Source organism: Sinohyriopsis cumingii, chromosome 3 (assembly GCF_028554795.1).
Source record: "Sinohyriopsis cumingii isolate HCF-2022 chromosome 3, ASM2855479v2, whole genome shotgun sequence".
In the NCBI taxonomy this organism is placed as follows: Eukaryota; Metazoa; Mollusca; class Bivalvia; order Unionida; family Unionidae; genus Sinohyriopsis; species Sinohyriopsis cumingii.
Genome location: NC_142963.1, coordinates 62,043,759 through 62,283,467, shown reverse-complemented (window position 1 = coordinate 62,283,467; position 239,709 = coordinate 62,043,759). Strand labels below are relative to the sequence as shown.

At 36.0% G+C, this 239,709-nt stretch overlaps 5 protein-coding genes across 14 annotated transcripts in view; 1 reads left to right on the top strand and 4 right to left on the bottom strand.

Moving 5' to 3' along the window:
* Positions 1-3,938: 3,938 nt before the first annotated feature.
* LOC149802969 (NADPH-dependent 3-demethoxyubiquinone 3-hydroxylase, mitochondrial-like) lies at positions 3,939-89,044 on the bottom strand. Of its 5 annotated transcripts, none has more exons than XR_016420118.1 (8): positions 44,471-44,618; positions 42,993-43,271; positions 41,175-41,289; positions 38,524-38,608; positions 14,715-14,769; positions 13,082-13,150; positions 8,146-8,255; positions 3,939-4,521 (listed from the first exon to the last, which is right to left on the bottom strand). XR_016420118.1 is itself a non-coding variant. In XM_089952506.1 (8 exons), exons 3-8 carry the CDS (start codon positions 43,254-43,256, stop codon positions 4,444-4,446), a joined length of 666 nt encoding a protein of 221 aa, XP_089808632.1. In that variant the 5' UTR covers positions 43,257-43,271; positions 43,539-43,665; positions 44,471-44,587; the 3' UTR covers positions 3,939-4,443. The 5 variants fall into 5 exon arrangements, 4 of the variants coding, with proteins under 4 accessions (XP_089808632.1, XP_089808634.1, XP_089808635.1 ...); XM_089952506.1 differs by lacking the exon at positions 8,146-8,255 and adding an exon at positions 43,539-43,665 and having other exon boundaries at positions 44,471-44,587; XM_089952508.1 differs by lacking the exons at positions 8,146-8,255; positions 44,471-44,618 and adding an exon at positions 88,912-89,044.
* On the top strand, positions 45,000-121,796 carry LOC149802968 (uncharacterized). 6 transcript variants are annotated; one of them, XM_089952503.1, is made up of 4 exons: positions 45,000-45,866; positions 59,553-59,636; positions 95,786-95,948; positions 112,365-121,796. In XM_089952503.1, the coding sequence occupies exons 3-4, from the start codon at positions 95,801-95,803 to the stop codon at positions 113,456-113,458; spliced, it is 1,242 nt and encodes a 413-aa protein (XP_089808629.1). In that variant the 5' UTR covers positions 45,000-45,866; positions 59,553-59,636; positions 95,786-95,800; the 3' UTR covers positions 113,459-121,796. The 6 variants fall into 6 exon arrangements, with proteins under 6 accessions (XP_089808629.1, XP_089808625.1, XP_089808626.1 ...); XM_089952499.1 differs by having other exon boundaries at positions 112,362-121,796; XM_089952500.1 differs by lacking the exon at positions 59,553-59,636 and having other exon boundaries at positions 112,362-121,796.
* Positions 121,797-126,732: 4,936 nt separating this feature from the next.
* LOC149802967 (testican-2-like) lies at positions 126,733-148,092 on the bottom strand. The gene is made up of 5 exons (XM_089952498.1): positions 147,935-148,092; positions 145,564-145,770; positions 139,336-139,380; positions 136,127-136,267; positions 126,733-131,942 (listed from the first exon to the last, which is right to left on the bottom strand). The coding sequence occupies exons 1-5, from the start codon at positions 148,065-148,067 to the stop codon at positions 131,905-131,907; spliced, it is 564 nt and encodes a 187-aa protein (XP_089808624.1). The 5' UTR covers positions 148,068-148,092; the 3' UTR covers positions 126,733-131,904.
* A 1,673-nt stretch (positions 148,093-149,765) lies between these two features.
* LOC149802966 (uncharacterized) lies at positions 149,766-191,107 on the bottom strand. The gene is made up of 5 exons (XM_089953860.1): positions 190,727-191,107; positions 181,927-181,990; positions 171,601-171,694; positions 153,778-154,180; positions 149,766-149,831 (listed from the first exon to the last, which is right to left on the bottom strand). Exons 1-5 carry the CDS (start codon positions 190,901-190,903, stop codon positions 149,766-149,768), a joined length of 804 nt encoding a protein of 267 aa, XP_089809986.1. The 5' UTR covers positions 190,904-191,107.
* Positions 191,108-234,946: 43,839 nt separating this feature from the next.
* The window catches only part of LOC149802965 (soluble calcium-activated nucleotidase 1-like), a 15,449-nt gene continuing 10,686 nt past the window's right edge, over positions 234,947-239,709 (bottom strand). The window contains exon 3 of the mRNA XM_089952496.1: positions 234,947-239,709. This exon is cut by the window's right edge and continues 1,354 nt beyond it. The gene's annotated coding sequence lies outside the window, so the exon portion shown is untranslated.

Below are 239,709 nucleotides of genomic sequence, written 5' to 3'. Positions count from 1 at the left end.
CTTTTGTCAATAATTTAGCTTCTTTCTGTTTTCTCTCTCTCTCTCTCTCGTTTATAAAATCCTCAGACAAAGCTAATACATGGCAGAAGTAACAATGGCATCATACTTTTGATAATGTTAGTATTGATTTTGTTCATCTGAACGTAGCCCAGTGAGTTTATGGTACATCCCCATGTCCTTCTTGTGTTGTCCATTCTTACTCATCCTCCTGTCAACAATTACTTGTAATACTCTGGACGCTATATTTTTGACCCGATTTCAATCAGACTTGGAATTTAGGTTTGTATCTCAGAAGAGTTTGATAATGAGCAAGATCCACACACATTAAAGAAGTGATTTTTGCATCAGTTTGGCTACCTTGTTACTCTCTGGAGACCATATTTCCAATCTAATTTTGATCAAACTTGGTAATACTATTAAGATCTGGGATGAGTTTGATATATAAAAAAAAAATCCTTGCATATTTATTGAGGTCATCTTGCATCTGATTGGCTGATCTTGTTACCACTGTGGAGACTATGTTTCTGATCCAGTTAAGATCAAGCATGGAATATTTGCTTGTATCAAGGTTCTGGATAAGTTCAATCTTGAGTGAGATTCATGCATATTATTTTGGTTATCTTGCATTTGATTGCTGACCTTGTTGCCCTCTGGAAGCTACATTTCAAATCAGAGTCAATCAAACTTAAATATATCCTTATACTGTATCATCAGAATCTTGGATAATTTTGATACTGTGCAAGATCCATGAGGTGGTCTTGCATTTGATTGGCTAAGCTTATTACCACTCTGGATGCAATAATTCTGATCCGATTTTGATGTTGTTGTTGTTATTGTTGTAGGGTTTAACGCCATTTTTCAGCACACAATAGGCTATACATGGCGGCCAGTATTAATGGTGGAGGAAGAACCCGAGAAAACCACGGAAAGAACCACTGACCCACGAGAAGCTACTGGCAAGCTTTCTCACATACCCACATTGGCTGAATCCGAGACTCTAACCCACGCAGACAGAGGTGGGATGGCAGTGATGATCCGATTTTGATCAATTTGGAATATGGGCTTATATCTTCTAGATCTTGGACGAGTTTGATAATGAGTAAGATCATGCATATTAATAAGGTGACCTTGAATTTGATTGCTTATGATTCTTACCAACCAGGAAGTAATATTTTTGATCCAGTTTTGATCATACTTTGAAGATAGTCTTATAGGATTAAGATTTTGAATGAGTTCAAAAATGTGCAAGATCTACACATATTAATGAGGTGATTGGCCAAGCTTGTTGCCATTCAAAAGACTATTTCTGATCTATTTTTGACCAAAATAGCCATAAATCAAGATCTTGCATGAGGACAGTTATCAACAAGATCCATGCATATTAATGAGGTGATTCTGCATCTGATTGGCTGAGTTAACCAACACTCGGTGACAGTTTATGTGATTGTATTTTTTATTGGACTTTGTAAATAGACATGTATCATCCAGATATATAACCTGTATTTATGAGCAAACCCATAACTATTAATGAGAAGATCATGCATATGGTTGGCATATTTGAAAGACTATTTTTAACCTATTTTAATTTGCCTGTGTAAAATATCAAGATGTGGAATGATTGTTATTATGAGTGAGACCTATTTATGTATAAGGTAATGTTTTCATCCGACTGGCTGAGTTTTTTTTACCACTCAAGAAGCTGTATAGAAATAGGCCTATTCAAGATTTTAGCTGAGTATGATTATGAATGAAATTCATGCATATTAATGAAGTGACTCTGCATCGGATAGCCAAACTTGTCAACTCTCGGCAACTACATTTCTAATAGCCATGCTTATCAACACTCAGCAACTACATTTCTGATCAAATCTTGATCCAACTTGTTAAACAGTATTATATTATCAAGACCTTGGATGAGTTTGATTACAGGCCAGCTCTATGTATACCAATGATTGACTTAGCTTATTATAAATCTTGAGACTGAATTCCAAGTGAATTTTGCTCCATTTTCATAAATAAGTATATACTATCATCCTTGTATACTGGTTCTGTGGTAAGAGAGTTATGTGTAAATTAATGATACCTTACATAACATTAGCTGAACTTGTTACTTCTCTAGATATGGAGACTACATTTCTCAGCCAGTTAACATCATACTATGTAAATGGGTTTACATCTTCAGGCTCTTGGATGACACACATTATGAGCAAGAGACTTTGCATATTAATTATGCCCTTATCTTAAGAAAACGTTTTTAGATATTTAGCGGACCTGTCGGTTCCATTTGATAAAAAGAAGAAAACCTTGGTGCTAATCTTTGCTGTTGGTTGGGATTAAAACTAAGTATATTTCTTGTCTTTTCAAATGTTGGCTTCCACTCATGACATGTATATTTGTTAGAAGCAGTGGACAGGTTGTGGTCCTCTTTAACTTTTATTAACGCTGAGACACGCTAATGTGACTGACTTTATTCATCTTCAAGAGCAATAACTCCAATAGAAATTGTGGAAGCAAAGCAATCTGTAGATATGTGGATCTATAACTGATGACCATAGCATTTGCCAAGTTCCATGGCAGTCAAATTTAAACTGGGACTAGTTGTGTTAAGAAGATTTTGTCAAGTTCTGCATCTTATGTTCCTCATGAGGACCCCAGAGGGAGAAATAAATTATATATCTAACAAGTAAATTTCAACCCATCAACTTTGGATGAGTTGTTTTATACAGACTGACTGAGGGTATCACACTATTCCCTACCCTGGAGATAATGAGGTATGGCACTGCTATTACTGTGTTGTGAATGTACCACCTGTCCTGTAAATAGTGATGTCCAGATATATCAAATGGTCCAAAATTTTTACACAAGGCTGAAATATATAAGATTCATAAATGACAGTAAACAGCTAGACTACAAGAGCTATCAATATGACATAATTTCAACCAAAACTTAAAAATCAAGGTACAATACATACTTGCTATGTTGGGTCCAGACAACATAAACCCTTATCTATTATTGAATACTAAACTGGAAGATCAGGGTCTGTGTTGTTTGTTCTACTGATTACTCTTAACAAGGCACATAAGCATAGATCTGCCAGCACACTGGGCATTGGTAAATCTGGATCCGTACTTGGACTCATAAGCATGTGTATACAACTTGGACTCATAAGCATGTGTATACAACTTGGACTCGTCTTATAAACATGTGTATACAACTTGTACCCATCTTATAAGCATGTGTATACAACTTGGACCCATCTTATAAGCATGTGTATACAATAAGAAAAAAGAGAACTGTTATTTGCCAGAGGTGAAAATTTCAATTGAAGTCCTAACTTAAGGTGGATTTTTCACATGAATCATTTTGATCCAAGTAAGCTCTAGTTAGGTGCATGACAGTATTATTCAGTTTTAAGAACAACCCAGAGAGAGGTTATTTCACTCCAAGATTCATTCTAAATTAGGTATACAAGCTTAAGATGAAGCTTGATGCAAATAAAAGCAATTATAATTTTAGTCAACACAATATTTCTTCAACTGACTTTTTAGAAGTAATGTAACATAAACTGCATGACAGCAAAAGTAAATATAACCACTTACCTTCAACTGGGCTTTATTCTTTGTTGATTTTTTTTAAAAATACAGAAACAAACAAAAACTGATTCAACAGATGAAGTGGAGCATTATTCTTGCAAAGATTTTCCTGAAGTCTAAAAAAAGATTTTCTGAAATTGATGTGGACTCTAATATTTTTATTTATGGGGGGGTTGGGTTGAGCACTTTCAACGGTGTGGTGGCTATGTGGCAAGGATCTGGCTTGGTCTTTTTGCCTAATATTACTGTCATACAAAAATGTGTTTAAAGAAGGATAGAAAAAAAGACAAACATCTGCATACAGATCACAAGAGTAAAGCTACCACAAGAAAGACATCACACATGGAATTTGTACCTTTATTTATTATTCCATAAAAGATCTAAAAAATGAATTGATGAATATTCAAATAAATAGAATTTATTTAATGTAGCAATTCAAAGTCTAAAAATGAAATCTTTAGCCTTCTCTGCTCTGAAAGTTATTGCCGTTTTCCATTATTAACGTTTTGCTTCTATCGCATTCACATACATGAGTTGTCAATCACTAACTCAAAGTATTACAGCATATCAAGTGATTACACCAAGAATGTACAAGGTTTATCTGTTTACAAAACAATGACCTTTTTAAATGATTATTATAAGGTAACTATGAAAAAGATTGGATCTTCCAGCGCACTGTGTGACAGATGATCCAGGTGTGTTGTTTGCATTTAGTCTTGACTTATTAATGAGTACATACTGTAATATTGTCAAAGAGTCCATGCTGTATCTCGACTATCTAGCTCAGTTCTATAATGTTACAATCTGTAGAAACCAAAACTAACTTTTGTATTCCTGGTTTGCCTAAAATTCATATCCTCTCTGAAACCCAAATGGCAGCCATACACCCAACTTTTATCACCTGTGACATGCCTTGATAGAATGGTGCCTGTAAAAAGACAAAATACCAACATATTTAGAAATATAGTCAAACCAGTCCAAGAGGTCACTTCAAAAGCATATACATGTACATAACACATAGCAATCATTTTGACATCCAATGTGTGTTGATCCATCCACATGCTAAATTAAACCTCAATGTTCAAGTTGTTATTTTCCAGTTATTTTAATTCCATTATATCTCACCATGTTGGGATTTGGAATATAGCTTCATTATGCACTTATTGTCTCTGCACAAGATAAAAGTACACGTATGATGGGTTGTTAAAGACATCAATCAACCAATCAATTCAATTAATCAATCTTCTAATTCTAAAAAGGCAGATATGTTGGATATTTAAACTTGTTTCGGCTTTCACTGCAATCTACTGATTTACAGGTAAATATGGCAGCCAGTGTTTGTACATGGCTTGAGACCAATTAAAATTTTAACTCCTTTTAATAAACATTATGCTCCCCTTGAAAGTCAAAAAGTGTAGCCATAGTAGATGGCTTGAGTGTGTGTACTATAGATTGCCCTGGTGGTCTAGTGGTTAGAGCACCTGCCTCAGATGCATGAGGTCATGGGTTGGAACCCTGGCCAATTCATACCAAAGACTTATAAAAATGGTACTAACATCATTAAGAGGTCAGTGTTAGGACTAGTTGACTTGGTTTCAGGATAATGTGACTGGGTGGAACAGGATGCTATAAGTCTACATTTCAGTCCTATTGCTACAGTGTCTGCAGTGTGACAGTTTATAGTGATGTCTAGTACTGGGGCATCATGCTTCAGACATATAGCGTGATGTCCCACCCAAGAGTTCAAGAAATGTGTCCATAGGGATGTTAAGACTTATCTTGATGATCGTAAGATCAAAATTTAGAAAACACTGCTTGCACTGCTGATGAGTATTCCTTAGCTCATAAAATTTCTTTTGTAAGTAAGTCTTCCACTCAGCAGTCATCTGGTAAAAAAATATTTCAGCCTAATACGAGCCCTTCCAAATCTCAATCTGGCAAAACTTTTAGAAATCAAGATTCTGATATGATTGATCAGAAGTCCATATCTCTTCCTACGTGTACCTATTACAAGAAAGGACACATTATTTCTGATTGCTACAAACTGAAAAATAAGCAACAGAATCAAGACAGACCTATTCCAAATGCTCTTTTTGTTTTTAAAAGGGCACGGTCACGGTCATGTTTTGCAAGCAATACATTTGTTGGGTCTAATAAATCCCAGTCTGATTTTATTATGGAGATTTATGAATCATTCATGTCTTACTGTTCTATATTATGTATGGGTGATTCGGCCAATCCTATCCCTATTAAACATTTATGGGATATGACTCGTGGATTTGATGCTTTCTTGAGTTCAATGTGACTTTTCCGAATTGTTATTGTCCAGACATATGAGTAGCCAAGTTTCATTTCTTTAAATCTATTTTCATGTTCATTTCCAGTTTAAGCTACCTACAAGTAATACACATAAATGATATTATGACTACCTGTAAATGATTATAGCAATGGGGGTCAAACAGTGCAAGACAATGACCCTGACAGTTATGATGGGGAAGTAGCGGGATCTATCCCCCCCATCGAAATAATCAGGGTTAGTATCTTACACTGTAGGACTGTGAGTTTTATTGTTATTATGTTGGCATTGAACCCCCACTCCTCCCAATTCCTATATCTATTTACCTATAGTTTTAAATTAATTTGTAATGAGCCACAGTGAAGTGATGTAACCCCATATGTTCTTCTTGACAGATTATGAGATTCCGAGCTTTTTTCTTCAAATCAAAGAAAGATTTATTTATCTTCAGAAAAACTACAAATGTATTATCTGATTCTGTCAAATCAATTTATTCAAATTTCTAACCAAAATATAAACCCACCATTTTTATTTTGTTTTAAAGGCATGCAGTATGTATGCATTCCAATTCAGCATTTACATTAGAAACTTTGCATCTGACTATAATTTTAGAAGTTAATATAAAGTAGTTCTCTGTACAGTTTATACAGAAATAAATGCATCTGGGTCTGATCACATGATTATGTCTAACCAATGGAAATCTTCCCTCATTTATCAACTAATGCAACTGCAATTATGAAACAATGTTTTTGCTGAAACAAGGGCATTAACTGTTTAAGTTGGACTTGCAACATTTTTTTGGTCACAATCTGTACTGTTTACAGTTGCCGGATTCACAGTAAATTTCACAAATTTTATTTAACATTTACCATCTACTTTTCATGTGATGTCACTGGTAAATATCACTTACAACATTTACCAGCCTTTTATGACATTTACATGGAATTTAAAGCTATATTCCTTATGTGAAAAAAAACCTCTAAAAACTGAAATAATGGCATTAAAGCATTCCGTATCTTTCCCCGAGAAAAATAATGCAAATACTTTGCAAAAACGTACACCAGAGTAAACAGAAATATGGTGGAATCAAGTGTGTCCTTGTACCTACCAGGCAGGAAATAAAGAGCACATAAGTGAAAGGGTCCTTTACTGTATGATGTTTAATAGACACACACACACACAAATACACAAACGTACACACATACAAACTGCAAAAAAGGACAGCTTGGCACATGCATGTGTAAATAGTTCAAACATAATTAAGGTGCAAGTTGGCAAAACCAAGTGTACAGCACATGCTCACTGTCAAACCTGATCAACCTAAGAAACGCATATGACCCAATCAAAAACCAAATCAATCCTAGGAACGCAGCATATATTTAAAACCTTAAAAATCTCATTATCATGGAGTGTAAACAAAGCTATTTTTGATCTGAAATATAAGGTTTTCCCCAAAATTAAATTGAAACTGATATCTGAATGGATTTTGATGACAAGACGATCACTGTACCTAGTCATGAGTGGAAATGAACAGCTTGTCCAGTTACCATATATACTCTCTTTTAAGTTGAGTCCAACTGCAAACTACACCAACCCAGATTGACATCACAATGCACTGGAAGATTGGGTCTGAGTAGTTTCTTAAGAGTAATCACTAGAATAACAACACAGACCCTGATCTGCAGGTGCATTATGTGATCGATCATCAGGTCTATGTTGTTTGCTGTTGGAACTGACTTATAAGAAAGTACAGATGAAAATTTCAAATTACTTTGAGAAAATACAGTTTTAATTAAAATTAGAAGAAAATTAAGGCCTTTAATATGATTATGATACTTTGTTCTATGTGTGATAACTTATAGGTTTGATATTTTGCTAACATTAAAACTATGGAGCTCTATGCATTTTAACTATGGAGATCAACCCATTTTAACTTCTTGCTAAGATATAGGTCACATGACTTGCACTTAGCAATAAAGGTGTGATGCTTATCAGGGTGCACTGCCTCACCAACTTTCATGATTCTATGAAGGACATGCAGCTTGTGTGGTCATGAATTAAATGCAAAAATTTAACCAAAGCCTATAAAACAGGGGTCTCAAACACACAGCCCATGGAGTTATGTCCTGTGGCCTGCAATGGCACCCTGAATTTGTGAAATAATAATGAAAATTGTTTCTTCACAGCCAGCCAGTTTTGATAAAAATTTGATTGTTATATCATTTACTTCTTGTTTCCAACATTTCAACTGGCTACCTTTTATCTGAGTCGCTTTTGCTGTTTGGTAAGGTTTCAGTGATGTGGCCCTCTGGCCAATGTACTAGTCCTCATGTGGACCTTGTGGTGATTTGAGTTTGAGACCCCTGCTGTAAAATATTAAACATAGGTCAAGGTGAGGTGGGTTTTTTCACTTTATGGTATGGCTATCATCATCAATTTTATGATTTTAGCATGAACAATGCCTGAGAAATGAACATAAAATACAAAATTTAACTTAAGTCAGTGAAACATAACAGGTCTACTGCAACGAAGTCTATTACACTTCAAGATACATCCCGTTAATAGATTGGATAATATGTATAAAGGCATGCAAAAAACTATGTGCTCATGAGCTAATCACGAAACATAAGCTATGCCAGTAAATGTGAAATGTAGGTTACACTGACCTGCTTCTTTTTATTTGTGATACTTATTGAGACGTATCATCTAGTTTACGAATTATGGCCATTACAGATCACTGCCATCTCACCTCTGTCTGCGGCGGTTCGAGTCTAAGATTCAGCCAATGTGGGCATGTGAGAAAGCTTGCCAGTAGCTTCTCATGGGTCGGTGGTTCTTTCCGGGGTTTTCCGGGTTCTTCCTCCACCATTAATACTGGCCGCCATGTATAGCCTATCGTGTGCGGAAAAATGGCGTTAAACCCCACAACAACAACAACAACAACAACGAATTATGGCATCAAAAAAGCTAACACACCAAATTTACAAACGTCAGTGATGCTTGAAATATGGGTCACACTGATCTGCTTTTGTTCCATGATTCCAGGTATAACAGTATTATACATAAGTTAAAGCCTACATGGTCATAAGAAAAATTCTAAACTTAACCTGAGCCACTCAAATGTTAAATTTAGGCTGGAACTATTTGCCACAAGTGAATAATGGATACATTTCATATTGTGAGTGAACAACTAAGCATTTTCCCACCCACTCAATTAAATATATCCATTATTCAATCTTTTCAAGCAAATATCCTTTATATATTTACACAATATAGACTATAATAATAGTGTATATGGGATGAAACTATGGGTTAGGAAATGCCCGAATCTTCCTGGAATTGTCTAGTGCTAGATAGAGTGGCACCAACAAAGAAAATCCCAGACAAGAACCTGAAAAAAGAGAGCCAATAATTTTGCTCCCTTTGTTTGTGGCTGCTAACTGATTACCACAGAAATGTTCAGACAACCCTTCCACTCAGCAGATTCTGTCATAAATGAATTGAATTTATTACAGCCTTCAAAATATGTGCATTAAGGGTCCTCTCCAGCCATCAGTTGACACTGACAGGTGACAAGTGAGGCAAAAGATAGTCACCCAACAATGCATATTGGTACAGGATCCACACAGACCTAAAATTTTAGGTCAAGCAGTTTCCAGAGGTACTCTGCTGATAGCCAATCTCAATTCTGCCACTAATGCTGGAAGTGCCTTATCTTGGCTGAGATTTGAATATGATGATTTATGTGACCAGAATTAAACTACTAAGTTAAAAAATCCATTTTCTTCAGGTGCATGAACACCCAGCCCTGATGAAAAATGTCCAAGAAGCTGTGAAAAGTCTTCTCTGGAAATCCAAGTCTTCTTGAAAAGTGTCTCTGTGAGTTTGACAATCTCTGCAACATGCTCATGGGAAGACATGCTAAACTGTGTTGGGTCAGTAATGTTTTTCTGTTTACACCAAAACCCAGCTGGAAAAGAAGAGAAAGCAACCAATCCACATTTAGTAAAAGAATTGTGACAAAAGGATGTGTCAACTAGTGCGCATGACAAAAGGGCAAGAAAATTAGAGCACACAACAAAAAGACAAGTGGACAAAAAGGCAAGCAACAAAAGAAAGTATAAAATATGTTAATTAAAAGGTACACTCAGCTGATTATGAGTAGACAGGAAAGTTTACAGATAAATAGCTGGAGCAGAGCAGGAAAGGTATTCCCTTTAATTGATAACCATTTCAGCAAACTACTATTTTAAAAGTAAACGATACCACATGTAACAATTCTGCTGAATTTGAAGTTATGGCACTGGAGTCAGAAAGAAAATTATTTATTGGATTTGGATGGATTTGGATTTGATTTTCAGAAGGAAAGATAAATTTAGGATAAGATAACATAGAAATGTAGAGAATACAGAAAGGCAAAGTATACAGCTTGTTGTCAATACAGAAGATGGAACTGTCATCAAGAAGTTGCTGCTGGACAACAAACTTTTTTTCACTGAATTTATGGAACAATTATGATGCAACAGTTCACTCATTGTGGATTCAGTCAGCTGCTTGGAACTAATCACCCATCAATACAGAAATTCATTAAAGGCTTTGAAATGAAGAAGGTCTAGAAGATGTTGTTGTTGTTGTGGGGTTTAACGCCATTTTTCAGCACATGATAAGCTATACATGGCGGCCAGTATTAATGGTGGAGGAAGAACCCAGGAAAACCCCAGAAAGAACCACCGACCCACAAGAAGCTACTGGCAAGCTTTCTCACATACCCACATTGGCTGAATCCGAGACTTGAACCGGTGCAGACAGAGGTGAGATGGCAGTGATCCATAACGGAGAGCGCTTTAGACCACTCGGCCACTCGGGGCTCCCGTCTAGAGGATGACCAGAAATGTACTGGCCCACCAAGAATTGTGATATTGTCAAGATGGCATCATTCAGAACTCCTCTGAATAATTCACAACAGTTGCAAAATAATATTATAGTTCCAATAATGAGCACTTTCTATTTCCAATGCACAGTACAAACAAAAGTTCTTCCTCTCAACATAAATCTGCAAACTTACAACAGGAACACAAGAAATGATGATGACTCCAAAATTGAAAGGAATCTTACTGCTCAATTTTCTCCTTATATACACCTAATATTTCAACTCTTATTTCACAATAAGCCCACAGGCTGAGGTTAATCCTGAAAGGAAGCACACAGACCTTATACACAATTCATCCGAAAGTGAACCAGAGATCTGAAACTGTTCTGACAAAGACTGAATTGGAATATGAAAGTAGAGACATGTCAAATTGAGGTTGACCGTGTCCTCCCTAAGAGAAAGTTTTATTGATCAAGATGTCTCCATCTTGAACTTGGATGCAGCTATGAACTTGCTGATCTGGTTTTTGTCAATCACCAGTCAGATCTTTCCATTTAGTTCAGTATCAGGAAAATTTGTTAACAATCAGGTTTATACACAATTTTCAACACATGCTTGGTAACATATGAATCACCTTCAAAAATGCTCTTCTGGTAGACAAAGAGATGTGGATGAATAAAAATAGTTTTAGCTGGTCCAAACAACTTGGATCACCCAATGGTAGTCCAGAAACCGGTAAATCCATACCTGCTGAAAATAAAAAAGTAAGTTGTTGTTGTTGTGAGTGTAATGCCATTTTTTCAGCACAAAATAGGCTGTACATGGTGGCCAGTATAACAGGTGAAGGAAGAATCCAGGAAAACCCCAGGAAGAACCACTGACCAACAGGAAGCTACTGACAAGCTTTCTCACATAACCACATAGGTCAAGCCTGAGACTTGAAAACACATTGACAGAAGTGAGCTGGCAGTGATTGAAAAGGGTGAGAACTTTAGACCACTAGGCCACCCAAGGAGCAACTGGACAAACTTATACCCAATGGGCTGCCAAAAGAAAGGAATATGTTTTCCGAGCATATCAAAGTCAGCTGCAGCAAGGTTAGAAGACAGGTGGGAAAGAAAACCCACCAGACACCAACATTCTTGACATAGTTTCTTGGATGATTCTTCTCATCTAATACTCTGACATAAAATGAGAAGTTGGAAATATGTTTGTACCATGTTTTTTTTTTGCTTCAGCTGACTGGATGTAACTAAAGCAAAAAACAAATCCAGGCAATCTCAGAAGAGAGAGAGGCCAAAGATGCATCTCCACTTCATAGTCTGTGTATAAAAGCTAAGAATCTCTGCCATCAGATGAGATTTTGCATGCTTCTCTTTGCCTTTGATCTGTTTTTGAAGTACAGAAGAGAAAGTCTCCAACGACCAGTCTATGCAAGCAATGCAATGGGTAGCAGAAGTATACTTTGTACACCCAAAATATGACTCGTTCTGACAAACTGAACTCCTTACATTTTATGCACCTAATCAATGTGTACAACAATGAAAAATGCCCAAGTCATAACAACAAGCAAAACACATAAAATACATAACAAATTTATTTACTGTAAGACTTATGTTTTAATTTTCGAAGCAGGAGGGCTGCAATTTTATTTTGAGCACAAGATATTTTGTTTTCATCTAAATTCATTTTTTCAAATAAAATGATAGATATAATATGGTTTTATTTTGCCACAAATTGAAGCAAGATATTCTGCCTGGTATTTAAGAACCAAATGTTTTGTTTTTCTTTAAAAATTCAAGGCCCCTGTCAAAGAAAATGAAAGTGTTGGTCCCAAATATAATTGTGGTAACCATGTTATGTATATAGTTATATTGAGAACTACAGTGGTACAACATTTTTTGAAGGAAACCCAACTTTATGAGAAAGACAACTTTTTTCATCCTTTTGGAAGGGCTGGATTTTGGGGATAGCTGAAATTTCATTGTAATTGTTGACAGATAGCTGAATTTGATGCAGAAGGGCAGAACACCTACAAGTCATTTCCACCAATAACCCATCTTTTGATCTTGCAGAGTGTGTGTAAGGATGACTCTTAAATAACAAATGATATCAGAATAAAAATAAGACGACAGTTATTCATACTGATAATATATAAACATGTATTCACTGATAACATTCTCACAATCAAAAGCTCTGATTTAACAGAGCTGACAGGAAAGGGGTGCATGTCATTCCCATACTTTAATGCTATAAGCAAGAGTTGTTATTACTGGCATGAGTTTGAGACAAGGGAGGAAATTTGGAAATTGTTTATTCTACCTTTTCAGCACCTTGTTCCAATCCCGTATCATGATGATGCACCTCATCATCTCGAAATTTCTTTATTTTCTGTTGCAAAAAGAACATAAGATACAGATTAAGTTCATCGTAAAATTCCAGTGGACCTTAGATGTACAGTATATATGTACTTGTGTATTTTACTGCACATCTGCACAAAAAGTGGCCATGTAGTACAATCTAAGCTTAATATTTCAAAACTTTAAACCTGCATAAAAACCACTTCCAAATAAATGTCAGCATCAGGACAAAATATAAAACAGAGATGCAGAATCTTATTAACATATATAAAATAACAGATAAAGGTAAAACATACAAAATCCTTAAAATTTTATGATTAAAATTTGTTGTATAAATCACATTCCCTAGAAAAGACCAATATTTTCTTGTGGTACTTTCTCATAGTTTCTTGAAGCAGTTCAAGCAGATCATGTCAAAATATTTCTGTCTCACAGGGTGGAAATCCACACTCAGCAAGAATGTGCCCCACTGTCAGAGGACACTGATAAGGTACACATCCCAGTCGAGGTTCGCCTTTTCAGGAGGTATGCATGAGTACAGCATGTGTGCCTGACATACAATTGGCACAATACTAACTCATCTCTCTGATTTGTTCTATTAAGTGATGCCACTCGGCAACAGTGGGTTTTATGTTTCATTCCACACATTTTGCTAACTATGATTAACATGTTGATTTATACAATATTTAAAGTCATTATATGAAATCTTACATTCGGGAATGGGTGACCACAATGCGGCTTTGGCTGCTTTTTTTGCCCTTTCATTATACTTTATGCCAGTGCAACTAGGCAGAATATAAAATATTTCTCCCAGATTGCATGAAGAAATTATGTTTCTGCAATATGAGATATTAATGGGTTGTCAGATTTAGATTCTGCAAGAAATTCTCTGTTGAAAAGGAATCCAAATGAAGAAAAGTGCTTTGAGTATGGCCAGTGTCATGGGGAGTTGAAATGGGGCAGGTCCAACTTTCTCTCTATCTTCCAAACTATTTGTGTACAGGGACATATGGCTATGATAAGTGGCTCGGATTTAATTGAATTTACTTTGCAAAAATGAAAGGATCTGTTGTGGTCTAACTGAATTCACAAAGGTGAATGATATTTAGGGAGGTTTTAGTAACCATGGTGATGATTTGGCAATAGAGGATTCTGCAATATTTCAATGGCTGAATTTTGCTGTTTGCGGACAAATTCACATGCCAATAGGTGGAATGAAGTTTGGTTTTGGAACATACACGGTTTGGCATTCGGGCCTAAACACTACATCATGAATGGGATTTTTAACACCATTCATGTTCTGAAAGCAGATTACTATGCCTTACTTTATGATCACAGAAAATTACAAGACATTAACAACAATCGGAAATTATGTTACTGGCACAGAATTTTACATTAAATACCCCAAAAATAAGTATAGTTTTGCTAATCTTCAACCAAACTTTCAAAACTGTCATTTTTCAATGATATATTTTTTGTGTGGAAGTTATTATTCCTTGGTTACATGGTAGCTACATATCTATCAAACACAGATATACAACCAGCAGTATTACTCTCGAAGAAGCTAGTCATGGTTAACAAAATGGTATATTTACCTCTAACAATTCCTTATGTCTCTCTGGATCATCTTCCATAAGGTCTCTTATTTGACTAGAAGTAAAAAAAACAAGATTACATTGGCAGTAACTTTATATAAATCACATAAAAAGGTTTCAATTAAATCTGTATAGAGCTTATTTGCTGTGAGCAACAAAGTACTTCTTCATCATTTGAAACAGTTAGTCTGTTAGAATTCATCCTTATAATCAAGTGTGACTGTGCTTGACTTAAGGTTTTTAACATAGCTTTTAACAATCCAAGTCATATTGCCACATTGTATATAGTGTGGCAGTTTATAAGTTTATAGTGATATCTAGCAATGGGACATGATGCCAAAGACATGAAGCATCATGTCCCACCCAGTCTCATTATCCTGATACCAGGCCAACCAGTCCTAACACTAACCTCATAATGCTGTCAGCCAAGCAAGGCAGCTGCTAATACCATTTTTAAAAGTCCTTGGTATGGTTCGGCCAAGGTTCAAACCCAAACCTCCTGCATCCCAGGAAAATGCTCTAACCACTTATGCCAAGAGAGTGGTCCTTATAATTAGGCACATGACACTAATGATATGTCTAACATAAAGGATTGCTCTTTAAATTAAAAACATATGGAATACGTTCTCATTTAATAAGCTTGCTTAGCAACTATCTTTCTTGTTGACTTCAACAAACATTAATTAATACTTCTGAATCAATGAACAAATATGTATTTGCTAGAGTCCCCCAAGGATCTGTTCTAGGGTCCATTATTTTTTATTATATATATGGAACAAGATGGCCGCTATTATTATTAATATATACATGGAACAAGATGGCCACTATCGCTTAACCGGCTTGAAGCAGCTGTTCCATTTTTTAGTGCCGTTTTCAAGATATTTGTGCTTGTTGCCTGTTTTCATCTACGTTATTGTGTTCATTATGTATTGGCTATTAAATTTGTATGTGTTTCTTCATCTCCTTGTTTTGGAAATGAGAACAATTAGACTTTTTCTCAGCTGTCTTGCTCCACTGCTTTTTAACAAACCACCATCACGTGATACTCGCCAGTCAACCCGTTTATGCTATGATGGACCCTCATTAATTGCTTTAAATGATCACTCCATGGCTCTCCACACTACATTGTGCTCTAGACTAAACGAACTAGGACTACATTCATCATTACCTAAATGTAAACAGAAGCAGAAAAAGAAACGTTGTTTCAAAGCTGGCCGGCGTAGAACAGGAAGAATTCCTGTTATCTCCCTTATTTCGGCTCAACAATTTAAAAAAAGTTTGACCATTAATTTAGATAACCTAATTCAAATCCCAATTAATTCGTCAACCTTGTGTCAACTATCCAAGAGATACCTCTGCGTATTGCATTATTCAATGCCAATTCATTAGGACCACCAGAAAAGCGCACAGAAATAGTTAATTTTATCAACGAGCAGAATACTGACATCTTTTTCCTGACAGAAACGTGGCTAAAAACATCAGGCGATAAGCCCAAGTGTGTGGATCTAACACCCACTGGTTACTCCATCAAGTCGTTCCCCCATAATTCTCGCGGAGGTGGAATTGCTGTCATCACAAAGAACTCTATGATAAAACGTCTTAACCACACCACAACATTCAATTTCGACAACACAGCATTTGAACCAGTCCAAACCACACTCACAATTTAGCAAAGGTCAGTCCATTTTTTCTGCCTATACCACCCTACTCCTAGTACAGAAAACAAGCTGGCTGACTCTCTCTTTTTGGAACAGTTTCCGAATCTCCTGGACTATGGAAATTCATTAGGTGGCAACCTGATTATTCTTGGAGATTTCAACTTTCACTCTGACTGTCACGGAAATCCAAATACATCAAAACTCAAAGATTCCATTAATGTTTTCAACCTCAAACAATCAGTTAACCAACCCACCCATAAACATTGTCACATTTTAGACTGGATTCTTCATAGACCTGATGATAACATTCTACGGTCCTCCCTGGTATCCCATGACCTTGCATCAGATCACCTCTGCATTATATGCCATCTTGATGTATCTGTCCCTAACCCTCCACCTTTATCTGCTACTAAGAGAAATCTCCGTATAATAAATAGAACCAAACTAATGCATGACATCCAAGCTAACCTAACAACTTGCTTACCTCCTACCGCAGAACAACTTGATAACTGCCTGCGTTCATTGCTTGACAAACATGCCCCAGCTACCAAGTGCAGAGTATCAATTCAAAAGTGTTCTCCATGGTATAGCAGTATTAGGGACCAGCTTCGCACTGCTAAAAGAGACCGCCGTAAAGCTGAGAGACTTTGGCTTTCCACCAGACTCACTATTCATAAGCAAATCTATGAAGCTGCTAAGAAGAATGTCACAAATATAGTCCATGCAGCGAAATCAGCCCACTACACTACTAAGATTATGGAAAGTTCCAGCTGCAAAGAGCTCTTCGAGATTACTAACAAGCTAATGTCAAGGAACAAATCTACACCACTTCCAACTACCTTCTCTCCAGTCGACCTTCTGGAGATGTTTGCAAATTTCTTCCGTGACAAAGTATAAACCATTAGAGATAAGCTTGACACCACAATTTCAACTGACTCGTCGTCACCATACAGTTGGGATACAGAATTTGAGCAGCAACCATTAGCAGCATTTAAACCTGTCTCTATGGATTTCGTACGTACAATCCTGATGAAGAGCGCACCAAAGTCATGTGAACTTGATCCAATTCCAACATCACTGCTGCTTGAGTGCTTAGATCCAGTATTACCTTCACTAACTGATGTTATTAATACCTCTCTCTCATCCGGGGAATTCCCATCATTTTTCAAAACTGCCATTGTAAAGCCTCTGCTGAAGAAACCAACACTAGACCATAATGATTTAAAGAAGTACCGCCCAGTTTCTAATCTCCCATTCATATCAAAAATCTTAGAAAAGGTTGTTCTATCCCAGCTTGTATCTCATCTAAATTCAAACAGTCTTTTTAGTAATGTACAATCTGCATATCGCCCTTGCCACAGTAGACCATGATATAATACTTCACTGTCTCCAGCATGTATTTGGCATTCATGATACAGCCTTACTGTGGTTCAAGTCCTACTTGGTCAACAGGACACAAATTGTATCTGAAAATGGAATACACTCCAGCCCAGTTGATCTATGTTGTGGTGTTCCACAGGGGTCTGTTCTTGGACCTGTTCTCTTCATTCTGTACACCCAGTCGCTCTCAAGTGTCATAGATCATCATCCAGTGTCTCACCAATTGTATGCTGATGACACCCAAATATACAAATCTAGGCAGCCAACTGAAGTTGATGCTACCATCCAAGGTGTAGAGAGGTGCATTTCTGATGTGAAATCATGGATGACATGTAACAACCTGCAGATGAATGATGATAAAACTGAGGCCATTCTGATCACAACACAAAGACTTTCTCATTCACATCCTTTACCTCAAACAATAAATATCAGAAATGCCAACATTAAATTCACACAATCAGTATGAAACCTAGGTGCCACTCTGGACAGTACTCTCACACTGCACCAACATGTCATGAACATCTGCATATCTTGAGCTGAGACGCATCAGCTCAATTCGCAAATATCTTTCAGTTGATGCCACTAAAACACTTGTGTGTTCATTAGTACTTTCAAGACTGAACTATTGTAACTCAATTCTGTCTGGTTCATCTCAATATCTGCTTCAGAAACTTCCAAAAGTTCAAAACACAGCTGCTTGGATCATACTTAGAGTACCACAATCACAGCACACCTTCCCGCTGCTCTGTACCCTACACTGGCTATCTATTTGATCCAGAATCAAACACAAAATTTGTTCTCTGTGGTACGTTTTACTGAAGTACTCTAGTCCAGCATACCTATCCGACCTCACCCATGTGTACACACCAGCAAGATACTTACGCCTCTCTTCTGACAATTGTATACTCATTATTCCAAGTATGAAAACAAAGTCATATGGACAGTGTTCTTTTGCATACCAGGGCCCAGCAACATGGAATGAACTGCCCACTGAACTTAGACACAAAGACACAGTGATCACATTCAAGAGGGCTCTCAAAACTCACTTATTTCGACTGCAAGAACAAACTTAAAGACCTAATAATGTTTCCTACCTTAAATATTCTCCGCATGTTTTTTTAATGTTTTCTAATTTCATGGTGTTTGTTTTTGTAATCATATCATTATATGTTTTTTTATCTTATATGTGTTGTTTAATGTTGGAAAGCGCTTAGAGCTTCTACAGATTAGGCGCTATACAAAGTCATCATTATTATTATTATATATCTATATATATATATCAATGACTTTGCTGATAATCTGATAAGTGTCACAAGACTTTTTGCTGATGACAGTTCACTAGCTTAATCCTCATCTAATACCAATAACATCAATTATGTGCTAAATTCTGATCTTAAAACCATAGCTCATACAATGGCTAATAACATTTAACTTATCAAAGACTGAAGTTATATTTCTATGCAACAAATTAAACTCAGTATATCCCAAGCTATTTCTATGCAACAAATTAGACACAGTATATCCCAATCTATTTCTATGCAACAAATTAGACTCAGTATATCCCAAGCTATTACTATGCAACAAATTAGACTCAGTATATCCCAAGCTTGAGTTTCAAAATTAGCTTCTACGCTTTGTTGAGCATCATAAACACCTTGGTTTGGTATTCACTAACTCTGGTTGCTTTTCGAAACATTGAGGTCCATTAATTAAAATCTAGGTCAGAACACATGAGAGGACTTTATCTCTCTTATATATGCCCTCTCTAATTAGCCATCAATGATACAACACTATGACTAGCCATCACTGATAAGACATGCTAAAAAGACATGACTTTGTGATTTGCCATCACTGATATGACACTGTAACTAGCAGTCACTAATACAGCAACTGAACTTGGAATCATTGATATGACACTGACTAGCCCTCCGTGACATGACACTTACTAGCCCTTAGTGATGTTACACTAAGTAGTCCTCAGTTACATGACACTGACTATCCCTCAATGACATGGCACTGACCAGCCCTCAGCAACATAACACTGACTAGACCTCAGTGACATGACACTGACTAGCTGTCAGTGACACGACATTGACTAGTCCTCAGTGATATGACATTGACTAGTCCTCAGTGATATGATACGGACTAGTCCTCAGTGATATGATACTTTGATCAGTGGTCATTGATATGACACTATAACTAGTCATTCTTGTTATGACACTGTGACTAGCCATCAGTGATATAACATTTCAACTGACCAACATAAACCATTATTGACAGGACACTGCAATATATCTGATTATAGCATCCAAGTTCTTGGAATTTAGTTCAAAGTGAAAATCAAAAAGGATCTTTCAGTACATAACTGAATAAACCACCTCAAGTCATGTGATAAAATAATTTTATATCTGTGCTCATTTTATTTTGAATTTATGAACCTGTTGAATGATTTCAATATCTAGTGAGCCTTAGATATTACCTAACTACTTTCATGAATTTTAAATGAAATAAACACTAATGTACTATCCTCTAAAAAATTATGATATGATGATTTATTTATGTTAAGATTTGGATGTCAAAGTGTGCATACTTTAACAAGAAAGCCAATTTACTTTGTTGAACTAGACATGCTTTCGTTAGTTACGACAATAACATAAGAAAATGAACTTCTTCATATAATTTTATGTTTTGAAATCTTTTTACCATTATGATCAACCTAGATGATATATGAAAGTATAAATAATTATTACCATCATTATGTCAACTAAAGAAATTTTAACTTAATCAATGAGCTTGTAAACAGGTGTATTCAACCCAAATAACTGCTAATACAGGTGTATTCAAACCAAATAACTGGTAACACAGGTGTATTCAAACCAAATAACTGGTAATACTGGTGTGAGGTCAGGTTATATATCCGAACAGACAGGCAGGTAATTGACTGATTAGGTACTATTTAACGGTCTGCTCAATACCCCAAGCAATGGAAAAATGGCACAGGAGCAGCAGGGGGGGCGAATCCGACATTTTGTCCAATCGTCATTTGGCTTAATTAATATTTCTGCACTCAACGGATCCGGTGTAGTCAGCGCCTGATAAAAAAAAAACGACGTCGGTCCATCCTACACGACGGTGACGTCATTTGGTTCTGCGCGCCGATCCCAGCGTCGTCAGCGTCCGGTAAACACAGCGACGACCGCGTCGATGTCATTTCCCCCCCTGCTGCTAAGAAGTTATTTACAATGATCTCACAAATAGAGTAACCACTAACTCCTCCTCTTGTAGATCAATTAGGTTATTTGACTGATCGGTAAGTCTGAAATTAATTCTCGTTAAAAACCGATTATGGCATCGCATATAGACCGGATTAATCGGGCTCTCAACGATTAAGAATCCGGGAGGGGCTGTTGGCGAAAATGAATAAAGGATATACCCCTGTTGAGCTTGATTTGATTGCTTGGTATCTACCTGGTAACTCCCTTCGATAACATCACACACTAGATTGATTGCTATCACCGATGCGATATTTACGTTGTATGGAGCAATATGCCTACCACCATCTCCGTTATCGTGTCTGAGGATAATTGATGGACCGAGAAAATCATTAAGAGACTTTCTTAGTTCTGGCGCGTTGTATCCTGGAAACTTGAAATCGGGTAAATCGGCTTCTGTGATATTATACTCGGTTAGGAATTTTTGTTTATTACCATCGCTGTTAGCGGATATTATTTTAACGATTCGTTCATTGATATATTCCATGTCTGATATAAGTTGATTTAACACCTCAACGTGTTTTCGTGCTTTTGTTTTCCGTAGTTGTTCTAGTTGCAATTGGTAATTACGATTAATCTCGATAAAAAAACTATTGATATCATTTAAATTAACTGTTAATATGACGTGCGATTCAGGAGTTTCCTTATACTGAAAATACCACTGCATGGTATTCCTGTCTTGAAATATAAACCAACTGGGTAATAACGTGTTTTTCATAATAGACAAACTATCTCGATAACTGGGATTAATTTCATGATACGATTGCGCATTCGTGTGCAAATCCGCGGGGATTTCATTAGGTGGATTCATGGGCCAACCTAGTATGGTTCTTATTGAACTGTTATAAATATCAACCATATACCCCGGTGTGCTTATTTCAATCGTCGATGATAACGTCGGTTCATGAACCGTAATAGCGATTTTTGATTCTTTTCCTGTGATCGATTTTATCCTGCGTTGAAATTCTTTATTGATTTGTTCTACTTGGTATGACCCAGTTGGTATTGTAACCTCATTCCAGTCTGGGGTCCCATCGGGTTTATTTGTCCATGCAAAAACCAGCGAGTTATTAGGTTGTTGTCCGTTAAATGCTTCCGCTCGGATATTAGGCCAACTGTGATATATTCGCAATTTTGCCAGCGCTATTTCCTTCACTGGAATCGGAGAAGGGAAGTTTACACTGAATTCTGGCTTCGTTGATGTTATCGATATCATATTTGTTTGTACCGGAGTGGTGTTCTCCGCGATCCGTTGAAGTAATTGAAACCCTTCGGGGTTCAGCGACATTATTATTATTCGTCGTTTCTAGTGTTTAATTTCAACACCGAATATTAACAACCTGCTTGTTTTCAGGAAAATGTTTTAAGCACATTGAAGTGGTTTCAAGAGAATGTTTTAAGCCCATTGAAGTTGTTTCAGGAGGATGTTTTAAGCCCATTGAAGTGGTTTCAGCGACGTGGTTTCCAGCTTCCAGTTGAAAATCCTCGATTTTTGACATCGCGGAGTCATACAACTGGACCATCGTGGAGAATTCAACATCGGATATAAACGAATTATCTATCGCCAACGAGATCAACCCGGATAATTTCGAGTACGCGTCGGATACTATTTGATGTTTTACTGTATACTCGTTGAGTTTTTTCTGAGAACACGATGATATCTTTCTAGTGATTGCGTTGGCGACTCCAGCAATTGTTGTCGCCGCGGAGATAGCGATTGGAACAGCGATCGGGGCCATCATGGTCACCGTGGATAAAATAACACCGGTACCGGCTACTATACCCGACACCGAGTACACGACCGCGTCGATGGTGGTTATTTTTCGACGGTATTTTTTTATTTTTACACGGTATTGTTCGGAAAGCGTTTTCAAATTCACGGAGAATTCTTTTACGGTATTGAATCGATATTGATGTGACGTCGGTGATACCTCTGATTCAATTACCTTGGTGGTCATTTTTATTTTAAAAGAGCTAGTGTTTTTAATTACTTACTTAAATTATCACCACGAATTCCACATACCATGTAATGTTTGTCCTAAATAGACCGCTATCAACGGCTTTAATTGTAAACGGTTCAGTTGCGCCCTTGTCTATAATTGTTGATATTGTATTGTTAAACCCGGATGAACTTGGCGATGATATATTAAACTGCATCGCTGAAATCAATGTCAATCGATAAATTCCCTTAACAGTTGCGGTGATATTTACTATATTATGCGTAGGAGTCCAATCGAATGATCCGTGTTGAACCGTGTATATGCTATTGCCGATGCTCCCATGAGGTGTTTTCATTTTTTCGAGTTGCTCTGTCATTCTAGGTAGTCTGTCTTTAATCTCTGTAATATCAGTTTTGATTGTTCTTATTTCATATAAATGCTCGTCTATACTCCTTTTGTTCGTTGCAACATCATTTTTGATTATTTCTATTTTCCGTTCATGCACGTATAAATCCCTTTTGTTCGTTGCAACATCAGTTTTGATTATTTCTATTTCCTGTATATGAACGTATAACCCCTCTTTGATCGTTTCAACATCAGTTTTGATTGTTTCTATTTCCTGTCCATACGCAGTGATATCATTTATAGTTATTGTAATTTCATCCGGTCTGGTATTTTTTTTACCAAAGAATTTATCAATGGTGTTATCAGCCCTGTTAAAATTTTTTCGTAACATGTAAAATTGGCCCGACAGCGTTGTAAACTCCGAAATAGTACTTTTTATCCCCACAAGATTCGGTTCGGTTACCGTCGGGGTTCCAAAAAAACTAGCAGTAGTGAGTTGTATATCGGTGACAGACTTTTGTATCCCTTCGAACTGATTTGCTTGCGCGTTAAATTTATCATACAAATTTTTTAACGAATCCGACATGGATATATAATTGTTGCCAAGTGTACTTATTTTTCCATTTATCGTCAAGATGGATTCACCTGATTTAAGTCGTCCGTCATCGGTATACAACACGATATTGTTCTCGGCGGCATCACGCTGTCATATTAAAATGTCATTCAGCGACACATTACTGGATTTCAATTTACCCTGGCGGTCTTGAAATACAACTATTTCGCCCGGGTCAACACTGGTTAAATTTAACGTATCAGCGATTTCATCCTCGATTAGTTTTTTTATGTCATCGGTGGCGAGCGTTTCCGTGGATTCTTTCAGCGCCGAAACCGGTCGTCCCCAGATATCAATCATTATTATTGTAAAAAAAACCAGTGTTTTTAATTAACCCGCCGGGCCTCTACGACCCCACTAGTGTATTCGTTTACAACCACATGAGGTGGTTTCCGCGATGATGAAATCGCCGCGAGTACGTTCAATACCTCACGGCCGCATATCGGTGGGTCACTTAATTGCTGTGTTGGCAGCGTGGAATAAAAAACCGGGGCTGAACACGCCCGGATATACCGCATGAACTCGTTTGGCGGGGCTAACCCGTATGAATCAAAATAGCCGATCGCACGCAGATCAATTGCGTATGCAACCCAATGAGTCCCCGCTCCGGAGGATTTATCGAGGTTAATTATACCGGTTTCAATATTCCTTGGTTTTGTCGGTAATTGATCCCTCATAAAAACACCTCTGAAGTTTTTTATTGCTAACGCGTTTGCGGCATCTATTAAATCAAAATTAGACATAGGAGTCATTAAACGGTTCCCGGTAGTCTTAGACCCTTTCCGGCTACGGGTCGTTTTTTTTTATAGCCTTTCCCGGTTGCCTTCTTCAATGCCATTCCCGCCGCGGTACCAACGGCTCCTAACGCCGCCGCCTTCGCCACTGCTGGGGCCGCCGCGGCAATCAACGCTGGAATCGCAGCTAACAACGGAAATATCCCGCCGGTCTTTTCCATGTTTTTAATCGCTGCGGCCGAAAAATCTATTTGAACACCCTTTTTATTCTTCATCGCATCATTGAAATGTTTTATTTGACGCGCCGTCAACGATATCTTATGATTACCACCTGCCATCTGTGACGGCTTTAACGTTATTGTGGTTCCACATTGTTTAGCGGACTTTGATCGTAATTTCTTGACTTGACCATCGGTCAACTCTACATCGACAACATTATACGACATTTTTATTGTAAACGCGTTTATGTTTTCAATTACATGTTTTCCACTGGCGCATCAACGATTCTCATTCGTCCACCAACGCCTTCTAGCAGCATTGATTTATCGCTGAGAATGACAGCAACCGCTCTATAATTGGTAATAACGCCGCGAGTTACATTAGCTCGGAAGTGTATATCAACGACGGATTGTCTTGTTAAATCAAGATGTTCCAGCGAAAAGTAATAGATCGGATATAGTTCTTTGAAATCATGTTGTGATATTTGCAAACCAGTGTCGACGTTTTGATCACGACTCATATACGACAGCAACCGATGGTACACGCGTGCAATATGGTTTTGACCGTAATTAAGTTGTATATCCTCAGATGGTTCCTGCTGGCCGTTTATTCTCAGCGAGACGTCAGTAACGCCTAATCGATCAAATATCATATGGCTGGATAGTTGATTATCAACTCTCGTCATATCCTGCAACGCAACAAATATATGACGCGGAGCCGAAATGCCTTGTTGTGATGCCAGGTTCCATGTGAATATACCATTGATATTTGATTGCTTAGTATCTGTTGTTGTTGTTAGCCAACTTAGTAATGATTTTCCTCCCTGCTCCATAAAGGATAGCAATCGTGCCTCTGTGGTAATGGATGGAGTCATTACTGGCATCCACAATAATATTTTAGTTAAAACGACTTTACCAGAGTCATTATTTGGATTCGCAAGATCCGCTGGAATTCTCCAAATTGCATTTCTATCATCACCTTTTCGCACAAGTACCACGGTATGCTTTGCTCCGTAGATAACTTTTCGCACGTTCCTACAAAATCCAAATATATGATGCAGTGGAATCGCGCATGAGAAAGATCTACGCGGCCCTGTTAACAATGATATGCGTGTTGCAGCTCCGATGTTAAAATTAGGATCGCTGTTTATAATCATATTCTCAACATCAGCGTTAGCGTTATCAGCACTATTTCTTGGTCGTCTTACCACAAATTGCGAGTTTCCAGCAGTGTTTCTAGTATCCTTTGCAAACATCATAGATGGACCCGCTGATCTTGTATAATCGTTGGAATATCTTGCTAACCCGATTATTGTTGTAGCCACATCAACATCGCGTTCTATAGACTCGATCTCTCTTCCATCAATGAGATATTTTGCGCTCTCAAATAGCGCCATTACGCCGTTATTGACTAAGCCAACTTTGGTATCATCTGGATACGGTGCTGGTACAGCAGGAGTATCGGCCTCTGTTACAAGTTCTCCTTCGATTTCAATAAACGCTTCACACGGCAAAAAGTATTTACTGGTATCATGGACTTGAAGTTCAATTCGCGATCGTATGTTGGGTTGTACTGCATGATAGGAATAAAATTGATAATTACGGACAGAATCATCCTTGTGCACTGGTGCGTCCATATCAAACGCCGGATCAGCTGTTCGTTTAAACATTTTATTTAATAATACGCTGATGCATCTAAATCATCGTCGTCGTTTTAAATTCTTCGCATTTTGTCGTGGTTTTAAACCACTTCCCGCTATTATGTTTGCGATGTCATCTTGATTATTGTTTACCAACGACGCTAGTTTTTCCTCCACGGCGTTATTTATTACTTTACTGACATTTGCAGGCATCACTGTCGTTGATGGCATCACCGGTGGTTTCTGTTTTCTTTTTCGTGAAAATCCCTTGGATTTTACCAACGACATTAGTTTATCTCGTGCTGCAGAAACCACCCTTCCGGCAACATCTCCAATAGCACTAATACCCTTATCACGAATAACATCAATAGCCTTCATTCCTAATTGTTTGGCTAACGGCGCTACTTTTGGAGCCATTCTTGTAAATAACCCCGCAATGGTGCTACCGAGACCGTCTCCGTACCACGCGCGGTATACGGGCAATCGTGAGTTTACCACGTAGACGCTGACTGGTCTATCATGGTTGTAGTGTATAATCATCTTTATTATAAAAAACACCAGTGTTTTCCAATTAGTGATTGATCACCAGTGATTGATCACCAGTGACTGGTCAATCGCTGTAATGACCGTGGTCCACGAGTTCGTCTATGAGCGTTCGATATACATTTATGTCCATGATACCACCGGCAAATAACCGCCTGCAAATATCAGCGGCCTCATTGATTATTTCCGGAGAGTTATTTCCGGCTCGTTTTCCTCCGATTAGTATTTCTAGCCGTGATATATCACTGAGAACACTACCAGGACAAGTAACGTCTTTACCAACAGAGTATCCTTTTCCGTGCTTTGGTCTTTCACTTTTTACTTTATTGTGGAATATTATATAATTATTATCACGCGGTGGTAATTCATTTTTATATTTATTTGCCAAATACACTATTCTTGTCCAGTCCTTTAACGACCTTATATTTTTCTTGTAGCCGCTATTGATATGCTCATCTCGTGCGCCCTTAGCAAAATTTGTAACAGTAAAATCAACTAATTCTTCGTAGCCGAGATTTCTAATTTTATCTATTGTGCTCTTTTTAAGCACATTACGGGGTATATTCCCCTCTTTCTCTATTTCTTCCGGTATTTCTTCCGGTATTTCTTCTTCTGGTTCTCTTGCGGTGGCGCCTAGTTCTTCTTCATCGGCTATTGTAACATAAGGTTCTTGTGGGTCCGTTATAGCGAGTGGTGGCGGCCTCCGTGTTGTAGCAACCGCTATTTTCGCAGGGAGTGTTTCCAGAGACTCTTTTGTTTGCTCGGTCTGAGCCGCTATCTTTTCAAGCGCACCGAGGACGGGCACAGTTGCCGCCGTAACATCTTTGGTCGCTTTAGTTACCGGAGCAAAGAGCTGTTCGCTTCCAACAGCAAAATCAGTTTGTAGTTGTTGCCGCGTTTGAAGTTGTTTTCGGACCCTGTCTCGTAACGGTATGAACTTTTTAAGCGCTACTAGCCGCTCTCTGGCTAGCCGAGTAGTAAGTGATTCGCCTACCATTATTGCAATTGCTCCGTAATTTCTAATTTCCCGCCGAGTGTGGCGGGGATATGTCCCAGGGGCTCCACGGAGTTTTCGTCTATAATCCTTCTAATGTTTTTAATTTTATTAGAGATTTCTCGACGTCGTTCAAAAGCCTGTCCGAGTTTTTTTCGTACTGTCTCAACGGCAGTAAATAGTCCAATAAATGCATTTACGTCATTGCCATACAAGTTTTCATTGATCGTATATTGTAATTGCTTTATAAAAGAATACTCGCGTGGCAAGGTATATCGACCTTTCTTTGATTGCTCGTTAATAATTTCATAATCGGACAATATTTTTTGGTTATCAAGCTTATCAGATAATACAATTCCTTGATTTTTTAATTTTAAAATCTCGGTTAATATATTATTGATGTCTTCGATATTCATATTCTTATAAAACATCTTATTTTTAAATTAAAAAAAAAAATTATTTTACAAAATGAACCCCGCGTATCAATCCCAAGGTGTGTTATCTAGTATGAAGTATTTCGTCATGGCGACTTCGTCACGGTGACAAGGATTTATTTATATACGAAAATCGAATTCTGTGACCCGTCTTTTTTGAGATCGCTGAATTCTGTATTCCTTCTGCAACAAATTGTATTGAGGCTCTACAAATATCGAAATATTTTCCTGCCTCATTCATCGACTGAAATATTTTTTCCTCGTGAGTTGCTGTATCAAACGATTTGACACCCCTTGCTTTTTTTGCGTGTTTCCCTGTTTTTCCAAATTTGGCATTTTGACTCGGTGTAACAGCTCTTAAATTACACAGTCTGTTATTTTGAGGGCATCCATCAATGTGATCAATAACGAGACCGTCCTCGATTAATCCGTTGAATACTTCAAATACCACCCTATGAACATAATAATTCTTCTTTCCGGCACCAAACATCAAATACCCCTGATTATTTACGGTACCAATCGGCTTCTTCAGTCTACAATTTCTAACAACACCGTCGCGAGATGCCTCGTAATTAACGAGCATAGGATGCGGCTGAAATTCTTGGTTCATTTGTATAATAATACTACTTGTCTAATTCATTATTTGGTTTAATTATAAACCTTGCAATGTAGTCCTGAGGAGTTTTGATGACGAAGTCTGCGGTGGGGTCAATGACGGCGTTTTTTATTCGCTTGTCGTAATAGCGTTTTAACTCTCTGTATCGCTTTCCGCCACAATTGATACATAATTGCGATTTTCCTCTTACACCAACGTGACAAACCAAGCACGGTAGGGGGCCAAGAGAACCATTACGAACGCTTTGTAAATGATACCCGCAGAATTCACCTCTACATGATTTATTGCACGGGGTTATCGACCCAATCATCAACCATTTGCAGTGATTCATTATACTATATTCTTTCATTTAAATACTTGTTTTAATTATATGGAAGAGTTTGAGAGATTAGCAGCAATTAAGCCCTGGAAAAATATTAAGTTCAATCTCGATAGAGTCCTCAAGGACGCACCAAAAGCGTTAATAAACGATAGAACCCTGTTGAATAAAATACGCGACTGTATCAATGAATTCAAGCGTGATGGCGCATCTCATAGTTGGTCAACATTTCGAATTGATGGCGTTGTTGATGCTACCATGAACGACAACCGCGCAGCAACGATAATATCACAACTTGACGGTAAAAAGTATTTCTTCAGAGTAAAATTCATTGTCCGGGTGGAATCAGGTAATTGGATCATACGTGATAAATTTGAACCGGTTCTCAGCGACAAGAAAACAGTTATTGTTAGCCGCGACTCCAAGCCAGGGCTGTTAACCGGAGTTGACAGACCATACTATGAACGAGCGTATCCTGAAACAGCAGTTGTCTATGGAATATACCCGTTAAATAAGAAACCTGATATCGGAAAACTAGCGCCGATGAAACAGTCAACGGGGATAAATTGTGTAGCAGAACGAGTAATAGAGCATTTTACAAATGCGTGTCGAGGAAACAAATTGACTGATTTACGACGTAGCAAAATAAACCAATGGGAGGAGACAGTGCGCGAGCGAGGAGCAACCATCAGCGACATAGCGAGATTAGAAACGTCGCTGAGATTTCCAATAACCGTTATAACAATAACCGGTGAAGTATTATATGAATCAAAGTATAAATCAAATGGAGCCCCAATCAAAATTATTGATCATAACGAACACGCGTGGACGCCCGCGGTCACAATATTTCCACGGGATAGAACAGTAAAGTATATCCCGGGGGAATTCCTGGGAGAGGATGGTTTTCTCGCGGAGAGGAAACTATTTGATGCTATTGCCTGCTTGTGTAAAAACGACCCTGTATCAGTGTGGTTACTTCGCAGCACTGAAAACGACATGGATACCTTTGATCAGTTTGTAAGACCAAACGGTGAATTATATCGCACTGAAGCGTTTCACAACAAAATGAAAAAAACCGCCATGGAATTTGAAGAGCATGATGAACAACTGCTAACAAATTGTTTTACGATTCCATCGGTTGCGGCTCATGTTGCAGCAAGGAAAAATGCGTGGAGACCAACGCGCAAGGAATTTCTACCGGATGTACAATCCAGTTGTTTGGAATACTATCACGGTGGACTATGGAACACTGAATACAACCGCGACGCTATGATTTCCGTTGATATGGTTGCCTGTTATCCAGCAAGTTTTCTCGGGTATGGATCCGCCGCTGAGTACTTTAAACGATTTGGACACCCCAGACATGAAATGACTCGTGTTGCTATTAATGGACCACTGCCTGATTTTGATTTAACCGGATTCGCTCGCATAGTATCATTTGAATTCGCAGCAGGACTTCATCGCTGTTGTTATATTTGGATCGGTAGACACATGGCTGAAAAGAAGTGGCTGCCAATAGCGCTGTTACGGTATATGATTGATTGTAGCATGCTTGTATCGTTGATTGTCAGCGACGCGATTATATCATACCGGGCGCAGACTGAAGTCTGGTTACCAGAACCAGAGCGTCTAGATAGCATAATTGACGAGTCCAGAAAACACATTGATGCCAACGAGGAATATATCATCGAATGGTCCAAAAAGATATTCAACCAACGAAACCGCGAGGCAAAAGATCTCGGTAGAAGAATAATTGGTAAGTTCACACAAGGTGGAAAAAACTGCGACTACAAACGATATTGCTCACGGCTGATTATAGATGACGCAGAATATGATTTCGTAATCAAGGACGCAGTGGCAAAAAATAGATACGTGAACTGCAAAACAGCTTTCTTGTCCAATGGAACAAAGTTGGGTACAGTTGTTACTTACGCCGATGGAGACAGCCCCGCGTATCCACATTTGAGGGCGTCTATGCTGGGTTACGCCGCTATCAATTTATTCTCGATGATAAATAGATTTCCCGACACCGCGGTTAGAGTAGCCGTTGATTCATTTTATATAGACGTAAAGTACAAGGGAAACTTAGCCGAGTTTACTAGTCCGGACGAGAGTTGGGGTATATGGAGAATTAAAAATGAAATACGACGCGATTATTCCCCGTCAGCAAATGTCACCGTTGAAAACAATTACTTACGCGGTGATAATTTATCAGAATGGTCTAATGCACCACCGTGTTCTGATCCAATTTGTAGATACAAAACAGTTTATTTAAGCGGCTGTGGCGGGTCAGGAAAGACGACTCGGGCAATTGAATTATTTCAAACGCGGGCAAGTATAATCGTGCTTACACCGACCCATAGACTAGCGCGAGAGATAAAACAACGAAATGTTGACGCCGTTACTTATCACAGCTTTTTTCGATACAGCGGCGGTGAGTGGACTCCTGATCGAATGGGGGAAAAATTTATTCCTGAGGTTATCATCTGGGATGAGATATGTACTGTTTCGTTAGATGTTTTACAAATGTTTCTTGAGTGGTTGCTGCGCGCGAATACAGCGGTAATCATGTGTGGCGACCATGGCCAACCACCACCATTTGTCGGCGAGGGTCCACATGATTGGTTAAAGGGTTTTGTGGACTATTATGAAGAAACCGATACTGATTACCGAGCACTTGATGAACAACTGCGCGAGGTTAAAAAATTAATCAGATTACAGCCGGATAGAGTTCAATGTGAAATAATCCGCGAGGTGATTCCGGAAACGCCGTTAAATGAATTCTGGGAAACATGGAGACCAAACGATTTGATTGTAGCGAGTAGAAAGATAGTCAGAGACACACTTCAGCGGAAGTTGTTTGCGTTGCATAAGGAAAAGTTTCCAACGCGCCCAGTGCCGTTATGTTATAGACCCGCGGATACACGGCGGCAAAACATTGAAGTTGAAATCCCGGGCCCAACAGCGTCAGGGACAAAAAAACAAATTCTCGTGCTGAATGATATTGTGCTCGTTGATATCAGCGTCGTCGAGGGCGCGCTACGTGCTGATAAATCCCCGTGGACGCTAGGATACGCAACGACAATACATTCCTCGCAGGGATTGACTATCACGGATACAATTGTTTGGATGGTTGATAATCGCATCGAATGGTCAAATCTAGTCTATCTTGCAGTGTCCAGAGTACGGAAGATAAATCAGCTTCGAAGAATTGTTATTGACGAAGCCAGTGACAACGATGACATCATCGATGCAAGCGTCATTGATAGAAAACTCTCGGGTTACCGCCAACAGGATAAAAAAAAACAGCGGCGTTTTGATATTGATGCCGAATTAATAATTGCGTTACGACAACAACAGAATAATCACTGCGCGAGTTGCAATTGTGTAATGCGCTGGCGTTATTCGGATAAAGACGCTCGCCAATTTACCGTGGACAGGATCGATAACAGTCTCGGTCATATCCGTGCTAATGTGAGGTTAACTTGTCTTGAGTGCAATAGACGCAACGGCGCTAGTTAAGACCACGCGGGGGCAATTGAGTATCGTCAGGTATCACTTGTAGTTGCTCGCGAGTAAACCCCCGCTGTGAGGCAGTTGAATCCAGTCTATAGATCGGTGGTCTACCAGTTGATCGTGTTATCGTTGATATGTTATGTGTGGTAACACTCCAAATAGGATCAGTAGCTCTTTTTTTACCGCCTTCAAGTTCTCCTGGTTCATATAAATATCTAACAGTGACACTGCCGAGAATCGGCTTGGAAACGCTATCTATTTTTGATCTTCCGGGTATATACTTTTTTTTAATCGCGTCGCTGGGCTTCATGTTGATTGCTCGGGTAATCTCGTTATTTAACGCTGCAATTACGCCTGGTAATCTTTTAACCCATTCACGAGATCGTTTTTCTTGGATGAATTCCTTCGCGTATTGATACCCAAATAACCGTTCAGCAAGAGTCCGATTGAATCGTTCAACAATTGCCTGATCACGATGTAGCGCAGTATGACCTCGTCGTATCGCGACGCTATGATGTTTCAGCGTTGATAAAACAGCGCCGCGAAATTCACTACCAGGATCAACTTGTAATAGATTTGGCCAGCGCAGAGGACCCCTTCGGTAAATCCGCTCAAACGCATCGGCTACTTCAGTTGCTGACTTTGTTTTTAACGGTTCCACTTGTTTGTATCGACTCGCAACATCAACTACGGTTAGCGCGTATTTGTAACCGTTGTCATGCGGCAGAAATAGTATATCAGCCTGATGAACTTCATTAGGTACGCTGACATCAAAGCGCGAAAAGTTGATTTGTTTAGGCGGTGGTAGATAAATTTGCCATATAGCCTGTTTGGATAACCAATTAGCCGCAACGGCCTTTGTTACCTTTGCAGCGCTTGCGAGTTTACCAATTGCGGCCTTCCCCTTCCAGTATCCTCTCGGAGAATAATAGATGGATTCCATGTTGTTATTATAAACGCTAGCGTTTTCAATTACCAGCACGAGAAGCTCCGCTTCCAATCATTAATTTACCTTTCATAGCCGATTTTACCAACCATGAAGCCAATTTTTCTTTGAATGATTTATCAGGAATAGCATTTAACGCGTGAATTAATTTTACATCCGTGATATGACGCTGTTGCAGATCACCGCTACGATAAGCTATATCATGTATCCGACATGCTTCGTCGATAGCGTTTATTGGATACTCACTGGGTCGCGGCTGATTTTGATCATCGAGTCTGATATCTAATCGTGTTCCGGGGCCACAGTAGCTATATCCTGGGAGGTGCTTTTCTCCTGGATACTTTGCCCAGGGAGTACCGGGCAGTTTTGATAACTTGGCTGCAATATCACCTCCTCGCTTTTTTTTAAAACGTCTCCGGGTCTAGCAGAAATAAATCTAAATTTCTTTGTACCGCATTGTACACACTTACCAGTAAGCGCCGATCTGTTATTTCTTGTTGTAACGGTTGTCATATCATTTGTGCCAGTACGCACTCTACACTTCACACAATATAGATCCATAATTTATGTATAGAGATATGAATATAATTGATTTTTCGGCGACTAAAACAAGAGAACCAGTTAAGCATGTTGCAGCGTTACCAAACTCGATCCGGATGATTATCATCGGACCATCTGGATCCGGCAAGACGCAATTGTTACTCAATTTAATAATGAGATGGATGAAGTGGGATAAGTTGTATTTAATCGCCCCTAGCGTGGATGATCAACGATGCTACGAGGTGTTGAAAGATTTTAACGAGAATGGATCAGCGATCGCTGAAAAAAATGTTATTGAGTTTATTACAGATATCAATGATGCACCGGGTATTGATGATATTGATGGCGACGTTAACAATCTAGTCGTGTACGATGATGTTATGTTAGACAATCAAAAAAACCCAGCTAGGATATTTTCCAGAGGCAGGCATAAAAACACCGACGTGATATATGTCACTCAACGATACACTCAGATTCCAAAAGTAATCAGAGATAACTGTAATATTCTTGCTGTATTCAACGGCGTTGATACACACACACTACGAAATATTTGGCAGACATGGTGCGGCGGTGACATGGACTTTAATGGTTTTCGAAACTTTTTTAGTCATGCTCAGTCGACGACGCTGGGATCAGCGCGCAGAACCAAATGACGTCACCGTCGTGTAGGATGGACCGACGTCGTTTTTTTTTTAACAGGCGCTGACTACACCGGATCCGCTGAGTGCAGAAATATTAATTAAGCCAAATGACGATTGGACAAAATGTCGGATTCGCCCCCCCTGCTGCTACAGGTCAGTTATCCTCCTTTTATACCTCAAGAAGAGCACAAACACACATCTTTAAAAGATGGCTCCTTCTCACCTGTTAACATAAAATCACTTGATATGGATTGTCTAATGGCTGCCCTGGTTTTCACACAATATTCCAAGTCAACGTTTAACTTTATCAGGTAATCACTTAGACTCTAATGTTATTGTGATGTGGTGGAGGTAACTAAAAACTTGGATACTAAAGTTCTCAAAAATGTCTTCTCAAGCCATTACTCATGATGATCTTGCAAATTATATATTTCAGAATACATGAATTTTTGCCTGATATAGAGATAGCAAAAAAAGATAACTGATTCCCTATTTATAAATTTTACACCTGGAGTCTTTTTGGTCCTTGGAAAAGTGTTGAGGAATTCCTCAACCTTATGATATTCTTAAATCTGACTAAGAAAAAATAAGACTCATTTATAATAAATTAAAAGATATTATGGTTGATTTTTATTCAGTGATGTCAAAAGAAAGTTTCTTGCGAAAAAAATTTTTAAAATAAATCAATGGAGGAATAAAACAAGATATTTAGTGAAAACTGAGCTCTTTGCATAATCAAAAATCATCAAAAGACAATCACATAAAATCACTGGATGGAAACAAGTATACTGCAGGTGCTGTAACATATTCTGTTTGATTTCATCAAAGATATTAAAGTAAATTATTCACAAAATACAAACAAGACTCCCATGTATGAACTGGCAAAAAAGAATTTCCAGGAATTTAAGATAAGACCATTTCTTCCTTTAAATGTGGGTGTTGAAACAATCTTTGATATTCTTCAGGGTTAACAAGATTTTAACAAGATCTAGCAAGATTTAAAAGTAACTGGACTTATTGGATGTCAACTTGGTACCATTTTTGTTTAGGAGCAACAAGACATTGCTGGTGAAAAACCATGCAAATGTGACTTTTGGTTTTGGAGAAACAATGAAAACAAGAGTTTCAAGATGGATGTCATAGTGACATATTCAATATCAGACTGGCACAATTTCTGTTTAGTACAACAATACATCATAAGAAGTCTTTTGGTGAAAGTTCAATGTCAGCATGATATGCCAACCATGAAAAGTAATGGTAACAAGATTTTCAAGATGGCCATGGTGACAGTCATAACAGAAATGGAATTGGCACTATTTTCATTGCAAACAAGCTTGACTTTATAAGAAGTCTTTCCGTGAAAACCCCATGCTGATATGACCATTCATTCTGGAGAAACAGTAACAAGAAGATTTACAAGGCAGGCATACTGAATGCCTGAAAGGCACCATTAGTACCAACTAGACAGAAGAAGAAGTTGTTCAGTAAAATCCCCAAGTTGATATGACCATCCATTCAGGAGGAGTGGTGATAACAATATTTTCAAGATGGCCATGTTGGACATGAAACTGACATAATTCTCATACTGGATGAACTATATACAGCATAAGAAGTCTTAAAAACCTCATGGCAACTTTACTTTTTATTCAGAAGGACTAGCAATAAAAGATTGGAGATCAGATCGGCACAATTTTGATTTAGGACCAGCTAGACATTATAACAAGTTGTTGTTGTTGTAGGGTTTAATGCCATTTTTCAGCACACGATAGGCTATACATGGCGACCAGTATTAATGGTGGAGGAAGAACCCGGGAAAACACCGGAAAGAACCACCGACCCTCGAGAAGCTACTGGAAAGCTTTCTCACATACCCACATTGGCCGAATCCAAGACTCAAACCTAAGCAGACAGAGGTGAGATGGCAGTGATCCGTAACGGAGAGCGCTTTAGACCACTTGGCCACTCGGGGCCCCTATAACAAGTCTTGTAGTGAATATTACATTTGGTTCCAGAGAAGTAACTATAACATTTAGCCATACTGGAAAAAAGATCAGCCACATTTTCATTTGTGACCACTTAACATAATGCTGATATAGCCATCCATTCAGGAGGCATAGTGATAAGATTTTCAAGATGGCCATGCAGGTGGCCATATTAACCATCAGATCTGCACCATTTTCACTAAGGACCAATTACATATATATTGTTATGTATATCTGATTTAACATATATTTATTTCAATTTAATTGTTTGTCAGTTTTTAAAAAAAAATATTTTTCATTACATGATATTGTAATGTAAATTTATTCACTAGAGATGATACTTTTCTTAGAAAATAGTTTGACCTTTGACCTTGACTGGTAGTTAATAAACACCAGGTGTTGATCTAAATCCTGACCTTGTTTCAGAATTTGTAGCAACCTTCGTAAACAAGTTCTATTTTATTTTAAAATGATTGGTTGTTTCCAAGGTCATGATGGGACCTTGTCTTTAAGATATAAACAACTCTTTTAATTTTTTATTTCTTAGAGTAAAAATGATTGGTTTTCGTCAGGGTCACACTGGGTAAACATGAGCTGTAACAAGTACTTGCTTCTATAAACTTCCAGAAGATGATCATGTGACCCTTGTTTAAGTTTTAGAAAGACCTTATAATCCATGCTTTGGAGAATTAATTTCAGCAGAAGTTGGGTCATTAAACTGTTCATTGTATGTTGTACTGTTTGGAGTTATTTCAAATTACTTGGATTCAAAAGGATTAATTCCATTATTTTTCTGGAAAATATGTGTGCTCATGTAATACTGTGGAACAAGAACAGTTTTTAAAAATATGTATTTAGGTATCAGAAACTGAAGTGATAATTCTTATTTCTACAAGGAACTGTAGACTTCAACACTGCAGATTGCAGCATATGTCATTGTTTTCCATCTTGGATTCTTCATCGAGATTTGAACGTGAAATCAGGAGAACATTTTGCTATTAGGACTACTAAAATTTTATTCTCTGATTATTTTTGGATTTGATTCTATAAAACCTTAAGTTCATATTTTTTTCATTGTTACAGAAAAAAATTATTGTATTTTTAAAAGCTTGTTGTTTATACTCTTTCTTGTGTTACTGTTTATTCGAGCCTAAACAAGTGACATAAGAATATTCAAAATCAGTTATAAAAGATATACACTTTGTCACTTCAGGGCTTCAAACTGGTGAAATAAGACCAGTGACCTGTTTTTATTTCAATCATTTTCTTTTGCACTGTTCATTATTCAACCCATGACCACTATTCAATATATAACAAAAATTAAATGATGTAAATATTCTGTCAATTTCCATCTAACATCCTTAACCATGCATAATTTGGAAATACAAATCAAGGCCTTAAAAAGTACAAAGCAATTCATTAACCTGCTGTAACATCGAGGTTCCAAGTTTAAATTCAAGTTTAAATTTGGGCCCTACCTGTTATAGTGTTCTCCAATCACGGACTCCACTGCTACCGTGCAAGCCATGGCTCCTTCCTTTCCAAGCAGGGCTGATCCTGCTCCTGAAATATACAACAGTATTGTCTTAATACTGGATTAGTATCACATATTACGTATAACAAAAGGAACCACTATATATTTAAGCGTGAAAGGAATGTGACAATACATTTAAGTACAAATGCCAAGGAATGTGTCACGTTTGCCTGCCCGTGATTACGTAAGTCAGGAACAAAGGAATGGATTAGAGCAATGAGTATGTCGACCCTACACTGTTATAGCGAATTTGTTTGTTCAAGAACCCTTCGTTAGGTGTTAACACTAGCATATGGATGTTAAAAGCTTTGTTCTAAGAACAAAGGACCCTCGATGCTATTGTAAATCTCTCCACTTAATAGATGGCCTGAGGCACGTCTGTTAATCTGGACCAAATGGGGGTAGAATTGATATCCAATCAGAACTGAGGAAGGGCGGGGACATCAATTCGAATCAGAACTTAACAGTCATTTGAACTAATAACGAATTAGTGATTCGTAAGCTGTCGTACTGGTAAAGCAGAATATACTCACTCCGAGGAAGCCACTCATGATTTGGCAGGAAAACTCTTAGTACATTCTAAGGACAGAAAGCTTCGTAAAGGAAGCTTTTGGGGACAGTAGTGAAGTCCCGAGTCTCAGAGAGACAGGATAGAAATAGGTGGAGAACGCCGGAAGGAGAAATAGAGAATAGAATTAGGTGGGGAACAAGCCTCGTTGAAGGAAGGAGAGAAAGAAAAGGAGGAGGAGAAAGGAAGACAAAAGGGGAGGTGGACAGGAAGAATTGGAGAACGCCGGAAGGAGGAAAGCAATTGGCGTAGTAAACTCAGATGAGTAGAAATCAAGTACAGGGGAAAGCCATCTCACACTAAAATCACGTGATGAAATAGGTTGTCACATGGTCAAAAGGAAGCAGATTGGTTGAGAACTTAATATCGTTTAATTTGTATTATGTATTAAATTGTTATTCTTTTGGATTTCACCTTTGTGTTCTTAATTTAACTGTCGGTATTGCTGACTGGGGGCTTGGAGCTTTACCTCTCTCTATCACTAATTTCACTTCCTACAAAATGAGCCACCGTGGGAATTCCACAGTAATTCAAATAAATATTGGGAGCACCCCACCCCAACGCATAACAGGGAGTCACATAGAACCTCACAGAATGTAATAATACATTTAAGTGCAAATGCCAAGAGATGTGATAATACATTTAAGTGCAAATGCCAAGAAATGTGATAACACATTTAAGTACAATTGCCAAGGAATGTGATAATACATTTAAGTATAAATGCCAAGGAATGTGATAATACATTTACGTCCAAATGCCAAGGGATGTGATAATACATTTAAGTATAAATGCCATGGAATGCTATTGACCTAAGGTTTCTCAATTAAAATTGCTCTCATAGTGTTACACAGTATGGTTGATAAACCTGAGCATAAAACATGGTTAAGATATAAAGATATAGAAAGCAGTGATTACATTATGCACACACACACACACACAAAAAAAAACAAAGACAAAAATGAAATAAAATAAAATTCAGATTTTTACATAGTCATAAAATAATGCCTGAGTTTGTTGTTGTTGGTATGTGCTGAATGCAATTTGCAGCCAGTATAGGAAGAACCCATGGGAATCTATTGGCAAGCCTTCTCACACACCAACACTGGCCAAGCCCAAGACTTGAACTCATGCTGACAGAGATGAGAGGTCAGTGATCTGTAACAGCAGACATCTTAGACCATCCAGGGCCCCAGCACATGTTCGCATGCAGTAAATTATGTATTACTGCTCTTATGTAATCAGTTACTAAATGCATTTTTAAGTGCACATCAAATACCAATATAGGTCTGAGTACAGCTGACATGTAATGCTGTTGTTGTTGTTGTGGGGTTTAATGCCATTTTTCAGCACATGATAGGCTATGCATGGCAGCCAGTATTAATGGTGGAGGAAGAACCCGGAAAAACCCCAGGAAAAACCACTGACCCATGAGAAGCTACTGCCAAGCTTTCTCACATACCCACATTGGCTGAATCCTAGACTCGAACCCACGCAGACAGAGGTGAGATGGCAGTGATCCATAATGGAGAGTGCTTTAGACCACTCGGCCACTTGGGGCCCAACATGTAATGTGAATGACACATTATATGCCTGCCCTCATTTTTAATAGTGCAGAATTATATGTCTACCCTCGTGTTTAATAGTGCAGAATGAAAATAATATGGACCACACTGTTGGAATTGGTTGTCTTTTACAATTTTATATTTCTTTATTTCATACACTTAAACTTAGTATACATGTAATTCTTAATATTAAAAAACAAATTATTTTTAACTGGCATTCAAGTCAATTATTCTATCATAGTGAAGAAGGAGACACTTAACATAACAAACATTTAAAAGCACAAGATTTGATTAAGCATGGAAACTGAAACTATTTTTTATGTATAGAATATAATGCAAGCTAGTACAGATTTAATAAAATCTAAAAGAATGTAATGTCATGAAAATATTTAGCATTTTCTAACTTTTCAAAAATAATTGGATTCAGCTTTAATATTATGCTTTTAAAACGTAATATTCCATTACCCAGGACAAATCCAGCAATATTCCAGAATGGGAGTAAGGCGGTGGGCCTCACACGTTGTTTCTTCATTAACTCTTCAAAGGCATCTAAATGTTCCTTTTCTTGCTCATGCATCTCCTTAAGAAAAACAAATAAATGTATGAAAGAATTATTTATTTGTTTGTTACTATTATTTTTATTATTGCTATGGCACTTCATTATATGATCCTTAATCATAACAAGATCCCTATTATAAGGCAGGTACATTTTGTGGTGGTAATATATATATGTATTGTGTTATAATGATGAATGCTGTATTATTATTACCATTACCCTTTCCCTTTGTAGATATTATTATTATTATTATTATTGTTATTAATGGTCATTATTGGGGACAGAGGTACTAATATATCAGCTCAACCAATGTGCTATACTGATTATTATTATCATTATTATTATTATTATTACTGTAAAACCTGATTTGAAAGATTTGTTCTGGAAGACCACAGAAAGACTACAGAAGCCTTTATATGTAATGGTGTAGGCAAGGAAAATCTTTTGTGCAAAATTCTGACTTTTATGTATCCAACACTGATACATAATGAAGGTTTATTTTCTCAGATCACTGATATTTAATCTGTCCATGTAGCTATGTCAATCAGTGCAAAATGTCCTGTTTGTGGGACTCTTTAACTTCAACTAATTCATGTTTTATGACGTAAATGTGTTGCGACAAATGATTATTTATTACTAAAAAGAAAACTCAATCAGGAAGTTTTTGCCAGCATGATCACACGACATGGACATATGAAGAGAGACAGCAGTCACATGACCAAAGATAGCAGTCATGTGATGAAACAGCATACACACATTCATTCATCTAGCTAGGCCACTAATAAATACCAAGGCAATGTTACTACTGTAAAGGTAAAGGAATGAAACTGACAGCTACTATGGTTGATTTTACAGTTTTGGAGTTTCTCTGTTTCTTTAGAGTGCCAACCAACTTGTGGGGTGAATGCAATAAAATCAGCAATGGATACCATAAAGTCCACAATGGTTGCAATGATTGAGTTCCACTTGACTGAATGGATTTCCACTAATCTTATTGGACACCTACCATCTGTAGTAGACACCTAATCCCGTGCCCCTTATCCACACACAACATATGGAGTGAGCAATCTGAAAACCCATGATATGTGTACAATATTTGTCAAGATGCATCCCGTCTCCAAGTTCTCTAAGTTTCATGATTGCAGATATGTACTCAGGGAGCCAGAAGTAAATGCAAAATCTTAACCAAGAATGCAGAAATAATAAACATGTACAAAATTAGCCAACATTTAACCCATTCCAAAACTACCAAAAAGGACCTAGGAAGAAGGAACAGTTGAGATAGAGTGTGACTGCAGTAGTGCGCATGCATGTGTGTATGTGTATTTTTATATGTGCAGATTCCAATACCAATCATAGTAAAGCAGTTCCTGTCTACATTGTTGAGATTTACTAAAAATCATTTAAACATGAAATATAGATCATAGTCACATATTTTGAATAAATGATTATAATCCTAGACACTGATGTCCATGTATATGTACATATAAAGTTTGATGAGTTTAGTGGTAACAGAATCATTGACATGGGTGGCATACTGAATATACCTCTGAAATGGTCAAGTCACATCAATAAACAAATATTAACAAGTCTACATATTACCAATCAATGATTCTTTAAGTGACATGCTTTTATCCACTCAAAACTCAGTTGGGAAGTGGATAATAAAGGTTAATCTACATCAGAGGAATGATTCATCCTGTAAAACTTTGCCCTTTTACACAAACCCTAATAACTGGACCGGAGGCTGTTCTTCCAAGTACTGCAAGCTGACCCTCATATATCCTCCGAGCCCCAAATTCTCCAGCATGGTCAACTCGGATAATTTTATCAAGCAGGGCACGAGTTTTAGCCTCCTTTGCTCTTTGGCTTAGACCTCTCTGATAGGTTTTGATGACAACAAGGTAGGCCCTTCCAAGTAGCTGGGGATTATTGCTTAGGTGTTGGTTGAGGCGAAGGGTATAGACTTTACTCAAGACTTGTAGTGACATGTTTTTAGGGTATTTCTGAAAAATACAAATGTTGAGGTTCATTACTATGTCTATTATAACATTTAATTTTAGGATGAGTAAAAAGTGATACAATCTTGCTGAATTTCAATTATTAATTATGATCATAAATGATGGAAGTTAATTAATGAAGCATGGGAAGAATAATGCCATGGTTTAGTTTCAGTTATTCATACTGATTACAGTTTGTTAATTTTTACATGAGAAGACTTGACTTTGACCTTATTAATACACACTTTGAACAATTACATGCAATTTATCTACCTGTGCAATAGTTTTGTCTTCATACAGGCTTTCACTTCTTTTTTCTTACAATCAATGCCTTCTTTGAAGAATTTGAGGGTTTCTGTGAAATTTGGCCATCTTCTGCTGACTAGCTTTTGAGAAGTACCTCAAAGAAATGTCTGTTTTTAGTAACAATACCCATACTGAATCACAAATCATCATCATTTGTGATAAAATGAAAGGACTGCATGCAGGGATGCTTTCTGTCAAATTTAGTCAAATTCTGTTCAGTAGTTTTTGAGAAGTCATTATAAGTACTGATTTTAAAAACGAAAGCAGCAAGGCTATATACTAGACCAGCAAGTTGTTCTCCACCTTTTTTTTTTTTGTTTGACTGGCCGCCAGTCAAACAAAAAAAAAAAAGGTGGAGAACAACTTGCTGGTCTAGGCTATATACATAAACAATGACTTAGTTTTACACACTTTTTATATCCTTAATTCTTTAGATTTTTACACCTTAGGAGGGTACAAACAAACAGGAGGGTATGCACATATTATAAACAGAACATTTTCCTTTTATATGGTTTTGAAGTCCGATAAAACGGCCGCTAAAACCGGTACTGATATTGATAGGTATATGTTATGTAAAATATCTGAGTTTACATTATTCGGAATATTTTGGGCTCGTCCCTAATACAGTGACCGGTAGACCAACAAATAGGTCTCCGCTTTTTGTATAAAAAAAATTTTTTTTTTTCTTCTGACATTGCTACCAGAAATGTCAGCTGCAAAAAAGCGGAGATCTACTTGTTAGTCTAATTGATGGGTAGACATGCGAATACGGAATAGTCGTTTTTTCCCCCTCCACTTCATGCACACAGCGGTCGTCTACACACTTTCCGAAAGTTGGTACCCGGTGGCCATGCGAACAGATACATAATACAGTTGTATATTTCAAGTTTTATACTCACATATACTGCAATATTTATAAAATGAAAACGGTAAATGTAGAATCAACAAAAGCCTTTATTTCAATGGCACGCTTATGAAAATGTCAGGTTCGACATGGAAGCTGACATCTTGCAATTCCGCACTTGACACGAATGTATAACGATAGAAATACTCTATAAATATTTTTCCCGGATGTAATACGATGCCGGAACACATCGTAATAATGAATCGTCAAAATCTGGATAAGAAATGTTATATGGTTGAAATGAGATATTGTCGATCCCATCGGGTACTTGATACTATGTTTTACAGTATACATATTTATTTTATAAGATGGAACTATGATAATTTGATTGTTTTCAGCCTGTATTGAATAAAAAATAATCGCAATGAAAACCATGACAGCATCATTATGTGTGTATTACTCCTATTGATACTTCTTCTTATCTTCTCACTCTCCTACATATTTTTGAATAGATCTGGACACGGGCATTTAAAAAGCTTTAAATAATAATAATAACAACAACAACAATAATAATAATAATAGTAGAAGTAGTAGTAGTCGTAATAGTAACGACAAATGTATGCAGGCTACATGCATATATACAACATAACGTTTATGCAGTCAATAGCTACATGCATATATACAACATTACGTGTATGCAGTCAGTAGCTACGTGCATATATACAACATTGCGTTTATGCAGTCAATAACTACATGCATATATACAACATTAAAGGCAAGCACATAGCTACAATGACATATGAAGGACTTGAAACTGAAATGCAAAGCACGCATGCAATTAAGGTAAAGGCAGCAACGTGTTTACTTATGGAACATTCTGCACACTGTTGGGGAAATCTATAATAATAATAATAATAATAATAATTAATAATAATAATAATAATAATAATAATAATAATATGGTTGATTTATAAGCACTTCAGTTTTTCGAAGTGGGAAGTTCAGACGAAAAACAGTGTATGAGAGAGAGAGAGAGAGAGAGAGAGAGAGAGATTCCATAATAATATACTTTATCCGGGATACAAATACAAGAACTATTTTTTTGTCTGGGAAGACACGTACGTCAGCAAGTCTTTGCGATGAAAATAACTGTATTGTTTTAATTAATCAGATGGATATCCTTTGTGGTCAATTAAATTAAAACAATATTTAATCCTGGTTTATTTTCAAATTTGTTTTAGGTCTTCATAGTGTTTTCGTTTATTTTTTAACCAATCAAATCTCTCTTCATGACACTCTGGACTTCCCCTAAATTGACAGGTGGCAATGAATGGCCTAGTTGAGATCATGTAATACCTTTGGAGATTACATTTGACTGTTGGGAGTGTGATTACACTGAATTGACAACAGGCTAATAGAAGGTCGTAGTTAATGCTGAGCTCATGCAGATGGTAAGAACTCGGTTTCTTATACATTTATTGGCTGTTATTGTAATCCATAGAAATACACAAAGTTCATAATTTATGCAAGCAATGAATGAAAACCATGACTCATATACATGAGACATTGACCCCCAAGAACGCATGCCATTGTTAGTTGTATAGTGCACGTACTGTTAGGTTTACTCTCTGGCTTTCTTTATTGACCTTTTATGTTACAATTTTCCGTATGTAACGTAATCAATTTACCAACCCTTTCTTTGTCATAATTGTAACTCTTTATGGAATTTTAGATTAAAACTGTAAATTGATTTCTCTGCATGCAAATTTTAGATCAGAAATGGAATTTAGATACCATTTTAACACAGAAACAATATTTTTAAATATAGCAATATAGTATTTGAGTATTTTTGTGTGTATGGAAGGCATCATCATCCAAAGGTAAGTGTAACATCAGCTCTGTCCCAAGCATTGATCATTTCATAGTGATATAGTCTCAGCTGTCTGGTTTCCATGCGTTACTCTTACCTCTCTGCAATGCTGCCTTCCAAGCATGCATCAGCAATTTAAATTTCTGATACAACAGCACAAATAGTGCCAAGCACATTTGGTCTTCACCACCAGTAATGTATTAAAAAAAACCAAAAGGTTGAGAACTACTTGTTGGTTTAGCTCAAAAGGGAGTTGCCACTTACATTGGTGTCATTGCTATTTCTAAATAATTACCTGATATAACATGAAAGGAAATGTTAGTTAAACCTCCAGTTCTTATTAATTTACCCCAGTTGAAGGCTGGGACACAAACCATACACGCTAGATTTTCTTACTATAATTTTAAAAAATTGATGGCAAATAATTCAAATCAATTCTTGCTGTAAACAATCATCATAACCAGATAGTCATATCCGCAATTAACTGGAATTAAGAAATGTGTTACTGCATAATAAGAATTCTTCCATACAGATGCTGTGGTCCTTTGATTAAAAAATATATCTTGGCTAAAAATAGAAAGCAAGTTATTGATGAACATTTAAATTCACTAACAAGAATTTTGTTTCTCATACATTTTTTTCTAAGTTGATGGCAATTCCCATCAAGGCATAATTGAAAATTTTGTTTATAAGTATGTTTGCAGAGAGTGAAAGTCATAGAGAGGTTTATTTTAAGATGCCCCTGACATTCTGATATGTACCATATTGTGTATCTTTCTCTAACAAGCTATTTTAAACATATTTTTACATGCTGTTTAAAAGAATAACATGAGAGTCATAATGATACATTTTATGTTGTTGATTAACCGAAAATTATTATCAAATGAGACATGTCTCCTTTTTTACTGAAATTCTGGCAAAGATCACAGCAGAAAAATGACTATATATATTATGCCAGGGCCAGGAAGTGCGGATATTCAGAAACACTCCATCCACTGTGATTGATGTGAATGAAAAGATGAATTTGAGAAGCAGAAAAATCAAATTCATTTAACCAAGTTCTTTTCCATAGCTGATGTGCATTACATAAGAAAAATTGTGCGTGTTTACATATGACACTTCACTGCTATCTCATCCTGGTCTGCAGGGGTTAAAGCAAGGGTTGCAAACAAGCAGCCCACCAAGCTGTATCCTGTGGCCAGCAAAACAATTGATGTCACAAGGTGTCATAAGAGATAAAGGTGGTGTGGCCCATGGGCCATTGAAAATGCCCTAATGCATCCTTCAGGGTGGTTTGAGTTTTTGAGACCGCTGGGTTGAAGTCTCAGGCATGACCAATGTGGGTATGGTTCATACCAGGGATTTTCCCGGGTTCTTCGTCCACCAGTTATACTGGCCACCATGTATAGCTAATCATGTGCAAAAAAAGGGCAGTAAACCCACAACATGTGACACTGTCAGCATTTCTCATCCATATGATAATGGCAGCTATCTTTAAAAAATTGACAACAAAAAATTCAGATCAATTCTTGCTGTAAACAATCATCATAACCAGATAGTCATATCAGCAATTAACTGGAATTAAGAAATATGTTAATGCATAATAAGAATTCTTCGATACAGATGCTGTGGTCCTTTGATTAAAAAATATATCTTGGCTAAAAATAGAAAGTATGTTATTGATGAACATTTAAATTGAAAATATAAAAAAAATTTTGGCTATTGTTATCCACAACATCTGTAAAGGATTTATTTCCAGTTGGATATTGCACAAAATTTTATTTTTACACAGTGATTCAATAAAGCAACAGTATACTGTACCCACTCATTTATTATAATTCAGTAGTGAGATTAATGAGCTTTTCTTACTTGTTTTTGTGTCATTTTCTATTGAAGTTGAATATTGTACAATAATTCCTTAAATCTACATATATATTGCCATAAATAAACATTGCTTCACCTATAAACAAGAGCAAACTATTATTATAGCAGATTATAAGCCAGAATTTTATTAAGATAATTTAAACCAAACATTAAAGTAATAATGTCCAAATTATGCAGAAGCATTTCCAGTCAAGAATAATAGTAATACTCATTATCAAATAGCAGGACAGGGATAGAGGTGGAAACTTGAAGCCAAGCAGACAAATAAGATGTAAATTTTGTTACAAACTACTTAATTTTAAAGCTTAAATTACATTTTCTTCTGGTCAGTATTTTGTGTGTGTGGCTATTTGCAAAAGAATTTTGTTCTTCCCTTACTGAAAAGATTTGACTATTTTACCACAATTACAATGTCTGTTATTATGACTCTTTGGTCTTAAACTAAGTAACAGAAAAAGCAAAACCAACAATTTTATTAAAATCAACAAATAATTTAATTCTCTGAGTTATAAAATAAACATTTAAGAGGAACTTACTATATTGTGAATTAAATCTCAAATAATCTTAAATGTTCTATCAAAAGTCCAAAAGTGTAGAATATTCTGAATGAATTCCAGGAGTCTTGAATGTGCAGATATACCAATAGTCGTGAATGAGTTAACATACCAACAGTCTTGATGTATCACAATAATACAATCTAGAATATCTTTGAATGAATACAATAATCCAAAAATAGTGTTTTAGTCCAACATGTCAATGAGCACTTTGTAATTCCAATGAATAATTTGAAGAAATAATTCCTCGGTAACTATATCTGAACACAGCAAGTGATTCCATAAAGACATTAAAATAGGAGCAAATGTTGTTTTCATCAGAACCTTATTTTAAACAAATCTAAGATGCAAAAAGATGACCAGAACTTTCTAAGGTCAAAATTCCATGTCAACATGTTTACAAATATTTTATTAAAGCAGAACACACAACCACAGACAAATGTTAACTGTCTGAACTTGTGTTTATAAATGACCATGAACTTAAACTACAACCTAAAATCATGGATAAAAGTTAAGCACACAATATAGATATACATAACACTGTATATTGTATTTTTTTTAAAATTATGGTATATAGTTTACCAATCAGTACAATAAGACATATTGACTCTTTCATTGTTTCAGAGTCTTACTTTTGTGTTTGATCTTAATATGCAGTTTTAAAAAAAATAATGCATGGTTTACAAAGCTAATATTGACAAAACAAAGCAAGAAGAAAAAGAAAATTGCATCTTGTATGACATCTAAGAAAATAGACTAATACTCTATAAATGAAATAAATATACATACTTTGGGGTTTTCTAAGTGGACTCAAAAGAAAAAATTGAAATTATTTTCTTCCTTGCCTTGGCATTGGTGATGTAGGAGTTTATAAGCTACTTTTACTTATTCATCTATTTGTTGAGAGAAAAACTTGAAAATGCAAGACTTTACACTGGTGATGTCATCTTTGGAAGACTTGGTGCAAGATAAATGTGAATTGTTACTGCAATTGCAGAACCCAATAATTCATGTAGGAATTTGATCAGAATTGCTACATTTAATGTTTAGAGAGTGGGAGTCACCTTTCTTGTTCAAATGTTGTATTAACATTAGGAATATAAGCCCTACTATCTCCAGAATCCAGTCCTCTCAAAAGGCAGAATTGTTGGTTCCATATATATATATATATATATATATATATATATATATATATATAAAGGGCAATAACTGTTGCTTATTACCTCCCATTGCCACCAAAAGGTGGCACTAGTTTTAAGCTTTTGTTGGTGAACTGACAGACATTATTCATTTCACCTTCTTAAACCAAGTGGTTATTTGTGCTATTTTCATTCCATCTATTGAGGTTTACATTATTTTTGGACATATTACATCTTATTCTACAGGTGGCATATTTATGTAAATTTTCTTCATTTATCTGGATTTAATCTCTGTGGTTGTAGTTCATTTTCATGCACACTGCTTATTTAACACCCCATGCATATCAGGTATCGCTGTCATTGTTAAGATTCCTTTGTTGTTTCAAAACTAAAAATAATGACAAAGTATAATATGTACAAGATAAAAAAGGCAATCAAGATTTCACATGATCCCTGCCTTAATTGTACAAATTGTTCTTCACCAGCTACATGCAGCACATGTGCCAATTAGTCAGAGTCTACATGATTGACAGTTCTAAAGAAAACATGAAAAATCAAAGACTGCTTAACTAATATCATGAGTATTCCTTCTGATACAGAATCTGTTGCCAGCCTGGTGAGAGATGCTGTTGGCCCCATCACCCGATGAAGAACTTGATAATAGAGTTAATTAATTCTGGCCAATTTTTTCCCATCTTTCTGTCTTGTGTCTTAACTGAGAATTTTGACACTCTGGGAGAGTTGCCACCCTTTTTTATGCAGCCCAGTAAGTATAAGTCCCCCTGCATGTCCAAGCATGACTTTAGGGCCTGTATGTTTTGGTGTTTTATAAATGACTTGAATGAGCCATACTGTCCAGCTGCACCTCAGTTTGATGCCATATCGGCTGCCAACTATATACATCTATCCGTCCCATGATCCATACTGTTCAGTGACTATATGGCTTCCATTGTATACCAACCTACCTTGTCGTCAATTAGTGCCAAGGAACGCTAGCTTTGCCAGGGATCTTATTGATAGATCCATCTGTTGACCTATCATTGTCACTTCACCGTCAATGCTGCAATCTACACCAATGTCCATATGACTGATTCCAGTATCTACCGATTTTAATTTCAACAAGCTGTCCATACATATGCCAACTACATTAAGTGGATATGGCTATCTATTTACTTGTGGCTTACTCATCAAACGGTACAGTGACAGCCTTAGAGATTATAGCCTCACCTCATCTTTCCTTCCAGGTATGCATTATACGGATGCGAATCAAGATCATGACCAGGATGAGCCACACACTGAATGTGGGGATAAATCTGATGATAGTTCATACTCAGATCCCAGGGCCCCTAGTGGCTGAGTGGTATAAAGTGCTCACCGTTCTGGATCACTGACGATAAGGATGTTGTCTCCTCCTTTTGCTTATCCCACAGTTGGGAAAAATGAAAGAAATTGCAGAGTGACTTTCTGCCAAGATCAGTGACCTGGCAATTCCAAAGCCTGTTTTATGAGTCAACCACCAGAATCCTTTATTTCTCGCTGGTATAGGACTGATTTGAATGCATTCTGTACATATCTCCTGGGGTTAAACAAGAACTATGCAATGGGTGGAATGACTCTGCCTTAATAATATAAGATGGATAGTGGAGTTTTGTGCCACTTCGAAGACACCTCTTTCTCCCAGCTAAGCCTGGAAAGGAAAACGTAACCCCTTAAGTCCTTTCATTGCAGCAGCAGACTGACATATCACCATAATAAAGTAGTCTCATGAAGATCTCTGCTCATGAAATAAGAGCAGTCCCTGTGAGCCTTTCCTTTGAGGTAGTGTCTCTATCAAAGATATTATCAAGGCAGGCAGTTGGAACCTTCTCAAGTTTCTCTTGGAGACTTAGCTCCACAATGGCACGCTTTGGATCTGGTAGACATCAGCACAGCCTCTGGATGAGCACCCTCCATAGCTTTTACTGGATTAGGCTGGAAATTTCATGCATTAAGAAGATCATATTATTTCTTTCCAGACATAAACCATATTTCCTCCAGTTGTGATGCTCACAATTAGGAGAGTGAGTTAACCTTCATATGGGAAATCCAATATTCTCCCACCAGAGGTTACCTGATTTATAGGCTGGATGCATAACATTACATCTGCTTATTACCAAATCTCCTACCAGTAATGTGACCAGGGAACATATTCCAAAGAGATAGCAAATATTTTAATAAATTATGTTTCTCCTAGCATACTTGCCTGATCACATTACTTAATACCCTCCCATCCTCCCTGCAATGTGAGCATCCAGTTACACAAAATGTTCCGCTCAGCTTAAGCTAGCATCACCCAGGTGGCAAGAGGAGGTAAGGGGCAAGAGTTATTGTCCTTTATATATTATAAACAGGAAAGATTAATTTTCATCTTTGAGAGGCCAGAATTCGAGAGTTAGTATTCCTAACATTAATTTGATCAAAGAAACAAAATTTACTAAAGGATTTGCTTTTTTTAATTAAAGTAAAGGATTGGGGAATACATTTATATAGTATTCCCTCAAGTGGCATGAAAATGGAATCTAGTAGCCAAAGGAAAGGTGGTAGGCTGGGGCTGAATATAGACTATTGGTGTTCCAAGAAACCCTTATTTATTTATTTCCTGTGAGTTAAGAGATGATACAAACAACAGATAGTTTTCATCTCACGGTTTTTGTGTTAGACCACTAATAGTCTTCATCCCATATGCGTTAGTCCTTGACATGACTTGCTAAGACAGATGACTCTCCTTGGAAGCAAAGGGAATCGGATGCATTTATTTCAAATTCATGTCAACCATTTATTAGCTTATTAAGTTTAAAATCTAAAAAAAATATGTCTTTCTTTATTATAAAAACTGGCTAAACTGAATTGACTTATTATTAGATGAGTTTGACACAGATTTCTCCACTGAAGAAAAGGGGGATTTTAGGTAATGCATGTTCACATTTTTGGCAATATACCATGTAATTTGACTATATTGTACACTTTGCAGAAATGCTGTGTGACTATGTAACATTTAGTATGAAGTGTAACAAATTTATACAGCTTGATTTATCTTTACTATGGCAGAAGAAATACTGACAATATCTGGTTATGGAACAACAGAGAAAGATAATTTGAACATGGGTTGGTGCATACATGTTTGATGAAATAACTCAGTATCAAAATATACCAAATTATGATTTAGGTATGTCCAATGAATAATATTTGGTTTTAGTAAGCATTTTATAAATGGTGATGAACTTTGGGTAAGTTCTTAACTGAGGCATCAAAATAATGAAGCAGTAGATTAAGAAATATAATAACCATTACTTGTACTCATGCATAAAAGTAAGTTTTAATTTATTTCTTTTAGTAGTTTTTTACTACATATTTTGTTGATTTGTTTGAATCAAGAAGAGAAATTCATGTTTCACATGGCTTAAAAAATTGTCTGTGTATCATTTAGATACATGAAATGACCAGTGTATTGCTTGCCAGGTGTATATTTGGTATAATCTATATATTAAAACTTATTGCCTCAATCAAAATCTATTATAATTTATTGAATTATTTGTTAACTTTGTGTAAATGTTTAGCTGATGCAGCCAATAATGAAACAGTCAATAAATAAATAAATAAATGAACAGATAGATAAATAAATAAATATCAATTATAATCATGCAGAAAGCCCGTTGACCATCTCATTTGGAAAGGTTAACCATTTTGTTCACTGAGAATATATTCTCATTCTTCGATTCACCCTTCTTTGCCTTATATTTTAGCGAGAATATATAATGATTGATACGTTTGATCTGTTGTTGTCATTACAACATCTACTGCTGTTTTTAACAGATGGACAGTTACAGTATGTAATCCTTAAACAACATCATTAGCGAGTGCTCTTTAAGTTGGTCACTTTAACAAAGCACCACTCGCATTTGAAACTAAGTTGGAAGCCATTTAACGTTTTATCATCAACTAAAAGCAATATGTCAGTACTGGCTACAATGAAGACAACAGATCAGTGGACAATTAGTTGATTGTTTAATTATAGCAATAAAAGCTGTAAAAACAGAGTAATTTTTAGTAAGAAATATTATCCAGATACCTTGTATTATCCAAACTATTCATCCATTTCCTGCTAAATTTTTGTTGTTTGGTTTTTATCGTTTTTTTACTACTATTATCAGAACATAGATTATTTGAGTACACCCACTTAATCAAAGTAATTATGTGGTCCAAAGTTCTCTGATCCTATTGATATTGTGGCACATTTGAAATGTGATAACCATCATGAGCTGCATGTGTGATTTCTTGAATCTAAAATTTGTCAGTCCCAGCTGTGAGTACTGATTGATCGAAAATATGTATATTGTTTTCTACTAATGCAGTAATTGAAATCGTCTTGTGATAACCCAGTTATTAATATTATTTCAATTAATGGCATTAATTTTATGTAAATTAGGTTTCATAAAAGAAAGTTGTCATTGGACTATTCATGTATTTAAAAAAAATATATAGGAAGTCTTTTTGCTTACTACATTGCATCTTAAAAATCACCAAAGAAACTGGAAGAGGTACAAAGCGCAAAAAAGTTAATTCCAGCAATGATGACAGTGAATCATATGAAGATAACAATGATTTTACTGTGAACTAGACCAAAACATCCACTCTTGAGAATGCTTTAGACACATGTGACATTCTCAGCTCGTACATGGGATTGTGGAAAAACGCCAGTGAGTTTCATAGCAGGACTAGCGAAATTAATGATTATGCAGTTAAATAGATTTTCATTAGAAAATGTACAAAACAAAACTGTGCTCACAAGTTTCTTTAAACATGTTGTTTAAAAATGTAAAAAAATATTGAAAGAAGTGAATATCACATGGAAAACGAACTTATCAAGTTGTCCATTGACTCACCAGATCTAAAATTTGTTTTGATGTTTTCATGCATAATGAAATGTCAATATTCGTAATTTTGACTGTTGTTTTTGTCTTGGTTTTATGCTGCACCAACAAAATTACATTTTAGATATGTAGTAAGGAAACAATGCAAGAATAACTGAAATGGTTCTTTGATTTATTACTGTGGATTGATGTACACTTGCACTTTGATGACATTTGATTATCCAAACCCCTGTATTAACTGATGTTCTCTTCTGGATATTCTGCATATGCTTGCAAACAAGGCTGTGAAACATGTTTTGTCTACCTGAAGTTGTTTTTGCTTATTCATGCTTTGAATTATTTTTTGTTGTTGAAAAAAATTTAAAAAATGTATAACAGAAAATTTAAAATTAAAATTGCTGCAACAGCTGTAAAATCAAATTCATTCATATAAAAATATTTTTTGTGTGACAGACTGATATTAATGTCATGAAAGTCTAATCAGGTCATCCATCCTTCCATCCATTCTCCATCCATCCATCCATACATACATACATACATACATACATACATACATACATACATATATACATACATACATAAATACATACGTACATACATACTTACATACATACATAAATACATACCTTGAGAGGTTTTTGCTTAATCATTTCTAACAAGCTTAGTTTGTTCAAAAATGTGTACATACAAACTCATAAATAAATTCATGCATTTGTCTGAAAATTTAATCAACAGATAGAAATATGATCATTAATTTTTCTACCTCAATTTTTGATCCTTAATCTACTGTCAATATGCTCTGTTTTATTATTATTTCCAATTGCAGACAATTTGAAAATGTTATATAAAAAAGACCCAAACAATACAACGTTGTACTGGCCTGCAAGTCTAATCAGGTCCTCAGCAAACACGTATGCATAAAAAAATGTCAGCAAAAAATTCCTTTGTGTATGTTGAATAATTATTGCACAGTATTGCTGAAAATCTCTCAAGATAGGCTGAAGTACAGCTGTTCGTATGGGACTATGGGCACAACCAAATCAATATTCCCCCACTGATGGAGGCAAGTGAGAATCATTGACTTGTTTATAAACATATGTACCCAATTTCATCAAACTGCTTTGCCATTTAGTTATGTTGACAACTCTCATCAGTTGATGGCATTTGTGTTGTGCAAAATATAGTTTCTAAAGTTTTGTAAACATTTCAGAATGTTGTCAAGCATAGTTGATACAATAAATAGGAAGATAAAATGAATCATCGTTCTGAACCTAATAATTGGAAACACTAATTAACCTAATAGTTTATTGAATGTTATTTCTTTGCAGTAATATACAAAGTAAAGAATTTGTTTCAGGAAGTTATTTGTATTATAGCTAAAAATATTAATTAGATATAGGAATTAACTTAATCCTGGTGTTGAGAGAATATATAAAGAATGTGTACACATTTGTGTATGTGTCTGAGAGCTTTTTTGGAAGGTGTGTATGCATTTGTGTATGTGTCTGAGAGCTTTTTTGGAAGGTGTGTATGCATTTGTGTATGTGTCTGAGAGCTTTTTTGGAAGGTGTGTATGCATTTGTGTATGTGTCTGAGAGCTTTTTTGGAAGGTGTGTATGCATTTGTGTATGTGTCTGAGAGCTTTTTTGGAAGGTGTGTATGCATTTTTGTATGTGTCTGAGAGCTTTTTTGGAAGGTGTGTATGCATTTGTGTACATGTCTGAGAGCTCTTTTTGGAGATTTTATTCCAATGTGTATGCATTTGTGTATGTGTCAGAGAGCTTTTTGGGAGATTTTATTCCAGTGTGTATGCATTTGTGTACTTGTCTGAGAGCTCGTTCGGAGATTTTATTCCAGTGTGTATGCATTTGCGTACTTGTCTGAGAGCTGTTTTGTAGATTTTATTCTAGTGTGTAATCATTTGTGTACTTGTATGAGAGATCTTTTGGAGATTTTATTCCAATGTGTATTGCATATGTGTATTGTGTCAGAGACCTTTTTGGGAGATTTTATTCCAATGTGTTTGCATTTGTGTACTTGTTAGAGAGATCTTTTGGAGATTTTATTTCAAGGTTTGATAAACTGATGGAGCAGATGGAGGTGTTGAAGCATGACTGAATGATGGTGGATTTGTTTTTAGAATTTGGTCTTACAGTGCAAACACTTAAAGCAAAGGTGAAATTAAAACCTAATCAAAATTTTATTTTTTAGTATTGCAATTATCATATAAGTTTGGAAGGTTTTGGATGCAAAATATTGCATAAGTATCAGGTATTACCTTACAGCTTACATTAGCCGGATTGTCATTGGAAATGATAGCCTGTTGACCTTTAGTATGTTCATGTAAATTGAAGGAAATAAAAGTTGACAAAAATAGTAAATAGATTAGGTATTTTGATATCAATAAACGAAGTATGGCTTAGCTATTTCCTTGAACAAGTAAGTTCAATTCTATATATATATATTGATTTTTTTCCTCACCCTCTGATATCTATGTCTTTCACATATCTACAAAGATGCACACACAAGCACCCTACGTTTTTGAATCAGAAATTAAATCTAAATTTCATTCATCATGGCTAATTGATCAAGGCTTTTAATGACCGATGTTTGTTTGGTCATTTTATTGCAGTTGTTCTTGTCATTGATGTCATCTTCATTTGTATCCTTTGGAAGTATCTTGCAGATGCACTATTACATGACCAAGTAATTACCTACCTCCCATGCGAAAGAGCAGCTTATGCAAACATTTTTCTTGGACATACACAGTTGTCATGTGGATTATTTCTGAAATGCAATTATTAATGTATGATTTTCTTATGCTTAAAACTTAGGAAAATTCTGTGTGTAAACTTACTTTACTTTGTGAAACAGGGCCATAGTTTGCATGTATATTGTGCAGAATGCTTTGTATAGAGGTAAATAAGTTACTTAGTAGATATAATCAACTGCATGTTTAGTGTTTAATTTGTATATTTGTAGATAGCTTTTAGGTATCTGAAACATGGCTCATGTTGCTCGCACCACAATTTAGATGATTACTTTTCACCCAATCTTAGATGTATATTAGTTATTTTAGTTCTGCCACATGAATGGTGATTTTAAATTGTAGTTCTGTTGTTGTGTCAAGATTAATTTTTAATGCAGAAACAGAAGTTGCAGTGGACAAAGATTTAAGAGTTATGTTGAGAAAACCAGATGAAAAATGGCAGCAAGAGTGTTTTGGGTCTGTGCAGTGCATAGTTGCCATTCCAAATTTGGGGCTGTACTATATGCAAGTGTAGGAAATTAAGTGTAGAAAATTCAACCCCAGTTGAGTGCAGCTTGGACTCACAAGTATGTCAGCATCTTGGATAGTAATTTGTGGCCACTTAGTGCAAAGAAGGAGTTTCCAAACGGAGAATAGCCCGTCCAGAAGGATAGTTTACTGATACATGATTATAGGAGAGAAAAACTGGAAAAATGTTAACACACTCAGTTCTTAAGCTGGCCATCACTGACCTCAGACCTCAACATTGTTGAAAATATATGGCAAACAATTACATTGAAATCAGATTTTTGACTGATGTCATTTATTTATGTTGTTCATGAGGTTATTTTTGTCTCACTCAATCTGCCCAATTACAGAGGACTTTAGGATGCCATATCAAAGCAATTACATTCTATAAGAGCCAATAGACTAATTTTACCTACAGTCAATTTGCATTTACATAAATAAGAAACATTTGACCTTTTTACTGATGATAAACATTAAAATAACAATTACCTTTTAATAGTCACACACACACAAAACCCAACAAGTAGTTCTCTGCATTTTTCTTCAGACATTACCTATGGTAGAGACCAACAGTCTTTTGGCAGTATTTGTTTTGGAGATTTTAGACCCTTGCTCTGTTATACTATTGGTCCCTCTCTAGTGATTAATAAATATTCAAAAATCTATTCTTTGCAAATATCTGTAAATTGTCTATGTAAAAAAGTTTAACATTTCCAAAGTTGATGGTTTTATGTGTAAAATTTCCATTCCATGGACTCTGAATCCCATTTTGAAATGACAAAAAAATCCCTTGAACTCAAGGGGTGTGGGGTGGTTGAAATCAGTTCTTAGATTCTGAACAGTTCAAGAAGGTTCACTGGAGTGGTTCAGGTAAAAACAATTGTGGCCTTTTGTGAGCTAAAGTCTTGAAAAAAGGGCTCATTTTGGGCAGACAGTATTGATAAAAGGAGGTGTTTACTAGCAAATACCTTTAAAGTTGTCCTTCACCCCCATGCTACCAGAGCACTAATGCAGCACTATGCTTCAGTGCAATTCCATTGCATCAGTAAAAATAGTATGACAACTAATGAGCAATGGTCTGTTTCCTGTCATCTGCAGGCACAAACTTTATTATTACTTAGTTGTTTTTTGAAGAGCATGTGGAAAATACCATACTGTATTTATTTGTGGATAAAGCACATGTGATAACTATCATCATCATAAACCCAGATTATTTGTACCTGTAGATCATGGTCTGTGCTGCTTGATTGAATTATCAGTATATCAAATAGTGTATGCCCATATCTACCAGCGTGTACTGTGACACCAGGTCTGGGTCTGTGTGGTTTTCAGGAGGGAGGGAGATGCATGTTTTATTAAAACTAATACAGTATATGGTTTCAACAGGACAGCACCCAACCTTCCCAGCAGCAATTATTCATATGCGCATATCACTGCAGCTTGAGTGTTGACTGGTAGAGCTTGCTCACCAGACTTACTGCAGCATTCATTTTCTCTTTGCAGCCTGGCAACAGGTTGTACTAAACTCAGTACTGCTGGACTTTCTGATGATTGCAGTGAATAACTGTGTGTGACAGATAATGTTTGGTAAGTCCAGTTTCTATAGCGAACATTGTCAAGAGCTTTTATTTATAATGAGTATGCAATACTTGGGGTGTGTTCTGTTTCACAGATGAGCTCTTTGTCCTATTTACTTTGGTTATGGTAACATGAATTGTACTGTATAATTATAATCTGCATCATTGCATTGTAAAAGATAAGTGTTTGCTGATGATTGATAATTGTAATTGACAAGATGATTGATCAATTAGTGTGAAGCACGCTTGGGTCAACATAAAATGCATATAGAGCAAAGCTTGTCCAAAACTCCGTGTCCCCAATTTTTGCCCATGAAACAATGCTAGAATCTTGATGGGAGAATGCAGAAAATTAGCTTCAGGATGGTATGGTTTGGCTTTGTTGTTTTTTGGCACAGCAACACAAGGAGGTTATTTAGTGCAGAGGTGTGTCTTGCCTCATGTTGCATTACCCAGTCTGGTCTGATGGTAGATTTAAAACTTGTACCCTTTCAATCACAAATTCCACATGGTTACCACAGAGGCACCATATCTTCTCTCTTCGTGATGAATTTAGGAAAATGTAACTCAGATATTTGTTTATACATACTTATTACATACATTCATTGCTTTTTTACTTCTGTTCTGTGGGTTTAATTTGGGAAGTACTTTATTGAGATAGTGACTTACATAACAGTCACAACACTTTTTACATTGACTTAATGATACGTTTTTGTCCCAAAAAAAGTTTTTCTTTTTCAATGTCTAACATAAGGCTAAGATTGTATTAAGCATATAAATACATGTCACTGACTTTTGTTAAAATGTGTTTCAAGGTATTTGTGAAGGATCTTAGAAACATTATACTAGATGACTGTATGTGTCTCTTTTAGTATTAAACCCTTCCAAAACAAGAAAGTTACTGTGACCTGCATTTGACATTTTTCTGTCTTAGGTTATCTTTTATGCCTTGAGCCCATAACCATGTAGGATGTTTGTATGTCTTTTACATGCTATCCTTCTAAAATGATGAAACCTGGAGAGAAAATGCATCTTGATGAGTACTATATGCTGTATATGTTATTTGTATATGATGTATGTTCTATTTGCATAATTCTATGTTGCATTTCCTATGTGTGTAAGATGCACATTTTAGATTGTATCTTTACATCTGACAATATTTAAAACTGAATTTGTTAAGTGCATTATTGCAGTTCTACAGGGCCCTGAGTGACCAAGTGGTCTAAAGCACTCATCATTACAGATCACTGCCATCTCACCTCTGTCTGTGTGGGTTCGAGTCTCAGGCTCGGCCAATGTGGGTATGTGAGAAAGCTTGCCAGTAGCTTCTCATGGGTCATGGTTCTTTCCGGAGTTTTCCCCAGTTCTTCCTTCATCATTTATGATGGCCACCATGTATAGTCTATCTTGTACAGAGAAATGGCATTAAACCCTATAACAACAACAACAGCAGCAGTTCTGCAATTTCTTGTAAGCGATTTTATTGTATGTTACATATGTTAAGATTTTGAATTGTGTCTTCCCAAATTTAAATGTTCTCATTGCCGTTGACAGATTGCATTAAGAATTGCAATGGTAAAATATTCACATACAGAAAGTTACGACATAGCACAATAAGAAGTTGCAAGTTGACAGTTGGCTTTATGCACAGTGCAGTAGATTTAATGTGCCATTATTAATTAAACAGGAGAGGTCACAGTGACATCTGGATGAAATCCGTATATTGCACATTCAGATCCATCCTGCCGTGTCTCAACAGCAATATGGTATTTGATGCATAATTAATATAATGTTTTCTTCTCCCACAGTTTTTTTAAAATATATTAAATGAATGTTCCTTCTACAGGTGAAGAATTGTGAAGAAACTGCACATCACCTTCACTTTTTATTACAGTATCATCTCCAGTTTTCTTATTCATGCTTTTTAAATTTTGTTGTAGTTTCTAAATTGATGAACCATATTGCAAATTGGTTATTAGGATAATTTAAATTTCAACCATCCCCAATGCTCCAAGTGATAAATCTACCCGATTTACAACTCTCTCTCTCTCTCTCTCTCTCTCTCTCTCTCTCTCTCTCTCTCATACACACACACACAAACAAACAAACACACACACACACACACACACATTGACCAATGCATTTTGTTTGGTCAGAAATTATGATTTCATTTCTAAAGGCCTCTGCCACCTTAAAATAAACCAAGGCATTTAAATGCATAATCTAAATCATCCATGTCACACCAAACAATTGATTGAAAATCTGTGGTGCTGATTATGTGGATAACTTAATGAGAGAGCATCAGATTTTTAATTTAAAAAAAGCAGTTAGAAAACATTTATGATGGATATTTAACTGGTTTATATTTATGACAGGGATGCTTAACTGGTATATATTTATGACAGGGATGCTTAACTGGTTATATTTATGACAGGGATGCTTAACTGGTTTATATTTATGACAGGGATGTTTAACTGGTTTATATTTATGACAAAGATGTTTAACTGGTTTATATTTATGACAGTGGTGCTTAACTGGTGTATATTTATGACAGGGATGCTTAACTCATTATATTTATGACAGGGATGCTTAACTGGTGTATATTTATGACAGGGATGCTTAACTGGTGTATATTTATGACAAGGATGTTTAACTGGTTCATATTTATGACAGCAATGTTTAACTGGTTTATATTTATGACAGGGATATTTAACTGTTTTGTTTTTTAACTGGTTTATATTTATGACAGGGATGCTTAACTGGTGTATATTTATGATAGGGATGTTTAACTGGTTTATATTTATGACAGGGATGTTTAACTGGTTTATATTTATGACAAGGATGTTTAACTGGTTCATATTTATGACAGCACTGTTTAACTGGTTTATATTTATGACAGGGATATTTAACTGGTTTATATTTATGGCAGTGATGTTTAACTGGTTTATGACAATAAATATCATTTTTCATGTATTTTTCTCTTTTTTTTATAATATAATACTTATCACTCAGTAATATGGTAGTTGTACATAATCTTTGGACATTCTGTATTTAGCAAGACATTTACATGTATTTCAAAAATTAAATTTAAGAATCATCATTGATTTGCTAACAAAATTTAATGTGAGAATTCAGCACTTCCCAGAACAACTGACAAAAGGAAAACACTGTCGCAGTGAGGAATATTTGGTCCCAATTATTCCACAACATGGGGGTATTCCATTTAAAAAAAAACAAGATTTGGGACGAAATGCTTGAAAAAGGCAGAGGGTGCAGAAGAAGGCCATTGCAATATTGCAGAATAGAAAAAGAACGATTTTTGAAAAATAGCCGCTTACAAAAAAAACATTTTTCTTTAAAATTGTGGTTTACATGAAATGCTGCAAACACTATAAACCAAATAAAATAAAATTGAATCAAATTAATTAATTGCAAATATACAATAAGTTATGAAATAAGTTTGATGATTATCCAATCAGTAATTTAGAATGAGATATATTTGCAAATGGAAATCAGAGAAGGACAGAAGGAGGGAATGCTGAATCCTCTGACACAGAAACATGTTCTAGACGATGCTGTACCTGTATACTTAACGTGTTTGTACATATTTAAGGATTATCTGATTTGGTGATTTTGCAGTAAACTATCTATGATATGTGATCAGCATGTTAAGAGAAATAAATAAATAAGTTTTAAAGAAGGTTTTTGCCATTTCGCCAATGTATATGGACTGGGATCACTTGAGCAGTAGATATGTCTTGCAGGATGCAGATAGCTTAAAGGTTTGTGGGTGGAATAGAGTATCCATGCCTATATCTTCTGTGCTTATAATCTGCAATATGCTGGACTCAGGACAGCTGTTCCTCTTCAGTGATTAATGTGTGTGTGTGTGATTTGGATTTTTAATGTAGCTTTAACAATTTTTCAGTCATATTGCTACAATGTCTGCAGTGTGACAGTTTATAGTGATGTCTTGCACTGGGACATGATGTTGCAGACATGTGGCATGATGTCCCACCCAGTCATATTAACCTGACACCAGGCCAACCAGTCCTAACACTTACACCTCTTAATGCTCAGTGCCAAGCAAGGCAGCTCTTAGTACCATTTTTGTAAGTCTTTGGTATGACTTGGCCGTGGATCTAACCCACGACCTTCTGCATCTGAGGCAGATGCTCTAACCACTAGGCCACCAAAGCGGTCAGTGACTAATGTAATAGCTCCATCTGTTGTTAGAATTATAATAATTACAGTAATGTTCCATTAGACACACACACACACACACCCCCGAATGTGTTTCCTATTGCATTAGTTTTAAACTTTGGGCAGGTAGTTGTATTTGGAGGGGGGCTTTTTGAACATTATATATATTATAATAAGTAGTATGTACTTAGAACATCAGGTACTGATCTGAATTTAGATGAACAAGTGAATTGCATCAATTTCAAAAATTTAAAAAAAAAATTAATTTTAAAAAAAATTTAATAGGGTGGGGGGAGGAGGGAAAAGTGATAGAGTAGGCTACAAAAAACTGGGATGGTCAATCGGCCAATAACAATTTTTTATTTGTCCTTTTAACAATGGCTTGCATCACGCGAACAATTAAACATTGTACTTGTAACCTTCTCATTGCTATATTGTATTTTTACCATTATAGTGATTAACATGTAATCCATTGAATTCCCAGAATCCAGAGGGGAGGCTTAGAAATGGAATGAAGCAAATTAGAATGTTGATATGTGTGATACTAAATATATGCACATGGAATTTGAAGATAGGAATTATCAGTATGCCAGTACCATGCAGAACAAATTTAGAAAGAAATTTTGGCAGATATAAAGATGCTATCTAGAATAAATTGTACTACACACATAGAAAATGCAAAATAAAATAACATGGAACAGAATATACAGCATGTAGTAATAGAAAATACTTGCATAGAACCTATTGCAGTGATCCCCCTTCATAGAGTACTACACCCTCATTCCAAAAGTATGTTCGTATTTTATGTTTCATCGACTTTTAATTTTTGTGCTTGAAGTTAATTTCTATGGAATTGCAAAACTTTATAATGATACGCATCTCTGATAATTTCATACAACAAAGGGTCACTTTGACCTGTAATTCACCTTTTATCTGCTTTTGTTAAGTTTCTTTTCATTGGGTGTCTGGCAAGCAATATACAAAACTATCCTATCAAGAGTCATAACACTTGAAGAGGTACATCATAATATATACAGCAATGGAAAGATCTAGGAAGTTTTTTTATAATTGACTTTGTTTTAATGTTGTGTTTAAAGTTTATTTCTTGGGTATTGTTCATGTTTGAGTTGTGAAATGTTAGAATTAGTTGCATCTCTGTAGGTACTGCAACCTTTAGGTCACTGTGACCTACATTTTATGTTGTACTTTTTTTTTATTTGTGTTTGGTTCATAACCACATAAGATATTAGTATGCTTTATTCATGGCTTTACATTGTATATTGGGACAGGTTACTATCAACAGGGAGTGGGAATTGATATTGTTGGTTTTAAGGGCCATTTTAAGACACTTTTTAATGAATCGTGCTGAGGAAATGGGAGCTAAATTTCTTTCCCAAGGACTCAGCAGGCATTGAACAGAGGACACTTGGATTACATAAATTGTGCATGGTACATGTGAATGAGTATCCCAAGGACTCCGCAGGCATTGAACAGAGGACACTTGGATTACATAAATTGTGCATGGTACATGTGAATGAGTATCCCAAGGACTCAGCAGGCATTGAACAGAGGACACTTGGATTACATAAATTGTGCATGGTACATGTGAATGAGTAAACCATAGAAAATTGCGTTCATTTAATGTGTGGTCAGTCATTGTGACGGCTGAGGCATGAACTGTTAATGTGTGGTCAGTGATTTTGACCGCTGAGGCATGAACTATGCTTGTAGTAGTACTTACATAGGCTGTTTATATGCCTAAGGTTATTGAAAGTCTGTGACTTCCACCCAGATTAATCAAGTTTTGATAAGTAATGATAAAAGCCTCTGATGTAAATTTAATGAAAATAATTTGAAGAACAGAACATATTTTTGGTTTTTGTTAATTATTTATGGTATTTCTACATTTTACTCTCTCGTAGGTCGGTGGTTCTTTCCGGGGTTTTCCCGGGTTCTTCCTCCACCATTAATACTGGCCGCCATATATAGCCTATCATGTGCTGAAAAATGGTGTTAAACCCTACAACAACAACAACAACAACAACAACATTTTACTCTGATATGATGAAGAAAATTTTCGTTTTTGCATATTTTTTTCCCTTTCACAGTCTCAGGTCAACATTTCATAGTCAGGATCATTGATGTTTAAAGTTTTGTAGAGGCAAGCTGGTGAATCAGGGTTTTATTGCAGTTGGCACACAAATGTAGTCGCAGTGCATTTGTTATTTGATGACCAATAGCTTAAATGGTCTACATGATAATTATGGACATTATATGCTGACACTGAATACTACAACAGCTGAATCAATTAGTATCATAAGATTAGTTGCAGCAGTCAGGTTCTAATGTAATAGGAGTCCATGCTAAGATTATGATGAATGTCCTTTATTCAATTTAGTATGTAGTACAAATGTTAGCTGGCCTTGCTCAGATAAACCGCTGCTGTTTATCCTGCAAAATACTACATTGATATTATACTTGCAAATGATGTTGACCCTGATCTGCCACCGCATAATACAATGACAGATCAGGATCTATGTTGTTTGTTCTTTTGATTACTCCAAAGAAACTGCATAGACCCAGGTCACATTATATGATGGCAGATCTTGGTCTGTGCAGTTTGCAGTTGGAGTTGACTTGTAATTGAGTGTATACAGTACTTTGAAGAATTCAGACTTTCTGCCTTTGAGTTACATACCCTAAATGTTCAAGTGTATAGCTACTTTTGTAGTCTGACCATGTGTATTCATTTATAACATAGTATAATTACAAACAAAAGAGTCCCTGATATGCCATAGTGTAATGCATCGGCAGATCAGGGTCTCTGTTATTTGTTCTACTTATTATTGCTAACAAACTGCAATGACTCAGATCTGCCAGCAAAGTTTGCAATGGCATATCTTTTTCTATGCAGTTTACAGTTGGACTTATAAAGGAATATATAGGGTAACCAAAATCTTCAGCAAGTTTTATATTTGAATTTTTGTTGAAAATGTAATTGTTAATTCAAATAATTTTCCCAACCCTATGATGAATGTTTTAGCAGATTATTATTATTATATTGAAATATATCATATTGTTTTTGTTAAATCTCCACCATGTTTAGAAAATTCCACCTTTTTCAAAGGAAGGGGATTTTCCACCTATCCCCTACATATTAAATCTGAGGATATGTCTGGCATGGACATATTTTAAGGAAGGTACTAGGTAAAATGTTTCTCTGTAATACAGCCTCTTCAGCAGACTGGTTACCATAAGTCTTAAAGGAGACCAGAAACCAATGGAAATACAGAATAATAATAAAAGCTCTGTAGAAGAAAACCTGATTCTGAAGTATCATCTGCGACCATAATGCCAATATTTAAATATTGGCACGTCTTCTAGGAGCTGAATTTCCGTGACCTCGTATGCAAAATTTCCGCGCCTATTCGGTTACTTTCGGGTGTGACGTCATTGTAGCGACTCCAGCATCCCAACTGGGAGTTGCCAGATTAAAAGACAATGCCGTTTTGCATTACTTACGGGTGTAATAGCACATTAAGAAAAGCCATATTTTTCTTTTCCAAAAATAAAGGCATAAACAAAGTATGGATACATTATTACAAGCGCGTCGATTTCAAAGCAACACCATACAGCACACTATGATCATTACATTTCTAAAGGAATGTTACGAGAAGGATCCGGAAAAAAATGATAGCCCAACACTCGGGGCCCCTCTAATTTTAGTTCGGGCCCATCCTGTATTCAAAATTAGGTCCCCGTTGGGTTTGTCGGAAAAAAATTGTTTGCCTGAGGAAACTTTGATCATGCTGATGAAAAGAGTAAATGTATTTTCAAGATGTTAACATACATACCTTAACACGGCACAATCGAAATCAAATCACCTCTGTCCTAGGTGAAATTGAGATCTGATTTTAATCAAATGAAAGCTTTGCTAAAAATAAGATTCTAACCACTGACACGGTCATGTTTCGAGAAAACACAATTTTCAGTAATCTTAAATAAAAATTAAAAATAAAAAATAAAAATCAGTCTATGCCTATTACACGTAGTATGCATAAACGGTAATCTGTAATGATTGGAACTGATATAAAACTATCCCTTAGGATGTTTAAATAGCAGCGACTAAATGAAAAGAGGTCAGTTATAAAATCAAAGTTTCAATTTAACTGGCTGACAATAGAAATTGGGGGGAGGCTACAACTGACCCCATCCCTTGCCCCACTGTGCGAGCACCCATTGGATGCGCCATTTCCCCTGTGGTACGCCTTATTATCCCCCAGGACAAGACCCTTTTTTCATATTCTGGTCAGCTGTGGCTAAACTGCATAATAGCTAAAGGTTAGACTTGAGTACACAAGCATAAGGCCAGTGTGGCTAATTAACATTTAATCCTTATCAATTCATTTATTTTGTGAAAAGGACTGCCCTTCGGACATACTTCAAAGAAACCATGTTCTACAATATGTATATGTAAACATCAGCATTGATTGGAAAATAAATGTTGCCCTATTTTATTTTAACTTAGGACTTCATTTTAACAGTTAAAATCCGTTTTTCCCACATTTAAATCCCACCTTATTTCCTTAGGTTTAAGTCTTAAATACTGTTTACTGAATACAATATTTATTCTGAATTAGTTCTTTGGGGGCATATATACTGCGTGGCATATTTTATTTTATTCCTTCTTTTAATTTAATCATGGTAATTAAACTGTACATATACGGTAGAGGAATGTCAGGCGTTAACTGGCAGAGTTTCTTTGGTGGAAATGGAGATTGATTTTGTTTGCAGAGAAAAATAGGCAACATTCACAGTGATCATTCATGGGATTTAAACTAATTGGCGACAATTTTATTTTTTTAATGTTTTTATTACTACAATTGTGTTGTAGTGTTTTAAAAATATGAAATCTACGTGAATAATGTATAAGCTTAACATTCTATTTACTGGAGAAAAAACTTGTGTGATATTTATTATTTGTCCCTACAATATTCACAAGTGATAAAATAGAATATGGCATCTGTGGATTGTATACAATCTATCTATTTATGTATGGTTGTGTTTTTCTTCTTCTGAGAAATAAAAATTAGCAGACATAATGTAATAATACGGAGTTCTCTGCAAAAACTTGGGAGATAGTACAAGATTGGGAGGTAGGTGTGGAAATACCCCCAAAATCGGGAGGTTTTTCTCCCGGCTTGAACTGTCTGGGCTTATGTAATGAATATGTCATTTACATCATTCTTAAATGAATTTATTGCATTGTGTTAAATGTTTAATTTTTTACATTGGGCACCATCACTTAATCTTTATCACATTTGTGCACATCACACGATGTATAAGTATTTATTTAAAAATTACATTGCACTTTTTAAATTCCAAAATATGAAATACGAGCACCTTCTTACTGTTGTACTTTTCTGCTCACCATGTATATGTTTGTATTTGAGGACTGGCTAGTACTGCGTCACAGGACCACGTGATCTGTCGTCTCATCAAAGCTCGGAAAAACTCGGCAATTTATGGAATCGTGGTATATTCCGCGCAATGTAATCTCTACCCGCCTACAATATTTAATTTATAAACATCACAGTCCAATTAAAATTTGTAGAGAATTACATACATAAAAGGAATTTTTTTGTTTCTAGTCTCCTTTAAACAGTTGTAGCATTTAAGGTGTCTAGCATGGGGATATTTTGCTATACTAGAATTTATCTAGGCTTTACATTCTAATAAATGAATGGTAATATTTAGACACTATATATTCAGTTGGATGAAATCTTACACTATCTGCTTCTCTTTCAAATCTTTTCTATGTGATTCATGATACAAAATTGTACTAATAAGCCAATTAGGCTGGAGGAGGGGAGAGTGGATCTACTGTATATACTTGCTGATAAATTGAGTGCAACTGCAAACAACGTAGCTCCTGATCTGCCACAGCATAATATGCATGCAGATTGAGGTCTGTATTGTTTATTCTATTGATTGGTCCTTACAAAACAGCACAAACACAGATCAGCTGTTGCATTATGCGCCACCAGATTTTGCTCTGCGCATTTTGCAGTTTGACTCATATGAGAGTATATATGGTATGTATGATTCCATTTGTGTGAAGTGCTTACTTGTGCTGTTGAGTACTAGCACCGTAGTCAGTAAAGACCTAAGAGTAAATGTATCAGATTAAAGGAAGAACCAAACTCAGTTTATTAGCAGGATTTTCTTCTAATGAATTATTAGGTTAATGACTTCATCCTGTGAGATAGGGCAGTTTCTAGCTGTTAGTGAATGCCATTACAGGTATAATCATTGCAGATGTAATCACCCAGAATCCCATTTCAGTTTGTATTACAGCAGAAATAGTTGCATGGTTACAGTACCAAGTACAGTAGACAGTTATACAGCTTATGAAGTTCAACCAGGTCAGTCGCTGAGGTGGGGATATGGGGGTGGGGGATGGAGAATATGCTAAGCATGAATTATGATTGGTCTAGTTGTGGGAAATTAGAGTCCAAGTCATATAGGTGATTGGTCTAGTTGTGGGAAATTAGAGTCCAAGTCATATAGGTGGCACTCTACAGTTTCGTATTTTGCATGGGTTAGGATTTTAAAGAAAAAGAATTTCCCCGGCTTTCCTCACTGGTTATACTGGCTATTTAAAAAAGACCTTGTATATCTTAGGTATAATTCAAAGAACCTTTAATTCCCTTTATTTTGGTGTATGATTGATGGGTGTAATTTGGGTTATAGAGTATACAGCTTGGTCTTATTCCAGATGTGCACCTTTCAAAAAAGTGCTAGCTCCACTTGGTCATTTTCACTTCTGAACTTCAGAGGTAAATTGTATAAAAAAAGAGCCGATAACTTTTTTTACATTTTATATATTTGGTAATTCATTCATTGCACTTTCAGAAGCTGGTATTGTCTAGTCTGGCAAAATTCATTTTCCCTATTTTAATAGCTGCTATGGATAGTTTACTTTAGACTAATTCAGGCTGATTTTTTAACACAAGGGAGCAGTCATTCTAGTTAGCAGTATGTTTAAATCATGTACAATTTCCAAAAGTACAATATCCAAAGAAATAAATCCACATTACATTAATGTAGCATAGAGGTATGCCAACATTCTCTCCATTGTGCATGTTTTAAATGCAAACAACTTGACCTTACATACGTCACTCTCTCAAAAGTACATAACAACTGGTGAGCGCACCCATAGGTGATTGGTCTAGTTGTGGGAAATTAGAGTACAAGTCATATAGGTCATGTATGCATTCAATACTATTTCTTTAATGGGTTCAAGGTTTAGAATCTGATTACACATACTTGTCAGTGACAGAGTATCACTTTATTTGGATCCAAAGACATACATGGTCCTTTGGGAGGTAATTATTTACACATCATATTAAATACATATGTCAAAAGGAGCCCCAAGTGGCCAAGTGATCTAATGTGCTCTCTTCACGGATCACTGCCATCTCACCTCTGTCGGCGTTTGTTTGAGTCTCAGATTCGGCCAATGTGGATATGTGAGAAAGCTTGCTAGTAGCTTTTCATGGGTCGGTGGTTCTTTCCAGGGGTTTTCCCAGATTCTTCCTCCACCAATAATACTGGCTGCCATGTATAGCTTATTGCATGCTGAAAAATGGCATTAAACCCTAAAACAACAACAACAACATATGTAAAAATTCAATAGCAAAGTAAATGGACAGTTTTGGACAAAGCCAACATAGAGATGTGATCTGGTACAAATCGGATTTGAATGTCATACACAGAAGATGTCACACTGAAAGCTGTGCATATTATAAACAATTCATACCAGCCTGTTATTAATTTATGATAGAACCGATGTCATCCCAGCTTAGTACATGAACACCATTGTAAAAAGTTCTAGCTTTCAATAATTTTTTCTGAAGCTTTCTCAGGACATTTAAATTGCAGAGGATTCAACAATTAGGACTGAATGGACTTTGGATAAACTATATTAGTAGTAAATTTTAGAAGAACATTAAATATTTAATTTAATGCAAGTAAATGTGCTTACTCAACTGCATTGACATATACTTTATTGATTTAGTTATTGCACTGTATCAAGCAAGGTATGATAAGAAAACAGGTTCTGCAGTGTACTGTCGCAGTCAACTGCAGGCTAATGGCTAATTAGTCTCCTTATAAAGACTATAAACACGGACAGGTGGTCAGTGAGGTGTTAACCTGTCAATCACGGTGGCAGGTAGCTTCCTATGCCTAACAGCCAATCAAGTTATAAAAAGGACGTGTTTTCCACAGAAGTCTAATTTATACTTTATATATGTTGATTTGACCTTAAAGTTCATTGCCCTGTACAAGTATATCACATTTATCAATGTATAACATAAGTGCAATGGAGACCCATCTAGATCCAGATTTACCATGATTTAATGTTGTTCTGGCAGATCAGTTTCTGTGCTGTTTATTTTCATAAATAGAACAAACAACATAGACACTGATCTGTTAGCACAGTCATAGACACTGATCTGTTAGCACATTATGTGCAGACATTATCTTGGTTCATACTGTCTGCAGTTGGGAATATATACAGTTTTCATTGTATAAGATGGGCATTAATCCAAAGGCTGACTATTTACAATTGAGTTCAGTTTTCCAGTGGGGTGTTCATGCTGATTGACCGATAGTCAAAATCTCATTTACTCATTTTGATTGGCATAGGTTTGATGCAGCATAAGCTAATGACCCCCCACCCATTCTTATTTACATCTTTAGAAGAAAAACAGTGTATAGGCTTATGCTTACAAGCAAGGCACACTGTGTGTTAGCTTGTGCTTTGCAAGCAAGGCACACTGTGTGTTAGCTTGTGCATTACAAGTAAGACAATGTGTTAGCTTGTGCTTTACAAGCAAGGCACACTGTGTTTGTGCTTTACAAGCAAGGCTGTGTTAGTTTGTGCTTTACAAGCAAGACAGTGTATTAGCTTGTGCTTTACAAGCAAGGCACACTGTGTGTTAGCTTGTGCTTTACAAGCAAGGCACACTGTGTGTTAGCTTGTGCTTTACAACCAAGACAGTGTGTTAGCTTGTGCTTTACAAGCAAGGCACACTGTGTGTTAGCTTGTGCTTTACAAGCAAGACAGTGTGTTAGCTTGTGCTTTACAAGCAAGGCACACTGTGTGTTAGCTTGTGCTTTACAAGCAAGACAGTGTGTTAGCTTTTGTTTTACAAACAAGGCTTTGTGTTAGCATAATGTCACCCATAGATGAGTGCATTCCACCATGTTGTCCTCAAAATAAAATGGCACAAGCAATTAAAAAATGTGGGTATGGATAGCTAGACATTGGTATAGATTTCAAGAGGTGACTGTCTTGACATAGCCGTATCACTTTCTAGAGGTGACTGTCTTGACATAAAAGACAGTGCAATATTAAGAATTACCTGTCTGTTTTGTGGTAAAGATTTAGCAAATTACATAACTGTATTTGTAAGCAGTGCACAAGTAAGAGGTGTTGTTCCACAGTTGGAAAGAGGGTGGCACATGGATTGAAGCCATTATAGGTTTTTCAAAGTACCAGTATACAATTTTCATGGCATTGTCTGTCTGTACATTGTCATTTATTTAACATTATAACAGCTGGTGAAATTTTCATGAAATTATTCTAAAGTATATATTATGCCAGTGGTTCAGTGATTCTTTATGTGATCTTCTTCCTCTAGATATACCCAATGGCATGTATAGCCTATCATATGTTGAAACATGGTGTTAATGCAACCCCCACCCCTGACCAAAAGGCATTGCATACCATAGCCATGCCCCCTGTCTTCACATCAAGGAAGGGAAATTGTAATTATGTGACTCGTTTCTTTGTCTGGAATATATCTGGTAGTATGTATTCATTATCACCAGCAACAGCAACAACACAGAAGGACTTATGTGACTTGTATCTTATGAGTTTTGAACCACAGAAGATACTTTAATAAAACTTTGCCCAAGTATACATCATGACTTGACATTATCGCATACCATATGCCCCCATCCCAAGGTCAAGGTCATGGGAAGGAAACTGTAATTCTGTAACTTTTCATTGTCTGGAGTGTAACATTTGAACAACAGAAGATATTTTTTTTAAAATTATGCATAAGTATGCATCATAATTAGGCAGTATGTTGCATGCTATTTTCATCACCAAACATCAAGGGCAAGGTCATAATAAGGGAGAATGTAACTCAGAACTGCTGTTTATCTTGAGTATAACTTTTTAACCAGTGAAGATATATTAATGAAACTTTGCCCAAGTATATATTAGTACTGGATGGTGTGTTGTATACAACACTCATGCTTGTAGACTTAATGCCTTTATCATGGCAAAGGAAAATTGTAATTCTGTGACTGAAATCCTATCATAAATAAAATGTTTGATTCATTGAAGATACATCATAATGGAACTATGGCTTGGCATGCTGTATATCATGACTAGACTGAGAATAACACCCTACTTCAAGGTTATCATGATAGATAATGTCATTTTTATTACATGTGTCTTTGAAGTATAAGTTTCAAATCATTTAAGACATTTTAATTAAACTGTACCTAAACATATATCATGACTAGGCAGAACTGTTGTTATTGTGTGTGTGTGTCTGCATTGCTGCCTGAGAAAAATAACAATTGAAGATTTTCCTTATTAAAGAAAAGACAGGAAGTGAATCATTATTTACATTGTGCAAATATATTGGAGTGTATATATTATGTATTATATACAAGCAGGTGTGAAATGGTACATGTTGACATTGTTATTGGTATCTTACAGATAACTTTTGTTTTGGAGAGAAAAGTGTCAGGACAGTCTGGGGGAAAGTGGCCACAAGAATGGCCCTTGGGACACTCACAGAGTCTGTCTCACATGTTCAAAATGCACAAGTAAGAATCATTGTACTTTCTGCACAATATAGACCAATGAAAACTGATTCCAGACATGCATAAAAGAGGGTGGAGGAAACATCAATCCCCCTCATTGTATGAATTTTCAGGTTTTTCTCTTACGGAGCCCAAAGAAGCTCACTGTAAGAGGACTAGTTCTTAAGCTTTTGGGACCAGTCTCTTTGGAGACAGATATGGCCCCACCCACAGAACAAAATGAATGTTCTGGGAGTAGATTGCCTCCTCCAGAAGGGAGAAGTCATTAACCATAGCATAACCTCTACTCTAGGTTCAGGATCCAGTATTCCTAAGAGGCATAAGGGGCAAATTACCTTTAGGTGGAGGGCCCCACATCCCACATGGACTCATTGGGATAACAGGATGGGGAGATATGATTCAGATACCTTCAGTTGTCATGATCTGCAGGGCAGACTTCAAATCCTGTTTCAAGTGTTATAGTAAAGTGGGAAGAGGGAGAAACTCTGTCCAGTTCCTATCCCCGGCCCATGAGGCCATCAAGTAATGACTGGTGTAAAGTCGGTGACAAGTATGAGATGACCAGTGACATATAAATTGACCAGGCAACATATAATTGTCATAGCCTAGTTCGCCTTCATCACTCATCAAGGTGCGGTGCTGGCATTCACTTTCATTTGCAATGGCTTTAGGAGCTTTCCACTGAACTTCTCAACAGATGCAACAGATGCAGTGACAGTCCAGTGTGCAAACTCAAATGAGATGTCTTCATCAGACAGGTTCACAGTGACACTAAAGATCCACTGGGAGGAAGTTCTCTTAACTCGAGGAAGGATGGAGGGAGAAAGCCATTGGGACTTGTACCCTTTCCTGCCATGCATTCCTTTCTCAAACATCCACATGGGTGCTTGTCTAAGCCAGTTTTTGGATATTTGGTCAAGCATCACAGATGATGGGTGGGTCCTTTATATGCTGAGCAAGGGTTACTGACTTCAGTTTTGGGAATACCCCTCCCCATGTTCTTTTACTAGTCCATTCTGGTGAAATTAAGGGAAGAGGTGCATACCATTTTGCAGAAATGGCAGTCCAGAGGGTCCAGAATGATTAGTCTCCCTCATTCTACTCCTATATTTTCCAGGTCACAAAGAAAAATGGGAAACTTTGTAAAATAATTGATATATCATTGTTGAACAAACCTGTTTCTTCTAGAGGAGCATTTCAAGATGGAGACCACATCCTCAATCCAGAATGCAATGCATCCATCAGAGTGGATGGTTTCTATCAACTCTCAGGATGCCTATTTACACATCCCGATATTTCCTCCACATTGAAAATATGCCTGTTTTTGCTTGGACCTTGACCAGGAAGTTGTTCTTTTCTGGGTTCTGTTTGGAATCGCTTCCACATCCAGTGTATTCAGCCAAATTATGGGATTAGAAGCATCTTTCTTATGATTACAGGGAACCCCAATTCTCCAGTACTTCAGTGACTCTAGTACTTCACAATTTCAGTTTCAGCCCCTCCATTAGGATCTGTTCCATTCTTGATAGACAGTAACTTTGGTCTCTTACTCACCCCTGAAAAGTCACAGCTCATTCCATCTCAGGATACATGGAATGAACATTCTCATGATTCTGAACTTAATCCTAGTCCCACAGGATTGCATAAATCAAATCCAGGCTCTTCTAGAGGTGCTATGAGCTTGCCTTTACCTATTCCTATTGTGATCCATGAATGCCACCTCCATTCACGTTCCCTTACGATGTCTCCATATGTGCCCTTTACAGTTTCTACTTCTCACGAGGTGGAAACAACAGACATTCTCTATCAGCTCTGATTCCACCAGGTTTGCACTGGTGGATGAATTGGGACTGATTTCTAACAGGTCTCCATGAGTGCACGTGACCCTCCACCCCCACCTCTGGTTGATAATGCTTCAGAATTTGGTTGGGGTGTTCATTAGAGCCAGAGGGCATAATTCTCCATCATGTCAGTGGATGTGGGAGAAATCGTTCCTCTGCATCAACATTTAGAAATGAAAGCTGTATTTTTGGCTTTGCAGGAGTGCATGAGCAGAGCAAGATGTTTCATGGCCCTTGCTGACAACACATCCATCGTAGCATATCTCGACATCACCAAGGTTCACTTGCCTCTTCTCTTTGCGTGAACATTTGGAACTTATGTTGCTTTCATAGAAATTAACCCTTGTGTCAGTCACAGTTGTAGTAAAAAGAGTAGTTTGAGGGGGGCAGAAGAATGTATTAGTGGACAGTGTCCATGTTGAGCAAAACATTCCTCTTGGAATGGTCTCATCATCGCTCCAGAACAGTTCCTTTTCTCACTATGGGTGAAAGCCTCTAGTGGACTTGTTTTTTTGTTGTTGAGTTTAATTATAGTGGCGTGCGCACAATTCTGCATGTGCCACTTTTTTCTGGCTGCACCGCAGCCTGCTAGTTGTTCCTGGGGAAGGGGATGGTGCCACCTCCCCCAGGCTTTTATGGATTCAAGGAACCCTGACAGTTTGGCCTCAATCTGTGGGTCCATAAAGGTCCCTACAGTTGAATGGTTGGCTGTCATTAGTGGGAAGGAGAGCTCGGGAATGGTCCTGCTTGCTTTACTGTGGCACAAACAGTTGAGGTTCAGCGATCATCTAGACCTGTTGATAGATCAACCCAGGTCTCTACCTTACAGGATCTTTTGTTTGTATCACAGGGGCTCCCTCCTACACAACAAAACACATTCTCCACTTTTACACATGGCTCATCTCAAGAGATCTATATGCCAGAAAAAGTGTTTGGGCCAGGTTGCCATCTGCATCATTCAGGCCAGGAGAGCTTCTGCATCCCAAGGTCTGTGATGCCAGGTGGTGAATCTTCTTTGTTTGGTGCAGTTTGTAGTTAAAAATCAGAAACATTCTTGTCTTGAATTCTTGAAGTTCTTTTTGGCCAATAGAGCTTCAGTCCTTTTAAAGGACCCATTTCTTTGTCATGTTCTGTAAGGTTAATGAAATTGAGTAGACGAGTCATAGACTGTTTGAGTAGATTCAAATATACCTGTGCTTTCAAAGCTTATTTTTATCACATTTTCTCCTACGTTTTACAGAACAACACCATGACAAAAATTGGGAATACAATTAGTCCGTGTTGTGTTGAAGTGCAACAGGGCATTTTAAAAATCAGATATTAGCTCAGAAAGTTACCAGAAAAAGAACCATGGTTGCCTAATTAAAATTTAATAGCCAAAAAGACTAGAAGCCCAATTAAAATTAAGTAGCCAAAAGAAAGTTCCATACTATGAAACAGTTAGCTTTAATACCAGTCATTTTCCTATTTTTGTGCCATTAAGCCTCAGTAAATAATGTGCTAAAAAGACAAGATTGGACAGTCAGGTCAGAATAAGATTTTTTTGTGCTGTATTGGTCTTAGAACAGAAGAGCTTGTGTAATGTCATTCATCCATCTGTCCCTTAGCTCTTAAACTACTTGGAGCTTGTACGATGTCATTCATCCATCTGTCTCTTAGCTCTTAAACTACTTGGAGGATTGCAATTAAATTTCATCCCATGGTCTAGTTAGTTCAGAATGAAAATGATGCTACTCAGATATTGATAGTGGCTACCCTACCACAGTGACCATTATTAAAATCTTGTTATTGCTGAATGGTGGTCATATCATTTCATTGAAAGACTTCTTATAATATCTAGTTGGTCCTAAATGAAAATGAACCACTCCTGTTGCCTAGTGGTTAAAGCATCTGCCTCGGATGTGGGAGGTCATGGGTTTGATCCCAGGCTGAGTCATACAAAAGACGTACAAAAATGGTACCAACAGCTGCCTTGCTTGGCGCTCTGCATTAAGAGGTTAGTGTTAGGACTGGTTGGCCTGGTGTCAGGATAATGTGACTGGGTGGAACATCATGCTACATGTCTGCGGCATGAAGCTCCAGTGCTGTACATCACTATAAATTGTCACACTGCAGACATCGTAGTGATATGACTGAAAAAACTTTAAGGCTACGTTAAAAATTCAAATCACACACACATTCTAAATGAAAATGGTGCCAGTCTGACATCCAATATAGCAGCCGTACTGGCCACCTTAAAAATCTTATTATCAGTTCTTCTTCTACATGGCTGGTCATATGAGATGTTTTTGTACTTGAAGGCTTGAATAAAATTGGTGTTGATCTGACATTCAGTATTGCTGACATTACAGCCATCTTGTGAATCTTGTTATTGCAACAGAAACTCATAGTGATGTGGGGTTTTCACTAAAAGACTTCTTATGGTATCCAGTTGGTCTCAAGTGAAAATGGTGATGATGTGATACCCGAGTCCATCTTGAAAATCTTCTTGTCACTATTCCTCATGAATGGATGGTCTTATCAACATGACTGTATTTGTATGACCTAATTTTACTCCTTTGAGAAAAGACCTTGGCAATATTACTCAAAAATACAACTCTACATATAAATCCTTAAAGGTTGCAAATTGTTGAATCATATGTTCCAGTCTATGTCCAGTAGGCACTTAAAATTATTGGGAGAAATAGCATCTTAACTAGCATGATGTCTGATATGGTTACAGATGAATGCAATGAAATCTGGACTGGTCACTATATTCACAAAGTCTAGAATTCATTTATTTTGTTGTGTTTTTTTTATATAAATTTGATACTCTTATGGTCAGAAAAATTTATTGGGTCAGCTAGCAAATAATATTCATTTGGGATTTTTGTCTTGCCTTTCAGAATGCACATCTACAGTTCATGCCACATAATCAACATTCTGACTTGGCTTTCAGAATACACATCTACAGTTGTTGGATCATTAAAAAAATGTACAGTTTGTAGATATTTAAATTACCTCTTGCTTTCAAAAATACACATCTACACCTGACGGTTCATCATCAGAAAATGTATGTAGATTTTTGTCTTGCATTCAAATTACAAATCTACAGCTGGTGGCACATCAAAGTGTCTGTAATAATTCAGTGCAATAAAAGTCATTTTGGTTCCTTTATAAATTGTTCAGGGGAGAACCTTACATGGAATGTACGCTGAAGTCTCCCAACTCATTGCATACCCTTCACATGTTTGGCATTTAGGTCAAAGCTAAGATTTATATCAGCAAATTAATCTGTATTCTTTAAGAAGAACACCAGGTTAATCATGAATACATTTACTGTTAGTATCCAAATGCATGCCGCAGGAGGTGTGGGGAGGTATAATGGGCTTGATGTGCTTTTCTGCATAAGAGGCAGTAAAAGGTACAAGGGAGAGTTTGTATGCATACATTTAATGCTGCATCCACCTGCCTCATATAAAAATTGGAAGAAAAAATATACACAGGTGAGGTTAAAAATGTCCATATTTTTGGATAGCTATAAAGATAAGAATATTGTTCATTTGACCTGACAAGTCATTGGAAGTTCGTAGCCAGAGAAGTATCTTTATGATTTCTCTGAAGTGTGTCTGCTCTTTTGGAGCTGCATTACCTTGAAAAATATGTGAATGTTATCCAACCGTTGCTGTGTCTCTGTACTGAATTATGAATAACGTTTGTTAAAGTAAGAGTGAAGAGCTTGATACCTACAGAAAGACTACGAAAAATATATTATAATCCCCATTATTTTTCCATATCTAGTAAGTCAGGTCCAAAATATGCTACTATGGAAATAGTCATAACATAGAGGTGTAGAATGTAGTTACCACCCCCTCATTTCAGTCTTCCATATAGCAGAGAGTATTTCATCACTCCCTTGATAACTTGCTCCTGGATAATTGGCAAATGGATCCCATTTTTTTCTAGTAAATACCAAATGAATCGACCCTTATTTGTGAACATGAAGAATTTCATGATCAGACTTGGTAAATGAAACTCTGATATATTCCTTGTTTTATTGTCTAAACTGGCAGTTAGTGTCCAGAAATTCAAATCAGCATCATGAAATTCTCGGCTTATAATAAGATGTCCTTTATTTTGTTATATTTTCATATAGTACAAAAAATTCTCAGTATGATGTAAATAAGAATCTTTCATAATACTTTTATCGGTGAAAATGTCTCTAGTGCCTACTGAAGTAAATACTTAGGAAATTAATAGCATTAAAATAAGTTTTGTTAAGTAAAATTTGAGTTGTGGTCATATATTTTAATTTTGTTTCATTGTAATTACCATAAACGTGATATGCCCTGTTGTATTCAAACCTATGGCACAAGCATTTATCTGAGAACCTACTTAATGACCAACTGTGTTTGCATATTGCATGTATAATGACTTTGTTGGTTCAGTATGTATGGGCATCCAGTATCCATCTGGTGTGTGTGTGTGTGTGATTTTGATTTTTAATGTACCTTTAACAAATTTTCAGTCATATTGCTACGATGTATGTAGTGCAGCAGTTTATAGTGATGTCTAGCACTGGGGCATCATGCTGCAGACATGAAGCATCATGTCCCACCGAATTACATTATCCTGACACCAGACCAATCAGTCCTAACACTAACCTCTTAATGCTGAGCTCCAAGTGAAGCAGCTGTATGAACCATTTTTATCAGTCTTTGGTATGACTTGGCTGGGATACAAATCAGTGACCTTCTGCATCCGAGGCAGTTTTTCTGCCTTTTTTTGACATGATTGGTGTCAAATATCAAAAATATGAAAAATGCATAGAAGAAGTCTAAAAGATTAGGATTATTTGGGGTAACAGACAATATTATGTTTTCTGTGAGGAATGCCAGGGCAGTATGGATTTCAGTTGTATCATCTGATTAACCTGCTTATTGTTGTAAATTGTGACTGATTATGTTCTTCTGGCAATTGTGCCAGTAGACAGTGAAATCTTCCCATGTCCTATTTTTGACATCACTGTTGAGTATGTCAGTTATAGCACATGATCATCTGAGCATGCCCACTAATTTGCTTTGTTTGTTCTTGTCTAAAGTACATCATACATGTTGTGTAGGCATTTGACATGGACTATTTCAGCTGTTGTGTAAATATTTTACTTGGATCAAGTTTGTTGCAAATTATCCTTGAATGCCTTTCAGATTTATACAAGGACTGCTGTTTCATCATTAAATATTATTGCCATTAATAAAATTATTAAAATCATTGATTCAACTTATCTCAAAAACCTGCTAAAAGAATTTGACCAGCATTGATTCAGAGTGCTCTGGTATATTGGCCTTTCAGTTCTGGACTAATGACTAGATACGATTGTGTTTTATAGATAAGCATAGCTAACATATTGCCTTGCCAAGGAAGCATAGCTGGGACGTATATTGTAGGTATCACTTTTTCAGCAATGTTGTCATGTTTGCTTATGCCTCTCATTGTTTTAGAATTTACATATGGTTCACTTTCTCTGACATTAAACTTGATGGGTGTATTTATCTTGGATGGTAGTGCTCACAGGCAGAAGGATATCGTAGTAACCTATTTTTGTATACTCCAGTGATTATGTTTAGGCTTTTGCATTTGTTCTTCTGACATGGTTGTACAGTATGTACAGTTATGAAATTTGATGGTTTACAGTGTTGCACATAGGACCTCAAGGCCAGGAGACACTGTCCCCCACTCTCCAGATTTGGGGACCACTCCGCTTTTTTAGAGGGACAAAGGAAAATAATAGTAATGTAACATCAGTGCTATAAAAATGAGATAATCTTATTTCTTCAACGGTTTGCCACCCTAACTTTCTGGTCTGCACTGTACTGTCATTAATTTCCATGGACACTTAAATTATTGCAATAACAGTTTTATCCTGCACAGATAAATTGTGAAAACTTTAACATGTTTGAAATGAGCTCTACCATGGAATCCATTCCGGATCTTGCTGACATTTAAGTTTAGTATACACTCATTATCTACCAGCAATTAATATAATAAGTACCTATGTTATTGGAATTACTTTCCTTTCCAAACTTACAAAATTGATTAACTTACAGATTGCAAATTTGCATAAATTCTGTCTCTTTTGTCATTATTACAACTCAAAATGAATTCAATCTATCTACCTTTGCTGTAGGAGTGACTTTAGCCTCAAAAATATGTTAGACTGATGTCCATCAAACACTTTCATTACAGCTTGGCCAACTACCATAAATTTTGAAGGATTTCATTGCCAGATACTTTGTTTTAAAATAGATATTCATTGCCAGATTACAGATTATTCATTGCCAGATTACCTTTCACAACCTTGGCCATTGCTTGCACCAATAAAACATGGATGGACATCCACTAATGAAAAGTTGTAAGTGTATTTTTTAAAAAAAAATCTATCTAAAGCATGAAGATTTCGGTACATAGGACAAAATGTTGTGGAAAACCCACAAGCCTCTGCTCTGTGTGCATCATGCATAGTACTGATTATCATAGATAAAAGTGAGGTCACACTGTCCGACTGTTCACACTCCATTGACTTTACTGAGTATTGGAAATATGCCCCAGCAGAGCAGACAAGATAAACATTCTTGATTTTTTAGCTGCTATTTTTATTGGGGGGGGGGGGCACAGAGGTAATGATCAAAGGAAGAAGATAAAAATTACTCAGAAAAAAATATAAAAAAATTGCTTAATATTTGGGTATTTTTTCCTGACTTCATGCAGAGAGGCATATTGATTCAGTCCTATCCATCCATCTGTCAGTTTGTTCTGAGAAGATTGTTGGCAGAATTGCACAAACCACAGAATTTAGACAAGGTAAACTATGCATATATAACTGTGTGCAAAATGTAGATATGATTAGATTTTCAGGCCATCAAAACAGTTTTTTCAGTATATAAATGTAAATGATCTAATTAAAATTTCAGGCCAATAAAAAATATATTTTATACATTTTTAGCTCACCTATACCGTAACTGATCAAGAGCGCTTATTGCATGGCCTTGCATCCACCATGTATAGTCAGTCTTGCATACATCAACAATTGCAGCTGTTTTAAACCTAATCATTGCAAAACTTACTGGACCAAAACATCCTGGCATGAACAGCTCTAAATATTTCACATATGATGCTGATCCACTAATACTAAATAAAACATTTTAAATGACTTACTGTCAAAAGCTGCTAAATGGAATTTGGCCAGATTTGACAAAAACCATCCCAGCAATAAGATATTTCAAGTTTGTACAGTGATGCTGATAACCTTTCAAATATGGCAACCATTACTAAATGTAGAATAGCTGTTGTTGCAAAAAGTAGAAAAACCTTTCAATTACTTATAACTACAAAACCGTTGAGTAGAGTTTGACTAAACTTGTCAGGAAACATCCTGGTATGAAGACTTGTATAAATTATGCCAATACCCATCAGATACGGCTGATGTTACTATAATGGCAAACTATTTACACAACTTCTCTAAAACTGTGGAACAGAATTTGACCAAACTTGACAGAAAGCATCTGGGCTCAAAGACTTTCAGACTTGTGCAAAATAATGTCAGACCACCATAGAAATGGCCACTGTTGCTAAAAATAGAAAATAGAAAAAAATACTTGAATCTGAATCTGATTGTGTACAGTGCAGAGTAAGTTATGGCATAAAATTGCATTGGAAGAGAGAGCCACTAAAAAGTTAATATAATTGTTTAAGAGCTGTCTTAAAGCTATCCACTGTTTGTGCACACACAGCACTGTCACTATGATGATTCAAGTCTAAAACTGTTTTTGCAAAGAAAGAATTTCTAAATTGTTCTGTTCTACATTGCTCAACCGTGAAAATCTACTGTTATTTGTTATTTGTTTTTCTACAGTATTTATAGTTTCAAATTAGGAAACATTTTTGCTTTAATCTGGCATTTTTGTGTTAATGGTTTTAGAAATATATTTGGTGAGAGAGCCAGCACTAACACCTTGATTACTTTGTAGAGTTATCTCAGTCGGATCATACTATGCCACTCTTGGATTGTTGGTAGGCCTAGGTCATTTAACATTTTGGTGATGTGTCCTGTTTCACTGATTTTATAGTCACCAGATACAAATCTTGTTGCCTGGCATTGAACCAATGTAGAATTTGTTTAACTGGTCAGTTTGATAATATGTGATTCCCACTTGAAGTCTTCAGATAATGTTAGTCAGAGATATGGGTTTTCACTGACTTGTTATAGTATATGGTTATTTAAGGTGTAGAACTGAGATGATTTTGTTGGTTTACTGATCATACTTATGAGGTACCATTTAGTGGCATTAATAGTCATACTCCAATCTGTCACCCGCTTTTGGAGGGCTGTGAAATCATTCTGGTGGGTATGATGGTCACTGTGGTTGTGAATTGTTCCGTAAAGAAGACAGTCATCTGCAAATGACCTGACCTAAGATTTAACACAGTCTGGAAGATTATTAATGTGACAAAGGAGGAAAAAAAAGGAGTGGTCCCAGCATGGTTCCCTGAGGGACACCAAGTTGACAATGACTGATTCAGATGATTCTCCATCTACCACCACTTGTATAGGTCACTGTGTCTAGAACATCAATAGCCAGCAGTGTAGTGGCCCAGTGATTCCATAGTTTTCCAACTTAAACAGTAATTTATGTTGTGGCACCGTATTTAATGCTTTTGAAAAGTCTGTTATCATCGTATTGGTTTGTATTCCTTTGTCATTGGTTTGAAGTAGGTCATGCACTGTTGTAAGAAGCTGCTTCTCAGAAGTTAAATTTGACAGAAAGCATCCTGGCTTAGAGGGATTTAAAGTCTGTGTACATATGATGGTGATTCACCATCAGCTCTAGTTGCCTTTACTACAAATAAAATTACTTTGTTTTTGTCCGAATATTATACAAGGGAAGTAATCTGATGAGGACTATTGAGATTCACAGGTTTGGGTTATGCTGAGTTCTCCCCCTTGAAATAATATTAGATTTTTTTTTAAAAAATGATTTCAGAATGTAGGATTTTAATGAAAGACGTTATTTAAATTATAATACACCTTAGGGATTAAACTGAGTTGTACATCATTTAAAGGTGAAGAATGAAAATATAAAATACAAATTCCTTGAGAGACTAGCCAGCAAAAAATTTGTCATTAAAGAGAGGTGGTCTAGCACAATCCATTGCTCTCATTAAAACATTAAATGTGTTCCTATAAAATGGTTATAGATGCTAAAATTATCCATCATTTGTAAACATTATCATTGCTACATGTAGTTCACATGTAGTCTATTGGTATTATTGCATATTAATTGAAGAAGAAAAAAGTTAATACTTCACCTGTCAATAAAATTGTACAGTTGGCTATGGTAACACTTAATATATTTATTTACAATCAAAGCAAAAATCTAAGTCACTAATGAAACATGGATCAACTCAGTAACAGGAGTATGAAACAGATTCACTAAGGTGAACAGATGACAAAATCTCTTACCTTAGTACATTTGGCTTTATGTGCAGGATTTTTATAACAGTGTTAAAAAAGTGACAAAAAATGCAGATCTTTACATTAACTTCTGAATTAACAAAAAAAGATAGATTTCATTTACCCTGGTCATTATGTATTGTAACTCCACAAGTATACAATTTAGGAAGCACCAATTGCATTGCAAGGAAAACTATGTGAGAAGATCTCTTTGTGAGAATTGTGTGGGTTTTCATAAAAGATATCATGATTGCTAATTCTTTAAAGACAGAATTGTTAATCTTAAAGATTTTGATCACAAGGGCAGAGTAAGGCCTGTTGACAGCCTTGGATATGTGGCTTTGTTATATAAATCTTACAAATCTGGTAACCAGACTCAGTTTTTATACTTGTGTTTATTTTACATCTTGGTTTGAAACAGTAGTAGGATTGAATTTGGTGTATTGTGTAGATAAGACCACAAAATACTCCATTGCCCAACAAAAACTACAGTGAAGATGTCTTTTGAATGAATTTGCTGTATTGTGTATATAAGACCACAAATAATCCATTGTCCAACAAAAACTGCAATGAAGCATGCACAGTCTTCTGAATCAATTAGCTATATTTTGTATTAGATTAGACCACAAATAATCCATTGTCCAACAAAAACTACAATGAAGCATGTGTAGTCTTCAGAACTGCACATGCAGTTAAGGTAGATGAGACCACAAATAGTTCATTGTCCAACAAAAACTACAATGAAGCATGCAGTCTTCTGAATGAATTTGCTATACTTTATAAATAAGACCACAAATACACCATTGCCCAACGAACACTACAATGAAGCGTGTGCAGTCATGGAAATAAAAAAAATTTTATTGTACAATTTTTGTACATTTTTCTGCATAAAAAGAAAACTTGTTTCAAGCATATAATTATTACTGCAGAAGTTCAATCTGTACTTGCGTAATTTTAAGTTGGGACCAACTGGAGACAGCCTAGACCCTGATTTGCGGTTGCAAAATGCATCAGAAGATCTTGGTCCATATTGTTTCTTGCACTGATTGCTCAAAACAAACTACATAGAGCCATATCTACCACCACATTATGCAACAGCAGAACTGGGTCTGTGTAAGTTTGCATGATGATTTGTGAGTGAGCACATACGTTAAATGAAATCAAAAGTTGTACACATTTTTATGTATTTGATTTTTTTAAAATTATTTTTTGTCAGATATTTTAAGTGTTATTTATTTTTAAAGTAAAAAAATTAAATTTGAAACACTGTAAATGTAGTTACTGTGCTGATAATTTTCTCTGTTCAAGCTTTTATGGGACTGATGTTAAAATTAAAGAATTTTATTGTTTCTATGTAAAATTTTAAGTACATGTACTGTGTTTTTGTACTGTATTGTCGCAGGCACTTTGTATTCACTGCAACTGATACACCCATAATGGTTACCTTCAGGGGAATAGATCACATCAGCTTTTCTTTACAGAGTTCCATTGTTTTTTGTTCATTGAGTGTCAGTTGCCCTTAAGAAGGTTCATAAGTAAGCAATCAGATTAGAGTGGAGATATTCATGGTTGTGCTATTTTGTCATAAGTAAGCAGTTAGATTAGAGTGGAGATATTCATGGTTGTGCTATTTTGTGGAATAGGTTCTTCCTTTTTGCAGTGTAATCCTCAGAAAATAGCCCATGATTGATGACGACAAGTCCATCCCAATTTTTACAAACCTACTGCAAATATTTAATGATAATATTGTTGTCTAATAATGCACCAAAACCCCAAAAATTTGACAGATTTATTGGGTCTTATCATAGATGATATACTGTATATTGCCAGGAAACAGGCATGCATAACTTGGGTATTAAATATTAATCTTTCTCCCAACTAGAATTGCTTGTCTTTTAGAAATGATAAAGAATGCCCATCCTTCCATTATCAGCTGACACTTACTCCTATTGGTTGAGTAGCTGATACAAGCCAAGTTTCAGTTATAGCACACATCTGCATACTTAAAAGTTTGGTACCATGACCTTTTTTTTTAAAATTACCATATTCACACAGATAGATAGAACTGGAACAAGGTAAACATTCCAAACTACTTAGTCACAAGATGATGATTATGATGACTTTTTTCTCAAAGTATACCTTGTGACATATACATGAGGTTACATTTTATCCTTCCATCCTAGAGCAATGAAGTGCACTTACCTGAGGGCGCAAGGGGCTGTTTTTATGCGCAAATTTAATGTTGCATACACCTGCCTAATATAAGAATTCATAAAAATAAAATTCATGAGTGGGGTCAAAAATATCCATAGTTTTGGATAGGTATAATAAAGCAAAACATAAGAACATCATTCACTTGACAAGTCAATGGAAATTTATAGAATAAAAATATGATGCACCCCCCAAATTTATACATGCATTTTTCATGTCCGAAGGACATTTTTAAAAACGTGACGCTCACACTACAAACACAAGCCCTTTCCCTTGATGATAATTTTGAAAAACATTGTGTACTTAATAGCTTGATGCAATTCAAAATAGTTGTCATCCAGTTAGTTTTTAGATATTCTACTTGCCTTGAATGGGGCCCCGAGTGGCCAAGTGGTCTAAAGTGCTCTCCATTACAGATCACTGCCATCTCACCGCTGTCTGCATGGGTTCAAGTCTCAGATTCAGCCAATGTGGGTATGTGCGAAAGCTTGCCAGTAGCTTCTCAAGGGTTGGTGGTTCTTTCTGTGGATTTCCTGGGTTCTTCCTTCACCATTAATACTGGTCACCATGTATAGCCTATCATGTGCTGAAAAATGGTGTTAAACCCTACAACAACAACAACAACTTACCTTGAACCAACATATCTATGCAATAAGTGGCAAGCTCTACTTCCTGGTATTTCACTGGCTACATACTGTGCAGTAACTACATGAAAGGTATACAAGCTTCACATCAATTTCAAGAACAACACAAGTGAGAAATCCCAAATTCACAAATATATCCATATATATAGCTCAGAAAGTCACACCAGAGCTTTAAATTAAGAAATTTGCCAGGGGCTAAATTACAAAACTGTCCCCTGCCACCTGCCATGCAAAAGAAATGTGGCGTTACACTGACAGTTAAGATTCTGAAGAAAAATAAGGTAATTTAAAGTACAAACAATCTAAAGGTAAGTTTTGGAAACATTATTGTTTATTGGTGTCACTGCACAGTACATGTAGATGGAAATTATTTTATTTAGCACATAATTAATCTAAAAAAATTTAAATATGATTTTCACTATATCATGATTTGTAATATGTTTCCCAATTTTTTAATTGTGCATGTTACATACTTAGAACCAGTTAACAGATTTAAAAAATCAGTTACAAAAGCTACAATGCAAAGCACATAACAGTGTAGTAATAAATAATACAATCCATAGTGTTGCATTTCATTGATAGAGTTCATTGTGGCTAAACACACGTTTTTAATGCTTCCACCAATAATTTCCCCCTGTTCATCTGATGTTAACCCTTAATCCCTCACCACCACCTTAATTGTACAAAATTTTGAAAATTATTTACTAAATATAGCAATGAATTTGAATTCAAGAGAATTTTAATAAAACCATAGTGATCTTTATTGATCTGCATTGTGTATAATTTTCCAGGCAAGTTCCAGAAAATATTACTGTATTTGCCCAGCAGAATTTTCCAATTGTCCCAGTATACCAGATGGTAGTTCCTCTTTCCTGCATATGTCTTGGATTGTTTAAAGTTAATTATGTTCTTCTGACAGAAACAAAAATAATTTGGGGAGCTTTTCAACAGTTTTATTTCCTTTTACTATTTGCTATTTCTATTAATCCAAAAATTTTGTCCTGTTTAAATCTGGATCAAGCTTTGATATTATTCTTGTCAAGATACAACTGAAAGTAGACCCAGACTAGCTAGCCCTGTTTCCCTTGAATTATTATCTGACACAGACCAGCTAGCCAACTGCTCCAGTAGCCTAGTGGTTAGAGCACCCACCTCAGATACCGGAAATCACAATTTCAAACTCCAGCCAAGTCATACCAAAGACATAAAATGGCACTTACATCTGATTCGCTATTCACTCAGCATTAAGAGGTTAGTGTTAGGACTGGTCGGCCTTTTGTCAGGATAATGTGAATGGGTGGGACATGATCATACATGTCTGTGGCATGATGCCCTAGTGCTAGACATCACTATAAACTGCCACACTGCAGAGAATGTAGCAGTATGACCAATTTGTTTAAAAAGCTACATAAAAAAACCAAATCACAGACACACATAGCTAGCTCTGTACCCTTGACTTTATTATCTGGCACAGACCCAAGCTAGCCTTTTCCCTTGACTTAATTATCTGAGAAAGCCTTTCAGTTGTAAGAAATTTATAATCAAACCATTGTGAAACAAGATAAGTTGAGTCCATATACAAACAACATAGACCCTTATTTGCCATCACGTAATGCAATGGCATATCATGGTCTATGATGGTCTATGTTCTTTTTTCTCCTGATAAATTCCAGCAAACTGCATAGACCCAAATCTGCTGGCACATATTGCAGATCTTGGTCTGTTCAGTTTTAGCTTCCAATCTGGTTCTTAAAAGGACACTGACACGAAGATTGTTTTTTCTTGTTATGTAAAATTCATTTATGTTTTAGTGGGATTGAAGAATGAATTCTATTTGACATGTACTCTGTATAATCCATGTTGTGTACTCTATATAATCCATGTCACACAATTTATATTATTCAGTGATGCACTCTATATAATTCATGTCATCCACTATATAAAATTCATGCACTCAATAACCCATGTCATGTACATGTACTCTATTAACCATAGTAAAAAATTTTTTAGCAACAAGCTATGTTGTAATTGAATATGGCCACCAGCTGTGTTGAATAGGAGTTTTTGCAATGTGGATACCTCAATCAAAAATGTTCACATGTATACAAGTGTACTAATCATTGAAATCAGGAAATTACCTTTTGATCTATCAAAGTATTGACAGGTAAAGTTAATTATACTGTATTATAGTGTATTAATCCAGAATTGACCAGTTGATATTATTCATGGTCTGTTTCTTCTGAAAGGTGTGCACAACACAAGGTGTAACACATACTGGCATATAGGGACTGCTGTATAATATCCTCAGATGGTATATTTACCTACCTGTCTGTTGGTAACTTATTATATATAAATGTACATAGGAATTTTAGTTAGAGTTACCAAGTACAGTATGGAATGCATCAAAAATTATCAGTAGGGACAAAAGTTCATGAACAAGATTAAGTATCTGAATCATGAAATGATGTATTATATTGCGTCTTTGAAATACGTGTTTTTATTTCTTCATCTAATATGGATCACATATTTACGTCCTTGTATATGCACATCTTACTGACAATTACTGGTTTATATTTGATTTCCTTGGGTGTGTCCAGCATGAAGGTAGGATTTTAATGTTCATTTTTTTGCTTAAGGTTTGTTGTGGTGTTGTTGTTTTTTAAAAAGAAATTCTGTACCAAATTGAATTTCTTTTACGTATGGTGTGATTCTGTATATATTTATATTTAATTTACTTTGATCGAGCTGTTATGCACTGAAAGTCTCTATTATGTGCCAGAAATTAATCAGAAAAGGTCAAATTAAAAATACATGACCATACTTTTAAAGGTCGAACTGAAATTAGTTATCCCCATAGTAAATCCATAAGGAGATGGATCAGTTCTGAAGACTATAATTGATTATTAGATGTAACTCTTTTTGCCATCCAGCACTACCACCACGAACAGGGTCTAATTCATAGTTTGTCACAAATTATGCTTAAGAAATGTTCCGAAATTAATGACAGGGCTGACTTGGATTTCATTAAGGCTTTTTGTGCCATAAAATAATCTATTCTTTCTTTAATATCTGTCTTCAGTCAAAAGGACAGCTGCAGATTTAATTAGTCCTCAGTCATTCATATACTTGATTGTGAACTGGGGCTCTGGGTAGCTGAGAGGTCAAATGCGGCTGGCTATACCAATCACTGCAATCTCACCTCTTCCCACATGGTTTAAGATTCAGGCATGGCCAAGAAAGCTTACCAGTAGCTTCTCGTTTGTCAGTGGTTTTTCCAAGGTTTTCCCAGGTTCTTTCTCCACCAGTTAAACTTGCTGCCATTTATAGCATATCATGTGCTGAACAACGGCTGTAAACACACAACAACAACAACAACTAACTGTGAGTTGTTGGTCGCTATTATGTACAATCATGAATGTAGTTTATAATCAGTGTTGAAATTTCGCCTAACTATTTGAACTTTAAAAAATCTCATGATAGTTTTTTTCTTTTAGTTTATAATCTCCATCAAACTTGTTTTGCATATGATATAAATAAATGATAATGCCAATTTCAGGAACAATAATTTTGCTTTAACACCACTGAGCAAGTGAGGTATCATCTGCTGTCATGTCAAGCTTGGCAATATTGGTATCTTAAATCAGACCCCCAGATCTGTGTTGATATTATGGGTGGATCAGACCTTCAGATCTGTGTTGATATTGATGGATATTTTGTGGGTAAATCAGATCAGACTCCCAAATCAGTGTTGATACTGAAGGACAATTTGTGGGTGAATCAGACCCCCAGATCTATGTTGATACTGATGGATATTTTGTGGGTAAATCAGACCTCCAAATATGTGTTGTTACTGATGAACAATTTTGTGGGTATATCAGACCTCCAGATCTGTGTTGATACTGATGGACAATTTGTGAGTGAATCAGACCTCCAAATCTATGTTGATACTGATGGACAATTTGTGGGTATGATAGCACCAGTTCATAAAATTCAGAAACCACTTGTAGACAAATTTGTCCGCAACATATTGTTATACATTTTAGACAGTTAACCAGTATTTCTCACATCACTTGATTTACCTTTGATTGAAGGGTTCTTTTGGCAATATGTACATAATATTTCCAGATCAAATCATATGTTTAATGACTTGTACATCAGCGTGAAAGAGAACAACCCCATGTCATGTGGCCAAATTGCATTTCGTGCTAGGTATGGTTGTTGCCAAATATTGATAAGTGTGTAAACTGTATGCAGGTGTGTTCCAGAAAGATTTACATACAGCAAAATTGCACATTGTAATGAACATGTAACAACATAACCATAAATCATTCATCAGTATCAGCATAGATCTGGGCATCTGATTTACCCACAAATCATCCATCAGTATCAGCATAGATTTGGTGATCAGTTTTATCATACCATGGCAATAGTAGCTATTATTCACAAGACGCAAGTATTTGATGTTCTGGGGGTTTTTTTCTTTCAAGATGTCAGTTTGAAATTTATATCAGGTCATATGTACTTTTTTACCATTCCAACTTGTATAGTTTATGGCACTTTTAAATTGCTATAGAGAGAGTTTATGGTGATCAGAATGTTATTTGTAAGCTTTTCATAATTATTAATTCCTAGATTTTCATTCCAATACCATCCCTACCATGAGTTCAGAATAGTTCATCATTTCACATGTGACACAAGAGAGGAAGACTATTGATTTTCATTTTGGTTTGGTTGTACAACACTACTAAATTAAGTATATAATGTGATCTCAGAAATCCATGTTCAGTGGCATTAACTAACTTTACAAAACAACTGTATGGCTCACTGACAAACCACAGCTGGTTGACAGTTGTTGATGGGCTATTTGACCATAAAAGTTGAGAAAACCAGAAAACATTGAAAAGACCACTAAGCTCAAATACAACTGTTGACTGCCACCAAATGTTATGTATGGCAAACCAAAACTGCAAGATAGTGATGGTGACTTATTCTCTTGTATGGCATACATAACTGAAAGAGAGTGATGGTGACTCATTGGTTAGGATGCTTGATTCACCAGATTGTTTTCTTAATGTGGTTTTGCACCATTTTTCATGATTGCCTAAACATGGCAGCCAGTATATTTGGTGTAGGAAGAACCAATAACCAATAGGAAGCAACAGAGAAGTTTTCTCTCATACCTGTATTAGTTGAGTCAGGATTGGAACATAAGTGTGCATAGATGAGATGTGTGAGTGATCTGTAAAAGCGAGCACCTTAGACCACTTGACCACCAAGGAACCCCTTCGAAACCTTAAATGTGGAGTCTCAAATACTGTACAGACCAAGGTGGGTCAGCAAATATAGTGTGTGCTTTGGAAAGGAACTTTTACTCTAAATATGACCACTCTGGTGGCCTAGCGGTTAGAGCATCTGCCTCAGATGTGGGAGGTCGTGGGTTCGATCCCCAGCCAAGTCATACCAAAGACTTACAAAAATGGTTCTAACAGTTGCCTCACTGGGCATTCAGCATTAAGAGGTTAGTGTTAGGACTGGTCGGCCTGGTGTCAGGATAATGTGACTGGGTGGGACATCATGCTACATGTCTGAGGCGTGATGCCACAGTGCTAGACATCAGTATAAATTGCCACATTGCAGATATTGTAGCAATATGACTGAAAATTTTTTAAAGCTACGTTAACAATCCAAATCACATTAAACATCACTTTACTCTAAACACATGATGCTGAAACCTTTGTGTTATTGTTTTTTTTATAAGACCCCAATCAAACTGTACTTCAAGCAAAATAGACCCAGTTCTGCCAGCAGGTCAGGATCTATTCTGTTAGCCTCATATTTTAAATTTCAAATAAACAGTATAGACAGAGATGTATATAATTCAGTCTATCAGCCTGCACAGATACTAATATACAGTTTGGGTTGAATATCATCTGTTTATAAGATCATGCATTTGACAGCAACAGATCTATCAGCAACACTTCAGTGTCAATTTTAGACACTGGCCATCATATTCTGTGGTTCTCAAATTACGGATCAGTTGAAGAGGAAGTTTGGCAGCATGTACAAAATATTTCTGAATCAGATACCATGTTTGACAGCTTGTAAATCCATATGGAATGATGCAACTCAACATCTTGTCATATTTCATGGCTCAGTCTGGCTATTCCGTAAGATGTAGCAACCAGACAGATGAGGCTTTTACTCATTCTCTCAGTTGGAAGTTTAGCTTGCTTTGGGCAAGTGACTTGACTTTACTTACTATCAGCCTTAGTTGGGGTGGGGGGAATAGTCACATTATTGAACTGAACATGAAGTCTGCTATAATGGGTAATTTTAAATATTTTTACCTGTTATGTATAGTTGCTTGTTCATAAGTGCACTTGACAGTCATATGAAAAATCTACAGATGGTCTATGTTTTAATTACATCCATGAAAGCCATATCTTGGCGATATCTTTTTATAAAAAAATCAAAACCTAAGGACTGTCCAGCCATCTGTGAACAGCTCTTTACATGGTATATCTTGAATAGAAATGTATTGAAATGAAGATGAACACCATAATCAACATAGAAGAATAGGCATTTTATGTACAGTTTATCTCTGACCCTGTCCTAGATGCCACTGCAGTCACAACAGAACTGCAAAACCTTACTGCAAACCTACACCCCATGTTAATGTTGCATGCCAAGATTGACTGTTGTATCTTGAATGGTAAAAGAGTTTTTGCAATTGTAGGAAAGATGACATACTGGATGCATGTATGTCTCAACACCGAAATAAAACTACCAACAATATACCTACTGTTTTTTTCTCCCCAGAATTATGGTAAAAATAATTTGCTTTATCTTTATCTTTTAGATAATCTAGCCAGTTATGGGTGCTCAGGAGAGTAAAGGAGGCAGCTATGGGCTAATGGGCCCTAGCTCTGTGGTGGCCAACATGAACCGCCAAGCCCAACTTGCCCGACCATGGGCACTTCTCCACCAGTGTTCTTTAGAGCAGTGGAAACATGGACATGGAGGTTGGTTACAATACAGTAACACCCTCATCTTAATGGTATTCCTCATGCAAGACATTTTATTGGGGTTTAAAGTTGCTTTTTCACAAAGTTTAATGTTGAAAGTACACTGAGTATATAAAACATGTATTATAAAAGCTCCATGGACAGGTAATATTTTGTTTTTAGCTCTACTGGTTATCAGCCTGTTGTCTGCCATCTATAAGTCTGTTAGCACAAGTTTCTTATTGCTACTCCTGAACTACTACAGGTTTTGTATAATTGAAAACATAAATGTATTTCCCTAAAATACGAAGTGAAAAAATTAAAAAACAACTTTACAGTGGTTAATGAATTCCTAATATTTCTAAAAGGTTCTGTCAATTCCACATAATCCAGATATGTTTCAAAGGTATTCTGAATGAAAGCTGCAATGTCCTTATGTGTTTTCAGTGAATCATCTGATAGTTTAGTATAACTTGTTTGCAGTCAACAAGCTGTTCCAATTCTAGCCAATCAGGAACTAGCTCAGTCTGACCTCTTTGTAGTACAAATGTCCTTGGATCACCTGATGTCTACTAAATTCATCGACCTTGGAATTTATTAGTGGAATAGTACATCATATTATACATTATTAATTTTTATAGTACATCCAGTTCATAGGAAAACAGAATTTTAAAAAATGTTATTGACTAAATGACTCTTATTAAAATCATTATTTTAAAAATAAGATAATATAGATATACATAACATTCATTCCAAGATCTAAATGAAAATGGTGCTGCTCAGATGTCCTATATGGCCACTACAGCATCCATCTTGAAAATCTTGTTATTGCTACATCTCCTCCATGGAAAGTCGTATTTCCATGGGGTTTTTGCTAAAAGATAAAGGACTTCATATGATGTCTACTTAGACCTAAATGAAAATGGTGATGACCTGACAAACAATATAGCCACCATGGCAGCTGTCTTGAAAATCTTGTTCTTGCTACTCCTTCTGGATTGATGGTCATATCGACACCAAAACATTTCCTATGATGTTTAGTTGGACTTAATGAAAATGGTGTTAATTTGACATCCAATAGGGCAGTCATGGCAGCCATCATTATGAAGAATCATGTCATTGCTATACATTCTAAACTGACTTCATATAATATCTAGTTGGTCCATAATAAAGATGGTGAAATTGTTGCATCCAATATGACCACTGCAATGGTCATCTTGAAAATCTTGCTATTGATACTATTCCTGAATATCAGAGATGGTTTCAACATGCATCAGATGAAATGAAGATAAAGTCTTGTCTTGGATCCTGGAAGTTCTTTTGAGCCAGTAGAGCAATAGTCCTTTCGAGGACTCTGATTACACAGTAGTATACTTTACTTATGGATACAATATAAATTTTTGTTTACTTCTGGCACAGTGAAGAATGTGTTAGATGTCATTGGTACAAAAATGCAATCCTTTCCTATTATCTATTATTTATATAATAGAGGTGAGCGTGGTCCACTTAGTTGCAATTAATTGTTCCAGTCAACAAATAACCTTTGAAGCCTGCAACTTTGTGATGAAAACAATACTTTATCACTTTAAAAAAATGAATTTCAATGCTTTTCCTTCTATGGCTTCATTGAATTGGGGTTATGTTTCGCCTCATGTCAAAGATACAAAAGAAGTTTGAAAAAAATATTTCACCTTCATCTGAGGAAGAATATGACAGCATCGAGAAATGTTGCAACATTTGTTGTTCTTGTTATATCACTGTACTGCATCCTAGCTACAGAAATTTGAATTAACTTTTATCAGTACCATAAAGTGCAGCAGAACATGAATAAAGAACATTGTATGTTATATTGATATCTTTGAAGGAATAACCTGAATGAGATTGTCAAGTCATTTTGTGGACCTCGTAAAGTTCTTGACAACCTCCTCAGAATGTGTCATTGTTTGTGAGAAATCGTCATTAGTTATGAAAAGCATTTCTTATTTAGAACAATTAGAAAAAATTTGCGATAATTTCATTTTCTCAATGACAAAATAAAAAATATTTACTCAGGAAAAACTGGTAAATGTAGGGAGTGAGAAAGAAAGATTTTTTTTCAAAGGAGTTTGAGATTATCTAATTACCAATATGATGGGAATTATCTCTAATTTCTGTTATTCTCTCATGATCTCTCTACAAGTAGAAATAGAAATAAATCTGTAGAAAGGTAGGTACAAATATTTAATATGATAAAAATCACCAAGTTTGATAGAAAGCTATGTATTTTCAGGTCATCAATAATGCATCATGCATCAGCATATTAGGCAGTGGTAAGCTGTTTTAGCATTAATTCCAGTTTTCATTTATGTACAAAAACTTATGTGATAAAGAATTCTACATTTATGAAATAAAGGTTTGTTTTATAAATGTGATTTTTTATCACATATGGTAAATTCTTTTTCACAATTGTGAAAATCCTTGATATATATGTAAAATAACAATATATATATATATATATATATATATATATATATATATATATATATATATATATATATATATATATATCTTTTTATGTACACACAACATTAGAATGGGCATATTTTGTTATATTGTTCATCCATCTCTCCACCTCTAATTTTGTTTTCTGTACAATAACTTGCAGAACCCTATCAGTTTTGGTCAGAGGTCAAGGTCATGAAGAAAAATAGTTTCTGCACAATAAGTTGAGTTCTTCACCATCTACAATCACCAAAATTTGTGGATGGCTTGCAATTGTGGTAAGGAAAAAATATTTTAAAGGTCAAGGTCACTTTGTCTCAAAGAAGAAAGATGGTTTCTGCATAATAACAGTTGCTGTACATTACAGATCTGGACTTTACATTGTGTATTACTTGCACTGAGGGTATTGACAAAGCCTGTCAGTTCTATGGTCAGGATCAAAGCTTCAAGCTCACTTCAACTAAAAGGAGAAAAAGGGTGTTTGCTTGAAAATTTAAATTATTAACCAGTTATCTTCACCAGAATGTGTGGATGACTTGCACATTACACAAGAAAGAAGCCTTTTGATTTTGGGGTGAAAAGGTCAAAGGTCATCAGTATGACTGAAAGAAGATAAATGTTTTTTGACATCATAATTTTAGCTGTAGTTCAAATACCTTGACCAAAGTATTTTAAGGGCTTGCACTTAAGATATAGAAGAGACTTATTGATTAGGTCAAATGCCTAAGAGTAAGGTCATTGAGGCTCAAAAAAAGAATGGGTGTTGCAGAATATCTTTGTTCTAGAGTAAGTTTATTAGCTGAATTTTTGGGATGGCTTGTACTTTGGTAATAATAAAATATATAGAATCCATGGTCTAATGGACATAGTAAGTCTAATAAGAAAATAATGGTTTTCTTCAGTTACCTTTAATTCAAGACTGCATACCTTCATCTGAGGTCAAGGTTACTGGAACCCATTGGTTCATTATCTGCAGTCAACCACACCCTTCTAGAGCCCACATAGAGAACTATTAAACAGGGTACTCTTGTTTGCAAATGTTAAAAGTATTTTTACATGAGTAGAAAAGGATTTCTTATTTGTTCACAAGATATTTTAGCTCTACTTGTTTTAGACCAGAAGATGGTCTGGTGCTTGTTGATTGTTATAGGATGGTCTGGTGCTTGTTGATTGTTATAGGATGGTCTGGTGCTTGTTGATTGTTATAGGATGGCCTGGTGCTTGTTGATTGTTATAGGATGGTCTGGTGCTTGTTGATTGTTATAGGATGGTCTGGTGCTTGTTGATTGTTATAGGATGGTCTGGTACTTGTTGATTGTTATAGGATGGTCTGGTGCTTGTTGATTGTTATAGGATGGCCTGGTGCTTGTTGATTGTTATATGATGGTCTGGTGCTTGTTGATTGTTATAGGATGGTCTGGTGCTTGTTGATTGTTATAGGATGGTCTGGTGCTTGTTGATTGTTATAGGATGGTCTGGTGCTTGTTGATTGTTATAGGATGGTCTGGTGCTTGTTGATTGTTATAGGATGGTCTGGTGCTTGTTGATTGTTATAGGATGGTCTGGTGCTTGTTGATTGTTATAGGATGGTCTGTTGCTTGTTGATTGTTATAGGATGGTCTGGTGCTTGTTGATTGTTATAGGATGGTCTGGTGCTTGTTGATTGTTATAGGATGGTCTGGTGCTTGTTGATTGTTATAGGATGGTCTGGTGCTTGTTGATTGTTATAGGATGGTCTGGTGCTTGTTGATTGTTATAGGATGGTCTGGTGCTTGTTGATTGTTATAGGATGGTCTGGTGCTTGTTGATTGTTATAGGATGGTCTGGTGCTTGTTGATTGTTATAGGATGGTCTGGTGCTTGTTGATTGTTATAGGATGGCCTGGTGCTTGTTGATTGTTATAGGATGGTCTGGTGCTTGTTGATTGTTATAGGATGGCCTGGTACTTGTTGATTGTTATAGGATGGTCTGGTGCTTGTTGATTGTTATAGGATGGTCTGGTGCTTGTTGATTGTTATAGGATGGTCTGGTGCTTGTTGATTGTTATAGGATGGTCTGGTGCTTGTTGATTGTTATAGGATGGTCTGGTGCTTGTTGATTGTTATAGGATGGTCTGGTGCTTGTTGATTGTTATAGGATGGTCTGGTGCTTGTTGATTGTTATAGGATGGTCTGGTGCTTGTTGATTGTTATAGGATGGTCTGGTGCTTGTTGATTGTTATAGGATGGTCTGTTGCTTGTTGATTGTTATAGGATGGCCTGGTGCTTGTTGATTGTTATAGGATGGTCTGGTGCTTGTTGATTGTTATAGGATGGTCTGGTGCTTGTTGATTGTTATAGGATGGTCTGTTGCTTGTTGATTGTTATAGGATGGTCTGGTGCTTGTTGATTGTTATAGGATGGCCTGGTGCTTGTTGATTGTTATAGGATGGCCTGGTGCTTGTTGATTGTTATAGGATGGCCTGTTGCTTGTTGATTGTTATAGGATGGCCTGGTGCTTGTTGATTGTTATAGGATGGCCTGGTGCTTGTTGATTGTTATAGGATGGTCTGGTGCTTGTTGATTGTTATAGGATGGCCTGGTGCTTGTTGATTGTTATAGGATGGTCTGTTGCTTGTTGATTGTTATAGGATGGCCTGGTGCTTGTTGATTGTTATAGGATGGTCTGGTGCTTGTTGATTGTTATAGGATGGTCTGGTGCTTGTTGATTGTTATAGGATGGCCTGGTGCTTGTTGATTGTTATAGGATGGTCTGGTGCTTGTTGATTGTTATAGGATGGTCTGGTGCTTGTTGATTGTTATAGGATGGTCTGTTGCTTGTTGATTGTTATAGGATGGTCTGGTGCTTGTTGATTGTTATAGGATGGTCTGGTGCTTGTTGATTGTTATAGGATGGTCTGGTGCTTGTTGATTGTCAGTTGTCCATCCATCTAGTAGCACAGGTTTGTTATCAGTGCTCTGCTAAACTACTTGGAGGATTGCCATAAAACTTTACACGCTTTTCATCCCATGGTCTAGCTGATCCTGAATGCAAATGGTGCTGCTCGGGTATCCAATATTGCTGCTTCTCCTCCTGAAAGGAAAGTCATATCAACAACTTCAGCATCCATTTTGAAGATCTTGCTATCGCTACTCCTCCTGAATGGAAAGTCATATTGACATGGGGGATTCACTTAACATTTCTTTGTTGTCTAGTTTGTCATAAATGCAATTGTGCCAATCTGATGTCTAATATGGCCACCATGGCAACCATCTTGAAATTCTTATTGCTTCTCCTCTGAATGGAAAGCTGTATTAATATTGTGTTTTCACTAAATGATTTTTTTATGATGTCTTGTTGGATGGAATTAAAATCTTTGTGGGCCACTCTGGTGGCTTAAGTGGTTTGAGTGTCTACCTTAGATGTAGGATGTTGCAGGTTCGAATCCCAGCCAAGTCTTACCAAAGACTTAAAAAAATGGTACTAGCAGCTGCCTTACTTGGCACTCATCATAAAGAGGTTAGTGTTAGGATTGGTTGGCCTGGTGTCAGTATAATGTGATTGGGTGGGACATTATGCTATATGTCTGCAGCATGATGCCCCAGTGCTAAACATTGCTATCACTTTTCTTTAATACAAAGGCATTTCAGTATGGGGTTTCTACCTGAAGACTCCTTGTCATATCTACTTGGTTCAGATTAAAATGGTGCAGATCTACCCCTATGGTGTCCATTTTGAAAATCTTGTTATTGCTACTCCTAGATGGATGGTTACATCAACATGTTGTTTTCACTCAGAAACTTCCTAAGACATTTAGTTAGTGTTAAATGAAAATGGTGCTGATCTGGCATCCAATCCAGCCACTGTGGCAGCCATCTTTAAAATCTTGATTTTACTATTCGTGAATCTGTTTTTGTATTCACATTGGGGTTTTGCCATCCAAAGATGTTTGGTTGGTCCTAAATGAAAATGGTGCTGATCTGGCATCCAATATGACCACTATGACAGCCATGTTGAAAATCTTAGTACTGTTCCTGAATGGACATTTGTATTCACATTGGGGTTTTGCCATCCAATGATATCTGGTTGGTCCTAAATGAAAACACCCAATAGTTGAAACATGTGAAAAACTATTTTACATATGGTCCAGTGTTTGATACTGTAAATTAAGTGTTATGTGTATAGAAAATGTCAGAACTTTCCTTAAATAGTCAACAAAACTTAAACTGGTGCTGATGTCACTTACAGTCAGTGATAGAGATATAACATGGATATATATTTAATTCATTATTAGTGAAATAAATTTTAAAAGCTAAAATTTTCAAGCAAAATATTAAGGGCATTCCCATGTTTTATTGTGTCTGTAATGAAGGTGTCTTGATTAACTGACTTCATAATGCCTTCTGTAAGAGGACAATCATTGGCATTCAATTTACTGAGAAAGTGTAACTGTATACATCTGAAATCATGCTGAGATCCTCAGGACAAAATAAATACTAAATTGTTAAATTATTGTTCACCATGTTTGTGTTGCAAGTATTCTGTTTCAGAATCATACAAATTTTATGACAATTTCTTCCTACGTTTGAACTTGCATGGAAAGTGCATGTGTTGACCTAATTCAAGTTACAAGACTTAGAAATATAGCACCATTAGAATTTCATACATAGTTTTCAGAATTTTATAAATTGGATTGGTGTCAGAATGTTACATCTCAGATTCTTTCAAAATATTTACTGAAACATGAAAAATAGATGACATTGTCGGCATCAAGCAGTGTTTGTTTGATGACATTTATTTGCTACCTGTTTATCTCATACAAAGCATATAATATTTAGCTCAACTGGTAATAGACTGTTTGTTTTCTATCCACCCATTGCACAAGTTTGTTATCACTACTCCACAAAACTACTTCAAGGATTGCCATGAAACTTCACATACACACATAGATTCCATGGTCTGGTTAGTAATAAATGAAAATAGTTTTCAATTGTTTGTCCAATATGGCTGCCACAGTGGCCATCTTGAAAATTATTGCTACTTCTCTTGAATGGTTGGTCATATCATTATCAACATGGAGTTTTTGCTGAAAAAACTTCTGATGTTTAGTTGGTCCAAAAAGAGAATGGTACCAATCTGATGCCACTGCAACCATTTTGAAACTGCTACTGATACTACTCCTAAACAAAAATTCATATTGACGTGGGGTTTTCATTGAAAGACTTCTTATGATGGTTCCAATCTGACTCCAATATGGCTGCCACAGTGGTCAGCTGGAATCTTGTTATCACTACTTCTCTTTGATGGCTGGTCATTGTGCTTTCATTAGAAGATTTACAGATGGCACTGAACAGAAATGGTTCAAATCTGATATCCAATAAGACCACATTGGAAGCCATTTTGAAAATCTTGTTATTGTTACTCATCAAAAATGGAAAGTGATATCAACATTGGGTTTTTGCCTGAAGATTTTGTATGTCTTGTTGGATCTTTAATTAAAATGGTACTGATATGACAATCAGTATAGCTGGTGGCAATAAATGGAAAGACATTTTGACATTGGGTTTTCATCTGAAGGGTTTTTATTTTGGTCCTTATTGAAAATAATGTAAGCTGACCCTCATTATGACTGCCATGATGTCCATCTTCAAAATATTATCTCTGTTCCTCCTAAATAGATGGCTTTATTAACATATGGTTTTCACCAGTAGTCTTTGTATGCTACTAGTTGATCGTAAATTAAAATGGTGCCATTATTACATCCATTATGGCTCTTATGATGGTGGTCTTTAAATTGTTGTTGTCACCATTCCCCCTGATTGCTTGATAACTATGAAACAGGATTTTCACCAAAAGACTTCTAATGATGTCTACATGGTTCTAAATAAAAATGTTGCCAATCTGATATCCAGACATGGGCACCTGCACATAGGGCAAGTGCCCCCCACCCCCATTAGATTTCAAACTCTGAACATGTGGCCTACATTCATAAAACTTAATATATGTAGCTGATTACTACATATTAGCCCCCCCCCCCCCAACTTGAAAATAATAATGTGGGCACCTCAGCATCCAATATATCCACTACAACAGCTAATTTGAAAATCTTGTTAATGCTGATGAATATCAAAGATGGTTTCAGCACTCTGAAGTTGAAAGAAATAGTCTTATCTTGAAATCTTGGAAATTTATTTTGTGTAGTTGAGTGTCAGTCCCTTTGAGGGACTCTTGTTTATTGATTGGCAGACAAAAGGAAAAATGCATACTTTCTCTCTACCATTGCCTCGAAGTAAATAGTTGTTGATATATCAGATTCTTGCTACATACAGATGGAAAATAGTATAAATACAGTAGAGAGTGGTACATTACATTCTTGGTGACAACATTTTCTCAGAACACTTTATTTTAATTTTCCTGGCCAAATTCCTAATTGTTTCTGTATTCCAAATGCTTTTTTTATAACATTCCTTTGTTAATGTACTTAATTGGTTATATTGTTTGATTTTTATGGTCTGCCAGAGAAAATTTGCTCAATTATAACATTTTTATAATCTGAGACATCAAAGCCAGAAAAGGATAGCAGTCATTTTAATAACAAAAGTGTACCAACAAAGACACCAGGAAACAAAAGCATGATAATTACACAGCATTTGAAGTCAATAAATAACTAAGGCCTAACAAAGATGCCTTGTAACAAAAACATAATAAGCATACCTCATTCATAATTGGTACTTTATAATCACAGGTTTCTGGTTCAGTGCAATTAAAAATATCTTTGTTCTGTATTTTTTTACAAAATGATTTAGAATTATCATTTAGCTATTGTTTTGTACTTGTATGTTGACTAATTAAGTACAGCATAAAATGAATCTCTCTTGTGTTCCTTTTGAAATCTGACTTTTGTGAAAATGGCTGAAAATTGCTGGTCAGAAATAGAAAAATGTCTCCTTAGACACAAATATACAAATAAAAAATATGAAGCATAAGAGTCAAAGTACTGATGAGCTATAATCCAGAATAGTTCATGAGTCTTTACAAAAAGCAAAGAAAAAATAGAATGTGGAATATTTGTACTGTCTGAAATGAGGTGTGATGTTTCCACATTGTTTTGCAAACTCTTTTGTTAAGGCAGGTTTTACTTAGCAAACAGTGCTGCTGCTGATATTCCCCTTGTTATGGTGTTTACCACCTACTTTGTTTGAGTGGCCGAGTGGTCTAAAGCGCTCTCCGTTCCGGATCACTGCCATCTCACCTCTCTCTACGTGGGAAAGCCTGCCAGTAGCTTCTCGTGGGTCGGTGGTTCTTCCCTCGGTTTTCCAGGGTTCTTCCTCAACCAGTTATACTGGCCGCCATGTATAGACTATCTTGTGCTGAAAAATGGCATTAAACCCTAGAACAACAACAACAACCTACTTTGTTCTGGTAACTAGGATGTTTTTTCTTGGATTAAGTTAATTCTGATATGTCACACTGCCACATATGTGATACCAACAACTGAAATGTAAATTTGTTGAAACCAAGTTATTGACAATTTCACATAAAAGTGAATTTTTTAATCATTTACTTGCTGGTACATGTATGTTGAAACTTGCATCCGATGTAAAGTTTGCTGGTTTTTCAATTTTAGAGCTAATGGGATGGACACTCCATTTTCCATCTGTTAGCACAAGTTTGTTATAGTTACTCCTTCTAAGACCGCTCTGGTGGCCTAGTGGTCAGAGTGTCCGCATTAGATGCAGGAAGTCACATTTTCAAACCCCGGCTGAGTCATACCTAGACTTATAAAAATGGTACTAACAGATGCTTCACTAGGTGTTCAGCATTAAGAGGTTAGTGTTAGGACTGGTCGGCCTGGTGTCAGGATAATGTGATTGGGTGGGACATCATGCTTCATGTCTGCGGCATGTTGCACCAGTGCTAGACTTCACTATAAACTGCCACACTGCAGACATTGTAGCATTATGACTGAAAAATCGTTAAAGCTACATTAAAAATCTAAATCACACACACACACACCTTCTAAACTATTAGTGAAAGATTGCCATGAAACTTTATACACACATTCATCCCATGGTACTGTTCCAGTGGCCTAGTGGTTAGAGCATCCACCTCGGATACAGGAAGTCATGGATTTGATCCTGGCTGAGTCATACCAAAGACTTTAAAAAATGGTACCAACAGCTGCCTCGCTTGGTGCTCAGCATTAAGAGGTTAGTATTAGGACTGGTCGGCCTGGTGTCAGGATAATGTGACTGGGTGGGACATCATGCTACATGTCTGTGACATGATGCCCCAGTGCTAGACATCACTATAAACTGCCACACTGCAGACATCGTAACAATATGACTGAAAAATTGTTAAAGCTACGTTAAAAATCCAAATCACACACACACACACTCATCCCATGGTCTAATTCAATGGTGGGGAATTATTTTTTCTGGGTGGGGTGTTGGGAGGATTTCTCTAAAAGACTTCTTATGATGTCTAGATGGTCTTATGTGAAATGTGCTGATCTTTTTCTTGCTACTCCTCTTGGATGGTCATATCAACATGGAGTTTTCACTAGAGACTTCTTATGATGTCTAGTTGGTCTTAAATGAACATTGTACCAATATGAATCGAATAAGCTCACCACACAATAGACATCTTGAAAATCTTGGCATTGCTACTCTGCCTGAATGGATGGTCATATCAACATGGAGTTTTCACAATATGTTTTTGTATTGTGTCTACTTAATCCTAAATGAAAATGGTGCTGATTTGGGATCTGATATGGCTGATACAGTCACTAACTTGAAAATCTTGGTAATCATCGTGTCTCCTGATAGATCATCATATGGTTTTCAATAAAAGACTTCTTATACTGTTTTGTTGATCTTGAACTGAAATGATGCTGATGTGATGTCATTTTCATCATGGAAATATTGTTTTTGATACTCCACTTGATATCAGGGGGTTTCATCAGAAGAATTTGTATGGTGTCTAAATGGTCCTAAATGAAAATGACTGATCCTAAATGTGTCCAGCATGGTGGTTGTCTTGAAAATATTGTTATCTCCACTCCCCACAAATGGATGGATGTATCATCATGTTTTCACTCATAGACTTCTTATGATACCTAGTTGGTCCTACATGAAAATGGTCCAGACATGCATCCATGGTTACCAGGAGGCCTGTCATGAAAAACTTGTTGCCACTACTCCTTCTGAATGTGTGATCTTTATGAAATGGAGTTTTGATGAAAAGAATTCTAATGATTTCTGATTTGTCCTAAATGGAAATAGTGCCAGTCTGACATGCATTATGTCCACCACAGCAGCTAATTTTAAACCTTGTTATTACATGGTTTCAACACCCAACAGTTGAAAGTTAGAATTAGCCTTATCTTGAATTCCTGGAAATTCTTTTTGTCCATTTGAGCATAGGTCCCTTCAAGGGTCTTTCATGATTACTTGTTTTTGTATAAATGTATTTCAGAATTTTATTATCATTGCATGAGAGGTCTGATGGTAATCATACCAGTATAAATAGTTTGCTACATGTGTGTCCAGTGTTCTTGATGTACACATAAATATTTAAAAAATAAAGGATGAATTTTGATAATTCGTTTATAATGTTCTAAAAGTCCTAGTTCCCAGTAAAACATTATAAACAATCTTTACTGTAGTTATTAATTCATGAATGAATTAAATTTATTTGGTATTTTTATTTAAATTAATTCAGAAATGGCTTGGGTTATTGTAGCTGGTTTTCAGGAATTTTAGTTTTTCCAACCTCTTTTACCTTGGTTTCAGGGGCCCCGAGTGGCCGAGTGGTCTAAAGCATTCTCCGTTACAGATCACTGTCATCTCACCTCTGTCTGCGTGGGTTCGAGTCTCAGATTCGGCCAATGTGGGTATGTGAGAAAGCTTGCCAGTAGCTTCTCGTGGGTCGGTGGTTCTTTCTGGGGTTTTCCCGGGTTCTTCCTCCACCATTAATACTGGCTGCCATGTATAGCCTATCGTGTGTTGAAAAATGGTGTTAAACCCTAGAACAACAACAACAACAACAACAGTAACCTTGGTTTCATTCATGTCAATTGCTATGTACTCATTAGACAAAAATAAAAGTAATTATTCAGGAATAATTGAAGAGAGTTGTCATGTGCAATCAGTATGAGTACAAACATCCTGTTACGGGTATATGTGCAACCCATAATACAAGATGCACCCCAGTCCATAGAGTGGTAAAAGTTTAATTGGGTTTGATGTCACATTTCTATATAAAAAAATTGACTTGTTTGTAAGATTAACAGAAAATGGAGAAGAAATGACCCATCATATATTAATAATATTGGATGATCTAATGAGATGGGGGTGGGGGTGATTTCAAGAATGTAAAATGGGAAAGTAAAATTCTTTTATGGATATAACAAAGTTCATGACAATTTAATTTATCCACATTAAGAATATTAACCCAATAAAATTGCAAAACAAGGATATGTGTTTTTATTAGACAGAGCATAAAGCAATTATCTTCTTAACATATAACTCTGGCAGATCTTTCTTATTTGCAGTTTGACTCAACTTATAAGTGAGAAACGACAGTAGTTTCAGCTTCAAGCCTAATAAAAGATTTACCCTTATGTAGGCTTCTCTGAAATGTTAAGTTATTCCAGTAATTGTTTTTAGCCAATCTGCAACCTTCATTCATTTAAATATAGTATTTAATATACCACCACACACAGGTTAGTTAATTAGGGTATAAAACAGTTGCTAAGACCACATGTAGAGTTTGGTACATACATATTAAATCTTATATGTATATGTAAAGTTTTGTGTCTTTATGTAAAGCTTTGTATCTACAGTCAAACCTGTCTGAACCATCACTGTTTTATAGCAGTCACCTGTTCTTAAGTCATTCTGATTTCCCTTCAGCAAATGTACTACATATAGCCATAAACAGACACCTGCTTTCACACAGGTAAAGTCCTTCAAGGGTTGGGATGGTCCCTGGGGTCAATATCAGTTGCATATACAGTACTACCTGATATACATAAAGGTTATGTTCTTCGAACTGCTATGTATGTTGGTTTATATGTAAATTTTACTAGGCTACATGTAGCTTTGACATCATGGTGAAGGGTAACTTTAACAAAACAATAAAAGTCATTAAGAACATGAAAAATTATAAAGAAGTGATTTACATGAGAGGAGAAGTGACACTATATACTACAGGTGCACTCAATATGAGGTTCAAAAACCTGTGTGCATGTTTAAGGTTAAGTATGTATCTGTGAGGTTACGTATGTCACAGTTTACTTATCTCAGGGAGTACCTGTATAAGTGTATACTATATAATGTTCAAGGGCAGGTCTTCTTATTTTATAAGTAAAACTGAGAAGCAGATGCCCAAGGGTTAGAGAAAAAAAACCAGGGTCAGAGTCAGTTGTATGTATAAGGTTGGGTGGTTTTCTTTACACAGTATTGTTACACGGGGGAGTGAATGTCCCTCTGTATTTGGTTTTCATTATCTAGGGGTTGACCGCCCTCAATGTTATTGCCCGGTTCGAGTAAATATAAATATAAGTGGTGAAACTTATAGGTGGAATAGATAGAGATCTGAGCAGGTATATAGAACAAACCAACACGAGCCCCCGTACATGTAAACAAACAATTTAATCAATTACATACAAACACTGTGAAAATTCATTACATCAGGAATGTACTCTGCTTTTAGAAATTTAACTTTCACCGAAATACAAAGAAAACGCAAATAGATCTAAATAAGATAGCCGATCTGTTACTGATAGATTTAGTTCATCATAGGATCAAGTGAACAATCGAAGTCAACGTCTTGTATGATTTCATAACCTGCTCGTCCTCAGTCTGTTTTTGTTTCCTCTGTTGCTGTTCAGACCCCTTGGATCTCGGGATGATACTTTCTACCACCCGTCTCAGGACACTCTCAAAATACTTCTTCAGAGATTAATACGTCGCAGGGTTGCGTCACAGGATTATATGTCTCACTGCACTCTTCTCTATGCTTCTCTGTATAGGTCTCAGAATAACATCCCTCATTCGTTCTATATGTCTCTGGAGCTATTTTCTCCCTTTTAAATAAATATAAATAGAGACAACCTAAATTTTCCCGTTATTTATGAAACGGTTAATTCTTCATTATTCTCCCTCGTTATCAGATTTCACTATCAGTGCTAAACAGACGCTAAGGCTATCAATCGACTCCACATGTCCTATAATGACCCTAGTTGGTCAAATGGCTAATTCGTTATGCCTTGACCTTACACATTACCACATACACAGCGAATAAATAGGATACATCACATCAATCAATTACTAGATCATTTCCGTCAATACACACATATTCTTAATCATACGTGAAATCTTCTAAATTCGGCGAATTCACACGGATTCTTGAAATCATATTAACTAATGTAATGCATTAAATTCTTAGAACATAATTCTTATGCAAGCAAGACGACAAATTCAAACAATTCGTCAAACTTATCTAAAGAAGATTAATGTACAACTTCCTATGCATAAACTCAACACAGTTATACTTCATAAAGCAAATTATTACACGAATGTAGAAAAAAGATTCATGCAGATACAAATAAATAACTTCAGCAAGGCATTATATATGGCATCAACAAATTACATGGAATTGTCACACTACCTTTGCTGTCACGTTTCTCCCTCTAATCGGTAAATTAGTTCATCGGTTCCTTTCGACAATCGTCCCCTTTTTGGACAACAGTTTTACGGAAATTTCTTGCAAATTTCCGGAGTCATAACCTTTGGGTCTCCTCTTGTAGGAAAAGCTTAGACTGATTAAAATTTGATGCGGGCGATATTAAAACCTATGAAATTTTGTGTTGGAACACGCCCTCTCATTTAACGTACCAATCAGAATCAAATATCTCTGCTGCCTTTTTCCAGAGGCGCCAAAGTCAGGGTCAACTTGACCCTGGTAGTTTGAGTAACAGAGTTTCTGCGTTCTCTCAATTGTGACAACTTTACCATGAAAATGAAGTTTTCCTTGTCCTAAATTATCCGCCTGGCTGCTGTATAAACAAATGTTTAATTAGGAACAGAATTCTCCCTCTAAAGGACATTCCTGTACATGGTAGTATGGCGATATGATACACGCTTGTCTCCATAAATCTAATTAATGGTTGTCTGGTCTCAGCTAATGTATTCTTGTTAGATCGACATAAAATTTGCCACTTCACAAGTATAAAATGGTTCATACCTTTATATCTGTCTGTCATCCATCCATCTGTCCATTAGTCCATGTTTGTTATGACTACTCCTCCTGAACTACTTGTAGGATTGTCATGAAACTATACATACACACACACACATAAACTATACACACACACACACATAAACTATGCACACACACACACATAAACTATACACACACACATAAACTATACACACACACACATAAACTATACACACACACACACACACACACATAAACTATACACACACACACACATAAACTATACACACACACACACACATTCATTTTGTGGTTTAGTTGGTCCAAAATAAAAATGGTTCTGCTTGAACATCATGTATGTCCACCACAGTAGCCATCTTTAAAATCTTGTTATTGCTACTCCTAAATGGATGGGCATGTCAGCATGGGGTTTTCACAAAAATACATTTTATATTGTTCAGCTGGTCTAAACGAAAATGGTGCAGATCTGATGTCCAGTATGGCCAATACATTAACCATCTTGAAAATCTAGTTATAGCTTCTCTTGAATGAAAAGTCCAGTTGACATGGCTTTTCACCAGAAGACTTCTTTTGATGTCTTGACAATCCGAAAAGTGGTGTCACCACATAACCTATATCATAAAATACCACATGAAACCATTGGACTGTCATTATTTTACGTTTTAAGTGTCTAGCTTCCATTACTGTAAAGCTTGTTAACAGAAAATGTATTTTTGATTTCAGAAGCAGCTGGATTCAAAGAGACAACAATGACATGCAGTAATCTTGTGTTTAAGGACTGTAGTCCAACATTTTGTACTAGTCGCCAGGGACTCATCAATATCAATAAACACAGCAAAGGTTTTAGTTTTCGACGTAAAAATAAGTTCACCAAAATGGCAGAGCATTTTGAGTATAATCATATACCAGCTCAGCTCTCGTCTATACAGAACTTTCATGTAAAGAGTGTGTTGTGTTACCGAGAAAACACAGTTGTGCTGCATCTTGTCAGAAATATGAACACCATGTTTGGAATTATTGACATCAGTTCAAACAAATTTTTGGGAATCTTTGGAAAACAAATGGTAGAGTTTTTCAATTCAGTCTTAAGAGGAGAAGTTAGCCCAGATGGCTTATATTGTATGATAAAAATTCCAGGTCTAAAAACTGGCAACAACAGTTTTCAGTTCCAGTTGTATGACTTAAAGACCAAAAATATAGTTGCTCAGATAACAACACCTTATGAAACCAGTCTTTTTGCCTTCGACCCACGATTTTGCTCTTCTCAGTTTGCAGCAACCAGTTTTGTTCAGGGGGAAGATAATAGCCTTAGCCTCGTTCGAACAAGGTCCTGGGAAGTTTTTGCCACAAATCCACGTGTCGATGATATGCGACCCAGTAACCACCCAGTGCTTAAAGATCTCTTCTACTCAAAGGATGGATATTTAATCTTTGCCATTATGGTGACAGATGGTTGTAATTGTAGGGACAGAAAATCGCGGCGTTTGCAGTCTGTAGATGTGAGTGTATATATTTTTAATGGTGATACATCTCAAACCCTTCACTGCATCCAGTATCACCGTTACACCTGTGGCCAGCATTTGTGTCCAGTGAACTACTTGCCAATCTTTTCTCAGTGTGGAAGCCGAATGGCTATATTATTGAATGACTCTGAAACAGTAACAGACCATATCCAGGTATACAAATTACCCACGCCATTAGGTTTGCAGAACCGGTGCCGTATTAGGATTCTTCAGCAACATCAAAGTGAAGATATTGAAAAACTTCCATTACCTGGTCGACTTATCCAGTACCTACAATTTAAACCTGAATATCCTTAAATGGATTATCAGCAACGTCCTTTGAACTTTTCTTATATTGAATTACTGTTTGTGATATGCACAGTTACATGTACATTTACTTGTTTCAAAATTCAGAAAAAGTTTCAAAGAACTTGTTTTTTGCCAGAATAATTCTGAGTTTAGAATGCAGTTAATCAAGTAGACAATGTTAACAAGCTACCAAATCAATACAGGTTTTTCTGTTGTGAAATTTACTGATGCAGAAGATTTACAGAAAAAAGTGTCCTTCTTGTAGAATGGCATTCAGAACAAAAATTGTTCATTGTTATGAGAGAGAATTGAGAGCAAAGAGAATTGAAAATTCAGATTTGGGAAGATAATAATGTATACACTTTTATTGAATGGAGTGTCCACTTTAATGGACTTGAATGGTTGCACACCTTTAAACCTAGAGCATAATATAGATCAAGTGTAGAATATAAATAGCTAATATAAATAGCCGTACTGGTGTATATACTATATTGTATATGCTAGTCTTAGGTCATTGTGTGCATTACTGTTGTTTATTTCACTTGCATCCCCTGCATCATTTGTCCTGATTTGTTTTTGAATTCCGATTGTATATTCTCATCCATTATTTAGGGGCTTTCATTTACCTCCCCGAATGATATCATATAAGGATTACTAGTCCAAACTACTTATGTGCAGAAATGACAGCTAGATTTAGATAATTAAGTAGCATGGAAGAGTTTTGATTTGCCATTTTCAGTTTTATATAAACTGAGGTCTGGTTAGTATAAGCTCAACTTGGTATCTGAATTCTTCAGTCATGGTCTGCTGAAAACTGTCTAAAACTATAAAAAATGTAGAAAATAATACTTTTACTGTCAGATGTATGGTGATCATTTCTTTTTTTTAATCAGTGAAACTTCCATGCCATACACCATTCTTGTGGAAGAAGAATTTAATATTCTTTCAAGTCAAATCAGACTTTGAAAATTTCCTGTATATGGGATGAACTTTCTGCTTCATATATATTTTTGTAGACAAAGATTTAAAATAGATGTCAGGAATTAAGGCTGCAACATTGACAAAACATCTAATTGTATATACTATGCAATAACCAAACTGATTTAAAACTTAATCTTTTTCCTCAATCTGCATGTTTTGCTGACATATGTAGAACACTATGTTGATGTTGATTCCCTTGTTAGATAAGGATCAAAATTAAATGTCATCAAATCAAGATTGATAAAATATATACAGTGGCACTCTGTCTTAATGTGCTTTGTTATAACATGAATTCGGATTATCAGATTTCAGATATTGATGCCAAAATGAACTTAGTGAAAATCTTGTCTCTAACTTCCAGGCTGGATGCTCAGATTAACATGCGGTTTTCACCAAGTCTTCAAATTGTGTCTAGTTTGTCCTAAATGAAAATGGAGTTGATCTTGTATCCAAAATGGCTGCCACAATGGCTAATCTGAAAATCTTATTGCTCAAGAATATCAGAGATGGTTTCAACACCCAGCAGTTAAAGGAAAGAAATATTCTATCTTGAATTCCTGGAAATGATCTTAGGACAGTTGAGTGTGAGTCCCTTCAAGAAGCTATTGTTTTAGATTGAGATAAAACATACATCATAAATCAGAGTTTAATAACAAATATTATTCTCAAATTTTAGATTTGTTTAACTAAGGAAAGTACATATATTTTAATAGAAGTAAATATACACTTGTCTATTTTTGTTAGATAAAGATCAAGAAACAATACCAGAAATAAAAATCGACTAAATATTATCAAAGTATTAAATTATAAATGTTCAGCTGATTCCGCAATTAAGAAATGGTAAGGGTAATCACTCTTATGTACAGTATGCATTGTTCAATGTATTGACAGTGTCTATAGGAAAAAGATTTTCAAAAACTGTAATAGGAGGCATGTAGTAAATGCAAAGCCACATTTATGTTTTGTTGAGTGCTGGAGAGAATGGACTGGTCTGATGATACTGTTATGGACTCTGTGCATGAAAAAGGTCCTTTTTTGGACCAACTTGGAACAAAATACACATGTAGTTTGGTGTATTTATTCCAACTGCATGTGTGTGTGTGTGTCTATATATATATATATATATATATATATATATATATATATATATATATATATATATATATATATATATATATATACACGCACACCCGAAGGCTTTTTGAAAGTATCAGTATGTATAGTGTCTGTGGAATGACAGTCAGACATCAATAATATTTTTATTGTGTTAATCAGCCAGTATAATAAAAGCCATAATGCCTTATATTTTCCTACTTGTCTTATATAGAATGACAATCATATCCAAGTACAAAGTATATTTTTACATGTTGGATAAACACAATTTAGTACTGTTTAGGCATCCCAAAAAATTGTGTTTCCATTTGGCCCATTATCCCTGTTTTTCATTGCCAACCATAGTACTATTTTTCTCTCGGAGTTAAAAAAAAAAAATTAACAAAGAAAATACCCAAATTGATTTGCACATCTAAGCATATAGTGGAGCTGCATTTGGCCAGTATTTGAAGTGCTGAGTACATTATATATACGAATCATTATATATGTTAAGAAAGCTATCTACCTACCATAATTTTAAAATCAGTGCAATAGGAAACACATTTTTTTAGCCTTAAGGACTCTTTACATTGGAATATTATACCTTTTACTTGCAGTAATATTTTCCAGCTGTTTAATTATTACTTGATTAAGTGAAGTTGTATCAGCCTTCTACTGTTTGCTTAGATATGGTTCTGTTATTTCTTGATCATTTCAGCATTTAGTTGTACATTATTATCTGATATTATCAGCTTATCTGAACTAGCATCCTCCATGCTGTTTTTACTCGCTTCACTACATAACATTTCTATTTGTTACAGTAGCATTGAAAGAAGTTTTTTCCTCACCCCCAATGCAAAACTTAATTATGGGACCTATCCATGTAAAAATGTTGTTTAGTGGGAAATTTGGGCTCCACAGCAGTTGGTGGGAATTTTGGACCCCACAATGGGGCATGCTATGCTACTTACTTTATAGCCTCATAACATGTCATAAAAATTGTACTCTGCAGTGTAAAAAATAGTCCATAACATCGCACTGTAACATCACTGAACAGAGTAACATCAATGAACAGAGTTCTTGATAGTGAGCGACCTGCCTCTGAGACTTCCAGTTTTTGGTCCTGGACCCCCCAGTTTTTAAAATTTGTTTGTTTTCTATTATTCAGTTTTTGGAGATATGCAGTCTTTACACATAAATGGATGCTATTTTGGTAGGCAAATTGCCTTTGGAGTTAGATGTACCTGGTTTCTTTTTTTTCTTCAGGTCCAGTGTTGACAAAGTTGTTGCCCATTTTCCATCAAAATTACATGTCCACTACATCAAATCATTATAGCTAGCATAACTTGGGGGACTATTCAGCACACTCTGATGCAGTTTGAATTGTAAAAATTTTCTTAGACCTAGATGTGTCTTCAAGGTTGTGCTTTGCAGTTTTGCAATTTGCATAGGGTTTGATTTTTATTAAAGAACGAATTTCCCTCACTGGTTATCCTGGTTAATTCAAAAATGATTTGTATATCTTGTTAAAATAACTTTTCATTCCCTTTATTTTGGTGTAAAATTGATTGGTGTAATTTGAGTTATTGAGTATACAGCATGGCATTCCTTAAGATGAGCACCTATCAAAAGACTGTCAGTGTGGCCATTTTCACTTCCTGGACTTAAGCAGAATATTGGGGAAAAAAATAAGCAGATACCTATTTAAAAAGTTTTTTATTAATTTTTTTTATTCATTCATTTTACTTTCAGAAGCTGATATTGTCTGATCTTGCAAAATTCATTTTCCCTACTTAATAGCGGCTAAAGTTAGTGTGCTTTGGACTAGTTTAGGCTCACTTTTCAAGCACATTTGAGCAGCCATTTTATCATCAATCTGCTGTAGATAGTGCATTGTTTTCAGAATTACCACTTGTAAAGAAATTCCTGTCACTGTCCATGAAAGTAGGATAGAGGTATATCAGCATTCTCTCCACTGTGCATGTTGCCAAGGAACAACTTTCACTTATACTAGTCCCTTTCTCAGAAGTACATGCTGAATATGGAATGCTGCATAATGGGTTTATGACTCGTCAGCTTCATGTTGCCTAGAGTTATGTCCCTTGACAATTTCATATGTACAGAGGTGATATTGCTTGTAACCAGCACACCTCTACATGTGATTGGATGCCATTGGTATCCCAATTGCATATTACTCAAAGATTATCATTTAGAAAAGTTATGGCCCCTGATTACCAAACCTTCTCACTTTGCTTTCTTCAGTGTAACTGTACTTAAAAATGTTGGATTTCCTGCTTTCTGCTTCACTGTTTAGAAATACCCATAATTGCAACTTTAAACTTTGGTTTTCCAACAGAAGAGCTTATTTTAGAGATGGGAGGACCTTTACACTACACCTGTTACTCAAATTACAGTTTTTACCAATTTTTGGTACCTAATATAATGGTAAATCATTTGTCACCTTTCGCCTATACACCTGCAAAAATAATATTTGATTAAACCTGTATGAAAAATTACAAACACTATATTACCCCAATTTCAAATTATGGCGTCATGAAGGTTCACACTTCATTATTATACCTACAAAGTTGTCATGATGGAGAATCTTCTTTAATTATTGAAGAATGAAGTACATTGATCCTTACTCTTTCCCTTTAACTGCAGTTGTAGACTTCTCTTCATTTCAAAGAAAGAAAATGTTCTGTTTTTACTATTGGGTCTATATGGCAGCCCTTTCTAACATTTCAAGTTCTCCAGTTCTGCCATTGGATAGGACCTTCATTTTTCTGATCTGATCAGGTATTTTGGGTTTCAGAGAACTTTATCTTGCTCAGTATTGCCTAGATGGAAGCTTTCATTATCTAAACCCCCTTATGAACCCTTTGAGAATGATACACTAACAACAATCCTCCTCTTCTCCTTATAGTCAGCAAGGAGGAGTGAGCTTCATGTCTTGTCAGTTACGAAGGGTTGTTTGCACTTTAGTGGTACCTATGATTTAGTCTCTCTTTTTTTGGCTAACCATTGTTTCAGGCTTAGAATCGGCTACCTTAAATAGATCCAGTTCTTATTTAGTCTTGGTTGTTTATGTGCAAGGGATAAACAAGATAGGCATGTTGGCATTGTTCGAGCCGTAAGTTTTATTTGGCATCTTCTAAAGGGAGATGGAAGTGTTGGAATCCCCTCCTTCTACCTCAAGGCTTCCTCTCATAGATTTTCCTCACTATCAAGAGAACTCATCTCTCACTAAGAGGGACCTGTCATAACAAAGACCATGATGCTAGGGCTATTTTGGCACCTTGGGACAACTGAAAATTACTCCTATGCCGTTATGAGAGCATGTTCTAGTGGTTTCACAAAAACTTTTCATCCTTTTACTTTCAAGCTTTGCTACACCAGAGCAAAGTAATTTTAACTCCTTGGGTCTAATCATCAGAACACAGCATCTTCCAGCTTAGACAAAGTAAGACTAAGAGATATTTAATATTTCAATAAAAAATTTGTTCTCCAACTCACAAAATAGTGCACAAGATTAAGGACATATGAAATTCATGCTGTAACTGTGAAACATCTGGTGAAGACCATTTTGTGGACATTGTTTTACTATCAGCCTAATGACAACAAAGTTGAATTAGCAGTTAGTACAGTCATGGTTGCTTTTCATAAGTACTAAACGGAAGAAATAAATTTAAAGTCAGTGCTCATTAAACAGTCATTTGTTAGAAGAAAATGTTCATTTGTAAGAACAAGTATTCCAAAATGATAATTAACTTTGTTATATAAAATGGAACTTGTATGTTCCTTTACATCATGCACACCATATGTACTGGTGTCAGGTACACAGATTTTAACATTTTCTATGTTTATTTCATTGCATAGACACCATTTTTTATGTACCAGTAATTTTGTATTTATAATTAGTATAATTAAATTGCCTAGTTCACTGTAAAACTGCAAGCTGTTGTGTTTCACCTGTACTGTTTCCATGCTTTAATTTATGAACACTGTATTATGTCTTTGCACATGTATAATTGACTATTATATGAAGTGTAACAGGATTTTGCTGATCCTTCCATGCTTTAAAGGATACGTCTTAGCCTTGTAAATAGAAACATTCATTACCAAACTTATTTTTTTAAACATTTAAACATTATTTTTTAAGCGGATGTCAAAGTTATATATTTGTGTACAAACTGAAAAAATGACCAGTTACCTGGGTCAGAAATGGCCTTATTTTATTCTCATTGTTAAAGTATGATTCAAACTGAAGTATCCAAAGACATTGAACCTTTGCTGCTTTTGTTAAACCCATATTAGTGAGAAGAGTGACATATCAGTAACATTTCCAGTGCCAAAATTTTATTAAGGTTTTAAACGTTTTTCATTTGCAGATACAGTTTATGCCATTAACTTCTTACTAGATTTTTATTGTAAATGGCATGAATTATAAAGTGAAGAAAATGATTTCTTTGACATGCTCACTCACCCATAAGGCCAAGAATAGACTGGTCAAGGTCACAATTATAGAAAATTTGCATTGTAATTGTAGTTCAGGTTTTTTATTTGCTTATATTTCCTTAACCCTTTAATGGATTTACTTCATTCTCTTGATGAATCTGAAAACCAAAACAATTCACTGTGTGATGCATTCCATTAACCATTTGACCTTGGCTTCAGGGTCACACATTTTACAGCAATGCTTTGGTTGTGGGCTTAACCTACAGGTCATGGCCATCTTGTTTCATAGAATGTAGATCCATTGGGTCAAAAATTCATCCATCATTCTTATTACAAGGAATTGCCTCTTTAGTTGTTTAAATAGAAATTAAGATCGTATCTTATATCTGCTAGGGCAAAAGTAGATTTTAGCACATGGAAAGTTTTTTGTAATTGTTGAATTGTAAAGATGACAGATTTTTACAACTTTAAATGTTTTATATTTAAAACAATACTGTCATGTTATGCATATATTAAAAACATCCCTCTTGAAAGGGATGGCAACTCACTTTATAAGGGATGTACGAAATGGAAAGGCATTTCAATAAATGGCAATTTTGTGTTCAGTTCAAATACCACCAGGGCATTGTAACAAATATGTTTTTGTATAAATTCCTCATTGTTTTATGGTACTTTTTTCTCATATGTACTTGTGTGCCATGATTTTTAGGGGTTCTCAAAGGAGAGCTGTGAATACTCATCATAATTGATGCACTCTTTTATGTGAGTGCCGAGTTGTTTTCAGATTGAACAAAAACTTGCTTTCCACTTTGAAATTGCTACAGTAATATATTAGCTTAATAATTTGCTTTTGAAAATGCCCCTTTAATAAGAAATAATTTGTCAGAATGTGAATTTTAATTTCAAGAAATCATTGTTTGTCAAAGCATTCATAATTTTGTGTCAATTTTGGCTGCTAAATTTGGGACAAAATTGATAGAATTATTGTAAATATTTGGTCTTTTTGCATCAGAAAGCAGGAAGGCTGCATTTTATATAAACGCATATCAAATACACATTATCATCATTTTTGGATCAAGTTTATTCTTGGTGTGCCATTGCTATAATTATTGTCCAATTTCACATGAGCCAATTTAGCCTTAGAATTGTTTGATGTAACATTAGATTATATTAGATATGAAATGCATTGGCATCAAAGAATTTATTCATCTCACTGATTTGTGTGCATGCACTTGTACAATCTTCTCACCTGTCAGTATATTTTGGCCAGATTAAACAACAGTTCCTGCACATGGGTTGATGAAGTCTCTGGAAGTATGTCTGTCCATCTGGCATCAAGACTGAGATTAGGGTTTATATTTAGGCCATTTTCTAAGATTTATAGACTTACTTATAGAACCACTTCAAACAGATATTTAAATGTCATTGGAGAACTGTAGCCTTCAGTAAAAATGAAATCGCTGTTCCCATGTATACTTGTTTATAAGTGGAGTCCAACTGCAAACTGCACAGACCCAGATCTGCCAGTGTATAATGCACTTGCAGATCTGGGTCAGTGCAGTTTGTTAAGAGTAATTAGTATAACAAACGGCATAGACCCTGATTTGCAGGTGCATCATGCTACAGTAGATCATTGCCTTTGTTTTTTGTTGTTTAACTTGCCTTATAAGCAAGTATACTTGTACCAATATTTCCTGGTTTGCATTTAGTCATGCAGCCATTGGCAGTTTTCTTTCTTTAGATCAATATTTGTATGCATTGTATATGCTTAACTCAAGGCTGTCTTCCGCAAATAAATGTATTAATTTTAGAAGAATACCGGTAGTATGTTTTCTTTTCCAAATCTCATTTTCCCTGTGTCCTTTTGAATTTTAAATTTTTTGTGGCCTAGGTTTGCAAAGGTCCAAAATTGTCCACTGGATATGTTCCAACATGAATTACAGTGGAGTTACAGAAAATTGTTGGAGATGGAGTAATGCAACATTGTAGATGTATGTGACTGTGATATTTCATTTCAAGCATGGGTCATTGTATCCTGTGTTTCTGCATTAAATGTCAGCAGTCACTTAAATTAACTTCACTTGTCCAAAAATCATGCATAGCCATGGGTGCAAACCATTGGTATAGTGCTGTTTTGCTCATGCGTCATCCTTCCCATGACTGCTGGTATTTTGACATCTTCAGAAGATCTACTCCACCATTTGAACAAAATGTTAAAATTATTCTTGCTTTATACATGGTCAGTTTCTTTGTAAATGTTGATCAGCAGACATTACATTTGCATTTGTCTGTCTGCTCATAAACCACAGGAACTTGTCTTTATTTTGGTTCTGTTCCTAAGGAAAATATAATCAAAAACAACAATATACTTTATTGGACTTTAACCGCTTTGTAGCCGAGTATAGGTATTCTGTAGAAAGGAATAGAACCAAATTTCTCTGAGTTTAGATAATTCCACAAGCACATACACACATAACCACACCCACACCCACACACCATTTTTTCATGTCTCATGTTATTTGGTGAAAAAATTTAAAATTTCTCAGTTACAAAGGAACAAAAAATATTCTGGCTTCAAAGAAAATTTTACCCTATACCCCACCCATGAACACAAAAAGGTGTATGTCACTGAAAATCAAAAGTTTACCATCTAATTCAAGGGCATCCAACCTTTTTAGGATGGGTGCCAAAAATAAAAAATGCTTAAGAGTTGCAGATTTAGTTCTTTATCACATATTATGCATATCAATTAAAATGCTTATTTTCAAAAGGACTGCCTACAGTGCTGCAGGCCACACAACGTGATAGACCCAGCTGAATGTGGGTTATGGGTTGGACACATCTGGTTGAATTGTCATGCATACATACCAAAAGGTAGATAGGTAAGGATGTATAAGATTTCCGTCACAGTAAATCAGGTCAATAGTAATGCAAGCAGTGAGGTATTGGACTGAGGTATTTACCTCCATGAATGCAAGCAGTGAGGCATTGGATTGAGGTATTTACCTCCATGAATGCAAGCAGTGAGGTATTGACCTCCATGCAGTATCTTTTCCTGCTTATCAAGAGCTACATATTTTACATACAGTCTTGGAATGAAATAATATGCTGTACTCTGTATGGCTGTGCTTCACACATTACAATGTGTACTGAATGATTGGTAGAAATCAATAAGTTTAGGTTTTTCAAGTTTATGTTTTTGCTGTGTGAGTAGATGTATCATAAGACAAAAGTGTCATCCAGGTTCTTCAAAGATGAAGTCTTCTCTCAATCTTTCATTCATGTAATCCAGTGTCTAATACATTTTCATTGAATATTGCAGTTTTTCTAAGTAATTCTTAAATGATCTCTTAAGTCAACTATTCATAGACCAGAAGAACTTGTGAGATGGTTTGTTGTCCATCATCCATCATTCCATAACCACAAGTTTGTTATTGCTACTCCTAAAATACTTCAAGGGATGCATGAAACTTTATATCTTCTGGTCTAGTTGGTTGTAATGAAAAAAGGTGCCTCTTTAGCACCCTGTAAGGTCACCACTGTGGCAAGCTTGAAAACAACGCTATCAATACTCCCCCTGAATGGATGGTCATATCAACATGGGATATTCACTATGATGGTCATAAATTAAAAAGTGCTTATATGATGTCTAGTATGGCCACCATTTGCCATCCTGAAACTCTTGTTATCACTCTTGAATGTAAGCGATAATAAAAAGGGGTATTCACTAGATGACTTCTTACAATGTCTTGGTCCTAAATGAAAATGTGCCAATCTGATAAAGCTACATCTCAAAATTTTATCACTACACATCCTGAATGGATGGTCATACCAACATGGGATTTTCCAATAAAGACTCTTGATGGCATCTGTTGGTCCTAAATGAAATGGTGCTGATCTGATGTCCACAGTGGCCATCTTGAAAACTTTGTTATCGCTACACCTGAATGGAAAGTCATATTGCCAAGGGGTTTTCACCATACAGCTTCTTATGGTGTATAGTTATTCCAAAATGTAAATAATGTCAATTTCATGTCCACTGTGGCAATTACAGCTATCATCTAACAAGAATACACTCTAGTAACCAAATAATAACCACTAATTTTTGGAGTTATTGATTTGGTGGGGGTGTGTGTAAAAATGTACCATTTTATCACTTTCAAATCCTCACAGATTGTATCAAATTAAGTCGATTCCTGTGAAGTTATATGGCTACTGAATAACAATAATATAAGCTGCACTTGCTAGTACATAATTTGTAATCGTTACTGGGAGTGATTTTAACTTTTGAGTTGTATTTCAAACATTCAGTGTCCACACTTTTTTGTTGCCACCATTTGACATCATTCCTGCAGATTGTATTTACACACATTTCAAGGTTGTAAAAAACCATCTGGTTTTAAAACAGTATTTGTTTCACTCTTGTCACTGATGTAGTAAAATCTATTCTTTTCAAGTTCATTGGATTTTTGTCTTTAACAACAAAATCAATTCTCTGCAATGATACTGATAGTTTACCACTGCTGTTGTTAATTGGATTTGTAAAATGATATCTTTCTCTGGCATTTTGTCAATTGCAGTATAGTTCTCCATTTGTATCTGTAAAATTAGAATAACCCAAACCTAATTCATCCTATATGTCAAGATTTTCTTTTCAATTTGTATCCTAAACTAGTGGTTATTCCAGCAACACAATCCACATGCTCTTATGTCCATACAAGCTGAGCTGTTGCCATGCCAACCTCTGCTTAATTTTATAAATATTAGCTGCTTTACATTTCTTTCTCAGACTTCTATAATTTTTAATCTCACCAATAAAATGAATAATAATCAAATTTTTTGGCAATGTCCAATTTGTGTATGTGTGCAATATGGATTTTTAATGTAGCTTTAGAAATTTTTCAGTCATATCGCTACGATGTTTGCATTGTGCAGTTTATAGGGATGTCTAGCACTGAGGCATCATGCCGCAGACATGTAGCATGATGTCCCACCCAGTCACATTATCCTGACACCAGGCCAACCAGTCCTAACACTAACCTCTTAATGCTGAGCACCTAGTGAGGCAGCTGTTGGTACCAATTTTTATAAGTCTTTGGTAAAACTTAGCCAGGGTTCGAACTCAAAAACCTCCCACATCCAAGGCAGATGCTCTAACCACTAGGCAGTCTCCAATCTGTGAATCTCATGACCAAGTAAATTCTAAGTATTGTCTATAAGCAGTAGTGGATAATAATAATAATAATAATAATAATAATAATGAGGACTTTGTATAGCGCCTAATCTTTAGAAGCTCTAAGCGCTTTACAACATTAGACAACACCTATAAGATAGAAAAAACATATAACGATATGATTACAAAAACAAACACCATGAAATTAGAAAACATTTTTTAAAAACATGCTGCGAATATTTAAGGTAGGAAATATTATTAGGTCTTTAAGTTTGTTCTTGCAGTCGAAATAAGTGAGTTTTGAGAGCCCTCTTGAATGTCATCACTGTGTCTTTGTGTCTAAGTTCAGTGGGCAATTCATTCCATGTTGCTGGGCCCTGGTATGCAAAAGAACGCTGTCCATATGACTTTGTTTTCATAGATAAAACAGAGGTCTTCATACTTTTTCACTCATTTATACATTATGTACAAAAGAGATGGAGTGGTTTTATTGTGTAGATGCTTAAACATTTACCCAACACTTAAAAAAAAAGAAATGATCTTATCTTGAATTCTTGGAATTTATTTTTGACCAGTCCCTTTGAAGTACTATCTTGATTTGTTTCTTTCCTCTGTATCCTAGATTTTACTTCCACTTTACATACTATTGTCTGGTGTGAGTAGCGTAAGATAACATACTGGTCTTGGAGTGTGTGTGTGTGATTTGGACTTAAAACATAGCTGTAACACTCTTTCAGTCATATTGCTATGATGTTTGCAGTGTGACAGTTTATATTAATGTCTAGCACTGGGGCATCATGCCACGGACATGTAGCATCATGACCCACCCAGTCATATTAGCCTCACACCAGGCCAACCAATCCTGACACTAACCTCTTAATATTGAGCACCAAGCGAGGCAGCTGCTAGTACCATTTTTAGTTTTTGGTATGATTCAGCCAGGGTCTGAACCCATGACCTCCCACATGTTGTTGTTTTAGGTTTAACACATTTCAGTGCATGACAGACTATACATGGCAGCCAGTGTATCTGGTTGAGGACTATCGCAGGAAAATCCCAGCAAGAACCACTGACCCACGGGAATCTACTGGGAAGCTTTCTGACACCACAATGGCTGGGCCTGCGACTTGAACCCATGCAGACAGAGTTGAGATGGGAGTGATTGATAAAGGCTAGTGCTTTAGATCACTCTGCTACTCAGGACCCCTACATGATGAGTGCAGATGAGTCTAAATATGTGTGCAAGAAAAATATAAATTTGGAAATCAACAACTTTCATTCCAAAAGAGAGACAGACATATTTGTGTGATGCATGATTAAAATTTAGTGTAAAAATACAAACTAACCAGAGAGAATCCAATATGTCTTGTTAATGTGAATGAATGGAGTTTCAAATAAACTTAACACTTTTTGAAACTCATTATTACATTTTCTCAATGAGACCTGTCTAAGCTGTGTGCATTTATTAGTAATGACTGCATGAATTTAAATTATGAATGGTCAGGACAATGTAATTTAAGAGGCACACAAATGAGTGAAAATGATGGGCACATAATAGTTTTAAAAATAATACTGCACATTTTGTAAGTAAGCTTTATTTCAAATATATACATTTAAGATTTGAAAAACATAAAATTTTCATATATTGGCCAGAATGATTACAAGTATTACTCACTTATAAGGTGGCAACAACTCTGAAATACATAGAACGCTGATCTGCTATTGCATAATGTGCCAGCAGATCAAGGTCTATATTTTTTGTACCACTAATCGGCCTTAACAAATTGCATACTCAGATCTGCCAGTGAAGTATGTGATGGCAGATCTAGGTCTATGCAGTTTGTAGTTGGATTTGACTTGCAAGCAATCAAGATGGTATATATTCCTTGCTGCGAACAATACAAGAATTATTAGATTATCTGCCTAGCTCCAAACACTTCTGAAAGCCATATTTAAAAGTACACCTTTTCTAAATAAAACTGTTACAAGAGTTTATGGACTTTTTCAGCAAGAAGCAAGCTTTCTCAGCTAAATAGTGACAAAAAGTTAAATTACGTATTAATTATTTATGCAAAACAATGTTACGAATTACTCTTTGGTTGTTGGTAATTGATCTACAGAATTGTTAATATTTGTGTTTCCATAATTTCAATCTTTTCTGCTTTTAGGTTCAGTGCCATTGCATGCACTATTGCATGGTTTTAAAACTGGATCAACAGATCACTGATCCCACATTAAACTTTGTATATTTAGGTTCTGGATGTAAAATTCTGAATATTAAAAAAATGAATTCACATTGCAAACAACATGGGGCAAAAATGCAGCTTTCTACACAAGATTTCTTATAAAATACTTGAATTGCAAAAATTGAAATGACCATGCAAAAAACAAGAAAAGGCAAAACCTGCAGCTATACCCAACCTGCCATCTAATAAACTCAATTATTTGCTCGTTACTTTATGACATGTGAAGATTCACTTATTAAATGATCACCTGTGAATTTATTCTTTCACTATCTATGAAACAACTTGGGAGCTGGTTTTATCAAAACTTAGCAAACTATGAACAATTCTCGGAATAAAGATCAGCACGTCACTAAGATCCCCCTTTACATTCAAATCATCTTCCTTTATTTTCTGCTTTGAACAGGATGATTTTATAGAAAATATTTACAAATGCTGTACATCACAACCACTGTTACAAAGTCGCAATTTGTGACCCAAACACCACAAGGAATAGGGTAAAAGAATGGACATAAAATTAATTTATGATGCGGTGGGGTGTTATATAAAAGAAATTAGAAGCTGAACCTATTCATGCATTACCATTCAAAAATATTCTCAATTAACATACACTATGGTACCTATATATTTAATGTCGACAAAGAATTCAATAACTCAGTGAATTCACTGAAATATATGGAATAAACTTGAATGAAAATCTTTTAAAAATAATTTTTACAAAATTATCTACAATGATAGATGACAATTTCAAAACTTTTTTTTTCCCTTAAAATGCTACAGAAACAACTTTGTATCCATGCCAACATAGTCAAGATCTGCATCTAAACATATCAGTGTATATAGTCATCCCTTTCATGTTCTCATAAGTACTGACAGTATGTATTATTTCAAATAAATACTGGTATGTAAAGAGAACTGCAATTTTAAATGAGATTCCTTGTTTTTCAAGCAGATTTAAGTTCAGTGCAAAATTCCTACATTCATAATAGTTTGTGTACTATATAATGCACTATATACTGTATTATATAATGCACTACATACTGTATTATATAATGCACTATATACTGTGCTATATACTGTAGGATATAATGCATTATATACTGTACTATATAATGAAATACATTCTGTATTATACAATGCACTATATACTGTACTATATAATGCATTACATACTATATTATACAATGTGCTATATACTCTACTATATAATGCACTACATACTGTATTATACAATGCACTATATAATGTACTATATACTGTGCTATATTCTGTAGGATATAATGCACTATATACTGTACTATATAATGCACTACATACTGTATTATACAATGCACTACATACTGTATTATACAATGCACTATATACTGTACTATATAATGAACTATATACTGTACTATATAAAGCACTACATACTGTATTATACAATGCACTATATACCGTACTATATACTGTACTATATAATGCACTACATACTATATTATACAATGCACTATATACTGTACTATATAATGCACTATATAATGTACTATATAATGCATGATATACTGTACTATATAATACACTATATACTGTACTATATAATGAACTACATACTGTACTATATAATGCACTATATACTGTACTATATAATGCACTATAAATTGTACTACAACAAGACATTTCAGGTGATTAAAACTTCTCAATTGGATAAATGGGGGAAAAATAATGGTTACATCCACATGTGTGACTAAATATATATAAATAAATCAAAAAAATCAAACACCATTGTTTTTTTTCTTCAAAATAAAATGTTATATTCTGAAATAGTAAAGTTTATATGTACAAAACAGACATCAAAACCAGCTTCCATACAAAAAAATATATAACTGACTTTTCTGTTATAGAAATGCATGTAAAAATTCATACCTACAATCAATAGTTTTTAATGACCAAATGCAATGCTTAAATCTGTCAGAATTTATAAAGCTATAACTAATATAACAGAAAACTCAAATGGTTACAAGACATGCTAAAATCTTTTATCAACCAAATCAAAACAAAAAGCTAAATTCTAAAGATAAAGTAAGAAAAAGATAACTTTAAAGCAAGACAAAATGAATCTGTTGCCATGTACAACCAAACATCTGCTAAGAGAGTAAACATTGAAAATTTTGTAAGTCTAAAGTTTGGCTAAGGTTGTATGCCCATTTAATGTCCAACAATCTGGAAAATCATAAGACAAAAAGACTATTGGAATGGATATGAAACATTTCTATAGGAACTTTGAACAGGTATTACTAAAACTGAACCCCATCAAAGGTTGTATGCCCATTTAATGTCCAACAATCTGGAAAATCATAAGACAAAAAGACTATTGGAATGGATATGAAACATTTCTATAGGAACTTTGAACAGGTATTACTAAAATTGAACCCCATCAAATACTGTTATTTAAAATTACACCATGAAGCTCAAGGTTTATGGCAGTGCTTTAGTCTCATTACTAAGGATTAAACGAAAATTAGTTTTCCCTTACAAGTAAAGCTGCTCAGCATACCATGGTCTCTTAATACATGTATGCACAGTATAACATGGTCTCTTAATACATATATGCACAGTATAACATGGTCTCTTAATACATGGATGCACAGTATAACATGGTCTCTTAATACATGTATGCACAGTATAATATGGTCTCTTAATACATGTATGCACAGTATAACATGGTCTCATAATAGATGTATGCTCAGTATAACATGGTCACTTAATACATGTATGCACATTATAACATGGTCTCTTAATACATGTATGCACAGTATAACATGGTCTCTTAATACATGTATGCTCAACATGGTCTGTAATACATGTATGCACAGTATAACATGGTCTCATAATAGATGTATGCTCAGTATAACATGGTCACTTAATACATGTATGCACATTATAACATGGTCTCTTAATACATGTATGCACAGTATAACATGGTCTCTTATTACAAGTATGCTCAGTATAACATGGTCTCGTAAATGTATGTTCAGTATAACATGGTCTCTTATTACATGTATGCTCAATATAACATGGTCTCTTAATACATGTATGCTCAGTATAACATGGTCTCTTCATACATGTATGCTTGCTAGAACATGGTGTCTTAATATATAAATGATCACAGACCTGCCAACCCTGACGAGTCCGTCTCAGTAAGGCAGCTGATTTTTTCCGTAAGAGTGACCAGTTTTCAGTAAGGTGTAATAAAATATCAATAACTGCTACTGTAAAGCTGGAAAACGTAATTAAAAGTTCAAATCAGCAACGATAAACATTATTTTCAACTGAAATGTTGGTAAAGTATGCGTATACTTTATTTACCACTAGTACTGTTGCACAAACTTTAGTTCCAAACCCTATGCAACTCAGTGGCTTGTTGCTATCTCTCAACTTGACATAATTCTTGGAAATTCTTTTCCATTTCACATGGTGACAGCAATCGTATCTCCTGCCATGAGTCATACTCAAATTGGCACATGATGTCCAATAAATGTAACTGTGCCCATTCCAGCTTTTTTTATTCACAAGAATCTGAATACTCCTTTTTTTCTTCTGTGTTAATTATTAACACTTTTTTAGAAGCTTTATTTCCCTTTCATCTTCAATATGCATCGCTTTCTGGACGCCATTTAAATTTTTTTTTTTAAATCAACAGTTTAATCATGCAGACATTTTCCATAAACAAATAGGTGCAGTTTGAAGCATCTGTGTTGCTGCTGTAATGTTAGCCTGGTTCCCTGACTGATTTCACTAATCCTAATATGAATCCCAGATCCATATCAAACACGGATGAACCGACTATCATTTTTCCATAGTTTTTGCTTGTATGCTGTAAGTCCATATTTTAAGGGACTTTACGACAAAATCATAAGAGTTGGCAGGTCAGTGATCACTATACCATGGTCTCTTAATACATATATGCTCACTAGAACATGGTCTCATAATACATGTATGCTCAGTATAACATGGTCTCTTATTTAACACAAGATTTATTCAGTTAACACTGTCTCTTACATAACACAAATATGATCATACATAGCATTGAACTGGGTGGATTTATTTAAATGAATTTTATTTTCATATAATTTACAGTCCATTTAGAAGTGACTTCATATGAGACATGACCTGTTATAATATGGTTGTGCATTCCATTGCCAAATGAATGACAGACCTATTACATGCAACATACTAATTACAAAACTGCTAGGCTTTGAATACAGCCTGGTATTAAGCTATTTCCCATATAAAATTGTACATTTTTCAATGTTTACTCTCTGGTTCTTGTGAATAGCATTAATATGTATAATTATTACATTTTGATAATAGTTCCACATATCTATGACTTTTCTCAGTCTGATATAATCTGAAAAAAAAAAAGAAACTCCTGCTAACAAAATTAAGTGTGACTAGAGGTCATCTTGCAGGTGCTGTACAAATAATTTTAATGATGCTCATCCTGCCTGCTTTCATTAGATGGAAGCTTATAGCTTTCGCTTGTTTCCAAGTGGATCAAAGTGACCTGGAATGAGAAAAAGATTTGAAATATACTGCATTTATTGTTTTGTTTTGGCACAAGTCTGATTAGCAAAAAGTAAATCATTAAGTCCAATTAAGATTGAGCTGTCAACAAACAATAATTTTTTTTAAAAGTTATCATCTATTTGTGAAATAAAGCAGCCTAAAGGAATAAAAACACATTTTTATGTGCATCCACTCATACTCAATGAAAAGATGAAATTACTTAAGTAAGGGAGGCAACCTCAGGGATAACTTAACAAGACAGTACTGACTACATGTCCTAATCAACTGACTTTCCACAAAATTAGTTAAACAAATACTGAGACAGTATTAACTCCATGCCACATACAAGTACATCTGGACATGTCTATCTCATCTCAGTGCAAGAACAGTCTGAAATCCTGAGATTTCTGACAATGGGCAAATTTTTGGTATAAAAAAATCAGGTCTCACAAATTTATTTCCCTCTAGTTTGTAATGCAAGTAGAAAGTCAGATTATTTGTTATCAATGTAGAGTTACATCTGTCTACTTTTATGTAATACCACCCACTTTGGTGTATCTTAAATGAATTTGATGCTACAGAGCTTAGAAGTAGGGTACTACCGCCTGATGCATAAACGTGGCACCAGGGGTTAATGAATTAACAAGGTTTTTGGAAATTTCTTACAAATTGTCAAGGAATGGCTAACTTTGTACTTTATTTTGAAATGCTGAAGCACAAATGATCAATGCAAGAAATATTCAAATTTCGTCACCTCATAAAAATTAAAGTGTTATATTGTTTGCAGCACAAAACCCCTCAGTACTGAATTGTCAGAGAAAAGAAATGAAAATTGTACTCTGCTTTTAAATTGAATGTATTTTAATTACAGTATATAATAGATACACAAACCATATATGGAAAATGATGGGAGATATCTGAACTTTATTATTAGGATTAGCATCAACTTTATCATACTTGTATGTACAGATGCAAATACGGTACAATGAGAAACTACCTTTGCATCTGATCTGTATTTTGTTCCCTTTTTAATGGAAAAAGTTTAAATATGTGTAAGAAATACTAAAGTCTTCAGTAGTTCAACCGTATACATGTTATGTTTGTTACAACTTGATATGCAAGTTGTAAAAATCACAGGCAGAGAAAAGGTAACACTTATATAAACATCCACTAAATGAATGCCAGAGATAAATTTACGCCCCATAAAGTCAGAAATAAGTGTTCACAAAAACTTTGCACTTGTTCTTTATTTGAGTTTATTTGTCACATCTCACATCCACTTCTGAGCTTACAGAGACTAGCATATCGAGTTTATTGCCTGTTCATTTGTTGTTCTAACTCATCAGAACTAATATCTCTACTTTGTAAATTATGTGTGAGAAATAATTTGAAACAATCTGGTACAAAGTGCCACTTGGCATGTGTTACATACGAAGGATGCTTGCTTTTTTCACAATTCTTTCAATCCTTACTTCTTTTATTACATGCAACACAATCCGATGCAAGGCGTGCTCAATTAGCTCCAGGTGTAGCTGGAATAAATTCAGGAAAATGCCTCTCAATGGGATGTTCAGGTCGCTCACCTGCAAATTTGTATCCTCTCCTAGTAGGTTCAGACACATCTGCTGCTTCCTGAACAAATGCTTTCACTATTGTAACACAGAAACTATGGTGACATCATTTCTTCTGCACAGTGAGAATATCAGGTACAACTGATGGGAATTTACAATGCATACATTCAACAAATTGTTAAAAAAATGTTTTCTCTTCCATTTTTTGGATTTCTTTAGTACTGGATTGTATTGGTTAAACTGGTCACTTAAATCTACTCCTCTTACTGATGACTGTTACCTTTGCTATATGATAACTGGAGAACAATGTTTATATTTGTCATGATATTTCACCAGAATATGATTGTCCTTTCTGTGAAAAATACACTCATACTGCTTTTGTTTCTTTTTAACCTTCAGTGCCTCTGCAGCACCTACCCTATCTGCTCTCAAGGTTCCACATATACAGGTGTTTGTAACTCACTTTCACTTAAAAGTTCAGGTGAGGATTAATATTTGTCCATATATACTCTTTGTACCTTATTAAAAGACCACACTTGCTGAGCAAACCAATCACAATTTTCATTCTTTTACTCAACTCCTCAATTTTTAGTTCTAGTTGTTTACAGCAATTGTCAAGGTCTTCACCTGTTTTACCTGCTTTTGTAATTGTTGGATGTTCTAGTCCTTTACAGCAATTGTCAAGGTCTTCACCCATTTTACCTGTGTTTTTGTAATCATTGGATGTATCTTGCATAAAGGGTCAAATTGATTGTTCTCTGTCTGCCTGGTGTAAATTACTCATTATTTTTCTTAAATATGGGGTTGATACAACATCGTCAGTAGTCCAGTCAGTATCAAGATCAGATTTATGAATCAAACCCATTGCTATAATCAATGCAAGAAAAAGTTTCATCTAAACAGGTGTGACAGGCCTGCATTTTTCTCATGCAAAAGTTCTTCTACATATCTGCCCCATTTACTCTCTGATCTGCATATTGATTTGTTTGCTTTATTATCAAATGTAATAGGCTTGGTATTTGCCATCTCATCATTTAAGCTGGAAATAGCACTGAATCAGGAGTTGACGGACAGGACATCTTTTTCATCCAGTCAGCATGTACAGCATACTCCTTTATGACATCAGTTTCAGACTCAAAAGATCACTCAAGAGTATTTCCAACAATATTCCCCAGCTCAAATAACCCCGTCTTCTTCCAAATCGTCAAAATCATTGTCATCATGTTGAAAGAAATCATCATATTGTGCATCAGCCATTTTAATTTTTAAGCACATATTTATAAATGAGTATTTGTTGTTGTTGTTGTTGTTGTAGGGTTTAACGTCATTTTTCAGCACACGATAGGCTATACATGGCAGCCAGTATTAATGGTGGAGGAAGAACCCGGTAAAACTCCGGAAAGAACCACCGACCCACAAGAAGCTATTGGCAAGCTTTCTCACATACTCACATTAGCCGAATAAATGAGTATTTGTAAAAATTTCTTTGCTAAATACATAGTAAAGTACAACAAAATACTTGTTCTGGGTCCCAAGGTTCCAATCAATCATAGTTTTACAAGTAGTCATGGCAAGTTGAAGTAACTGGATGCATACATTAATGCTTAGATGAAAAACCAACTTCAGTCAAGATTTTAAGCACTTCAAATATTGAGCCATAACCTTGACTTGAAAGATCCCACTATGGACTGCAATACACCTTATAATGATGAATGTACATCAAGTTTCGTCTCTTAATCATAAACAAATTTAAATTGATGCAGCAGATGGGAAAGTGTGAGGAAAACCTTAAAATACTGAGCCATGACTATGATCATGAAAACAGGACCCCCCCTGCAGTACAAGGTACATCTTCTAATAATGGTATCAAAGTATACTAAGTCTGACTGCCCTAATCTCAAACAGCTTTAAACTTGTTGATAAGAAAGTGCAATGTAAATCTTACAGCATGACCATGAAGACGGAACCCCAACACAACACACCTTCTAATGACGATGTACAAGTATACCCTGTTTGCTCCTTTAATCTCAATAGCTTTGAAGTTGTAAAGTGGAATGGATAATGTCATGGAAAATGTAAAATATTCAGCCATGATCTTGAAGCTGTAGAATGGAAAGGATAATGTCATGGAAAATGTAAAATATTCAGCCATGATCTTGAAGCTGTAGAGTGGAAAGGATAATGTCATGGAAAATGTAAAATATTCAGCAATGATTTTCAAGATGGCCACTGTTACAGGCATAGTGGATGTCCGAGTGGCATTTTCATTTAGGACCAACTAGACAAAGGATGAGTGTGTATATAAAATTTCATGGCAATCTCCAAGTAGTTTAGGAAGAGCAGCAATAACAAACATGTGCTAACAGACTGACAGAAAAGGATAACAGATGACAAGCCTGATGATAAGTCTATGACCAGTAATGCTAAAATTGAAGATGCTGACCTTAAAGACAGGACTCCAAACACCCAACACATCTTCTATGTTGACATAAAGGTTGCAGTATTAAACAGACTGTGTCACAGAAGGATCAACACATTTATGTACTATGTTCCCCAAAAAGGCAGTAAAAAAAACAATTTTCATTACAGTGGATTCCTTTATCAAACTTACCACAGTGAGCGTTTCCATGCTTGCGTGTGCTTTGGATCTCATTTCCATTCAGATCAACACACCAGCAATCACCAATTCTGTCATCACACTGTTCCCTCTGGTAATACCCTTCCGAGTCACAGTGTGGGATCCACTCTTTACCTTTAAAAATGTTCAAAACATTACACATACAGAAAATAAAACAAGAGTCCACTGAAGGGGCTGATGCTCTACTGGCTATAAAGAACTTCCAGGAATTCAAAAAAAGACCTTTTCTTCCTTTTAACTCTCGAGTGTTGAAACAATCTTTGATATTTTTCAGTAATAACAAGATTTTCAAATTTGTTACTGTGAATGTCAAATTACTGTAGCATCATTTATTTTTGTTGGGCTCAATTTTTGTGGTTTAGTAAAAAAAAAAAAAAAGACATTTTCATGGGTACTTAAATTCGAGGTTTTGCCTGTAAAAGTTTGTATATTAGTAGGTAGTTAATTTCATGGTTTAACCTCTACAAATACCTAAAATAAAGAATACAAAAGAATAAAACTATGCCGACGCAAATGGTGGTTACTTTAATGTTTAAAACAATACTACCATCTGTATGAGCACAAATTAAAAACCTGGCAAGTTCAATACTTACACCATGTGTATAACATCAGCCAAAGCCGACACAGCCAACAACACTAAAACAATACTTCCATCTCTATGAGCACAAATAAAACACCTGTCAAGATTAATCACGCAGCCAAGTTTTCATTTGAGTGCTCAACATCAAAGGAAGCTGATGCAGCCAACAACACTGGGCCAATCGGTTATTAAAGTACATATGAATGATATCTTACTTAAACCACTGTCCATCAAGTTGCACTATCAGTACTTTCTGACAATCACGGAATTAACACAACGGCTTAAAAGTGGTAAAATTCAACTTAGACTCTCCCCCCGCTGAATGGATAATTGCAGCTCAGGCAACAGTGAGTGAAAGATCGGACCTAATTATCAGTGGTTTGAGAAAGCTGGACTTGTTTAATTTAGCAATTTGGGGACTATTTACCTGAGAAGCATTTGTGAGTACCATGAGACTTGACTGACACGATGGCTTTGTCCAAAAATATGTGAAGTGTGAGCTTTAATACTTTGCTGTAATTAGTGCATATACATAGTGTTTCATTAATAATACTGTTTCAAGAAACAGTTTTAGAATTTTACAGGATTTTTGTTCTTTTGGATTAAAAATGCATGGATAAAATGAAATGTGCTTTCAGAAGGATTTAAATGTTTCAACAACAGTTGTACAGGAACAAAGGATTGATCTAAATAAATAACAAACTTAATTTTCATATACTGTTATTTTGTAATATTTTTTTTCTTTCATTTTTAGTATTACTATTGTCTGAATACCTTATGCTTTTTCTCTATTTTCTCTCCAACCTTACTTAACTCACATATCAATTTTAGGCAGTGAGTGTAAAATTATGGCTATCGGATACCTTATCGAACGTGTGCATTGAAATAATATAAAATGATTTATAATTCTTATTTCAAAATGTTAAAATAAAAAATAAAACAAACACAGGTAAAAGCTAATATTTCATTACCAGATTACAGTATTGACCTTGATTTATCAAATACTAGTAGCTGTGTTAGTCTCTTGGAATGAAACGCTGTAAGAAAATGGGGGTCATCATTGCGGCTCATTTTTCGTTGGGGATTTAAATTTGTGGTTCAACAATGAAAACCACACAAATTGATCCCCCACGAAAATTGATGATACTACAGTAGTTTAGGACCAACAAGGCATCACAGTAAGTCTTCTGGTGGAAAGTTGATATGTCAACTGGCTTTAGAGAAGTAACTAAAGAAGATTTTCAATATGGCTGCCATGGTGACCATACTGGATATAAGATTGGCACCCTTTCCATTCAGGACCAACTAGACATTATAAAAAGTCTTTTGGTGAAAGCACAATATCGATATGATCAGCCATCTCGGAGATGTAGCTATAAGAAGATTTTCATGATGGCCATTGCATAAGTCATACTGGAAGTCAGAACAGTACCATTGGTACTACCAACAAGACATTATAAAAAGTCTTTCAGTTAAAAACCCATGCTGATATGACAGTTGATTCAGGAGGTGGACACTGTTTCAATTAGGACCAGCTAGGCATCACAAGAAGTCATTTAGTAAAAATCCCATGCTGATCTGACCATCCAATAAGGAGGACTAACAATGCAATGGATTTTAAAGATGGCCACTGTGGCAGTCACATTTGATATCAGGGCAGCACTGTTTTCATTTAGGAACAACTAGATGTCCATATTAGACTGGCAGCATTTTCATTAAGTCCTACTAGACTGCGCAAGTCTTTCAGTGAAAACCTCACACTGATATGTCCATCCATTCAGAAGGAGTCATGATACAAACATTATCTAGAAGTCTGCTATGGTGGCCTTATCAGACACTAAACTGGCACCATTTTCATTCAGGAACAACTAGATATCATATGAGGTCTTCAGGTGTCAATATGACCTTCCATTCAGGAGAACAATAAGATTTTCAAGATGGCTGCCATAGTGGCCATATTGGATGGCAAATAAGCATCATTTTCATTTAGGACAAAGTCTTTAAGAGGAAACTCCATGTTGATATGACATCCATTCAGGAAGAGCAGAAATAACATGAGTTTCAAGATGGGTACTGTGGTGGCCATACTGGATGTCCAAGCTACACCACTTTCATTTAGGATCAACTAGACCACATGATGAATGTGTGTGTGTAATGGCAATCCTCCAAGTAGTTTAGCTGCAGTAATGATAACAAACTTGTGCTAATTGATGGAAGACAACAGACATCACTAGAAGGATGACAGATCATTCCATAAACTCTTCTGGTCTAAGACCAACAAAAATAACAAATTTCAAAATCTTTTGACAAACTGCACAATCTTTCAAGACATAAAATTGTATTAAAAAAAAAACAAGCAAACTGTGAGTCTTAACAAGCATGTACTTCACAAAGTTCTGCCACACAATAATGTCATCAAACCATCAAGTTATTATACATCATTAATCTTTTCCTTTTGTGCCATTCTATGTATAATCAAACTCTTTACTTTAATCATATGAATCTTTGAGTTAATTTTGACAAATATGTATATCTTAAATCTATTAACAATGATAATGCAATTATATTTTTTTTACTTAATTACATTCTTGTGCATACTCACCAGCCTTGAGATCAATGTTCCGGAGTCTTTCATAACATGGTGGAACTGTCAATAAATTGAATGGGAATAAATCTTTACAATATCAATTTTACATACAAATAGTAATAATGAAAACATAATTTAACAGTTTGATCTCATCAACCCTATTTAAACTTCCTTATTTTCTTTTTCTACATTGTCAACTAGAGTACCATAAAAGGTACATAATACACCCAATGCCTTTCTTTTTCAAGGTCATGGTGATTTTAACCTTGCCTTTAAAACCTGATATTATCAAGGTTTGATTTACTTATCAAGGGTAAAAAAAATTTCTATCATTTAGTGAAGGATGTTTAAGTTAGAACTCATGTTACCAAAACAAATCTGACTGTCCTTTTCAGATCACAAAGACCTTGACCTTTGTCCTTCTGATTTAAAATTAATCAACTGACTTCTTAGTGTCATCAATGGTAACTTATCAATATTTTGGTGAAGGTATGTTTAAAATAAGTTAATGCAAGGAAACCATTTTATTTTCTTAGGTGATGGTAACCTTGAACTCTTGACCCCTAAGTCAAAAGGCTTCTTTATATCTTACCAGGCAATCTATCTGAAAAATTTGGTGAAGGTACCTAAAGCAGAAATCAAATTATTCCAGTGATGCATTCAGGACTTTGCACAACATCATTTGCTCCCATTACTTCTTGCAAAAGTGAGGTGGGGTGGGTGCAGCAGTACACATTTAAGGATGATACACTGTCCTAAATACAAACTTACTTTAAAAAAATGCCATTTTAAATTATTGCCATTGTCTCAGTCCTAGCAGAGAAGTCACTAATCTGCCTCAATGCCACTAATCTGCCTCAATGCCTCAATACCACTCATCTGCCTCAATGCCTCAATACCACTCATCTGCCTCAATGCCTCAATACCACTCATCTGCCTCAATGCCTCAATACTACTCATCTGCCTCAATTCCTATTTCATGAATATACATCAACACAATATGGATGACAACTTCTTATATAGGCTGTGCTGAAATTGCAATTGTAGAACCCCTCCAGGCAAAGATACAACATGCATGTGCAAAGTTGCAACAAAATTACTTTCACTTTTCATGAAACAATATCTTATACCATCATCATTTTTAAAATTAGATACAACATTTTGCTGGAACAGATTATATGGCACTTAAGTTGAGTCAATCTCTTATTTGCCCAGGGGTCCAACTCCATAAATTTGCTCTGAAGTGGGCCAGTGCTAAAATATTCTGATAGACCTGAATGTCTGGGGCCCTTCTCAATTCAGAGGTCCCTCCTGTATCCTCAATTCAGATCAGGTCCCTCCTGTATTCTATGTAAAGTCCCCATCTAGCCTTCCCCACCACTCAAAAAATCTAACTTGCCTGAAAAAATCTCTTGATTAGTGCTCCCTTGGCTTTAACATACATGTAATTCCTTCTGGAGGCAGGACAAAATACTGTTTTGTATATTTATGTTCATAACAGAAACCAGCCAGAACCAGTCTACCCGAACTGTTACAGCAGTCTTTGCAACACGTGCCATGATGCTTGACCGAGTTATGGGATAAAGTCTAGCATGTATACACAACAAGCTGTTAATTGATTACTTTATTGTTATAATGTGGAGAGTTTAGGCAAAATGCAGAATGCTTTTTTGAGGTATTATAATTAATAAAGGGAATAAATGTGGTCCATGAGGACTTTCAATTCAGTGATTAAAAACTGGCTGTCCTTTGGCAAAGGTGAAAAAAAGTTAGGAAAGTTAGGACCAATCGAAAAATTATTTTTGGTCTTGTTAAATTGCTATTGCATTGTTCCAGATGTTTCAAGCCAAAGTTAAATCAGTAATAATTGAGATGTGCTTTACTCCCATTTACACTAGTGTAATGCAACACTGGTTACTCCCATTTACACTAGATACTGCCACTTACACTAGTGTAATGCAGCACTTGTTACCTGTGCTTACACTAGTGTAATGCAACACTTGTTACCTGTGCTTACACTAGTGTAATGCAACACTTGTTACCTGTGCTTACACTAGTGTAATGCAGCACTGGTTACCTGTGCTTACACTAGTGTAATGCAACACTTGTTACCTGTGCTTACACTAGTGTAATGCAGCACTGGTTACTCCCATGTGCACTAGTGCAATGCAACACTTGTTACCTGTGCTTACACTAGTGTAATGCAACACTTGTTACCTGTGCTTACACTAGTGTAATGCAACCCTTGTTACCTGTGCTTACACTAGTGTAATGCAGCACTGGTTACCTGTGCTTACACTAGTGTAATGCAGCACTGGTTACCTGTGCTTACACTAGTGTAATGCAGCACTGGTTACTCCCATGTGCACTAGTGTAATGCAACACTGGTTAAACATATCAACTCATACCTATCAACATCAAAAGTGAAAAGAGAAACTGTATAAAGCAAGACACACTTCAGATGCTAATGAATGTCAACACTGCTGATCCAGTGAGAAATGAGGAAACTCACAGAGCAATCAGACAATGGCTGACCTCAGGACATGAAGGAAATTGCTTTACATGAAATATTTTGACATTTGAATAAATATACAAGTCAATTTTAAATGATTTGTTTTCATCCTTTCATTTAAAAAAATAGGACAATAGGATGCATATGGAAACTGTAATCTGGGCTTATGAAATTTTGAGTCTGGGCTTGTGATTCCTTTTTTAAGTCACCAACCCTGGGCTTGTGTCTACAAAAAATTGTCTTTGTGCCCTGAGGTGGGGAATGGTCTATTTTCATATTCACGATTTAACAAAACGAACCTATCCAATGGCTTCTGTCAGCATTTGTATAGTTTTCTTTGTTTTGTTACAGAAATATACTCCTATTTCAACCATCTTTGACAATACTATCGCATTCCAACCAACATAAATGTCAATGAACTTTAAAACACATCCACTTGCTTGCAATGCACTCCCCAGTTTAATTTCTGAATTTGGCAAGTTGAAATGTCCTTGGTCAGTCATCATGGGCAAATGTTTTCCTCTAGGATCTCTAAAGTCCTCCACAGTGAAGACCTTAAAACCCTTGAGCTCGAGTGTGAACCTGAGATTGTGTTTCAACCAATCACAAATGATGATCCTCCTGCAAGCTCATTTCTGATTGGCTGTTAGTGGAAATCAGTCTCAGTCAATTCTGAGTTGTGATATCTCCTGGTCAACTCATGCAAACATAAGAGCCTTCAAGAGTGAGTCATGTAACATAATTGTTAAAACTGTCAATGTAAATGTTATAAATCATAATAACAGTCTAATCTTACTATTCTAATTAAGGTGAAATGATTAATCAATATATTCATAAATCGATACAACAGGTGAAGAATCAATACTTATAAGTTACTGCATTTGTATGGGAAAAAGAGAACGAGTTTTTCGGATGGAAATACTGCACAACCTTGGGAGTGCAGTATATCCATCCAAGAAAATAAGTTCATGTTTTCCCATACAAATGCAGTAACCTTTTTATTATATGCTCATTTTCTTATTCTACCTAAGGCTTAATTATAGAAATAAAAATACACTACAAGAAACAAACTGAATGTATGCCGTATTCCAAACTAAATACATAAGCGCAGATTCATCATTACACAACAACATTATTAATGCACACATAACTCCACCCAGATAAATTTGATCATACGCTAGATGTAACTTTCAAAAGAAAATGGCATTTTGGTCTACTTAAAATTGAAATTTTGTGTCATATTGTGAATGAATGCACATTGCAACAACTTTTCCATTTGATCTGGATTGAATAGATTTTGGTATTTTTGTCAACTGTACAACATTTCTTGATTATGGACTGGAGTTATCTTTGCCAATTCTACATGAAATACATCGGACTGAAGCAGCGAGGGAGAAGTGTGTTGACATCTGCAAGTGTGTTTCTCTTCTGTCATTGAAATTTTGAAATCATAATGTGGGAAAAATATGAAGTCTTTTAATTGCAATTATCAAAAAGATACTATGGAATATAATGTTTATTTCATTTTGAGTGCAGTACAGAGGATGTAATTGCACTTGGAATATAGTCGAAATTACAGTACAATTTCAAAATGTGCAATCAAGCTTGAGTACCCATTACATGACTCATGTAATTTGCATTTGTAGAATGAAGTACATTTTGAGGAAATTCAGGATGTAAAACTGTAATTATATTTTTTGCCATTCTTATTACCAGCTAAAGAAGACAATTTATGCCTTGTCACTTGCATGTTATTTGTAAGGACCCTGACTGGCATCTATAGCTAACCTAAATCTGAAACACTGTATCAAAATAGTTAACGCGGAATGTGCCAAAGCAGCTGGTATGTGGCAGACCATTAAACATCTGCTTTAGTTCATTCAGAAAGAAATTTAATCAATCAAAGCGTAAAGCATCTACTACGAGAGTACATGATTTGTTTACAAAATAGTTCCTAATACACTACTGGGCACACATGACTTCAACATGAAGATGGATGTTAGTTCAATATCATAAAATATTGCACGATTCTGACAATGTAAAGTTAACAGATAAAAAAAAATGAGCACATAATGCAAAATTATACTTACCATATAAAAGTTACTTTATTCTTGAGTAGTTGTTTTTATTGAGAAAACATCTAAGACAACTATCACAGGCATATGCACTCATTTCTGTCAGCTTAACAAAAGAACTATTGCGACAACATGAACATAATATGCAAAATTCTTCAATAACTTACATGGTTTGCAATCTCCCCCTCCCACCATATCATGTCAATTATTTCATTCTGTCAGCATGTTAGCCACTGATACATTCATCAATGTAAAGGAGACATTCCATAATTGTTCTTCACGTACAATTTACATACTTTACTGATCATTTAATAACCACTTTTATGTAAAGTTTCTCTGTTGCTTTGTATCTTGTCTACCTGGAATGACACTGAAGGCTGTGCTTCATATGTGCCACATAGTGAAATATGCTACATTCAATTCTAATTGGGGCCCTGAGTGGCCGAGTGGTCTAAAGCGCTCTCTGTTACGGATCACTGCCATCTCACCTCTGTCTGCATGGGTTTGAGTCTCGGATTCGGCCAATGTGGGTATGTGAGAAAGCTTCCCAGTAGCTTCTCGTGGGTCGGTGCTTCTTTCCGGGGTTTTCCCGCGTTCTTCCTCCACCATTAATACTGGCCGCCATGTATAGCCTATCGTGTGTTGAAAAATGGCGTTAAACACCACAACAACAACATCAATTCTAATTGGTGGTTACTGTATGCTCAAGTCCAGGGTAAAACAATAACCACCAATTAGAATAACCACAACAATCACCAATCAGAACTTACTGAAGCCTATTCACTGTGTGACACACCATCAAACTCAATCCAAACAGACACAAAGCAATATATAAACTGCTCACAAAACTGACTGAAGTCATTCATGGGGAACAAGTTTGGAATGTCTCCTTTTACACAGATATGTTATCAGCAACTGACCATGCCAACATGACAGTAAAAAATTTTTAGCACAGAATTGGTGAGGGAGATTCCAAACCCCATGAGTCATAGTCACCTTATTGATTTCTAGAAGATAAGTGGGTGTTGTCATTAATTTCCTCTTTCACTGACAGAAGTAGGTGCCTGTGGCTGTGGCAGTTCTGTTGCATATGCAGTAAGTACAATATGATGGATTTGGTTGTTAATCACCTCTGCTCCCATGATCAAATTTGTTCTAGACAAGATTTTCCTTCCATGAGTTAACTGCACTATTCTTGTGTTTTAAAGACAAGATCATAATGCCTTCCAAAAATTAAGTGACAGCATAAAATAAGATACTTTTAAAACATTCATGGAGTGGAAAACAAAAGTCATGGTGACCAAGACAAGTCAAGCATTGGATCAAATGGAGCAGCCTGAAATGGCCTAAAAGTTTGAACTCAAACCACTGATGGGTAGGTTGTTTGGGAGTATTTTTTGAACTTCTCAAGGATGAGAATGGCATATGAACAGATGATAAGTCTATGTCTGTCTGTAATCTGCATACTGGAAATGCAATCAAAAGGTCAACACATAAAATGGCAACAGCCTACCACTAACAAACCCTGGAAAGCTGAAAAGACCATCAGGTTGACATGTGTATCAATAATTTATTATGTATTAGGCTTTGTATCATGAATCATACCAATATGCAGTGCAGGTGTATCATTTCACCCCTAATTCTAATGAACATTACCAATGTCTGCCAAGGCACAGCACCACTCCTGCTTAATAAGCTTATTGTCCTTGTTAAGGTCAATACTATCTAGGAAAGGTCGGATGCAAGCCTCATTGTGGTTCTCTTCAATGACCCTGAGCTCTTTGTTGCTAAGGTGATGGTCATGATCCTCATCAAGATGACGGAATTCCCACATTACAGATTTAGAACATTTGCAGTGGCCATCTGAAATGAAAAACAATCAAATGCAGTAGCCATCTGAAATGAAAAACACTTAAATGCAGTGGTCATCTGAAATGAAAAACAATCAAATGCAGTAAGTCATTTACATATGTATGTAAACAGTTTGCACACTTTTATTTCAGACTGCCCAAAAATATATTCAGTGAAATTTTGTCCTTTACCTAATATTATGAGGTCATAAAAGTTCACAATGATAATATGTGACTATGACCTGTAAAACAGCTGTAAAATTACTAGGCAGATATGTAAAGTGACCAAATTTCACCACCATATCTCAAAGGTCATTTGAGTTAACATGCACAAAAAGATCTACAAAAATTTATTAGTGACCATTACTTGATGATAAAACTTTTATAATGATAAATGATACATGATAGGCCATCAAACCCTGACCATGATAAATGATACATGATATGCCATCAAACCTTGACCATGATAAATGATACATGGTTTGCGACCAAACCATGACCATGATAAATGACCAATAATATTCTGTCAAACTTTGACCATGATAAATGATACATGATATGCAATCAAACCCTGACCATGATAAATGATGTCATCGAACCTTGACCATGATAAATGATACATGATATGCCATCAAACCTGACCATAATAAATGAAACATGATATGCAATCAAACCCTGACCATGATAAATAAGACATGATATGCCATCAAACATTGACCCCATGATAAATGATACATGGTATGCCATCAAACCTTGACCATGATAAATGATACATGATATGCCATCAAACTTGACCATGATAAATGATACATGGTATACCATCAAATCCTGACCACGAACAATGATATATGACATGCCACCAAACTTTGAATGTGATAAATGATACATGATATGCCATCAAACCTTGACCATGATATATGATACAGGATATGCCATCAAACCTTGACCATGATAACTGATACATGGTATGCCATCAAACCTTGACCATGATAAATGATACATGACATGCCACCAAACCCTGAACATGATAAATGATACATGATATGCCATCAAACCCTGACCATGATAAATGATACATGATATGCCATCAAACCTTTACCATGATAAATGATACATGAAATGCCACCAAACCTTGAACATGATAAAATATACAAGATATGCCATAGAACTGATGTATCATCATCAGATTCAATGTAATAATGATACAGCAGAAAACAGACTGGCAATATCATACAGATTTAAGATCCCCACCATGGCCCATATTTGCAATTCACTGCATTATACAGAGCACTAATACACAGTAACATGTTTTTACTATAATCATCTATATCTTAAGCATTAGTACATTTCAAATTATACATGTTTGTTAGATATACAGTCTCTAGACTATTGTCAGTAGACAAAACAATATTGAATTTTCTGCCATTAATGTGATTGCCTGTTTTTATTAAAGTGAAATAGTATAACATCAAGATATTACTGCAAGGATATCATACAAAATGGCGATATTGTGACACAAATGTAGGGTCATGATAATATCACTAATGGCCTGCATATAAAACCTGCATCTGAGCTTTGGTAATGAAGGCATTTATTTAGTTTGATAAAGATAAATGCATCCCACAGCTACATTACAAATCTGCTCAGGGTGGTATAAAAATGGTATTGACGTAAAAGATATGTAAAAACTTGAAAACTGAGAACCAACAGACACATGCAGGGATGCTGACAGGATTTTACCTAACCCACCCCTTGTCATAAAAACAAGGGGGCAGTAGAAAAAATAAGGGGTACAAGCTTGTAGAACCTTTGCATGATTTGCATTCAGCTGCACCCATACCCAAACAACTAATATAGTATGGATTAAAAAGCACATTCAAAAATAAATCAGCAGCATTTCTCCTACCCAAACAACCACAAATGAATATGGATCAAAACTCCAAAACTAATGCTCTAATTTATAATGGATTCCAAATCAGTTCCCAATCTTCATCTTTCACTAGACAGAAGGAGTTAATGAACAATACCCTTCTTTAATACTGTACAACAACGGGTCTACAGCAAAAGAGTTAAATCTGCCATAATGTGAAACTGACAACATAAAACCCTGACATATTGGATAATGTCAGCTACTGCTTATTTTAAATTCACTGGAAAATGTGACAGATTTTACTTACGACTCTCAGTTTCAATAGCCTCATGCAAGCTGGCTGATCTCGGTGCTCGGTGGTGTTTGACTGTAGCTGTCATATTATCTGGATGTTTATCTTTGTAGAGGTGATGCTGGATTCTTTTCTCAGTATGAAGCATTACAAACCAGCCATTAAGCCTCTTTCTGATAATCTGTTAGTTTAGTCATGTAAAAATTATGATCCCCTCTGTACTTAGTGATGCAGAAAGACCTAATGTGCTTTCCTGCATGTCAAAAAAGATATCTAATAAAGGCAGGAGCCACAGATTCTCAGTGGTTCCTGCATCTCAAAAGATGTGGCTAATGAAAGCAGAAGTCAAAGTTTTTCAGTGGTTCCTGCATCTCAAAAGATGTGGCTAATGAAAGCAGAAGTCAAAGTTTTTCAGTGGTTCCTGCATTTCATGAGATGTGGCTAATAAAGACAGGGGCCATGGTTTTTCAGTGGTTCCTGCATTTCAAAAGATGTGGCTAATCAAGGTTGGATACAGTTTTTCAGTGATGTGAAATGTGTAGAAATACACAGAAATATTTGTGTGATTTCATTCTGTTTGGAAAAATAGAATGAGTCTGGTATTGCATTAAGTGTATGTCAGAACCATCAAGCCTCAATAACGCACATACACTATATCAGTTACACACATACACTATATCAATTATGCACATACTATATCAACTGCACACATACACTATATCAATTATGCACATACACTATATCAATTGCACACATACACTATATCAATTGCACACATACACTATATCAATTACACACACTATATCAATTATGCACATATACTATATCAATTATGCACATACACTATATTAATTGCACACATACACTACATCAATTACACACATACACTATATCAATTACACACATACACTATATCAATTACACACATACACTATATCAATTGCACACATACACTATATCAATTACACACATACACTATATCAATTATGCACATATACTATATCAATTATGCACATACACTATATCAATTGCACACATACACTATATCAATTACACACATACACTACATCAATTGCACACATACACTATATCAATTACACACATACACTATATCAATTATGCACATATACTATATCAATTATGCACATACACTATATTAATTGCACACATACACTACATCAATTACACACATACACTATATCAATTACACATACACTATTATCAATTACACACATACACTATATCAAATGAGTTCTGTATTCTCCACTCAGAAAAGAATACGTAAATGTGGTTTTGTATTTATTACATAATTCCTCTTTAATGCATTCCAAATATTTTTAGCTGTGAATGGAATTTAAACAAAATTTGGATTTATTACAGTTCGATTCAATGTATTTAAGAATACTGATTTAAAGATGTCTGTAAAAGCAGTTCAGCCTGAATGTATGTGTGTTGCCAAAAAATACAGAATACCCAAGTAATCATAAGCAAACGGATTATTATTAAAAAGACTAAACTCAATATAAACCAAGAAATATTTGTAAACTATACATCTGTCTCAATAAATTACCTTACAGCAAAGTACATTTCTTTTGACCACTTTATACTACAATCCAAATTATATGTTTCAACTTAAAAATCATGCACAAGTAAATTACCCCACCCACCACCAATGAATATTATAATAATGTGTTGAAGTTTGTTCCATGTGGTTTTGCCAGCCATATTTGCCAGATATTTACCACTCTTATTCCTGCTCCAAGAAAAAAACATCCCAAGATTTTATTTCAAGACATGCATTCCAAGATCAGAATTTAACTAGCTCTTAAATTATCAAAATATTAAGCTACATAAAAGAAGGTAAATACATACTATTTTCTTTGACGGAACCAGTCATTTCTACAGGTATAATCTGAAAAAGGAAAGGAGCAATTTTCTTTAAACTATATTGTTGATATTCAAGGCTATCAATTAGGTTTACATTCGAGATATCTGAGAAAACAGTTTTGAGCATGAAAATGGTTATATCTTTATCTTTTGTAAACTTTCTTAGTAAACATACTTCAATACAATTTCAATAATAGATTATACAATTAAATAATCTGTCAGTGAATAACAATTATATATATATATATATATATATATATATATATATATATATATATATATATATATATATATGCACACACAGATATTGTTTATGTTCATGGTCTTTCTATCAAGAAATGTTACCAGTCTATGAATAAATTAAAAGCAACACTCAATTTTTCTGTACTGGCATATCATCAGGTAACTACAAAATTAAAATCAACCATGAAAAACTGTAGATAAACATTAAGGAAAACAGTGTGATCCCACAAAATAGTACTGCAGTGAAACTGTTTACTCCCAAGCTAACATATTTATCTCCACACTTTTATATCTAACATTACAATATAGCAAAGATTTTGAAAAGGTGAAAGATAGTAATGTTATCCTACTCTGAATCAGTATAGTCTATTAGTATAAAACTATCGGCCTATGTCTAGCAGTATAAAACTATCAGCCTGTGTCTATTAGTAAAAAACTATCAGCCTATATCTCTTAGTATAAAACTATCAGCCTATGTCTATTAGTATAAAACTATCAGCCTGTGTCTATTAGTATAAAACTATCAGCATGTGTCTATTAGTATAACACTATCAACCTGTATATATTAGTATAAAACTATCAGCCTGTGTCTATTAGTATAAAACTATCATGCTATGTCTATTAGTATAAAACTATCAGCCTGTATCTATTAGTATAAAACTATCATGCTATGTCTATTAGTATAAAACTATCAGCCTGTCTATTAGTATGAAACTGTCAGCCTGTGTCTATTAGTATAAAACTATCAACCTGTGTCTATTAGTATAAAACTATCAGCCTGTGTCTATTAGTATAAAACTATCAGCCTATGTCTAATAATATAAAACTATCAGCCTATGTATATTAGTATAAAACTATCAGCCTATGTATATTAGCATAAAACTATTGGCCTATGTCTATTAGTATAAAACTATCAGCCTATGTCTATTAGTATAAAACTATCAGCCTATGTCTATTAATATAAAACTATCAGCCTATGTCTATTAGTATAAAACTATCAGCCTATGTCTATTAGTATAAAACTATCAGCTTATGTCTATTAGTATAAAACTATCATCAGCCTATGTCTATTAGTATAAAACTATTAGCCTGTGTCTATTAGTATAAAACTATTAGCCTATGTCTATTAGTATAAAACTATCAGCCTATGTCTATTAATATAAAACTATCAGCCTATGTCTATTAATATAAAACTATCAGCCTTTGTCTATTAGTATAAAACTATCAGCCTGTGTATATTAGTATAAAACTATCAGCCTATGTCTATTAATATAAAACTATCAGCCTATGTATATTAGTATAAAACTATCAGCCTATGTATATTAGCATAAAACTATTGGCCTATGTCTATTAGTTTAAAACTATCAGCCTATGTCTATTAGTATAAAACTATCAGCCTATGTCTATTAATATAAAACTATCAGCCTATGTCTATTAGTATAAAACTATCAGCCTATGTCTATTAATATAAAACTATCAGCCTATGTATATTAGTATAAAACTATCAGCCTATGTATATTAGTATAAAACTATCAGCTTATGTCTATTAGTATAAAACTATCAGCCTATGTTTATTAGTATAAAACTATCAGCCTATGTATATTAGTATAAAACTATCAGGCTATGTCTATTAGTATAAAACTATCAGCCTGTGTCTATTAGTATAAAACTATCAGCCTGTGTCTATTAGTATAAAACCATCAGCCTATGTATATTAGTATAAAACTATCAGCCTATGTCTATTAGTATAAAACTATCAGCCTATGTCTATTAGCATAAAACTATCAGCCTGTGTCTATTAGTATAAAACTATCAGCCTATGTCTATTAGCATAAAACTATCAGCCTATGTATATTTCTATAAAACTATCAGACTATGTCTATTAGTATAAAACTATCAGCCTATGTATATTAGTATAAAACTATCAACCTGTATTTATTAGTATAAAACTATCAGCCTGTGTCTATTAGTATAAAACTATCAACCTGTATCTATTAGTATAAAACTATCAGCCTATGTCTATTAGTATAAAACTATCAACCTGTGTCTATTAGTATAAAACAATCAGCCTATGTCTATTAGTATAAAACTATCAGTCTATGTCTATTAGTATAAAACTATCAGCCTGTGTCTATTAGTATAAAACTATCAGCCTGTGTCTATTAGTATAAAACTATCAGCCTATGTATATTAGTATAAAACTATCATGCTATGTCTATTAGTATAAAACTATCAGCCTGTGTCTGTAAGTATAAAACTATCAGCCTGTGTCTATTAGTTTAAAACTATCAGCCTATATCTATTAGTATAAAACTATCAGCCTATGTCTATTAGTATAAAACTATCAGCCTATGTCTATTAGTATAAAACTATCAGCCTGTGTCTATTAGTATAAAACTATCATGCTATGTCTATTAGTATAAAACTATCAGCCTGTGTCTATTAGTATAAAACTATCAGCCTATATCTCTTAGTATAAAACTATCAGCCTATGTCTATTAGTATAAAACTATCAGCCTGTGTCTATTAGTATAAAACTATCAGCCTGTGTCTATCAGTATAACACTATCAACCTGTATTTATTAGTATAAAACTATCAGCCTGTGTCTATTAGTATAAAACTATCATGCTGTGTCTATTAGTATAAAACTATCAGCCTGTATCTATTAGTATAAAACTATCATGCTACGTCTATTAGTATAAAACTATCAGCCTGTCTATTAGTATAAAACTATCAGCCTGTGTCTATTAGTATAAAACTATCAGCCAATGTCTATTAGTATAAAACTATCAACCTGTGTCTAACGATGAATTCTCAATTCAGAGACAATTATAACAACTAATAAACAGAGTATTTCCTTCAAAACCCAGAATTTTTCTTGCTAAAATTGTAGCTCTTAATCATTTAGCAATTGTTTTGTTTCTACTAAGAATAGAATGAAAACTGAGTGAAACATAGTAAAATTATAACTGTATGAATTTGTACATGTAGCATAGTATAATTGGCCAAGGTATCAGACTATTTGTTAACCAGGTCGCTTTAAATCTGACAAACTTAGCATCCCCCATAAATATTATGAAATAAAACAAACAGAGCCAGTTTGAAAATGGGCAGTGGTCCATTGGAATGTTGAATAAACAAAGCCCAATTTACACCCGGTAAGAGGAAGGAGTTAGCCTCCTCAAGTTTATAGGTATGTGTATATGTAGTTGAGTTTGACATCTCAGCACAAGAGTGGAAATATGGTGCCAATTAAAATTAAGCTAAAAAGATGTAAATATGATGAATAATGATTGACTAGCTACTGGTTATAAGTATGCATCTGCATTTAGATGTACACAATCAACACCAGTGGTTTGACTAGGCAATGCCAAATTTTGAATTGCGAGTTTTTCCAAAATCCTTAATAAATGATTGATTGACTACTTATTACAGAGTACTGGAGACACAGAGTGATCTAAAATGCCCACCTTTACCAATCCCTGCCATTTCATCCCTGTCTGCCTAGGTTTAAGTCCCAGGCTTGGATGTGAGAAAGCTTGCTAACAGCTTACCATGAGTTATTGGTTTTTACCAGGGTTTTCCTGGGTTCTCCCTCCACCAGTTATACTGTCTGCCATGCACAGTCCATCATGCTCTGAAAAATGACATTAAGCCCCAACCATCAACAAGAACAACAAAGTACTGGAGCTAATCAATTTCAAATTCTGCAGTGAATAAGTCATACCTTATCTATGTTCTTGTGCATTGTATCCTTATGGTGATAAACATGTTTCTTCCCTTCAACTTTGTCAGCATCTTTCTTTCCATGCAGTGTGCCGTGATGCATTTTGGCATGTGTATCATGATACCTTTCATATGCATTCTGTACCTTCTCAGCTTGCTCAAGAGTATGCTGAATGTCCATATGTTTGTGATCTGGATGCAAATGTTTATCTCCCTTCAGAGGATGCTCTCCCTTGTGAAACATATTCTCTCCCTTATAATCTTTCAGCATTTCATATCCTTCTTTGATGTGCTCAGCTTGGTCCAATTTCTTCACCATCTCAGGCTTATGCAAGACATGGCTACCTGTAGCATCCTGTTTCAATATCATTTTCTTATCGTGGAAGTTCTTGAATAGTCTTCGACTGAAAAATAAACAGAAGACAACGATAAAATCTCATTTCTATGCTTGACAATCTCACTTAAAAATTCAAGATTTCAGCATCCCAAGTTGACATCAGAAATCGTATGCCTTTGGGCCTCTAATCACTACTGAGATGAAATTAAATCACTTATGTACATGATGTGTGTGCATATGTACATGGGTAACATATACATTTCTATAAAATACAGTAGGCAACATATTTTAAACAATAGTCCCTGAAAGGGACTGACCCTCTAGTAACCAAAAAGAATTTACAGGAATTCAAGATAAGACCATTTCTTCTTTTTAATTGCTGAGTTCTGAAACCATTTCTGATTTTGTGCAATAAGATCTTCAAAATCAGCCCCTGTGGAAGCCATACTGAATGCAAGATTGGTAGCATTTCATTTATGACAAATTTGATACCATTAGCAGACTTTTGGTGAAAACAACATCTTTATATGATCATTGTTTCAAAAGAATTAGTGACAAGATTTTCAACATGTTCATTCTGGCATCCATATTTTAGGTCTGATAGGCAGTTTTCATTCAGGAAAAAACAGATATCATAATTGGTCTACAGGCAACAACCCTATGTCGATATGACTTTCTGTTGCAATATCAAGATTTTCAATATGGCTGCAATGGTGGGCATGATGGACATCAGATTGATGCACCATTTTATTTTTTAGTGAAAATCCCATTTTGATATGTCTTTCTTTTCATGTGGAAGAGTATTATTAACATTTTAAGTATGGCTGCTGTGGTGGCTATATTGGATTTCAGATTGGCAGCAATTTCAATTAGTCCAACCAGACATGATAGGAAAGTCTTTTTGTTAAAAACCCTAACTTGATATGACTAAAGAGGAATAATGATAAGAAGTTTTTATAAACATGGCTGCCAAAGTCGCCATACTGAATATCTGAGCAGGACCATTTTCATTCAGGACCAACTAAACCTTCAGATAAATGCGCCTAAAGTTGAACTGCATTTTTTGTTAAAGTGTAATTCAGTATTTATTAGAGCCTAATGTTGACCAAAATTATTATAATTGTTCAGTACTTGCATATAAGTTCTTTCTGTCTGTCAATCATACTTTGTAGCCATATTCGCTCCTACTGTTAAACTGTCATCATTAAGGGAACCAACAGTACATTTCTTTGCCTATAGGCTATATATCCTTGTAAACCTGAGAGAAATACCATATCTGCTTATGTATAATACACATTTAACTTCAAATAATGTCGACACAGAACTACCATCACATAAAGTGAACAAAGGAGCCACTGTCATGGTGGATTCTTCACCATAATGGTGCCTAGCCAGACCAGACCCAGCAGATTTGTCTCTGGGCAAGACTCTTACTCCAAATGCCTTGGCATTATATACCCTTTCATAAATGCAGTTAAATTAACCAATCAGTCAATCAATTAAGTGCAACGTACTATGCCAGAAATTTGTCCACAGCTGGTAATATAGTATGCACTGGTAAAATAATTTAATATGTGCGTTTAATTTTATCATCTGTATAAATAGAGGTTTCAAGATGACATTCAGGCAATTTATGTCAATCAGACTGCAGCATTAATCATGCTGAACAAATTACAGTGTCATCTCCATCTACATTACAGCTCACATAACTGGGATCATGCCACTAACTCATTTCCTGCAGAGTTCAATGCTAATGTTTTGAGAAAATAAACCTACTTTGTGCACTAGATTACCCAGTGCACAAAATATGTACTTCTTGACCAATGTAAGCACCAACTTTCTGAACAATCAAAAGCAAACGCTTTGCAGCATTTTCTCAAACTAAATATCCCTAAGTTTTGCACCTGGTAGTCACAAGAATAATTTTAGCCTGCCTAAAACAATTAAATCATCTATGTGCATGAATAGAATTTATCTACAGGTTAAAAACATTATTAAAAGTCTAGGAAAATTTATACACCGATATTACAGCCAATTGCCTGATCAAAGGTACAATATATACTCAGTTATAAGACTTGTCAAACTGCAAACTGCACATAACCAGATCTGCTATGGCATGATGCACCTGCAGATCTGTGTCTATACAGTTTATTAATAACAATGAGTAGAATAAACAGCACAGGCCCTGCGGCAGATCAGGATCTTTGTTGTTTAATGGTGTTTGACTTGACTTATACACAGGATATATGGAAACCAACTTCTTGACTGGTACTCTGCTTGGTGTTTGACTTGACTTATATGCAGGATATATGGTAACCAACTTCTTGACTGGTACTCTGCTCAGTTAATCATCAGTTGTCTGATTCATAAGAATAGTTCATTAGCAATATTATGCAATCTCTATGTATATGTGACTTGGATTTTTAACAAAGCTTTAAAAAAAATCAGTCATATTGCTATGATGTCTGCAATGTGGCAGTTTATCGTGATGTCTAGCACTGGGGCATCATGCTGCAGACATGTAGCATTATGTCCCACCCAGTCACATTATCCTGACACCAGGCCAACCAGTCCTAAAAACTAGCCTCTTAATGCTGAGCACCAAGTGAGGCAACTGTTAGTACCATTTTTACAAGTCTTTGGTATGACTCAACCGGAGATCAAACCCACAACCTCCCTCATCTGAGGCAGATGCTCTAACCTAGGCCACTGGAACAGTTGATGCAATCTCTCTTAAGCCCCTACCAATATGATAACATAATTCTGATTAGTAAAGGGAGGTGGCTGCCTAAGAGAGGTTCAAAAGATAGGTACAATTAAGAGAACAGAACATTTGGTACTGACTGAATGGCAGGATTCTGCATAAGTGAAGTGACCATTAAGGAAGGTTCCAATGTATGGTTACCAATCTGCCTCTGAGTAATTGTAGGATTAATTTCAACATGGCCACTATGATGCCATGTTGGACGCCACAAGTAAAGTTTCTATTCAACACCAGCTACATATTAATATCATGTTTTGGTAATGGATCTAATTTGCACTTTTAAGAGTTTTTTTAAAAAATTGCTTTAGCTCCAGTATTGTTTATACTATACTTTTTGGTCTTAATATGTAACTAATTTCACTCTCTTAATTATGGAGAAATTGAGTAGTCAGACATCATCTATATCAGTCCTCGTGCCATTCTCTAATTTCCTAGAGTGCTGCTTAATTCATCACAATCTACAAGGAAGTAAAGGTATTACTGGCATTACTGCATCATCAACCACTTCCATTGCCTACGTTCCATTTAAATGGTGCAGTATTTCATCACTGCTTAAGAACAACCTCCACCACACATCTGGAATGTGATCATGACCTTATATCCTGAAATCTGTTACCATATATTATATGCTACCTCTTACAAATGCATGTACAAAAGTTTGGTATTACAGAAACCATTACAACTATGTCACTGCATTTTTGTATATTTGACTTTTGACCCTCTTCCTCCAGGGACCCCAGCAAAGGAACCCCAAAATTGTAACACACTCAAAAATGATCACCACATAAGCAAAATGTGTGATAAGTTTAGTGTATTTATCATACAGAGGTTTAAGAGTGTTGTTATGAACATACAAGCAGAGGCCTGACAGACAGAGTGTGGGTATCACAATATCACCATGCTAATGTCCAATAAATATAAAGGATTTCCCATCAAGATCAATCATTACACACATGAAATTACTTCAGAAATGTCTGAAAACTGAAATGTGCTATGGGTCCAAACATTTTGGTAAAATTGTTGGCTGTTTCATGCATTCAAAGTGAAGGAGTATTTCCATGTGGCAAGATAAGATGGTCTCTTAATTCTTTCTAACTAGTGAGTGTTGACAACATCTGTGATATTCATTAGCTATACCAAGATTTTCAAATCAGACAATGTAGTGGACATGTTGGATTTATAATTGGCACCACTTAGGATAAGCAGTGACAAAATTTTCAACACGACTGCCATGGTAGTCTTATTTCAGGTCAGATTAGAACCATTTTCAAGTAGGACCAACTAGATATAATTAGTCTTCTGCTGAAACCTCCATGCTGATATGACCTTCCATTTAGGAGGAGATGCAATAACGAGAGTTACAAGATGACTGCCATGGTTGACTATTGAATATTAGAGTGGCGACATTTTTATTTAGTACCAATTGGACATCATGAGAAGTACTCCAGTAAAAACACCATGTTGATTTGACTTTCCATTTAAGGAAAAGTAGTGATAACATATTTTTTGTAAAAAAAAATTTATAGTGAAAACCCTATGATTTTCAAGATGGCTAAAGATTGCCACTGTGGTAGCTGTACTGAATGTCAATTAACAGTGTCTATGTTCAGGACCAACTACACCACAGGATGAATGTGTGCTTAAAGTTTCATGCCAATCTAAGTAGTTTACAGGACAAGCAGCAGAAACAAACTTGTGTTAACAGATGGATGGATAATGGACAACAGACAAAGGGTTGGACAACTGGACCAAAGACAACTGACCATCCCATAAGGTCTTCTGGTCTATGACCAGCAGAGCTAAAACTTTATCAAAACTTTTAAAATGTACAATTTCTCAATCTTGGCACTAAGAGTTGAAAAAAAAAATTAAAAAAATGTTCTCATATAAGTAAGATTATTGAGCTCTGAAAAAAGTTTCCAATGTGAAAAAAGTATTTTTTCTAAAGGTCATAAGCATTCCATCATACTTTTCATCAAGTAAATTTTACTTACTAATTATATCCAATCCATAGCTATGAAAATGTAATGCGCTGCTTGAACGAGTTCTGACATTTAGACAATAACATAACACTGGAAAGCTAATTAATGAATTAACTAATAACATAACACTGGAAAGCTAATTAATGAATTAATGAGGCTAAAATGTAGCAAAATTCTTTTTTTCACAGAGCAGCAGCATGTATTGAAATATATTCTGGGTGTTACATCAATTAAATATTCAAAAGTTAGGTACCAAGAATCAAGAAGAAAAAAACCATCAGCCTCTGTAAAAGAAAGTACAGAACATAAGGTTGCATGTTTTTGGGATGAAAATCTCCAAGTTCGGTGACATAATGAGAGATCCATACAGTCGAATGACAGAATGTTAGATATCTCGAAAAATACTGATGAATTTCAGGATGTCTAAGGATTATTGTTAAAATCTCAAGATTGTGTGAAAGCAATGGTTCCAACCTTTGTATCTCAGGACCCATTCTTAACTACAAAAAAAAATTGTGGACCCCCACATGCTAATAGTTGTACTTTTAGGCTTCCTTGGAAAAACCCTGCATAATTCATGCAGTGCCATTATTATGCAATTGTTCAAGTCAGTTTAGAATGAATGTAGCATGCAAATTAAGTTTGACAGCAATTCAGGCTGGAAGGCAGCATTGTTAAGATATTTTAAAAGTCGGCTCTGCTGAATGCAGCTTGCATAATTAGCATGTAAACATTCCATGCCAGAAATCAGCAGAGATAAATACTAATGCTGGAAATGTACCGTAATGTTACGGCATTTGATCAATACAAGAAAAGAATGGATGCATTACATATTATTATGTACAGTAAGTACATGGTCACAACAGCAAACATATTTTATGTGAGATCTACATGGTTTAATATGCACATTATGATTCAATTGAGACATGGGTCCTGGATCTTACTAATGTGACATTTCCTGTCCCTGTTGGAGGAAGGATTTTTTTCTGTTCAAAAATGTTTGAAAGTCTGTAATCCCTAACTATAAATTATAAATTTAGGTTTGTCAAAAGTTTTGGAACTTAAAAATACTTTTCATCTGAACGACATAAGCGTCACTCGCAAATAAATGTACCATAAGTAGGTTATAACTATCTTTTTAAAATGTCGGTAATTTAAGTTTGGTTTGATGGATCATTAATATTATTACCAGATTCATTCTAAACATTAATGTACTAGATATCAAAACCTAGGACTTGTGTGTTTGTGTGACTTGGATGTTTCACATAGCTTTAACAATTTTTCAGTCATATCGCTACGGTGTCTGCAGTGTGGCTGTTTATAGTGATGTCTAGCACTGAGGCATCATGCCGCAGACATGTAGAAAATGATGTCTCACCCAGTCACATTATCCTGACACCTGCTGACCAGTCCAACACTAACCTCTTAATGCTGAGCGTCAAGCAAGGCAGCTGTTAGTACCATTTTTGTAAGTCTTTGGTATGACTCGGCCGGGGATCGAACCCACGACTTATCGTCTTCCTGCTTTTGCTGAGCAAAGAAGCTTTTGATGGATGCTAACTTCTTCATTTCAATATTTCTTTCGTGCAATTTTGTCCTGAAGTGTTCCTCTGGATCATATATGCTTGACACCACCACTTTAATGTACTTACTGCATATTTTACAAAAAGCATATGAAGATCCTAACTTGGATACATCTACAACGCCTGAGAAGACTTTAATCCAATTAGTCTGAAACTTGCCATGACCTCGGTCAGTGTCTTCAGGCTTGCATTTCTTTGAGTTAGGCTCAGCTATTTGATGGACAGAATATTTTAACTAGATGAAAGAAATAACCAAACAAAATATTAAAACTTCAGATTTGACACGTGAAATAGGAAGATCTTCTGATTACACATGTTATGAATTTATATTTTTCCCCATAAACCCCTAGATATTACACCTGGAGCTCTCCAAAAACTGAAATCTTGAAATAACAAAATTGAGAAAGCGGCAGTCCAGAAGTTTATACCTTGTAAGCTGTTGATCGTTTCTATTAAAACTGCATATCTGGTGTTTGAAAAATTATGAATTTGCTATACTGTATGCTGATTTTGGTCACAAACTTGATATAAATTGGCATTGTTACATATTTTTGAACCATGCGAATGACATCACTCAGTATCTGTAATACACCCATCATTATGACAATAGATCTTCCTGCTTGCATTACGTATCTGACAAACGTAACTCAAAACTATAACAGCATGATAAAACTGATGGTGGTAAAATCAGTATTTATTTTTAATTAGTGTACTGTTAAAAAATTTAATAAATCGACTTTAGCTCCACAGAAAAATGGATGAATTACGGTTACACCAACATGACTGCGACACTATGCAAAAGTATAAAAATTGATGCAAACTTTATGCATTTGATAGTAATAAGTATAAATAATACAAAAATAATGTATAAAATAAGAAAACATACCTACTGAAAAGGTAGTTAGTCAATATTAGAAATCTGAGTGAGCATCAAATTTCAGAGCGATAAACAAAAAGATCTTCACACACAGGAGTTGAGCCATGAATGAAACTTGTATCATTATCAAAGGAAAAGTGCGGTTTTGAGTATGATTTGATTGGTTGTTTTGGGCCACCCTAGTCTCACTGAATTCTTGTTCTAAAAAAATTATGTCCAGAGTCCAGGATGCACAAAAAAAGAAAAAAAATATACATGTTGTACAAAAAAAAACATTCAAAACGGTTGTACAGCCGTACACTAACGAAAAAGGAAACAAAACGCACAGATTATGGGTAAACCGTTGACACCTTTGATATATAGTTATTCCGGAAGCAAAGAATGTAGACACAGGAACATGGTTTGATAGGTGGAAAAGCCATGCAGTGGCAGATGATATAGTGAACACACTATGCTGTTTGATGGGCTTAAAAAAATACACCCTCTCCAAGATAACCATTCTCTGCTATCACAGAATAAGGCAAGAAATAACTTGGTTTTGCCTTAGAATGATTTGATCATTTTCGTCGTACATGCATATGACGTTAACTAGGGTGGATAATTGTTTTTCGAGGTAAACAACTGAACCAGCATGTATCTCGTCATAGATCGCTTGTGGCAAGAGACACTACAAGCAAGGTACGCACGGGTATTTTACCCTTATACTCACTCTCAGGTTTCTTTTGTAACTGACACACTGGTCTTTTAGATCTTGTCAATGAGTGAATGTTCTCCATTTTTGTCCTACAGCCATAGGGCTGTCTGTACGTATGTGTGTGCGGGTATATCAGGCTGTCTGTCTGGCCATCTGTGTGTCTATATGGAAATGGAAGATGATGTAACCATCAAGGCTATATGAAGACGAAACCACTAATTTGTAAACCTGTGTGCATGGTGGATCCATGAAGTGTGTGCACAGCCGATACAAGTGTGAGCCAACCCAAGAATTCTGGAGAACTGTGTGGTTTGTCAGTGGACACATTTGCAAGTTTTTACAAATATTTATGAATCATACAGCTGTACAAATTACCTAGTCATATGTTTGTTTCAATTGATTGTTGTTTCAATTAAATACAACTGAGTCATTTTTGTTACATGAGATTATTTGAATCTTATTTTCATTCCATGAGATTATTGGAATCTTATTTTCATTCCTTGAGATTATTTGAATCTCACTTTCATTACATGAGATTACGTGAGATTATTTGAATCTTACCATCGTACATTTGAATATATGAATCATTTGTTATTATTTTTCCTATTTGTGAATGTTTGGATGAAGCAACTGAATGAGACGTATGTTTAGAGCATGTAAGAATCACTGTATTTGTAGAATATATATATTTTAATTGATTCATTTCATAAATTTCCATCTTTCATCACATTGTGTTGTGTTGTCATTTGATCCAAGCATCCATTCAGGTATATCCCATTACAGCTGCTATTACTGCACAATGTTTCTAGCTGTTGATACATACAGACTTTGATGTCGATGATGATGCAATTTAGGTACTATAAATACTGCTGGTATAATGCAACAAATTAGGGGCTTGGCTAGGAAAAGTTAATCGTCTCAACTGGTAACATGTTTCATATACTGCATAACTTATATCCTGATTGTTGTAAAACTAGTTATGACCCACCACACGACTTTGATCCCTATATATGAAACTCTCTATCTAAATATGACTGTATGCTTACCTCCCTTAATTCACATACATTTGATATTGAATGTTGCACTATCACAGATCATAGTAGTAGTAGTAGCTATATATGAAAAAGTTAACAAATGCAATAATATGATCAGTTCTTACAAATTGCTATCAACATGTAGATAGGTTTCCAATCTTCCTATAAAATGGATGGGACTGTTACAAGATACAAGTAATAATAGCAAATATAATATTTACTATAGATAGTGTGGAACAATATATATATATCAAATGAAAACAATAGTCAATTTAATGTACTAGTTGTTTTTACCTTGAAAGAGCACTCATACTGAACTATGTGCACTTAAATGGATCTAATATGCAAATGACAATAGTCATAAGAATGTACAGGTATCAAAATATAAAAAAAAGAGCATGGGCATTATAAGGTGTACATATAGGTGTCAAAATATGCAAATAAGTATGGGCAGACAGATGTACAGGTATCAGAATATGCAAATAAGTGTGGGCATAATGATCTATAGGTATCAAAATATGCAAATGAGTATGGGCATACAGATGTACAGGTATCAGAATATGCAAATAAGTGTGGGCATAATGATCTATGGGTATCAAAATATGCAAATGAGTATGGGCATAAGGGTGTACGTATAGGTATGAAAATAAGCAAATGAGTTTGGTCATAAGGGTGTACAAACAGGTATCAAAATATGCAAATGTGTATGGGTATAAGGGTGTACAGGTGCAAATGACATTTCACAAGTCACATGGCTGTTTAGGAATTAAAAAAAGATGATCATACCATGCAAAATAATACTTGTTCCCATTAGTACTGTGAATGATACATTAAATGCCAACCCTGATTAACAGTCCTCTATGTATAGGCATTAGTACGGAATGGACCACTCTGTAGATTACTGACCTGTGGGTTTTAATGACCTCGACCTTCAAGTCAAAGTATGCCATCTTAGTACATGTAATATGCAGAAAGCATTATTTTCTCATCTTACTTACCATGATCATGAATTCTGACCTTTCACTCTTTATTATGTTTAGTGCAAGATATTGACAAAGTTTGGTCAAAAATCTTATTGTTGACAAAAAGTTATTAGGTAAAACAAATTTTCTCTGAGCCATAATCAGCTTGACCTTTTTGACCCCAAAATCAACAGACATCTTACATACCTTAAAGTACAATCCCTATACAAAAGTACAATCCCTATACAAACTTTGGTCAAGGTACATCATATGGAAATAAAATTATTAGACAAAAACCATTTCTGACCATTTTCATTTATGACCAGCTAGGCATCATAAAAAGTCTTTTATGCTTATATGGCCATTCAATCAGGACACAAAGTGATTTTCAAAATGTCCACAGTGAGGCAGATAAATTGCATCTCAGAGTGAAACCATTTTCAAACAGGACCAACTAGACATGAAAAAGTCATTTGATAAAACCCCAAAATGGCCATTGTGGTAGCCATATTGGATGCACAAGTGGGAACATTTTCACTTAGGATCAACTTATTCATGACCTTACAAGAAGTCTTCTGGTGAATATTCCATGACAACATTTCAAAATGGCAGTGTAGCCACCATATTGGATGTCTAAGTGATACCACTTTCAGGCAGGTCTAACCAGACCATGGGATGATTGTGTGTGTAAAGTTTCATGACAATCCTCCAAGTAGCTCAGGGCAAACAGCAATAACAAATCTGTGCTAATATTAAGATCATGATGACAGAAAACAGACCATCCCAGAAGCTCCCAAGTCTATTACCAGTAGAGCTAAAAAAAAAAGAAAATGAATGAGGTTTGCTCTTGCAATGTGACAAAGCTCAAAGTCCTGATAAAAATTTCGTAAAATCATCCACATGGGAAGTCTGTGCATATGTACCATATCTACTCACTTATAAGACATGACCAACTGCAAACTGCACAGACCCTGACCTGCCATCACATAATGTGCTGGCAGATCTGGGTCTGTGCAGTTTGTTTGGAGTAATCAGTGGAACAAACAAGATGGACCATGATCTGCAGAATGCATTATGCTACAGCAGATGAGGGTCTTTGTTCTTTGCAGTCTGGCTCAAATTGTAAGTGACAATATACAGTACTATAAATATTTGTGTTATGTGAAGAATGATTAAACAAAGGTTAGGGGGAGGGGCTTAATTTTGCAGACAACATAAAATACAGGAGATGTCAAGAACCTGAATATAATAATATTGAGTCAATGTGGCTTGATAGACTTCCTCCACAGAAAATTATATTACTTATGTTTAACATTTAAACCTCCTGAAGATGAAATTTCTGTGGCGTGAATTAGTCATCCTGACATGAAGATAAATGAGTGATTGTGATAAAGATCATTGGGCCAAGTACCAAACACATGGCTGTCATTTTGTCCTATTCATGGTCTCCATAAACTGCATGACAATGAGTCAACCAGTGTACAGGGTAACTGGCTTGCTAATCACACCCCCACAACATAGGCCAGAAATGTATATTATTTTACATGTTCAATTTCACTCAATTAGCGACCATTATCCTATTAGCTGCTGAAAAATGACTGGTTCAGTAACAATTTCAGTAATGTTCGTGCTGAATATAGAATTTGATGAAACTTTGTTCTTACATGACTTAAACACAAAAACATTCCAGATGATGTCCATAATTTTATAACAGTTACTTACAACCCTATTTAGCCTACTGTAATACAGTATGGGGTAATTTAAATGACAAAAACATAGCAAAGCTGGCACATATTCATACCAGAGCATTTGGGCTAATATCAGTCCCGAAAGAAAGCAAGGAAAATTTAGCTTGTAAGTTACAAATATTACCTTTTAAAGACTGAATCTGTTTGAGAAAAGACAAATTAATGTACAGGGTATCCAATAATAGTGCTCCTGAATATTTACAACCACTATTCCAGTATAGGCTACCTGGCAATACTCCACACCTGTCACCAATGTCTACAAAACAGTATAAAATTCCCAAACCAAACAAGGAATTATTTTTTAAAAGTTTCCAATACTCTGGAACTTTGCTCTGGAATAGTATTCCAGTTGAGATTAGAAATGCCCACTCTATTTCCTTCCTCCAAACCCAATATATCCAGTTGCTTCAGAGATGCAGCTAAAATAAATAAATTCCTTTGTATGAGGGCCTCAAGGTAGATTAGTTCTTAGCTAACTGTGTCACCCTCTTTAAATAAAGTCATTATCATCATCATCATTATTATTATTATTATTGCAATAATCCTAATGATGCATTGGGTTTGTGGTACCATCTTAATATAAATTAAACTGCTGACACATGGTCATGTGACTAAATGGAGGGTCAAGAGAATCAGAATAAATGGTGTAAGTACATGTAGTACTAAGTGATATTTTTATCACTACAAATTTAAAGTGAAAAAAATGTTATAGAGGAATGTCACTATATATCTTATTCATCAAACTTAGAAAAAGTATTTTGTAATTCAAAAATCAAGAAACACTCTAAATGGTATCTTGCTTACTGCCCTTAATGATGTTGTTGTGTTTAAAATATGAATTTACATCAGTGGGAACCAATCTTCTCCAAACCAGACTGACATAACATTTCAAAAACAGAAACACATTGCTGGTGAAAGTTTTCTTTGATGCTCAAGAGGTAAATGGGGAGGATGCATAAAATGAATTAATTTTTAAAAATTGAGTCAACTGGCCTAGGTCCAACAAGAATACCAAGAACAGAATATATGTCCATCCCAGGTTTAATATTCCTGTAAATAGGTTGTATGTAGATAACTGAAATTTATGTCTTGAAATCACTGTCTTATTTCAACCAGTCTCTGACCTTTGACCTACTGACACCAAAATGGATAGGATTTTTCTTACCACAATAATAACATGTCAACAAAGTTCAATGGTCCAATTCTGTGAAGCAGAACTAATGTTATTGTGCAGAAAACGATTTTCTTCCTTTTGTTTTTGACATTTTAATCAATAGGTTAAGCCATCCTCAAAGTTTCATAAAACATCAAATGTTGTAGAGCTAAATTAATTGTGATGAAATTCATTCCCTTCTTTCAGTCATAGTGACCTGGATATTTAACCTTGTCAGCTCAAAACCGACAAGGTTCTTCCTTACCCCAAATACAGGTTATCCACAAAATGTGATAACTGTAAATGATGGAGACCTTGAACTATTATGCAAAAACCATTCTTCTTCTTTTGGGCAATCACAAAATCCAATGTTCATTTTTTCCCCATGTGCAGATGGTGGACAACTTATTATGTTACTGTGCAGATACAAAATTTATAACAGATGGATATATAGTGAGAGACCAATTGACAAAATCTTAACATACATGTACATCTAATATCCTCAACCTCAAGGTGTTTACAGAAATATTGTCATCAATAGCCACAGTTGTTGCTTTCCCACTAACCAATATCATAAATTAAAGCAAAAACACAGGTCTCTATTCTAACCAGTCAAACTCAAATTCCTCCCATTCATAAAGAGAGAGAGAGAGAGAGCAAAAAATGACCCAAATAAAAGTAGACTAAATAAGTACTAGCAACCTTACCTAATGTCACCGAAAAGCTTGTAACTTTCCCCAATTATATAATCATCCATAATCTACTTCATAAATGACAATATGGGTTTCACTGGAAGCACTTTTGCCATTCCGTAGTTACATTTTGCCATTCCATAGTTACATTTTGCCATTCCATAGTTACATTTTGCCATTCCATAGTTACATTTTGCCATTCCATAGTTACATTTTGCCATTCCATAGTTACTAAGTGGCCAGTGATTAAAATAAATGGATAAGGCTAAAATTTATTGTGTTATATTGAAGGACTTGAAGAAAGTGTTTCATTTAGCAAATGATAAAATATAACTTCATAAAATGGAAAGCTACAAATTTTCTTCCTATATCATACACCAAAGATCAGTGTTGTGGTCCTGCGCGTGTGTGTGTGTGCATGCGTGTCTATATATCTATATATATATATATATATATATATATATATATATATATATATATATATATATATATATATATATATATATATATATATATATATATATAATTTGTCAGGGATTGATTAAGATAAATGTAATAAACTGACTACGAACAGTGCAAAACTAGTATGTAGCTAGCCTAAGCACTTTCGACTCTTAATGAGTCTTTTTCAAAGGCAAATACAAAACATAGACAAGACAAACAAATAAAACAGACAATCCATTGTCTTTGTAAAACTTTACATGCCTATGACTTGTTGTGGATGCTGATATTTTATACTGATCTAGAAATCGATGAGCCAGGGTGGCATCTGTTATTTTATGTAAATGTATGTAAGCGCAAATTATATCCCAGATATTTCATTGTTATCGTTGTAATTATAGGTTATTGGGTGACTAATAAGCAAAGAGAATCACTGAAAACAGAACATGCCAGCTGCAAAAAGGTAATGTTATGTGTGAATGGCTGTCTTTTTCTAGTCTTCTTGGTTTAAATCGCTTGGTTTCAATGTTCTAAGGTGGCGTATCCAGTAAGATTCCCTTTCTTTCCTGGTTTTGGAACTCCATTTGGGGTTGTGAGCAATTGTTACATTAAGTGTTATATCACTGAAAGTGTGGCCATAGGAGAAGTGTTCTGCGACTGGGCTTCTGTACAGCTTCTTTGTCATCCAATCAGATCTATGAAGGTTGATCCTTTTGTGTAGTTTTTCAGTTTTCTTTGACCTACTGGATGCTACAGATCTTACATGTGATGAGATAAATTACATTCTCTGTTTTGCACATTTTGTTTGATCCATGTATGTTCAGTTTTTCTCTAGTCACTATGCTAGAAAATGTCCTGGTTTCAATCATGTTGGCAGGTTTTGCACCTTTTATCTTTTATCGCCACAGGGGCCAGATTGAATAGTGTGGTCTTGGTTAGTGATTGGCATTAGCCTCACCTTGACCAGGATGTCCTTGAGGTTTTTTGGTCTCCGGTAGGCTACTACAGGTTTGTTCAGGAGTATCAATTTTAGTACGTCACACGTCATAACACTGTCAAGGCTAAGGGTTCATACTGTTATACTATTGTCAAGGCTAAGGTGATGCATTGTCATAATATTGTCAAGACTAACGATATGCATTTTGTGACATTTGCACGCATTGGGGTGGGGTTCTTCCAATATATATTAATTAAATTATGATGAAAGTTCCACCTGGGCTCGTGGGGTTAGAAAGTTAAATTAGTGACGAGGTAGATTTACAGCTCTGAGCCCCCAGTCAGCAATGCCAACGGCTAAATTATAAAGAACACGAAGATGAAATTCAATTAATAACAATTTAATAAATTCTATAATTTAAAATGATAAACTCTCAATCACCCGTCTTTCCCTCGACCAAGTGACAGCCTAATTCACCCCGTGATTTACAGTGTGAGTTTGATTTTCCCCCTGTCCTTGCGTCTACTCATCTCTTTCTTTCCTGCTAATTCCTTCCTTCCTTCCATTCCTCCAACACCTCCTTCGACTCCGTTTCCCTCTCAACTATCTCCTCCTCCAATTTCGCTCCCAATTTCCTCTTCCTCCCTTCTCTCCCCTTTTCCTCCTAGACTTCAACTTCTCCTGACTTCTCTCCTTTCCTCCGTCTCTCTATCAGAGACTACGGGACCAAACTGTAACTGGTCTGTCCCTCAAAGCTTCCTTATTTGAAGCTCTCTGTACTTAGAATTTCCTGTTCTAAGATATTCCCGCCAATAACGAATGGCTGTTTGGAGTTACGCTATTCTCCTCTGGGCAATCTTTCTAGCGAACTAATTCTTGCCAGAAGACGCGGAGATATCATTCTACCAAAATCAGGGTCTATCCCCTATCTCGATTCTAATTGGGTGGCGCTGTGACCCTGTCCAATCATCTTAGCGGCCAGTTCAACCTGGCTGGCTGTCTGCAGGGAAAAAAGTTAAGACACTCCCACTTCTTCGGGTAACTTCTTTTGATCTGGACAAACATTTCCACATCTAGGTGATAACTGACTATCTGGCGGCCTCGCAGCTCCTAGGTCTGGCTCTCCACTTCTAGCCACAGCAATCGTACGTTAGGGATTAGTGCTAGCCTAACATCAAACAATGGTTTGTCAGAATTACCTTGATTATACATGTTTCAAACTGGGGCTACTCTGGGTCGGGGTAAATGTGACACATTTTTAAAATATTGTTGAGCCTAAAGTATGCATTGTCATAATAGTGTCAAGGCTAAGGGTATGGATAGTCAATATTGCCAAGGTTAAGGGCATACATTATCAAAATATTGTCAAGACTATGGTTATGCATTCTCATAATATTGTCAAGACTAAGGTTACACATCATAATATTGTCAAGGCTAATAATATTCATTTTTAAAATATTGTTGAGCCTAAGGTATGCATTGTCATCATATTGTCAAGGCTAAGTGTATGGACTGTCAATATTGTCAAGGTTAAAGGTATGCATTTTCATAATATTGTCAAGTCTAAGGTTATGCATTTCCATAATATTGTCAAGTCTAAGGGTATGCATTGCCATAATATTGTCAAGGCTAATGGTATGTGTACGTGTGTTTTAGCTTTTTAACGTAGCTTTTTTTAATATAGCTTTAACAATTTTCTAGTCATATCACTATGATGCCTGCAGTGTGGCAGTTTAAAGTGATGTCTACCACTGGGGCATCATGCCGCAGACATGCAGCATGATGCCCCCCCCCCAGTCACATTATCCTGACAACAGGCCGATCTGCCCTAAAACTAATGTCTTAATCTGAGCACCTAGCAAGGCAGCTGTTAGTACCATTGTTGTAAGTCTTTGGTATGACTCTGCCAGGTTTCGAACCCATGACCTCCCGCATCTGGGGTGGACGCTCTAACCACCAGAGTGTTACTAATGGTATGCACTGTCATAATATTGTTGAGACTAAGGTATGCAATGTCATAATATTTTCAAGGCTAAGGTAAGCATTGTCATCATATCATCATGGCTAAGTATAGATTGTCAATATTGTCAAGACTAAGGACATGCATTGTCAAAATACTGTCAAGACTTCAGGTATGCATAGTCATAATATTGTAAGGACTAAGGTTATGCATTGCCATAATATTGTCAAGTCTAAGGGTACACACTGTCATAATCTTGTCAAGGCTAATTGTATGCATGGTAATAATATTGTATAGGCAAAGAGTAGGCACTGTCATGATGATGTCAAGACTAAGGGTATGCATTGTCATAACAGCTTTCATCTGCTTAGCATTTGGCATATAAACATTCAACTATGAAGTCTGAGCAACAATTTCATACAAGACACATACATTGCAATGTATAATAATATTTCTGTCAATCAAGAAGTTTGAGTGTCATGTACATTAAACTTTCACAGATGTCTCTCTAAAGTGGTATTCTTGACTTGTGAAAGATAATGGTAATGAATAATTCAGGAATAATGTGCATGGTAATAGAATTTGATAAATGTGACAGCGCTTTCCAAACAGCTTTCTAACTTTCCCCATCAAATATAACAATCATTTTGACAACCTTACCCCTCTTTTATATACTGCTTGGTTACACATTTCTCCTCTGCTGTCTTCGTGCTCTTGATACAGATGTGACGTTTTGGGCAAACCCGTTTGCAATCTGTGAATTAAGAGAATATATTTGATTGTGTCATAGATGATCCATTTTCTGGTACATGCTGCACAGAAAGGTACAAATTTATGATGGAAAGCTCATATACATTATATCTCTTGCCTACATATAGCTTTACATGCCATATATACTCATAAAACCATCCCAACTGCAAACTGCACAGACCCTGATCTGCCATTGCTTAATGTACTGGCATATCTTGGTCTGTGTGGTTTGTTAGGAGTAATCAGTAGAACAAATAACACAGACCCTGATCTGATGGTGCAATTGTTGTTTGCAGTTGGACTCAACTTATAAGCGAGTACATATGGTAGTTAACATCATTTAGCCCAAATGCAAGTTTCCTCATATTAACCAAGTTTATTTTTCATTGTCAAAACAATTACTAAGCAAGATAAAACTGTGTTAACAGCAATATTTTAATGTATAAAAGACACAGCTATTATCACAAAGCCTGCCTTAGTGGACAATTCTATACAAGGACACCTGCTCACAGAAAACAAAAATTTAATTATGGATCCATTGTCTTTACTTCTATATTATTTTTAATCTCTTCATAAGGAAATCTGTTTATAAAGGACAAATATTTTTGGTTCCTTTGGTGTCCTTTAAATGGTAAAATACCAATTCTAGGAACACTGTTTATAATAACAAATGGTCACTGGTATTAGAGAGATTCCAAATGCCACAAAATCAACTGGACCAATACCTAGACTGTTCCCTTCCACCTAGATTACACCTATATCAAAAAATATGCTTAGGGCATGCAATAAATTTAAATGTTATCTGAACAAGTTTCAAAGTCACCAAAACAACAATATTTGTTTAAAAATTTTAAATTTGTGAAATTATAACTGGTTTGCACAAAGTTTTAAAGCCATTTGAAAACACTTATAAATCACACCCGAATGGCTTTTTAAAGTTGTGTTGAATTTTACTAAAACAATATTTTTTTTAAAGAATTAAGAACAAGTTTTAAATAATTTAAGTTATTTCAATGAATTTTAAATACATCTGCACTTTAAATGAGTTTTATCGCAATTTTATTGGAAATAAAGGCCGATTAGATGGAAGATAACCTCATTAATATGCAGAGATCTTGCTCATTGTCAAATTTATTCAATATCTTGATGATATACAGAGGATATATTTGGAATTATTTCACAAATGAAGTGGAAACATAGTACTGTCAGGAATGACTGTTCAAAACATTTAGATTTTCTTTCTACCACATACATACTCTTTTATAAGTCGAGTCAAACTGCAAACAACAAAGATTCCGATCTGATGTAGTACAATGAATCTGCAGAACAGGGTCTATGTTGTATGTACTACTGATTACTCCTAAAACCTGCACAAACCCAGATCTACCGGTGCATTATGCAACAGCAAATCTAAGTCTGTGCAGTTTGCAGTTGAACTTGTCTCATAATCAAGTATGTATGTTTTTTTTTTTTTTTTAAACCAAAAACTGAAGATTTGCATTACTGCAGACTGAAAATTCAGACTACTAATGTGCATTGGTACATTCACGGCACTAACTATAGATGTACAGTAGTGTGAGATAAGATGTCATTAGATCCCAAACCTATACCATTATTTTGCCAAATCCTGCAAGCTAACTCAAAATCAGAGAAAGGTTTTCCAGGTTTAATCACCCAATGAAAAGGCATTTAAATCTTTTCTTTTTATTTGCACTCAATTATGTAAATGCTTGAGCAGCTGGGGTCTTGATGATTGGGGACATGGGGTATGTTCGATTTACTAACAGTAACATTTCTGGTACAACTAATATTCTCATTGCATGTGAATCAAGTTTTAAAATTGGATGTGCCTTTGAATAAGATATGTTTTGCTGACTCAGGGTATGCTGTACATTCTGAACAAAACACAAGAAATCTCTTTTCGACACACTCAACCCTGCATGGCCAAGTCTTCTTTGGCCATTCTTTTTTCCAGTGTTTCGGGAAAGTCCAATATTTGTTTTTTTCACAATTTTCATCTATTTCAAACCTGGGATATTTGAGGTCTTGCAGTGCACATGTCTTATAGTAGACTAGTTCCCTTTCTTCGATTCCTGACTCCCTGCCAGTAAATCCATATTTAAACAAACTTATTCATCCATCTAAGACATACAGCAAACCAATACTGTCAATGCTTAGTTTTAGCTATCACTGAGAGCAGACAAATGCTTCATTTGTGAAGATTAAGCTTAAACTGGCGCTACGTGCATTGGATGCTCAGTCAGCTGATTTCCACCAACATTTGACATCACCAGTCTCTCACAATCAATCAAGTTCCAATCTCATCTGTGCAAATTTATGTCGCCCTTTGCATGATTTAATGACTAAACGAATTTGGAATGTCTCTTATTATGCTGAGATATTTAACCAGTGACTCAGCGTGCTGAAGAGATAAAAAAAAAATAGCACCAAATCAATGACGGTACAAATTTAAAACCATACAAGTTTGTCGCCTTAATTAAAACTAATTATTTTTAATAGAAGGGCAGTGGGTGTAGTCAATAGTTTACCTTTTACACCAACGAAAACAAGTGCATTCAGCCATGGCAGTTGTTTTGCATTAGTATGAAGTACAAAGTGAAGGATATTGTTGGATATTTATGCCCACTCCCACAACCAAACTTGAACTAGATGAGATTTTCCTGTTTTTAAGGTGTCTTCCAAGATAAAGCGAAGACATGAACTTGGTAACAAGACGTTTTTAAAGCAATCACGAGGTGCAAAACAAAGGGTGTGGTTGCCAAGGTGAGTCATACATCTAATTAAATGGACCAGCCTGAAATGACCAAAAAGGTAATATCACTGACAATTAACAGGTAGTCTGTCTGAAATAATTTTTCTTGTCTTGTCATGGATGAGAATGGCATATAAATAGATGTATATGTCTGTAATCTGCATACTAGAAATACAATCAATATGTTACCAGACATAAAAGGGCACAACCTAAAGACGGAAAGACCATTAAGCCAATATGTGTATCAAACACGTATCATATTGTAGGCTGTATATGATGAATCATATTGATACACAGCATAGGTGTATTCTTCCTCTCCTACAATATCTTATCATGTAAGTTCAGTCACTGACAGGTTCCATGATTCAAGAATACATGTACTTGGTCTAAGTTTTGTTGTTTGGAGTTTGTTTTCAGGCATTTTTTGATGTCACTTCACTGACTACACAAGAATACACTAACAGGTCTATAGCTGACACACTTAAAGACCTATACATCCTGATGTGATAGGGAGATAAGAGATTAGGAACAGAAAATGAACAAAAACAAAATTAGGACTAATTATGGAAATACAGGTTCGAATAACATACATAATGGCAGATATATTTCCTAAACAGCAATGCAAGTTGTATCTTCACTGGCATTAAAATTGTTCGCATGCTGACACATTTCTGTATATCACCAAGAAATATATAATAAAAGCATATGTTCCAAGTTTTATCAGAATCAGATAGAAAAACAGCATCTAGAGTGGTAACAAGATCATTCAATCAGATGCAAGATTAGCACATAAATATGTATTCCATGCATTATTGAACCTCTCGTGGGTCAATGGTTCTTTCCGGGGTTTCCACGGGTTCTTCCTCCACCATTAATACTGGCCGCCATGAATAGCATATCGTGTGCTGAAAAATGGCGTTAAACCCTACAACAACATTACTGAACCCACTCAAGATAATGATTATATAGGCCCATTTTTCAAGTTGGATTAACAAGAACAGAAACATGGCTTCAGGAAGTATAGCAAGCTTGGCTAATCTGATGAAAGAGCATGTGTGGATCTTGCTGATTATCAAACTCATCCGAGATCAGAATAATTTAAACATACCAGGTATATTCAAAGTTTGATCAAACCTGTATCCGATACACAGATACCAGCGCTGTCACATGCTCAGGCAATCTGATGCAAGAACACCTATGTCATATGCATGGGTCTTGCTCAGTTTTGGATTTTTCCAAGATTCTGATTATATAACCCATACTACAAGTTTGAGCAAAGTTGATTCAGCAATATTGACTATAAAAGTGGCAACAAACAATTCTTGATGGACAAACAATGCTCAACAGATGAAACATTCTGCGTCTTGGACACAAGGCCATACCATGAGTTTACTAGTCAAGTGAGCAAAAAATGTTTTATCAATACAAAAGTTAGGTAATCAATGATGCAGGGAAACATTTTACTGCAAAGAAAATTAAATAGTTTCATTGAATTTAGAATAATTTAATCTTAATTATTCAGGCTTCATGTAAAGAAAAAAATAATGTGTGTGTCCTTGTAAACCACTGTTTGTTATTGTTTGTGTGTGTTTAGTATTTTGGTGTTACATATTCAGTACAGTGATGTCCAATGTCCATATACATTTTGTTATATTGCATGTATAATGAGTGAGTAGCATGCGAGTTGTTTGCACTTCAGGTGCCTAACATGCCACCGCCGATTATGTTAACAAGTTCTCTGTTCCATTTTTCAAGCCTCCAACGACTCTCCAGGAGTCAACATCAACATAACTGAATGCAATAAGTTACTCAATACTTTGCAAATGGTATCGAAGAAAATAACTATAGTACATCAGAATACACGGTGCTGGTAAGTTTTTAATAATTACATTATGATAGTTTTATAATAATTCAGCTCCTTATTATTTTGTGATTTGTCTGTGTCTGATAGATTTGTTTCCTTTTAATTATTTATATATTTTATGTGCATATGTTGTAGGTCTTCTTCCTTGTCTTCTGGTGATTCATTTAGTCAGCATCATAGAGGCATAACTTTTTTATTATTCCCATATACCTGTGACTGCTCCAGTGGCCTAGTGGTTAGAGCATCCGCCTCGGATGTGGGAGGTTGTGGGTTCGATCCCCAGCTGAGTCATACCAAAGACTTATAAAATAAAAAAATGGTACTAACAGCTGCCTCGCTTGGCACTCAGCATTAAGAGGTTAGTGTTGGGACTGGTCATCCTGGTGTCAGGATAATGTGACTGGGTGGGACATCATGCTACATGTCTGTGGCATGATGCCCTAATGCTAGCCATCACTATAAACTGCCACATTCCAGACATCGTAGTGATATGACTGAAAAATTCTTAAAGCTTGGCAATGGAGAATAATGTGAAAATTTCTTGCTCAGCTTTTACATTGATTATACTACCTTCTCAAATAGATGCATTTTCTTCATACAGTGAATCATATTTGTCTCATTGGTAGTATTGTATATTAGGTATTCATTCTGTAATGTCTCTGTTGAGCATCACTTTGGTTTTGCATAAATAAGTGACCATTCCGTTATGTTTGTACCATTTAGAAAGTTTTACAAGTTTTATAAGTTACTTTTGACAGTAGTTTTAGACGAGCTAGTATCACATAAGGTGGTGTCATCAGCACAGAGATCAGTTTCAATATATATCATACATTTTGTAAACATAATAAATAGCAGTGGCCCTAAAATATCCGTGAGGTACTCCACCTGTCAGAAGTTTATACTGAACCTCTATATAAAGGAAACATGGCCAGCAAGAACACAATCCTTAGTCCTTCAGGGGGTACACAATTCCAATTCTGATCTGCTAAGCCTAGCAAGGATAATGCAGGAAAAAATGGTCTAAAAATCTGAGTGTTTTTCTCTTTTGTATTCGCTAAAAATGAACTACTTACATTAAATTTCAATAGCAAAACAATGATTTGTATTCATTCAGTCAAGCAGGGTAAAGATTGCTGTCCCATTTCCTAAGTGTCCATTATAGACATTGCCTGACAATAAAAAAAAAAGGGGGGGGGGCTGAGCTGAGAAGTACAGATGAACAATATTAAAACCAAAATGTTCTGCTTCAGATTTCTACAATGTATGTGAACCTGTATAGAATGCACACACAACAGTTTGAATAACACAGACTGGTCACCCATATTTCTTCCAATATAATATACCAGTAGATAAGGGTCTAGGCTCCTTGCAGGTGAGTGCGTGTTGTAAGGGGAGAGGGTAAACATGACTGTCATTTTTAAAATCCTTATTCACTGTATACTGATGATTGAGGTCTTTCCTTTCTGCACGTCTCCTGTATATCTTATTTACAGTGTCATCATCATATAACAACACGCATGATTAACAGGTAGGTTTTTAGAACATAATTGTGTCTCTTTATCTTGAATTTTTACTTGTGACATTTTTCTCTCAAAGATAAAAGCAGATATATGATGGAGTGCTTCCTCTCTGTAAATTTTTAATGTATATAACTGCTGAACAATGGCAACTATCCAAGCCTGTGCAGCCATCAAATGCCTTTTCTCTTTGCCAGAAATAGCTAATTAGATATATGGAGTATATTACAAATCTTGTAATTTACCGTTGTGTAGTGCATATTGTTGTTTGCTTCAAACATAAGGTGCACAACTAATTTATATCCATCTCCCAGCACATATATCTTGCATACTTGGAGCCAAAACAGGATGCACTAACAGTGTGCAAGCAGGTATTTCAACAATTCACTGAGAAATTCTGCATCACTGTTGTGTATTATCCTCAGTATCTAGCTTATGCTTTTGTTGAGCTCTTTGTTCCCAATGTATGTCCATAAGTTTGTCTGTATCAACATCCTTTAAACCCACACTGGTTCACTGCTTATATGAAAACTATGTGCACAGGGAAAGAAAATGTGTGTAAATCTGATAGGCCCACCACTGCAAGTCTCGAAAAGTTGTTACATAATAATTGCCTCATTTTAAAACGGATCATTTGAGACCTACCTATTTCCCACCCAACCGTATTCAAGGACACTGTCCCATAACAAAATCCAATGGCATATCCACATGTGACTTTCAATTAGAAAAGTAATTACAAAATTTACTAACAAAATATTTTTTAAAATTGCCATTGTAATTTAAAAGTTTTCATTCTGATCACAACAAAAAGACGTTCTTATTCACATCCTTTACCTCAAACAATAAATATCAGCAACGCCAACATTAAATTCACACAATCAGTACAAAACCTAGGTGTTACTCTGGACAGTACTCTCACATTGCACCAACATGTCATGAACATATGCAAGGCTGCATATCTTGAGCTGAGACGCATCAGCTCCATTTGCAAATATCTTTCAGTTGATGCCACTAAAAGACTTGTGTGTTCATTAGTACTTTCAAGACTGGACTATTGTAACTCAATTCTGTCTGGTTCATCTCAATATCTACTCAAAAAAGTTCAAAACACAGCTGCTCGGATCATACTTAGAGTACCATGATCAGAGCACACCTTCCCGCTGCTCTGTACCTACACTGGCTATCCATTCGATCCAGAATCAAACACAAAATTTGTTCTCTGTGCTACGTTTCACTGACACACTCTAGTCCAACATACCTATCTGACCTCACCCATGTATACACACCTGCAAGATACATATGCTCCTCTTCTGACAATCTTACACTCATTATTCCCACTATCAAAACAAAAGTCATATGGACAGCATTCTTCTGCATACCAGGGCCCAGCAACGTGGAATGAATAGCCCACCGAACTTAGACACAAAGACACAGTGATCACATTCAAGAGTGCTTTCAAAACTCACTTATTTCAACTGCAAGAACAAACTTAAAGATCTAATATGGTTTCCTACCTTAAATATTCTCAGCATGTTTTTTATGTTTTCTAATTTCATGGTGTTTGTGTTTGTAATCGTATCATTATATATGTCTTTTATGTTATAGGTTGTATAGGTTCTAATGTTGTAAAGCACTTAGAGCTTCTAAAGATTAGGCGCTATACGAAGTCCTCATTATTATTACTATTATTATTATTATTATTATATCTTACCTCGATCAGGGAACATCATCTGGCCCAAGTTAAAAAACTATATCCCTCTTGCACATGATTTCCAAATAATTAACTAGAATATTCGTAGAGTACTGAATATACATGTTCAAGTTGAATCCAACTGAAAACAACATAGACCAAGATCAGTCATCACATAATGTGCTGTAAGATCTGGCTCTATGAAGCTTGTTCTAGTGAATACTCCTACCAAGCTACACACAGTGTTATCTACTAGCAGATGTGGGTCTATGTTTCTACTGATTTGACCTAACAAACTGCACAGACCCAAATCTGCAGGCACATTATGTGATGGTAGATCTCAGTCTATGCCGCTTGCAGCTGGATCCAACTTATACATGAGTATATGAGGTTCCAGTAAACTTAATTCATTAACCCTTGGAGGTTTTTGTCATTTTCACCTGAAATGCGAGTAGGAAACACATTTTGTGGGCTATTTCTGAATACATCCTAACACATCAACTTCCAAGAGATTTCCCATTACCTAATGCCTAGTTGTGTTAGAAACATCATTTTTCATTCACTATTTCGCTCGCGCATGAGCAGAAGAGAAAAAATTGGAGTTCTGTTTTTTTTTTTTTTTTGCTTAACGGAACCATCATTTTTGTATCGAGACCACTCTTTCTTCCAAATGCCCATCTTATCCTCCTTTTTGCAAAGGTTCACCTGTGTGCAGTTCAGACCAGTCTGTCTTAGATCTGAGGCCAAAAAGTCTAAAATCAGGACACAAAATCGGATTCCGACCACAGGCAAATTTTGGGTGGAAAAAAAAAGGTCCGAAAAATTAGGGTTTTCCGTCTGTATTTTGTAATGCCACCAGAACTTCCAGATTATATGATATCATTGTAAAGCTTCATCTGTCTACCTTTCTATAATACCACCCACTGTAGTGTATCATAGAGGACCTTGACGCTACAGAACTTGTCAGTAAGCTACTACCTCCTGCCACGTAAAAATGGCGCAAGGGGTTAACGAGTTTATATGAAAATGGTCAGACCTGGGTATCTTTCATTGTTATTGTAATTGCCTGTGTATTACAAGCAATTGTAAAGAGTATAGATTTCAGCATTTGATCAAGAAGTCAAATGTATTCATGATCACAATGAACTCTGTTAATATTCATCAAGATTACAGGTTTTGTTATGCTCACAGAAAAACTGTTAATATATTTTTTGCATACAGTCTCACTTTTTTAAGGGTGGACTCAATTCAATTTTGGGGGATAATTTCCCGATCTGATTAAAATCAGATCTCCACTGTTATACATGAAGATCTGACAGCGACCGCTTCGGGTTATCATCTGGCAACCTGTTCTTACCATAACTGCTAATTTTATCAGCCAATCAGATGAAGTCTTGTATCTTCACTTTTGGAGACTGAGCAGTGTGGATGAAGAGCATGAATTTGTACCAAATGATTTGGTTCACATTCAGATTTTTTAAAGCTGCATTTTCATTAGCTAATTCAAAGGTCACCTGAACATGAACCCATAGCGGTCATTGTCAGATCTTCACACAGGACAGTGGTGATCTGATTTTAATCAGATCGGATAATTTCTACAATTGCATGTCCTGGACAATAAAAGCTGCCTCTACATAATACATATGGTGCATAAAAAAGACCATAGAAAATACATCTACATGATTAATTTGACTGGCTGTAAACTTCATGCAGTGCACATCAAACTAGCTTTACTGATTAGAGTGCATTAATCGTGAACAAATCAAATGACAATTAATTTCATTATCTGACAGAAATGTCTTGTTGATTTTGATTTGATTTGACACCAATCATCAACTGAAAGCACACGGTGAATGATCACATATAGAAAATGTGAAGAAAAGAAAATGAAATCCTCAGCAAATACTGCTGCATTTTTTTACACTGCAGAACAGAGAACAAGAAAATGTAGACTTGAATGGGCAAAGTAAATTCCAGAAGAGAATAGTTACTCAAATATGAGGAATTCAAAACCAAGTACAGATCAGTGGAAGGGAAGGCTGTTAATGATTCCCTGTTTTATTTCTAAATGACCCCACAGTCTGACCTGGTATGACCCTTTGGGAACCATGTTTGATGAGTTGGCAAAAATAAAATGTGTTTCCTATTGCATTGATTTTAAAATTAGGTAGAAGGGACATTATAAATATTAAATGTGACTTTTTTTTAAAGGGGGGGGGAAGTGCTTGCCATTGGCAATGAGAAACAGGGATGGTTATCTTCTTCATTTTTTGGCTATCTTGTCTTTTGAGAACATGTTGTTAATTGTACAGAGGCTGTTAAAACCTGTGCACTTGCCTCGAAATTATAGTTCAAATATATGATCTCAAGATCTCAAAATCTTAGCTCTTACCTTCAGAGAATTGCAGGTGTGGATCTTTCAGCCAGTCGGAGTCATGCACTGAAAGAGACTTCATCTGAAGAAAAGAAAAAAAAAACATATTTGTGAAAGTAAAAGACAAAAACAATATCCAAATATAACAGATTTGCCAAAGTAAACAACAAAAAAGATATCCAAAACTATAAGTAAGAAAATGGAAACATGAATCTGTAGACAAATCATGTCAATTAATTGCATGTTACAGTTTCAACTCAGAGCTGTCTTTAAAGTCTGATAACCAAGTGTAATCTTGATTTTTGTCATATCAATTAGCAAGTCTTAATTTTTTTTCATGGCAAAAAGCAAATCTTTATTTTCTTTATAGTAATTAGCACATCTTTATTTTCTTTATAGTAATTAGTAAATCTTCCTTTTCTTCATAGTAATTAGCAAATCTTGATTTTCTTAAGTACAGTGTAATAAGCAAATCTTGATTTTCTTCATAGTAATTAGCAAATCTTTACTTTCTTGATAGCAATTAACAAATCTTGATTTTCATTGTAGTAATTAGCAAATCTTGATTTTCTTTATAGCAATTAACAGATTTTAATTTTCTTCATAGTAATTAGCAAATCCTGATCTTCTTCATAGTATAGTAATTAGCATTCCTTTCTTTCTCTTACTTTGCTATCTGAGTACATGTGTAATGCATAATTTCATAAGGCTGATAATTACAAGGAAACAGAACTGCTGGATCTTTTTATAAGATTTGAAGATAATACCAGCAATAACAGTTCTTTTGAATTAATCTACATTGTGATCCTCATTTATTTACATACTGGAGTATGTACAAGAATGCTCATATTCATGAAGTACCCTCCCTCTATCATACATTTTCGGAATGAGAGTAGCCATAGTTATTTTCATGTCTTGTGTCAAACTAATGAGGATATGCTTTAATTACATGTACATAATGTGACTTGCACTCTCAAATATTTAATTACATGTACATAATATGAATTGTACTCAAAAGTATTTAATTACATGTACATAATATGACTTGTACTCTCAAATATTTAATTACATGTACATAATATGACTTGTATTCTCAAATATTTAATTACATGTACATAATATGACTTGTATTCTCAAATATTTAATTACATGTACATAATATGACTTGCACTCTCAAATATTTAATTACATGTACATATTTAACTACATGTGCATATGACGCACTCTCAATTATTTAATTACGTGACATCCTCTCAAATATTTCAGCAGGGGTAACTCCATCAAGAGGTATGGCCCAATATTATTCTGACTAGTTTCTTTGTTGGTTACTCAATAGTTTGTAAGAATCTTAAAACTCAACAAGATGATAAAGTAGGAATTGAAAATCTACTTTCATCAGAAAGGTATCTAAGCAACACTGACATAGTCCGTTATGACTGGCTTGTAAAACTGGTTCCCTTAAATTCTGAAACAACAGTGACGAAAAATTCATTCAATGTGTTCACAATTTCTTCATCTTCATCAATAACTGGAACTTTATAGTTTAGTTATTGGATTTTTGATTATTTTTTATATTCTTTTGTCTAACTGTAAGTAGTCCATATAATAACGATTCAAATAAAATTAACCATATCAATATTATTTTCTGGAGCTGATTGGCAGCTAAGATCATTTCATTTTTCTGCTTTCAGTGGTAGTTTTGGTAGTTTTGTTGATCAAAAACATGCATCCATGTACATCAAACATTTGTGCAATATTCAAAGATTACCTACCAGTATAATAAATTCTTCTTGAATTTTATATTATCAAAATGCCAAAAAATATCAATATGTAATGGCTTTAGAAGTATCGTATTTATCAGATTTCAAACCAATTTCATTGTATGGAAAACAGGGAAATGATCTTTTAAACCTATCCTAAGATTTTGTTTGCACAACATTTTCCTGCACTGTCATATGGATGTGATCCAGTTTTCTGATTGGCCAGTTTCTCATGCTGGTTTATCCACAATCTGGCCAAAAGGTGTAAAGATGAAAGTCAACTAATTTTGATTTATCTATACATTCATCAGACATGTCAAAAGTCACATAGGATATAAATTTCCTTTTTGTTCGTCAATCATTTTATCTAGCTGCCTTTCTTCATTCAAAACTGTTTTTTACAGATGGGGATCTATAAACCACAGCAACCAAAAAATGCGTTTCATTCAAATCATTGACTTAAATCCATAATGCTTCAATTTCACCTAATTCAAGAACTGTTCTCCTTGTAACCCACTTTTTGACCAGTTACTAGCCTTCAATCTAGCCTTTTCCATATCAGGAAAGAATACTGGTGTATTTTAATCTTTGCTGCACTGAATAATGCTCAAGGCAAGACAAATATTTGCAACAAATAATAATAATAATAACTGTGACTTTATTCAAAGAGCATTAAACAATTAGTTGCACAGAATTAATCCTCCTTGTGACCCTCTATTAAATGAATATTTACATTTAGACTACATGTACATAGTTTCAGACATACACACAAAATTAAAAAAATAAAAAGCTGTAACTACATTAAGCTACATTTATACATTGACACAATAATCTTCATTTAATTAACATAGTCAATTTGAATTAACATGGTACATCTTGCATATACAGCACAAATACTGTCAAATCAAACAGTTTCCACTTTTTATCCACTGAATTTGATTATAATTAAATGCATTATATTTTGTATTTTCTCTAATTTCCTTTGTGATTCTGTTCAAAATTAGTGATACTGAATAATGAAAATATTTCTTAAAGAGTTGTTTTTTTTGGTTTTGGGATGTAATGGTGGTATGTGAGATGAAATCATTATGTACCTACATATATTTCATAGGCTAAGGTAAGTATTTGTTTCATCATAACAAAAAAATCTCTGTAATCTACAAGCACTGATAGAATTAAACAGTGTACAAATATCTTTTTGCCTGTTTGTGATTGGTTCGCGTAGTCATACATGCAAAAATTAAAACAAGAAATTCTGTATTGTTCTCAGAATTGTTAGAAAATGTCTCTTTTTATTATGTTGATGTTCAAATTCTAAATTTGTATATTTGGGAGATGACCACATTATGATCACCAAAAATTTATGAAAATCCATTCATAGAAAAATGCATATCTATGAATCTGTCAGCATCTTGAACTAATGTACTACACATGTTAGCCCCAGTCCCTGGTAATTATCGAAATGAATGAATGAATGGATGAAATGCTTGCTTTGGTTTGGTTTGGTGCTTTAAGGCACACCAACACATGTAGGTTTTTTTAGTACCAAGGTACATAACTGGAGTAAAGTTTCTTGCCCAAGGACACACCACATTAGCTGAACAAGGCTAGTCTGATGGTAGGATACAAACCTGCGACCATTTTGATCACAAGTCAGACACACTAACCAGTAAGCCACTGCAGTTCCCAAATGAATTGTTCTTGACTACATCGGTAATGAGTTACTATAAATAGGCCAATTTGTGATTTTTAATTAACAATCGGCTTACTGTTTTCAATTACATCTCATTAACACCTCATGCATAACTCTAGTAATATATTATCACAGCTTTATTTGAAGGATAGCTTAAAGCCTTCTGTTCTTTACAAAACACCACTTGAGGGTGTTATTCTTAGGTACAATGTGCTTTGACAAGAAGGCACACATAATACATACCAAGTTTCCCCAGACAATGATTAGTTCTACCATAACTACTGTACATATTTAACCAACATACAATTAATATACACCTATGGCACCCCACCCCACCTCCACCTTTTTGTGTGAATACAATAAAGAATAATAACTAATCTAAATATTTATCAGCCAAAATTCTGGTGGAAAACAGGTTTGGACAAATTTATTTCAGTTTCCAATCAGTCACCTGTATATGTGCAGTACATTTACACAGTTATACAGTAAAAGTGACAGGTGTTCCTTGTAGATTAAAGATGGAGTGCCTACCTCTAAAGTAAAACTGGCACATCAAGTACAGAAAGTGTCAACCCAATGATTGACAAGTCACCTCTGTTCCAAGAACTGGATAGGCAGTTGTCACTTGTGTATAATAGAGACATTATTCTACAGCTGACCTTTTGGGCAACACCAGATCATGTACATCACAAGACCATTCATACCTTATAAGGAAACTTCTGTCCATGTGTGCATCTGTAACATGGCAGTAACTGATTTGAAACATCATCTGTGGTCATTTTTAAATGATTTAAAAGGAAATAAATTAAATAACTATATTCTTTCTAAGTTCAAAAAAAATGAAAAAATTCTTTCATGGCAATAAAGCAAACATTTTGATAACAATAAGTTTTTAAAATAAGTTATTCCTCTTTTATAAGAAATGTACCTAAGGAAGTGAATTTTGCATGAATTTTTAATTAAAACTGATATAATAGAATGAAAGGGGAAAAAAAGTGTTTCTGGTCAGCCAACTGTCCATTTCTCAATGCTGAGCATAGCATTTTTTCCCTCATGGGGAAAAAAAAACAATTAAAAGGAAATCAAATCACAAAAAATATATATAATGATCATTTAAAAAAAAACAACACCTACTTTAATTCTAAAACCAGTGCAATAGGAAACACATATTTGGGAAGGGGGCAGATTATGGTCTTGCTCCATCCATGAGCATATGTGAGATATGTATAGTCTACTATTCTACATCTGTACCTGAGAAAAGGTCATGGAAAGTCTTTTTCTTATTTTAGTAATGGTTGCCATATTTTATGGTGGATCCAAGAAGGACTCTATATCAGAATGCTTTCTTGTAATATTGGTCAACTTTGTAACGCGAATTTTACAAGAAGTCGTTTCATGGGGGTGGGGTGGCTTTCTATTTGTAGCAGAATGAAACGTAGTTTTTCTAAAAACAAATTCGGAAATAAAGGTCAGTGTAGCTTAGATATCTTGCCAATGAAACTGAAGATTTAGCCTTGATAAAAGTATTATATGAAGAAAAGGGCCCATGTGGGCTTGATACTGCTAACATGGCATATATAACTTAACATCAGACTATTTCATTAGGAAGGCATATCTCCTAAACTGTATAAACCATGTCAATTTTAACTCTCTGCCTATTATAAGTCTGATATAAATCATTTCCAATGCAAAAGGGCATAGACAATACACCTTATTAATAGTCCCTAGGTCATAGGTGATCAAAATCGTCCAAATCTTTATGAAATAAATACATTTTCCATAGACAATATACACAGTCTCTTGGTAATAATCTAAATTGTCCAAATCTTTATGAAATAAATACATTTTCCGCAGACAATATACATAGTCTCTTGGTCATAATCTAAATCGTCCAAATCTTTATGAAATAAATACATTTTCCGTAGACAATATACATATTCTCTTGGTCATAATCTAAATCATCCAAATCTTTATGAAATAAATACATTTTCCAAATTTTATCGAAACTGGATGTGAAATATTATAGCATGCTGGTCTGGACAAATCCATCTACATGATAGCCTGGACAAACCCAAATATTCAATTCAGGTAAGCTCAAGCTTGCAAAATGCTTGCCTGTCAGCACAACTGAGAGAGAAAGATTTATTTCAAGTGTTTGTGAACTCACCACAGTAAATATGTGTGTGTGTGTGTGTGTGTGTGTGTATATATATATATATATATATATATATATATATATATCTTTGGTTCTATGACATGAATGACCATACATTTTAAGGAAAGTTGTGTAATTCTTTTTTTAAACTCTATTTTTTAATTGGCACCATATAGTTATTAATGTGATGAGGTGCAGTTAATTACATACATACATACATGCATGCATATAAATATATATGCCAGCACATAATGGCTAAATTTTTCCAATTCCAATGAAAAATTATAAAAATGTAAAAACAACTGTATGAAGAGTTCAACCAGATATTTAAGGAAGATAAACCCTTCCAAGTAAACATAAACATTCCCACAAGATAAAAGGTAAAATGCTCAAGATAAACAACACCATCAAAAACTTAAGGAAGATAACCCAATATTCCAAATTTGATCAAACCTGGATCATAAATATGGCTCCCTGAGTAGTATCAAATTCAGCTAATCAGATGCAAGATCTCCTCATTAATATGCATGAATATTGCTTATTACTAAATTCATACACCTGACATTTTTATGATATATTCCAATATTCCAAGACTTGCATAAATCGGATCGGAAAAAGGGTGGCAACAAGCTCAACCAATCAGACGCGAGATGTCTCATTAATACACAGGAATCTCATCCTTTATTAAATTCGTCTAAGATATTGATGAATAAACCCATATTTCAAACTGGATCATAAACATGGCCACCTGAGCAGTAACAAATAAATGTTGAGGGTGAGACTACAGATGCTGAACCATGACATTTGACTCTTAATTAACCTACGGCCAGATTACCTACAAATAATTGCTTGTGCAGGAAAAGAAGGTCAATGTCACCTTTTAATCGAGATGCCAACAACAGGATGATTACAGTTTTAATAATTCATAATATATCTATAAAACAATAAATATGCCAGAAACTTAATTGAAAAAAGAAAATTTGTACATCAAGTCACGATGTCTTGTTGTAAATGAGTAACTCTGTTCAATGCAATTATTTTCCCCTGAGGCCCTCTACTAATAGTACTATGTTATCTATCTATCTATCTATATATCTATCTGTCTATCTATATAGATATCTCTCTCTCTCTCTCTCTCTCTCTATATATATATATATATATATATATATATATATATATATATATATATATATATATATATATATATATATATATATCACAATTAGCATTTACAAGTAAACAAACTTGCATACACATTACAAAATTAAGTTTGGAAAATAAGAGGGTTGAATTATAGAGGACAATTATTGTTTTAGTCTGTCTGAAATGCAGCCAGAGTAATGAAAACTCTTTATGACTAGTTCCCTGTTTGCTTGAAGAAATTTTTTTATATTTCTGGCAGTAACTGAACATATAGTTGGTATACAGACATACAGATCAGGATCCATGTTCTTTGTTCTACTTACTACTCCTACCAAACTGCACATATTCAGAGCTGCCAGTGCATTATGCAATGGCAGATCTGGGTCTGAGCAGTTTGCAGTTGAACTTGATATAAGCAAGTACATACATCAATCAAGTTACCTTGTTTCTACACCTTCATTATTTGAGATCTGGCCCATAAGCCTTCATTTAATCTTGTCCTCTTACTGCATCCAGATTTCCAGATATGCTAAAATCTGGCTAATAGTTTATTCTGTTAGTTTTGATTTGATCACGTTTTATTAACAATATCAGGAAAATCTCTGACCAAAAATTCAATATATTTTCTAAAACTTACATCTTTTAAAACTTTAATCCCATTCTAAGGTGCTTCTTGTGAATCATTTACAAACTGTCACAATCAAAACTTTTAAAAGATCACTGTTATGGTTTTGTGATAGCCACATTTAAGTGTCAATTTTTTTAAAAATAAATATTAAAAAAATAGGTGACAATTGCTTCGTCCAAATTTTTGAATGTTTACCTTTTTGACATTTTCTTCTGCACTAGTATCAACTTGATCTAATACGGTGTTTGAGGTACCTGTAACCATTGTTGGTTCATAAACTACCCAGGTCAGACCAAATGAATCTGCGAAATCAAGCCAAATTCTACCGATAGGAGTGTTGCCTAAACTCATTGTTCATATCTCCTAGTCACTGTATCTATTTGCTGGATGTCTCAGCCCTGCATATAAAACCTACTAAGTATACTTTTAAAATTTGAGGACATATTACCAGCAAGATGGATTCACTATAATATTATGTGATGGTGGTATGTTTGTGTGTATCTATATACCATTTATTCTAAAAAATCATCAAAGACTGCCCTTTACAGCTAGACAGTTACACCCCATGTACTTACCACCAAATAACAGAATCATTTCATTTGTTCAATTCTTTTTCTTTTCTCATACTGTATTATTGTCTATTATATCTAAATTAAATTAAGTTGCATACATAGAAGCATGCATGTTCCATCATATTGATTTATGTTCCCCTTTGATGCATTCCAAACATTCCAACAACAACAAAAAAATTTCGCGGCAGACCATCCCTGGTTTTGTTGCTGACCCTGGCACTTTCTTCCCCCACAAGTAAAAACAAGAAAAATTTAAAAAATGAATTCTCGAAATTGATATGTGCATCTAATTTAACCAGTTTTGCACAGTATTTGAAGAACTCAGTGCATTATATTTACTAATTATTATAGTATAAATTATGGGGGTTTTTTGGTGTTTTTTTTAAATATTTTTAAAACATAACTACCAGCTCGGCTACCCTAATTTTAAAACCAGTGCAATTGGAAACAAATATTTTTTTGACCTTATCGTGCATTATTTGAAACAGCTATATTTTTTTCATCCATGTATGGTTAATAGCCAATTAATTATCTATACCTTGGTGTATCTGTTTTATTTCTAAAACCAATTTCCCTTAAACTACTGGAATGTAATGTTACGGCCAATCCCAATCATGATATAATCCCGAGTTAACATGGAGTCACATCTATGTTTACAATTCCTACAAAGGTGAATCTACAACAGCCCACCTGTGCCAGCATAGGTTTAAAATGTATCCTCCTTGCCAATAACATGAAACAAACTAAAAACTTATCGAAACAAGCTCTAAACCTGTTAACTTAAATCAATTAATAAATAATATTTTGTACAATAACAAGACAACGTATTAAAAATTAACTGTGTAAAATGATTTACATTAGACCTACCTGTTTAGGATGTAGATGTTTTCGGTGACCTCGTCTATCGTACTTAAATCCCTTATGGAAGGGAACTGCACTTGGTTTCTTCTCATCTTTGGTAAGTTCATCCTTTTTCTTATGTTTCTTTGACTCGATCAAACAAATAAAGGCGATCAAGATCGCCAAACATAGAATCACTCTCATTTTAAATCACTTATTTCAAACACTGCTTCCCCGATCTGAGTGCAACCGTCTGGCAAGAACTTCTCAACTTTGTCGCAGTTTACTCGTTCTTTGTCCCGGACATACCACTCTCAAGTTGAGGTGTGGCAGGTGTCTCGCGATTTATCGGCAATGGATCACATCAGAGTCGAGACAATCAGAGTTTGACAGTTACAAATGACTGTGTAAATGTACAAGATAAATATTACAACATGAGAATGTATGGCCTGGGGAGTAGAACATAGGACTGACTACTGGACGAGTTCATTTTTTTCCGAAATAGCGTTGACGATTAATTCTTGTCAAATGCGATGGATTGGCGACCGCTATCTAATAAAATAAACAGTTATGAGGGCTCAAACTGAATAGGGGAAGGAACAAATATTATGTACGTGTATAGGGATTAAGATTCGTTAGCCTGAATGCCAGAAATAGTTTTAGCAGCCAGTTCATTGATGCTATCTATATATATGTATTAATTTTTCCACGACTTTCAAATAAAAAAATTAAAAAAAGCCAAAACACAATTAATTAATTCATTACTTCATTACCCGGTAATTAATAATATATGGAGCTTGGATACTAATGAAGTATGGTATTTTTCTGACGTGTGTGCGTACATGTTTTTGTACTCAGTGACGGCTGTTTTTTTTTTATTTATTTTATTTTTTTGCGGACGAGGCTGCTGCGCCTGGTGGCAAAATTCAGAGGGCGGGAGATTTTAAAGCATGAAAATCTTTGTCAAACAATTTTTTTATTAAAGGAGTCTTTAAAGGAACTGGTTTTAAGGCGGGGTGGGGTGGGGGCTAAATCAGTGAAAGAGTTGCAAAATCATAATATATCTCTCGCTATGTGTGTGTGTGTGTGTGTGCGTGTTACACACACACACACACACACACACACATGTACACTGTATCAGTCATTTTAATTTTTTTAAATATTTTGGCTATGTACCGTATCCGCTAGGTGAAAACATTTGGTTTACTCGTGTCTAATCCTTCATCTTGGCTTACAAGAGCATAATTTCGTTCGTCATCATAGAATTTCTCAAAATCTTGGTAATATATCTGAACATGTTACTAGTTATAAATATTTAGTTTTAAAGCAAACATATGTCAGGCTAGTAGAATTTTCTTCATTATCAAACACAAAGGTCTAAAAGGAATAAAAACATAGTCAATTATCTATTCGAATGAGTCAGCTAGAGGTGTTTGGTTTGTTGAATGCCTGTGACAGCGTCAGTTCGAAATTATCAATAGCTCGAGATGTATGTATTTTTCATTAAAAGGAAACGATGCTTGCCGGGTTTCGTTTAAATTAAAAATGTGTACGTGTGTTATATCAAAGATAGGAATGTATATATACGAATGCACATATTTGTCATTTAAATGGAGTTAAAATGTTAAGATTGACTACAGGCAATCTAATTGAAATAAGACACGACTGTCGTACGTGAAGATCTGACAGTAACCGCTTATGGGTCATGTTTTGGTGACCTTTGAATTAGCCAGTGAAAATGCAGCTTTCAGAAACTAAGTAGTGACTCAAGTAGTTGGACTCCCAGTATACTATTCAAACATACTGCTCACTCTGTGTCATAGTCGCTAAATATGCGACTCACCTATCTGGCGATTTGCTATCCCCTACGCCCACCAGCTCTGCGGACACGTCTGTATGTTAAGAGCAACACATATTTTGCCATAAGTCATCATTCGGTTTTGTTGTTTAAATCATTTCATTTAATACCAAATCATGTGGCATCTGAAATAATCATTTAATTTGTTGGGTTAAATCCATTCGCTTTAGACTACAATTTATTTAATACCACGTCATTTGGAAGCAGGTTTCATCATTCCGTCGTTTAAAATCTGGACTAATCATTTCATGTGTCGGGTTACATCATTTCATTTCATACTACATCATATCATTTAATACCACGTCATTTGGGACCTACATTCATCATTCCATTTGATTTGGTGTTTTAATTCATTTCATATGACACCACATTATTTGGAATTTGGATTTATAACTTCTTTTGCTATTTTGAATCATTGTATTTTATACTACATCAGTAGTATACGGGGACGATTGAGAGACAAATAGACATTAACACGGTGGGCCAATCGAGGTACAAGGGGAATTTAACATGTTGGACCTATCGAGGGACAAGTAGAATTGGATATGATGGGCCTTTATAGGAAGAAGGGAAATAGAACATGGTAGGCCTATCGATGGACAAGGGGACTTTAACATGGTGAGCCTATCGAGGGACAAGGTGAATTGAACAATATGGGGTAGTATAGTGACAAGGGGACTGTAACAGGAGTGACGTCATGGGGTTTTATAGGGACAAATTAAACAAAGACATTCACAAACAAACAAATACCTATACAACATAAAGACCACAAAAAAAATATGGCAATGGAGTTAATCTTGTCAAAGCAATGGAGTGGCCCTGAAAAGGGACGTTGGGCTTTAGTTAATATATGTGAGTCAAAATATGAAGCATCACGTCGATCTTTTTCTCTTTCTACAACTCTGTCTGACATCTGGACCGTATATCAAGACTCTCTTCAGACTGCCTTGCCTCTCAACAAGATCCTTCATTTCCAAAAGGCCGTATATATGTTCTTCGTGATAGCCCATGATGATGGTACATATATGGGATAGTCCGGGCTGAACAGCATCCACGACTCCACGTTAGTCCACATTTTGTCATGAGAACATGTGAATTTAATGAAGTGCATGAGCCGCGGATATTTATAGTTTAAGAGCGGATCGAAACGGGTGTGACCTCTTTCACCAAACCAAACGTGCATTACAAAATTTAGTCAGAGCATGGAGTCTCTCTTCCGATCAGAAGAGAGCGACGTGTGACGTCACATACCCAATATAGGTGCGCTAGCGTCTGTGAGCAATGAATTGATACGACATAGTTAAAGCATGGCGAAAACTAAGAAGACGATGAAGCGCGGAGGAGTGATGGCACAGCGGCTACCAAAGCAACCACGGTGATACTTCCAGAAGAGAATTATTTTAATTGGCATTTAGTCCATTTTTTTTTCTTCGCAAGAATTTGTGCCGATACCAGTACCTTCACCACCTTCTCCATCCTTACCTCAAGCTGAGGATTTTTGACAGAGGCAAAAAGAATAATTGGAGAAATTGTTACAACTGCAGAAAGAAGCTGAACAGTCCTTTGTCATTCAACAGCAACAGCGAGAGAAGATATAGTGCCAAGGAGAGAAGAAGGACATTCAAAGTCAAATGGTCACGTTGCTATTAAACATTTTGGCAGAGTTAAGCTGTCTGGGGCAAATGTATGATTCTTCTTTAACTCGACTCAAGAGACCAAGACCTTCCCGAGCCAAACATTCCATTCCATTCAGCACTCCCTCCACGATGACTACTCCCCAGATACCAACAGTAGCAGCAGCGCTCACTACCAAATCATTCATAATAGCAGGTGAAGAAATAGGAATTGGTCGTGGCAAAGGTATAAGGAAGTTAAAGCTCGTTGTCTTCCGTTTCTGAGTTTGTTGAAAAAAAAGAAAAAGAAACAACACCCAACGGTCCTTTTCAGGGCCACTCACTTCTGAGGAAAAGAGTGACTACTCAAAGTTAGCTAAATCAAGTACAACTTAAATCCATTTTTCCCATGATGATAGAATGAATGATGTGAGTGCGTGAGTATATGTCCTTATTATTATAAAAATTCAGAACCAAGAGACACTTACGTTTTCTTTCTGGTATATTCTATTGCAAAAGTTACTATGAAATTTCACAACACATCACCAAAACTTCATTTGCTTCTTCTTTTTTTCACTCTTTTTCCAGCCTTTGAATTTCGTGGTCACAGCTTTTTCCTCTTTTTCATTGTTTTCTTCTCGTCTTCTTTTCTTATCGTTCTGGACTGGTATGGGTTCTTCATCCTATTCGCAGGGTTCTTCTTTATTTTCGGAAGCCCTCTCCTCTTCTTTCTTAATCAATTCTCTATTTTCGTAGGACAGTCTGAAGATCAATGTCCTTTCTCCATGCAAAGATAACAGGTATCTTGACCTTTGTCTCTCTTGATGCCTGTATTGCTTAGAAGTTGTGGACATTCTGTAGCCCAATGTCCCTTCTTCTGACAGGTATAGCAAGTATCCTGACTTTTATCTGAAAAGGAAGGGAAGTAGTCTGTCGCCTTCTCTGAAGTAAATATTCGTATGTCGCCTCGTAAAGCTTTGACTAGAAGCTCTTTTTGTGTTGGCTATTCCATCTTGATCGTTTGAGAGTGGAATGAATACTCTGAGGGAAGTCACTAACCCTCTATTAGGGGACAATGGCGTGTAAAATCTAGTCATTTGACATTTTGTAATCAAGATGAAACGATCGAACGATTTCCATGAGAAAGGAGAAGAAAGTAAGAGGCCACCACGTTCCATATCGCCTCGTACATAGCTGATGTCTTGGTTCAAATTCATGCCAGCGATTTCGAAGACGACATGAGTGAACCTGAATCAACACTTCCTACGTCTGCATCCAGACTCAAAGAGTCTACTTCCAACGAAAGTCAACTAGTAACACACGAGAAAGTATTACCACATTCGAGAGATGGAAAAACGCTCCTCTAGAAAATTTATAACCATGGCTTGTACTTACAGGGTGCAGTTTTTCCATTTATCACGAAAGTTTGAAATCGCCCGTGAAGATCGAGTTCAGCAGCCCGGCAGAACTGACACCTTCCAAAGCCATCGACAAAATTCAACACGTTCAACAATCCAAGGACCAATTTCACATCACCGATGGCAAAGCTACGTTTTACATGGCCAACGTTTCTCCTCCGAAAGGGGACGGACATGGCAGAGACGTGTTATTAGTGGACGACCTTCGCACTACCAAACAGAGCATCGTCCGAATTAACAACACACAAGACAAAATGTGTTTAGCTCGGGCCATCGTCGTGGGACGAACATATGCCGACAAGAACGATACGGCTGAATGGAAAAGAGCATGGGAGAACATTCAAAAATCGGAACGAGCCAAGCCACGAAGTGAAGCCGAGTTCCTGCTACAGCAAGCTGGCCTATCCAAAGACACAGCCCGCGACATTCATGAAATTAAACAAGAACTACAAGACGTCTTGGTTCCACGCTACACATCGAAAGTTCACCCTCAAGAAGTGCGCAGACTTATGCTGTTTCGAGGTAACGATTTCCCAGATGGAAATACATTCACGTCTATCATCAAGATGAACATTTCGACACCATTACCAGTATCACCACATTCCTCGAATACAGTATTATTGGAGAAATGTAACTATGGGTATAACAACCGGGAGTAACACATTCATTGCGGACCGAAATGTCGGTTTTGTTTAGCCTCTAAACTTTGTCATCACGAAAGACAAGAACGAATGAATTGCTCAGTTTGTCAGCGAACTTTTGTGAGCCCTGATTGTTACTAACATCTCATGACGCAAGGTTCACAGCGGAAAAGTTCTTGCCAACTGTTGAGAGTGTGCTTTAATTATGGACAAGTCATACCTACCAATAGTGCTAAGGCGCACGTTTGTTGAGGAAAGAAACGATGTCACATTTGTCGCCAAATCGTGGACTTGGAACATTAATGCTATATTCAAAAATACCAATCGAAACATAAGGAAGACGATGACCAAAAAAGTGGAATTTCATCTTTTTCGATTTCGAATGTATGCAAGAGACCGGTATTCACATTCCTAATTTCTACGTGGCTCATCGAGGGCGCAAGAGATGCATCCAGGAGCTCTCTTTTTTCAGCATGTAGCAATATTCCAAGAGGACGTGAAAAAGATCTTTCGAGGACCGAACACGCTGCCCTATTTTGTTCGATGTATCTTACACCCTATCGACGACACGTGGAGTCAAGAGGACATCAAACGTTACAGAGATTGTCATCACTATGTCACGGTGATGACTCGCAATTTCTCAGGATACGATGGGCAATTTCTTCTGAAATACTATACAGAACAAGGCACCGACTGCCCAAAAGCCACCTCGAACGGAGCCAAAATTATCTACATGCAAGTTGGCCAAGTACAGTTTAAAGATTCTATGAGTTATTTAGCCATACTTTTGAGTTAAATGCCTAAAATATTTGGAATGACAGAAATGGCAAAAGGATATCTCCTCACATTTTTAATACCAAAGCCAATCAACACGCCGTCCTGTCACATTTGCCTGACGCATATTACAACGACCCCGACAACATGTACATCGAAGAACGCGAAGCTTTCAACACTTGGTACCAAACTCACACTTTGGACCCTTTCCACTTTCAGGAAGAAGTGTTAAAGCTTTTGTCGCCCCGACGTGGATATTTTACGGCGTTGCTGTGGAAAATTTCGAGAACTCTTTATGGAACACGGAGGGATCGATCCATTTAAAGAAGACTGTACCATCGCAAACGTGTGCTCCTTGTGTTCAGCAAAAGATTCATGCCCGAGAAGACCCTGACCGTCATCTGCCCTCAAACTACGGACTTCATCAAACGTCGATACCCGGTCAAATCTCTGCGCTGGCTACATTACTTATGCAAAAAGGAAGACAAATGGATCCAACATACCCGAAAGGGAGGAGGCGAAAAGACCACTGGGACGTATTCGATGGATGTCTGAGACTTAGAAGATTCAAAGAGAGTCAACGAGTTTAATGGATGTTTTTTCACGAATATCCGATCTGTTCTCAGGGCGTACCATGGAAGACTTGAACGAGGACACTTGTCAACGACGTTTGAAGTTAGAACAGCAAGGATACCAAGTCAATGAAATGCGGGGAAAAGATTACGACCGCTGTTTGAAAACCTATCCCGAATTTAAGCGCATCTTGGAAAGTTATCACCTGGTAGACCCTCTCGACCCACGGGATAGTTTGTTTGGAGGACGAACGAATGCCACATGGTTGCTGTGCCACGATACGAAGATAAAGAAGATCAAATCAAATACCTGGACGCACGTTCGTTGTATCCTTACGTGTGCAATATCATCACTTTCCATTACAACACCCACAATTCCTGACGGGTCACATCGACGTGAAAAACATCCAACAATACGAAGGACTGATTAAATGCAAAGTCTTGCCTCCCACCGACTTGTTCCATCCCGTCTTACCTTACCATTGCCAAGGAAAACTGTTTCTTCTTTTGTACCGCACGTGCGCGGCAACGTGTAACCAAGGCCAACCTTGTCATCACGCTCAGGAAGAACGCGCATTGATAGGAACGTTGGTCAGCGCAGAATTGTTTCGAACTCTAGAACTGGGATACCAACTATTAGAAGTGTACAAAATTTACAAATTTCTGAAGACAGAACAGTACCAAAAGGACTACGACAACTCAGAAAAACATTTTCTCCTGCTACCTCGATGGCTTTTTTGAAACTGAAGCAAGAAGCGGCTATCCTTTCTGGTGCCCTACTCCGGAAAACCAAGTGAAAGTCAGAGACGAATACTTATCCAACGAGGGCATCACTTTAGACCACGTCGAGAGAAACTAAAGAAGGCTATCGTTTTGCCAAAGTAATGTTGAATTGCTTGTGGGTAAAATGGCACAACGACTGTGTTTTCCCAACACGGGATACTTGAAAGAGCCCTCCCGCTACTTCCAGATGATTCACGACAAAACAAAATATATGAAACACGTAAACTTAGTTCGCCAAAATCTGATTCTAGTGAACTACGAAGAAGTACTAGAGTTTGTACAGGCCGAAGCATTTGCAAATATCATCATTGGGGCCTGAGGGACAGCCCAAGGTCGCATAAGACTGGACGAAATCTTACACCTTTTCGAATATCGCGTCCCGTATTTTGACACGGAGAGTTGCATTTACGTCGATTTCCCTCATTATCCCCAAACCAACCTTCGAAGGAGCCTTAACGAACGAGCACGCCGAAAACAAGATTCTAAGACTTTTATTAAACACATTGATATTACTAATCCTTGATGGTTTCTGCGTGGATTAAATATTGGCCGTTCTATAGAATTCGGGGTGGGGGTGGGGTGGTGCGTCAAGCGTAGGTACGCAGGTGGGGGGGGTGTAAAAAAGTACACATGTATACAGGGAGGGGGAGGAGTAAAGCTTTGCCAGATTTTTTGAGTACGTACTAAATGGATGTTCCCTTACTTTAAGAATAGGATCTTTGAATTAAACAAATTTAGCACATGCATATAACAAAATATTTAACTCTTCCCCCCACCTTCAAGAACCTTGATACATTTATGTCCAAAAACAAACAAATTTAAGTCCAAAGTAGCTTGATGACATTAATTAAACAAGATGTATTTCCTCCTAAATTTGTCTATTTTTTAATTGAGAGCGTTGCTATCACTTGCAAGCATTTACACTGATATTGAATCCATGACACACAATATTAAAATAAATTTATGCGATTTCTGAATAATATTTTCACTGAAACTATGGTAACAGAATGGGTGATAGGTTTACGGTTATTTTCATAAAGATTAATTTTTCGTTGATATAGATAAATTGAATCATGCAAAACAAACTTGAGAAGAAATAAGATGATAAAGCAAACAAAAGAAATGTAATACATATTTAGTAAAAGATAAAGATCGCAGAACTGATGGAAAACATGTTTAGTCTGAGTAATTGCAGTCTGTAACTAGTGTGTGGTAAAAAGTGCAAATTATCAAAATAAAAAATACGGTGTTAACTAGGCTGTAGTCAAAGAACAATGACGTCATGTAAAACAGCAAACCATGTGACCTTGATGATTTATTTCTGTAAAGGAATGGTATCGTCATTTGTTTGGATGGTATTCATTTTGGCAGGTGGATGTGAAAATATACAAATAAATAACCAATGTTCAATGTGCAGAATACATGAACTGAATTGCAAGCATGTTTTCTTTTAAACGTATTAATTCTTGTACAAATTGTTACACAAAATGATTAATTTACAAACTGTCTTTTGGATTGGTGGATTATCATGGAAACATTTTATCTAGCTTGAGTTTCATATTTGCATTTTGCCAAATTAAGTGAGAATGCCTCTGCAGCCAATGTGCTTTCGCAATTCGCATTCCAAATAACAAATGTATCATATGTGTTTTCATCTGTAAAGGTACTATAACGGCATTTTACTCGAAACTCTTCGATATGATTGTAGTATAGTAGGATACTTTGGCGTCAATGGAAAACCCAGTCAAAAAGGTCGTAGGAACGTTTGGCGTCAAGGGGAATTTAACATGGAAAATTTTCGAATGTATGGTGTCAGGGGATTGGGACACTTTTGCGTCAATGGAAAACCCAGTCAAAAAGGCCTTGGGACTGTATAGCGTCAAGGGAAATTTAACACAGGGACATATATAAGACATTATAATCATAAAACAGACCAACACAAACAACTATACAACCGACTAAAAATAATTTTAGGCAAGAAAGCAGATCTTTTCGAGGCATATCTACAACATACAACATATATAACACAAACAACTATACAACCGACTAATAAGAATGTAGGCAAGAAAGCAAATCTTTTCGAGGCATATGAGTGGTCCTGAAAAGGGTCCTTGGGTTCTATTTTCTCCAATTCTTCTACCGTTTTCTCACTTTCTCAACAATCCCTTTCTTCCTCTTCTTTTCTGTCTCTGGCATCCAGTCAGCGTGGCCCATATATCTAAATTACTCATGCACCTTCATCCCGTTTTGATTTAGTCTCTCAAAGTTCTTCTTTCTCTTTTCTTTGTACTTTCTTTCTTTAGACCATCTGTTTTTTTATCTTCTTCACGCCTTCTTCCATTACTTTTTCATTAGTTCTTCTCCTTTCTTTAGTTGACCCAGCCCCCACTTCACAAAGTACCATTCTGTCCAATGCAATATGTCTTCCAAAAAACACATTACTTTCATCACATTATCAAGGGCCTCCTTTAATATTCCAACTCTCACGTATGTTGGTTGAATGAAACCTCTTAAATTTTCTACTTCCTCCTCTATCATACCTTGTACCAGGTCCCTGGCTACTTTCAGGCTGGTCACTTGACTTGTCACAAAGTCTTTGGTAACTGGATACCTCCATTCATGTTCTAGCCTTTCCACCACATAGACAGCATCCAACATCCAGTACCAATTGTCCTTTAACTTGTTAAACAACTCTATTGTCATCTTCTTTTATGCTATGTAGAATGGCGCGAACGATGATGATGATGATGATGATACAAGATTAAGTCGCCTATGCACCGAGTGCTTTCGTGACTGGTTAATTCTCTAATGTCGAAATTCTTAATTAGTCGGTACTGTAGGAATTGTGCCACTACAGTTCCTGGTTTATGTGTGAATGTCACACTTCTTAATTAGTCTGTCTGGACGAGGCAAGGTGGAAAGGTACCCAGGAACGGCGCTCAAACCCAAACAAACAATTTCGTATCCGCCAACTAATAAGAGCGTTTTACTGAGTTCAATTAGCATTTCCAATCATAATTAATACCAAATTTTCCCAACTAAAATAATATAAGTTATTAGTTAAGAATTGATCACTCAATTAGACTTAATCTATCATGTTTGCACATTGCAAGTTAGAATTCAACCAGATTATTCAACTATCAATCAAATTTGAGTTTATACAACGAACACTACCAAGTTGGTAAAATAGCCTAAGAATTCATCCTCCAATAAGATGCAGCCTTTCGTAACCAAGATGTGCGAGTTAGCCCAAGTAGAAAAACTAGCCAGTGGATTAAACTCCCAATCAAATTCGGGTTTACATACCTGAGACCACCAAGTTAGAACACCAACCAAAGGATTCAACTACCAATCAAATTTGAGTTTACATACCTGCCACCACCAATTAAGAGAACGAACCGAATATTTCAACTGCCAATCAGATTTAGTTTTATGTAGTTAGTTCGAACAACTAATACACCGAGCAGGTTACACTAGCATCCCTTAAACGCCAGGTCGTATTTACATTTCAAATCAAGTCCAGTTATACTAGTTGACAATAAATAAACCCAATAATGTGTAAGCCACCTGTGCAATTCTGTCAAACTGTTCGAGTTTCAGAATTTTTCTACATCTTGAATGTTCGAAAGAATTCTAGTATATAGTGTACGCTGTAAATACCCTAAGATTTGTATTCATTATTATGCTTAAGCGACTTAAAGAAAAAAAAGTTGTAGTCACTATTAGGTGTAACAAGTTGTTAACTTTGAGGCAGTGGATAAAGGATCAGATCAGTGTATTGGTATTATCGAGTGGTAATTCCATGCCAAAAGTGGAATAACTTTGTTAATAGGCAACCTAGAGCCCTGAGAAGGGCTATTTTGGCAGGCTAGTTGAAAGTTACCCTGCGGTCTTCTGTTTCTTTAATTTTCGCCGCACTTCTCTTGTCGTGTTTGATGGTATCTGGGAAGTGGTAGCCATGTATCGTTGACACGTAGTTTGCCGCTTGCACTAGCTAGTAGATTGGATATTGCGTATAAGCATTCTCGTAGTGTTGAGAGATAATTCTTATACCGTAGAACCATTGTGTCGGTCTGGGTCTATTGATGTCTAGCGTTCTCCAGGCTAGGTATTTTACGGCATTGACAAAGTGCCCTGCCTTTCTCACATCGTCCTGCGCTGGTTCTAGTCCCATCTCTTTACACCGTTTTAGATCCAGGTAAGTTTCCTCTTCTTCTACCGCTGTTTCTTGCTCTATTTCTTCTTCCCTTTATTCACTAGAGGAAGGCATTTCCAAGTCAGCTACCAGTGTGTCATGTAGGACTTCCTGCCTTGTTGGTGTTGGTGATTTAACTGGGGTGTGAGTAACTTTGCTCGCATGCGTCTCTAGTGTCTTCATTTTTTGTGCGATCTAGTCATCGATCGATTTATCCTGGGCAGCCGTAATTATAGGAATGGTCCCTGTATTTATTGTTGGTCCTGTCGACTTCTGCGGTTTGTTTTGGTGGATCATAGTGGTTGGGCTGCTAGTCTGGGTCTGCGGAGTACGCTCCCTCTGTTGCGGCCTTCTTCCTCCTCTACGTCTTCTGGGCCATAGGTTGTAGTCTATTTCTTCCTCTTTGTCGTTATTATCAGAAATTAGGAGCAGGGCTGTACGTTTTTCCTGCGCTCTAAGGCTCCAACCTGAGGTTACTATGAGGCGGAGACCCCTTAGTGCACACATTGCTGGAGCAGGAATTTTTTTCCTCGCTAGCTCCATTTCTAATGCGTGGTTCTTCGCTGCTGAATGAATGGAATGGCGCGAACGATTTGATTGATTGATTTCTTGGATTAAAGAGGCGTTCGCACGGAGTGCATGTGCCTCTGGTTTATTACTGTACAGCAGGATGCTAATTGTTCATGGGGAATGTAAGTGGAGCCACATCCCCCAGGCGTTTATGCACTCAAGAAGTGCTGATAATTAAGCAGTCAGTTAGCGAGACATATTGTCCCATGCTATCTGAATGGTAGGCTGTCATGGGTGGAAATTGACCCAACACGCACTCATATTTAAGTAGGCTAGTACCATTTGTGGGGATGAGTGGGATTGGAACCGACAATCACTCATGATTTTTATTGGTAAAAATGAATGCGCGTATTGCACGCCGTTAACTGATGTCTGGTCTTGGCATGAGAGGAGAAGGGCGGAGTGGTAGGCGCAGATCCACAGGAAGGTGCCCGTTGACTAGTCCAGGTGTTGATCTAAAGCTGTCGTCTTTCACGAATTTTGAATTTAGATGATTGAGCTTAATTCCGAAAGGTTCTGAATATTTGCTGAATTGAGAGAGGCTCCGTGCTGTTTAATGCTTTTAGTAATGGGAGTGGAAACATGGTAGGTTTGAGAGTGATAGTAGCAGGTAGATGGGAGAGATTTTTTATTATTATTATTTTGTATACAAAAATATATAAACATACATACATATACATGTACACACATATATTTACATACATACATACATACATACATACATACATACATACATACATACATACATACATACATGCATGCATGCATGCATGCATGCATGCATGCATACATACATACATACATACATACATACATTTAGTTGTTGGTTAGCCTGCCTCCTACTTTATGTTGATTATTTTCTTATCTTTATGGTTAAAATTATTAATGTAAGTTTATTTTATTTTCAGTTCATATAAATTTAGATAAGACAGATATCCCTGCCGAACTCGAGTCGCAAAGCATATCAAGGACATTTGATCTTATATGTTCCCTAATTTTAATTTTTCCCCCTCTTTTGTTAACCTGCCTCCTCCTTTATTTTGATTATTTTCCTATCTTTAGATATTAATATAGGTTTTTATTTTTATTTTCAGGCTAAATCTAGTTAGATAATCCTGATATCTTTGCTGAATAATGGGGTCGCTAAGACATGTCAAAGACATCTGACCTTACGGTTCCTTAATTTTAGTTTCTTAGTCTGTACCCTGAATATAAGTAATTGAATGGAATTTATTGTCTTGATTTTAGTTACTAGCTGTATGTTGTTTTAATAAGGGGTGGAAGGTATTTTAGTGATAGTTTGAGAAGACAAAACCTAGTTTAATAGTGGGTGGGGTGTTAAGTTTAGAAATTTGATATGGTGTGTTATAAGGTGCTAGATGCCTGACAGGGAGTGTTGGTTTTTATATATTTTTTTTTTTTAGTCCTGTTGTTTCCAGGAAACTTAGGATGTTGCGAATTGTTAAATTTAAATTGGGATTGCTATTGTCTTGTATGTCTGGATAGGTACAAGGGGTTACAGTTGCTTTTTGAGCTTTAATGAATTTTGCTCTTGCCAGTTGATATTTAGCGCAGTTATTGAATACGTGTTGTAAGTCCTCAGTTGCATGACAATGAAAACAGTTGATGTTAGCTGGTTGGGGTCCTAAGAGTTTACCAAAACTGGCAGCTAATTTTGTTTTTCCTGTCATTATGATATTGATTAATTTTTGGTCCACGTTTTTAACTTTGGGTGGTTTAATGGACCTGTTGACTGTTTTTAAAATAGAGTAAAGTTTTCTTCCTTTGGGGGTGGAATTCAAATGATCCTGCCATTTGTTTTCAATATAGGTTTTTGTGAAGCTTTGTGCTTCTGTGATGCTATATTTAAGTAGGGCAGGATCTGGGTGCGAATGAATCCACATGAATTCGACTATTTAATTTTTTTGGGACAGTTCTCTAAGAGCATAGTAATTCCTGGCAAGGAACAGTTCTCTTGATTTAGTGTTATAAGATTTGATTGAGTTAATTACACTAAAGAAGTCGCTGATAATTACGGCTTTTTAGGTATTGTTAGCTTTAATCCATTGTAAAGATTCAATAATTGCGTAAAATTCGGTAGTGAATATAGAGCAGTGGTCTGGTAGTCTTGTTCCCATTTGGATACCGTATTCGAGGATAACTACTGCAGCTGCTGTTCTGGGAGGTTCAGCTGTTTTTTGATCCATCTGTGAATAGTTTTACGAAACCAGAGTGGGTGTCCTGAATATTCTTTGCAATGATAGATTTTAGCATAATTTCTTGTTCCAATTTATTTCCGTATTCGGTTGCTTTGGTGTTTATCCTTGGTTTGGGTTGTAGCCAGGGGGTTTGATCAGGTGGTTTGGTGAATTCCTCCTGTTGTTCTAGAATTGGTAAGGATCTTTTAAGTCCCACGATTTTTTTTTACCACCTGGAGGGTTTGGAACTAGTTTCTGACTAAATTTGGTGTTACATTTGTCAATGGCAATTTTGGTGGGATGGGTATTGAGGTGTTTTGGCTAATCGTATTGCATATCTGAGTAGCATTTCCTGTCTTCTCAAATTTAGTAGAAGCTCTCCGGTGAGTATTAGGAGTTCGTCCAATCAGGTTGAGGGGAGGGTGCCGGTGCATACGATTAGGGATTTCTTTGGATAGCATCAAGCTTGTTCAGGAGTGTTTGATTTGCAGCGTTATAAACATGGCAAGCATAGTCTAGTTTCGATCTGATGAGTGCTCAGTAGATTGTGAGCATAGTTTCTTGACTGGATACCCATGTGGTCCCTTTGAGGTTTCCTAAGAGGTTGATGTCTTTGTTACAATTTTGTATTCAGAGATCAATATAGTGTTTCCAGGAAAAGAAGTTGTCAAAAATGCATACCTAGGAACCTTACCACTTTAACATATTTGATGATTTGATTTTGGATTAAGAGGTTTGGGAGAGGTGGATGATTTATTTGTTTTGGGGAGAAAATGATAACTACAGTTTTTTCGTGTGAAATTTTAAATCCCAATTTATTCGCCCATTTCCCTATGTTATCTAATCTTTGCTGGATTTCAGATATGACTAGACTGCTGGCGGGATTTCCTGCCCTCCAGATGCCGCTATCGTCGGCGAATAGTGAGATATTAACTTTTCTGGAGGCAATGTTAAGGTCAAGGTCGTTGATCATAATGTTGAAGAGCGTGGGGCTGAGCACGCTCCCTTGTGAAGTACCATTTTCAAGGGAGAATTCCTTCGAGTGAGTGTTTCCTACTCTAGTGAGAACGTTACGACCTGATAGAAAGTTTTAAATCAGTTAAACATGCGCACAGTAATGCCGAAATGGTGAAGTTTCGCAATAAAACCTTTAGTCCAAACTAGGTCAAAGGCTTTTTCGAGGTCAAAGAAGATGGCTATTAAATGTATGTCTGTTTTCCTATTCGAGTTGAAGGCCAGTTTGATATCTGCTTCTAACCTTAGTAATTGGTCAGTGGTGGCTTGTTTCGAAAGTCACATTGGTTTTCTGATAGTAGGTTATTGCTTTCGAGATGGTGTTTTAATCTGTTTGCAAGTATAGTTTCCATGTACTTGCATATATTATTGGTGAGTGAGACTGGTCAGTACGAGTTTATATTATTTGGGTCTTTGCCAGGTTTAAGGATGGGGGTAACAATGGCATGTTTCCAGATTTCAGGTATTTCTCCGCTAAACCAGATTAATTGAGTAGTTTGTGTTTGTTCGTTGTTATATTATAGTGGAAGTTTTTGTAAATTACGTACCCAATTTCATTTTTTCCCAGGTATGTTTATTTCTTTTGTCCTAATGCTATCTCCCATTCATACAATGTGATTTTGTTATTTAAATCTGAGTTCTTGGTCCCTATGTCTTTAAAGAGGTGCTGATGAGAGTTTTCTACTTTACATCTATGTTCTTGAAAAAAAATTGTATGGTCTTGTTGCTGCTCATGCCAGTGAAGTGACTGGCGAGCATACTAGCTTTGTCTTGATTGGTTGTATGGCCTCTCAGAATAGGAATTAAATTAATTGATGGTTTGTATCTTATCCCAGACTTGTTTTAGTTGGATTTTAAGTTTAATTTGAAGCAGAAATATTTCCATGATTTTTCTTTAGATTGTTTTATAGTTATTTTAAAATGTTTTCTTTTTCTTGGGAGTTTCCTGTATGCTTAAATTTATTTAGGGCTCTTTGTTTTATCTTTATGTGCTTTTTGGCATAGATCGCTCCACCAGGGTACTGATTATTTAGTTTGTGTATTGGAGGTTTTTGGAATACTTAATTTGGCTGCATCTTGAATAGTTTTAATTATATTATCATAAAAGAGATTAATATCTGCGTTTTATAAATCCTTGGTAATGATGTTTGTTAAGATTATTCTACATTTATCCCAATCTGCATTATCATATTTCCATCTAGGTGGAGCTTCAAGGGGGTTGTGTTGTACTGACATTTGGAAAGTAGTGATAATGGGGAAGTGGTTACTGCCTAGTGAGTTATCTTGATCCACCGACCAAATAGTTATTTGTGCTAGTTTGGGGTGCATATGGTAAGGTCAATAGCTGAGAGGGAACCATTATACGGATTTAATCTGGTTTTGGATCCGTCATTGAGTATGATCATATTGGCTTCAGCTGTCCATTCTTCTACCAAATTGCCCCTTCTATATGTCCTATTCCCCACACACACACACACACACACACACACAATTCATTATGTGCATTGAAGTCGCCATAAATGATAAAGTCGTTTGTATATGTTCGCTGGGTTATTATTGCCTCCTGGGTCATATATGTTAACAATCTGAATATTAGTTGAACCATTGTTTACAACGATTGATTGAATTTCAAGGTTGGAGTTGTTGTCGTTGGATGTAGGAACTGTTAGAGTTTCTGAGATGGGGAGGGTTTCAAGTAGAAAAATTGCCAGGCCTCTCCCTTTCTTCCCATTGGTGCGATGTTTAAATTTGCCTGGTGAGTACCCTGGTATCTTAGCTTGGCATATATGATTTTTGGATAGATGGGATTCTTGTAGACAAATTGTGACCGGTTTATTATTAGCATGGTTGAGTTTATATAATAGTTCCGGTAAGTTTTTTGTTAATCCCCTACAGTTCCATTGACAAATTATAAGGTCTTTGTTGTTTGTGCTATCCATTGTGGGTGCTGAATTTTACTGTTGCGATTGGGGCCTGGGGAGTGATAGTTAGAGTGGTGTGGAAGTGACTTGAGAGGATTGTGTTTAGTTTAGTTACTATGGTTTCTAATGCCGGTGGTTTAGTGCTGTCTAATTTTGCTAGTTCTTGAAGTATCTCTATGCACATCGGCCATGTGACTGTGTATGCGGTATACTTATTTTGGGTGTTTTTTTTCCAGGATTGTAAGAGTGACTGCGGCGTTCATTTGATTCCCCTTGTTTGGATGTTGTACATTTTGTAGTGCTTGATTTTGGGGGTGTCGTTCTGTTATTCCTGGTGGGATTTTGGTTACTGAGTGTGGTACTAGTTTTAGATGTTTTTAATTGATTATTGGTATCTCTTCTAACGTGATGTAACTTTGATGGTGAATTGTATATTGCATATTTTGCTGCTAAGTACGTCAGGTGTTTTTCATTCATGAGATCATTTATCAATTTCTCTTTGATGGTGTGGAGGCATTCTGCTGCTCTAGGGTGGTGATGTTCGCGGCAGTTGGGGCACTTAATAGTTTAAATTCTGCAAGTACCCCTGTGTCGACCACCGCAGTGTTCGCATCTATGTTTGTAACGGCATTTGAGGACGTAGTGTCCCCAATGATGACATTTGTTGCAGAACCTTGGCTTATTGATAAAGGGTTCCAGTCTGTGGCGTACACCATATGGGCCTAACTTAACCATGGTGGGGAGAGGTTCAGTGGATTCTAATACTGCCTTTGAAATTCGTTAGAGAATCGTTTTCGAAAATGGAGTTTCACCGTGACGTTTCCTTTGGAGAATTGAATATTTTGTCTCAGCTTTCCTTTTATAATAATGTTAACAGTGTCGAAATACAACTTACTGACGGGTAAATAGTGAGGATGTACAAATTCGCGGTGAACATGATAGTTATTTCCATCTTCTTGTTCAGTGGCCGTGGTACTATCCACTTTGAAAGGAATTACACGCAGTAACGGTACGGAGGTTTGTCCCACCACGTAGTACTCCACCACATCGGAGTACACAAAGATCAAATTGAGTCCTTCGTTCAGGTTTCGGGATTCTCGGTGGTGAAAAAGTTAATGTCTCGTTTCTTGAATTCTTTTTGGAAAGCTTGGTTCAGAAATTCGATGCCTTTGTCAGTTTGTCATCGACGAATGTGACGACCGCTTTGTTTCATTACCAGTTGGAGGGCTCGCACTAACTTACTGCTCGTTTCGGAAGTCAATGGCACGACCCAGGCAAATTTAGAAAAGACATCGATGACACAAAACTAATTTTTGTAGCCACGATTGTAGGTGGCCAAACGAGAGACATCGGCTAAATCGGTTTGGCATTGATGATCGATGCCCTCCACTCTAGTGTGACTTCCGGAACATTTTCGTCGAATGGGTTTATGTTAAGTTTATGTGTTTTGTTCTTAAAACCATCGTTGGACTTGAGGTAAACGGAGCCTTTTCAGTCGAATTTTGGCAGAACGATTCAATTTCTGAACTCCTTCGTAACCTGCAGCATGGGATGGATCGTAGTAAATGCTGACAAACACCGTCTCCATTTTTTTTTAATAAATCACCCTTCGTTGATACTACTTTGGACGGGGCGAGAAGGTAGTTTGGAAACGGATTTACGTGTCCAATGTGCCACGGGAGTAGAAGTCGAAGATAGTGGTGAAGGTGGTAATGGAATGGCTTTGGTCTTCATTTCTTTTTTCACTTCTGGTTTCCCTTCTTTCTTTTTCACTTCTGTGGAAGGAGGAGTGGACATCATCTTTTTAACCCAAGCTTTCATTTCGTCTCGTTGGGTGTGGGGGAAGGGGTCAACAAAGACGCTAAAATCTTACTAGAAATGGGAGCTGCTGACGGTGTTTGAAAGACTTCTCGCGCCTCTTCTTCCTCAGGCATTCGTGGGGTTGTGTCTCTCTTGACCGCTGGGGTGGTGGTGGTGGTAGTGGTGGTGGTGGAATTTTCATCATGGTCTTAGAATCTTTCAGAGTGGGTAGAGCTGTTTCGTCTAAAGCTTTCTAGTGAAAGAGTTGTAGCCTTTGCAAGAGTTGACAGTACTTCTGCGATTTGTCTGTTTCGGACAAATCGTTGCGATCCATCAACGACTGCAACTAGTGTTGTAACTGGAACATCTAGGTCAAATTCGGAATGGGAGGCAAATTTGGGGTTCGTTGTTCTTGCCAACGACGGTATTCCATCCATCGTTTGTAAAGCTCTAAAGCTAGTTTTCGTGCTTCCATTCGATTTCAGTGGTCACGTCTGAGATTTTTGGACTTTTTATCTTGCTCACATGAGTCCTTCTAGCATTGTTCCCAATACTCCTTTCAGCAAGGGTCCTAACAACAGAGGCAAACTTCCTCGGCGTTGTACCAACATCTTCTTTTGACGAATGTGTATTTCTTTAACCATTTGGCGAAGAACGTGACGATATTTGGCTAAGTATTTTTTTCTTCTGGTGTTTAGACAAAGGTATCGTGCCTTTCAAGACGTTCAGACAACATTCACACTCGGTATCGATGGCATCGTGATTGAATTAGTTTTTTTCTTCTCTCGAATGGGTGGAGTAGCTTTGGACAGGATGGACAACATGTCCCCATGTTTGACTAAACGAGGAGACAGTCCTTTCCTTTTCTCTCCTTTGGGTGGGTGGCAACTTTGGGTGTTCAGGAGCACAAAAACACTGATTCCCATTCTTTTCCTCATGCCTTTTGTTTTGGGCAACGCGCCGGTACTGATTGTCTTTACATCGTATCAACTTGATAACTTGATGACAGGCATCAAGCGTCGTGTAGGGGTTCGCAACGGACTAAATCGGGACAGTTCTTGCTTGGACAAATCCAGTAAACTCTGTAACATGCCCAATCTCTCTTGGACTTTGATTTTGGGAGAAGTGTCACCGCTGCAGGAGAACTTCTTGGAGACGTGGATTTCCATTGTTTCATCAACGGAGGCTGAACGGGTGGCAAATTGGGTTTGGCAGGCATCCCCAACAATCGAGACGCGGAAGAACCTGAGGCTACTGGAGACGTGGTCACCGTTGATGCAGGTCGTGGTTTGCAAATGTAAGGTTGCGTCCTGATCGAAGTATCTCTCTTGTGGGTAGAATCTGTTTTCTGAGGGCTTTTCTTTTTCTGGGGACTTTTCTTTTTTTGTGTGTGTAGGCTTTTCTTTTTCTTGGGCTGTAAGTTAGTCTTGACACCGTTGCTCTTTTTCGTCTTTGGGCTTCTTTTTGCTTTCTTGGGAGTGATTTTCTTTTCTTTGTGAGGACTTTGGGAAATTAGGATTTCATTTTAAGAAGGAAACGATTGATGGCACCTCCTAGAGAACCACTCCCTCCAGGTTTCAAAATGATCTGCTTTTTGGTTCGAGTGTCGATGCGGAGATCAGCCAGTTGCGTCTAGGCTACTTTGTTTCTGTCAAAAAAGCGTTTGGTTTTATGAGGAATGTGAATGATGCCTTGCAGTAATTGACGCGCTGTCACCGTAAACCATCGTAATACTTCTTTGAGACTGGCTTCAAAGACACGAGCACGTATTTGTGGATTCTTTTCGCGACTGATGCCGTATGGGAAGATGAGACTGAAGGGATGACACTGTGTGAGACAGACCCAAATTGTCCGAGGTTTTTATGAATTTTTTGTTAAGTCGACAACGAGGACGTATACACGAAAGGCCCTCCGTCTTGACAAGAATGGTGAAACAGATGGGTACGAAATCGCGAAAATTCGGGGGGTGGGGGGTGGATTTTAAACCACGAGTAGATAGGCGTGTCGGGTTTGAGTGGAATCGTCGTACGCATGAGTCAGCCAGGACGTTTCTAACTGTTTGGCACTTGAGATTCATCTGTTGGGCTTTTAAACAAGAACACGTATTGAGCATTGAGACTGATGGTGGGTTGGCTTTACTTTGTTGAAACAAATTTTAGGTTATGTAACTGACACTAACATTACGATGATACCCTTTGCGCGTAAACCATAGTTTAATTTCTTCCTTGTCTTCTCCTAACATGTCATCGAAAATGACCAGATGGGTTTGATTCCGTCGTCTTCGCTAGGAATGCCTTCCACAAACACGATGGAATCGCCTTGACTTTCTCGCAAGAGGCTGTACGCCAATTGCCACTCTTTGTAACACCACACGGTCCGTTGCGGTGTACGATCGATCAAATGATGTTTATGTTCGATCAAACGTTTGACAAATTCGGTTTTGCCTGAACCGCAAAGTCCAGCAATTAACATGTTAAAGGGATGGCGAAGATACAAGGCTTCCCCACTGGCACGATCTAAGTGTTCGTCGATGACTTTGAAAATGTAGGAAGAGGGAGCATAGACAGCAGAGGTAGCCATTGTTCAGGGAATATCACTTTTAACACGAAAACAGACAAGACAGGAGTTTTTATACTTTCTTAGGACACGTTTATTGCAAGTTAAAATAGAACAACACGAAAGACAAAAATACATAAAAACCAAATGATTAAGTAAACTGCACATCAAACGATCAAAGTGGAATATAAACAAGCCACTGTATAACATGTTTTTGGTAACCAAGGTGTCCTAGGGACAGTGTGTAATGTTCTTACAGTCTCTACGTTGGGTACAGTCACACAGGTGTCTTCCCGGAATGGTCTTTCGGGAATGTCCATGACAGTTCTGTCCTGAAGGGAGTGGTTGTCCTCGGCGACGGGATCTTCTAGCACTGTCACTAACACAGGTTTAAAAGTTACTTTTTCCCTGGATGTTTGAATTGAGGATCACAACTCTTGGGCATAGTTGGTCACTTCTTTGGTCCGAGCCTTAAAGCTCCAATTTTTCCAGTCATGTACATCTGCACAATGAGGGTGTAAGTCACAAGTTACACACACATCGTCATATACATCTTCAGTACCTAAAAGTTGACGAATCTATTTTTTCCGTAGAGGCAGAGAAGTATCCAGATGAAAACGCAAGGCTTTGAACAAAGTGAGTCTCTCGTGGACATTTAAAGGGACCACTTCATGTTTTATTGGTGGTAGGTACTGTTCGTAAAGAGTCCACAAGGAATCGGCTGGTAAACGAAATTCCAGAAAGGAAGTCACTAAGACACACACCACACGTCGACCCCAATTCAATGAACACAGTTCATGTAAAAAGTGTTGGTAATATTCCACTGTCTGAATAGTGTCATTGATGTCCTTCCACGGAATTTGTTGAATCACGAGTGATAAAGGTTGTGACATGGTATCCCATTTTATACCCTCTTTTGTCGAAGGTAATAAGCGTACTTTCTGCATAGAGATGATCGTATGCTCAGAGATGATCCAGTGACGAATATAAATCATTCAGTCACTAACTTGCACGTCACACTTCGTTCAGAAGTTTCCTCTTGAACTAAATTTACGTAGTGTGGAAGATTTTGGTAACCCTCTCACTCTTCTTCTGGAATTCATTGCAGTAAGTCTACCTTATAACAATTAGAATGAGCAGTAATAAACTAATCATTTGTGCCAATGAGTAGTTGATCAATGTATGACCATTGAAACACTTTCTCCTGAATCAGTCTTCTTATAGCATACAGGTACCAGTTATTTAAACATCGGTGACGTAACGGATGCAATTTTTCTTTGCGTTTCACTTGTATTTTGACCAGCTCTCAGTAAATGCGTTCTTTCAACTCCACAGGCAAACCACAAATGTTCTCTTGTAAAGTATCCATGATTATGTCAGACAGTATTATTTTATTTAAAATCTTCTCCTAGAACGAAAGTAATGAACATAGTAAGTAATTTCTGACCACTTCTATTCAGGGTAACAGTCAAGAATGTCAGTAAAATCTTCTCATGTAAACGGTCTAAAGCGGAATAATAGGATGAACGCACACTTGATCCAGAGAAATATGACGCGTTTGTGGACTTCGTTCACTTTTATCTCGTGAATTTCTCGACACAAAAGTTCTACAGTCACCCATTGAGATTTTGCTCTGGAAAGTCCCTGCTAAACTTCGTTGTAAATGTTCTCTTGCAGTTTGTCTGGTAATCCTTGAATATTATTTTTTAAATGGGGTTTTAATACTGGACTCGGTGTTGTCCAACGTTTGACTCCTAGCAAAGCTGGTTTCGTAAACGACATGTTATGCCACTTCAATGACTCGGTCCCACTAAAGGTAGGTAGTGATAATTTGGAGACCATCGAGCATGTTCCACGTAAGCCGAATCTTTCTGCTTCCACTGATGAAATGACACACCGTAAATGAAGCACTTGACTTTATCCCCTTCGCTTATGTAGAAAAATCCGGCTCTGGCTAATTCTTTGTGGATAGGTCCTCCCAGATATTTAAGCCATTTTCCTTGGAACGTTTGAAAACGACTTTCAAAGTCGCAATATTCAGGCAAACGCACAGGGAACGAATATTCGTCTTTCACAGGTTCATTCAATGAGGGCAGGGTGAAATCGACAGGAGTTTACTCAGCTTTGGATGACATCCGTAGGGTGGTAGACGCATGGTCTCGAGTGAAGGTTGATATTGTTCACGATAACGAGTGGCGTCGCTTTCGCATCCGTAAGGTTTGATACACAAATCATGCCTTTCCAATTAGGTGTAATGATAGTAGTAGTAGTTATAGCAAAGTTCTCATGATGTTTTACTGCATGGCTGAGGTCACAGCGTACGGCATCACTCTCATTGCAAGTCACAGCATCGCACTCCACTTCAGAATCACCGAACATGAATGATGTCTGTTTAAAAGGATTCGTCTTTTTCGCTTGGTCTTGGTAGTTACAATGAACTATTGGTCTTGGACGTTGCCCCTTTTTATATGCTGATCAATATCGATGTGACCGTACGGTAAAGTGAAATGGTTGGGAAGCCGCACTCGTTTCTGGTACACGATTTGATACAGTTTTTCCAGAGACCGACTGACGATTTGGTGTGTGTGTAAACGTACAATCTTGTGCGGATCGTAGGTGGTCTCTTTCAATACGCCAAAGTTCACCACTTGACTGTTGTGATAGTTGAGAGTCAATCCTTTCACTTTACACTCCGTGTGTACTTCTTATTTGTCCCGGTATTCGTAGCCGTAATGTTTAGGACCGCCACTAGCAACACTTAAGAATCTTGTCGTTCGGGTGTTCTTCTGTCCAGGCTCCTGTCCGGGCGATCGATGTAGATGCAGCTGTCCGTATCAAAGTACAGCACGCGATCTCCTAACAATTTTTGAGCGAGCATGGGCTGTCACGTAAGCCGCGATGATGATATTCCCAAATGCATCGGCTTCTACAAAGTCCAGTTGTTTTTCGTAATTGACTAAGATCAAGTCCTCATGAACGACGTCCACGTGTTTCGTGTATTTAGTTTTGTCGTGAATCATCTGGAAGTACCGGGAAGGTTCTGTCAAATATTCTGTCTTGGGTAAACACGGTCGTTGTGCCATTTTACCCTTCAAACAATTTAAGATCACTTTGGCAAACGATCGCTTGCCTTCGTTTTTCTCAACGTGGTCTAAAGTGATGTATTCCTGCCCCCAGTATTTCTCTTTGAATTTCATTTGGTCTTCGGGAGTGTGGCACCAGGAATGATAGCCGCTAGCTTTCTTGTTTCAGTTTCAAAAAGGCATCCACGTAGTCTGCGAAAATGCATTTCTTAGTCTCGTCGCCCTAGTGGTATTTTTCTGTCTTGGGAAAGTGGTAAATTTGGTATCCCATGTCCAGAGCTTTGAAAAACTCCACGCTTACCCTCGTTCTCCTCAAGGCGCGTTCTTCCTGGTTGTGCTGACAAGGTCGGTCTTGGTTTCACGTTTAGACACAAGTATGTAACAAGGGAAACACCAGTTTTCCTTGGCAATAGTGAGGCAAAACGAAATGGTTCAAGTCCGTGGGAGGCAAGACATTGCACTTGATCAAGCCTTCGTATTGTCGAATGTTGTCATGGTCGATGTGTTCCGTCACCAATTGCGGGTGCCCTGCTGGAAAGCGACATTATTTGCATACGTAATGATATAGTGAACATTTCATTTCTTCTCCTTTCTCCTCGTCGTCTTTGTACAGCAAACAGGTGGCATTTGTACGTCCTTTGTACAAACTATCCCGTGGGTTCAGTGGGTCCATCAGCTTGTAACTTTTCACGATAAGTTTAAACTGGGGATCGATTTTCAAACGGTGATCGTATTCGTGTTCCCACATTTCCACCACTTGGTATCCTTGCTGTTCTAACGTCAAGCGCCGCTGACAAGTGGCCTGGTAAAAGTCTTCTATTGTCCGTTGTAAAAACTGATTTTTAGTGTCCCGTTCAGGGTAACAGAGGGGACATCCGTGAAATAAGCAACCGTTAAACTCGTACACCGTCTTGGGGTTTTCTAAGTCCCAACCATCCACCAAATACGTTCCGATGGTCTTTTCGCTTCCTCCGTTGTGGTCATGTTAGGTCCATTTGTCTTCCTTGTTGAACAAGTAATGTAGCCAGCGTAGGGCTTAGACGTTTGACAAAGTTTGTCGTTTGATGGCTGATGACAGCCAGGGTGTTTTCAGGCATGAATCTTTGGCGGTATACTAAGGAACACGATTTGACAATGCTGCAGGCTTCTTTCAAAAGGATCGATCTCTCCGTGTTGCATGAATAATTCTCGAAATTTTCCACAGCAGCGCCGTAAAATGTCCACGTCAGAACAACAATAGTTTCACATTTCTTCCTGAAAGTCGAAGGGGTCCGAGACGTGAGCCTGGTACCAAGCGCAGAAAGCTTCTCTTTGTTCAGTACGCATGTTGTCGAGGTCGTAGTCGCGAGCCTCGTGCAAATGGGGTTGAACGGCATGCTAATTGGCTGCGGTATTGAAAAAGTGAGGAAATAACCTTTGACCATTTCTGTCATTCCAAATGTTTTAGGCATCCGACTCAAAGGCATGGCCAATTAGCTCATCTAATCTTTAAACTGTACTTGTCCCACTTGCATGGAAATGATTAAAGCTCCGTTCAAAGTGACCTTAGTACGTTCGGTAGTTTGTTCTCAAAAGAAACTGCTCATTGTATCCCGAGAAATTGTGAGCCATCACAGTGGCATGGCGATTACAATCTCCGCAACGTTCGATGTCCTCTTGGCTCGACAACTCGTCAATGGGGTCTAAGATCCATTGGGCGAAATCGGTCAGCATCTTCGGTCCCCGAAAGATTTTTTCACGTCCTCCATGAATCTTGCTGCAGTGAGGGCAATGACTAAAGATAGGTTCTTGGATGCACTTCTCGCACGCTCGATGAGCCACACAGAAATTAAGAATGTGAATACCGGTCTCTTAATGCATTCTAAATCGAAAAAGATGAAATTGCCTTTCTTCTGGTCATCTTCCTCCTCTTGTTTGGAATGGTATTTTTGAATGTAGCAGTCGTGTTCTAAGTCCACGATTTGGTGACAAAGGTAACTTAGTTTCTTTCCTGAACATACGTATGCCTTGTTCGCAAGTAGGGCACAATCTCAGCAGCTAACAAGCACTTTTCTGCTGTGAACCTTGCGTATTCTGATGTTGTTGGTAATAGGCAGGGCTGATAAAAGTGCGCTGACAAGCAGGGCAATGCACTCGTGGTTGTCCTTCGTCCAGACAGGGCTTTAAGGCGCAGCATCCCTCACATTTAGATCCACAATGCTTGTGTTGCTCTCGATTGTTATAGCCATAGTCACATTTCTCACAGTAATAACCATATCCCAGGAATGCGGTGATACTGGTGATGGCATCGAAATGCTCTTCGTGATAATATACGTGGGTGTATTTTCCGTCTTTGAAATCTTTGCCTCGAAACAGCAATGGACCGCGCACTTCTTGAGAGTGTACTTTCAAGGTGTAGCGTGGAGCCAAGACGTATTGCATTGTTGGATTTCAGGAACATCACAGGGTGTCTTTTTCATTGGTGTGGGTCAAGAACACATTATTAATAACTGATTTGGTTGGACCTAACCTGCTTTAAAGTATTTTGCTTACACTGCTTTGGGGGTATTTCTACTTCGCAACGCAAACGCCGCCGCTATTGTTTGAGGGAGAGGTCTTCGTAAAATGTTATTGTCATATTTATATCATAATAGACACAAAAAAAAACCAATTATTATTTATTTTATAATGAAATATTGAAATATATAAGTGGGAGAAAATGATATCACCACAATTGCTATATCACTTTCAGAACCACTTCCTTTTGTCACTTAGAAAATATGTTATTCAGACCAGTTTGTTTGCTTCATCCTTTCCCTCACTCGATCTTAAAACGTGCCAAAAATGTTGACCGTCTTGTATACATTCACGTAATCAATGAGAATGTACCATCTAAAAAGATTGAAAATGAACCATAAACAACAAAAATGAGGATTCAAATATCAACTCGTTTATAATTAGTGACTGAACATTTTTAAGACATGCTCGTGACTACAATATAGTAATAACATTAAGTATATATTTTAACTTACGTCAAATCATTATAATTTCTGAAACGATGAAGAGGTCTGGCATTGCTTAGTATCGATTGCAAACTGAAGTAACAATTGCTATTTAGGGTGCATCGTATGTTACCAAAAACGACTGCAAGCCTTCCAAGGCACAAAAGAGACACAATAAGCGTCCCAAATCTTTACAAAGAAAATCGCAATCATTAAAATCAGATGTTAAATGATATTGCGCTCTGAAGTCTGTTGAAGTGTTATGTTACGTTGCTATATTGTCCCCACCCCAACAATGATCACTGCAACGATCTGCGCATAAAATGTTTGAACAAAAATAAAGATGTCTTTATTATCATATGAAAAAGGTCACATATTGAAACATTATATGTACAATTTAAACTCGTAAAAGTCGCCACTACATTTTTAATATTTGGTAGGAACCAATGCGAAATTATGTTGAAAGATAACTCGCGTACTTCGCATATACAGTGCATATTTCAGCAACGCTGCTGTCAGTTTACCACGAATGGTAGTCATTACAGCCACAATCTACGTTTTATGGGTGTTAACATAAGTGATACATATAAAAACTTGCATGACCACGTTTTTACCAATGTCGAGGAAACTGCTACAAGCAATAAGTCCATTTCTGTATTTATTTTTGTTTTACAGCCGTGTGCGGGTGTGTTTTGCTGTGATTCATCACAAATCAAAAACAAAATAACATTCTTGATTTTCCGGAATTTCGATGCTTGTATCGTATCGGTTTTGTATTTTAGTGTTAGAAAAGAAAGACTGCAATTAATAGAATGCTTGCCAACTGGAGACCGTGGTTCCATCACAACTGTTTTAATTAATTTACTCTTAACATGTTGAAGCGGGAAGATTGCTGAAAAAGGGAGATCCTTTGTGCTAGTTTACAAGAGGATAACGAAAACAGCTTACAAAATTATGCTTTACAAGTGGATGAGGGCCAGACATTTCTCTCATTTGTTTAGAGTGCATGTGCATCACAAGCGCCCGATGCAATGTTACCATGCCAGGAGCTCGGGTGTGGGTGTGTATCAGATTAAGAGGCCAATAATAATCCAGAAAGAGTATATTATTTCTTGCTTCATGCAGGAATCATCTAAGGTCAGTGATGAAAACCGTGCGGTGGTGAATCACGATTTACCGGCAGTAACAACGTCGAGAAAATTTGGATCGTTTCTAAAATTTTACATAAAAAATATAAAAACCCTCAGGGGCTCATCCAACACATTTGACATCGTAATGGCCCCGAGGCATTTGGAACTACGCTATCCTGACAAAATAGGATCAGACACAAATAACTGCATAGGGAATGACCTGACTGACTTATCATTCTTAAAATGGGTTTTGCAGCTGGCTTTCAAAATACGATTGGGAAAGAAATAGTTAATACACTATGTGATGTAATATTTTACATACTTCCCAACCTCTGCAATATGAGCACAAGGTATGTGATCCTCCCTGATTTATGCAGGGTAAAATGTTCTGATCATCCCAATGACGAGTCAGACTTTACACAAATGTACAACGCACGCAAATACAAACACGTACCACCTTTGCAAATGGACAAATTAAAAGTTATGTAAAAAATTTGCACCAAACTTTGACGTACACAGCTTTTAAGTTGCAAAGAACCAGTTGACTGGCCTCAGACACTCGGGATCTATTGAACAATCTTTAAAATATTTCACTTTCCTTGAGAGTACTTTAACAAATGTGGATGCATTACGTTCTTCCATGCAACCAGCAAGTTTTTTCTCTAATGGCAAGTCCACAGATGCAAAGTTTTTGCAGTGTCAAGTACAGACAAGTGATATTGTTGATTGCTAGGAAGGTCTTAAAAATGATATTGGTTCTAGAGAAGAGTTTCAAGTTTATTTTAATTAGCAACATTTGCCACGTGACCAAAAGTCTCTCTCTCTCTCTCTCTCTCTCTCTCTCTCTCTCTCTCTCTCATATTACAATAGTGAAAACTCCCTCCCTTTTAATTGCGAGTTGTATTCATTTCATCCGGTTGGGCCTATACCAAATTTCTGTGTTTTTTTTTAAAGCATAGTGCACATGGCATGGCAAAAAATACCTAAGTCAGTGAAGAAATAAAGAAATACATTCCACAGTATTACACTCGCGCTTTCCGCAAAGTATTTCAAGTCTGATTTGGATCAGTTGCTAAGTTGCAATCTTCTGTCTCCCATGCTGTTTATCAGTTTCTCAGCTCAGATTCCTCGTCTATGCATGATGGAGTATATAAGGATGTTCATAATAGAATCAAGTTGCACGAAAACCCATCTCTTGATGTTGTTTTTGATATGCGCCTTAACAATGAAAGTAGACCACATACATTTTATGAGTTTTGGGAAGCGGTAGATCAATTTCTCAGTGAACATGCAGCTCGGGATGTGGACGACAGGAGACATGGAACAATATGTCATATCAGCATAGCAGTTTATGTTCATGATTTTATTAATCAGGTGAAAGATCGAGTTGGTCCCGACATTTTGGTCCCTTCAGAGCAATGGGTATATGCTCAGTTTGCCCCTTGGAATGGTTACTTTCATTGAGCAATATAATACATTGGGGTGCGGTGGGGGTAAGCTTGAAATTGAAAGCTCAGATACGTCAGTACAATACTACTCATCCTGGTGGTAATTGTGCAGCTGTATTTTTTTTTTTAAGTACACAAAAGAATTTGCTGTTAGACATTTGGATTATTCTGTGCTGCTTTTTATTGACGATAAAGCAAATATTCATACTGGAGAATCAACTGTTCCAGTGGCATATGTTGACCGGGGGAAAAGTTGTTCAGCCAGGTTGTCCACTCATGGTAGCAGATCGTGATACTGATACCAAATTTAAAATGACACCATCCAGTCTACTCATTTGTGACATTACTGGTTCTTTTTACAGAGGTGAAGTATTGTTGTTGTTGTTGTTCTAGAGTTTAACGCCATTTTTCAGCATAAGATATGCTATACATGGCGGCCAGTATTAATGGTGGAGGAAGAACCCTGGAAAACTCAGGGAAGAACCACCGACCCACGAGAAGCTACTGGCAGACTTTCCCACGTACCCACGCTAGCCGAGCCTTGGACTCGAACCCACGCAGACAGAGGTGAGATGCTGATCCGGAACGGTGAGCGCTTTAGACCACTCGGGCACTCGGGGCCCCGACGTGAAGTATGCACCACACTTAAGGATACAAATTTTCAGCCATCTTCCCCGTTAAAACCTGCTGAAGAGATTTTAAAGTCTTTTGGGAATAACTGGGGTTCTACATCGGCCAATCCGCATCCTATACTCAGATGCTGGATCTGATCACAGTGTTACATACCCATGAGCTCAACAGTCTTTTCGCGTGATTTGTTATGCGTATGAAAAAGTTAGTGAAGAGAGAGAGAGAGAGAGATGATGATGATATTCTTTTATTCCTCCATTTTCTGAAGATTTTAAGACAAAAAAGAAATGCACTTAAATACATAGAATCACAAAAATAGTGGATTCGTTACTTATTGAATTATTTCCAATAGCAAACGAATAAATAAATTAAAATCATTACTAAACTAGATAGAGATATATATACGATAGAACATTTGAAAATGTATCATCACAACAAAAATAGTTTCCTAATCGCTTTGCAATCCAGTACAAGTATTTCTTTCCTTATATTCTGAGTGAGTTCTCTATTGAATCGAATATATAATTTTTCTTTTACCTTGCGTACTGGTACCTTTTCAAATTTTGGCTGGAAGTAAAACAAAACTAAAAACAGACAAGGCCTAATTAGCGTTCCCTGACAAAGCAAGAATGTGTATACATGAGAGAGAGAGAGACAGACAGACAGACAGACTTACAGCGTAAACTTTGACCACATTGGAACGATCAATTTATGCAACTAATGAATACATTTATGGATTGATCTAATTACAGAGGATAAATAATACCAGGGCCTGATTAAGGGGTGAGGAGGCACGAAGTCATAACTATCCCCCCCCCCCCCATTGCAGTGGATAAAATTACATGTGCTAACTAAACCATATATAGTTGTAAACCGTCTAATACATAGCCTAACATAGCTATAATAATTATACACATATAAAGGACAGTTTAAGGACTGCTTTCAGTGTATATTGGCAGATCTAGTACGACACCCCCCAAACCCACCCCATCTTAAGTGCCCCGGACCACCTCAAAGACTGTATATGACCCTGATCAGAACTGTTTTTCCTTCTTGAAGAATCTACTGTTCCGTTCAGTAAAGCTTAAATTGGTATAAAATGTTTATTTTCAATGATAGACACATGAAATTTTAATATGTTGTGTATACTGATTTAAAAATAGAAGAATGAAATAAAAAAAATTACGAAATTAATTTTTATTTAAAAGAAATGAATTAAAAAAAATTAAATTTAAACTTTTTCTCCCAACATTGGGCATATGATATTTATTGGGAATGATATTAAATAATATGAGCATGTATCTATCACCATATACTGTGATGGATCTTTGAGAAAGTGTCTTTAAATGTCAAAATGAGACCTTTATTTAAAATACATAAAGACAGATTTCTATATGATATTGTGGTTTTAAGTCATTCAAACTATACTGTATGGGTCAACGCAGTTAATGTATGTTTTTATGATGTTGTGACTTCCTGGGTAACACATATCTGCTTGTGTATATGTCAGTAATTGTTCATAAACCTAGTTATATGGTACTTAATAAGAAGACAGAGATGCAAAACTTTTATTTTATAAGCTACTCAAGTTGGCTACTAAGACATTTTGATCTGTCAGAGAACGAAATACGGGTCAAAGGGATCAAATAAACTTTCCCCAGGATATTAGAAAACAGCAAAATGAAGTAAGTTGAACACAAAATGCATTCCATCCTTTATTGTTTATTTTCAGGTTAAGACATTGATTGACGTAGTAAGGCATTGTGGTCTAAATTGATATGATGGGAATTCTAATGAACCATTTTACTTTATGCATTATTAATTAATAATAATAATTTTAACTGACACTCTAAAGACTACACCAGAAATATTAAAACAGATTATTTGAATTTAACTTTGTACAACTGATCTTAGCATGGTTACATATCCCACATGAACAAATATCCATATATTTTAGAATGTTTGGGATCAGAAGTCAGTACATCATATAGGATGCATTGTACTTAATGTGAATCTGTAAGGCACATATCTGGCTGTGTGCACTTAAAATATCCCAAAATGTTATTTTCATAATGAATATGCTTATTTATAGTAACATATTTCAATTTAGTACGCTGACAGAGTGTCGTATTGTAGCATCGGCTGATATAACATTCCAATGAATGGTTCATCTTAATAACCAACACTCTTAAAAATGCACAACACATGGTCAAACAGATCATTTGAATTATGATTGCAAATCTTAATAAGTACATGTTGCGTGTCCCACATATCTACATGTCCATCCTTGTTTACAACTTTAGTGGATCAGAATTTAACATTTAGCTAAAGATGCAAGATCTATTGGTACCTATAGTTGATCTGTGTAACCACATTTGACTGTATTTACTTGCAATATCCAAAGTTGTTATTTCCCTCATGAATAAGGTTACTTATAGTAATATCTATGAATTTAGTACATTGGCACTTGATTTTCCGGTATACTGGTATGCAACAATGATCAAATCGCACTGTCCCCACATTTGCCTTAAACTTTATGATACCTAGGTGTACCTAATTAGTTATTTAGCCAGTAAATGGCTAAATATACTTCTAGAAACCTCGTATATTTTTGGATAAATTTATCACTTGATTACATGCCCATTGCTTCACATTTCTGAGTGTCTCTGTCTCTATGTCCAGTTCGATATTTTTTCCCCGTGCTTGCACATTTAATATCATATCGAAATCTCCATATCTAACACAGTTTAACTTCATTTACCTAAATATTACTGATTTCTAAAGATCCTGTTCGTGCTCTCAAGCACTAACTTGGAGCGCACAGGGACATGTCTTGCACGTGCAAATGCTTTTTCCTTCTTGAGTGAGCTGGAACAAATGATATCACCCTTCAATACCTTCGTGGCTGAAGTGGGTCGTACGCTTGTTGTACTCTGAAATCTCACCAGATCATAGTCTCCTAATGTAGATTATTGCGAAGTTTCGAGAAATCTCTGCGAGGCTTTCGTTCGAACGCAACGTTTAAACCCGAGATATAATTAAAGCTGTTTGCTGTCAGGCAGAGTTAACCTTCTCGATCCTCCATTTAAAAGATTTGGTGTCGCAAAGGGCAACCTAGAATCGGGTGGTTCCATTGGTGACATTACATTCGGCCACCAGACCCAACTGGAGCAATGAATACAGCCTGTTAGCTTCGCTGGATTCGCTATTTAATTTTTGTAGGGAAAAAGATTTCAATAATCATCTTCTTAACCGTACGTTAAGGTCCCCCAGGCTGTGTTGCTTTTGTAGATAAGAGAACGGGTTATCGTTCGCATGGGGAATTCAGGCATTCTTCCCTATACGGATAGCTTAATCTCTTAATGTAATGTGATTGGGGAACGTATTCAAAGGTGAAAGCAAATATTTAAGAAAATTATGTTTCTCCAAGAATGCTTACCCAATCACATTACTTAAAACCCTCCGAACCACCACGCCACGTGAGCATTCTCGTTAGTATCTCGCTCAGCTAATAACTGCCGACAGCTGGTGGTATAATGAGGTAATTGGTAAGAGTTATTGCCCTTTATATATATATATATATATATATATATATATATATATATATATATATATATATATATATATATATATATATATATATATATATATATAATTAGAGAGAGAGAGAGAGAGCAATTATTCGTCTTTTAGTAGGGCTGGATTCGCGATGCAACAGGCTAATATTCCTAACGAAATGTGATTGGGTACGTATTCTCAGAGAAACTAATTTACTTTTAAACAAATCTGTCTTTAGTGTGTACACCTATATGCATTTGAACAGACATATTGCAATTTTCTGCATAAATCACTGATAGCTATCTTACTTTACTACCCTTCGGAAAAATGTTGCAAGTTGTACAGACCAAAACTACTTGTTTTAAATAACATTCATTAGGCAACTTTGCTGTCTAAAATGTTGAGTTTTAATTTTGAAACTTGTACGAAATTTATTTTTTCCTTAAAATTTAGTTTTCTAAATTTAAATGCTTATTTAAATTTCCATTAAAATTTAATTTATCAATGTTTCTCATTTAAAACAAATTTTCAGACAGGCTTCGTCTTGTATTGCAATTTAGTTTTTACTGCATTGAAAAATTCCTAAAATTAACTCATTAACCTTTGGCGCCACGTTTATGCATCAGGAGGTAGTACCCTACTTCCGAGTTCTGGAGTGTCAAAGTCAAATGGGTTGTATTATAGAAAAGTAGACAGACGTAGCTCTACAATGATACAAAATAATTTGGACTTTCTACTCGCATTACAAAATACAGAGGAAGAAAGGTATTTTTTGAGACCCGATTTTTTTTTTACACAAAAAGTTCGCCCGATGTCTGAATTGGATGTTGTGTCCGGAATTTAGACTTATTGTCCTCAGATATAAGGCAGACCGGTCTGAACTCTGTTCTGTACACAATAAGCAATAAAAAAAAAAATTGACTCTTCTGCTCGTACGCGATTGAAATAGCCAATGAAAAACGACGTTTCTAATAGAACTAGACATGAGGCTAAACGAAAATCTGTTGGAAGCAGATTTATTTGGATGTATTCATTAGTATCCCTGAAAATGTGTTTCCTACTCGCATTTCAGGCAAAAATGACACAGAATTTAGGGGTTAATGAGTTAAGGAAGATATACAAATTTAGCTTTGGTTTCTCAACAGCACTTCGGCCAAACCTTGCACCCTGTGCAACACCAGCACTGCACACTTACTGACAGCTGTTTTTATTTGCTAGGAAATTCAAGAAGTCTTAATGTATAAAGTTGAAATAGGTGTGGCATGCAAATATAAAAGTTTGACTAAAATTGGTCATAAATAACTTGGCATGACAGGAACCATATCACAATTATTAGTTACCGTTCCGTACCCAAGAATGTAGTCCCAGTCTATTTTTAGACCATTTTCTCCTGTCTCCTTTTGGTGGTGATACAAGAGTTTGATTTAGACATTCTTGGTATGGATGTAAAGGCAACTATTTATTCTCTAGAATATAAGCTTATTGTGTGGTTGTCTCTGTGTTTCGGTGACAGTGCACAGTGAGTAATAAAGCCATGGTGATGAGCCGGAAGCGAAATCTGTGTTCCATTGCCGAAGACAGCCAGCATAAATAGATAAGGCACGAATCTCACATCGTCATCGCGCTGAGGCGAGGCAAGCAAAAACACAATCTTGAGAGCAAGGTCCTGAAAAGGTTGTGACAGAAGATTCCTCCTGTGAGGAAGAGACATGGGTCAAGCGATCAACAGGTCTAGAAGATTGTTGAACCACGGTTGTTGAGGTCCCAGTGGAAGTGTGTTGTTGAGCCTGGTTGCAAATAGATCCACTAGGGGCCTTACCCACAGCGAGAAAAAAGACACTGTAACAGATCCGTGAGGAGTCCACTTTGTGAGGATGGCCCTGCCAGTTCTGAAGACCATCCACCAAAACGTTCTTCTTGCCCGGAATATGTCGAACTATGAGCGTTATGTTCTCGAGGTGGCCCAACACAAGAGGTTTCAGACTTCCACACAAAGAAAAGGGGCACGTATGCCTACTTGACGTCAGAGATAAGCTATGACGGATGTGTTGTCGGAGGAGACATGACACATCGACCCCTTACTCTGTCGATGCACCCTTGCAATGCAATGCTAGGTATACAGCCTTCATTTCTAGGTTGTTATGTGGAGGGATGTTTCGGACGGGATCCAAAGACCGTGTAGAATTATGACTTCAAGTTCTAAATGAGCGCCCCTCTAAGTTCTGGTTTGTGAGGAAATACATTCCCACGTAAACGTAGTCTTGGGATGGGGTTAGTTCCGATCTCTCGAGGTTGAGCAAAAGGCCCAAATGAGTTACCGCGGACTAACAGCGGTACGGATCATGAGGAAGGAACTGGATTTGAACACTGTGGATCAGCCAATCATAAGAATGTTGGAGAATTGGTATTCCTTGTGATCTGAGCTACTATTCCCATAACTCGGGTGAAAACTCTGGGTGCGGAATAATTCCGAACGTTAGTACCCGGAATTGAAAAACGTTCTGGTTTAAGCAAAACCGGAGATATTTGCGAGGAGGAGGAAATACTGTTATGTGTGGATACGCATCCTGATGGTAGATGTAGACTAACCAATCGGACGGTCGAAGCGCATTCGGGATTGAGGAGATGGTCTCCATCTTGAAAGGTTCTTCCATAAGAAACCCGTTTAAAGTGGAGAGATCGATTATAATGCAAAACTTTCCACTTTTCTTGGTGACCAGGAAGATACGGGAATAGAAGGTGGGTGACTGAGGTGGCGCTATACAGTTTTGCATTTTGCATAGGGTTAGGAATTTAAAGAAAAAGAATGTCCCCGGCTTTCCTCACTGGTTATACTGGCTATTTAAAAAAGACCTTGTATATCTTAGGTATAATGCAAAGAACCTTTAATTCCCTTTATTTTGGTGTATGATTGATGGGTGTACTATGGGTTATAGAGTATACAGCTTGGCCTTACTTCAAATGTGCACCTTTCAAAAAAGTGCTAGCTCTACTTGGTCATTTTCACTTCCTGAACTTCAGAGGTCAATTGTATAAAAAAGAGCCGATAACTTTTTTTACATTTTATATATTTGGTAATTCATTCATTGCACTTTCAGAAGCTGGTATTGTCTAGTCTGGCAAAATTCATTTTCCCTATTTTAATAGCTGCTATGTATAGTGTACTTTAGACTAATTCAGACTGATTTTTTAACACAAGGGAGCAGTCATTTTAGTTAGCAGTGTGCTTAAATCATGTAAAATTTCCAAAAGTACAATATCCAAAAGAAATATCATCCACATTACATTAATGTAGCATAGAGGTATGCAAACGTTCTCTCCACTGTGCATGTTTTAAATGCGAACTACTTCACCTTACATACGTCACTCTCTCAAAAGTACATATTATCTGGTGAGCGCCACCATAAAGAAGATGTAGGTATTATTTTTTATGATTTAATTATGTTTATATGGCTGAAACATTTAAGTCGCAAGCATCAAAACAATCCTTATGAATAATTCTCCTGCCTTTTTCCCCACAGAACAGTATTTATGAGAGTCAGAGTCTCTAATAAGTCCAGCCTACCCCCCCCCCCATGATAAAAGTGAGCTATTTTAAGAATGCACATTACATTTTGTAAACATAGCAACCAATGTTATGCTGAATGACAGGAACATGAAACTAGCCAGAATTATTTCTGAGATATCAACAATGAATTTTACAATTAGAAAAGGGAGGTAACTCATCGGCTTCATAAAGGTCAAAGGTCAAAGTGTAAAATATTTGCCTATTGTTTAATATGGAAGAAGCGAATTCACTTTCTCTTCATTTATTTTTTTATTTCATTGCAAATAAATGAAAAGAAACATTTTCACCATATATTTCTGTCACTTATTGCAACAGTTTTAAATTTAAGTTGACTCTATTCCTATATTCTAAGTCTTCTAATTTCCCCATAATTAAGGTCACTACTCACACAAATATACCTCATGGCAAATTATGTAAGCAAGAGAAAAATGATCATAATTAGCTTATTTTCATGCTTAAATGCAATATGAATGTACCATTTTATTCAGAACATCATACATAATTATATGAAAATAAAAAAAAATAATTGCAAACATTTTTTTATTTTCTTTAAGGTGGCGCTATACAGTTTCGCATTTTGCATAGGGTTAGGAATTTAAAGAAAAAGAATGTCCCCGGCTTTCCTCACTGGTTATACTGGCTATTTAAAAAAGACCTTGTATATCTTAGGTATAATGCAAAGAACCTTTAATTCCCTTTATTTTGGTGTATGATTGATGGGTGTACTATGGGTTATAGAGTATACAGCTTGGCCTTACTTCAAATGTGCACCTTTCAAAAAAGTGCTAGCTCTACTTGGTCATTTTCACTTCCTGAACTTCAGAGGTCAATTGTATAAAAAAGAGCCAATAACTTTTTTTACATTTTATATATTTGGTAATTCATTCATTGCACTTTCAGAAGCTGGTATTGTCTAGTCTGGCAAAATTCATTTTCCCTATTTTAATAGCTGCTATGTATAGTGTACTTTAGACTAATTCAGACTGATTTTTTAACACAAGGGAGCAGTCATTTTAGTTAGCAGTGTGCTTAAATCATGTAAAATTTCCAAAAGTACAATATCCAAAAGAAATATCATCCACATTACATTAATGTAGCATAGAGGTATGCAAACGTTCTCTCCACTGTGCATGTTTTAAATGCGAACTACTTCACCTTACATACGTCACTCTCTCAAAAGTACATATTATCTGGTGAGCGCCACCTGATCATTCAGAACCCTATTGATTGCCCCTTTTTGTTAAAGAGTGTGCACTTCCTCCCTCAGTTTCAGCAGACTGGATTGGCAAAGAAAGATGGGGGTCCTGGATAGAGGAGGTAATTACTGAAACTGGAGTCGGTTCCCCTAGTTCACTATTGAAAGGACCCAACTATCGTCCGTAATACTTGACCAGTCAACGGAAGAGAGTCAGAGGCAAGCTCTGATGCGATGCATGAGAAAAGGGATGTGCGTCAAGAGAGGGCTCAAGTCTCTAGGGCTGTCCCCCACGACCTCCTTTCGGAAAAGAAGAGTGCTGTGATAACTGTCTCCATCCTTTCCAGGTTCGCCGGGCAGATCTGTTTTTCGGTTTCTGGGAGCCAGACGGACGAGAAGGAGGGAGTCCATTTTGAAGCTGCTAATTGGACTGGGGTTGTGTCTGCTTGAAGAACTTGACATAATGTCCTTGAGGTCAATTCTCATTGACACGTTTCCTGGCCGATTGCGATTGTCAAGGAGTGGATGTGAATAATCCATGTTAAGGATCCAGCAAGTCTTGAAATGCCATGGTAGGAAAGAGGCCTCCAAACAGACTCTCGGCTTCAAGCAGAGCACCCCTAATGAGATCTTTACTGTGATCAAGTAGTACCTTTGACGAGTTCAAAGCAATCTCACGGCGGATGTGAAGAAGTTCTTCCAACAAAGTCATGGAAACAGAAAGTGCATGCTGAGATGTCTTGGCAACAGATTCCAGCACACGTTGAAGGGAAGCTGGGTTCTAGAAGGCTTCTCTCAGCATGCTAACAGAAGCATATGAGAAGAGGCCATCATGTTAAACTACGGTAATGAGCAGTCAGCTTTTCTGTTCCATAACTACATTGTCTTTTCCAGAAAGATGTGCCCAGGATCCACACAAAATACCCACATTGGCTGCACTGGCATTAAGTTGGGAAGGTTTTGTTGGTCACTTTAGGGGCAGCTGGCAGAAGTGACCAAGGGTCACAACACTGAGGAGCAAAAGATGCTAAAACAAAATACGTTTGTCACTGAGAAAAATGAAGAGAGAGATAGGTAACAAAGTATAGGTAATGTAAATGCAAAGAATACCCCCCCCCATTTTAGAGACAAGGTTTTCAAGATGGCTACTATGGTGGCTGTATTGGAGGAGTGAACAAGCAGTAATGATAACAAACTAATGCTAACAGATGGATGCTGGATCACTGACAACAGGCCATCTCATAATCTTTTCTAGTCATTGAGAAGCAGTCTTTTAGTGAAAGTCCCATGCTGACAAAACCACCCATTCAGGAGATGAAGCTCTGGTGGCCATATTCAATGTCAGTGTGGAAATATTTTCATTAAGAACCAGATAGAAATGAAAAGAAGTCTTCTGGTGAAATCCCCATCTTCATATGACCTTCTATATAGAAGGAAAAACTAGATTTTCAAGATGGCTGCTGTTGTGGCCACATTGGATATCAGCACAATTTTCATTTAGTACCAACTATACATCACAATAAATCTTTTTGTAAAACCACATGATGATATGAAAATCTATTCAGGAGTTGTTATGTTTTAGATGAAGTTCATTTTGACTACACCTTGGGATTAATGTGTGTAAAGTTTCATGGCAAACCTTCAGTTTAGAATAGTGATAACAGACTAATAGATGTACAGATGACAGACAAAGAAGAACAGGCCATCCCATAAACTAGTCTGGTCCATGGCTAGTATCTTTTGCTGCAAACTCCAATGTTGATATGACCACCCATTCAGGAGTAGCAATAACAATATTTTGAAGATAGCCACCGTGGTTGCCATATTGGAATATCCAAGCAGAACTATTTTCAATGTGGCCCAGCTTAGGTGAAAACCCCATGTTGATATCACTATCTGTTCAGGAGCAGCAAAGTCAAGGTCTTCAAGATGGTTGCCATGGTGGCAATATTGTAGTGGTTCCAAACTTTGGTTGGCTGTGGGCCTAAAATATAGTTTTTCTGAGCCTCACGACCCCAATTCCATATTTTGATCACTTTTGCCACCCTCAAACTAAAAATCCTGGTGACCCTCTATGATTCTCCATAACATCCTCACAACCCTGACCCGAGTCTCAACCTGGGGGTTGGGAACCACTGCCATACTGCATGCCAGATCAACACCATTATCATTTATGACAAACTAGACATCATAAGAAGTCTTTTAGTTAAAACCCTATCTTAATATGACCATCCACTAAGGAGAAATAGCACTAACAATATTTTCAAGATGACCACTGTGGTGGCCATTTGGATGTAAAACTGACACCATTTTATTTACAACCAATTAGACATCATAAGAAGTCTTTCAGTGAAAAGTTTATAAATAATCATCTTTAATGGAGGATTTTCTAGACGATTGCGGTGGTAGCTATAATAGATGTCCAAGCAGCACCAAGAGCAGCACAAACAATGGCAGCTTTGTCAAAGTTAAGACCCATCTGGAGAGACAAGAACATCTGTCTGAAAACTAAAATCAGACTATTGCGATCTCTAGTCATCTCAGTCTTTTTGTACTCATGTGAGGCATGGACCCTGACAGCAGAATTACAACGAAGAATCCAGTCACTTGAAATGAGATGCTACAGAACCATCCTTGGCATCTCTTACATGGACCACATCACAAATGAAGAAGTGTGTAACACCATCAGGCGCGAAGTAGGCCAATATGAGGACCTCCTCACCACCGTCAAAAAGAGAAAGCTGAAATGGTATGGCCATGTCACTAGAGCCAACAGTCTATCCACAACAGTCCTGCAGGGCAGCGTCCAGGGTGGCAGAAGGAGAGGTAGACAGAGAAAAAAGTGGACTGACAACATCACAGAATGGACCAGGAAAAGTTTTGCGGAGACACAGGCATTGGCACATGATCGAGACAAGTGGAGGGAACTGGTCAGATGTTCAGCAGCACAGTGCCTCAACGACCACACTAGGTCATGAGACTGATGATGATGATGAAGCAGCACCATTTTCATTTAGGACCAACTAGACCTTAGGATAAATGTGAATGTAAAGTTTCATGGCAATCCTGGAAGTATTTCAGGAAGAGCATCAATAACAAACCTGTGATAACCAATGGACGGACAGATATCAGACAATATGCTATCCCAAAAATGCTACTGGTTCATGACCAGTAGATCTAACAAAATCTACAAGTACGTTGCTTCATAATGATAACAACAGCCACAAATAAACTACCCTTTAAATGTTCCTCTTTGTTTGAATTTTGCAATATGAATGATAAAAATATAAACTGTATTTTGAGAATGAAGATGCATATAAGAATTTTTGGAGCCAATTCAGAAACAAAATAATACAGAAGTCATATTCAAATTTCTCTCATTTGCAAAATTCAAAATGCTAAACAATATTGTTTATGTCTGAAAATATTCCAATGTTACTGTATGTTTTTCTTCTTAAGAAGTGATCCTGAAACAAAGAAAACTTTCAAAAACAATTTAGGAAAAATTCATAAGACTTCAATTTAAGATCTTGTACACAGCAGATAATTTTCATTTTTGTTTGATTCTTTTAAAATATTTAGCTGGTGTGCAAACCGATCTAGTTTTCTCAACTATTGCTTGAAATTATATTTTTTCTTCCTATTTTGAAAATAATTTTTTTTTCTTTCCTAAGTAAAGCATAAAATTTGTTAAATTATGCAGAAAGGTCAAGTAAAATTACTGTTAAAGATGTGATGCAAACACTACATTACTTTTACACAATATTCTGCTTTCTTTCTGTAATAGATATACATTAGTTTTTGAAAATAAACTTTAAAAATACAGAAAAAAGGAGGGTGAGATAGTAGAAGTTATGTGTGTATGAAATGTTCAAGTTTACTCATGATAACAGTATAGTAAGATATTAACTGATGACACGAAGAACTCTGAATAAAGTCTTAGCCACGATTTTCAAAAAGCTTTTGATACTTTGATATTGAGTAAGTGTAATAAATAGGAAAGCACATAAAGAAAACACTTTACCTCATTCAGCCCCTGAGACTTTTGTATTTTTCACCTGCAATGTGGGTAGGAAACGCATTTTGGAGGTTAATTCTGAATACATCTAAATACATAAGCTTCTAAGAGTTTTTTGCTCAGAATGAATCCTAGTTGTGCAAGAAAATTTGTTTTTTGTTGGCTATTTGGCTTGCACATGTGTGGAAGGGTTAAAGTTGGAGGTTTTTGTTTTTTGTTTGCTTATTGGACCCATCATTTTCAACTCCTGGCTACTTCTTACTCCCTAACCCCAACTTATCCTACTTTTTGCAAAGATTCACCTGCCTGTGTGAAGTTCAGACTGGTCTTCCTTAGATAACAAGCCAAAAAGTCTAAAATCCAGATACAAAATCTGATTTTGTTAACAGTTAAATTTTTAGTGTAAACAAACTGGATCTCAAAAGATACATTTTCCCCTCTGCATTTTGTAATATGAGTTGAAAGTCCACATTATTTGGTATTACTGTAGAAATGCATCTGTCTGCTTGATTGTATTACCACCCACTTCAGTGTATCTTAAATGACCTTGAAGCTACAGAGTTCGAAAGTAAGGTACTGCCTCATCACACCTACAGGTGGGATTCGGGCTGAATGAGTTAACCAAGTCCTATGTCAGTGTTGACAGTAATTCAAGATTAAGTGGCACCTATGTCTTGTCTCTTTTAAAACAAGACAAGGTGAACAAAATCTAGCTATAAGAATAATAATGTATTCATTTTATTAAAACTATTAGTATATTTTGGTAGTCCTTACACCAAAAATTTTTTAACATATCATATATATTCACCTATAAGTTGGAATCAACTGTAAACTGCAGTCTCAGACCTGCCATCACATAATCTGCTGACATATCTATGTCTACATTGTTTGCATCTGGAATTGACTTATAAGCAAGTATATATTGTACAAGTACATTGCTATACTCAATTTGAAAAGCAATGGGTATCAGTACAGTTTCCTCTAAAAAGATACAAAATTTAGCTACACTGCAACGTGTACCTTTCGCCTTACAAAATAATAGGTTGGTTATACAATATTCATTTTATTGGAAGTGCATGATTCACACCTATGCACAATACAAAGGAGGTCACAATTCACATCATGTACAATACAAATGAGGTGATAATTCGAACAATGGGCAAATACAAATGGTCAACTAATTGGACTTAAAAGGGTAAGTTGCTTGTAGTACACTATATATGCACACCTTCTCAATGTTTAGACAACAAACTTCTACCTCAAAGAAAAGCACATAATTCTGTCAAAATCTCAAGGAAAAAATTAAAGTCATAATTAAATTTATGTTTTGAAATTAGGGGACATCAAATCTGGTTTATCACCAAGCAGTATTTTAAAATATACCAAGAAATGGATTTCACGATCAAAGTGTAAACTTCCACTTCAAACCATGTCCATAACTCTCAAACTGTGGTGGAAAAAACCCCAATCAAAAATCAAAGTTCATCTAAGCCTTGTAAATATAAACCTCAAACAAAATTTGCTTTCAATCCATGAAGCCCTTCAAAAGTTACTGGACAGAAAGAAAATACTGAGTACAGCGAGGACATAAAAGCTATGCATTAACAACAAAAATATTAAAATATTGGATTTATTACTGTATATGATAACAAAAAATGGATTTGTCAGAAGACAGCAAATCTTGCTGCAAATATATCGATTTAAATATAAAATATGTACATTTGCCAACATCACTATTGACAATACATAACTAGGGATACAACATAAACTCTCATGCTGTGTGCAGTTAAAAATGACATTATCCTGCATATCTGTATTACATGCTAAACCAAGTGTGACTTGTGTGAGAAACTAAAATATAAACAAAACTTTTAGGCACAAATAGTTTTTATCAAGCACATCAACCAGATGTGCTGTAATACAATTATATGTGAACACTTTCCTCACAAACTTGACCTATTCATTATTAGTTCATCACCCACTGACTACAATTTGTTCCATAGAGCTTTCAACAGAAGAACTTGTATTGAGAAACCAAAGTAAAGACAGGATGGGTTTACTGGAGCCATACTGAATAGATCTGGAGTTATGATGATTACAAACATCACATGTCAAATTATGAACTGCTGAACAAGGACCATAATTATACCCAAATTGGTGCAGATGAGACAAGACCCATAAAAATGCACATCAAGATCGAATAGACAATGTTCTTACCAACTTTTATCAGAATATGTTAAATAATTTTTTTATATCTATGCTGACTGCAAGCAATATTCAAAATTTTCTTGCAAAGACAAGAATATGCCAGACATGGAGCAACACTGAGCAGATGAGATAAAATCAATAAAGGCACACAACTTTACCTAGTCATATCACTGAGAATACAGATGGCTTTGTGGGTTCGGTAAATACCAGATTAAACACGATATATGGGATGAATGAAATATTTGATAGTAATGTTCCTTTTTTTATGAGTGTGAGCAACACCAATATCCCTCTAGATGCATGTTATCCATCCAGATACATGTAACCTAATTTTAGTTGTGAATGTTTAAAGTATTTTTTTATCTCTTGATAAAGAATTGACAAAAAGGTACATAATATATTTTGAGAATATTATTTAAGCAAATACCTCTACAAATATTTTCTACTGCAATGGTTATGTTGTGTTTGACGGGATATGCAGAAGTTATCAAACTATATCAAGAGTTGCAACCACAATGACTACTCATTTCCTCTTCAAGTTAAAAGTACAGTTATGTCTCTTTGCATGGCAGAGCTTCCCCAATACAAAATACTGCATAAATTAAGCAGATTTGACAAGATTGATGCAGGATATGCATATTAGTAACACCAAAATCCAAACAAAGTAAATATGTTGGCAACATGAGTTTTAAATATCTCCCAGTAATGCTTATGATCGGGTGAATTTTAGTTTTTATTTCCATGTTTAATTACTGATATCCCTCTAGGCAAGTATCAAACAAACATGTGTTGGCAGTATTTTTCGCTACCTTACTCCACTGCATTACTGTCCAGCTCTTACTGATTTCCCTCTAGGGGAGTACTGAACAAACAACCACATATGGTGTGCATGGGACCCTGGTTAATATCAAACGAGTACAAATAGAATAAAGTCCTCAGGCTCACATGAAGTTTCTTTATAACAGAAGTTTCTCCTGTCAGGAACATTAACTGATTCATTAAAAAACAATTTCATATTTTTAAACACTGATTACTTTCCTTAAAAAAAGCAACCTAGTATATTTCAAATGAGCTAGGGAAGAAAATGTGACATAACTATTTATTTTATGCTAGTTCATGAAGTACTGGATTTTCCAAGTATAATAATAGTGATAATTCACTGGAGCGAAATATGATACATAATTTTACTGCTGGTTAGTTTTAAGTTATTCTTCGATAATTATGTTGCCAAATGGTAATTATGGCTGCATCCCTTAAAAGACAAATCCTCTTTAAATCCAACAAGGCACAAATTTTGTTTTCTTAATGGGAGGAGAATTATGTAACTGTTAATATTTTCTGTGTGAATAATCACAAAACACAGCAGAACATAAATGATAAACTGCTGACAATGCATGGAATCCAGTAAGAAATCTGTTACTTCAATCTGTTATACAGAACATCTTGCTAACCAATACAATTCAGCATAAAAGAAAAATTTGCTTGCTACAATAACAGATAAATGTCATCTCGTGGATAAAAAAACTTAAACATTATCCCTAATGGCTTCACCCATCATGTGTTATGTTAATTTAATTTGCATTGTTTGTAAGGTTTTATTTTAAAAAATTTAAATTTCATTATATGCAATTGTAATGTAATATTGTATTCTGGACGTAACCTTGTCCAAAATCAAGTTTATTTTCTACTTGACCTGAATTGATTTTTAAATATTTTTTTTATTATTTTATTCTGTAAACAACTAATACATTGCTAAAATAGTCTAGATGTGTATAGATTTATTATCAGGATCAGTATTAACAGAAGAAAATATCTTTGTTTGGGTCTTGGTCTAGGTTTTTGGGATTCCCATACAATTTACCTGGTGTACCAATAAGCATGTAGAGATAAAACTCAACTATAGGAAAAATAATCTAAACAATCAGAGGGTTGCAGTATTACCAGTTTAATGCATCATTTTTTCTGATGGTATGTAACATGGTACCTTTTCACTGTACGAGTACTTCACTACTTTATGTCGGCAAGGAATGTACAGAAGTTCCCAAGTAATTTTATCATTAAAATTTAATGATATTAAAAGCATGTTTTCATTTTCCAAAACAAAATAACAAAAAAAATTGTCATTTTTTTTTACAAAATAATTGTGTTTGTCACAAATAAATGTGAATCACAAATATAATTATATTTATGAAACTTTAATCACGTCTAAAAAAAAAAGTTTAGTAAAAAACAAATGTAAATTTTTTATATTTATTTACAAGCGTAAGTTAATGTATTCATTACATGTACTCCTTTGTAAGACTGATAATCCTTTGATTTTCACTACAGCAGTTGTTTTCTGTTTAAATTTACATGATTCCTCTGAATATTATGTTCAATGACACTTTCTGATAAATATCTTTCCTGGTTGTTGTCATCCCACTCAAAGCTTCCATGCGTATTATATCAACAATTTAGCTAGCATATTGTAGATTTCAATGTCAATCCTGTTGTAATTAACAAGTTCTCTAATGTAATCAGAATACTGTTTACATGATGTTGGATATAGTGTAAGCTTTATGACAGAACTTTAGTTACAGTTTTTATGTAACTTTTACACCATTTAACATATACATAGTAAATTCATCAAGTATCAAAAGCCATGATTTTTTTCAAGCTCTTATTTTTTTCTTAATCAAAATAATTATAAGAGCCAGAATTCTTTTCATAAATATCACTGAATCCTGTCCCAGAAAATTTAAATTATTGATCCCTAATATGATTGCAGTATACCGTGGTACAGATCCTGTATATTCAGAAATACTGTGGTATGCTGCAGTACAAATTTTTTGCGGTATCCAACTCTATAAACTATAATTCTTCTATTGATTCTCAAACACAAGTTTGAGTGATACAGGTGTTCAAGGTAACAAATTATATGAAATTAAAATGTAATAAGAACTACTCTCAAAATAATTTTTGTTATACAGTGAATGGCAAGTCCTGCACATCAAGTTCACAGTCACATCACTGCTGTAAAATGTGTGACAGTGACCCTAAAGTCAAAAGGTTCATCATGTCACGGAATGAACTGGTTTTAAATTAGCATTATAATGATTCATATAGAATAACAAGAAATTCCATCATGAGTACAGCATGTGTCACATAATGAATTGTCTTAACTTCATACAATTTATCTCAAGTATGAGGAAATCGATCAAGAAGTCTAGTAAATATAAAACAAATAAATAAACTTGATCCAAAACCTTAAGGCAAAATTGGTATGACAATGTTCTGA

Coding starts and splice junctions, on each gene's coding strand:
- LOC149802968 (XM_089952500.1), top strand. CDS start 95,801: ATGGGTGCTCAGGAGAGTAAAGGAGGCAGCTATGGGCTAATGGGCCCT. Junction 95,949..112,361: donor GTGGAAACATGGACATGGAG/GTTGGTTACAAT, acceptor TTTTGATTTCAG/AAGCAGCTGGATTCAAAGAG.
- LOC149802969 (XM_089952508.1), bottom strand. CDS start 43,256: ATGTCACTACAAGTCTTGAGTAAAGTCTATACCCTTCGCCTCAACCAA. Junction 38,609..41,174: donor TATTGCTGGATTTGTCCTGG/GTAATGGAATAT, acceptor TGTATATTTCAG/GAGCAGGATCAGCCCTGCTT. Junction 14,770..38,523: donor ATTGGAGAACACTATAACAG/GTAGGGCCCAAA, acceptor TTTTACTTCTAG/TCAAATAAGAGACCTTATGG.
- LOC149802967 (XM_089952498.1), bottom strand. CDS start 148,067: ATGCTTCATACTGAGAAAAGAATCCAGCATCACCTCTACAAAGATAAA. Junction 145,771..147,934: donor GGCTATTGAAACTGAGAGTC/GTAAGTAAAATC, acceptor TTTTCATTTCAG/ATGGCCACTGCAAATGTTCT. Junction 139,381..145,563: donor CTGTGCCTTGGCAGACATTG/GTAATGTTCATT, acceptor ATTTATTGACAG/TTCCACCATGTTATGAAAGA.
- LOC149802966 (XM_089953860.1), bottom strand. CDS start 190,903: ATGAGAGTGATTCTATGTTTGGCGATCTTGATCGCCTTTATTTGTTTG. Junction 154,181..171,600: donor AAGCAGTATATAAAAGAGGG/GTAAGGTTGTCA, acceptor TTTATTTTTCAG/TCGAAGACTATTCAAGAACT. Junction 149,832..153,777: donor TGCACAAGAACATAGATAAG/GTATGACTTATT, acceptor TTCCTTTTTCAG/ATTATACCTGTAGAAATGAC.